Here is a 212,788-nt window from a genome sequence, read left to right on the forward strand (position 1 = left end):
CTTTGCCACCAACTCTTTGGGTAGCATCTCCAGTTGCCAGTTGCCACAAATACAAAACGAGGGGCCCGGACTGGCCCAGTGAGAGAAGGCTTTCTGTCCCGTATGTCTGTCTGACTAATTGGAAGTGGCCGACAGGGTCCCAGCAGCGAGTCCCAATCTTGAAGATTCTGGGTCTAGAACTGGGCTGAACAAGAAAGAGTGCCTTGATTAATGATGTCTGCCATGGGTGCACAGAGAGGGTGCTCACCCCTGTCTCAGGGCTCGCTGTCCCCGGACTAGGTCCCCTCCAAGCTTCAGTGACATAATGATAATGGCACCAGATTAGTTATGATGACGAGTTTAGATAACCTATGCACATAGACCTTGCAACCTGTGAAGCGCTATCCAGATGCTAGTTACTATAGCAGCAGTTATTATTCTAGTCCGAGGCTGCTATTTCTTCAACACTTTTCAAGGCAGAGTCATGAACAGCAAGCCGCCTGCCTGGGCCAGGGCAGGGCGAGGTGGGGTGTCTGGGTCTGAATGCACTCTTGAATGGGGAATCACATGGGATTACAGTAGTGGATCATTGAACCCGCTAGGGGTTTCGAAGCTAGAACTTTTCTTTTTGCAACATGACTGAGAGAAGTGAACTCGTAGAGGGAAGACAATATAAAGGGTGCTGGATTCCACACTTGACCTTTAGCCAAAAGGCCGAGAAGCGACGGGGTTCTGGATCCCAAAGAACATCTCTGCCCCAACCAGAGCCTGCTAACCACGTAGTCTTTCTACTTTCAGGAGGCGTTCTACTTACGCACCCCATTCACCCCATCCATCCATCTACCCATCCACCCGTCCCTCCACCCAACCCTCTAGTCATCCGCTTGTGCATTCATCTACTTACTGACCTACTCTGACTGAGAATTGCCATGCACCAGACACGTGCTGGGTTCTGGGATACAGCCGGTGCTTCTGTGTCACACAACTCCAGGGAACAGCATTCACATAGGTGTTCACAGAGATATCACGCAGATAGATATTTGCGTAGATCCACTGGACATAGAAGTGAACAAGACAGAGAGACAAAGGTCTTTGCTGGCGTGGATCTTTCATTGTAGACGGGGGACAGACAATAAAGGAGAAAACAAAATGAATGAACAAGATCATTTCACACAGTGGTGAGTTCTAAGAAGAAACCAAAACAGAGAGATGTGAGGGACAGTAATGGCGGGGGGGACAGATTGGGTGCCTAGTTTGGATACAGTGGCCAGGAAAGGTGATATTTGAATAAAGGCAACAGCTTGCCATGTGAACTTCTGAATCTAGCGCAACAGCTCGCCATGTGAACTTCTGACTCTAGAGCATATCAGGCAGAGGGAACAGCAAGTGCAAAGGTCCGGAGGTGGGAAGAATTCTAGGAACCAAAAGAATGCTGGTGTGGCTAGAGCTGGGTGTGTGAAGGGTAGGGGGTAAGAGCTAAATTAATTTTTGGCTTAAGCAACTGGGTGAATGATTGGTGCCATTTACTGAGATGGAGAAGACTGAGGGAGGAAGAGATGGGCAGGGAAGTGAATCATGAGATCTATTTTGGCCATGTTACCCTTGAGGGCAATATCAGACATCCAAGTGGAGATATTGAGTAGAATTTAGTAATTTGGAACCTGGAGGTCAAAATGGAGGTATGAATTTGTTGGTACACATGGGGGTTGACTGTCCAATATCCATACCCATTTTTCATGCTAGCTACTCTAATTTATGTTGCTGTGTCCACATCTCCTAATGTGCTTGGGGGAATAACTCTACCCCTGCGCTAGGAGTGGGATGTTCAGCTAAAGTCTAAACCAACAATACACCCCATCCTCTGGTCTTGTAACTGGTTCAGGAGTGGGCATTTGAGTCCATCTGAGGCTGCAGACAAGTGTTAGTTTCTTAGCTCTTTCTAGAGCACTCTGGAAGACACCTCCTCTCTCTCCTGAACATGTAGAATCTGGAAGTCATCGGCAGCCATCTTGCAACCATGAAGGGTAGAGAGGGTGACAGTAAGGTCGATACAATGGAAGGTAGAGAAGAAGGACAAGGGAAAAAGAAAAGGTAAACCTTCTGACACCAAGTCACTGGAGCCCATCCTACCTCAGAGTTTTATGAAACAAGAAATGCACCCAACGGTCTAGGCCAAATTGGGTTGAGGTCTCTGTTATTTGCAACTGAACACAACCCAACTGATAATGGCCACGGGGCTAGTGACATCTGGGGAATGGGAGGGGGAGAGTGTAGATGAACCAGGAAATGGGTGGGCCCGGAGGCAGGCTACTGAAAGGTTTCCAAAGAAAGTGCTGGGGGTGGGGGTGATCCCTGAATGCAGCAATCTTGGAAGATTTCCTGTGCATAGTCTGGATCTCTGTTACTGGAGAGGAAGTGAATGCACTCAATAAAACACAGGCCTTTGTGTTGCAGAGGCCAGATTTAAGCAACCTCTGCTATTTGCCATCTGTGTGAGTCTGGGCAGCACGTTTAACCCTCTGAGTCTCCATTCCTTCCCCTGTGAAAAGGAGGTAATAATACCCACCTCAAAGAGCTGTGTGTAGACTGTGCCAAGCTGTGGCAGGTGATACTTTCTGTCCCTCCCTTTTGCCTCCTCTTTGGTGGCAGACACCTCTCTCTCTCTCAAAGCCTGGTGAAGGAAGCTGAGTCATTTATCATAGAACTAAAAATTTTAAGTGCTCTCCTCAAATACTCTGTCTCTAGAGAAGCAGTTGATAACCAGGCACATTTGTCCCTCCTTTTCAGGCATCCACCACATTTTATTTTTTATTTTTAAAAAATTTTTTTTAACGTTTATTTATTTTTGAGACAGAGAGAGACAGAGCATGAACAGGGGAGGGTCAGAGAGAGGGAGACACAGAATCTGAAGCAGGCTGCAGGCTCTGAACTGTCAGCACAGAGCCCGACGCGGGGCTCGAACTCACGGACCACGAGATCGTGACCTGAGCCAAAGTCGGCCGCTTAACCGACTGAGCCACCCAGGCGCCCCATCCACCACATTTTAGCATGAAAATAGATGCTCTACTGAGGGGAGAAAGACGCATCAGCTCCAGTCTGGTGGGTGCCCAGTGATGATTCCCAAAGGGCTGCTTCTAACAGGGGTCACCCCTGATAAGATGACCCATGTGCAAAGGTCACCGAGACTGTAGCCCCAAGGGTGGGAAACAGATTTTCTGGAAATAGAATGTAACTACTAGAGGCTGAGGCATCACAGGAAGCCAGGATGCTGGTTATGGACAGGTTAAGTTTCCCTAACCCGTCTCCCGAAAGGGGGATAGTGAGGTCCTCCCAGGCCATTGCCAGACATCTTACGTAGCAGAGAAACATTTCCCGGCTGGGTCCAAGTTCCAATTCTGTTACTTAATAGCCATGTGACCCACACAAGTTATTCCGTGCACCTGTACTTCTGTGTCATCTATAAAACATGAAAGTGGGAGAGTGAGGTTTGTTCCTGCTGTGCTCATGTATCGCCGGCAGGAATGCAAAACAGTAAAACTCTGATTGAGGGGAATTTGGCAGCACTGAGTAAAATTATGTAGGCAAGTACTCTTGGATCCGGCAATTCCATTTTCAGGAATCTATCCCAAAGCCACAATGGCAAAACTTCAAGAGATACGTGCCCTAATGTGGCGGCACGATTTATAGTGGTAAAAGACCGGAAACAACCCAAATGTCCACCGTTTGGGGCCTGGGTGAATAAATTATGGTCCAGCTATACAACGGGGCTCTAGGCAGCTGCTAAAAGGAGTGAGGACTGTTTAGACATACTGCTTTGGGGTGATCTCCCAGATACAAGGTTAAGCGGAAAAAGTGGGATAGAGAAACGTGTGTTTCATATACAGCCATTTAGCCAAGAAAGGAGGGAGGGTGTGTGCATCTGGTCTAAGCAAGTAGTGAGGCTTCATTCCCTTGCACGTAGCTGCCCAGTTTTCCCCAACACCAGGTATTGAAGAGACTGTCTTTTTCCCATTGTATGTTTTTGCCTCCTTTCTCACCATATGTTCTCGAGAGACAGAAGCCAGGAGTCCGGGCCCTGCCTATTCCTTGGCCCCAGCTGCAGGCCCACAGGGAAGGTACCCTGGCTGCCCTATATTCTTGCCGGTCACTTACTCTATCAGCAGGGGACACTTGCTTGGGCCCAGTGGTTTGGATGATGATTCTTCTTTTCCAAATATAGAGTTCTTGCGCTCAAATCTTACAGTGAAGCCAACTTTTGAAGCAGATTTAAAAAGTACACTCCTCTGGTTAATAGAGAAGAGTTCAGAGCCCTAAGTTCTCAACTCCCAGTGCAGCAGGGTCTACCGGGTACCCACAGCATCATCCTATCACCCCTTCCTACTTAGTTTCTTAGTTGAGCATATTGCTGCCTGGAATACAAGACTATTTTCCAACCTCCCTTGCAACTAGGTATATGTGACTATAACTGACACAGAAGTAAATCGGGTAGAGTTTGGAAGACTTCTGGTAAATCTTACGGAAAAAAAAGGAGGGGGGGGGAACCCCAAACTATTAAAACGAAGAAATGAATTCAGTAAATTTGCTTAATTCAAGATCAACACACAGAACGCTGTTGCATTTCTGTATGCTACTAAAAAAAGAGCATACAGGGAAATGAAGAAAATAATCTCATTGCAATCTCATTTCTAATTGCAACAAAAAGAATAAAATGCTTAGGAATAAATTTAACCAAAGAGGTGACAAACCTATACCCTGGAAACCATAAGGCACTGATGAAAGAAACTGAAGACAACATAAGTAAATGGAAACATATACCATGCTCACGAATTAGAAGAGTTATTATTGTTAAAATGTCCACACCACCCAAAGCAATCTACGGATTGGTAGAATCTGAGGATTCAATGCAATCCTTATCAAAATACCAATAGTATTTTTCACGGAACCAAACAGAAAGTCTTTAAAAGACCCCAGGTAGGGGCGCCTGGGTGGCTCAGTGAGTTAAGCGTCCGACTTCGGCTCAGGTCATGATCTCCCGGTTCGTGAGTTCGAGCCCCGCGTCGGGCTCTGTGCTGACAGCTCAGAGCCTGGAGCCTGCTTCGGATTCTGTGTCTCCCTCTCTCTCTGTCCCTCCCCCACTCACACTCTATCTCAAAAATAAATAAACAAACATAAAAAGAGACCCGAAATAGCCAAAGCACTCTTGAGAAAGAGGAACAAGATTTCAAGATTTACTACAAAGCTATGGTAATCAAAACAGTATGATACTGGCACAAAAATAGACTCATAGATCAATGGAATAGAATCAAGAGCCTAGAAATAAACCCACGCTTATATGGTCAATTAATCTACAATAAAGTGGGCAAAAATATACAGTGGGGAAAAGTCTCTTCAACAAATGGTGTTGGAAAAACTGGACGGCTATATGCAAAAGAAACAACTAGACCACTTTCTTACACCATATACAAAAATAAACTCAAAATGTATGAAAGACCTAAATATAAAACTTGAAACCATAAACTCCTAAAAGAAAACATAGGCAGTACTCTCTCGGGCATCAACCTGAGCAGTGTTTTCCTGGATACGTCTCCCTAGGCAAGGGAAACAAAACCAAAAGTAAACAATTGGGACTACATCAAAATAAAAAGCTTTTGCACAGTGAAGGACATCATCAACAAAGCAAAAGGTAAGCTGAGTGGAAGAAGATAGTTACAAATGACATGTCCTATAAGGGGTTAATATCCAAAGTGTATAAGGAACTTATACACCTCAACACCAAAACACAAAACAAAACAAAAAAACACAAAGAGACCCCCACAAATAATCCAAATAAAAATGGTTAGAGAACCTAAATAGACATTTTTCCAAAGAAGATATGCAGATGGCATATTCAGATGGACACATGAAAAGATGCTCAACATCACTCATCATCAGGGAAATGCAAATGAAAACTACAACCGAGGTATCACCTTATACCAGTTGGGATGGCCAGTATCGAAAAGACAAGAAAAAACAAGTGTTGGCGAGGATGTGAAGAAAAGGGAACACTTATGCACTTTCGGTGGGAATGTAAATTGGTGCAGCCACAGTGGAAAACAGTATGGAGGCTCCTCAAAAAATTAAAAATAGAAGTACCATATGATCCAGGAATTCCACTACTGGGTATTTACCCAAAGAAGACGAAGACGCTAATTTGAAAAGATATATGCACCCCTCTATTTATTGCAGCATGTTTATGATAGCCAAGATATGGAAGCAACCTAAGTGTCTGTTGATAAGTGAATGGTAAAGAAGACACACACACACACACACACACACACACACACACACACACGAGTATTACTCAGCCATAAAAAAATAACAAAATCTTGGGGCTCCTGGGTGGCTCTGTCAGTTAAGCATCCAACTTCAGCTCAGGTCATGATCTCACAGCTTGTGAGTTCGAGCCCCACGTCAGGGGAGCTCAAGCCCTGCCTCAGGCTGCACACTGACAGTGCTGAGCCTACGTGGGATTCTCTCTCTCTCTCTCTCTCTCTCTCTCTACCCCTTGCTCACTTGTACCCTCTTTCTCTTTCAAAAAAAAAAATCTTGCCATTTGTGACATGGACAGACCTAGAGAGTATGATGAAATAAGTCAGAGAAAAACAAATAGCACGTGATTTCATTTATACGTGGAATCTAAAAAAACGAAACAAAGGGAACAAACAAGAAAGAAAGAAACAGACTCATAAATGCAGAGGACAAACTAGTGATTGCCAGAGGGGATTAAGAGGTACAAACTTCCAGTTATAAATAAGTCATAGAGACGGAGAGTACAGCAGAAAGAATACAGTCAATAATATTGTAATTAGTTGAGGTGGTGACATGGTAACTACATTACTGTAGTGAGCATTTGTAAAGTATACGACTGTCAAATCATAATGTTGTACAACTAGAACTAATATAATATTGTATCAACTATACTTCAAATTTTCAAAAAAGAATATGTCACTGTAATTTCTATTATCCTTCATAGTGTTTTAAAATTTAAAAACTTCCTCATAAGGGTCAAGTTTAGCCCCAGATATTTTATTTTGTTATTTTAAAAGGGGTCTTTTAAAGACCCCTTTTGTTATTTAAAATATTTTGTTATTTAAAAGGGGTCTTAAAGGCGCCTGGGTGGCTCAGTCAGTTAGGTGTCCGACTTCGGCTCAGGTCATGATCTCCCGGTTTGTGGGTTCAAGCCCCGCGTCAGGCTCTGTGCTGACCGCTGGGAGCCTGGAGCCTGCTTCGGAGTCTGTGTCTTCCTCTCTCTCTGCCCCTCCCCTGTGTCAACTCTGTCTCTGTCTGTCTCTCAATACTAAATAAATGTTAAAAATTTTTAAAGGGGTCTTTTCTTTCTGATATATATGCGTGTGTGTGTGTGTGTGTGTGTGTGTGTGTGTGTGTGTGTGTGTGTATTTTTTTTTTTTTTTTTAGAAAAAGAAAAGACAATACACTTAGCCTATAACCCAGCAATCTCTTATCCAGGTATCTGTCCTATAGAAATAAAACCACCACCATATAAAGGCGTGTGTGTATAAAGTTATTTGTTATATTTATTAAAACAATGTTATAACAAATGTGTTATTTGTTACTTGTTATAACAATGCTTGTAATGACAAAAACTAAAAATATATTTTTTTATTGGATGAACCATGGTAGAGCCATAAAATGGGAGAATAGTAACTATATAAAAGGTGAATTAGATCTGCCTCTGTTGACTTTATTTTTTATTTTTTAATGTTTATTCACTTTTTGAGAGACAGAATGCAGAGTGCAAGCAGGGCAGGGGCAGAGAGAGAGGGAGACACAGAATTCAAAGAGGCTCCTCCAGGCTCTGAACTGTCAGCACAGAGCCCGATGCGGGGCTCGAACCCACAAACCATGAGACCATGACCGGAGTCGAAGTCAGACGCTTAACCCACTGAGCCACCGAGGCGCCCCCCTCTGTTGATTTTAAATCACAGTGATGATATTTACATAAGGCAAGTTTCAGCAAAAATGTATCAACTTCAACTTCAGTTTTGTGTTCATGTTATAAGAGCATGGAGAAAGATGAAGAAGGGTCCATAGCAGACCATTACTATTAGTTACTTGGGGTGGGGTGTGTATTTATGGAGAAAATTAAGACATCTGATGACAATTAGCATATAAAACAGACCAGGATAAATAGAGTAAAAGTGTTCTAAAGTCCTTATATTGTCTAGGAAGCAAATACAAAGTGCTAATTAATAAAGGATTTAGATAAATTAAGGATGCATATTGTTTTTTATCTTTAGCATAACCTATCAGATAATTGTAAAAGGGTATATAACTTCTGAGTTAATGGGGGGGGGGGATGATAGGAAAATTCTTTTTTTCTTTTTTCCTTTTTTTTTTTTACATTCATTTTTTTTTTTTTTATTTTTTTTTCAACGTTTATTTATTTTGGGGACAGAGAGAAACAGAGCATGAACGGGGGAGGGGCAGAGAGAGAGGGAGACACAGAATCAGAAACAGGCTCCAGGCTCCAAGCCATCAGCCCAGAACCTGACGCGGGGCTCGAACTCAGGGACCACGAGATCGTGACCTGGCTGAAGTCGGACGCTTAACTGACTGCGCCACCCAGGCGCCCCTACATTCATTTATTTTTGAGAGACAGACAGAGCACGAGTGGGGGAGGGGCAGAGAGAGAAGGAGGTACAGAATCCGAAGCAGGCTCCAGGCTCTGAGCTGTCAGCACAGAGTCCGACATGGGGCTCAAACTCACAAACCATGAGATCATGACCTGAGTTGAAGTTGGAGGCTTAACTGACTGAGCCACCCAGGCGCCCCAGGAAAATTCTTAATCCAAAAGCGGTCAATGAAGGAGAGGTAAGAACATGGAACAGGAGGAACGGATAGAAAACACTTAGTAAGATGATAGCTTAAAAGCAAATGTATCAGTAATTACAAAAACTATAAATATAGTAAGTGCTCCAATTACTATTAGGTTAGATTAAAAAACACAACTGTCTGTTGTTTATAGGAAGTACATCGAATAAACAAAGATACAGACAGGTGGAAAGTAAAATACGGGGAAAAGTTATTCCAAGAAATACTAACCGCCCAAAAAGCTGGTGGTGCTATATTAATATCTTTCGGTGTAGACTTTAAGATAAGAGAATTGCTAGAGATAAATAGGCAATTTTGTAACAATAAGAGGTGCAATTCACTAAGAAGATATAATAATTCCAAATTTGTATTAACCTAATAATACAGCTTTAAGTATACGAAAAGCAAAAATTAAAGAGAAATAGAAAATTCCACAAAGAGGAAGATTTTAAAACACAACCCCCAGATACTGATTTTTTAATCAGATAAAGATTTGAATAATACGATCAGTAAAACTGACCTAATGGCAATATATAAAACACTGCACCCAACAGCTGCATAACATATGCTCTTTGCAAGCATACCTTATAAATACACTGGTCCACAAAGCAAATTTTAAAACCTTTGAAAAGCTGAAATTATACAGGGGGTATTTCTTCCATGATCCTAATGCAATTAAACTGAAATAAACAGACAACCGGAAGAATCCTAATATGTTTGGAAGTTAAGAAATACACTTCTAAAGGGGCGCCTGTGTGGCTCAGTAAGTTTAGTGTCTGACTCTTGGTTTTGGCTCAGGTCATGATCTCATGGTTCGTGAGTTCAAGCCCCGCACTGGGCTGTGGGCTGACAGCACAGAGCCTACTTGGGATTCTGTCTCCCTCTCTCTGCCTCTGCCCTGCTCGCTCTCTCTTTGTCAAAAATAAATAAAAATAAGTTCAAAAAAAAAAAAAAAAGGAAATATGTTTCTAAATAACCCATGGATTAAAAAAAAAAAAAGAAATCATAATGGAAATTTAAAAATATTTTTAACTGAATAATACAAAAATACTGTGTATTGACAGTTGTGGGATATACCTAAGGACGTGCTTAGAGAATTATAACCACATACATTAGAAAAGAAGAAAGACTGAAAAGCCAAAAAGTCAAGTTTTCACTTCAAAATGTTGACCAAAGAACAAATTAAGCTCAAAGAAAATAGAAGAAAGAAAATATTCAAGGGCGGAGATTATAAATGAAGTTTATAAAACAGACACACAAAGAGTATCAAACAAGGGCACCTGGGTGGCTCAGTTGGTTAAGCTCTTGATCTTGGCTCGGGTCATGACCTCATGGTTGGTGAGTTTGAGCCCTGTGTTGACCTCTTTGTGACAGCACAGAGCCTGCTTGGGAGTCTCTCTCTCTCTCTCTCTCTCTCTCTCTCTCTCTCTCTCTCTCTCTCAAAAATAAATAAATAAACATTTGAAAAAATAAAGAGTATCAAACAAAATGAATAGTTGTGTCTGAAAGAGTGAAAGCAACTGGTAAACTGTAAGCAAGAATGACAGGAGAGACGGAAAAAGCATACATAATGAATGTCAGCAGTGAAAATGGGAATCGTACCTTAGATTCCACACAGACTGGAAAGACAAGAAGATACTGTGAAAACTGTGCACCAATAAATGTTAAACATTGGATGAAATAGACCAATTTCTTGTAAAATGTGACTTACAGAAAGTGACACGAGAAAACAGAAAAACAGTATTCTTGAGACATAGTCAATCCATAATTTAAAATATTTTCACAAAGAAAACTGCAGTTCCAGATAGCTGTACTGGCAAATTCTGCCAAACATCTAAGGAAGAAATAATTCCAATCTTGCAAACTCTTCTAGGGAATAAGAGATATTATTCCCCTACTTATTTTGTGAAGCCAGGAAGACTTTGACAATAAAATCTAGCCAGAACATTTACAGAAAAAAATTATAGGTCAGTCTCATGCATGAATGAAGTGTAAACATTCTAAACAAAAATATTTCCAAGCCTACTTATGAATAGATCAAGTTGGGTTTATTCTATAAATGTAAAGTTGGGGGCGCCTGGGTGGCGCAGTCGGTTAAGCGTCCGACTTCAGCCAGGTCACGATCTCACGGTCCGTGAGTTGGAGCCCGGCGTCAGGCTCTGGGCTGATGGCTCAGAGCCTGGAGCCTGTTTCTGATTCTGTGTCTCCCTCTCTCTCTGCCCCTCCCCCGTTCATGCTCTGTCTCTCTCTGTCCCAAAAATAAATAAACATTGAAAAAAAAATTTTTTTTAAATAAATAAACAAATAAATGTAAAGTGGGGTCAACATTTGAAAATCAATCAATGCAATTTATTATATTGACAGAATAAAGGATAAAAACTGTAATATTATTTCAATAGATACAGAAAAATATTTTGATAAAATTTAAGATCTATTCATGATTCTTAGCAAACTAAGAATGGAAAGGAACTTCCTTAAAACATGAGAAGGGATCTTGAAAAAAAAAACCAAACTGATCATAATCTTGATACATAATGGTGAAATGTTGAAACATTCCCCTTTGAAACCAGGAACAAGATAAGGATGTTTGTTACCACCAGTGTTATTCACCATTGTATTAGCCTAGTGTAGTAAGACAAGAAAGGATTGAAAAGAAATACCACAGTCATTATTTGTATGTAATTTATGATGTGTAGAAAATCTAAAAAAGTTATAGATACATTTGAGAATTTATGAATAAATTTAGCGATACATTAGAAACTAGGTCAATACACAAGAATTAATTGTATTTCTATATATCAGGAAAAAAACAAATACAATGAAATAAAAAAATATACCCGTTTCAATAGCATAAAATAAACCTAAGAAGGAATCTAATAAAATATGTTACAAAGTAAATCTCCAAATAGTACGAGAAATAGCAAAGATCAAAATAGAGGACTATACCATGTTCATGAATTGGAAGACTCAACATTGGAAAGATGTCTACCGTACCCAAATTATTCTGTAAGTTCAATGCGATCTCAATCAAAATCCCAACTTTTTTTTGCAAAACTTGACAAGCTGATTCAAAACTGCACATGGAAACGCAAAGGATTAAGAATAGCCATGCCACTCTCGAATGAGAAGAACAACACGGGAGGACTTTTTCTATCTAACACCAACAATTATCATTTAAAAGATACAGTATTTCACAGTGTGCTGTAAGGACAAATTCCTCAACGGAACAGAATAAAAAGCTCAGAAACATACCCTGATGTATAAATCCTTGGGATTTATGGCAGAGATGACCCTGCAGAGAAGTAGGGAAATGCCAGCCTTTTCAATAAAGGGTGTTGGACCACATAATTATATATATTTTTCGAAGCAAGAATCCATACCATGTAATTCCATGGTAAGTGAAAAACAGGAGACACGCATGAAAGGCAAGAGGAAGGAAAGAAGGAGGGAATGCTTCTAGAGGATACAGGTAACGTTCTTCAAGAACAGTCATGAAGGAAACAACTGCTAAATTTGACTACATTAAAATTAAGAACTTTTAGGGGCGCCTGGGTGGCGCAGTCGGTTAAGCGTCCGACTTCAGCCGGGTCACGATCTCGCGGTCCGTGAGTTCGAGCTCCACGTCGGGCTCTGGGCTGATGGCTCGGAGCCTGGAGCCTGTTTCCGATTCTGTGTCTCCCTCTCTCTCTGCCCCTCCCCCGTTCATGCTCTGTCTCTCTCTGTCCCAAAAATAAATAAACGTTGAAAAAAATAAATAAATAAAAAATAAAATTAAGAACTTTTAAGAAATTTTTGTTTATTTATTTTTGAGAGCAAGCGAGTGCGGGGGAGGAGCAGAGAGAGAGGGAGACACAGAATCCAAAGCAGGCTCCAGGTTCCAAGCTGTCAGCACAGAGCCTGATGCGGGGCTCAAACCCACAACGGTGAGATCATGAACTGAGCTGGAGTCAGAGACTCAACCGACTGAGCCACCCAGGTGCCCCTAAAATTAAGAACTTTTGACCATCAAAGGACATCAAGAGAATGAAAGAACAAGCCACGGGTGGGAGAAGATATTTGCAACACAAATCACCACAACAAACTCACAGTGATACTCTGTTTTTAAATCAAAAAGAAAGACAAACAACCAAAAAGAAAACTGGGGCCAGGGATTTGAAAAAGCACTTTACAGAAGAGATCTCCAATGGCTAATAAACAAATGAAAAGGTGTCCAACTGGATCATTAATCAGGGAAATGCAAAATACAACATAACAGGATACCACTCCACACCCACAGGAATGGCTAAAGTTAAACAGTGATAATAACAAGTGCTAGCAAGGATATAGGGCAATGGCCTATATCCCAGGCGCTGTGGACAGGAGTGCAAATTGAGATGATCACTTTGAAAACGCTTTGGCATTATCTACTAAACAGCACACCCTCCCACATAGCCTCTGACCCAAGTTCATCCCTAGGTATATGCCCAATAGAAATGGGTGCACGTATGTACCGAGAAACACGATCAGAATGTTCATCGTGGCATCATTGGCAAAAGCCAAAAAGCAAAAGCGATCCAAACGACCATCAAACATGAAACGGAGAAATATGTTTAGCATGCTTAGACAATGAGTGGACTGCAGCCACAGCCTGGAACACGGATGAATCCCACAAATATTGAATATTGAACATTATTCACAATATTGAATAAAATAAGCCAGCACGGGGCACCTGGGTGGCTCAGTTTGTTATGCGTCCGATGTCGGCTCAGGTCATGGTCTTGCGATTTGTGAGTTCGAGCCCCGTGTTGGGCTCTGTGCTGACGGCTCGGAGCCTGGAGCCTGCTTCGGATTCTGTGTCCCCCTCTCTCTCCGCCCCACCTCTGCTTGTGCTCTTTCTCTGTCGTTCAGAAATGAATAAACATTAAAAAAAAAAAAAGCCAGCACAAAGGAGCACATGCTTGTAGTTCCATTTACATAAGGTTCAAAAAACAGGCACCACTGAACTAGAGCTGAAGGGCATGTGGGCAGTGGGCAAAGCCAAAAAGAGAAGAAAGGAAGAGGTTCCTATCAAGATTGTTCATTACATGGAGAAGGAAAGGTGGTAATCTGGGAGGAGGTATGAAGGAGGCTTCTGGGGTGCTAGAATCATCTCTTTCCTTTCTTGACCTGGGGTATCCTGGTGTTTGCTTTAGGACAGTCCACTGAGATACAGAGGTTAGTTTTTTCCACTTTGTGTCTCTGTGATATATTTCAGAAAATTCGAAATGTTTACCGTAGATAATAGTGCTGGCAATATTTTAAAATACAATATGCACAAAGAATTAGAAAATCCTTGGTTTGATTAGGTTACGTAATTAGGAGCAATTTTAATCTTGCATATCTGTGGTTATTTTAGCATGAGTTTAATTTAGTAAAGTCACTTTTTTTTAAATTTTTTTTTCAACGTTTATTTATTTTTGGGACAGAGAGAGACAGAGCATGAACGGGGGAGGGGCAGAGAGAGAGGGAGACACAGAATCGGAAACAGGCTCCAGGCTCCGAGCATCAGCCCAGAGCCTGACGCGGGGCTCGAACTCACGGACCGCGAGATCGTGACCTGGCTGAAGTCGGACGCTTAACCGACTGCGCCACCCAGGCGCCCCCAGTAAAGTCACTTTTAAGGGAATATCCTGGAACAAGCAGCGTTAGGAAAGGTAAATTATCTAGAATGAGCTGACACTTGGGAAATACGCTCAAGAAAACACAAAAGGATTTTTTAAGGTCTATTCAGAGGAGGGAAAGAAAGCAAGCCAAGGTGAGGCCAGAGCCCAGGGACTTTGATGTCACGCAAACGGATGACGGAGACAGAGCAGAACCACTCGGTTTTTATTTTGCTTCTGTCTTCATCCGGGAGAATGATCTTCAAGCTGGAAACGATAGAACAGATATCACCAAGATGGAATTAAAGCCCAGGATGAATGCGGAAACCAAAAACTTGCCGTTGTGATCACGGACTAGTCAACATAGTGAGGAATCGGAGGACTGGAGAGGAGGCAGAGGACAGAAGACAAGGAGATATAATGCTGGCTTCATGGATGGAGGGTCTAGTCAATGTGTGTTCCTGCCCCAAATCCAAAGCAAGGTATGAACAGGTCGTCTGTGGACATTTCTGGAGGCAGGTTGCTCCCTCGGAGCCTCCAGTGAACCAGCAAAAACAAGTCACCCAGACGGTTTCGTGTCACACATTTACGACATCAGATTGAACAGGTCAAACGCCGCGCGTGTGGGGTGCAGATTGAGACTTGTATACATTTGACATGGTTCAGAATTCTCTAGAAGAATGGAGAAGCTACTTGCAAATGGAAAGTTACCCTGCTTTGGTGTCCTAAAATTCGACCGGGAAGACACCGTATCAGTGTGGACGGGCTAGGCCGTGCAACGCTAACAGCGTAATCCCGAATCCGCGGCTGCGGCGACAAGGCTCATTTCCCACCCATGCTGTAGGTCCGCGGCGTGTCCGCAGGACCGTCTGCCCTGCCTTCTCCTCTGGGACCCGGGCTGAGGGGCAGCCCGCTGCGGCAGGAGGAGGGAGCACGGCGGGCCGTGTCTTGGCACCGAAGGCGTCATGCCGGAGTGACAGTACAAATCTCAAAGTGGGACGCGCGAGACTGCTGTGTGTTGGCAAGATGAAAAGCGTGGGGTGTCCCGAGCTCCTGACCTCCACAGACGGTCTGCAGCCCTCTCGTGTGGCTGTGTAAGCTGATCCAGGCAAGGAGAAGTGCCAGCAGCTGGGCAGGGATCCAGCACTTTGGCACCTGAAAGCCTACAGTTTCCACCCCCCCAACCCCCCCATTGGTTCCAGGGGCCATGGACCAGATGAGCCCAGGGCTGGGGATAAAGAGTGAGGGACGCGGATGCCAGGGGAGGGCGATATCTCCTGATGCCCCCCACCCCCCCCCCCCCCCCCCCCCCCCCCCCCCCCCCCCCCCCCCCCCCCCGCCCACCAGGGATTGCCTGCCTTCCCCCGTCTCCAGTGCGTCTGCTCCTCTCTACTTCCGGTTCTCCTCTTTCCCAGCCCTCTTGGATGTAAGGTTCCCAAATGACGTAAATCGGCCTTTACTTAGCGTTGCCTTAATTCGCCTCTAATACCTCAAAAAACACCATAAACAAAAAACAACGTACAACCTCAAAATCAGAAACGGGTTTAAGTGTTTGCCAGGGTAAGCATATACGTGGAATGCCACTGCTTTTTAAAATCGCGTTGTCGGGGCACCTGGGTGGCTCAGTCAGTTCACGGTTGTGTGAATTTGAGCCCCGCATCGGGCTCCGTGCTGACGGTGTAGGGCCTGCTTGGGATGCTATGTCTCTTCTCTCTCTCTGCCCCTCCCCGACTTGCTCTGTCTCTGTCTCTCTCAAAACAAATAAACTTTATAAAATAATTAAAAGGAGCGCCCGGGTGGCTCGGTCGGCTAATTTGGCTCAGGTCATGATCTCACAGCTGGTGAGTTCAAGCCCCACGTCGGGCTCTGTGCTGACAGCTCGGAGCCTGGAGCCTGCTTCGGACTCTGTCTCATTCTCTCTCTGCCCCCCCCCACCCCCCCACCCCCCTCGTGCTCTGTCTCCCTGTCTCTCTACAATAAATAAGTGTAATAAGAAAAATTAAAAATTAAAAAAAAAAAACAACCTATAGCTAACATCATACTTAATGGTGAGAAACTCCAAGCTTTCTCCCTAAGACCAGGTACAAGGCAAGGATGTCCCCTCTTGCCGCTCCTTATCAACACTGTGCAGGAAGTCCCTGCTAGCACAGCGCAGACAAGAAAAGGAAACAGAAAGTATACAGACGGGGAAGGAAGAAATAAAACGCGGTCATCAGGTGGTAACACAATGGTCTGCAGAGGCGGGGGGGGGGGGGGGGCCTGCTGATGCGTGTACCTGTGCTCTGGACAGGCAAGGGCGTTCAGGACGAAATCCACTTCAGAAGCCAGGAGGCTGACAGACCAGCACCCAGACAAGTGGATGGTACCAAGGACCACAGCCAACGCGATGCGCTCACGGCCAAGGTGGCACTGGCATTTCCCCCAGAGCTACTGATGACGCGCTTGGAGTGTAAATTCACGCGAGCAAGTTCACCCCTGGCTGTCCTCGGGCTGACATGCCAGGAAGCGCCTGCTTTCACAGAGCCCATCTGGCCCGAGAGGCCAATCGACTTTATTGCTGGCTTTGTAAGTCAGGGTCTAGCAGAGACACTTACCCAGCAAGAAGCACTTACCCAGCATGGCGAACATAGGAATACGAGCGTTTTCTAGATACGGCCCTGTGTCTCCCTGTTCGCCCAAACTTCCGCTCTCCCAGCGAAGCCACACGTGGTGGGTTAACAAACCGCCGGGGCTCGAATCCAGACTCAGTCACCTTATGCGCCCTTGAGTTAGTTATGTGGCCTTTCTGGCCTCAGTTTCCCTAACTGTAAAATAATATTTCAGAGACTTGTGTTGAGATTTAAATTAGGTTAAATATGAAGGACTTAGGAAAGAGCTGGGTGTGGAGAAAGTACCCAGTAAATATTAAACATTGTGTTTATTGTCGATAGAGTACAATACTGTCACAATACAATACAATCATTTCAGGGGAGAATTTGCAAGTTAGCCAGAGTATCTTTGTAGGCAAACAGAAGGATGTGAGACCGGCTAATAGTAAGACCATATGAAATCGAGGAGAGCTGCAGAGAGGACAGATGAAGGAGTCAGTGTCACCTTCCGTGATGAAAGAATGAGTGTCATGCTTTGAAGCAGGTATTTAGTGGTGTGCTTTAAATATTCAATTCAGGGGCGCCTGGGTGGCGCAGTCGGTTAAGCGTCCGACTTCAGCCAGGTCACGATCTCGCGGTCCGTGAGTTCGAGCCCCGCGTCAGGCTCTGGGCTGATGGCTCAGAGCCTGGAGCCTGTTTCCGATTCTGTGTCTCCCTCTCTCTCTGCCCCTCCCCCGTTCATGCTCTGTCTCTCTCTGTCCCAAAAATAAATAAACGTTGAAAAAAAAATTAAATATTCAATTCAGAACATCAATAATGTGGGGGTGCCTGGGTGGCTCAGTCGGTAAAGTATCCAACTCTTAATTCCGGCTCAGGTCATGATCTCACGATTCGTGAGTTTGAGCCCCACACCAGGCTCTGCTCTGACAGTGCGGAGCCCGCTTGGGATTCTCCCTCTCCCTCCGTTTCTCCCCTGCTGGTGCTCTCTCTCTCTCTCTCAAAATAAGAAGCAAACAAAAAAGAACATCAATAGTGTGATGCTTAAAATCAATAGGGAGAAAAAACTTATTCAATTCTGTTAACATCTGGGGAAAAAAAAGGTAAGTTGGGACCTGGCCATGGTGTCGTGCTCTGAAATGAATTCGTAACAGACTGAATTAAATGTGAAACATGAATAATGATCTAGAAGATGATGTAGGTATGGAAACCCTTTTAAGCAGTGTGGGGCGTTTTGATTCCCCTTTCACTTGGTGAACCATTGGGAGCGTGGGGCCAGGACTGACTGGCACGGAGCCAGCATCTTGTGCTGAGTGCGGCTCCTACAAACTCTGTTCGTTGATTGATTTCACAGTCAACACACAATGTTACATTCATTTCAGGAGCAGGACATAGTGGTTCGACAACTACACATTGTGCTATGCTCACAAGTATAACTACCACCTGTCACCACACATCACTATCACAATACCATTGACTGCATTCCCTATGCTGTACCTTTTATCCCCGTGACTTATTCATTCCGTAACTGGAAGCTGGTATTTCCCATTTTGCCCATCCTTTCGCGATCCCTATATTTATTTATTTTTTTAATTTTGCAATGTTTATTTATTTTTGAGAGAGAGAGAGAGACAGAGCACGAGCGGGGGAGGGGCAGAGAGAGAGGGAGACACAGAATCCGAAGCAGGCTCCGGGCTCTGAGCTGTCAGCACGGAGCCGAACGCAGGGCTTGAACTCGCAGACCGTGAGATCATGACCTGAGCCAAAGTCAGATGCTTAGCCGACGGAGCCACCCAGGCGCCCCTCACGAGCCCTACATTTAAAGACAGATCTATTTCTCACAGTGTGGCCTCAATGCTGGCCAACCGCTTCCTCCAGAACTCAACCATAGAAACTGTGATCCATTCCTGAAACGGCAGGAGGCCTGACTGATGTACTAAGTAAGAGACTAGGGGTCTGGTGGTTATAGGGCTGGTCCTACGGATGCCTTTCAGCTTCCACCCTGATTTAAAAATCCTAAAACACGGGACTCCCTGACCCTGCCCAGCACTGTGCATCCTCCTTACCCTGCTCTACTTTCTTTTTTTTTTTCAATAGCATTCACTTCTTTCTAACACATAATTCATTCATTAGGTTTTATTGCTTATTACCTACCATCCCCCACCCCACCCCCCCCCCCACACACAACTGTGAGCTCCAGGAGAACTGGGAATTTTATCTGCTTTGTTCACTGATAGGTCCCAAGTACCTAGAAAAAAAACCTGGCACCTGGGTGGCACTTTATAAACATTTGTTAAATGAATACATCCCTGGATAGGGAATGGCTTTCTAAGCTTGATGTCAAAGAAAGTAAATGCAAAGAAGCATCCTGATAGGTTTTTCTATGTAAAACTAGAAGTTGTCCTGAGCCATAATCACAACACAGAAACTGAGGTATCTAACAATAGGAGATGAATAAAAATCCTTTTTTTAGTTTAAAATGTTTAATGTTTATTATTTAAAAAAATTTTTTTTAATGTTTATTTTTGAGAGACAGAGTGAGACAGAGCATGAGAGGGGGAGGGATAGAGAGAGAGAGGGAGACACAGAATCCAAAGCAGGCTCTGAGCTGTCAGCACAGAGCCCGACATGGGGCTTGAACCCACAAACCACAAGATCATGACATGAGCTGAAGTCAGATGCTTAACTGACTGAGCCACCCAGGTGCCCCTAAAATAAATTCTCTTTATTCTATTTTATTTTTTGAGAGAGATAGTACGCAAGAGCAGGGGGTAGGCAGAGAGGGAGACAGAGGATATAAAGCAGGCTCCCACACTGACAATAGATAGCTGGATGTGGGGTTTGAACCCATGAACCTTGAGATCACGACCTGAGCCGAAGTCAGACGCTTAAATCCACTGACCCACGCAGGCGGCCCCAAATTATTTCTTACGTGTTTCTTCTCCAGCCATTTAAAATGGTGTTGTAAATCAACACATACTGTGGGGACAAAGACCGTGATCTATTGACAAGTGAAAAGAACCAGTTCTAAAATGTTGACCCAATGTTTGTTTAAATATGTATAGAAAAACTGTAAGATTTTTTCCCAAGGGTAAACTCTCAGTAGCTCCATCATTAAAAGAATAATTATCAGTACTGTATTGATTGTCATTAATTTTGTCCGTAGGAGTTCCTGTACAGAGGTCCTACCCAATAACCCAGAAATCTCTTTAAATTCTCAAAGTTTTTCGTAATTACTGCTTTTTTGGGTATTCTATTATTATTGTTCATTTTAAAATATGCCTCCTACACTAGAGGATCAATTCCTGGAAAAGCAAGGACAGATGATCATGTTCAAGGTCTTAAACCTAAGAACGTTTACAGATTGTTCATACTTAGGCCCCTGGGGTAGCCAGGACACCCAAGGAGGAACTGATGTCTGAAGGGCACCGAGGAGCCTCCTCCCAGGACAGGACAGTTCAGCGGAGCAGGGACTGCACGGTGAGGGTGTCCTTCCTCCCTCCCCCCCTGCCCTGCACACCCTCCTGGTCACCTGACATGTTGGAACCAGGACTAGCAGGCTGTGATGGTCCAAGGTCCACTAGGGGAGGGATCAGCTAGGAAGGAATTCTGATCCTTTCTATCGTTCTTTCAGAGATGGGCTAATCCTGGGGGGGGGGGGCCTAGGATCCTCACCTGCCCCAGCGAGCCTCTATCAAGACGCTGCCAGCTGCTGAATTAAGGAACACAGGAAAAACGGGGCACTTGGGTGGCTCAGTCGGTTAAGCATCCGACTTCAGCTCAGGTCATGATCTCGAGGTCTGTGGGTTCAAGTCCTGCATCGGGCTCTGTGCTGACAGCTTCCGGGCTGGAGCTGGGCCAGGAGCCTGCTTCCGATTCTGTGTCTCCCTCTCTCTCTGCCCCTCCCCCACTCATACTCTATCAGAAATGAATAAACGTTAAAAAAAAAAAAAAGAAACACAGAAAATGTCGAAAGAGACCCATTTCCCACTTTCTGTCCCTCCCTCTACTCTTGCCCACAGCTACACCCAGCATATCCTGCCCCTCCTGGACCATCGTCCCAGAGTATTCCCAAGTTTTTTGAGGCCACTGGCCTGTGTTTGCCTCTTAAGAGATCAGCCCAGTCATGCCCCATGTTACCTGAAGGCATGGGAGAGGCAGCCTTGAAGGCCGTGGAAAGAATGTGGGCTCCGTAGTCTGGTTTGACCAGATTTGCTTCTAGCAGCTTAACCTCCCTGAGCCTCAGGGTCCGAACCTGCAGAATGGTGGGAAAGGCCAAACCTCCATGATTGGACCTGGAAGCCCAGACCCGTCTCCCGCCAGTGTTTCTCAGCGAGGGTGCTGTCGGCATTTAGGCAGACCGGGTCCTTGTTGCGAAGGACTGTCCTGTGTACTATGGGATACTGAACATCCCTGGCCCCGGCCCCTCGGTACCCCCAGTCACTGGGACAACCCAGATGCCCCAGGCATTTCAAACTATCCCCTAAGCAAGCATTCCAGTCGGGAGACTCTAAACTCCTTGAAGGCAAGGATCAAAGACGGGTGTCCAATAGGGGCCCAGTATAACTTTGCTACTTTCATGGACTTTTCTTTTTAATTAAAAAAAAAAAAAATCACCTCTGGGCAGCTATGTGATTAGGGTGCACAGTATGGCGTCCATGGGTCTTGTCCAGCCTGGCTGAGACCTAAGGACACAGGCTGGGCACAACAGCCACTGGGGCAGACAGACTGCCCCCATCTTATAAGTTCTAGAGCCCAGCTCAGTGGGACTTGGCCAATGGAATCCTATGGCGGGTTGAGGCGCCAGAAAGGGGGTGCCACAACCCAGGGTGACACTACAGAAACTTCAGGGCAGAGTGATAGGACATGCGCGGTCAGACAGGCCTGACTCCAGGCCCAATAACCTGCCCTCCCCTGCCCCCAGCCCACATGCTCCAGGCTCCTTGGGCCTGCACAGAGAGGGCTGATGGTCATATCCACTCCGTGGCCTCCTTAGGACATGCCAGCTTGTAGGGATGCACTTAGCACAGGCTCCTAGGGCATGAAGCCTCACCCCTCCGGGCCTGTTCCTGTAAATAAGAATCATCGCGGTCACGATGAAATCACATAGTATATCCAGAGACCCCGGGGGTGTTCACTGCCCTCCCTTCCTACCAACAGTGGGTAGATGCATCAGAAAACCCTGGGCTGCAGGCCACGGCTACACTTCAAGTGGGTCATCTCACCTCTTTGAATATACGTTTAATTACCACATAAACAGAATAACTCTTGCTGACCTTCCTACCTCCCAGGAGCTGTTGTGACAATCAAATGAGCTAATGGCTGGAAACATTTTCGCAAACTCCCGAGCCGGCACACCCTCCGCTCTACGCGCACCGCACCCCTCTGGCCCGGAACCCTAACATGATGGTCCAGGAGGTGAGCAACGCCTTCCAATCCATTCCTGGTCAGTCCCTGGGGGGGAGACAGCTCACTGGCTTCCAGTCACTCTCGGGGAGTTTGGAATTGCACATGTGTTCAATAATCTCGTTTCCTTCAACCAGAGGCTTTTTTTTTCTTAGTTATGCAAAAATTCGGGGCTTTTTTTCCCCCCTCACTTTGTCATTTCTTTCCTTCTGTGTGTGTGTTTTCCGTCCCTGAGGACAGGAGACCCCTTGGCAAAGCAAGGATCTGTCCTCTGGACGCATCACCTTCCCCCCACCCCCTCCTCATGCCCAACAAGGCTGGCAGGCAAGCCAGAGTGCTGTGCAAACAGATTGCTTTCGTCCACAAGTGCAGGCCCCTGGCAAGCAGAGCTGGAGACCCCGAGGCTGATAGGAGCAAACGGCATTTGTAAGGGAGGGTCCATACATCTGCAACCAGGAAAGAGGATTTTTTTTTCCCCTCCAATTCACTGAATTAGAAACACATCCCTAAGCCAGTTGGCTAACACACCTTGGAAAACATAGTCCAGCCCCGCTGAACTGGTGGCCCAAAGGTCCTGCCAATCTTTGAGTTCCTTCTTGCCCAGAGGCCATGGGTGGGGGCTCCCCAGATAAAAGCCACTCCCTCCAAAGGGGATTTAAAACCAGAAGTATCTCTGCCTCCCGCCCTCTTAAAGGCTGCACCCAAAACGCGGACAGCTTTGATTGATGTGGCTTCACCCTACCGTGCTGTCCTGACCACTCACTACTTTCCAGGAGTTGAGCCCCATAGGCCATCCCGAGATCTCTTCTTCCAGGAAGTCTGTCTGACCCACACCCTGCCTGATCCCCAGTTGCCGGTGGGCATTTTGTCCCCTAAAATCCCAGGATCCCACGCTCTGTGGTCTGCAGACTTCCTACGCTTTCAAATATTTACCTGGGCCCTTTGCTCATCCATGCTGCCCTCCTAGAACCATGAACTTCTACAAGACAGACAGTCGTGCTCTTTGTCATAGACCCACAATGCCAGTACAGAGCTGCCCCCAGAGTGAATGGCCAAAAAGTCAGGCTTCGTCTCCCTTCTCCTCAACTTGGCCACCACCTTCTGGCTGTGCCGGCGGCGGAAGGTTCCTTTAAGAACAAGACTCAAATCTCACCTCCACCACTTGCCACATTCCTGATGCATCTACAGCATCTAGCACAGGGCTGGGCGCATACTAGGTGCTCAAATATTTAAGTGTTTGTGGGATTGATGTGTAACAGGACCGAACACATATTCACACTACCCTCAGGTTTATGAAGGAAATTTCACTTCTTTCTTTGCAACTGATGTGCATTTCTTATGAGCTCTCTAGGGATCCAGACCAGCTCAGACTTACCAAAGATACTGCATCCCACTTAAATGGTGGCCACGTGGCCACTAGCAGGGGGCTCTCAGGGTCCCCATACCTACTTGTGCATTCTTTTTTTTTTTTTTTTTTTTTTTAATGTTTATCCGTTTTTGAGAGACCGAAACAGAGACAAGCAGGGGAGGGGCAGAGAGAGAATGAGACACAGAACCCGAAGCAGGCTCCAGGCTCCGAGCTGTCAGCGCAGAGCCCGATGTGGGGCTCGAACCCACGGACCGTGAGATCATGACCTGAGCCAAAGTCAGCGCTCAACCAACTGAGCCACCTAGGTGCCCCTCTTCCTGTGCATTCTTATCCTTTTGTTTAACAAAATCCCTTGGGACCGGAACAGGTAATATTATCTGCATTCTGTCTGACCTCTGCCCCAGAACAGCGAGGCCCGAGTCTACCTGCCCCCAGAGAAAGCAATCACAGGCCCTCCATGCTAGATGCTTCCTATGCCAGAAAAATTAAGAAAAACTTGCTCTCTACCACGCCTTCTCTTAAGCTTATTATCTTGTTATAGGTTCAGGTAAAAATCTAACCGGACGAGGTTGCACAGTGACTGTTGCTGCAGCAGATATCTACCGTCCCCTGAAATGGGGACATCCTCAACGGGTGAGAAACCTCACTGCAACAAGATGTATAGGTGTGGAAATACATATGGAAAAATTTTATGTATTAAAAAATTCATATATACATATGAACTCATATATATATACATACATATATATGAATTTATATATAAAAATATTTTGGGGGGTGCCTGGGTGGTTCAGTCGGTTTGGTGTCCGACTTCAGCTCAGGTCATGATCTCGCGGTTTGTGGGTTCCAGCCCTGTGTCAGGCTCTGTGCTAACAGCTCGGAGCCTGGAGCCTGCTTCGGATTCCGCGTCTCCCTCTCTCTCTGCCCCTCCCCTGCTCACGCTCTGTCTCTCTCTCTTTCTCAAAAATAAATAAAGATCTAAAAAAAAATTTTTTTAAATATTTTTTATATATATAGCTGGAAATATTTTCACAAACTCCCGAGCCAGCAAACCCTCCGCTCTACGCGCACCGCACCCCTCTGGCCCGGAACCCTAACATGATGGTCCAGGAGGTGAGCAACGCCTTCCAATCCATTCCTAGTCAGTCCCTGGGGGGAGACAGCTCACTGGCTTCCAGTCACTCTCGGGGAGTTTGGAATTGCACATGTGTTCAATAATCTCGTTTCCTTCAACCAGAGGCTTTTTTTTCCCTTAGTTATGCCACACACACACAAATATATATATATATCTCCTCATTATTCACAGATTCCGTATTTTCAAATTTGCCCATTAGCTAACATTTGTTCAGAGCCCCCCAATCGATGCTCGCTCTCAGTCGCTCACGGATGGACATGCCGAGAAAGGCAAAAAGTTCGAGCGATACCGTGCACACACTCCCGGCTGAATTCAACAAGGTGATGCTTCTGCCCTCTTGTCTCAGCTCTTACACTGGGAACAAGTATCTTTTTCGTCTCTACTTAGTGACGTGCTTTCTGTATTTTCGTGCTTTTTGCGACAATTTCACTATTTAAAGCAGCCCCCAAGTATGGTGCCGAAGCGCGTGCAGTGTTCCCAAGTACGAGGAGGCTGGATGTGCCTTGCAGAGAAAACACGTGCGTGAGAGAAGCTTCAGGCATCAGTCAGTGGTGCTGTTGGCTGTGAGTTCCATGTCAGGGAATCAACAATATGTATTTAATAAGGTGACTTACACACACGTATGTATTGATCTTTTAACAAAAACGTGATCGGAGGCTTACAGGAACTTAAGCCTGCATTCCCCGTAAGAACAATGGCTCGGCATTCGAGAATCCAGTGTTTATTGCCACTCTACAGAACATAACTACCCCGAATAGCGAGAATTTCAAAAACTCCCCAAATACGTATTCTCCATCTAGGAGACATCTGTTATGATTTTGGCCCAGCATCTGAATCCCCTTCTATAATCTGGGGAATCCCTCCTCACGGCTCTTGGTGAAGCAAGGAGCCCCCCTCCCACCCCGGGGCCAGGGTATGACACGTGACCCAGGCTCTGCCAACCGGATCCACTGGCCAGGGGTCTGAATCCGAGCTAGTGGTGCCACAGGGAAGGGAGGTTTCTGAGACACAACCTGAAGCATCCCTGCTGGTGGAGACAACAGCAGTGCCGGGACATCGTCCAGGGGCCGGTGCTGGCCCGGTTGGTGATGCCATCGCCCCTGTGCCCGTGGCGTCCCACACCTGGTGCTGAGGGTACCGCAGGGCACTGTTGGTGGCCGCATAGCCTGGAGCCTGGTTTCCCAATTCTGGGTCGTCTGGAGGTGACCCAATATCCTTTCACTAAAGTCCTTTTCTGTTGAAATTGACTAGAGTTGGTTTCTATTGTTTGCAGCCTAGAACCTAGTATGTGTGTGTGTGTGTGTGTGCACATGTCTACATGTATATAGTTGTTGTGTGTGTGTGTTTATGAGTGAATGGGAGTCATGGGGGGTTGGTGCAGGAGGCTTCGTGGAAGAGGAGATCACCGGGTGGGGTCTCGAGGGCTTGCCAGGGGAACAAAAGAGGAAGGAGTGTTCCGGGCGGTGTAGACAGCGCGTGTGAAGGCATGGGGGGAAGGAACAGCATGGCACACTGGGGACACCATGGGGTTTTCAGCCAGGCTGGAGCACGGGGTCTGTGGGAGGGGAAGGTGGAAGTGGACCAGTTAGGAGGACTGGCCACAGGTGCTGGAGGAGAGGCAGGCCTGAGGCTCTCAACCTCTCCCTGTTGCCCCCTCAGAGCCCAGAGCCGTGCTCTCATCCACGCCCAGCACAACCTGCTTTTACTGCCCAGGCCAGCCTAACACACACAGTCAACCAAACAGATGCATTCGTGAGGGTCGAGAAAGCCAAGTCACTTCCCAGCAGTCCAGGGAGAAGGTATTGTTTATAAGAGTTCTCCAAGCATCACGTGGGGACATCTAGGTTCCGCTAGCAACACGGAATGAGAATGTGACAGACTCGCGGGTGGTCTCGGCCCAGGCAGCCATGGCCAAATACCACAGACTGGGCGGCCAAAGCAACAGAAATATATTTACTCAGAGTCTGGAGGCTAGGAGCCCAAGACCATGGTTGGGTTCTGGTGAGGGCTCTCTTCCTGGCTTGTACCCGGTGGCCTTCTGACTGTGGCCTCACATGAGAAAAGAAAGAAATAAAGAGAGATCTCTTAGGGCATCTGGGTGGCTCAATCAGTTAAGGGTCCGACTCTGGCTCAGGTCATGATCTCACGGTTCATGGGTTCGAGCCCCATGTTGGGCTCCATGCTGACAGCTCAGAGCCTGGAGCCTGCTTCAGACCCTGCGTCTCCCTCTCTGCCCCTCCTCCACTTATGCTCTGTCTCTCAAAAACAAACAAACATTTTTTTTTTAATTTTTTTTTTCAACGTTTATTTATTTTTGGGACAGAGAGAGACAGAGCATGAACGGGGGAGGGGCAGAGAGAGAGGGAGACACAGAATCGGAAACAGGCTCCAGGCTCTGAGCCATCAGCCCAGAGCCTGATGCGGGGCTCGAACTCACGGACCGCGAGATCGTGACCTGGCTGAAGTCGGACGCTTAACCGACTGCGCCACCCAGGCGCCCCGCAAACATTTTTAAAAAATTGAAAGTGAGATCTTTCAATCCTCTTCTTATAGGGCCACAGTCCTATCAGATAAGAGCCCCAACCTTAGGACGTTATTTAGCCTTAATTACCTCCTAAAGACCCCATCTCCAAAAACAGTCCTCTTGGGGGTCAACGCTTCAACATATGAAGGGGCCACAATTCAGTCCATGGCACTGCCCTCCAGGGAACTTCCCTCAGTGGGACAGAGCCTGTGTTGGCGGCCCAGAGGCCAGGTCCTCACTCCTGAAACGGGCCATGTGGCCTTGGGTGAGTTCTGTGCCCTCTCTGGCATTATCTGGAAAACGAGCCGCTCAAGTTCGGCCTCGAAATTCTTTCTCTCGCTAAGATTCCATGAGAGGCACAGGGCTCTTTGCTTGGGGCTTCGGGATGGGGAGACTTTCCCAGTGGGCCGCGTTCCCCCAGAAAAGGTCAGGTCAGGAAGAGTTTGGCTGTTTTCTTTCCAGCTCTTTTAATGAATGTGTTTGGCACAGGGACTGTCTGTTGCCATGGTGAGAGCTTCCCGTGGTGCTGCACCCTGGAGACCCGTCTCGGGGTGGGGGGCTGTGGGGAGTGGGGGTAGGGAGGGGTGGCAGCCGACTCTGACTCAGGAAGAGGCCCAGCACCAACAGATTTTTCTAGCAGCGCTGGCTACAAGTGGAACTTGGGGAAACAGACAATGGGATTTTGCAGTTCATCGAACCTCACCGACACGACTGCTTTCTGTTCAGGACTTTTGTTCTCTGTTACTCCGCCACGAATAAGGGATTGTTTCTATTCTGCAAGAGCTGGCTCCCCTAGGCTGGGAGTTTCTGACACATCAATCTGGGAGGATGGACGTGTGGTGAACAGCGTCGGGTCGAACGTCACCACTCAAAGTATGGTCTTGAAGGGGTGGCGTCACGTCACCTGGGAGCCTGTTAGAATACGGACTCGGGCCCCACCTCCGAAGCCCCAGAATCAGACTCTGCATTCTAGCAAGCTCCGCAGGGATCTGCATGCCTGTCAAAATTCCAGAAGCCCTCATGTCGTGAAAAGGACGCCATGCGTAGCAGCCAGCAGACCTGGACGTGGGGCCAGCTTTGCACTCTGCTGTGTGGTTTCGGCAAGACACTCTTGGCTCTCTGAGACCTAACTTCTGTAAACCGGGGAGGTAGAAAGAATTTTTTCTAAGTTGCCATTACCTTCCACTGAGAAGCTTTGCTTGGGACAGGCTGGTTGTCCTGGAGGTCTCCCCCCCCAGCTTTGGAAACCGACTGTCCCAAGTCATTGCCCCAGTCAGCCTGCAGGAGCTGGGGTTTTCTGAGCTGCTAAGGAGGACAGAGACAACCCGTGGTCTTTTGGAAACGGAGAAAGGATAAGGGTTCATGGGACCTTTGGGGTGATGAAACTAAGAAGTCTACACAGTCCAAAGGAAGCAAGCCCTGATTTGGTGGGGTGTGTGGGTGGGGGAGGGGAGCCGGTGCAGGTAGTTTAGCCTAGTGCTTCTTAAGCTTGAACGTGCATCAGAATCATCTGGAAGGCTGGTTGAAACACCAACTGCCGCTTTCTGACTCGGGTGGAGCCAAGGATGTGCATTTCTAACCCAGGTGTTACGGATGCTGCCGGTCTGGGCACCACACTTTGAGGACTGTTGGCTCAGTGGTTTTTTGGGTCCCACTGTCTCTGCGTGGGAGGGATCATCCTCATCATGATGCGCATCTTCCTGATGAGGACCCTATGAATCTAGCTGATTGGCAGGTAGGCAGACAGTAGAGGAAGCCGAGACAATTCTAGTACCAATTCCAGTATGGGGGTGGGGGGATGGGGAGGTGGCGAGGGAGGGGTGTTTCCCCACCCCATCAAGCAATTCTCCAACACCAGCTAAACATCCTCCAATTCAACTCAATTCTGATACTATCTACTTGGAGATAGAGTCAGATTCCCCAGGTAAAGAGCTCAGCCCCCCCCCTCCCCCCCGGCCCCCGCTGACTGTAGATTGGAGGTTCTAACAACCCTCTTTGCTACTTTTTTATTAGGAAAGGATATAACTCAGGAACAGCCAGGGGGGAGAGATGCACAGGGCAAGGTCTGGGGAAGGTCTTGGAGCTTCCATGCGCCCTCTGAGCACACTACTCTCCCCCAAATCTCCATGTACTCACCCACCCAGAAGCTCTCCGAACCCTGTCCTTGGGGGGTTTCCACGGAAGTTTCATTACACAGGCACGACTGACGAAATCACTGGCCATTGGAGACTGATCCAACCTCCAGCCCCTCTCCCACCTCTGGAGGTCACGGAGGTGGGACTGAAAGTTCCAAACCTCTGATCACGCGGATGGGTTCTCCCGGCCACCAGCCCCCATGCTTCGATTAGCTCCTAAAGTCGCCTCATTTAACATAACAAAAGACACCTTTGCCACCACTGTCATCCCTTAGGAAATTCCGAGTGTTCTAGGAGCGCGGTGCCCGGAAATGAAGACAAAGACCAAATATATATTACAAATCGCGGTATCACAGGAGGAAAAGGCAGAAACACAGCAAATGTTAGCATTGAGGTTGGGCGGCTGTCCTTACTCAGAAGTCAGTAAAGGAGAGCACCCAGGTAAGCAGGTCTCACCTCGGAGGAGCAGCGGTCTGGGTAAGAATGGGGCAGGGACGGCTGTCCAGGCCTGATGACTGGAGTGCCCAGGGGCTCAGTCCCAGGATGACAGACGCTGTGACACAGAGGCCTGGCAGTCAGGCTGTCCCGGTACTGAGATTCTGGAGCCACAAGGATGGGCCCTGGAAAGCCCCCTCGCTGGACTCATTCTGCAGGTGGCAAGCACAGAGGAGCCTGGCAGCCCATGACTCCAAGTCTCTCCAAGTTAGGAGCGATGAGTGAGGAGGGATCCAGAAATGACAAAGCCCAGCGGTGCGCGGCACAGGCCTGGGGTGGCATTATCCCTAGGCTCCGTCACTGGGGAAAACCACAGGTTAGCTTTGCTGCCCAGGAATGGGCTCTCCCTTTGTTGTCCCCCCAAGGGTAGAAGCCAGTGGGTCCCCTTAGGAGCTGACAACTGGGGTCACTCCCCTGTGAAGGCCAGATGACCCGCCCTGTGCCAGGCTCATGGGGAAGCGAGGATGGAAACATTTCTCAGCGTCTGGCACCCAGATGGAGCTCGGTCCTTTCTGACCCTCACTCCTTTTTGTTCACCAACAGAAGTAAGCACACAAACCTTTCAGAGGTAAAGGTACCTTAGTGACCACCTAGTTGACAACCCATTTTAAAGACGTGGTCAGGGGCGCCTGGGCGGTTCAGTCGGTTAAGCGTCCAACTTTTCAGCTCAGGTCATAATCTCACAGTTTGTGAGTTCGAGCCCCACGTCGGGCTCTGTGCTGCCTTGGGACTCTCTCTCCTCCTCTCTCTCTGCACCTCCCTCCGCTCTCTCTCACTTGCTCTCTCTCAAAATAAATAACACAGTTTTAAATAAATAAATAAAAATTTAAAAAGATGTGGTCAGTATATTTGGGAGTGCCTCTCTGTCTGTAACGCCCCTTCCTTAGCGTCTGCTGACGTGGCAGGCAGCCCTAGGCAGCCATGTTTGTACCACGTGATTCACCACTCCTGCCCAGCCATCTCTGTTTGGATGAGAGCCAGTCACCTGACCCAAGAGGAGCTGATCTATGGGCTGGCCAACGACCAATAGATTCAATCTCTGGAAAATTTGGATTTAGAGAGTCAGTCATTCATTGTTGGGTACTGGAGCTGGAAAGGGCTAGAGTGGCCATGTTGGGCCACTTTGAGCAGAGGGGAGGGGCGGGGGAGGGAGGGAGGGAGGGGAGGGGCGGGGGAGGGAGGGAGGGAAGGTGGGAGGCAAGGGAAAAATTCAACATCTCCAGTTGGATATTTCACGGGCGCCGCATAACCATTATGTGAAGAACCAAACTCTTCCTCCAACAGTCTGGTTCTCCTCCCAACGTCCCTAGCTCAGTGAAAGGCACCAATTAAGCAAACAAGAAATGTTGGAGTCACTGCCATCACCTTCCCTTCACCTACAACATCCAGCCAATCATCGCGCCTTGTTTTTACTTCTTTAGTATCTCTCAAGTCCTGCTTCTCTCCCTCTCCCCCTGGCTATCACGGAGTCACGACACCATCATCACTTGCCTTGGGCTCTGCAATGGCCTCCCCACATCCACTGGGATCTCTCCACTCTATATGCCCTCTAGAGCCATTGATCTATTTTTATTATTTGTATTTTTTATTTTAGAGAGAGCACATGAGCAGGGAAAGAGGGGCGGAGGGAGGGAGAGGGAGAGGGAGAGGGAGAGGGAGAGGGAGAGGGAGAGAGAGGGAGAGAGAGAGAGAGAGAGAGAGAGAGAGAGAGAGAGAAAGAGAATCTTAAGCAGGCTCCACACTGAGCACAGAGCTTGATGGGGGGCTCAATCTCACAACCCCGGGATCATGACCTGAGCTGAAATCAAGAGTCGGACACTCAACCAACCAAGCCACCCAGGTGTCCCAGCCATTGATCTTTTAAACATGCAAAGCTGATGGCACTCTCCCACCAGAGAGGGCACACGCCCCATGTGATCTTTCCACCTCTCTTGCTTCTCACCACACTGTGCTCTGCACTCCAGACACACTGGCCTCCTTGCAGTTCTCTAATCTGGAATGCTCTTCCCTCCCTCCTCCGCCTACTGCCTATAAATGGATCCCTTACAGAGTATGAGAGTTAAGGTAGACAGAGAACTTGAGCCCTGGGTCACTCTATACCTCCAGCTGGCCCGACCCTTGCGATATCCCCTTGTTTCAATCCAGTGTGACGTGAGCTTTTGGTTACTCACGATGCAAAGAAAACCCTGACTTAGTCTGCCTCCTCCAATCTGAGATCCTAGACTTAAGGCTTCTGCCTTATTCTTTTTCATATCCCCAGGGTCTTGAAGAAGGCCTGGCATTTAGCGCTCAAATGTTTCTCGACTAATGAAGCTAAGTAGTGATGCTAAAGATGCGACTGTAGGAAGAAGGACCAGACAGAAGCAGAGGGAGACACGGAGATTAGGACCCTCTGCCTGCTTCGAGTGGGCCAACCAAGGGGAGAGATCTTCAGGTCTGAAGACTCAAGACTCCTCCAGGGATCTAACTTGACCCCATCTCTTAAAGGTCACCTAGGCCCTCCTCTGCCTCCAGAGGGGACTGTGTTTCCACATCTTCTTACAGATTGACAGATCAATGCCTAACCAGACAAGGTGAACGCGTCTTGGTTTAGTAGGTTCCAAAAAACCACCGAACTCAGAAGGAGAAAACCAGGGCCCAAGTTTCGACTCTAACTAACTCTTCCTACCTGGGGGTCTCTGGCCAAGTCTCTAAGGCTCTCTGTTCTCGGCTTCCCTATCAGTATATTCAGGGTAATGATGTCTGAACCACCCTCTGCCCAGGGTGGCCCTGAGATGTTGTATGTGAGAATGACTTTTGGATGCTGTTCTATTATTGCTGTTATCAGGTCCTTATACGGTAATAATGCTAAGTTGAAAAACACACTACAAAGTAGAGATCTGTCCTGTTTACAATAATGAAAAACGTATGTGTCAATTTAAGGCATTCTAAAGGAACAGGTGAGACACTGGGATTGAATGCTTGACAGAATCTTTTCTCTTAAAATCACTTAAGGGTGGGGCGCCTGGGTGGCGCAGTCGGTTAAGCGTCCGACTTCAGCCAGGTCACGATCTCACGGTCCGTGAGTTCGAGCCCCGCATCAGGCTCTGGGCTGATGGCTCAGAGCCCGGAGCCTGCTTCCGATTCTGTGTCTCCCTCTCTCTCTGCCCCTCCCCCGTTCATGCTCTGTCTCTCTCTGTCCCCAAAAAAATAAACGTTGAAAAAAAAAACCCATTTTAAAAATCACTTAAGGGACCAATTATTCACCAAGAGCATTCCTGTACTATTTTAGAACTTTAGGACTTTTACTCAGATTGCCTGAAATGTCCTTCCAAAGTTTAAGCTAAGCCTCACCAAGTCAGATAGCTCTTCTCTTTACTGACTTGTACCCATAATGCAGGTAGAAATTTAAGCTGGAGAGGCGCCTGGGGGGCTCAGTCAGCGAAGGGTCCAACTTTGGCTCAGGTCGTGATCTCACAGTTCGTGAGTTCAAGCCCTGTGTTGGGCTCTGTGCTGACAGCTCGGAGCCTGGAGCCTGCTTTGGGTTCTGTGTCTCCCTCTCTTTCTGCCCCTCCCTGCTCACAGTCTATGTCTCTCTCTCTCTCCAAAAATCAATAAACATTAAAAAAAATTTTTTAAGAAAATTTAAGCTAGAAATGAGAGAAGGGAAAAAGAAACATAAAAGAATAAAATTATGGGAACTGTGCAATGCCCTTCCCTTCTTCAACACCACGATGGAAGCCAGGGGAGAAACTGTGGGGACCTCCAACCTGCCCACTTGGCCAGACACAGGCCTCCCCCGGGAGCATCTCCCTGGCCATCGGGAGGATCATCTCAACTGACAGTCACATGCCAAAAAGGGTGAGGGGCATACAATCCAATCAGGGGAGATGAGGATTTGCTAGGATCGCTATGTAAATGACAATGAGATACCATTTCCTATCAAAGTGACACCTTGAAAAAGTTATAGTGCTCACCACCCGTCATGAGGTGGGGGACCGGGCACCCAAGCATTGCAGGCAGGGGCGTAAATTGCACACTTGGGGCAAAGCAACTGTGATGTCTACAAAGAGCCTAAAAACGTTCCTAGTTTTCGACCCGCTAATCCTGCACTTCAGGATCTCTTAAGAAAAAAAAAAAAAAAAAATGAAATCCAGAGAAATTTGTGAACACAAAAGCTGCTCCTGGCAGTGTTATTTATAATGGTTCACCTAGATCTCTAGGTTTTGGGGCTTCATGGTCATGGCTTTCATACGGACCAGGCTCACGAGTGAGTGCTGGGCTCAAGGGCTGGGTCAGGCCAAGAGGCTGTCACTCCTCCTTCTCATTCTAGGGGAGGGGACGGGGTGGCCCCAGCTTCAGCCTGGGCTGTGCCCCTGCTGCAGTGCAGGCCTGCCTGGACATATCTGATAGTTGGTGGGACAGAGCTGCCCAGGTTTCTGCCCAAAGAGGGAATTCATCAAAACGCAAAAAAGAGGCAGACCGACCCAAGTCTGCTCAGGCACCAGACCTCAGGGGTCAGAGGGGAGGGGTGACTGAGTCCCGCTCGACTCCCAGGCAGAAACAAGGATGTAAGTAAACACCACAAGAGCTATTTCATCAAAACCTTTGAATGACATTGGTACCGAAAGCCCCTCGAGAAAAATGTTATTTACTACTCACAAAGTGACAGTCACCCAGGGAAAACACGAGTAATACATCCCAAACTCTGCGTGTTTTACTGTCTGCAAAGCACTTTTATGACCATCTTTTTTTTTTTTTTTTTTTTTTTTTATCACAGGAAGAGGTTCTTCTTTTTACATAAGGCATTGAGTCCCAGAGGTCACCTTCCTCACCTAAGACCACCCCATGGCCATCGACAGTCTAGCATCTCTGGCCCATTTTCCGATGCCACAGGAGAGTTTATCCCGGACTCAGTCTTAGGGGAGATGCTCCGGTGGATGCTGTGATCCTCAGGACAGGGTAACCCTTAACAAGCAAGGCCACCTGCTTTCTCCTTCCTTTATCTACCAGAGCCTTCTCTTCTCCCTCCTTGCCTCAGCACCCCCACCTCTTTATGTGTATGTTTCCCTTCCCTGCTTCAGCCCTGAGGAGGGCAGAAAAAGCCTTGGTACCTGGACTAGACCTTCCAGAAACCACCCAGAGTGTATTTCCAGGGTTTGATGATAAAGGAGTCACAACACATCCTGGAACATGATCCCAAGACAGGTCTTAGACACTCCTTCCTTGCCTTGGTTTGAAGAGCCTCGGGTGGGCCAATTCTCATCCCCCAGAGGACGTGCCCTTGCTTTCTATGGTGCCCGAGGAAAGGTGGGACTAGAATCAAGGCTCAGCTGACCAGGAATGGAGGTGGGGTGGGTAATGAACCTACTGTGTACTGAATCCAAGACAAGATATTTTGCAGATATAAGCCATGAGGTCAGTTTCATCACTGTAACTTTCTAGATGAGGAAAAGTGTCACTCAGGAGTAACCCCCAGGATTCTATTTCCAGTAATGGCAGAGAAGTTCCCACTAGACCACAAATAACAACTATGAACCCTGGACACCAAGTTGCAAAACAAAACACTGGACAGTAACCAGATATAGGCAAACACCAGGAGTCTGCTTACCAGCATATTGGAGAGGACAGAAGGAAATCAGTGAACCCGGAAACAGATCAATAGAAAGTATCCAACATGAGGAACGAAACAGACCAAAGAAAGGAGAATAGAGCCTTAGGGACTTGTAGGGAGGATAGCAAAAGGTCTAACATTTGTATAATTTTAGTCCAAGAAGGAAAGGAGAGAGAGAGAGAGAGAATGAAACATACATACATACATACATACATACATATAAAAACATTTGAGGAAATTGTGGGTGAAATTTCTCCAAGTTTTGGGGAAAGACATCAACTTACTTCTCCAAAAATCTTTGTGAACCCCAAGCAGAGTAAGTACACAATACGCACCTAGACAAGCCAAACACAAAGAGAACATTTTGACCACAAACAGAGCAAAAATAATCAATTTCACACAGAGGAAGTCCGATATAAATATCACAGACTTCTCATCAGAAAAAATGGAGATCAGAAGACGCCAGGACTTTAAGGTACTGGGGGAGGGTTCCCTGGGTGGCTCAGTCAGTTAAGCACCCAACTTCGGCGCCGGTCATGATCTCACGGTTTGTGAGTTCGAGCCCCACGTCGGACTCTGTGCTGACAGCTCAGAGCCTGGAGCCTCCTTTGGGTTCTGTGTCTCCCTCTCTCTCTGCCCCTCCCCCACTTGCACTCTGTCTCTCTCAAAAATAAACAAACATTAAAAAAATTATTTAAAAAATAAGTACTGGGGGGAAAATAACCTGTAAACTCAGAATTTTATGTCCATGAAAATTATCTTTCAAAACTGAAAGACAAAGACATTTCCCAGTAAATGAAAACCAAGAAAATTCTTCACCAGTAGACCTGCCCAACAGAATTTTTTTTTTTTCCAACGTTTATTTATTTTTGGGACAGAGAGAGACAGAGCATGAACGGGGGAGGGGCAGAGAGAGAGGGAGACACAGAATCGGAAACAGGCTCCAGGCTCCGAGCCATCAGCCCAGAGCCTGACGCGGGGCTCGAACTCCGGGACCGCGAGATCGTGACCTGGCTGAAGTCGGATGCTTAACCGACTGTGCCACCCAGGCGCCCCCCAACAGAAGTTCTAAAGGCACTTACTTCTTCAGGTAGAAGGGACATGACACCAAAGGGAAACCCAGGTTATTAGGAAGGAAGAAAGAATGTGAGAAATGGCAAATTATGTATAAATAGAAAAGACTGTTCCCCCCTCCATTTTTTAAAATGTTTATTTTTGAGAGAGAGAGAGACAGAGACAGAGTGTGAGTGGGGGAGGCGCAGAGAGACAGAGAGACAGACAGACAGACAGAATCGGAAGCAGACTCCAGGCTCTGAGCTGTCAGCACAGAACCCAACGCGGGGCTCGAACTCACAAACCACAGATCATGATCTGAGCCAAAGTCGGACGCTTAACCGACTGAGCCACCCAGGTGCCCCTCCCCCCTTTTTAAAAGTGCGTGTGACCGTTTAAAGCAACAATGATAGGGGCACTTGGGTGGCTCAATTGATTGAACATCTGACTCTCGATCTCGGCTCAGGTCATGATCCCAGGGTCATGGGATTGAGCTCCGCATTAGGCTCCACGCCGAGTGTGGAGCCTGCTTGGGATTCTCTCCTCCTCTGCCCCTCTACCCTGCACATGCTCGCTCTCTCTCTCTCTCTCTCTCTCTCTCTCTCTCTCTAATAAAAAAATAAGTACACAATAAATAAATAAAAATATACAAAGAATAAAAATATACAATTATAATTGTAAGTGGTGGGATCAGTAGTCATAGATGTGATGCAATTCTACGTCCCAAAGAATGGAGAAGTCCTGGTTAACGGACCCATAAGGTTGCACGGTGTTCATATTTTAGGAGAAGTTCAAGTGGCTTGCCAGCGTCCTGCAGTCAGGAAGTGGCTAATCCTCCATGGACATCACCTTGCCAGCTGTCCGGGCGTCTCTAAAGAAGACCTGGACAAAGCAGGTCAGAATTCGCAGGGAGGGAGCTGGGGCAGGGCAAGGGTGTCCCTCCAGCACCCCCTGAACCGGCTTCCTACACGGTGGGAAGCCTGTCCCTTCCTTCCATTCATGAGGCCTACCTAGGTAGAGCCATAAAATCTGGACTCGGGGCCCAACGCCCCAGAACCAGCCCTATAGTGCCCGCTGGGCAGCACCTGCAGGCTGGGAGACACCCCTCTTCAGCGTCGGAGCCCCAGAGACCCCTCTGGCCATCTAGAGTCTAACACTCCATCTTTTTCCCCTGGTGTCCCCCCCGCCTTCCAGGTGAGAGCTCTTTTCTAGTTATTTTCTCTGGGTTTTCCTCAGTATTTTCTTGCTTCTTTCCCCGCTCTGCGTAACCCAATCCTTATATTAAATCTCCTCTGTTGAAATCCTGTGTGATTTCTGTTTTCCTGACAGGCTTCTGCTGATACGGAGAGAAACAAAGGTGCTTCTCCAGGGAGCCTGGCTTACAAGAGACAGTGTGGGACAGAGGGGAGGCCCCGGGCTTTGGGCTACAGTGGTCCTCAGTCCCAATTCCAGCTCCTCATTCACTCCCTGAGGGACTTGGGGCAAGCCTCAGTTTCTCTGAGTTTCTTGGGCCCTTAGTTTCCTCCCTCGAAAATAGGCAAGATAACACAAACCTGATTAAGTCAGAGACAAAAACCACAACGTGAACTAGATTAGGCAAAAGGGTGAAATCATTCTGGAAAGTTTCAGAAAAACTGCAAAGGGTAAGAAAGCAGGGAGACCTTGCCTCACATATGACTGGAACCAGGACTCCAATGCATTCAGGATCTCTCTCTGCTTCTCAGTCTGTGGATCTGGTTCGTACCACAGACCCATTTCCCACACGGTAGAGGAAAATGGCCCCTAGTGGCTTCCAGACTCTCACTTTGACAGTTTTGCCCACATAATAAGGCAGGACTCCTGCCTAGACACAGCTCAATAGTTTCCAGGGAAGGGCTCCAACTGGCCAGGGTGAACCATCATGGCCTGGAAGCAGGGTCACATAAGCTATGACAGCTGTCAGTCAGCTACATCCTGTCCTGATCTTACAAAACCTCAGCCATTTCCAGGGTGACTATGAGCAAACATAGGTTTGACTTAGGAGCAAACATCCAGGTTACAGATGAGCAAACAGAAGCTCAGAGAAGAAGGGGCCGACCATGGTTATGTGAATTTATCTAAGTAACAATACTGGGCATTATGTCACCAAAAACTGGAGTCTTACATTTTTTTTAATGCTTCTTTATTTTTTTTTAAATGATTTTTTTTTCAACGTTTATTTATTTTTGGGACAGAGAGAGACAGAGCATGAACGGGGGAGGGGCAGAGAGAGAGGGAGACACAGAATCGGAAACAGGCTCCAGGCTCTGAGCCATCAGCCCAGAGCCTGACGCGGGGCTTGAACTCACGGACCGCGAGATCGTGACCTGGCTGAAGTCGGACGCTTAACCGACTGCGCCACCCAGGCGCCCCAATGCTTCTTTATTTTTGAGAGAGAGACAGAGCATGAGCAGGGGAGGGGCAGAGAGAGAGGGAGACACAGAATCCGAAGCTCCAGGATTCGAGGCTCCGAGCTGTCAGGACAGAGCCCAACGTGGGGCTCGAACTCATGGACTGCAAGATCATGACCCAAGCTGAAGTTGGACACTGAACCTACTGAGCGCCCCCAGGCACCCCAAAAACCAGAATCTTAGGAGTTCTCCCACTGTAGAAGAAAGCAGTTGGCCTTAGGTGAGTGTCGTTCTATAGAAGACAGGGAGGGAAGGAGCCCATGCTTATTTATAGGCAGATGAACATAGGAAGAACACAGCCTCCTCCAGGGGAGTGGGTGGTGGGGTTGGCCCCATTTGAAAGAGAGTCAAAAATGAAGGTTCAGGTGCACCTGGTGGCTCAGTCAGTTAAGTGTGCGACTTCCGCTCAGGTCATGATCTCACAGTCCGTGAGTTCGAGCCCCGTGTCGGGCTCTGTGCTGACAGCTCAGAGCCTGGAGCCTGCTTCAGATTCTGTGTCTCCCTCTCTTTGCCCCTCCCCGCTCATGCTCTGTCTCTCTCTGTGTGTCAAAAATAAATAAACATTAGAAAAAAAATTTTTTTTTTATTTAAATGGAGGTTCAGAGAGGTCTGTGGTCAATCCCAGGTACCACAGCTTAGAGGCAGGGCTGGGATTCGAACCTGAGCCTTGTAGGTTCTGTGTATTAACCATCATGGGGTCGGTGAGCCCACCCCCTCGGGAAACGTCTTGCTATTCTGTGGGCTCGGGATTGGATCACCTTCCCTGGCTCCGCCTGCTCTGGTCTTGGACGCTGGCCGAGCACGAGGTCCCTTTGGGGTCGTGACATTTGTAAAAGCGTGGGGAAAGGGTACAGAGCAACTACAAGTGGTCACGGGGCCAAAAAGGTCCTCTGAGGAAAGGTAAAGAGGAATGGGGTCATCGAGCTGCCAGGAGAGGGGGCACTGAGAGACCACGGCTGAGGTCAGACTTCCCTGGCGAAGGTCGGCACTGTTGGCTCTCAGGCTTCCGAGGACCCAGTTAGCTGCCCCTTGGCAGACCGTCCCCAGACGCTCCAGGCCTCCCGCACGCCTCACACAGCTACTATTTCATGTTCAAAGTGGCATGACCCCTGAATGAGGTGGGCTCAGCCCTCCGGGTGGTCCCAGCTGGGAGCGGGTGCCCCCCACCGGCGGACCAAGAAGTCGCACGCAACCTGTGGGATGTGGGGAGGTGAAAGCCCCCACCCGTCCCACCCCTCGGATGCCTCGGGATCCGTCCCCCTTCATTCCTTTGGCACAGACACAGGAGGCCGGTGTTACAACGTCAAGCACCTAAGGTCACTGTTCGCCAACCATAAGCGGGTCTTCTCAGGGAGCCGGTTTAGTCACTTTCCCTTTCTGGGCCTCAGTTTTCCCCTCTGTCAAGTGGGTACACCAGCTCCATGACTGTGAGAATGGAGAGTGGCAGCGAGGACAGACTTTTACAACCATGTGACGTTGGGCCGATAAGAGGAATGGACAGGTCAGGGCTACCCCAGGTGGAGAGGCTAGTGTTGCCAGCAGAGGGCGGGGACCAGAGGGAAAGAAAGCCCGATACTAGGCATAGAAAAGTGGCAGAGCTCGTACAGCAGGGAAGCCCTACCGGCCCAGAGGAAAAGGAGGTGCTCCCTGGAGAGAGTATCTCAGTCTGGACACCTCACCTCTGCAGGATCAAAACCAGACCGTGCTCCAGGCATGGTGGCCTGGCTCTGGTAAACTTCTCCAGCCCTACCTCTGCTTGCCCCTTCAGCCACACTAAATCATTTAGTCTCCTGAATATGTCACCATGTTTTGCCTCAACACCTTTGCAAAAACCATTTCCTTTACCTAAAACACCTTTCCTAGTCCCGTCCAAACGCTGTCCTCCTGGAAAACTCCTACACATCCCTCAAAACCCATTTCAGTCATCTCCTCTGTGAAGTCCTGTTTCTTAGCAACAGACCATCCCTGCTCCGTTCACCAGGGCGCAATTCCTTGTACACCAGTGTGCCTAATACTTCTTAATACTGCCTAATACTTCCTCCAAGACAGGTGTGGCTCTCAGCCCTCATCTGTGGATCTGCTGTATCCGCATCACCTCAGAAATGATCTCAGAATATTCGGGCCCGCCTCCCACCACCTGAGAGTTTGACTCAGGGAGTCTGATGGAGCAGGTGCCAGCAATTTAAGTAGATGCCCCAGCTGCTTGTGATGCTCAGTCAGGTGTGAGGTTCGCTAGGGTGTGAACTTCAAGAGCGGGAGGGCGGGGGCGGGGTTCCCCTGTGGACCAGAGCCTGGCTCAGAGGGGTGCTGAGTGAGTGTGGAAGGAGGGAGGGAAGAAAGGTGAGTAGAGAAAGCAGTGGCAGGAGATAGGCATGATCAGGAAGGGGCAGGAAGCAGGGGGGGTGGTCAGGGACGAAGCCCCTAGACCATTTCGACCCCACACCTTGCTGGATGTTGGCAAGGACACCAGTTCTGGAGTCAGACGTGACAGCGTTTGAGGCCTGGACCTGCCACTCACTAGCCATGGGCACCTCAGACCCTCTGTTTCCTCTGCCTGACGGTGGCCGTGGCCATAACCTGCCTCCTCGCCGGGTGCCGAGAATCCAGCAAGGTCTGAGAGCTGGTGTTTTTCTTCAGCTTTCGTGTGTGTGCACATCACTTGGAGATCTTGTGAAAATGTGGCTTCTGACTCATCTGTGTCTGGACTGGAGCCAGAGAATCTTCAGTTCCACCTCCCAGGTGGTGTTGGTGCTGCTGGTCTGTGAGCCAACTCTGAGCAGCAAGGATATAGAACAAAAGTCAGAGAGGCTCCCTTTTAGGGCACCAACCTGTTCCCTCTGCGGTGGGATGGGAATGAGGCCCGGAGTGTGCTGTGTGCATGCCAGATACTGCGCCCCCACACCCCGAGTCCCTGGGCAAAGGGAGGCCTTCTCAGACCTTGAGCGGCAGTGACCCAGCCGCTGGGAGCACCCTGTATGAGCTTCCTGTTGCTGCGATAATAAATGGCCCCAAACTTACTGGCTGAAAACAACACAGATGTATTCTCTTATGCTTCTGGAGATCAGAATTTGAAAGGACTTTTAGGGAACTCAAGATGTTGGCGGGGCTGGTTCCTTCTGGGAGGCTCCAGGGGAGAATCTATTCTGTAACTCTCCCAGCTTCTAGAAGCTTCTGGCATGCCTCGGCTTGTGGCTGCACCGCTCCAGTGTTTGCTTCTATCGTCCCACGGGCTTCTCCTCTTTCTGACCTTCTGCATCCTTGCAAGGACCCTTGTGGTTACACTGAGCCCGCCCAGATAATCCAGGATAATCTCCCCATGTCCAAATCCTTAACCGTATCAACCTTTTACCAAGTAAAGTTACATATTCACAGATTCTGGGGAACAAGATGCAGACATCTTTGGGGGCCATTATTCTTCCCGCCTTAACAGCTGTCTGGGTATTTCATCAGAACCTCCTGAGTCAGACCCAGGCTGTGCATCTCCAGAGACCAAATCTCTCATCATCGTCCCCTCAAGGTCCGGGCTCTGGACCACCAGCAGAGGCCAGTAGGAGTGACTTCTTCCATTGGCGGTTTCTTGCTGTGACGCTCACTACCCCATGCATTGACCTCCCGACTGTCAGAGGCTGAGGGGGCAGGGCCAAGATCATGCTGGTTCCTCAAGCCCAGGGCGCACGCTCGCCATGAGGCACCCTGCTCTCGTGAGCCAGGCCAGAGGTGACCTCTTGGCAGCAAAGGAGAAAACTGGCCGGAGGGCCAGACAGAAGTGGTCAGAGCACTGGCCAACGAGGTACGGTGAATAGTCACTGAGAAGCGGAAAAAAAACTAAAGAATCCAGCCCTGCTTTTCCCTAAAACAGTAAGCCCCGTGGCCCCCGCTACATGGGTGCGAACCGGGCCCGAATCCCCTGATGGCTGCATGTTCTGAGCCCAGGAATGGGTCCTTGGCGCAAGCTGAGTGACAGGTGCCCATTCCCGCCAAGTGTCCAGGTCAGAGGATGGGCCCACAGGGCCACCCCTCGGCCTGTCCACCATCTCCATGAATCCATGAATGCCAAGACTGTGCTTTGGACTCGCAAGTGGGACCGTCCGGATTTTCCTGGGAAAATGGGGACAGTGGGCTACCCGACGTGTAGGGTGACGACACAAACCCCTGCAGGGGGCTTGGCTGCTGCTCACCCTCCAGCCCCAGCCAAGTTGGCAGGCCTCCCAGCCCCATCAGCTGGCAGGATTCATAGCTGTTAAGAAAGCCCAGCCATGCGAAGCAATGTCTGTGGGTGACAGATGGAACTGAGGGGCCCTCTCCTTTGGGGCTGCTGGGTCACACCAGTTCCAGGTCTGGGTGATTCGAGAGCTTGGTTTTCCTCAAGCCACTAGGAGGGTGGAGGGGGGTGGGGCTCAGGTCGGAAGGAGGGGAGGGAGGCCCAAGTCCCCCGGAGTGAAGACCCCACTGCCCACTCAGGAGCCTATGATGCTGGCATGCCTTTCCAGGGTCAAGGACACTCGTGCGGGGGGCCCAGGACGTGCTGCTGAAAGTGGGGTGTGCTGCACGCAGGGGTCGCACAGACCCTGGATTCCCCGCTTCCCAGCAGACAGCGACCCTGAGCAAGCCCCCTAGCATCTCTGAGCCTCTGTTTTCTCATGGGCAAAGAGGTCAGTGAGACACGCACCCCCCCATCCCTTCCCCACCCCCGCGAAGAGTTAAGATGAACAAGGAACAACACAGGAGGAGGCAGCTCCTGTCCCCTGGCCCGGACCAAGGTCAGTAGGAAAACAAAGTAGCAACCAGAGGCTGCCTGGCGAGCTTTGAATTAGAACAAAGGGAGAGGGGGACAAACCCAGGGCTTTCACCCAAGCTGTGGACCCCGGGCCCTTTCCTCCCTCGCAGGTGCTCCTTCTTCTGTATTTCTCACCAGTCCCTGGCACCCCCATCCCTCCAGCATTACCTCACGTTGGCTGCGTTACAAATGGATTCGACTCTGCTTCCGTTATATGACACACGGACACTCTCCTAGTTTAAAGAAAATTTTTTTCAACACAAGTGATCTCATTGGACCCTCCCAGCAACCCTCTGGAAGTAGGGCAGAACTCTACCCATTTTACAGATGTGGAAACTGAGGCTTGGAGGGGTGGAGGAAGTTACTCAGGGTCCCACAGACTCAGGCCCACACCTCCAGACTCTAAGTTCAATGCTTTTTCCACTGAAGCAGACCCTGGGACACCAGACGTGTCAGAGGGGGCGTCCCCTTGCAGAGAATGCATGGGGGCAACCCACCCTAGCTGACAGCACCTGGAAGGCACTGCCACCCTTCAGGGACTTCCTGACGGTCCAAATTACTTGATGTGTAGACAGTTCTTTCCAAAAGAATAAGGAGTCTCCCTGTCAGTCCCCACTCAGCTGCTGAGGGATCACGTCTGACTTACCCTCCCCTTTCCCTCACCCCCGACACCCTGAGCCAATCCCCCCACCGCCACCCCACTGCTAAAAACGCAAGGGACAATTCCAGCTTACTTGAATGTGAGAAACGGAAATTTATCAGACCACGCAGAAAAGCAGGTATCTGGTAGGAGTATGATCATGTGAGCTACACCCAGGAGGGAGTCCCAGTCATAGGCTGGCCTAAGTCACAGAGCTCAGCTCTGCTACCGTGGTCCCTCCACCGGACCCCACAAAAGGCCTGACGTCCTCAGGAATCCAGCCAGAGAGGGGGGTCAGGAGCAAGGCTCTGGAGCCTGTCCCCTGACAGAGGGCTCCCAAGCTTTACTTAATTGACTTTTTATAAACTGGGAGATTTCGAAGCCCAGAATCGACCAGAACTGCAATCTACAAAGGAAGCACCAAAGCATTTGTGACCAGCCTCACCGCCAGTAAAGGAAGGGGAGCAGGTCGGGGGTAGAAGGCAATCTCACCAACTCGAAAAGATGCTCACTGTAGCATTCTTGGTCATCGAGCAGCGCTGGAAACAGCCTACCTGCCCGTCAGCAACGGAACCATTAAATGGACTCGAATGGCTTCACCTATTCCATAAAATTTGTTGCAGCATTAAAAAGGAACGAGGATGGGGGCGCCTGGGTGGCTCAGTCGGTTAAGCATCTGACTTTGGCTCAGGTCATGATCTCGTGGTTCGTGAGTTCAAGCCCCGCGTCAGGCTCTCTGCTGTCAGTACAGAGCCCACTTCGGATCCTCTGTCTCCCTCGCTCTCTGCCCCTCCCCCACTCACTCACTCGCGCGCGCACGCTCTCTCTCTCTCTCTCTCTCTCTCTCTCTCTCTCCCCCCCCCCGTCTCAAAAATAGACATTAAAAAAAAACTTTTTAAGTGAGGACAGTATGATCCTCAAAAACTTCAAGACAAGAGAGCTACCATGTGATCCAGGAATTTCACGTCTGGGTATTTATCAGAAGGAAACAAAAACTTTAACCCGAACAGATATACTCACCCCCATGTTCATTTCAGCATTATTTACAACAGCCAAGACATGGGAAACAACCTAACTGCTCAGCAAAATGGATGGATGAAGAAAACGTAGTAGTTTATACACAATGGAATATTATTTGGCCATAAAAAAGGAAATCTTGTCATTTGTGACAACACGATGGGACCTTGAGGACATTATGCTAAGTGAATAAAAGAGGAAGACAAATGCCATATGATCTCATTTGTATGGAGAATCTAAAAACAAACAAACAAGCTCACTCCTAGATACAGAGAACCGATTGGTGGTTGCCAAAGGCGTGGGGGTGGACGAAATGGCCAAAGGGGGTCAAAAGGTATCAGCTTCCAGCTCTACAAGGAATAAGTCTTGGGGATGTAATATAGGGCATGGTGACTAGAGTTAATCACACCGTATTGCATATTTGAAAGTTGCTAAGAGAGTAGATCTTAAAAGTTCTCATCACACACAGAAGAGTTTTGTAACCGTGTGTGCTGACAGATGTTAACTAGACGTACCGGGGTAATCATTTCACAATAGGTGCAAATATCAAATTATGTTGTAAACTAATGTAATGATATATGTCAACTTGACCTCAATTTAAAAGAAGAATGAGGATAATCACACTGATTTAAAAAAACATTTTTAATGTTTACTTCTTTTTCAGAGAAAGAGAGAGATGGAGTGAAAGCGAGGTAGGGGCAGAGAGAGAGAGAGAAAGAGAGAGAGAGAGATAACAGAAGCTGCAGCAGGTTCCAGGCTTTCAGCACAGAGCCCAACATGGGGCTCCAACTCATGAACTGTGAGATCATGACCTGAGCCAAAGTCAGACGCTTAACTGAGCCACCCAGGCACCCCTGATTTTTTTTCAAGGCAGACTGCAAAACAATATGTACAGTAGATCATTTATACTTAACAAATTAGACAAGGCAATTAATTATATGTACATATTCATGTATATAAAGTCATAGAAAAAGGGGGCGCCTGGGTGGCTCAGTCGGTTAAGCATCCGACTTTGGTTTCGGTCATGATCTCACGGTTTGTTGGTTCAAGCCCCACATCAGGCTCTGTGCTGACAGCTCAGAGCCTGGAGCCTGCTTGGGATTCTGTGTCTCCCTCTTTCTCTGCCCCTCCCCTGCTCATGCTCTGTCTCTCTCTCTCAAAAATAAATAAAACGTTAAAAAAAATTTTAAGTTATAGAAAAGGATTTGGGTAGATATACATCCAACTGATCATAGAACCCCTGTTATCTCTGGAGAGGGAAGTACAGTTGGAGGAGTGGTTAAGGGGATATTTATTTGTAGTATTTGGATTTGTCTTCAGGTATTAAGTAATTACATAAAGGACTTACAACGAAACACACGTTTAGAAGAGAGAGCTGGCTAAGATGTATTCTGCACCAAGGAAGAGATGGGGTTGACCTTCCCATGGGTGGGTGTTGAAGGACTGACTTCATTCTGTCCCGGGTTCTAGGGCTGAGCTCAGCTTCCTAAGCCCTTTCCAAGCAGCTTCAGCCTCGCCTGCTCGCTGGTCAAGCGGCAGGTGCATCGCCCATGGCGAACACGGAAGGTGAGCACGTTCCCTTCCGTTAGCATACTCACCTTGGCCGCATGCGATTCCGGTACCCAGAGGGCTGTTGACCTCTTCTCCCACACCCAGGGAGAATGGCGTCCGTGAGGGCAAACTGGGCTGCCTTGAGTCCCCTCGTGCTGTGAACTCCTACACTACAGGACGTAGAGGGTGCCTGATGCGCTCTCTGCTGGAGCCAGCTTGTCCCCCCACCTGCTAGCAGAAGGAGGGAGGGGACCGCGGGAGCAGAGAATGGAGAACCAAAGTGGCTGTTCTACTTTGCAGCCTTGCCTTTGGAAGACAGCAAGGGACAGAGCTCTCAGGAGAGACAGTCACTTGCAGTCATCTCTCCAGTTCAAGTCAATCTCTCCAGGAAACGCACGGCAGCGAGCAGGGGCAGAAACTGGGGACTGGGGACAGGCAGCAGAGGCCGGAGCCCAGCCTCCACGGGCGGACAGGTGGGGTTGGGGGGGGGGGCTCAAGCCTAGACCCCCTATGTGATCAAGGAACTGGGTCTGAGGTGGGGGCACTCAAGACAGACGTGGAAAATTCTCTCCCTGCGACTTCTGGTTTCTAGTCGTGACATGCTAAGTTTGGGGGCCGTCACTTAACACATGACAGCAAGGAACCCACAGACCCCAGCAAGAACATCAGCAGGAATCCCAATAGAAAAGAAAGCATCAAAGTTAGCTGAGGGTCTCTGCTGAGCGGTGGTGACCGCGACTTGCACTCTGCCAACTGCATGGGCATGGGGGACAGGAGGCAAAGCCCAGGGCCACCCAGGTGGGAGATCTCCTAGGTCCCCCCACATAAAGCTGAGAGCCAGCGGAAAGGGTGAACGAGACAAATGCTGTGCTGTTGGACACCTTGGCACTGAGCAGAGGTAAGAGCGGGAAGTCCCCTGAAGACTCATAACCATGAGCGGGGCCCACACACAGGTCTGGATTCATGTACCTGTGAGATCAAAACCCACAAAAATGCAACCTCAAACAGAGACTTTTGCTGAAAGTGTCCCCGTTTGGCAGCCCCTCCTTTCTGGAGGGCACATTGCCTCTGGAAAGACCCTTAATCCAGGCCTCAGAGAATCACCACAGATAAATTCTCAGGAAAAAGAGCAGTGTGGAGGAAACACCCCTACACCCCCCCACACACACCAAGAAAACCACAAGTCCCCAGAGGGAGCACGGCCTGCTGACACCTTGACATCTGGCCTCCAAAACGGAGAGAGAATAAATGTCTGTTGTTTTAAGCCACCAACTTGGTGGTGATTGGTTTTGGCAGCCTCAGGACAGTAATGCAGGGGCAGAGGTCATATCCTAAGAAATGCAGACGGGGAAAGTTCCCAACCTGTTGTAAACCGTCAATGCTCAGATCTGGTGATCCCAGTTCATCCCAAGCACGGAAGTTAAGAAGGAATCCACACTCAGACACATTGAGTGTCACCTCAGGACCCCAAAGACAAGAAGAAGATTAAAAAAAAATTTTTTTTAATATTTATTTAGTTTTCAACAGAGCGTGAGCGGGGGAGGGGCAGAGAGAGAGAGGGAGACACAGACTCCCAAGCAGGCTCCAGGCTCCGACCTGTCAGCACAGAGCCTGACGTGGGGCTCGAACTCACAAACGGCGAGATGATGACCTGAGCTGAAGTCAGATGCTTTAACCAGCTGAGCCACCCAGGCGCCCCGCAGACGAATGTTTTTTTAAAACGCTATTTACAAGAGCATCAAAGAAATAGTAAATTACTGAGAATAAAACAACAAAAGGTATGCAGTCTCTTTGTGCTATAATTATAAATCTATATTGAGAGATATTTTTTACAAGCCTTCAATAAAAGCAGAAATGTATCATGTTTGATCCATACCTTGCGTCATGAACAAAAGTTAATTCAAAACAGATCACAGACCTAAGTGTAAATCCTAAAACTACAAGAGCAAAACAGAGGAGAAAGTCTTTGCAAACTTGGGTCAAAGCTTTCTTAGCGATGACCACAAAAGCACAATCCATAAAAGGACAAACTGACACACGGGACTTCATCAAAATGGAAACTTCTGCTCTTCAAGAGATACTCGTAAGAGAACAGAAAGCCAAACCGTGGACTGCAGGAAAAGAAATTTATAAAGCAAAAATCTGATAAAGGAGTTGTACCCAGAATATGAAGAATTCTTAAAACTCAGTAACAAGAAAACAACCCAGTTAAAATGAGCAAAAGAGGGGCGCCTGGGTGGCGCAGTCAGTTAAGCGTCCGACTTCAGCCAGGTCACGATCTCGCGGTCTGTGAGTTCGAGCCCCGCGTCGGGCTCTGGGCTGATGGCTCAGAGCCTGGAGCCTGTTTGGGATTCTGTGTCTCCCTCTCTCTCTGCCCCTACCCCGTTCATGCTCTGTCTCTCTCTGTCCCAAAAATAAATAAACGTTGAAAAAAAAATTAAAAAAAAAATGAGCAAAAGATAGGAACAGACATTTCACCAAAGAAAATATACAAACGCAAAATAAGCGCATGAAAAGCAACTCAACATTGTGGAGGGGAGGGTGGGAAGGACTGGAAAGGAAGGAGTACCAGCGGGAAGGAAGAACTCTTCTGGGCAGTTGGACTTGTTCATTATCTTGTTTGTAGTGTTGATTTCATGGGTATATACAGATGTCAAAACTTAGCTAACTGCACGCTTGAAATATGTACAGATTACATGTCAATCATACTTCAGTAAAGCTGTAGGTTAAAGGACTTCAATAAGAGCAGAAATATATCATGTCAGTGGGCTGGAAACTCAACAGTCTCCCCAACTGGATTTATAGATTCAGTGCAATCCTCGCCCCCCCCAAAAAAAACACCCCAGTCCCTTTTTTCCCTTTGTGGAATTTGATGAGCTAATTCTAAACTTTACTTGGCAATGCAAAAGACCAAGAATGATCAAGACACTCCTAAAACTTTCCCCACAACGTGAGAGAATTTGGTTGACAAAATATAAACATTATTGTAAATCTATAGGAACTAAAACAGTGTAGTGCTGGCTTAGGGATACATCAATGGAACAGAAGAGAGAGCTCAGAAATGGGCTCGTGCTTATAGGGACACTTGAGATGGGCTGCTGAGCAGGAGAAAAAGGACAGACTTTGCAATAAATGGCTGGGACAGCTGGGCATTCTTCTGTGAGGGTGGGAGGGTGAAAACTGGACCCCTATCTCACACCATACAAAAAAAGTCAATTCCAGACGGAGTAGAAACCTCAAGGTCAGAGACAACAATCGTAGGAAATAATATAGGACAATATCTTCCAGATGTCAGCATAGGGAAAAAAATCTTAAACACTCACAAAAAGCACAAATTCCAAAAGGCAACGTTAATAATCTCAACTGCTTTAAAATTAAGAACTTGTGTCTTCGAGAAGAAAGACAATTCACAGAGCAAGAGAAGATATTGCAAACTCATAGAACCAAAGAGCCGATGTCAAAACTATATTAATAACAGTGGTTGCCAGGGGCTGGGGAGAGCAGAGACCGGGAAGTTATTGTTTAACAGGTATAGAGATTCAGATTTACAAGATGAAAAGAGTTACAGGGGCGGATAGTGCTGGCTGCACAGCAATGTGATATATTTAATACCATTGAACTGCACGCTTCAAAATGGTTAAGAGGGTAAATTTTATAATGTGCATTTTATAACACAGTAAAAAAAGATTCCCATAAAAAGCTATATAAATAACAGCCCAGTAGAAAATTGGCAACAAGCTTTCTAGGCGTTTCGTAAAAGAAGAAATCCAAATGGCTAATAACATATGAAAGTTGCTCAATTTCATTAGTAATAGGAAAATGCAAATTGAAACCGCAGAGAGATTATTGCATACACACTACTATCAGGACGATCAAACTCTTGGGATGTGCCGGGAGGGCTGATATTCTAGAGATCCAAATGAGGATTCCTTGGGAGGATCAGAATTAAAGAAACTTGCTCCAGCTCAGCTCCCCCAGCCGATGCAGGAATCCTCTAGCACCGTGAACCCGTGACCGGGCACCTCCAGGGGCATCCCTGCCCACCTCCTCTGCCAGCTGCCCAATCTAGTGTCAGGCAGACCCCTGACTTGCATCAAGTCAAGAGTCCTCTCCATGTAATGCCCACCCCGCCCTGGGCACTGCCAAGGTTGCACACTGCACAGAGAGGAATTGAGGAACAGAGCTACTTGGGTAGAAGACAAATCAAGTAACTCATGGAATCTTTCCTCTCAGATGGCAGGAATGCGTCCTTGCACTCCAGGCATCATTTTCCAGGAGGACAGAGTGGTTTTCTTGCTTCTGTGTTCCTATTAGTGGCTAAAGAGCTGTTTGTGAATGACTATGGTATTTCCAAGAGTTGTCCACAAGTGCCTGAGAAACTTTGCAATGAACGATTTGTATTAACCTTAAATTTGTATATTTCAGGTCCAGATATATTATACATGAAACATGATGCCAATTTCTCATATTGTCAGTTACACAGACATTGAACTTCAGAATTGCAAAAAGGTTTTATTTTTTTAACTATTTTTTTAAGTTTACTTAGTTATTTTGAAAGAGAGAGAGAGAGAGAGAGAGAGAGAGAGAGAGAGAGAGAGAATCCCCAGCAGTTTCCTCACTGTCAGCACAGAGCCCTGCCTCTGCCTGCTACGCAGGGCTTGACCTCACAAGCTGTGACATCATGACCTGAGCCGAAATCAAGTCGGACACGTAACTGACTGAGCCACCCAGGCATCCCTGCAAAAAGTTTTTAATATAAATATTTAACAATTTTAATTAAAAAAATACAAAGTTTCAGCTTTATGTAAATAATTGCATTGAATATTTTGAGGTTTTAATTTGCACTTCACCTTTAATTTTTTTATTGGATGAATCTGACACCTAAAGCCGTGTGTAAATCTAAGATATGCACTGTGCTACTTTGATACATTTCTATATTGTAATATTGTTGCTGCAACTTTGTTTTTAATAATTTTGCATGATTCAGAACACAGGTGGGCAAGCATTGTCTCAAAGGGCCAGAGAGTAAAAATTTTTGGCTTCTCGGGCTATTTGGTTTCCGTTATAACTACTCAACTATGGTGTCAGAGCAAAAAAGCAGCATCAGATTAATTGGCGTTTCAAAAATAGACAATCCAGGGGCGCCTGGGTGGTTCCATCGGTTAAGCGTCTGACTTCAGCTCGGGTCACGATCTCACGGTTCATGGGTTTGAGCCCCGTGTTGGGCTCTGTGCTGACAGTTCAGAGCCTGGAGCCTGCTTCGGATTCTGTGTCTCCCACTTTCTGTCCCTCCCCTGCTCGTGCTTTGTCTCTCTCTCTCAAAAATAAATAAATGTTAAAAAAAAATTTTTTTTTTTAAATAGGCAATCCAGCCAGGAGTCTTAGTTTGTTGACCCCTGATTTAGAAGGAAAAAACTTTTTAAAAATAAAATGTTTTTCATTAAAAAAATGTTTACACTTCCCTTAATAAACTCATTCTATGAAAATACATTTCAACATCATATGTTTTTAATACAACTACTTTTTTTTTTTTTTAAGAGAGGGAGAGCAACCAGGGGAGAGAAAGAGAATCTTAAGCAGGTTCGATACTTAGCATGGAGCCCAACAACCCTGGGATCATGACCTGAGCAGAAATCAAGAGCAAGGCACTCAAATGACTGAGCCATCCAGGCGCCCCAATACAGCTACATTTTTTTAAATAACATCACCGCTCTCAATAGAACACAAATTTTTTTGAAAAACATTCATCACCAGCTAAATTTTGCCAAAAAGACAAGAAACAAATGGTATGAAATAGATACATAACTAGTGAATGATGCATGGTTTTATTTTATCACTCATCTAAATATCGCTGGCCCATCAATAGAGCATTGATACTGAATCATCAAAAATTGCCTGCCTTCTATTGATTTTTGTCAATTACGTTTTGCACTTATTGTTATGAAGGTACACTTGAGTGATAGGAGGATATTTTATATGACAGTTAACTTGATTTATACTTGAATTAGCTATTCATATTACATAAGTAATTTATAAATAACCCACTATTGAGTAATAACTTTTAACTATTTTGATGTATGACACAATAAATGTCTACTTGCACTTTTGCTCTGGGCCCTTAAGATGTTAAGGACAGACCTGGCCCTCAGGATAGGGTCAGTCACACGTTTGTCAGGGCTCGGGGGTAGTGGTTAACGAGGCGTACTTTGGAATCCAGCTTCCCAGGTTCAAACCCTGGTTCTGCTATCCACCTGCTAAGAAACCTCAGGTAAATGCTTTAACTTTCCATTTTAGCTTGCTTAGCCATAAAATAGGGATAAAAACAGTACCTCCCATGTAAGATTGCTGAAAGGATTCAATGGGGATTAAGACACTGCAAGGAGGGGACTCATCGCACTTCTGGTCACAGATGCAGCATGTTAGCTGACATTGGGGATGACGATATTAAGATACACGGCCCAGTGGTAAAAAGGAGAAAAAAGCAAGTTGCAGAACAGTGCAGACAGAATTTCACCTTTGGTGTATACAGGGAGGAAAAATTTTAAAGATACATTTACAGGGGCGCCTGGGTGGCGCAGTCGGTTAAGCGTCCAACTTCAGCCAGGTCACGATCTCGCGGTCCGCGAGTTCGAGCCCCGTGTCAGGCTCTGGGCTGATGGCTCAGAGCCTGGAGCCTGTTTCTGATTCTGTGTCTCCCTCTCTCTCTGCCCCTTCCCCGTTCACGCTCTGTCTCTCTCTGTCCCAAAAATAAAAAAAATTAAAAAAAAAAAAAGATACATTTACAGACACTTATGTATGCTTAAAATAAATCCAGAGAATAATATTCAGGAAACAAACAACAGTCATAGAGGGGAATGCGAGTTTGGCATGGGGAAACTATCTCTTTATATTTTTTATTCTTGTACATAAACCATGGGTATGTAATTCTTACCCTAAAATTACGATTTAACTTTAATTTAATATTAAAAATATGTTGTTCAGGGGCGGGGGGTGGTGCCTGGGTGGCTCAGTCGGTTAAACGTCTGACTTCAGCTCAGGTCATGATCTCGCAGTTCGAGAGTTCGAGCCCTGTGTTGGGTTCTGTGCTGACACCTCAGAACCTGGAGCCTGCTTCCGATTCTCTCTCCCTCTCTCTCTCTCTCTCTCTCTCTCTCTCTCTCTCTCTCTCTCAAAAATAAACATTTTAAACAATGTGTTGTTCAGAACTAAATGCAATACTGTGACAAATCAGGGTAGAGTGGTTCTCTCCCCTCCTTTGACCTAGTAGCTCCTTGTCTGTTAACCCATCCTGAGACCGTACGGACTTCTTTCTGCCTCCATACCACACACTTCCTTCCACCCGGGTTTCCGGTCGACCAGCCCAACAAGGCCTGTGGCTGCAGGGCTTTGCCCCCTTTGGGGGAGGAGCGTATGAAGCAACCATCTCTCCTCGGCCAGGAAAGGCTGCCCAAAGTCCAAGCACAGGGCTCGCACACCTGCCTGGCATTGGGATGTCACTCCTGCCCCTGGCTGTGGACTTCATTACACCACCCGCGGCCGTGATCCCAGCTGTGCGGTCCTCCCTTTCCCCTCTCTTACCTCCATGCCCAACTCAGGCCAGATGCTGTGCTCCTGCCTGTGGCCTCCGCCTGCCCTGGGCCCCACCCCACACGCCCCAGCGCCAGCTTCAGCCCTTGCCCGCTTGGAATGCCCCAGTTCTGGCCCTGGCCCGCCAGCTCATCCTCTGCACCTTCCCAGACCCTGTGGGCCCCTTAGAGGAAAAGAATAGGAGCCGGTCAGAGTCGGGGGAAGAGAGCTGTTGAGGGACAGGCTTTTGATCCCTTTCCACAGCTTATGACAGAAGTGCCTAGTAAAGGAAAATCTTATCACATCTACGTTGGAAGCTGGCGAGAATCACCCACATGCCAAAAATGACAGGGACTTTACGCTAAATACGGAGCATGTAGGAACAAGTTACAGAAGGACTTTGGGACCGCCCCCAAGCCACCTCGCCCAGGGGAGGCCCGGCCTCACAAAACCAACAGCTCTCCAGAAGAGGGAAGAATAAGCAGATTGAATCCTTAGGAAGCAGGGTGTAAAACTGCAGAAGTTAGCCAAGAAGTGCGTCCCTGCTCCCCCAGCATTCTGAAACACACTGAATCTCAGAGAACCATTTTCAAACATCATTACATGGCAGTGGTCCCAACAGCTCCCATAAATATTTTTCTATTGACTTTTGTTTTAGTCTTTAACAGTATCCTATGAACTAGTTCAATAAACAGTGCAAGGCAAAGGAAGAGAAGTCTCGGAGAGCAGAATAAATCTTTGAAATGTTAACATAAACTCCCAGCCAACTCCGCCTGCGACTGCCAGGGAGGAGGCACGGGGCACTGAGGGGGACTTGGGCACAGACCAGGCATAGATGTGGCCACCTGGGCTCTGCCAGCAACTCCAGCAGGGTCACCAAGCAGAGAGGGAAGGAAGGTTCCAGAACTAGAGAAGAAGGCCAGCTGGAGTCAGAGAAAGGGAGAGGCGGCCCAGCCAATCACAGAGTCGTAAGGCGCCTCTGAGATCCTCTGAGCCTCCCACCCTGTGATACCGGCTTAAATGCTCAGGCTGTGGAACCAAACTGCCTGGGTTCAAATCCTGCTTAGGAGTTATGCACCCTTGGGCCTCAGTTTCTTTATGTAACTCGAGGGTAAAAATAGCATCTGCCACATGGGGCCAATGTCAGCATTAAATGAGACAATTCATTCAAAGTCACTTAGCACAGGGGGTGAGATGCCCAATAAATCATGCCTGATGTGATTTTTACAGGCAGGGCACTGAGGACCCTGGAAAGTTCCAAGGATATCCCACAAGTCAGTCTCTCTCGTTCTAAAATGTCTCTCATTTACTTTCCCCCCGGGGACAACCACGTTCTGGGAAATAGGTTGTCACAAAACACTAATTTGTTTATGGCTATTGATTGTGTAAGATGGGTGACGAATACCTGGCCTGAGACAGTTAGTACAGCTCCTGGGAGGCAGGTACGGTCAGGAATCCAAACCACAGATCAGCTCGTGGCAGGTGAATGTGGGGACCAAGCGGCAGTGTCCTGTGGTGGGAGGAACACAGCTCTGGGACAGAACCCGGTTCCCACTACTGCCTATGTGTTCCTGAGCGCGTCACTTAACCTCTCCACGTCTTGATTTTCTCATTCATAAAATGGACATGGTCATACTATCGCCAGGATCACTGCAGAAAGCAACTTCAATAGCAAACAGGAAAATCCGGGCAGGAGCAGGTGCACCTTCAACCTGGAGGGGCTAAGTGAGTGGTGCCCCCACTGATGTCAGACGATCCAGTGAGATTTCTGCCTCAGCTGAAACTCAGCAAGTCACTTCTCTGCCAGGATCCAACTGGATAATGTCCCTAAGGGTGCTTTAATTTTGCCAAGCATCCTATTTACTAAGTGCTCTTACATACTGGGCCTCACTGAAACTTGTGACTCCGAGAGGTAAAGTGATTTGCCAGGGTCACCAGCAAGTAAGTGGCAAAGCAGATTGGATGCTAATGTTGCAACTTGGAATCCCCAGCTGTTTCTCTCTGTGCCTGCCCCGGAGCCTGGGGCTCTACAGCTGATGGGCAGGCCCACCCCCACCCCATCCGCAGGCCTGGCAAAGACAGCCTTTCCTGGTCCTACCTTTAGACTCCTTCCTCACCGTTGAAAGGACCCAGGGAACACTTGTTGCCAACCTCCAGCGTCTGATGTGGTAGGGCTGGGATCTGAGCCCTGGCCCATCCAGCACCTTCTGCAAGTGCCAAACAGGATAACACATAGAAGCACTAAAGCACGGGGGCGCCTGGGTGGCTCAGTCGGTTAAGCCTCTGACTTCGGCTCAGGTCATGATCTCTCGGTTCATGGGTTTGAGTCCTGCATCGGGCTCTGTGCTGATGGCTCAGAGCTCGGAGCCTGGAGCCTGCTTCGGATTCCGTGTCTCCCTTTCTCTCTCTCTGCCTCTTCCCTGCTCATGCTCTGTCTCTCTCTGTCTCAAAAATAAATAAACACTAAAAGAAGAAGAAGAAGAAGAAGAAGAAGAAGAAGAAGAAGAAGAAGAAGAAGAAGAAGGAGGAGGAGGAGGAGGAGGAGGAGGAGGAGGAGCAGCAGCAGCAGCAGCAGAAGCTCTAAGCACGGCACGAAGTCCCTATCAGTCCTCAGGGGCAGTTAGAGAGTATTGTCAGACAAGAAGCTCTTACGGGCAGGGATCCTGCCTTCCTGTGCCTGTAAACTCTGTTGATTCCAGACTGAGAAAGAAACACGGTGCGGTCAGGAAGCCAGGAGGCCATCGTGAAAGCAGTCTGTAGGGGATCAGATGGCAGAGGTCTGAGCCGTTGATGGGGACGCTTCTTCCGGCCCCACCGGAGTAGCTAACGTTTACCGGAGCAGCTGCATATTTTTCTTCATTATTTCAATAATTCTTCTCAACGATCCTATAAGGTGTGTTAATGTACCCATCTTAGACATGGGAAGATCAGAGAGGTTAAATAATTTCCCCCAAAGTCACACAGCTAGGAAGGATGAGATCTAGGAGTTGAATGTAGTTTTCTTTGATTTCGTTTTTTTCTTTAATTAAAAAAAATTTTTTTTTAAATTTATTTCTGAGAGTGAGAGCAAGAGTGGGAGAGGGATAGAGAGAGAGGGGAACAGAGGCTCTGCACTGACAACAGAGCGCCTGATGTGGGGCTCAAATTCAAATGACCTGAGCCAAAGTCAGACGCTCAACCAGCTGAGCCACCCAGGTGCCCCTCTTTGATTTCTTAGCCCAAATCTTAAAGGATGCAGGGGAGAAGGGCAGAGGAGAGGTGGCTGAGGTGGCGGGAACCCGGGATCCAGGCCACACTGAGCTCAATACATCCCTTTCTGGTTTCTGCCCATATGGGTCATTTGGTCTAAACCAGGACTTCCTTTGAGTGCTCACACATAGTTTTATAGGCTGAAAGAACTTCTCTGTACCCCAATTCCGTTGTAAGCCCTTTTGGCCGTGCGGGCCAGCAAAGAAGCTTCTGGAAGAGAATGGAGTCCAGAATCCACCGGAACCAGCCCGGGGTGGACACACAGGGGACCATCCCCATTTGCCAGATATGCGAACTGAAGCTCGGGGATTCTGTTGGGGGCCAAAGTATCAGAGTGCTAAAGTGCTCTGCTGGGAGTGCGTTTTAATCTCGTTCTCGCGGATCAACTCTGCCAAGAGACCAAGAAGGATGAGATCAGAGGGAAAGTCCGGGCTGAGTCATTCCTGCTCTGTTCATGTACTGACCACCTACTATGAGCAGGTCCTGTTCCAGGCAGAGACTTACAGACAGAAAGATCCCAATCCCTGCCTTCGACCTGGGGAGCCAGGCAAGGACACGGATGGTGACTCATTCTCTGGGAAGCGCTGGGGGACCCCGGGCCCTTGAAGCAGGGACGCTGGGACTAGAGGGGCTTACGGCCAGGGAAAGAGGGCTGTTTGCTCTCTGCCGTCGGGGCATCCACCGTCGGCCCTGACCATGAATGGCATCTTCCCTGCCCTGGTGCCCGTGACTCTAAGACTCCTGGTGAATCCCCACAGTTGAGGTTCAAAACCGTGGTCTCCTTGCTCCAAAGGCAGCGGACGAGTTAAATCTGAAGCTCTTTGGCCCTTGGGGAGCAGAGGCAGAGCAAAGGGCAGGTCTGGACGCCTCTTTTGGAAATGACAAGATCCATTTAGCCATCAATTAGCACTGTCCCCAGGCTCCGGGCCTGCACGCTGGGCAGAAAGAATGCGCCACACCGCGCTGATTCGAAACAGATGTGCTGGCAGAGGGACCTGGCCTGCGGGGCCGGAATTCCTGGGCACCCAGCTCCTGGCTGGAGACGGGCTTCGTCCTTACATTCTGGGCACCGACTCCGGCAGGGAGGCCACGGAGACCGAGCTAAGGGAGCAGCCTGCCTGGAGAATGTGGACCTGGGACAGGGCTCAGAGGCGGGAGGGGGAGGGGGAGGAATGTTGACTCTGTCCAAAACAATCGGGGATCAACCGCGTTCTGCCGCATACAGAATGTGACTTTTGACCAACAGCTGCTGATCCCAGGGGAGACGCGGCTGACGCGGGAGGAAGTGCGGCGGGAAGCCCGCCTCTCTGGTGCCTCGACGAATCACCCATTGCCATCGATCTCCTTGCTGGAGCTCTTGCACCAAGTTCCTCCCGTGCTGTCACCTTTACTCATCACGGCTACCCTGCTCTCGCGTCCATTTGGCAGATGAGAAGCCTGAGGCACAAAGAGGTTTCCCAACTTACCCGCGATGGATCGCTGATAAATCATGGGTCCGGTCTGCCCATGGGCTACTTCCCACTTTTTCCTTCTCCCTTCACAGGCAGGAGGGGAACGCTGAGCTCCTCTCCTCCAGCCCTGCAGTGCCGCGGGGAAGCTCACCGCGGAGTCCCGGTCAAACCCTCCCGATGATGAAGGGCTCACCACCTCCCACCCAGGCTATCGCTTCTAAGCTTGGACAGTTCACCAGGCTGCCTATTCTTCCCTCCATCCAGCCGCAAGCTGGGTCCCTGCAGGCACGTGGCTCCCCCCCAGCAGCACGGCGGCAGTTCTCCTACTCTTTCTTGCAGGGCATGACCGTGACCCCGCCCCTATTTTTCTGAGCTGCGGGGCCTCTGTGGCGGTGGCTCCCAGTCAGCTGTGCAGCTCCCACATCACCCCCCACATCCCCCACTGGACGCCTTCCAGCCCGGCCATGTCCCTGGGGGGCCCAGATGTGGACATGGGGTCAACCAGGTCTCCCTTCTCCCTGCAGCACAGAAAGGAATACTCTTCAAAACATTCTTTGAAGGGGTGCCTGGGTGGCTCTGTCGGGTAAGGGTCCAACTTCAGCTCAGGTCATGATCTCACAGTCCCTGCGTTCCAGCCCCGCACGGTTCGGGGGTTCGAGCCCCGCGTCGGGCTCTGTGCTGACGGCTCAGAGCCCGGAGCCTGCTTCAGATTCTGTTTTTCCTTCTCTCTCTGCCCCTCTCCCACTTGTTCTCTGTCTCTCTCTCAACAATAAATACGCATTAAAAAAATAAATTATTCTCTTTTTTTTTTAATTTTTTTTTCAACGTTTATTTATTTTTGGGACAGAGAGAGACAGAGCATGAACGGGGGAGGGGCAGAGAGAGAGGGAGACACAGAATCGGAAACAGGCTCCAGGCTCTGAGCCATCAGCCCAGAGCCCGACGCGGGGCTCGAACCCCCGGACCGCGAGATCGTGACCTGAGCTGAAGTCGGACGCTTAACCGACTGCGCCACCCAGGCGCCCCTAAATTATTCTCTTAAGACCGTTCGTTTGCCATTATAAGAGTGAGACAAGCTCACTATAGGAAATGCAAAAAACTGCAGTGAGTGCGGTGAAAACTGCCTCCCCAGGGAGAAACATCACCCCCTCCCCCGTTCCGCCTCCAGCCTTCTCTGCTGTGCTTAATTTTTACCTAGCTTCATTTATTCGAGACCTACAAATCTGTGTTCTGCAGGCTCGCTTACCATCATGGCATCCGCAGTTTGCTGTGTCATTAGAAAGTCTGTGAAAATGTCATTTGTAATGATCGCATAGTAGTCTGCAAAAGGCACCTGTTCCGCTATTTCTCTTATTTGGGGCATCGCTAGGAATCCACACCTCTACTCCTTCCTTACTACACAACCTCGGTTCTGTTCGAGGTCTCCACAAGATGTCACCTACATACTAGAGTATAGGGTCCTTGACCCTAAACTCTTGCCAATAATGTCAAGCCTCCCCTACCCCCATATTTGCATTATGGGGCCTGAGCAGAGAATACCACTAAGGCACAGACCAGGGTTTCTAGTCCTATGTCCTTGCTTGATTTTATAACCTCTCGTCACAACCAGAGACCCTTAAAGGTCAACCTCCCAAGTTTCAGATGCTAAAACTGAGTTCAAAGAGGGCAAGTGAGTTGCCCAAGGTCACACAGGGGTGGTGGTCACCTGGGAACAGAGGGCCCCTGACTCCCAGCTGAGGGCTCTCTCTACAACACCCCTACCTTAGGGCAAGGTTTGTATTCACTTGATATTAAGAAAAAATCAAGCAAGGCATTTTTAGCTAAAGCATCTGGCCTCTTACCACGAGTTCAAATTTAACCAGGAAGGGGAAAAGAGAGAGAGAATAGAAATCAACAATGGCATATATCCACAGGCGAGGTGACTCAGAAACACACGAGGCTTTTCCCTTTTCCTTACTGGCTGCCCTGTCTCTCCAGCCCCCCTTCTTCCTCCCTCACAATCTCCGCCACCAGCAAGAACCCTTCTGGAATCCCCAGACTTGTAGCTCTTAGGCTGAGATATTGAGGTCCTGAATCCTGGAGAAACGAATGGGAGGGCAGGACCACACCCACCAATAAAATAAGATCCAGAGGACAGGACCAGGGGGACTTGTTATGTCTTCTTAGAGCTGCAGAGATGGGTTAATTTGTGGAAAACGTAAATGCGTGAACGAATGATACCAGCTAGAAATCACCTTCGCCAGCGCACGATTTGCAGAGACGTGTGAGTCACTTCACCTCTCCGATCTCCAAGTCCTCATCCGTAAAACCTAGGCTTCCAATTCATTTCACACACATTTCCTGAGGGTCTGCTGTGGGCCAGGCTCTGTGCTGGGCACCGAGGGCAGGCCACGAGGATCAAAGACAGAACGAAAGAAGAAAACGTTTATGTAACATCTTTTCCCCCAGGCATTAGGAGCAGCAAAAGGGACACGGCGGTTAATAAAAATACATAGTGAGGCTTATGGTTTTAGATAAATGACTTACTAGACAGTCTGAAACACCACCCCCTCACTAATAAATACCAGGAAATACTGGATAAAATATAAGAGGCATCTTTTTAATTTTTTTTAATGTTTGAGAGAGAGAGAAAGAGAGAGAGTGCACAGGAGCAGGGGAGGAGCAGAGAGAGGGAGACACAGAGTCCGAAGCAGGCTCCAGGCTCCGAGCTGTCAGCACAGAGCCCAACGCGGGGCTCAAACTCACGAACCGCAAGATCATGACCTGAGCTGAAGTCAGATGCTTAACCGACTGAGCCACCCACGCGCCCCCCAAGAGACATCTTTCTAAAAGCAGAACTAGGTTCTCAAGTGGGTAAGGGGGTCCTCAACAGCCAGAAGTTGAGCCGGGACTAAGTAGCCAAGGAAAAAGCTTTTGAGTTAATGCTCTAGCTGTAAGCAGGGGAGCCCTCTACCTGCACCCCAGAAACTCCCAAACTGGTAAAGTAACCAGTAAGATAGTAACATTTTCAGGACAGTGATACTCCTAGGATTCTATCTAGTATCTAGTGATCTAGTGATACTCCTAGTATCTAGTATCTAGTGATACTCCTAGGAGTCAGCCACGGCTTCCCGTGATTTCCACAGACTGAGCCCATCATCCGAAGTTATAAGAGCAAGAATCTGACAAAATAAGCAATAGGGTTTATTCCACCCCTCAGGATTTCGACCATTAGAACAAATAGCATATCAACTCCAAAATAAACATATCTTCTTTAAATTGGAACACTTCATGAATTTGTATGTCATTTTTGTGTTCCAATTTGAGTACAGAGACTGCTGAAGCAAGCACCAAAATGTGTACGTCTTAAATAATTAACAACATAAAAGGCATTTTAAAGAGGAAAATGATGTTTTCTAAAACAAGTGTATTCGGAAAATGGCCAACTTGAACTATTAGAAAAATTTAGAGAGTCGCTGTAATTAAAAACCCAATGGAGGGGCGCCTGGGTGGCTCATTCAGTTGCGCGTCCAGCTTCGGCTCAGGTCACGATCTCACGGCTCGTGAGTTTGAGCCCTGCGTTGGGCTTTGTACTGACAGCTGGGAGCTTGGAGCCTGCCTCAAATTCTGTGTCTCCTTCTCTCTCTGCCCCTCCCCTGCTCATGCTCTGTCTCTCTCACTCTTAAAAATAAATAAACATAAAAAAAATTTGTTTAAACCCAATAGATGTTTAAACAGCAGATTAAACGCAGCTGAAGGAAGACCGGTGTGCAGACAGCTTTGTTAATAATTTATGTTATTGCTTCTTATGCAATACTTGTGCTTTATAAAGTATAGTGTTGTTGTAAGTTGTAGTGTCATTTTGAGACTGATCAAAGGAGAAACAAAAATAAAATGATTATTTTTTAATTCTTTTTATTTTTTCATATTTTTTATTGTTAAAAAAATTTTTTTAATTTTTTTAATGTTTTTATTTATTTTTGAGACAGAGAGAGACAGAGCATGAATGGGGGAGGGGCAAAGAGAGAGGGAGACACAGAATCGGAAGCAGGCTCCAGGCTCTGAGCCATCAGCCCAGAGCCCGACAGTGGGGTTCAAACTCACAGACTGCGAGATCGTGACCTGAGCTGCAGTCAGACGCTTAACCGACTGAGCCACCCAGGCGCCCTGTTAAAAATTTTTTTAATGTTTTTATTTGTTTTTGAGAGAGAGAGACAGAGCATGAGTGGGGGAGGGGCAGAGAGAGAGAGGGAGACACAGAATCCGAAGCAGGCTCCAGGCTCTGAGCTGTCAGCACAGAGCCCAATGTGAGGCTCAAACCCATGGAACCACAAGATCATGACCTGAGCCAAAGTTGGACGCTCAACCAACCGAGCCACTCAGGCGTCCCGAGAAATTGATTATTTTAAACATCGGTGACATGACCTTTTTAACATTAACTGTCAGACGTGCCTCTTACTTTTGAATAGACCAGCTTCTGGCATCATACATTTCAAACCTTATTTCTTCTTCAATATCCATATACTTCCAAGGCTGACCATCGTAAGTCTTGTTATCCTCATATTCCCTCTGCACGTTAGGTCTCAATCCCAGGCGAACCAAACAGTTGACAGTAATAGTATTCCTGGAAGTCATTCCAAACCCAGGATGGCTAACGATACCCTACCTACCTATCCATACATGGTAATGACTGAAAATGACGTAAATGTACACCTTTGGGCTGGATGGCCAACTGTCAGTCTACAGACACCATCACTTCTTTTATGTCGGAGAATTACTTTTCCCTGTATGGCCCCAGGTTAGAGCTTGCCAGTGAGAGAAACGTGAACAAGCCTGGAAGATGGAAGAGAAGGTGAAATAATAGCAATGTTTTTCCAGAAGGCCGTGGCAGTCAGATACGGCTTCAGAATTTCTCCATAAGCTACCGCTTTGAGGCTGTGCAGATGTAGCAGTTCACGGGCTTTCTACAAACTCACTTGATGGTCATAGTGGTAAGACATGGAGGTTTCTCATACTGTCCCACCATCTGTGGCTTCTTCTAGCCTCTCCCACCTGTCCTACCCACACCGGCCTGGAGGTATAGCTATTCTATTACACAGAGTCATAGGCAGAGGCTAGTAGTGTGGCTGGATGGGCAAGGACTTGGGAAAAATGAGATTGGAAAGCTGGTGACAAAGATGTCAAAGGTGTATGGGTAGAGCTTTCCAAATGAGCATGTTGGTGTGGGGTGGCTCAGCAGAGGAGGGTTCCAACAACCAGTGGGGAAGACCATCCATTCTGTGGATGTCAGCCTTCCCTCCAGCCACGTCTGTCCTTGCTCAAGGTTCTCATCGACCAAACAGCCATGGTGGACGAGTTGGAGCCTGTGCACGGGTAACAGGCACCCCTACTCACCAAAGCCAATCTGGCTAAGCCCCCGCTAAGTGTCCAGTCTCCAACCGCAAAGACTAACACTAAGCCCTGAATACAGCACTATTTTCCAGAGGGACAAACCAGGCCATTTGATGGGACGTTGATGACATTGAACCAAGGTCACCCTAAAGAGGATATTTCATGGAAACTGACAAAGTGATTCTCAAATCTGTCCAGAAGACTATCAGACCTATGGAAAGCTATCATGCTTGAGGAACAAGAAGGGAGGATTTGTCCACCAGATATCAAGGTAAAGCTAGAGTAATCAAAATCGTCTGGTATTGGTACAGGAATCGACAAATAGAAGAGCGTACAGAGACCCTTATATATGGAAGCCGGATTTATGGCAAAACAGACATTATAGATTAGTAAACAAAACACAAAGGATGGAATAGAACAAGTAAGACTACCACAATTGGTTCCCCATATGGAAATAAAATTAAAATTAACTCCTCCTCCTTGTCCTACGTAAAGATCAATCCAAGGTAGATTTAAACACAAATGTGAAAGATAACACTATAATAAAAGGTAAGACACCTTTTAGGTGTCCTCAGAGCAGAGGGGGACTTCTTAAGGTACAACCACCTTAAGCAACAACCACCACCAAAGCAGATAAATTAAGAACCTCTGGCTTTCCAGAGACTTCGTGAAGAAAGAGAAAAAACAAGCCACAAACTTGGAGATGACAACTGTAATACATGTTACACAAGAGTCACTTCCAGAACATGTAAAGAATGTTTATAAATTAATAAGGAAAAAAAATAACCCCAAAGCAAATAGATGAAAGGCAAAAACAGGAATTCTACTGAAAAGACAAATGCATAATAAATTTGAGAACATGCCCAACATAATTGAGAGTAAAGGAAATGCAAATTAAAATCAGAATGCCAGGGCGCCTGGGTGGCTCTGTCGGTTAAGCACCCAACCCTTGATCTTGGGGTCGTGAGTTCAAGCCCCACAGTGGACTCTGCACTGGGCATGAAACCTATTTAAAAAATAAAATAAGATAAAATTGTGGAGCCTGGGTGACTCAGTCGGTTAAGCATCTGACTCTTGATATGGGCTCAGGTCATGATCTCTCATTTGTGAGATGCAGCTCTACCTCGGGTTCTGTGCTGCATGGAGCCTGCTTGGGAGTCTTTCTCTCCCTCTCTCTCTGCCCTTCCCCCGCTCATGCTCTCTCTCAAAATAAATGTTAAAAAAAATAAAATCAGACTGCCAACATTAAAAGTTTAAACGCACACACACACACACACACACACACACACACGCACGCAAAATGCCACACCATTCCACGCTCACCCGTTAGGCAGAAGTTAAAGCACTGACAATACCAAGTATTTGTGATTATGTGAAGCAAACAGAACTTATATATTGAAAGTAGGAATGTAAGTGTTGGTACCACCACTAATTGTTGGGTAATAGTAAATTGAACATGCCCTATGAACCCTAGGACCCAGAAGTCCCAAAGACTCAATGATAGGTATATAATCACCAACCACTGAAAACATCACAAGTGTCCATAATGAGATTAGATTTATATATTGGGATATATTCAAACAATGAGTCCACTGTTTGACTATACTCTAGGGAAGTGGGTGAACTCCAATGCTGCTTAGCAATGTGAATTAACTTCAAAAACAAACTTGAAGGGAAAAAAACAAATCACAGAAGGCTATGTACAGTATGATTCCATTTGTATACCCTTTGAGTTTTTTGTTGTTGATTTTTGAGACAGAGGGAGGGAGGGACACAGAGGGTGAGTGGGGGAGGAGCAGAGAGAGAGGGAGACACAGAATCCAAAGCAGGCTCCAGGCTCTAAGCTGTCAGCACAGAGCCAAACGGGGGGTTCAAACCCACGTGAGATCACGACCTGAGCCCAAGTCAGACGCTTAACCGACTGAACCACCCAGGTGCCCCGAAATAATAAATTCTTTAAAATACACATACATGGGGGAAAACTATACGGACGAGCAAAGGAACAAGCAACATAAAATTCAGAATAGTGATTATGTGGGGAGCAGGGCAGAATGCACGTGAGGAGAGGCACAGAGGGAGCATATTAGGTATTAATGTTCTAAGTGTCCTCCTGAGTGCTGGATACAGCATTCTTTGATAAGTGTTTTGTATACTATTTTATGTATGATTGCACGATAAAAGCAAACACACAGAGAGTTGAAGTAACAGAACTGAGGCCACAAAAATGGTCCATTACACATAGCATCTGGTAAGTTATATTAATAGCTATGATAGCTTTAAAGGGTTCTGACAGATCAAACAATTTGAGAAGAAAAAGGACATATTAACTTAACAGTGTATTTATTAACTTATCTCTTAAGATATAATTTTAATTTAAAGGTTTTTCATATACTTTTTAAAAAGAGAAAATGGTAGGGGCACCTGGTGGCCCAGTTGGTTAAGCGTCTGATTTCAGCTCAGGTCATGATCTCATGGTTCATGAGTTGGGGCCCCACATCAGGCTCTGTGCTGACAGCTCAGAGCCTGGAGCCTGCTTCGGATTCCATGTCTCCCTTGCTCTCTCTGCCCCTCCTCTCTCTCTCTCTCTCTCTCTCTCTCTCTCTCTCCCAAAAACAAACAAACATCACAAAAAAAATTTTAAAAACAGAAAATGGTGAAACGTTCTTAGAATTGATGAATCTTCAGATACAGGAAGCACCATGAATCCTTAGAAAGGTAAGTGAAAGTGAAAACATACCTATATTCATTATAATTAGGGGGCCACATAATTTATCATTCTAACAAGGATCCCTTTGGTGGCACTATTAATAATTATGCGCGGGTAACAGGTATTAACCAGGACTGGTGAGGGCAAACCAAAACATATCCTCATCCTGGAGAAACTCAACCATTTTGCTTAAAAAGAAAACAATTGGGGCGCCTGGGTGGCGCAGTCGGTTAAGCGTCCGACTTCAGCCAGGTCACGATCTCGCAGTCCGTGAGTTCGAGCCCCGCGTCAGGCTCAGGGCTGATGGCTCAGAGCCTGGAGCCTGTTTCTGATTCTGTGTCTCCCTCTCTCTCTGCCCCTCCCCCGTTCATGCTCTGTCTCTCTCTGTCCCAAAAATAAATAAACGTTGAAAAAAAATTTTTTTTAAAGAAAAAAAAAGAAAACACAATTAACTGGCAACAGACTTTCCACCAGCAACAATAGACACCAGGAGACAATGGGAAATATCTTCAAATTACTCAGAGAAAATAAAGGTCAACCTGGAAATCTATACCCAGCTAGATGTTAGAGGGGGTGGGGGAAAAACTACTTTGGCTCAAAGTAAGACTAAGAGAGTTTACCTAATATACCCATGCTAGCAAGAAGGCAATAAACAGTGGTGAGCAAACGGATCAGTAAAGTTGCAGATAAATCCAAATAAACTGTGGCAAACAACATTAATTATGGTAATGAATAACGTAAGGATAATAAAATAAGGTATCACCAAAAAACTAGAAAATAGTAAATAAGCTGGGACAGAAGTGATGATCACAGTTAAAGAGTCAAATGGTACTTAACACTGTTTGGGAAGAATACAGAGATATTGAATGTTACCCTGTTCGGTCAGGTAAAACTTTGAGTATAACCTCTAAAAAAATAGAATGCATAACTTCCAAACTAGTAAAGAAAAATATGAAAAAACAAAAAAACAAAAACTAGGGATCCAACTGAGACAGGAGGTGGAAAAAAAACAAAAGGAAAAGCCGAGAACCTAGAGGGGACAAAATAAAATGATACAAATAAGCCTATCTATCATACACGTTAACCAAAGTAAGAAAATCAATACAGAAATATCAGTAATCACAGTACGTTTTCAAATACTAGATTACTGGGGTGCCTGGGTGGCTCCGTCAGTTGAGTGGCCAACTCTTGATTTCAGCTCAGGTCATGATCCCGGGTTCATGGGATCCAGCCCCACATTAGGCTCTGCACTGAGCGTGGAGCCTGCTTAAGATTCTCTCCTTCTGCCCCTCCCCTGCCCGCACCCTCTCTCTCATAAATGAATAAATGAATGAATGAATTAGTTAATTAATTAATAATAAAATACGAGATTGTTCACTAGGGAGATAGAGATTCTCTGATTAGAACGAGAACAGAAGCTGGAAATGTGCTGTTTACAACAGACACGTAAAACACAAGGACTCAGAAAAGTTGGAAATTTTTTTTAAATGATAAGCAATGAACTAGGCAGATGTTAATCAAAAGAAAACTGGTGTAGTCAACCAACAGCTGATAAGCTATACTTTAAGGTCAAAGCATTACAATGAAACCTTGGACTGTGAGTAACTTGTTCTGTGAGCGTTCCGCAAGATGAGCAAACATTCCTAATAAATTTTTTTTTAATTTGTTTATTCTGGAGAGAGACAGAGCATGAGTGAGGGAGGGACAGAGCCAAAGAGGGACACAGAATCTGAAGCAGGCTCCAGGCTCTAAGCTGTCAGCACAGAGCCCGACACAGGACTCGAACTCACAAGCCACAAGATCATGACCTGAGCCCAAGTCGGATGCTCAAACAACAGGTGCCCCAACATTTCTAATAAATTTTAACTTGATGAACAAGAGATATCTTGCAATACAAGTAGTATGTGACAATGAACATCACACGGTCACAACTGAGCCAATGGTTCTTGAAATTCACTTTGATATACAAGTGCTTTGGATTACAAGCATGTTTCCAGAACAAATTATGCTCACAAACCAAGGTTTTACTGTATTAGAAAAAAAAGACAGTCACTCTATAACAATTAAAGAAAACTTTCATCAGAAAGGTAGAAGACTGGGGCACCTGGGTGGCTCGGTCAGTTAAATGTCTAGCTTAAGTGGTTTTGGCTCAGATCATGATCTCACAGTTCATGAGTTTGAGTCCCCCAATGGGCTCTGCACTGACAGTGCTTGGGATTCTCTCTCTCCCTCTCTCTCTGCCCCTTCCACTCTCTCTCAAAATAAATGAATAAACTTAAATGAAAACAGGGGTGTCTGGGTGGCTCAGCTGGTTAAGTGTCAGACTTCAGCCCAGGTCATGATCCTGCACTTCATGGGTTCAAGCCCTGTGTGTCAGGCTCTGTGCTGACAGCTCAGAGCCTGGATCCTGCTTCAGATTCTGTGTCCCCCTCTTTCTCTGTCCCTCCCTGCTTACACTCTGTCTCTCTGTTTCCCAAAAATAAATAAATATTTTTTAAAACTTAAAAAAAAATAAAAGCAGGAAGTTATTAACCTTTAAAAAAAAAAAAGAAAGGTAGATTTCTGAATGACTATGCATCTAGGTAATATAGTCTCAGAATCTATACGGCAAAATTTGACAGACTTATAAGAAGAAATTTAAAGTCTATAATCATAGGGGCGCCTGGGTGGCTCAGTCAGTTAAGCATCTGACTTCAGCTCAGGTCATGATCTCAAGGTTCAGGAGTTCAAGCCTCACATTGGGCTCTGTGCTGACAGCTCGGAGCCTGGAGCCTGCTTCGAATTCTGTGTCTCCCTCTCTCTCTGCCCCTTCCCTGCTCACGCCCTGTCTCTCTCTCTGGCAAAAACAAACAAACAAACACTTAAAAAATTTTTTTAAGTCTATAATCATAGAGTTTAACCCATCTCTCAGAAATTGAAATATCAAAGAGAAAAAAAACTACTAGGTTTTAGAAGATTTAACAACGCAATGAGTTTAACGACATAAGTAGAATTCTATAACCAACACCTAGAGAATACACATTATTAAAGCTTCTGTGAAGATTTTCAACATTGATCACATACTATACTACAAATCAAATCAAGAATCTAGTATATAGACTACATTCTCTTATCACAATTCAGTTAAATTCAAAACTAGGGACACAATTTGGCTTTCCAACTCCAGTATGTTTGGGAAATGCAAAAAGAGAGTTCTAGCTAACAAATGCATCAAAGACAAAATCAAAATGAAAAGTAAAAAATATGTACAACCTGACAAACTGATCCTCAAGTTTATGCAGAAGAACAAGAGCCATAAATAAACAAGTGGACTTTGGAGAACAAAGTAGGATGACTTGTCCTACCAGATAGAAAGACATCTTATGAATTATCGTAATTAGTACAGTACGGTATTTGGTGTAGGGATAGAAAAACAAACCAGGTGTTATATGTAAGCGATGAATCACTGAATCCACTCCTGAAACCAATATTGTACTCTACGTTAACTAAAGAAAATTTAAATTAACAAATAAAATAAAATAAACCAATGACACAGAATGGAGCCCTAAAACAAGTCTAGGTCCATGTAGAAACCTCATATATGACAAAGCATTACAATGGGGCAAGAAGATGATGGTCTAGTCAATAGCGGTATTGGCAATATCAGTTACCCAAATGGGAAACGGGGGGGGGGGGGGTAATAGATCCTATCTCACCCAGTAGATCAAAATCCATTCCAAATGAATTACACATCCTAATGTGAAATGCCAAGTTTAAAACTTTCAGAAGGGAAATGAAGGAAATCCGCATGACCTCAGAAAAAGATTTCTTAAAGCAAGCGTAAACCATAAAGAAAGAGATTATTAAATCTGAAGACAGATAATGCCCTTAACAGAGTTAAAAGATGAAACACAGTATTTCTTATAAAGCTAAGCACACACCTTCCTTGTGGCTCCAGCAATTCCACTCTGAGGTATTTACCCAAGAGAAACGAACACGTGTGTGCACCAAAAGGTACAAGAATGTTGATAGCCGTTTTATTCGTAGTAGCCCAAAACGGAAACCACTCAGTGTCCATCAGCGGGATGCTGGTACATTCATACACTGGAAATCTATTCAGCGATAAAAAAAAAAGAAACCTATGCAACATGGATGAATCTTATGCACATAATGCTAAGAAGCCAGGCACGCTATACGATTTCATTTATATTAAGCTCTAAATCAGGCAAAATCAATATATGGTAAAATGACTCCAAACAGCGGTTGCCTCAGAAGGAGCACAGAGGATCTTACCAGGGAGAGAGAAATGCCCTATAACATGATAGAGAAGTGGGTTACATGGCTATACGCATTTGTTAAAATCTATCCAACTGTCCCATTTACAAGTGCACCAAAAATACCGAGGCATAAACTTAACCAAGGAGGTGAAGGACCTGTACTCTGAAAACTTCAACACACCGATGAAAGAAGTTGAAGAAGACACAAACAAATGGAAAGGTATTGCATGCTCATGGATTGGGAGAATAATGTTGAATAATGGAGATGATAATGAATAATAATGAATAATCAATAATCAATAATGAATAATAATGAAGAATAATACTACATACTACCCAAAATGATCTACAGATTTAATGTAATCCCTACCACAATAATCAACAGCACTTTTCACAGAACTAGAACAAACGATCCTAACATTTGTACAGAACCACAGAAGACCCGGAGTGGCCAAAGCAACTCTGAAAAAGAACGGACTGCTGGAAAGATGGTGGAGTAGGAAGACCTTGTGTTCACCTCATCCCATGGATACACCGACATAACACCCACATCAGCATAAATAACCCAGAAAATGACCCAAAGACTGGCAGAACAGACTCTCCACAGCTAAACATATAGAAGAGGCCACGTGGGAGAGGGGAAGAAGGGCTAAATGGACTTGTGGGGCATCGGGGGAGAAAGGGAGTGGTATGTGCCGAGAGGGAAGAGAAACAGACCCTCACATCAGGAAGCCCATATGGGGAAGATGAACCCCCATAACATTAGGCTTTGAAAACAGAGGGGCCAAATTGTGTGAGTTCTTACAACCAACGGCCCTTAAAACCTGGAATTTTAAAAAACAGTGGGTTGGTTTAAGGAGACCGGGTGGGCAAAAGGAAGCTGAGTCCCCGCCCTTGAAGAGACAGCATGACAAATAGCTGGTGGAGATACGCAGAGAACCAGTGGTTTGAAAAAAAGCCTGGGGCACAGAGTGGAAAAGTTGTTAACTCATCTCAAAGTGTATCCTGAAGGGACAGAGAGCCACGGGGGGCTCCTCCAGGAACAAAACAGTTGGCAAGCTCCATTTCTCTCCCCTGCCCCCCAGCCTAGACATATGGCCACCTGTGGGAACCAATGCAGCTATCTAATGTCCTTTCACTGCTCCCTAACCCCCCACCCCACCCCTGTCACCCCCTTCAGCTGTGTTTCCACCCCACCCCTCTGAATTGGCCCATCTCAGTCCCTGAGTTGCAGGGTCCCTCTTGCAGGGGATCAACAGTGCACAAACTTTGCTAACCCTGCCCTTCCAGCCCCCGTGCACATCGTGGATCCACTCCCGCAAATATGCTCTTGGCCAGAGCCCATCCAAAGCAGTATCACAGGCCTGGCAGGGTGCGAGCAGTCCAGACAGGGGCCAGTACCACTCGAAAGTGATTCCTTCCCCCAGGGAAAGGGGAAGATAACCACACACACCAGTCCAACTGTGGCCCCGACAGTGGGCTGGAGGCAGACAGCTCGTCTGACTGAAGGACCTGCCCACCACCAAAAGCTTCTCAGTGGCAACATAGGGAAAGTGCCCTGCAGTTTGGTGCTCCTTCATCTGTGGCAAAGGCCTGGCCTGACTCAACTCAAGCCCAAAGCGACCACAGACTGGCCCACCAGCCACCCAGGGGTCAGACCCTGCCCACAACAGGCAAAGAAAGCTGCTGCAGACAGCTGGACTAAAGGCAAACACAACTGAGCCACAACACTAGGGTGCATGCAACACAAATAGGAGACATCCCTGAAGCACCATTTTCTGGGGAAAAGGAGACATTGCACTGCAGGGCTCTATGGGACCCCTTCTTCGTAAGTCCACTACTTTCAAGAGCAGGAGACAGCTGATTTTCCTAACACACAGAAACAGACAAAGAGTTAAACAAAATGAGGAGACAGGGGAATATGTCCCAAATGAAAGAACACAACAAAATCACAGCAAGAGACCTAAGCAACATGGAGAGGAGTATTATGCCTGATAGAGAACTTAAAGTAATAGTCATAAAAATACTCCCTGGACTTGAGAAAAGAGTGGAGGACCTCAGTGAGACCCTTAACAAAGAGATAAAAAAAGAACCCATCAGAGATGAACACCACAATAAATTTAAAATACACTAGAGGAGGCGTGCCTAGGTGGCTCAGTCATTTGAGCGTCCAACTCTTGTTTTTGGCTCAGGTCATCATCCCAGTGTTGTGGGATTGAGCTCTGCATCAGACTCCATGCTCAGTGTGGAGCCTGTTTAAGATTCTCTTTCTTTCTCCCTCTGCCCATCTCCCTAGCTTGCATGCTCTTTCTCTAAAAGAACAAAAAAAATCAAAGAAAATAAAAATACACTAGAGGCAATAAATAGCAGACAAGAGGAAACAGAAGCATGGATCAGCAACCTGGAGTTCAGAGTAATGGAAAGTAATCAAGCTGAACCAGTGAGAGAGGAAAAAACATATGCAAAATGAGACTAGACTTAGGGAACTCAGCAACTCCATCAAGCATAATAACATTCACATTATAGGGCTCCCCAAAGGAGAAGAGAGAGAAACAGAGGCAGAAAAATTATTTGAAGAAATAATAGTTGAAAATGTCCCATATCTGGGAAAGGAAACAAAAATCCATATCCAGGAGGCATGGAGATCCCCCAACAAAATCAACTCAAGGACACCAAGACACATAGTAATTAAAATGGCAAAAGTAGTGATAAAGAGAGAAGTTTAAAAGCAGCAAGAGAAAAGAAAGCAGTTACATACAAAGGAAACCCCATAAGGCTATCAGCTAACTTTTCAGTCGAAACTTTGCAGGCCAGAAGGGAGTGGCATGATATATTCAAAGTCCTGAAAAGAAAAAAATCTGCAACCAAGACTTCTCTATCCAGCAAAGCTATCATTCAGAATAGGAGAGATAGAGAGTTTCCCAAACAAAAATTAAAGGAATTCGTGACCACTAAATCAGGAGCAAAACCAGCCACTTCCCCATAACACATGGTGTCATTGGCCTGTTGGTTCCAAATCCACAGCTCAAGCTTTGTTCAGTGGCAGTATCATAGCCAATGAGGTTTATCCAAGGCACGATTGTTGCTAATTGAAACCAATCCACAGCCCAGCCTCCCTCGTGCCCAGGTCAGTGTGCATTATCTGCTCAATGCCAAGTCAATACACTTTTACCCCAGATCAACAGGGGCTCAAACTGAGACTCTCCCCCTCCAATTTCAGCCCCTGTACTCAAATTTGTACACAAAGTGGGCATAATTATAACAGCAGAATGAAGCAACCAAAATGACAATACTAATTCTGTGGACTATGTAATGAATAAAAGGAGTGTGCTGGGCTGGGAATTTCTCCCACAAATACATCAAAGGACAATACATATAGCATGATTCCAGTTACTAAAAGAATCAAACCCCTCCCCTCAAAAAAAGGAAAAGAAGAAAAAGAAGAACAAAGCTGGAGGTATCACAATCCCAGATTTTGTGATATACTACAAGCCTGTAGTAATCAAAACAGCGTGGTATTGGCACAAAAATAGACACATAGATCAGAACAAAATAGAGAGCTCAGAAATAAACCCACAATTACATGGTCAATTAATCTTGGACAAAGGAGGCAAGAATATGCAAAAAAGTCTCTTCAATAAATGTGGCTGGGAAAACTGAATAACAATATTCCAGAGAATGTAATTGAACCACTTTCTTACACCATACATAAAAATAAACTCCAAATGGATTAAAGTTCTAAATGTGAGACCTGAAACCTAAAAATCCTAGGAGAGAGCACAGACGGTAATTTCTCTAACATCGGCCATAGCAACATTTTTCTAGCTATGTCTCCTTAGGCAAGGGAAATAGAAGCAAAAACAAACTATTGGGACCACATCAAAATAAAAAGCTTCTGAACAACAAATAAAACTATCAACAAAACCAAAAGGCAACCTACTGAATGGGAGAAGATATTTGCAAATGACATAATGGATAAAGGCTTAGTATCTAAAAGATATAAAACACTTATACAACTCAACAGCCCAAAACCAAATAATCCAATTTAAGGATGGGCAGAAGGCATGAACAGACTTTTCTCCAAAGAAGACATACAGATGGCCAACAGACACATGAAAAGGTGATCAAGTCACTCATCATCAGGATATGCAAATCAAAACCACAATGAGAGCTCAGCTCACACCTGTCAGAATCAAAAACACAAGAAACAACAAGTGTTGATAAAGACGTGGTGAAAAAGTACATTGCTGGTGAGGGGTGCAAACTGGGATAGCCAGTGTGGAAAACAATATGAGGTTTCCTCAAAAAGTTAAAAAGAAAATTACCATATGATCTAGTAATTGTACCACTGTGTATTTATTTACCCAAAGACTACAGAAACACTAAAACAAGGGGATATATGCATCCTTATGTTTATTGCAGTGTTATTTACAATAACCAAATTATGGAAGTAGCCCGAGTGCCCACTGATAGATGAATGGATAAGGAGGATGTGGTATCTATACAATGGAGTATTACTCAGCCATAAAAAGAATGAAATCTTGTTATTTGCAACAACACGGATGGATCTAGAGAGTATAACGCTAAGCAAAATAAGTCAGTCAGAGAAGGACAAATACCATATGAAATTGCTCCTACATGGAAATTAAAAAAGAAAGCAAACAAACAAAGGAAAGAGACCAAAAAAAGACTCTTAAAAATAGAGAACTGATGGCTACCAGACGGGAGATGGATACAGGGATGGGTGAAACAGGTAAAGAGGATTCAGAGTGCACTTATCTGGATAAGCATCAAGTAATGTATAGAATCGTTGAGACACTATATTGTGCACGCAAAACCACTGCATGTTAATTATACTGGAATTAAAAGTTTTAAAAATAAGAAAAAAAAAGCAAAAATCAAACTGTAGCAATTAAGATTTGTATATTTCACTGTATTTAAAAAACAAAACAAAAATAAATCCCAAGCCCCATCCCCCCCAAAAAAAGACAAACTACAGCCTGCCAAGAGATTCATATTCAAATCTATTAAAACAAAACAAAACAAAAAACAAAAAAACACTGCAAATCAATTCTTGGAGAAAAACCACCAAATAGACTAGGCAAAAGGTATGAACAGGCAATTCACAGAAGAGAAAACATTTAAAAATAGGCTCAACTCCATCAGTGGTCAGGAAAATGACTAGATAGTCATACCTACTGGAGGCCGAGTTTTCAAAGTCTGAGGATCCTCAGCACTGGTGACACTGTGGAATCCCTAACATGTAGAAGCCCTTCTGTGGGACGCAAATCAGCAACACCTGGGAAAAGGGCAGATGTACATACCTTGTGACCCAAGGATCCTGTGCAGGTGTGCTCCTGGTGGTCTTCAGCTTAGGGGAGTGTTTGCATTCCTCATGTGTGGATGGAAGGGAATCCTCACTTCAACACTGTTTGTAATGGGGATAAAAAGGAGAAAGAGAGGCAGGCAGGTGAGCAAAGCAAACTAAATGTCGGTCATATCTATCAACAGGAGAACGGATAGACTATAATGCGTCCACCCAACAGAATGACAACCATTAGTAAAAGTGAATGAATTTCAGGCCGCATACAATGTCACAATGAAATGGTAATAATAACTAAGCAAAAAAAAAAAAAAAAATCACAGAGGAACACAAACTACCTTTTTTCATTTATATAAAGTTTTTAGGGGCACCTGGGTGGCTCAGTCCATTGAGCATCCGACTTCAGCTCAGGTCACGAGCTCACGATTCATGGGTTCAAGCCCCACGTCGGGCTCTGTGCTGACGGCTCAGAGCCCTGAGCCTGCTTCGGATTCTGTGTCTCCCTCTCTCTCTGCCCCTCCCCCACTCTCACTTTCTCTCTCAAAAATAGACATTAAAAAAAAATAATGAAGTTTTTAAAAACAGCAAAACCAAACAACTTCATGTTTAGGGAAACAAATACATTTGGTATGTGTACAAAGAAGAGTGAGAAAATCACACATGCACACAATTCAGGGTAATGTGCTACCACTGAGGGAGGAAAGCGAATGGATGAGGAGGGCTTCTGAGAGACTTTAAAAGTAACAGTTAGGGGCGCCTGGGTGGCGCAGTCGGTTAAGCGTCCGACTTCAGCCAGGTCATGATCTCGCGGTCCGTGAGTTCGAGCCCCGCGTCAGGCTCTGAGCTGATGGCTCAGAGCCTGGAGCCTGTTTCCGATTCTGTGTCTCCCTCTCTCTCTGCCCCACCCCCGTTCATGCTCTGTCTCTCTCTGTCCCAAAAATAAATAAACGTTGGGAAAAAAAAATTTATAAAAAAAAGTAACAGTTATATTTTTTCCTAAATTGGGTGGTGGGTACACAGGTGTTCACTGTTTCATTAGTCCTTAGACATGACCTATAGTTTATAAATATTTGCATCTACTTGATATTTAAATATTTAGTAAAAGCAAGTTTTTATATCAAGCATCAAAACTTAGAGGCCTTCAGGCATGTTTATCGTCTTATCTTTATAAAAGCACCTGGGGTGCCTGGGTGGCTGAGTTGGTTAAGCATCCGACTCTTAATTTTGGCTCGGGTCATGATTTCAGGGTTTGTGAGTTCGAGCCCCGTGTCGGGCTCTGCACTGACAACGGGGAGCCTGCTTGGGATTCTCTCTCTCTCTCTCTCTCTCTCTCTCTCTCTCTCTCTCTCTGTCAAAAAATAATTAAACTAAAAAGGGGCACCTGGGTGGCTCAGGTCATGATCTCACAGTTTGTGGGTTTGAGCCCCGCGTGGGGCTCCGTGCTGACAGCTCGGAGCCTGCTTCACATTCTGTGTCTCCCTCTCTCTCTCTTCCCCTGCCCCGCTCACACTCTGCCTCTCTCTCAAAAAATAAACAAACATTGGGACTCCTGGGTGGCTCAGTCGGTTAAGCGTCTGACTTTGGCTCAGGTCATGATCTCACACTTTGTGAGTTTGAGCCCCGCATCGGGCTCTGCGCGGACAGCTCAGAGCCTGGAGCCTGCTTCAGATTCTGTGTGTGTGTCTCTCTCTCTGCCCTTCCTCCACTTGTGCTCTGTCTCTCTCTCTCTCTCTCGAAGATAAATGAAGTGTAAAAAAAAAAATGAAAAAATGAAAAAAATAAACACTTAAAAAATAAGTAAAAAAAAAAAAAAACACCTCAGCAAATATGGCAGGTGGTGAGATTGGACAAATTGGGGATTGGGTACACAGGTGTTCATTAGTCTCTCAGAATATTTAATAGTCGTCCTCTTTAAGAAGATAGACAATATCCCTACTTAACAATAAGGATATCTCTCTTCCTGCATAGCTTCCAGTCAGCGGAGGAAACAGGAACTAATCAGATTCTACCAGTTGATGCCTGGGATGATGCCTTCCTTGGTGGATACAGAACCACTAAGCGAAGTGGGGAATCACTCCAAGGGAGTGTGAAATAAAGGGATTTGACCCAGACCGCAGTGTCAGGTTGGTCGCTGGAGTGGAAGTGGGGGCCGGGGAGGCAGACGCGCAGACAGCCACGGGTCAGTGTGGGGGGTGAACCCCAAGGAAGACACTAACCCAGCTGGGAGGGGAAGGGCTGGTCCCAGAAGCCTTCCCCGCCGGAGGGGACAGGCTGGTGGAATTCCGATGGGGGCTAGGATTTAGCCAAAGGCAGAAGGCGGTGAGATACTCCCGTGCCATAGGAACATGGTGTGCGAGGCAGAGATGTGAGGAAGTGAATCTGGGAGGGCTGACCAGCTCCGGATGGCTGGAAAACAGGGCTTGGGGTGGCGGTATGATAATGTGCGGGCACCTGGGTGGCTCAGTCAGCTGAGCATCCCACTCTTGATTTCTGATCTCATGGTTTGTGGGATCGAGCCCTGCTGTCAGCACAGGGCCTGTTTGGGATTCTCTCTCTCTCAAAATACAGAAACTTTAGGGGCGCCTGGGTGGCACAGTCGGTTAAGCGGCCGACTGCAGCCAGGTCACGATCTCGCGGTCCGGGAGTTCGAGCCCCGCGTCGGGCTCTGGGCTGATGGCTCAGAGCCTGGAGCCTGTTTCCGATTCTGTGTCTCCCTCTCTCTCTGCCCCTCCCCCGTTCATGCTCTGTCTCTCTCTGTCCCAAAAATAAATAAACGTTGAAAAAAAAAATTTTTTTTTAAATAAAAAAAAAAATACAGAAACTTTAAAAAATAAAAAAATAAAAAAAGAAAGAAAATGTGGCAGGAGATAAAGCCAAGGGAAGGTAAGCATGGGTCTTGGGGCCTTGTATGCTGAGCCAAGTGGGGATGTGGGGAGGGGAGGGGCATCACCAATGGACTGAAGCCCCCTCCCTGCCCCCTGCAGGCAGCAACCAGCTGATGGCTGTGGCAGTGACATAAGGGGGAGGTGACGGCAGCCTGAATGCATGAAGAGAAGGGAACGAGGCCAGGGCTGTCTGAGGACGGGGTGGCATGTCAGAAGCCAGGGAGGATGGAACTCTAGGATGTCAGAAGCTACGAAGAAGCCTGGAACTGGGTGGGGACACCTCAGGCAGGAGAGGAGGACTGTCCCTGTGGAATGAGATGTGTGAGGACAGGCGTGGCCGTGACCCAGAGGGAACGCGGGCAGGGGGGATGGGGAGGGCGAGGGGCGGGGAAAGTGGAGACAGCCAGTAGAGAGAAGGGCCAGCTGGAGGGGACGCTGGGGGTCCAGTGAAGTGTAGAGTCCGGGATGGAAAAGGCTAGAGCCTGTGGAGAGGCAGGTGAGACAGAGACAGCAGAGGCTGAGTTCTGGACCGAGTGACAGTTGTGGAACCGTGATGGGGGGCGGGGGTATTCCAGAGCAGGGGCCATGGCATGGGGGGACCGGAGGTCAGGCCAGGAGACCTGGGGACGTGGGAAGCTTACAGGGAGGGAATGGACAGGAAGCCAAGGGCCCCTACTGAGGGCCCCTACTGTATTTTCTTTATGGAGAAGGGAACAGGGGGGTCTGCTGACAAACCGGGGTAGGGGGCCATCCCATCTCCCCAGCCTGACTGCAAATGCCTGTCTACATGAGTCCTTCAAGCCCGACTCCCACAGGAGGGAGCAGACCCGCCTGCCGCAGACACCTGCAGGGAGATGGTGAGAGGCTGCGAGAGAAGAGGTGGGATTCGTTGCAGTACCTGCCCCCCCGCCCCCGCTGTCACTCTAGAGTCAGTGCCCAGTGCACGGACGACAGCAGTGCACACGGGACTTCTGTGGGTACCGCACTGGTGACGCCGGGTCCTAAGAGAGAAACTGGAGACGGCAGCCTCAGGCCAACGGTGGGGGTGCTCAGGGCTCTCTTCCAGATGCACCCACTCCCTGCCCCCAACCGACTTGAGCTCATTCACAAGCAAACAACATGAAAACAAAGGGAAATCATCCAGCAGAACCTTCCCATCTGCACAGCGAGGAAGTCTCGGTCTCAAGGTTAATGAGGAAGAGGAACTTGCCCGGCCGTGCAGGTCGTGGGGTCGACGGGATTCTCGATAAACAAGAGGGGATGGTGGCACCGGGCGGCATGGGGGTGGGGGGGGGTGGCTAAGTGATCTGGCCACAGGGTCAAGAGGAGGCCAAGGATGCATAATCTCAGGGAAATGAGATGGTGATCATTTACAAGCGCAAGTTGTTTTGCATTCCAGGGGAGTTGGCTTCTAAGCCCAACTCTTCCTGCAGAAGTTTAGGTGGTGGGTGAGTCATTGTTATAAATAGACCAGTGATCAGAATATCATCGGAAAAGGCACGGTCCAGTAGGCATAACCTTGGAGGGAGTCGAAGGCGCTGCGTGAATTGAGAGCTGGCTTCTAAGGGGGGTGCAGAGGGAGAACTTTGGGGGGCTGTCATCGAAGAGGAAGCAGGCACTGGAGAAGAGGGTTTCAGCTGAGCCAAGAGGAAGAGCGTGATGGAGACTGGCCAGAGACAAGCCTCCTGCGTGGCTGAGCAGAGCCCAGATCACAGTCTGTCAGTCCCCGGACTGACCTGAGCCGGCTGGCCTTCTAGCGATGCTTCCAAAGCATTCAAACTTTTCTAAGGTCCCAAGGTAGCCCATCAATCATGACACAAGAGGACAAAATTCCTCAGCGGGCATCAACTCGTTCATTCATTCACCCATCGTCTGGCAGGCACTGGGGACACAGAGGTGTCCTGCCCTCAAATTCACAATGACTCTGAAACACGTCCTCAGAACTCTTCAGAAACTTGTAGCGAGGGAGATCATCATGGAAATCAAGCACTGTCCCCTGAGGGAATCTGAGTCCAGCCCTTCTTGGCAGAAAGCGTTGCCCGGAAGCCTTTCCTGACCTCTTTGGCCAAGCTGGGGGTGTCCTCTTTGCTTCACCTTATCACAGGTCAGGTCCCAAAACTGAGCTAAGGCCCACAGTTTCGCACTAAAGGAACTAAGAACCTAGAGCATCTCTACACCCAGAAGAGGAGGCCCGGGTCTGCCCAGCTGTCATAAACTACCACCTACCCCCCACCCCCAAAAAGGACCAGGAAGCTATGAAATCCACCCAAATGTCAAGGGACAGGAAAGGGGGTGGGGGGTGGGGTCAACCTAACATAATGGAAAACAACGTGAAAAAATAAAAACGTTTCCTGTTTAGACACCCATGAATGGACATTCCCCAATAAACCACAAATCATGGGATTACCGTTATCTGTTTCCACAATAGGACTGTGAAGTCCTTGCCAAGGAGAGATGCCACCTCCTTTGTCCTCAGCACCTGCAGTACTCAGACACGGTAACTGCTTGGTGGACAGACTCAACCCCCCAGGCTCCCCTGTCCTCAGTATAGGGGTCACCTGGGCTGTTCATCCCATTGTACTTCTTGTCTGTTGGACAGAATCAAAAAGCAGCCACATTGCCGACCTGGCATCAACCCCCCCGGGGTCCTCCCGCATCCCATGCACCGCCCCCCCCCCCCCCCCCCCCCCCCCCCCGCCGACTATGGCCTTCAGAGCAAAACTTGCTTTTGGAAGGACTCAAGTCCTGGAGCTTCTGGCTTCACTTGGGTCTCGCCCCGCCCTCCTCTTCTGACATGAGGTCTAGGGCCCACGGAGCCTGGCTCAACTCTGGAGCGGATATTCTAGATCTCCTCTAGGTAAGCAGAAGGGAGAGAGTCGCCCCCCGAAAGCCCACCAGCCAGAGGTCACCAGAAAGTGGCCAACAGGAGCTGGATGAGCCGGTGGAGAGACCTGTCCCTCCTCTCAGTGCAGGCGAAGTCCAGGCAGGAGGAGGGAAGAACGGGTGGCAGTCTCTGAGAGCAAACGGCCCTGATCTTGATAGGATGACCGAGAGGCTGGGGCTCGCACAGGCTGTTGGCTCGCCCGCTGACACTCCGCCAAGGGGGACAGGGGAGGGGAGGGAGGTCCCGAGCCACCAGCTCCCCAGACACCCCAGTCAGCAGGGACCAGAGACCCAGCAGCCACTCACATCTCAGGACACCCAGGGGAGGCCTCAGGGCCCAAGCATGCAGCCCCCAGAAGGGCCTCAAACGTCACCCAACCTGCCTTCACTGTGCCCCAGGGAGCACCAGGACAGAGGAGGAAGGCAGCACAGCCAAGACCCGGGCCTCTCCTCCCCTGTGGGAGCTCAGCTTTGATGAACATGAAAGGGACGTCACCCTGGCAGTCCCATTCCACAACTGGGGAAACTGGGGCCAGAGAGAGGGAAGGACTGGCCTAGCCTGATAAAGGGTGTCTGTGCCGGGCTCGGGAGTCGGTGCCAAGCATGACAGGCGTGGGGAGCCATGGAAGGTTCCATAGGGAATGACATGCCTGGAATAGGCAGGGAAGAGACCACTTATCTGTGGGTGAAATTGGCTACATGTAGGGAGGGGGTATGTAGCAAGAACTCGGTGTGAAACCAGGGGGAGATGAGAAAGAAAAGGTCTACAGCGAACAAATATAGACCTGGGTCCTGGCTACTGCTTGGATGATGCCACCACGTGTGACATGAGAGACTGTCGTCCAGGCAAAAAAAGGGCCACAGATGACCCGGAGATGGCCGTGCCCAAAAGGCTGGTGGGGCTAGTACTAGGAACAGAGAAGACGGGGGGCTCAAAGTCAAGGAAGTTTGCTTTAAGGAACAGGAAGGACAAGCCTATCTCCTATGGGAGCAAGAGGGTTAGGGGGTTGGCCCCTACAGGGGCTTTGAAGTCAGCTCAACCTGTACCCCAGTTCCCCAAGATCTGACACTGACTAGCTGAGTGACCTCGGTGGTCATTTAAGCTCTCTGAGCTCCGTTTCCTTACCCGTAAACTGAGGATGACCACTCATCCATCAGACCGTTGTAAGGACTAAGGTACCAGGTGTAAAGGACTCAGTGCATTATAACCCCTGGCAAATACTTGTTGTTATTCTTACCTTGCGCCGAGGGCTTCATACACACAACCTCGTGAAATCCTAGCAACTTGTGAGGCTGGCATCTTTTTTTCCCCCCCAATTTTCAGATGAGAAAACTGATGTTGGAGAGGTTCAAGAAATTGCTCGGGGTCACCCAGCGGGCATTACTGTCAGACCAGGGATTTGAACCCAGACCCGTGTAGCCCAAAGCACAAACTCTCCAGCACCGGTTGTCTCTCCACTGTCTTCCTGGGGCCACAGGGCTGTCTCCCACTTCCAGGAAGGAGGAGAGTCTAGTCACTATTCAGAGAACAGGTGGTAGGCTTGAGCCCATAGGACCCGAGCCCAGAATCACTTGGACATGATTTGGACAATTCTATTTGTCTCCAAGAGACCTGATGACATTTTCCTTCTTTTTTTTTTTTTTTTCTTTCCCTATATTTTCTTTTCCAGTCAATGAGACTGTACTCTCAACTCCAATGAGTCACCGGAAAATGTAAATTTAAAAAAAAAAAAAATTAAGAGGAACATTGCTCCTACGTAAGCTCTTGCCATCTGTGAATCATTCAAGACAGGTAATGGACATAATTACAGTTCACCCACAAGCTAGACCCAAAATCAGTCTTCACGTCTGATTTCAGACTCTAGCGGTTTGCCCAGCAGAGCCTGGGGCAACTGAAGCAAGCCCGGAGGATAACTCAAACCTGAGCTGGTGCTCACCAGGGGCCCAGGGTGGGAGGAAGGCCCTGACACCAGTGGCCCAGCAATTTCAGAACTCCCCTCACTGTCTGCATCCCCCTCCTGGCTGCCATCTCAGGGCCCCTCCCTCCTTTGAACTCCTCCTCCTTCCACCACCTTGCTTCTTAGAGAAGTCAGACCTTTATTCCTTTATCCCTGCGTAAAGCCATCCACCCTAGCAAACCATCGGGGGATATTTAATTCCGTTTACAAATATGGTGGGCCCTTTTGTGCATAGACAGCCGGGAGCTGACTAACCATTTTTGTTTCTCTTTCCTCATCGGTAAAATAGGACAATGATAGCCCCTTCCACATAGGGTTTATATGGCACTTAAGCCTATGTTCAGTAGGAATCACCAGGGCATAATAGTCAGAATGTTAGAGCTGGAACATCATCCAGCCCCAGTAGGGAAACTGGGCCCCCAAAAAGGCAGGGACCAGCCCAAAGCCACTCGGTCAGTTGGCAGAGTCAGGACAGGAACCCAGGCCTCCTGCATCTAGGCCACTTCTCATTCCACTCCAGCACGTGTGCCCCCTCAGAGTCCCAGCGGTCAAGGAGCAAGTTTAACGCGTTTCTGTAAGCCAGGGAGAGGACATGGGCTCCTGGGAAATGGGAAGCATTATGAGCTCAGCTCATTCAGTCCAAATTTCTCAAGGTCAAGGCCAAGGGTAGGGTGCTTGTGGTCAGTGGGAGGCCTGCTCCCTCGTGTCGATGCCAATACCAAAAGGAAAAGAAAATACTTGAGACTTCTCAGGGAAAAGACATTACCCTGGAATTGCCCTGAAATGTCATCAGGAAACAAGGTTTGAAGACCACCCTGTCCAACCTGTCCTCCCAGACACCTCTGCATGGGCTGCATCCTCAGACCCATCAGCTCACTGCCTTCCCCTGGCGTGGAGACACCCACTCCCACCCCTCTTCCTCTTCCCCAGCAAGGATGGGGCAAATGCCCGTTGGCACTAGGCTGCAGAGACAACGGTGGCATCTTTTCCTTCCTGGAGCTCACAGGCTATCCGGCCTGGCCGGGAGATAGGCCAATGCAGAGGAAGTAGTTACGAGCCAGAACTCACAGAAGCCAAAGCAAGATATTCCACCCAAAGACTTGTCCTCTGTGCAGCTGTGCTCTCCTCCCCAAGCAAATTAGATGTATCCTTCAAGGCCTTGACCAAGGCCCACTCCTCCTGGAAGCCTTCTTTGATACAAAGGTTATGACAAACAACAGCCCTTTCAAATTCTGCCCCAATTGGTCTCTGACCTTTCCATGCCCCTGGCCACCCTCCACACAGCTAGGGCCCTTGAGCTCACCTGCTGAGTCTACCCTGCCCTAAGCGCAGAGCCAAGGTTGACCAGAGGCAGGAATTAGCAGAGCCAAAGGGTGAATCCCAGACCTTCTGACTACAACCAGTACCTTTCCCACTTTCCCAGTTGGCCTTTGCCTATTCCCTTCCATCATGATCCAAGGCAGCAAGAGGCTTATAAAAAGCTTCCCCACCCCTGAGTAGTACGGTCTCCTGGGACGAGGTGGAGGCCAAGGTTCTAGGTCTACGGGAAAACAAGTATCAGAAGGGTCCTGACCCAACCTGCCCCCATTACTAGGGAGGGAAGTACCCATCCGCATCCAATTGGCTCAGCACATAGCTCGTTAACGTGGGGCTTCAACACATACAGGGTCATTTTTCTCACATAAAATGTCCAGAGATAAATAGTGTCAGCTGTGTTCAGCTTTCACCAAGGATCTAGACTCAGTTTATATTCCTATCTCTCATCCTTAGAGTCTGAGCTCCTCTCTCACAAGATAGCAGCATTCTATCCACGCTGCATGCGTGCCAGCATGGCTGTCCCTTAGAGATCCCTCAACACCAGCAGCCTCCTGGGCATGTAACAGGACAGGGACAGAAGACTTCACAGGGATGGACTGGACTTCTGGACTTTCTGCTGCTGCTGCTGCTGCTGCTACTGGCAGGTGAAGCATGGGCCCTCTGGGGGTGGCTGGGGGCTTATTAAGGGTGCCCTGACCTAGGCAAAGGGTGAAGAATGAAGCCCAAACTAATGCAAGGCATCCAAAGTCACCTCCCGCTACCCAGCACGGCTAGGAATTAATCTCTAGCACAGCTAGAGAGCCAGGCCTCTAACCTACAGTTTCTAACGCCAAACCAGAGTCTTTCTCACTTTCCCAGGCTGCCTCTGGCTCTCCCGGTCAGCCAGCAATCAATTTGAAGCAGCCAGACTCCAGAGCAAGAGGTGGGAGCTGGGGCTCTGAAGCCTGGGGGTGCCGATCCCAGCCTGGACTCTCAGGGGCTTTCCGGAACTTCTTTGTTCTTTTCCAGAACAGCTGCCAGAGAGCACCTGTCAGGAGGGTAAGCTGTAGGCACCAGGGCAGCCCAGGACAGGCGGGCCCGTGCCACAGCTCTTTAGGCGGGGCGCTGAGAGGGTGAAAATTTATTCAAGGGAAATTCTGGGGCCAGGACAAAGCACCATTTGACTTGCCTTAAAACTGCCTTCAAGAACTTCTACCCACTTGGGGAAGTGGAATCAGCTGAGGGAGTTGGCTGGGCAGGGCTGGACTAAGGGAGACATGGCCCAACCGATCTGCACCCAGAACAGTCAAGCCTCTGATTTCCCTCTCAGCTTCCCCCTTCCTCAGTTCCCCACCCCACATTTGGAATCTGGGATCCGCCGCCCCCCTACTGTACCATACCAGCACCATCATGTCACGCAGTTGAAAAATAAAGTTATGTTTCTTATACACATAAAGTCTATAGGCTGACATCCAGATGTCAATCACAGTGCCTGCCCCAATAGGCAGCAAGTTTTATGCCATGTGACCACACCCTGCCCAACCTGCAGCTAATTGGTCAAGAGAGTGGCACGTGACTCAGGTCAGTGAGTCCACAGACTGGCAAGCTACATGGCCTGGGGCTGAAATGTGAGCTGGGCCAATCAGACTCCCTCTCTGAAATCTGAACAAAAATCTCCAGAAAGACTGAGGTGAAGAATCCCCAGGGCTCCACACGGTGGCTCTGCCCTCAACAGCTCCTGTCGGAGGTCATCTGCCCCTTTGAAACTTAGCTGGAGGCCCCGATGATCTCACAATCACCTCAGGGTCCTTCTTCCCTATTTATAGAGGATAGAACACATTGAAAGCCTTCCTTTATCCCCTCCTGTGTTCCGTTTTCTTTGGTCCCGACTGGGAGTGTTTCTGCTGGTGTAATCCCATCTCTATTCCTGGTTCTGCTGAGATGGCTGATTAAATCCGTGGTTCACACTCACACTAATCTCTTTATCAAGTGGTTGTTCTACCACGCCCTTAGTGCTCTCTTCCAAACATACTTTATCATTTTTTGTAACATAGACAGGCTGGGAATTTTCCAGATCTTTAAGCTCTCGTTCCTTTTTGCCTAAACAATTCCATCTTCAACTCATTTCTCTCTTGCATTTTACTATAAGCAGTGAGGAGGAACTGGGCTTCTCCTTGAACACTTTGCTCAGACATCTCCTCAGCGCGGCACCCAATCTCATCGCTCACAGGTTCTACCTTCCGCACAATGGTAGAACGTGCGCACAATTCAGCCAAGTTCCTTGCCACTTTTTAACAAGTAGTACCTTCATTTGCCATGGTCCAATGGCATAGAAAACGCAAGTATCTTTTGGAATGTAGCACACTCCCTCATAGGTTATACTTTGTACCTCACCTTTAGGCACCTGTTGGAACTTGAGTCTAGTTATAGGTCTAGAAGCAAAGGGGGCTGGCTGGTCAGGGTGGGTCCTGAGGAGAACCAGCATTGTCTTTCATGGCAACTGCCTCAGAAGAGGCCATTACAGTTTCCTCCGGCAATGCAGGGTTAATCTCCTCAAAAGGGGTGGACGGGTGGCTGCTACCACTGGGGATGGGGAGACCTCTCTGACTGCCATAGAAGATTTTGGGCGTTCAGTGTCCCCAGCTTCATTGGAGTCTTCCCATATATCCCCATCTTAATTTGCAGGAACCCATTCTTTCCCAATCAATGCCCCCACTTTAACAGACGCCTTGTGAGGCTGGGAGCTCAGTTAGCATTGTAATTGAGCCAGTCAGAGGATGAGATTCTTCATCTGATTTTCAGCACTCTCAGCCCTGTCACTACTGGAGATAAGCTCTCATCAGGGCACAGAGAGAAGCCGTCAGGTCATGTATACTGAGTTTGAGCTAGAACTTTGAATTCCTGAGCTTGTTCTGTTTTCACTTTGTCCAGCAACATTAGGAGCAACAAGCCAACATTATTTCGTTCATTCATTTTCCAAAAAAGTTCCAAAGTATCACATTTACCCAGCCCCTTGCTACTTATTAGAGGTTGATTGGGACTATCTAGTGTGGATATTTTGCATAGCTCTATTGCCAGGTCATTCCATGGATTATCAGTGCTCTCTTTACTACTTGAAATAGAGTCATTAGCATCCTTAAATCTAAGCAGATCTGGGGCGCCTGAGTGGCGCAGTCGGTTAAGCGTCCGACTTCAGCCAGGTCACGATCTCGCGGTCCGTGAGTTCGAGCCCCGCGTCGGGCTCTGGGCTGATGGCTCAGAGCCTGGAGCCTGTTTCCGATTCTGTGTCTCCCTCTCTCTCTGCCCCTCCCCCGTTCATGCTCTGTCTCTCTCTGTCCCAAAAAATAAATAAACGTTGAAAAAAAAAATTAAAAAAAAAAAAATCTAAGCAGATCAGAGACCCACTTCTGGAATCCCCAGAACCAATTCAGAAAATTCATCCTCAAAATTCTGTTCTTTGAGAACCAGTCCCAAAATCTGTATTAGTATGAGGGTTCTTCAGAGAAACAGAACCAATAGTGTGTGTGTGTGTGTGTGTGTGTGTGTGTGTGTGTGTGTGTGTGTGATTTATGACAAGGTATCATCTCATGACTATGGGAGGCTGGGAATTCCCACAATCTGCTGTCTGCAAGCCGCAGACCCGGAAAGTCAGTGGAATATTTCAAAGGCTGGAGACCCATGGTGTAGATTCCAGGCTGAATCTTAAGGTCTGGAAACTAGGAGCACTGAGGGCAGGAAAAGATGGATATTTCAGCTGAGTGAGCCACCCAGAGAGCAAGTTCAACCATCTTCCACTTTTCTGTTCTATTTAGACCCTGAACAGATTGGGTAAGGCCCACTCACACTGGGGACAGCCATCTGCTTTACTCAGTTTACCAATTCAAATGCCAATCTCTTCCAGAAACACCCTCACAGACACACCCAGAAATAAAATTTAACCAGATACGTGGGCATCTAGTGGCCTAGTCAGGTTGACAACATTAACCATCACACCGCCCTAGAAAATCTGATTCAGAGGAGTGGCCAGGAATCGGGTTTAAACTAGCACCCCAAGGGAGTCTGATGCACGTGGCTCAGTGACCACGCTTTTAGACCCATTGAAATAGGGGCAAGAGGCCCCTAATAGCAGCATATGGATGAGCAGGCTCACGACGAATAGCTGGTGGCATTGGTCCCAGGAAATCCTACAGCTGAATTCCTAGAGCCACCTTGATTGGGAAACCCCTGTAGCGCTGCTCTCTCTGAGACCTAGGTGTGGGGACCTCACAGGCCCCTGCATGTGTATCCCACAGCGCCCCCTCCAGTACATGAAGTGACCAGAATGCGTGTCCAGGTTTCATCACCCAAAGGATCCCTGCTAGGACCAGGCTTCACCTCTTCATGAGTGGTGGCTGCAGGGAGAAGGGTCTAGAACCTCTCACTTCAGAGTCACCGTGTGGAATCGTCCAGCTGGAAGCCTTTGGAGCCAGGCATGCCTGGATCCGGATCCTAAATCGCACAGCTTGCTTCTGTGCCCTGCTGACCTCATTAATCCGTCCTATGGAGACTCAGCTTCTGCTCAAAATACCAGGTCAGGGGGGCGCCTGGGTGGCTCAGTCGGTTAAGCGGCCGACTTCAGCTCAGGTCACGATCTCGCGGTCCGTGAGTTCGAGCCCCGCGTCGGGCTCTGGGCTGATGGCTCGGAGCCTGGAGCCTGCTTCCGATTCTGTGCCTCCCCCTCTCTCTGCCCCTCCCCCGTTCATGCTCTGTCTCTCTCTCTCTGTCTCAAAAATAAATAAACGTTTAAAAAAAAAAAAATACCAGGTCAGGAACACGGGCCTCACAAAGTTGTCATGAGAGGTTACTGACCTTCAGTTTACAGTGGCTCTCTCGTCCAATCTCATTTACAACTATTTTCAAGACCAGACACAAATTGGACATATGCCATAGCTCTGATCTGCCCTTGGGGAACTTGTCTTGACAGCTGCCATTGTCATCCCCCTGGAGGGACACAGAGCAGAAGCATCAATGCGTCAAGGGTTCTTTTTCTAGAGAGACTTACATTTTTTAAAAACTATATAGATATATTTAGTATGTATCTTAATAATTTATTAACATTAACATTAAAATATACAATTAATATATTAAAATATATAAATATAACAAAGTATTACTTTTTAAAAATTATTCTGAGAGACACAGAGAGAGCACGAGCTGGGGAGGGGCAGGGAAAGAGGGAGACAGAGCATCCCAAGCAGGCTCTGGGTGCCGTCGGGGCTCAGAGCCCGACATGGGGCTCAAACCCATGAGATCATGACCTGAGCTGAAATCAAGAGTCAGACACTTAACTGACTGAGCCACCCAGGTGCCCCCAAAATATTACATTTTAAAATATAAAAGCAAATGTTCTATAAGCAATATGTATTTATCAAGGGAGAGGGAGAAGGGAGACACAGGAGAGATAGGATGGCATTTTTTTTTTCATCCATAACCAGTTGCTAAAGCAGGCTCATTTTTTTCCAAAAAAGTGACCTTCAATATAGAAGTACTTGTATTATTTTATCTGATTACAGAAGTAACACTTGTTCATTTTTTAAAAAGTTAAAGTCTATACGGTAAAAATGTCAAATTCCCAGAGAACACTAATCTACGGAGAAAACCACTGTCATGGGTTGGGCCATGTCCTCCCAGATGCCTTTTAAAATGTATATATGACTTTGGGGGCACCCAGGTGGCTCAGTAGGTTAAGCGTCCGACTTTGGCTCAGGTCATGATCTCACGGTTCGTGGGTTCCAGCCCCATGTCAGGCTCTGTGCTGACAGCTTAGAGCCTGGAGCCTGCTTTGGATTCTGTCTCCTTCTCTCTCTGCCCACCCCCGCTTGAGCTCCATCTCTCTCTCTCTCTCAAAAATGAATAAATGTTAAAAAAAATTTTAATAAAAATAAATAAGTAAATAAATCCTTAAAAAATAAAATAAAACGTATATATGACTTTTAAAAAACATAATGGAATCACTTTATACAGCTCTGTATTCTGCCTTTTCCCACCTAATATATATGTATCACCCTAGTGGCTTCAAGTGCACTCTCCCTGCCTTGCTCCTAGAGGAAAAAGAGCCGGTACCAAAGTGAGACACTGGGAATGACTCAGTAGAGAGTACCCTGATGTAGTGCATTATGCAACGTACGTAGTTTTCAATAAATGCTAAAAAGAGAAAGCTCTCAGACACTGGAGTGATTGCCCCCATTTAAAAAAAAATTAAAGTTTATTTATTATTGAGAGACAGAGAGAGACAGAGCATGAGCAGGGAAGGGGCAGAGAGAGAGAGGGAGACACAGAATCCGAAGCAGGCTCCAGGCTCCAAGGGGTCAGCACAAAGCCCAGACACGGGGCTCAAACTCACAAACCACGAATTCATGACCTGAGCAGAAGTCGGAAGCTTAACCGACTGAGCCACCCGGGTGCCCCTAACTGCCCCCATTTTAAAGGCTGCTTCTATCAAAGAGGTGCTAACGGCATCAGAAGCAGTTTTTTACCAAGAGGGGATCTGCATTTTAAAACGAGCACAAAATGCAAATTAAAGAACAAGGGGGTGCCATTTTTCACTTCCCAACTTAGCCAAAACCTTTCATTTTAAGTATATACCTGGTGGTGGCAAAGAATAGAGAAGCCTCTCTTATATGCTCCTGGTGGGCATATTAATTAGAATATACTTTCTAGAAAGTAATTTGGCAATAGATATCAAAACCCTGACAAATAGGGCACCTGGGTGGCTCAGTCGGTTAAGTGTCCGACTTTGGCTCAGGTTTGTGGATTGATCTCCCGGTTTGTGGATTCGAGCCCTGCACGGCACAGAGCCTACTTCAGATCCTGTGTCCCCCCCTCTCTCTGCCCCTCCCCTGCTCACACTCTCTCTCTCTCAAAATAAACATTTTTTAAAAAATTCAAAAAACTGACCAACGTCCGTATCTTTTGATCCGTTGGTAGGAATCTACCCCCAGGGAAATAAATCAAAATGTTGGCAAGGAGGCAGGCGCAAAGATGTTCCTTCTATTTTGTGATGATGGGAAAAGGTGAACAAGACTAACAGGAGAATGACCGAGTAAATTAGAGTGCAAAGTACTGCATATTATCCAGTTCTCATTAATATAAGGAGATCAAAACCGGGTGGGATTGGTGGGGAGCAGAGGGGCACAGATTTATGCCCCTTGGAGAGGTAATTTGGCGGAGGCCTTGAGGTCACCAAGCGGGAGGAGGAGCTGCGGCCTCTGTGCTTCCTGTTCCGGGTTCAAGCACATTTGGGCTTCCCTTATTCTTCTGGCAAGCTAATCTACCACCTTATCTGCTGACACTCGGCTAACTGGGACAACCTTGTCATTGGACGCTTGTGACATGGAGAAATCCAGAGACTGAATGATCTCTCATTTTTATTTTTTTGTTTGCATGATTATTTGCTCTAATTTAAAGATGATATTCTATGTGTTTACCCAAAGAAAACGAAAGCACTAATTTAAAAAGATACATGCATCCCTATGTTCATTGCCGTGTAATTTACAATGGCCAACGTATGAAAGCAACCCGAGTGTCCATCGATAGGTGAATGGATAAAGAAGATGTGGTACACATGTACAATGGAATATTACTCAGCCAGAAAAAAAGAAATGAGCTCCTGCCATTGGAGACAACACCGGATGAACCGAGAGGGTATGATACTGAATGAAGTAGGTCAGAGAAAGACAAGCACTACATGATTTCACTTCTACGTGAAATTTAAAAAATAAAACGAACGAACAAACAAACAGCAGAAGCAGACCCATAAATACACAGAATAAACTGTTGGTTGTCAGAAGGGAGAGGGTGGTGGGAAGGGGAAAACAAAAAACAAAACAAAACGGGTGACAGAGAGTGGGAGGTCCAGGCTTCCAGTTACAGAGTGAGTAAGTCACAGGGATAAAGTCTACAGCATAGGGAATATAGTCAGTGGTGTCGTAATAGCGACGTATGGTGACAGATGGTAGCTACATTTGCGGTGGGCATAGAATTATCCAACCATTATGCTGTACATCAGAAACTAATGTAATATTACATGTCAACGCAATATATAAATAAATAAATAAGTAAATAAATAAATAAATAAATAACTATTCTACAATCATTATATAGAAATTTTAGGAAGTACGGGGGCAGGGGTGGGGGATGTAGGAAGAAAAAAATCATGAAATCCACAGAGCTACAGCCCCTGATTAAGGGTGGACCAGCAGTAAAGCAGCTCTTGCAAGAACCACCACCTGCTTTAAGACCTTTGAGGAGCCCAGGAATCCCAGCCCCAAACTTAGATCAGAGTTTTCTTAGGTTCAGAGGCCCCAGGCACCTGCTGGAAAATTTTTAAATCCTCTTTAGAGGAAGACAGCATTAGACAAGGCCTCAAACTATTCTTACTAATCATCCTTCAGACACAGTATCCTACACTCAAAGATAACCAAGTACACAAGGGACGAGACACCATGAGGAAAAACCAGCAGGAAAAAAAAAACAGACAAGAGATACACATCAAATCTGGATGCTGGCATTATCAGACAGCACTGTAAAACATCTGTGCCCACTAGGTTCAAAGGGATAAAGCCAAACTTGAAAAAACTGGCCCAAAACTGGACATTATAAACAGTGACAGAGGCAGATCTGGAAGAGAACCAGGTAGAGTAACTGAATTTCCTAAAGTAAAACTATAATAACCACAATGACTAAAGACACTGCCGGTAGCCAGACTGTCCCTCTCTGGTCCTACGTAGGGAGGTGGGGAGATTTGGTTTGCTTCCCAGCCACCGGCCCTGGATTTGGATGCTGCTTTGATATCAAGGCACAGCAACGGCAGCACCAGAGGGCAATAACGGATGAGCCTTAACACTGATCCTGGTGTGTGGCAAAGGGTCTCCTATGTTCTGTTTGCTAAGGCAGGAATGGGTGGGATATGTTTTGGGAAGGCTTCCTTCAAAAGGTTTTCAAATTTGCTTTACATTGGTCAGAAAATCTCATCAGTATACTGAGCACAGCCTCTCTCTTTGTCAACTTCCCTGAAGGGTTACTTGGGGCCTGTTTTCAGGGGGGTATGATGTTACTTCATTTCCAAGTGTCCAAGGGGAAATCATCTGTTCCTTATCAAGAGAGCTGGCTTCCCATCCCAGCCAACGCACACTCTCCAAAACATGTTTTAACCCAGACTTGGATGTCATTGAAAAGACCTTGAGATCCTCGGAGGGCTCTGAGACAGGAACCCAAATAGGCAGGACTAAAATATTCATTGAGTTCCCTGGAGATACCAAGCATCGACTCCTACATAGACCACATGAAAACCTGGCCAAGAATGGGCAGTCATTCACCCATCACAAGTGAGTGGAGCCAGACTGCAGCAGACCTAGGATTTTACACTAGGTCTCAGGCCAACGACCCTCCTCCTTTCATGAGACCAGCCAGACTGCTTGGGGTTCGGCCCCACTGCTGTCTCCCACACCCCAAAACTGGTCCATGGGACTTCCCTAAAAGTCTTAACAGAGAAAGAAGCGACAATATGGTTGCTTTGCCCAATAAGACGCGGTAATTTACCCAAACATGCTCAATCCCAAGGGAAATACTGCATGATTTTATAAAATCCTTCCTCAAACACATCGCCTGTACCTCTTCTTCCACACGCTGAGAATTTAAAAGAGAAAAAAACTTTCTCATCAAAAAAAATGACAAGTGAAGTAATGGAGGTGTTAATAAAAGATGAGAATCTTTCACAATGTATAGTAATTAAATCGCCACAATGTACACTTTAAATATCTTACAACTTATTTGTTAACTACACCTCAATAACGCTTAAAAAAACACACACAATGATTACCAAGAAGAAGGAAAAAAGGAAAGAAAAACCTGTGTTTTCTTTCTCCCCCAGAAGGAAGAGAGGTGACATTCATTGGACGATTACTCTGCACCAGTTATTGAAGAAGGCATTTAAAAAAATTTCTTTAATGTTTATTTATTTTTGACAGAGAGAGAGAGACAGAGCATGAGCAGGGGAGGGGCAGAGAGAGAGGGAAAACACAGAATCCGAAGCAGGCTCCAGGCTCTGAGCTGTCAGCACAGAGCCCGACGCAGGGCTCGAACTCACAGACCTCGAGATCATGACCTGAGCCGAAGTCGGACGCTCAACCGACTGGGCCAGCCAGGCACCCCTGAAGAAGGCATTTTAAACTAATTATCTCATTTAAACCCAATTGCCTGGCAGGAACACTGAGGCGTGGAGGCCTGAGCCCTTTCAAAGCTGCATGTAAGCTGGCACGTAAGTGGCAGAGCCCATTCTCAGACCAGCCAGAGCTCCCTTTGCTTACGAGCTAGCCATCAGAGTGACCCATTCATCCTGGTTTCCCTGGGACTTCCCAGGATTTAGCACTGAACATCTCCTATCTCAGAAACCCTCCAGCCTGGGGCAAACTGGAACACTTGGTCATTCTGGAGGCTGGGAGAAATGTCATGAGAGCTGCTGGTTTTTACACCCTTTGGGTTTGGATTGAACATTTTTCTTTTTGGTTCATGCAACGGTGAAGCACAGAATTATGTCAACACACCCTGCTTTCCCTATTTCTGTATTTCCTTTCTCTTTTTTAATGACCCAGAAGACACAGACCTCATCTTCAAGTCCACCGAACTCTACCCGTGATGGAGGAAGGCTTGAAAATTATACAGAGATCCTGTATACAATCCACTATAATACTGGTGGCCCCATATTTCCTTCTTGGAGAAAATGAGGCTTCTAGGAAGGTAAAGCATTCTCCCGGGAACCAGAATCACTGAGCTGGTTCAGCCCCTTAAATAGCCGTGTGTCCTTCGGTAAGTCCCTTGCCCTCTGAGCCTCGGTCTGAGATACAGGCATTTTAAAAGCCTTGATGCTCAGCCCCCTCACTCTACAGATGACAGCACGGAGGCCAGAGAAATAGGGAGGTTTGGCCAACGTCACCTGGCAAACTAAAGCAGTACAAGATGAGTGGCACTCTCTGGAGATCTGTTGCCCCCTCCAACACCCGCTAGAGTAAAAGCAGAGTATAAGAGAAATAGAATCTGGTTAATGTTGCTTTCTAAGCCTGTAAGGAAAACGAGCCAAATGCTGAAAGATTAAGAATTCTGATCTTTCAAAACAAATCAGGGTTTAATTTGGGTTCTCTGCAAGCCTCATAAAAAGGGGGAGCTGAATCCTTGACCAAACACTCAGCATTCCAAACTGGGAAGATGAGACAGATTTTAATCCCCTGCGTGAGGAGCAGGCCGATCTGGAGGATGTGTGTTTCCACTGGTTGCATATTTCTCAGATGTGTAAATGGCAGGCAGCCCGGAAAGAGGAGGCCGGCCCCAGAGGGGCCTGCAGGGCAGGTGGGGGCTCTGAGGAGAGCATCCGAACAAAGCCATAAGGGAAAGCCAACTGGGCCGGATGCTGGTGGTGGTGGCTGGGTGAGGGCGAGTAATTTGCTTACAGGCATTCGGCAGGTAGGGGGCAGATTCAGAAACTGAACTCAGATCCACATTCAAGCCCAAGTGCTCACTGGTCATGCTATGCCACCTTGGGAGCTGGAGCGTAAATGGAGAGATCAGGTCACCCTTCATGGAACCGGGGAGACTGCTGTGGACTCTCTAGGCTCCCTTGTGGGTCTCTCTCCTACTGTAGTCTTGCAGGCTGTTTCTTTAGCCTCCCAGATTGGATTAAGATTCATTCACTCATTCATTCATTCATTCATTCATTCAACAAACATTTAAAAGTCTATAGTGTGCTGGCTATCAAGGAAATAAACCAATCAAACTAACCTGAACATGTGTCCAAGTGCTGTGAGATAAAGGAAGGCTTCCTGAAGGAGGTGATATTCCAGGTGGGTCGTGAAGTGGATTGTGACATGTCAGCTGTCATGTCAAAATAAAATTTGGCTGAATTATTTAGTCATTTACTAGCGGCTTGGGTCCCGTTTGGTAGGGAGGGCCCTGGGTTGGTACTATTGACTGAAACAAGCTTGGGGATTGTCTAGGAATGCCGATTATCTCCAAATCTCCCCAAACTCACTGTGTCAGTCTCTCAATTATCTCTGTATCTCACTTGCACGACCCCTGCCTCCACCAGCATTGGGAAGGCAGGGCAGGGAACTCCCATATCCCTAGCACCTCTGCACCAGTTATTTAATAAATAGAAGCCTGTATGGGAAGTAACATAGCCTCTTGTCGGAGGCGACAAAACAGAAGGTGAGAGAACTTGGGTGGCTTATCCAAGGTCACACAGCTATACAGGACAGCACAGGATCGAAATCCAAAGCCCACGTTATTTTCATGGTCCTGCCTGCCTTCTGTGTGCTAGACAATGCTTCAGAAACAAAACCTCTTGGGCTGCCTGCGTGGCTCAGTTGGTTAAGTGTCCGACTCCTGGTTTTGGCTTGGGTCATGATCTCACAATTCATGAGTCCTAGCCCCATCTGGGGCTCTGTGCTGACAGTGCATAGCCTGCCTAGGATTCTCTCTCCCTGTCTCTCTCTGCTCGTCCCCACCCCTGTCTCTGTCTCTCTCTCTCAAAAAAAGAAAAGAAACAAAACCTCTGCAAAGAATAGTCATAAAGACACCAAACAGGAAGTGATCTTGCGCGTCTGGGGTGCTTAGCCCCATGCTAGTTTCACCAGGGGTTCGTGGAGACATAACCTCAAGGAAACTCTCTATTCAGACATGAAGAGACCTAACAAGTCTACTCGAAATCACAGAAGCCCACATATAACCAGGATCTGAGTTGTGTGGCATCCCTGGTGTCAGTGATCAGGGTCCCCAAAGAGGCTTAAATTTTTATTTAAATTCCCATTAGTTAACACCACACCATGTAATATTAGTTTCTGGTGTACAACATAGTGATTCAACACTTCCATACATCACCCGGTGCTCATCACGATAAGCGTGCTCCTTAATCCCCATCATCTATTTCACCCATCCCCCCACCCACCTCCCCTCTGGTAACCATCAGTTTATTCTCTATAGTTAAGAGTCTGTTTCTTGGTTTGTCTCTTTTTTTCCCTTTGCTCCTTTGTCTTGTTTCTTAGATTACACATATGAGTGAAATCATATGGTATTTGTCTTTCTCTGACTTATTTTGCCTAGCATAATACTCTCTGGCTCCAACCATGTCATTGCAAATGGCAAGATTTCATTCTTTTTTATGGCCGAGTAATATTCCAGTGTGTGTGTGTGTGTGTGTGTGTGTGTGTGTGTGTGTGCGTGCACACACATCACACATCTTTATTCATTCATCAGTTGATGGATACTTGGGCTGTTTCCACAATTAGACTATTGTAGATGATGCTGCTATAAACATTAGGGTTGCATGTATCCATTTGAATTAGTATTTTTCTATTTTTTGGGTAAATACCTAGTAGTATAATTGCTGAACCGTACATTTAAATTGGTTAAGGTGGCAATTATGTTATGTGCATTTTATCACAATTATTTTTTTTTAATCAAAAGAGTGGGGGAGGAGGGGGAAGGAGGGAGGGAGGGAGGGAGGACAGGTCAGGAAGGATTTGGACAGACAGCAGAGAGAAGGAAGGTGGTCATTCCAGGCAGGGGAAAAGGTCCTCCACACCAACACTAAACACTTTTCCTTCTTCCCAGCTCAGTTCTACCCCCTCAGGGTGGTTCACTTTCAGGCCTGACCCTCGAGCTCAGGCAACTGCAACCACATCCTTCCAGATTCACATTCAGTGGAAAAGAGTAACCATCTGTGTCCCAGCATTCCCAGCAGAAGTCCTGAAGTCCTGAGATCCGTTCTGGTCGGACCAGCTTAGGCCACCTGCCCATCCCTGAAGCAATCAGGGGGCAGAGAGGCTTGTAATGCATCGTTTAGCTTCAGACTGGATCACGGGTTCTACTCTTGAAGCCGAGACCAGAACCAACTCCATCCAGAGGTCCGTGGGCCAAAAAGTTTCCCCAGAGAAAAATTAGGATATGCCCAACAAAGAGATAATATGGATGGCAACGGATGCAGGCAGGGCCCCCAGAATTCAGTAAATATCCCCCGGTTCCATTGCCTAAAGATAACCTGAGGGTCAGAATGGCTACATGTATCCACAGATATATCAAGCAATGGGGACTTCAAGTTCAGATCTAATGAAACAGAGAGAGAGAGAGGGAGTGCGGGGTTGGGGGGTAGGTAAGAGAACCACCAAAGGTAAGAGCTGGGAAGGGTCGTGATGAAGGTATTCTCAGCAGGGTTCACCCTGCATCACAGGGAGTTCTGCAAGTCAGAAAGAGGAGGTTGAGTTTAATGAAGAAGGAAATAGGAAGCTTCCATGGGTGTAACAGAGAAGTGACAGAAGAGAGTGTTAAGACCCACTCAAGGCTGCAGTCCGGGATCTGAACTCTCATCAATTCAGATTAACACTCCCTTTTATGCCTTGAGGATATTTTCAAGGGATGGGCTTTGCAAGGCGTGCCCACTCCCCACCCCCACTTCCTGGCTCCAGCCTGTCCTCTGAGATTCTGAGTGCCCCCTCCCCCCCCCCCCCCCCCCCCAGTGCTGTGGCTTTGGCAGCCACTTTGGAAACTGCAAGTTTTAAATGAATTTCCACCCCAGAGGAAGTTGAGAAGCAAGCATGTTCCACCAGCCACTTCTGAGCTCCAACATTTCTCCTACCCCTTCAGAAAAAGGATCAAACACTCTTTCACAATGGAAGGAGGAGAGGGAGGGAAGGAGTTGAGGGAAGAAGACAGGAGGGGGAGCAAAGAGAAAAAAGAACAAATACGAGAACCTCATTTGATCTTAATCAGACAAAGTTTATGTCTGAATTTTTCTCTTCCATGCCGAGAAAACCAATACATAAGGGAAAACAAATCACATGTTATTTACTTCCCTTGAATTTTCTCTGATTGGTTCCAAAAGGGTTTAGGAGGCTCCCAAGACTAAACACAATGGGGACCGTGATAATTAGGGACAAAAAGGAACGAAAACCATAAAGGGCGCAAAGAAAGGAGATACCAGCAGGCACCTGAGGAACACCAATTTATAACGTGGACACTCTCTTTGGCCTCATAGGGAAAAACACACTGGTTTTATATCAGTTGTGTCTTCTGATGATACGAAGCATTCGAACGCATCTATGGCCACAAACTTTTTTCTGGGACTAAACTCAAGCTGAAATATATCACATGGGGCGGACAAATTACATTTGAGTTACAGAGAATAACAAGAGAAGTAAGCCCAAAGGACTTTTTGAAGGAGGCATGGTCCCGACTGGCAGTGGAGGTCGTAAACAGTTTTTTGTTTGTTTGTTTGTTTTTGTGTTTTTGTGGGTTTTTGGCTTTGGGGTTTTGAGGGGTGGTTTTTGTTTTTGGTTTTTTGGTTTTTTGGTTGTTTGTTTTGTTTGTTTTATGTCAAAAGGAAAAGCACACTGCTTGACTGAATCGCGTGTTCTTCAGAATGGGAAGGTGTCAATCTCACCCAGGGCCTGGAAGACTTAACCACGGCGAGGTGGGCAGGCTGGGAGGTGCCCAGATAGGGAACTGGCTGACCCAGAACTGGATCTGCCAACGGCTGGAACAGCCGCGGGAGGAGAGAACCCCACAGCCAGCACATCCGCCTGTTCCCGGCCCTTTCAGCCAGCCTGACCCAGTCACACATCACACCCCTGGAGGCCGAGCACCCCTTCCTCTCCGTCCCTTGATCCCTGCATGCTTTCTCCTGGTTTTAAGATCCTGGCATCACTTAAGCCTCTAGCAGTGAACACCAAGTTCAACCCCCAGTTACATAAACATCTGTGAATGACTTCCCCACCCCTTCTTCTCCCCCCCAGCAGCGCCCCTGAATACCCTCAGAGAGCACTCTTGCTCTATTTCAGCCACACAGTTTGGATGGGATCGATTGTACCCCCAATTCTAGGGTTGAATACTGTTGACCCAACATTAACCAATCAGCACATCACATATCCCTGACCTGCTTTCAGGGAAGGACAATGACCCAAATCAGGTCAATCAAGGCTAACAAAGCTCAGTTCTGGGACTTTTGTTGGTGCTATCAAGAACGTGGATTTTTCTCTTTCTCCTCTAGAAAGAAAGTGGAAAGGAGATAGCCCCCAGAGCTGCTGGCAGCCATCCTGTCACCATGAAGGCTGCACCAGCTGAAGAAGTAAACCCAGAGGAAACCAAACTATAAAGATGGGAACAGCTGGATTCTAGAAACACCATGTGAACCCATGCAATGAGCCACGCTTGAAGCCAGCCTTACCCCTGGACTTCCCAGTTAGCTTTTTTGTTTAGACCAGTTTGGGTTCTAACAGGTAAGCCACTTAGGACCCCTCTGGAGTTACCTCATCGTCCCCTGCACTGGGACCTTGGCACTTTTCTTACACACACTGCCTGAGCGCGCTCCTCTGGGTCTTTGGTATTGTCTATTGTCTGAGGTGGAAACTTCCTGCTCCCAGTCCCCACTCTAGATGGTGCAGGCTGAGCCAGCCCTGGCCCTCCAAGGAAGGCTGGAAGTAATTCAAACACCAGCTATCAACGATAAGAGAAAGCTGAGTCAACAGGCAAAAATGTAGCAACCGGCTGATCCAAGCTTGGGTCCACTTTTTTGGAAGGGTGCGGCCGCCCGGCCGAGGGAGGTCTCTGGGAATCCAGGCAAGTGGTACTTGAGATAATTGTCCACGGGTAGTGAGGCTGGAACTGGGGGGATAGGACTCCTGAGGAGACTGGCAGAAGCAAGCAGGTCCCCAACTTAGATCCAGGCCAGTTAGTCAGCAAGGAATTCGGGCAAGAAAGCATCCAAATACCAGAACTGGGGACTAGTCCAGCCTTTTTTTATCAGACACAAGGCAGAAATCCAATTACTTCAGTGAAGCCAAAATCAGATCCAGCCTAGAGGCCAAGCTAACCTGACTCTGGGTCCTTAAGACATCCTGACAGAGCACGGGTCACAGGGCCCGCAGCTGAGGGTCCGAGGGCCTGACACCATTCACTTTTCCACCCCATGCAGGAAAGCTCTCAAGACAGAGGCCATCTCCTACGCCAAATCTACCCTCTCTTCTCATTAGATGTTTGCTCACAAACTTTGGTCAAAGCAGCAATGTGCCCAACACTTCCCCTTTCTTCCTGCCCCTTTCTCCTTCCCCTTTCTTCCTGCTTGGAATCCTGGCGTAAGAAAGAATTACCTGGCAGCCATGTAGCAATCCGGAAGAAAAAGGCCAACAGACGGGAAAGACGTGGGCTAGAACCTGATATCATTGAGTTGTTAAACCAAACCGACCATGAGGTAATTTAACGTCTCAGTTGTTCAAGGTGGTGGTTCTCCAAGTACGTCCCCCAGGCCAGCAGCATCAGTACCATCGGGAATGTGTTAGAAATGCACAATCAGGCCCCACCCCACATCTATAGAACCCGAAATGCTATAGGGGGGGCCTATAGTTTTACCAAGTTAGCTTTTTTTTAAATTTTTTTAATGTTTCTTTATTTTTGAGAGACAGAGCACAAGCAGGGGAGGGGCAGAGAGAGAGGGAGACACAGAATCCAAAGCAGGCTCCCAGCTCCGAGCTGTCAGCATAGAACCCAACGCGGGGCTGGAACTCACAAGCGGTGTGATCATGACCTGAGCTAAAGTCGGACGCCCAACCGACTGAGCCACCCAGGCGCCCCACCAAGTGACTTTTACCAAGCCCACTAGGTGATGCTGCTATGTGCTTAAAATTCAAGAACCACTGCCTTAAACTACTGGGGATCAGATTTTCTGTGAGTTTTAGCTGAAAGCATTTATACTTACATTTTTCCATAGCAACCCTCACCTCTTGATGGGGTATCAGGTGGCTGGGAGCAAAGCAGAAGAACTGCTCTTCACAAAACCAAAAGGGGAAGTTTCAAAGGGGACATGGAACTCACAAAGGAAAAACGAAATAACAATTAAGCGCTCCTAGCTTTCAAAATAATTGCAAATAGAATCAAAAGGCAAAAGAAAACACTGGGGGAAATAACTGCAACAAATATGACAACACTTAAAATCCTCTCTGTCCAAAAGCCATGCAAAATCAAGAAAACAATCAGATCCCAAATTAAAAAACCACAGAACACACACACACACACACACACACACACACACACTTACAGAATGGGAAATACAAATGGTTAATTAAAAGGAATAATGCTCAACCTACTAGGAATCAAAACAATGTGAATTCAAATGTGATATTCTCATCTATTGAGTTAGCAAAGATTGAGTAAAAGAAACTTCCTGATGCAGGGAGGGGAGGGGAGGTTGGACACTTCCCTGCATTGCCACTGGGGCTGTAAATTGGCACCATCATGATTCTGGAAAGCAATCAGGCCACATTCATCAAGAGATTTTTAAGTGTTCATACTGTCTGAATCAGGAATTTAACTTCTATTTATCTAATCCAGGGGTCAACAAAAGTTTGTTTTTGTATGGTCTACAAGCTAAGAATAATTTTTACATTCTTAAAAGGTTGGAAAGAGAATAAGAAGGAAGAAAAAGAGGGAAGAAAAAGAAGGAGAAAAAGGAGGAGGAAGGAAGGAAGAGAAGGGGAGGGGAGATGGGGGGAGAAGAGAGAAAAGAGGGGAGGGGGAGAGAGGGGGAGGGGGAAGGAAGCAGAAGGAGAGATGAAGGGGGGAGAGAAGGAGAGGGAAAGAAGGGGGAGAGGAGAGGGGAGAGGGAGAGGAGAGGGGAGAGGGAGAGAAGGGGGAGAGGGAGAGAAGGGGGAGGGGGGGGGAGAAGGGGAAAAGGAATAGCAGAGACAGAGACCACATCAGGCACAACTAAATATATTTTCTATCTGCCTTTTATTGAAAAACTTGCCAATCCTTGCCTGATTCTGGGCTAAAGCAGGGTGGGCAAGCTATGGCCCATGGACCAAATCCAACCGGCCACCTGCTTTTGTAAATAAAGTTTTATTGACCACATCCACGCTCGTGGGTTCACAGAGTTCGTGGCTTCTTCTGTGCTACAGTGCAGAGTTGAGTCGTTGTGACAGAGACCATATGGCCCACTAAACATAAAATAGTATCTAGCCCTTTACAAAAAGTCTGCCAACTCCTGAGCTAAAGAAATGATCAGAAAGGCAGAAATCGTGTGCCAAAATGTTCAGCACAGCACTATTTGTACAGAAGGCCGGCTAAACAAAGGATGGAGACAAGAAGCAAGCATGTACCCCAAGGCCTCGCATCTTAAATACTCAAACACGTTAGCCATTATTAGTATCCACCGAACAGTCGTTGTCACAGGTTTTCAAAGAACCAGTAATAAAATGGGAAAGCAGACCAACGAGTGCCCGTATTTGCTATTTCAGTGAAGGGTTTCAATATGTGGATACACAAGGCGAAAAGAGGGCTGAACAAAATCAACCAACGCCGCCTTACCAGTCCTCCCTGGGCTACAGGGATTCTGGATAATGTTTCACTTGCCCCCACGCGCTTTCCAGCTATTTCCTAGCTGCCTTTTGTGAGCAAATGTTGGTCTTATTATCATTACAGACAAACCCTTCTTTCTCAGAAAGTCACTGAGTTTGGAAGCACAGCTGAGGGCCGGGAGCAGGCCTGGAGGGGGTTGCTGCAGAAACCCGAATCAGGCTGCAGAACAGCGAGGTGAGCCAGGTTTGAGCAAGCCTTGAAGGCTGGGAAACACCCGACGGGGAGCAGCGGGGCCTTCCGGAGGCCCAGAGAGGCCCGCCCAGCCACCACGGCAGCCGTCAGACCTGGGTTAAGCCATGCAGAGTGTTCTGAGGGCGACGCACCTGTCAGTCTCCCAGAAAATTTCTTGCAAAAATACCCTAAGGAGCCATGCCAGAGCTCGAAAGATCAGGCCCAGGATGAGAGGGGCTGAGAGCCGCGAATAGAACTTGGCCGCGGTCTTTGGCCTGCATCAGTCCCTGCCAGCTTCCTGAGCTATCACCAAGGAGGATACTTGTGGCCCTTCAGGGGGGCCCAGCGCTCCACATGCATCATCGCCCTGAAGGTGCGCAACACCCCATTGAGGTAAGGACGACCGCTATTCCCACTTGATAGATGTGGACGCTGAGGTGCAGGGAGGTTGAGTAGCTTGTGGAGGGGTGACACACAGACGTGGCAGAGTAGGGATTCAACGTGGGGTATCTGACTCCCAAGGCCACGTTTCTTCCCAGACAGCAAGCTGTGCCGTGGAAGAATCACCTTGGAGTCTAACTGGTGGGCAGAGGTGATGGCCGCTGAGTGACCCTACCAGGCTGAAGCAGGGTCTGCTGGGAGATGTCCTGCTGTCCACAGATCGCCCCGAGTCCCAGGCAGCCGGCTCGCTCAGTCAGACCAAGTCCTGCTTCCCCACCCTCCGAGAGAAGCCTCCCTGGGACCCATGTGGCTACACTGACAGCCACTGGCTTAGCAGTCCCAACGAGACGGGCTCCAGGTCAGAGAGTCACTGACCCGCTCTGGCCCAAGCCGTGGCCTGGGGGGAGGAAGGCAGGTCCCCAAACTTCTCAGATTGCCCCTTACCAAAGCCGAACAAGGTCAATAAGAAATAACACGCCTAGAGGACTTCCTAGCAGGAAGGTCAAATGGCAAGAGCTGGGTAGGAGTGTGTGTGTGCGTGTGTGTGTGCATGTACATGCACATGTGAGGGGGTAAGCGTCAGAAAATTAAACACAGAGTTACCATATGACCCAGCAATCCCACTTGTGTGTACGTATCGAGAAGAATTGAACACAGGGTCTAGAATGCGTACTGCACGCCCATGTTGATGGCAGCATTGTCCACAATGACCAAAAAGCGGAAGCGAGCCAAGCCCAAAGGGAAGACCTCGCTGCCGCCCTTCAGGGGTTCAACGGACCGATGGATGAATAAAATGGTATAGACGTACCATGGACTATCATTCAGCCTTTAAAAGGAAGGCGATTCTGATCCATGTCGTGACGGGGATGAACTTGAAAGACATGCTAAGCGAAAGAAGCCATATACCACATGATAAATATTGTGAAATTCCACCAATATCTGGTGCCTAAACTAGGCAAATTCATCAGGACAGACAATAGAACAGGGGTGACCAAGGGCTGGGGGAGTGGAGAGGCATTGTGAAACGGATACAGCGTCCGCGTGAGAGGATGAGAAAGTTCTGGAAACGGATAGTGGCGATGGGTGCGTAATCACATGAATGTACTTAACGCCACTGAACTGTATTTTTTTCCGTGGTTAAAATGGTGTGTCTCGTGTTCTGCATAATTTGCCACAATTTTTAAAAAGGAGGAGGAGGAGGAGGAGGAGGAGGAGGAGGAGGAGGAGGAGGAGGAGGGCAGAATGTCCCTCAGGCCCTGGGAGGAGGAGAAGGGTATAAAGTAGGAACTGTTGCTATCAAACTGAGGTTCAGAAAGTACCTTGTCCTGGGTCACCAGACCAGACCGCGGCAGACAGGGACTCACATCCAGGTCTGCAGCCTCCAGGGCAACGGCCATTCAAACACTCTCACAGATAGGACACCTCCGAAAGACCCAGTGCCCACCACTCATGCACAGTGTCACCAAGCACCTCCACCGGGCTAGACAGAGGAGATGGCCGCAAAGGGGACATGACTCTAAGAGACAGGATGGCAGGAGGTGGTGGGACCTCTTACAGCTAACACTCCCCTACCCCCCCACCCCCCACCCTCAGAATGTCCCCATGGACATGGCCTGAGGGCCATTCTGCCTCTGACACTGCCGGGTCGGATGTCTATACAGATGGAAACCACAGCAAGCTGGGATGAAGGTAGTGAAGACCAGGGTCAAGGTGTGAGCAGAATTTCAACTCTGAGCATCTCAGGAACTGCTTCCCAGATATCCCACAAGAGCAGAGGGACACGGGTTCGAATATGACACCGGGTTGGGAGGCAGCCTGCTGGAACAGGAAACGTGTGGGCTTTGGGGTCAGATGGCCCCGGGGTTTGAATTCGGGCTTCGCTGCTCACTGCGTGATCTCGGCTTGGCCTCCGCCAAGCCTCAGTTTCTTCGTCTGTCAAAGGGGCATACGGTGGGAGCCGCTCCACAGGGGTCACCCCAGGCGGACTCTGGAACCGGACTACCTGGGCTCAAATCCTGTTTCCCTGTCATTTATTCGATGTGTGAGCTTAAATAAGTTAACTTCTCTGGGCCTCAGTTTTTCTCATCTATGAAATGGGGAGTTAGGGTGGCTGTGAGGATTAAAAGAGTTGATATGGAGAACATGCTGACCATGGTGGTACCCAGGACACCACAAAGTGTGTGTGTGTGTGTGTGTGTGTGTGTGTGTGTGTGTGTGTGTAAAATGTTATGCGACGTACATAAAACCCTGGCGAGTGGCAGGGGCTCACACATGGCAGGTGGTTCCCTTTTCTTTCCCCTTCCAGTTTCCTCCTATGTGTGACTCCCAAACACTGTTCATGGTATTTTTCCCAGGTTTTTCTATATATAGGCGGGATACACACAGCCCACATTGGCAGAAACAGTTTTGCTGCCCTTCCCCCTCCCCCACACCAAGCGGGGCTTGGCGGGGGGGGGGGCGGGGGGGGGGAGAAAAGGAAGCCCACGGCCACATCCTGCAAAAAAGGCAGTGAAACAGTCATTCCAAACGCATGTGGTTTCTTGCCTGCCTCTGCCAATCCCACCCCATCAGTCCTTAGAGTGGGTGCCAAAGCCCTGGGCGCTTGAGGACCATGTGAGGCTTTCCCTTGGGAGGCGTAGGGAGAGTGCCTTATGCCAAATGAGCATTAAGTGATCATCTCCAGCCACCCCAAGCAGTATTTTTTTCTCCATTTTACTGAGGAGAATACAAATGTTCAGGGAAGTGGGGGTGCCTGGGTGGCTCAGTCGGTTAAGTGTCCAACTTCGGCTCAGGTCATGATCTCACCTTTCATGGGTTTGAGCCCCGTTTCGGGCTCTGTGCTGACAGCTCAGAGACTGTTTGGGATTCTCTCTCTCTGCCTCTCCCTGACTCGTGCTTTCTCTCTCTCTCTCTCTCTCTCTCTCTCAAAATAAATAAATAAACTTAAAAAGAATAAAAAGCTACAGATTGGTTAAGACGTTTGGCCAAAGTTATCCAGGAAATCAACACAAGGGCGACTCAATGAAAACATAGGAGCTTCTCACATTCTCTTCCTACTGAACCACATCAACGTTGCCTAAATTTGGGTAGGTCCCTTCCCCTCTTTCAACCTCAATATCCACAGTTGTACATGGGGAAACTGCCTTACAAGGCTGTTTGTGGATTCAATAATCATCAATGAGCCATATTTACAGTGAAGCTGTCAGGGGTGAAGTTTCACGGCCTCTCTCTGGCACAGGCTCCTTCTGAGATCCCAGGAAGGATCGATTATAGACTTTTCTTAAAGAGGGCCCCCAGCCCCACAAAACCTGGACCTGCCCCTACTAACCACAGTGAGCCAGCACCATGCCAAACCCTGGATGTCAGGTAGGACAGGTGCAAAAAGTTCACCGGAGGAACCTAGGCTTGTAAAGTCCCCAGCTCCGGGCCTGACCCACACGAGGTGCGGAACAAGTATAGTGTTTACTATGTGTCATTTATTGTTGGTCTCTCCCCCGTCACAATGTTAGCTCCCCAAGTAAAGGGAACTTGGTCAGCTTTGTTCATCGATGCAGACCAAGAGCCCAGGAAATATCCTGTGACCCTTGAGATGGTGTATTTCAACTCTCCAGTTCAGAGATGAGAAAGATGTATCTCTTCCACAATCAGGGCCAGGCCCCCACAAACCCCAGTAAAGGGCTCTAACATCCGGCTGCCTCCCCTGGGGTCACATTGAAGCTCGAGAGACATTTTCAGAATAAAAATCTAGGGATCAACATTCTGAGACAGAAAAGGAAGGAAAATGGCAGGGCATAGAACATAAAGAGCACAGAGCATAGTAAGATTACCAGATTTAACAATAATTGAGGACAACTAAATTGTGTTAATTCTGCAACTTACATCAAGAAGAAATCATCCTTTAGTGTAAGTATGTCCCAGGCAAAAAAAAAAAAAAAAAAAAAGTATGTCCCAGGCAATAATTTGGGGGCATACTTACACTGTCACAGTAAGATTCATTGTTGATCTGAAATTTGAACTCTGCTGAGCATCTTGTGTTTCACCTGGCCATGCTACTACGCTAACTTCCGTAGAAGTTAGTGCAGATCCCTGCTCCGCTATTTACTCTCTCATCTTGAGCAAGCATCTGAATCACTCTGAGCCTTGGTTTCCTCAGTCTGCAAGGTCTGGCTAGTCCCCCCTTCCTCACAAAGTTGCTATGAGGGGGAAGAAAGGAGGGGTCTCGCGTAAGGGCCCCAGGAGATGCTTGTGGGTCCCCCCCCCCACAATTCCGCACTCAGACCTATGTAAAGAACTCCGTGGGGCGCAGACCCGCCCACCGTAAAAGAACATGGTTAGCTGCAGTGTTGAAGTTCTCCAGCAGGGCACGTATGTGGAGTAGGGGGTTACGGGTCCTGCCTTCAGAAGGCAAATGCCTAGGGGTGCCTGGGTGGCTCGGTCAGTTAAGCGTCCAACTTCAACTCAGATCATGATCTCATGGTTCGTGAGTTTGAGCCCCGCGTCGGGCTCTGTGCTGACGGCTCAGAGCCCGGAGCCTGCTTCGGATTCTGTGTCTCCCTCTCTCTGTGCCCCTCCCCCTGCTCATGCTCTGTCTCTCACTCTTTCAAAAATAAACATTAAAAAAAATTTAGAAGGCAAATGTCTAACCTGGTATTTCTCAGCTTTATCGGACCCCACACTCCCTTTTTATACACATTTTTAATACCTCCTTTACCTTGCTAAAATGAAACCTTGTGACAAAGCGACCCATTTACACGCAACTCAAGAGAACCAAATGCTGTGTTTGCCACTGAAACAAAAAATAAAAGGACAGTAATAAAATAACATTTCAACATGTGAATGCTTGGGCACACGATAGAGAGAGGCTTACATAAACAAGGAGGGAGTAAGGTTGGAAATTAGACACTCTTCACTACTAAGTTGAGGGGCGCCTCGGTGGCTCAGTCGGTTAAACGTCCGACTTCAGCTCAGGTCATGATCTCACAGTTCGTGAGTTCGAACCCCACATCTGGTTCTGTGCTGACAGCTCGGAGCCTGGAGCCTGCCTCCGATTCTGCGTCTCTCTCTCTCTCTCTGCCCCTCTCCCGCTCAGTCTGTCTCTCAAAAATAAATAGACATAAAAAAAATTATTTTTAATTAAAAAAAATACTAAGTTGAACCATATGAAATTGCAGCTATAGAACTGTTTCTCATCTGTGAAAATTGCATGGGATTCAACTTAGCATTTGACATTCAGAATACAATGTACCTACTATGTGTAAATGTACCTACTATGTGTAAATGTACCTACTATGTGTGTATCGTGTATTGAACCAGGAGTCAACAGCTACCAATACGGGCAGTTACACTTTTGGGGTGTCGGCAACCCCAAAATTAGAAGCATCATCGCCACCATGACTGTGAGTTTCCAAAATGATGGTCCACTCCTGTTCAAACTGCAAACAACACCAGGTATCATCTTTCTTGTTTTGCCCACCACTTACACTTCTGAAAAATTAAGTCTGTATTTTTTTAAGTTTTTAATTCCAGTTCACATACAGCGTGGTGATCATTTCAGGTGTACGATATAGTGATTCGACAATTCCATACATCACCTGGTGCTCACCACCACAAGCACCCTCCTTAATCTCCATCGCTATGTAACCCAGCCCATCCCCACCCCCGCTCGGGTAACCATCCGTTCGTTCTCTATAATTAAGAGGCTGTGTCTTGATTTGTGTCTTTTCTCCCTTGTTTTGTTTCTTAGATACCACGTACGAGTGAAATCATATGGTACTTGTCTCTCTCTGGCTTATTTCACTTAGCGTGATACTCCCTAGTTCCATCCATGTCGTTGCAAATGCCAAAATTTCATTCTTTTTATGGCTGAATAAGACTCCATTGTGTGCGTGTACAGATCAATATACCCCCATCCTTATCCATCCACCTATCAGTGGGCGCTTGGGCTGCTTCCATACCTTGGCTATTGTAAATAATGCTGCAATAAACACAGGGGTGCACATATCCCTTTGAATGAGTGTTTTGGCATTCTCTGGGTAAATACTCAGCAGTGGGATTGTTGGATCATGGGATAGTTCTATTTTTATCTTTTCGAAGAACGTCTATACTGTTTTCCACAGTGGCTGTACCAGTTGCATTCCCACCAACAGTGCAGGAGGGCTCCTTTTTCTGCACGTCCTTGCCAACGCCTGTTGTTCATTTTAGCCATGCTGACAGGTGTGAGGTGATAGCTCATGGTAGTTTTTTGATTTGCATTTCCCTGATGGTGAGCAATGATGAATACTTTTTCATGTGTCTGTTGGCCATCTGAAGGTCTTCTTTGGAGAAATGTCCATCCATGCCTTCTGCCTATTTTTAACTGGATTATTTGTGTTTTGGGTGTGGGGTTTTATTTAGTTGTTAAGATTTTTAAGTGATCTCTACACCCAATGTGGGGCTCAAACTTACCCCACTGACTGAGGTGGCCAAGCGCTCCTGGGTGTTAAGGTTTATAAGTTTTTTATATATTCTGGGTACTAAAAAATTAAGTTTGTATTTTTTTTTTAATTTTAGTGGGTTTTTTTTGTTTTTTTTTTTTGAGAGAGAGAGAAACAGAGCATGTGTGGGGAGGGGTGGGTAGAAGTAGAGAGAGAGAGAGACACAGAATCGGAAGCAGGCTCCAGGCTCTGAGCTGTCAGCACAGAACCCGATGCAGGGCTCGAACTCACGGACCATGAGATCGTGACCTGAGCTGAAGTCAGACATTTAACTGACTGAGCCAGCCAGGCGCCAAGTTTGTATTTTAAAAATGTAAAACAAAACAAAACAAAATATCACATTTGTATGTAAAACAGCTTTAGATTCCAGACTCAGGTTTTTTGTTTTGTTTTTACCTACATGAATTCCTTACAGGATATTCAAAATTTGGGAAGAGGCAAGAAAGGTTCTTATTGCATGGATCTGTCCCACACACTGTAGGGCTTGCCCTATAAATGGAAATGCTTTATCCCCAAATCATTAGGACAACCAAAATTAATCCTCCCACACTTCCAAAATGACCCATAAAGGGATGACAATGCCCCCACTGAGAATCAGTCTAATAACCTCTGCTTGAATGGTTTCAGTGACAAGAAACTTACTAATTCCATGGCACGAAAACAGACCCTCAGATCAATGGAACAGAATAGATAACCCAGAAATGGACCCACAAACGTATGGCCAACTAATCTTTGACAAAGCAGGAAAGAATATCCAATGGAATAAAGACAGTCTCTTCAGCAAGTGGTGCGGGGAAAACTGGACAGCGACATGCAGAAGAATGAACCTGGACCACTTTCTTACACCATACACAAAAAGAAACTCAAAATGGAAGACAGACGTTAATATAACACAGGAAGCCATCAAAATCCTAGAGGAGAAAGCAGGCAAAAACCTTGATCTTGGCCGCAGCAACTTCTTACTCAACACGTCTCTGGAGGCAAGGGAAACAAAAGCAAAAATGAACTACTGGGACCTCATCAAAATAAAAAGCTTCTGCACAGTGAAGGAAACAATCAGGGAAACTAAAAGGCAACCGACAGAATGGGAGAAGATATTTGCAAATGACATATCAGATAGAGGGTTAGTATCCAAAATCTATAAAGAACTTATCAAACTCAACACCCAAAAAACAAATAATCCAGTGAAGAAATGGGCAAAAGACATGAATAGACACTTCTCCAAAGAAGGCATCCGGGTGGCCAACTGACACATGAAAGCATGCTCAACATCACTCATCATCAGGGAAATACAAATCAAAACCACAATGAGATACCCCCTTCACCTGTCAGAACGGCTAACATTAACAACTCAGGCAACAACAGTTGGCGAGGATGCGGAGAAAGAGGATCTCTTTTGCACCGCTGGTGGGAATGCAAACTGGTGCAGCCTCTCTGGAAAACAGTAAGGAGGTTCTTCAAAAAATTAAAAATAGAACTACCTTACAACCCAGCAATTGCACTACTAGGTATTTATCCAAGGGATACAGGTATACTGTTTCAAAGGGACACATGCACCCCCCTGTTTATAGCAGCACTATCAACAATAGCCAAAGTATGGAAAGAGCCCAAATGTCCATCGATGGATGAATGGATAAAGAAGATGTGGTATATATATACAAAGGAGTATCACTTGGCAATTGAAAAGAATGAAATCTTGCCATTTGCAACTGCGTGGATGGAACTAGAGGGTATTATGATAAACGAAATTAGTCAGAGAAAGACATATATAATACGACTTCACTCATGAGGAATTTAAGAGACAAAACAGATTAACATAAAGGAAGGGAAGCAAAAATAATGTAAAAACAGGGAGGGGGACAAAACAGAAGAGACTCTTAAATATGGAGAACAAACTGAGGGTTACTGGAGGGGGTTGTGGGAGGGGGGGTGGGCTAAATGGGTAAGGGGCATTAAGGAATCTACTCCTGAAATCATTGCTGCACTATATGCTAACTTATTTGATGTAAACTTAAAAAAAAAAATCCAACAGAAACACACACACACACACACACACACACACACACACACACACACACAAAGAAACCTACTAACTCCACAGGGCCCAGTGTCACCTGACTCATCAGGGAGTCACGACTGTTCCTTTTACCTCTGGTGGGAGTACACATTGGTACAAGTCTTCTTCCATTTGGTCAAATGTTTCAAAAACCTTGACCCAGTACTTCTACTTCTGAGAAGAAACCTCTTCTAAGAATTCCACTTCTAAGAATATATGTAACAATCTTAATAGCCATTAAAATCCCTGTGCACAGAGCGCATTATATATAATGATAGAACTAATAGCCATTTCCCCATTGTTGGTAGTTCAAGCAAATTACAGGACAACCTCTCTCTGGACTAGGAAGTCGCCGTCAGAAATCACTTGTTGGCAGCTGTTGGGGGGGCATGGGTGCTTCTGGGATTTCTTCTTCTTTGCTTTCCTCATTTCTACAATGATTTTTATTTTCTTCCAATTACTGTAAGAACAAATTCTATGGAAAGGAAAAACAAAAAGTCACGAAGCCAAGGTTAGAAGCCTTCCTGTGGAGTTGAAGAAGCTGGAGAGAAGTGGCATAGGAGAGCGGGCCCCTCGGCCACCAGAGATTGCCCATCTCTTGCCACCATTTGAGCCGTAATCAGTGTATGGGTCCCCAGAGCCACTCCGAGGCTGCCAAAACCAAGATCTGGGGACACACAGAACACCCAGCCTGTGGCCTGCAGGGTCACCATGCAGGTGTTGTCTAGACCTTCCCGTTGTGGCTCATGCTCTAAGCTGCACTGGAGGGGGCGAGGGGTGGTGGAGAGAGGCCTGGAGGACCCTGCCCAGATGGGCTTGAGATATAAGGGCTTCTTAAAGGCCCCTTCTTAAAGCGAGTGAGTGGGGAATAGGCGAGGAGACAACATATATAATATTCCAGTAGGATAAAAATGCACATGCCTCTGTGTGAGTGACAGAGATGGAGACAGATGGGGAGAGATAGAGAGAGGGGGTGTGTGTGAGAGACAGAGAGTGTATGTGTGTGAGAGAGAGAATGCGTGAGCATGTGTGCGAGATTGTGCACAGGCAGCCCGAAAAGGCACACACCAAAATGCTGCTATTGGCCATAGGCAGGAAGAAAGGCCACATCTGAGTGGTTATGAGTGCAGTCAGATCTGCGCTCAAGTCCCAGCTCCGTCACTTATTAAGGTATTACGCTGGAGAAATCAACTCCTCTGTGACTCAGTTTCTCAGTCTGGAAGGGGAGAGGCATAGCACCTACTGCGTAAGAGTGCTTGAAACCTGGCATCCGGGCCACTTGGCAGAATGCGTGGCACTCCACAAACATCGGCTTCCACCACCTTCACTGCCAGGGGATGGAACAAGACGTTTTTCTGAGTCAAAACCCACACGAACACCCAAGCTACAAAATGAGCCCAGCGGTCCCGCTGGCCCGGCCAGGATGGCTGAGCACAAGCTAAGCGGAAGCCCCCGGGGTGACCTTGGGCAGTGGCCGTCCGACTGGCCCCTTCGATCTGGAGGCGGCCACACCGAGGAAGTATGCAGAGGAAAGCCCTGAAGGTAAGACACAGCCCAGGGTCAGCCCACTGTTGTGCAAAAGACCCAGAGCTCATTTCCACAGCGTTTTGGTGAAACACGAGGAATCAGAAGGTAGAGCATTGGAAGCTCGAAAACCAAATAAGGCAGAAGGACAACAATCAGCCAAGGAGGAAACACTGGAGAAGGCAGGTGACAGAAAATCAGATGAAGCAGGGCGGTAGCAGATGTACTGGAACTGAAATTTAAGTGTAAAACATGCCCACTCATCCTTCGCAGAACTGCTCTCTGCTGGACCAGTTACCACAAACAAACCAGACCCCAGAGGGTAGCCGTCTGCCGGCTGGAGGAGACTTGGGGAAAAGACGAAATATCTTCACACACGGAACAAGGGGGAACGACTATCAGACTAAATCCAAAAACATAAAGCTATGGTATGGACCCTTTATGTATTTCCCTAGCATTCTTCACTGTTTACCTTTTGATAAACATATCCCTTATATCCTATTTCAGGGATCTTGGAATATTTAGGTGTTCGATTTCATCACTACTGCAGGTTTATTTTCTCAAGTTATTGTCTTTACGGGTTGTTTTTTTTTTCTTTCTTTCTTTCTCCGGTTTCCATAAGAGCTTGTTTAAATTATTACCCGAATTTCTCTAAAACCCCAAAGCTTCCATGTGTCAAAATTATTGTATCTGTTTATAGTAATTTGGATTTCAGTTCTTAGGTTTTGGAGATCCAGCTCTCCAAAGCCTTCACACACGGAACTTTTATCCTTAATGTCACCGTTACAGGTTATTGATAGGAATCCTAATTTCTCGGGCTCAGTTTGCTACCTTGGTACTGGCCGTTAGGATATCTTCCTATATTGGGGCGCCTGGGTGGTTCAATCAGTTGAGCGTCCGACTCTTCATTTTAGCTCAGGTCATGATCTCCAGGGTCATGGGATTGAGCCCCGCGTTGAGCTCCATGCTAAGGATGGGGCCTGCTTAACATTCATTCTCATTCATTCTCTCTCTGTCTCCCTCCCCACCTCTCTCTCTCTGCCCCTCTCCCCAGCTCACACACTCCCTCTCTAAAATAAAAAAAATAATAATTTTAAAATTTAAGAAAAAGGCTACTTTCCTATATGAATGAGGCCACTCCATACTTTCCTTTTTCATCAGACGGTGACTAGAATACTACTGTGAGTCCGAGAAAACATTCTTGCCAGTTACAGTGTGTACTCCTTCAGATCACCATCTACTTAAGTACAGATTCCAGCCTGTATGCAGATAAATATTCCCCGGTTGTCTCTGTCCACTACGGTTCCCTGGTTTGGGGATCGCAAGCTTACTGTGAAACACCCCATGCCCCGTGGAGCCACTTGTCAGCTGGAAACACGGTTTCATTCCACTTCCAATCTGTAATCTCGAACACATTGGGAAGTCCATGATGTCGGTGGTAGGTTGTGAATGTTGCCATGTTAAAATTAATTAAAACTTACGATCTGAGCAAAAAAAAAGAAAATGTTTACAAATGAAAAGGATTGCTCAAGCCCTATGCAGTGCTTAGTGAAGTGGATTGGTAACCAATAAGGCCTAGTGGGGATTGTGGCTGATTCTTAAAGGTTTTAAGGACCAGATATGATCTGGGGTTCCCCCCAACTTCTTACCTTTTCAGAATGTGTCTTTTGGGCCCCAGGATATTATTTGTTAAGCGATATTTTCTTAATCACACGTGCGCACGTACGTGTCTTCACTGTGGTTCTGAAAGGTGGTGCATCACAAGCAGAAATTTGTTTTTAACATAGGAGTGAAAGGAGGTTGATGTTTGGACAAGTTAACATTTGTGTTAACCCAAAAGAGGGCTGAATACAAAGTGTGTATATAAATCTTAAGATGTACTGCTAACTTTTAAAAACAAACTTTAAGAAGATGTTTTTTAATCAAGCATTAGATGAGCCCATTTTTTGTAAGAATTAATCTATACCCATGTACATGGAAAATATCTGGAAGAAAATATTCCCCATATTAACACCAGATAAATCTGGATTATAGGACTATGGAGGACATGGTCTTTTTTACATCTTGTATAGTGATTATGCATTATATATTGCCTTTAATAATCAGAGGGGGGAAAATCAAAAATCCTGTTTTTCAAAAATGACAAAAGAGGGAAAACATCTAACACGATCAAAGTGGGTCACAGTGGCTCACAAGCCAGGGAGTTAGAACCAACCAGAAGGACTTAATGGGAAAGTGGCCCAGGCTAAGCCAGATAACTGTGGCTCCCCAAAGAGTCCCCGGTGAGAAGAAGAAAAATCAACCAGCACATGAGCAACTTTGAGGTCAGATTGTTCCAGAAAAGCCAGACATGAACACCAGGGGCTGCCGGTCATAAGCGGAGGACTTGAGATACAAAGGTCGCTTGGCCCCAGTCCTTGGAGACGCTTCCAGCCTCAATGAGCCAAAGAAAAGCATGGTGACATCAACGAAGAACCACAACTTGGTTTAACAAACTACTAGTAAAATTTTCGACATCTCTAGAAATGAAGGGAATACACAATAAGACAATAAATCATCACTCCTCACCTAACAACAGAGTGAAGAATTTTTAATGTTTATTTTTGAGAGACAGAGACAGATCGCAAGCGGGGGAGGGGCAGAGAGAGAGAGGGAGACACAGAATCGGAAACAGGCTCCAGGCTCCGAGCTGTCAGCACAGAGCCCAGTGTGGGGCTTGAACTCACAAACCGCGAGATCGTGACCTGAGCCAAAGTTGGACGTTTAACCAACAGAGTCATCCAGGTGCCCCTGTAATTTTTTTTTTTTTTAAATAACCTGAATACTGCTCGACCATAGTTAGAACGGTTAGTTTTGATACAACCTCTCAGTGGGGGTATAATGCGGCCATTAAAAACAATGTTTATGGGGCGTTTGTAATAACACACAGGGAAATGTTTATGTTACCATTTTAAGTGATACAGTAGGATATAAAATTGTATATAGAACACGATTTTAACTACATAAAAATTCACATTAAAAAAGCTGGAGAGAAATGCTCTAAAATGTTTTACAGTTCCCTGTGAGTTGGCCACGCTAGGAGTGGGGTTCTTTAATCTTTTAAAGAATCATTTTGAAAGGATTAACAGGAAGTTACAAGAAAAATACACAGAACATCCTCCTCTTACCCGAGTTCCCCACCCTTAACATTCTGCCACCTCGGTTTCGTCACATCGCACACTCACTCTCTCCACACACATCAAGTACAATCATTGGTCTTCTTCTGAACCGTTGGAGAGCAAGCTGCAGATAAGATATCCCAGGACCCCTCAGTCCTCCAGGGGGTCTTTCCTGAAAACGAGGGCAGTCTAACAGAACCACCGCATAACCGTGCGAATCAGGAAGTCAACACTGACGCACATCACCATCAGCGCACGCCCCGTTCAAGTTTCACCAAGTGTCCCCACCAACAATGTCCTTGTCCCTTCTGGTCCAATCTAGGGACACACGTGGCATTTAGTCATGGCTCTCCAGGCTCCTTCACACTGCAACATTTTCTCCCATGTCAAGTCTTTCCTCAACAGCTACGCAAAAAAAAAAAAAAAAAAAAAAAGAGTACAAGCCTTTCGTTTTTTTTTTTTTATTAAATTTTTTTTTTAACGTTTATTTATTTTTGAGACAGAGAGAGACACAGCATGAACGGGGGAGGGACAGAGAGAGAGGGAGACACAGAATCAGAAGCAGGCTCCAGGCTCTGAGCCATCAGACCAGAGCCCGATGCGGGGCTCGAACTCACGGACCGCGAGATCGTGACCTGAGCTGAAGTCGGACGCTCAACCGACTGAGCCACCCAGGCGTCCCCAAGCCTTTCGTTTTCTAGGGCAACCCTCACCCCGAGGCCTACTGTTTCCTCAGGCCAGGCATTCTTGGACCCATGATGACCACTTACCCGGCGCTGATAGGGCTAATTGTTTTTTAATTTCTTTTTTATGCATTATTTATTTTTGAGAGCAAGAGAGACAGAGCACGAGCCGGGGAGGGGCAGAGAGAGAGGGAGACACAGAATCGGAAGCAGGCACCGGGCTCTGAGCTGTCGGCACAGAGCCCGACTCGGGGCTCGAACACACGAACCGCGAGATCATGACCTGGCCGAAGTCAGACGCTTAACCCAGGTGCCCCTGGTAGGGCTCATTTTGATCACCTGATCGAGTTGGTGTCTGTCCAGTTTTTCTCCCAGACAGTCACCATTTTGGCCTTTGTAACTGATAAATATTTTCTGGGGACACTGATAGCCTGTTCCTCATCCACCTGCCAATTATAGCATCATTGACAACTCCAGCCTGAGTCAACCACGACTAGAACGTTGCTTCCTTTTGACTTACCTCGTTTCCAAAATGTCTACACATAGTCATTGGTGATCTCTTGCAAGAAATAGCTTTCCCTTCTTTATTATTTATATATCAACGTGGACTCACACATTCCTGCTTTATTCAGCGATTTTTATTCCATACTCTCATTATTAATATTGATGCACAAATTACCCACAGATCTGATGGATAAGAGCCCCTTCCTGCTGATCCCTCTCATATGTCCTCCTCATTCTTTGATCCCTACCATACTTTCTGACTGAACTCTACCAGATTTCCTGGCACAAGATGTTTCAGACTCGTCCTTTCTCTGCTGCATTTCTAGAAGTAGCACTTTCTCCAAGAAGACCTGACTCACTTTAGTGGAGAACGGTCTTTGGAAGCCAAGACCCGGGACCTTGGTGTGTTCATCGCTGCTAGAATGTCATCGCTTCTAGGCCCTCTGTAAATAGACATACAAACCCCTATCACTATATATTTACATATGTCTGCATATATACATTAAAATCATGGTTTTAATGTGTTTGTAAGTACACGTAGGTCAAGGAGGTCATACCTATCTAGCACTCAGGGATCTTTCTAGCCTTCCCTTTCCATGTTCACATATCACATCTCTAACAGGAAGAAACTGGGTTCCCATTAGACTCAACTTACTTGCCCAACATAACCGGTCTCCCAACCACACCAGCTGCCATTTGTGCCCACGGCCCTACACATGCCCCACCTCCTCAGCCAGGCACACCGATGCCTCTGTGAAGTGCCCCCAGTGCCTCACTTCTTCAAACACCAGGTATGCCAATAACTCTGCACAATATTATCTTCATATATTGTTACTTCCTACATTTTTCCTGCTTTTAATGGTTTTTAAGTTTATTTATTTTGAGAGAGAGCACGCGTGCGCAACACGAGCCAGGGAGGGACAGAGAAAGAGAATCCCGAGCAGGCTCCATGCCTCCAGCACAGAGCCCGACAGGGGGCTCGAACCCACTGGGCCGAAATCAAGAGTCGGGAGCTCAACCCACTGAGCCACCCAGGCACCCCTTTCCTTGCTTTTAATTTTTTTTAATGTTTATTTATTTTTGAGAGAGAGAAAGACAGAGCATGAGTGGGGGAGGGGCAGAGAGATAGAGACACAGAGTCCGAAGCAGGTTCCAGTCTCTGAGCTGTCAGCCCAGAGCCTGACGTGGGGCTTGTACCCAAGAACCACAAGATCATGACCTGAGACGAGGTCAGACACTTAACCGACCCCTCCCAGGCAGCCCCCGGACTTTCAAAACTCATCTCCCGTGGGGCTTTCTCAGCACCTTCCACCCATCCTCCTCATCCTCACCGACTCAGCTCTGAAAACACCAAATTATATCAAACCCAGTGAGAGACAGCGTGGGAACAACCATAAAAGACACACAAGTCTGCTTTGACAAAAGGGGTTTTTTTTCCTTAACAAAGCTTAAATGTCAAGGTGTTGCTTACGGATCAGCGGAAAAGCCACTGAAAGATGGTGGAAGCAAGATGATGTCAGAACCTAAGGGTGTGGGACGGCTGGGAGGGGTGAGCAAGTTGGGACACCTTACACAGAAGTAGACGGAAGGGTCATTAATCCCCACCACCCCCCCCCCACACACACACACACAAGACACTGGACAGCCGAGGTCACCTTCCAGACAATGCCTGAACAGGACCAGCTTACAGCGGTGGAAAAACAGCTTCCTGTGAGTCTCCCAGGACCTTTGTATGCAGACCTCAAGAGGTTAGGAGATTCACACACACCCCTCAGCCTGGACACCGACCGGCCACTGGCTGAATGACCCCCTTTGCTTATCGCTAAGTGGCTGTGATGGTTACTTTCAGATGTCGACTTGATTGGACCATGGGATGCCCAGATCTTGGCCAAACATTCTGGGTGCTTCTGTGAGGGTGGTTTTGAAGGAGAGCCGCATTTTAGACTGAGTAAAACAGATTATCCTCCCCAGTGTGAGTGGGCCTCACCCAGTCACTTGAAGGTCGGAATAGAACCAAAAGGCTGACCCCCCCAGGAAGAAGAGGGAATTCTGCCATCGAACCGGGACATTGGCTTTTTTCCTGCCTTCGGAGTCAAACTGAAACGTCGGCGCTCCCCTGGGTCTCGAGCCTGCTGGCTTTCTTTTTTTTTTTTTTTTTTTAATTTTTTTTTCAACGTTTTTTAATTTATTTTTGGGACAGAGAGAGACAGAGCATGAATGGGGGAGGGGCAGAGAGAGAGGGAGACACAGAATCGGAAACAGGCTCCAGGCTCCGAGCCATCAGCCCAGAGCCTGACGCGGGGCTCGAACTCACGGACCGCGAGATCGTGACCTGGCTGAAGTCGGACGCTTAACCGACTGCGCCACCCAGGCGCCCCTAGCCTGCTGGCTTTCTGAATGAAACGACAGCATGGGCTCTCCTGGTTACCCAGCCTTCAGGCTCGGCCTGGAACCATAGCATCAACTCTTCCTGGTCTCCAGCTTGCCAACTCACCCCACAGGTCCTGGGACCTGCCAGCCTCCATAGTCACAGGAGCCAATTCTTCACAATAAATCTCATTCCCTGTCCGTTCACACATGCACGCACACACACACACACACACACACACACACACCATTGGTTCTATTTCTCCGGAGAACCCTATTACAGTGGCCCAGAGAGAAGCAGGGACTTGGCCCAGGTTCCTTAGCACTTCCAGGTAAGGGCACAAGGACGGGGACCCTCACTTATGGAGTGGCTTCCGCCACAGTGAGGCCTGCCCAAATGGAATAGGCCGCCACCCAGGATGCCAGGCCAGTCGGAGGAGCAGGTGTTTGCAGACTCACAGAGCCCCGGGTTCAAAATCTAGATCCTCTGCAAACTAGCCATGTGGCTCGGTAGTTGGCTGAGCCTCTCCAAGCCCCAGCGTCGTGCGAAGCGGGGAGGATACACCACAAAGCAGCTGGAGGATTACGCAGGCACAGGGCCCAGCCCACAAACAAAGCTCAAGTATTCGTTCTCTCCCCTACTCTCTCAACTGTCTTTCCTCTGATGGAAAACTGGCACCACTCAGCCATGGATCTCTGGGAACATCCATCCCTCATCCTTTCCTCCTCCAGCAAAGCACCCAGAGGATTACAGGGCTTGCCTTGTTCGTCCCTCAGTGCCCACTGGCCTCCGGCCCAACCTGACCCACCTCAGAAGAGACCCAGGCTGCCAGCCCCCCCCACCCCCCACCAATCCCCAAACCACTCCAGGTCCCCGCATCTTACCCAGACTGAAGTGTCTGAGGACCACAGACTCAACAAAGGTTCTTAGAGCTTAAGAGGTGCTTGAGCGATATGTTTGTCCAATGCTCGGAGAAGGATGTGACCAATCCAGGGTCAGAGAGCGGCAGAGCCAGAACCAGAGGCCAGAGCCACGCGTCCCGGATCCAAGTCTGGAAGGGACCCGGAACCTGCACTCACTCAAAGTGGCTTCTAAGGAGACTTGGACTAAGCCAGTGATTCCCAGGGTGTGTTCGGGAGCAGTACCAGCACCTGGGCTCTTCTTGGAATGCAAATTCTCAGACTCCTCCCCCAGACTCTAATTGGTCCAAAAGTGCGGGATGAGATCCAGCAACCTGTAGTTTAACAAGCTCACCCGGGGATTGGGAACCACTGCCCTAAGCCAATGGCTCTCAATACTGGTGTCCATTAAAATCACCTGCAGAGGCTTTGAACCAGGACAGGGCCCTTCCCTCAAAATGCTAATTGAATTGGTCCGTGCTGGCCTGGACAGCTAGAGCTTTGGAAGTATCCCAGGTGATTGTAAGGTGCAGCCCAGTAGAGAACCCACCCCCCGCCCCAAGCTAACCCCACTCACCTGAATTTCTCACCCTCTATGCTCTCAAAAAACTAGGCTGGAAGGACGCAGAAGGGGACCAGGGGCTGAGTATGTTCCCAGCCAAAGTTGGCTCCTTGTCCCTTCGTTGCCATACCTATTGGCCCAGTGGCTGCCTAGGCAAACCTTTCCTCTGCATGCCTGGAGGGGCTCAGCCTCACAGCCTGTGTGGCACTCTTGGCGGGGACACTAAAATGTAAACCTTCGGCCCAACACCTCACTAGTGCCCCGTTCCTTCATCTGCAGTATGGGGAATCATAACTGGCAGGAGAAAAATCCCAGTACGGCAGCCTTCCGCCATCCAGCTGCCACCCAAATCGCCAGTCTCCTGCCTTGTGTCTTCCCACCACGTTCACCTTCTCACCTGCACATGCGCTGCCCTTTCTGCCCAGAACGTGCTTCTCAGCTTCTCTGCCTGCAAACTTCTGCTTATCCTTCAAGACCCTAGTCAGTTGTCACCTCCTCTTTGCAGCCTTCCATAACTGCCCTGTTAGGCAGGGCTCTTAGAGTGGTAATCCACAAAAGCCTAACTCAAGCCGCTTTAGGTCTGGTATCTGGTCATCAGTCTCCTACTTTTGTTGCTGGTTTCCTCCAACTTGCCCTTGTTCCCCAGTAGGATGGCTTCTTGGGGTGACCGGACTACCCCCGGCGTCTCCAGGCTCACATCCTATCAGTGAGCAGCCCCAGCAAGTAAGAGCATCTCTGAGCCAATAGCTCCAGACAAGGCCCAGGGTTTTTCAGTGGCCTGGATTGGGTCCCATGCCTGTCCCTGAACCCAGAAATTCTTGAAGCCTGGGGATGGGGTCAGCACAAACCAAACCAAACGGGGTGAAGCAGGAGAGGTGTGATTCCCAGAGGGAAATTAGGGAGAAAGCACCAGATGGAAGAACGGGAACTCGGCCACATCAACCTGCAGCCTGAGGCCTTGAATGAGTTAGGACTCCTCCTCTCTGCTCTGGAAGGTTCGGAGCTCCCCCTGATTGGAGCATGGCAGTTACTGCTTGCCACTTGGCTTTCCACACATCTGACCCTGGCTGCATAACGTGAGCTCTGAGACTAGAGACGACAGACTAGCCAAGTTACAGCAGCCAGATGACAAATCTCTGACAGAAGGGCAGGCTTCCGCCTGATGGAGGAAATGGCACGATAATCACTCTTGGGGCAAGGTGGTCTTTGTGGAGAAAATACCTGCTAATGGTGAAAAGTCCAGGATGGTAGGAGTGAACTAGTGGAGAAGAAGAGAGAGGAAAATTGCTCTGTATGATAAAGTTGAGAGGAGGCCACCCAAGGAGGAGCTGGCAGGAAGACCTGAGAAGAAGAGAAGAGAAAGTTCTGGAACCCCTTAGGAGCAGACTCGAGGCTAGACAGCCAGTGTCTCCCAGAGGCTGGAAGAAGACAGAGCATTAGAGGTGATGCTGGGCGGGCTATACCCCTCTGACTCCTTCAGAAGTTCAGCAAACAGGGGCGCCTGGGTGGCGCAGTCGGTTAAGCGTCCGACTTCAGCCAGGTCACGATCTCGCGGTCCGGGAGTTCGAGCCCCGCGTCAGGCTCTGGGCTGATGGCTCGGAGCCTGGAGCCTGGAGCCTGTGTCTCCCTCTCTCTGCCCCTCCCCCGTTCATGCTCTGTCTCTCTCTGTCCCAAAAATAAATAAACGTTGAAAAAAAAAATTAGAAGTTCAGCAAACATCGGCTACACTCAACAGCCTGTGTTTGCAGCTGGTTGGAGAATCAAGGGAAATGTGCCTGGGTTCTTCTGTAGACTCCACACAGGGCAGAGAAAAGAAATCATGCACAGAAGGAAAGATGCAGGGGAAGCAAGAATTCAGTGGAAATATACTGAACACCATCGAATTTAAAATGGCTAGAGGGCAACGACGTGGATGGACCTAGAGTTTATTATGCTAAGTGAAATAAGTCGGTCAGAGAAAGACACATACCATATGATTTCATTCGTACGTGGAATTTAAGAAACAAAACAGATGAACATAGGGGAAGGGAAAGGAAACTAAAATAAGATAACAACAGAGAGGGAGGCAAACTAGAAGATACTCTTCACGACAGAGAACAAACTGAGGGTTGCTGGGGGAGGGGAGGGGCTAAATAGAGGATGGGCATTAAGGAGGGCACTTGTTATGATGAGCACTGGGGGTTGTATATAAGTGATAAATCACTAAATCCTACACCTGAAACCAATCTTCACTACATCTTAACTAACTTGAATTTAAGTTAAAACTTGGAAGAATTAGTTGGTTTCTGCTCAGGTCACGATGTCCCAGTTTATGAGTCCAAGCCCCGCTTGAGATGCTCTCTCTCTCTCTCTCTCTCTCTCTCTCTCTCTCTCCCTCTCTCTCTGCCCCAACCCTGCTCATGAGCCCACGTGCTCTCTCTCTTTCTCTCAAAATAAGTAAACTTCAAAAAAAAAAACTTGGAAGAATTAAAAATAATAATAGATAATTATAAATGGGGGCATCTGGGTGGGTCAGTCTGTTAAGCGTCTGACTCTTGATTTCAGCTCAGGTCCTGATCTCATGGTTTGTGAGATCAAACCCCATATCGGGCTCTACATTGACAGTGTGGAGCCTGCTTGGTATTCTCTCTCCCTCCCACTCCTCTTCTCTGCCCCTGCCCACTCATGCCCTCTCTCTGCCTCTCAAAATAAATAAATAAATATATTTTTTTAAAAATAAAATAATAAAATGGGGGGGGGCATCTGGACGGCTCAATCTGCAGAGCATGTGACTCTTGATCTCAGGGTCGTGAGTTCAAGTGTGGCGTGGGGCCTACTTAAAAAAACAAAATGGTTAGAATGGTAAACTTTCTGTGTATTTTACCACATTTTTTTTAAAGAAGTAAAAATGGGGGCACCTGGGTGGCTCAGTTGGTTGAACGTCCGACTTTGGCTCGGATCATGGTCTCATGGTTCACGAGTTTGAGCCCCACATCGGGCTCTGTGCTGACAGCTCAGAGCCTGGAGCCTCCTTCAGATTCTGTTGTCCCCTCCTCTCTCTGCCCCTCCCCTGCTCCTGCTCTGTCTCTCAAAAATAAATAAATGTTAAAAACTGAAAATAAAACATTTTAAATAAATAAATAAATAAATAAATAAATAAATAAATAAATAAAATAAAGAAATAAAAATGGGGCACCTGTCTAGTGCAATTGGTGGGGCATGAGACTCTTGAGCTCAGAGTTGTAAGCTCAAGCCCCACATTGGGTGCAGAGATTAGTTTAAAAAAAAAAAACTTAAAAAAAAAAAGAAGTAAAAATTATCTGCATGGTGGGAACAGGAGGAGAATTCAGGAGAAGTAGGAAACTGGAGCCCGAGCAATCCCCAGACGTGGGAGTAGAGCCTCACTAGATCTCCCATGGTCCATGCACTTGACTTGGGACCAGTTTTTCTTAAATGTTAAGGAGAAGGGTGACGCTCATGGCTCAAGTCAAGTTACTGTTACATTATAAAGAATTAATAAGTACATCACTGTGATTGTTATGATGATTATCTATTCCATGGCTCCATTTCACCAGTATGGAGCAGACGAGAAACCTAATACCGTATCTCACCGATTCTAAGATTCCCGACTTTTCGCGGTTTAACCATCCTGAAACTGTGCACCTTACAAATACTAGTATAATACAGCTGGCAGCATTTTATCTTTTCTGTCGGTACATAAAATAGCAATGCTTCTTTTTTTTTTTTTAATATATTTTTAACAAGTTATTTACTTTTCAGAGACAGAGAACGAGCAGGGGAGGGGTAGAGAGAGAGAGGGAGATGCAGAATCCGAAGCAGGCTCCAGGCTCTGAGCTGTCAGCACAGAGCCCGACACGGGGCTCGAACCCACGAACCGTGAGAGAGATCATGACCTGAGCCAAAGTCGGATACTTAACCAACTGAGCCATCCAGGTGCCCCAAAATGGCGATGCTTCTTGAGGCGTCTAAGCCTCCAACTCTTGATCTTGGCTCAGGTCATGATCTCACATTTTGTAAGTTCAAGCCCTGCTTCCGGCTTTGTGCTGACAGAGCGGAGCCTGCTCAGGATTCTCTGTCTCTCTTGCTGCCCCTCCCCCCGCCACACTCTTGCTCTCTCAAAATAAATAAACACTTAAAAAAAAAAAATAGCGATGCTTCTTACAATCACTATTCTAGGTCTGTTTCTCTGCGTTCCTTCTCAGGGAAGTAAACTTGGACATGCCCTCAAATCCATATCCTCCGGAAGCACAGGGACGTTCTGACTGTGAAGTGTGATATTGGGGGCATTCAGTCCACTGAAAGCCAGCTGCCCTGACCACTTCTATTTTATTAAGTCCGACCCCAGCCCGCAGAGGGCCTGCACAGCTGGGAAAGATGTGTCTGCAGAAGGAAATTAGTTTCTCAGATGTGCGATGTTTGCAGAGGAAGTGACACATGGTGTTTACTCCATGAGCCCTGCATCCTGCACTTACGAGTCGCCTGTGTCCCTCGAAGGACCACACGAGGACGCAGGGCCGGGGGACAGCCCATCTACGTGAAGGTAAAGGACAGTTAGCAATCACCTGGGAAATGCTCTGCCCTCCCTGTAAGGAAGTGCTCTCTCACTTAAGATCAGCAACCCCAGGCCTCTTCCTGAGCCACCTTGGAGCTCTGTGTCCGACTGCCTTTGAACCCTCCGTACCAGCTTGTGTTAACCTGGCCTGAGATCCTGACGAGGATCTCCGCAAGGCCCAGAAGGCTAAGTCTGAGCAGAGCCCTTGGAGGAAGGCAGCACGGTGTGGCAGCAAGAATCAGGGACAGGGGCAGCCGGATAAAATATCTGGGTGTCTTGTACTTTTATTTGCTGGCAGCCTCATCTGGGGCAACCCAAGGGCCATGAATCTCTGGACCCCCGTGGCCACCGGACACAGCCCCCTCCTCCTGGGACCAGTATGGAGGCTCCAGGCTTGGTGTTTCCCGAGGGGACAGCATTTCCCCCAACTTCCTCACACTTCTGTGGGACGCTACCTGCAGGCCACTCACCTTCTGCTGTGAGCCTCACGACCTGCCTCTTTCAAACCAGAGGGTCCAGCTATGAGCCTGACAGGGCCGGCTGCAAGGGCATGTATGGTCAGCAGAAAGACATTCAGGTCCTAATCCCAGAACCTGTGAATATTACCTTCTAGGAAGAAAGGGAGTTGGCAGATATGATTAAGAATTTAGAGAATGTCCCGGATTATCCGGGGTGGGTCCTAAATGCAATCTTCCTATACCACAGTGGCCGCAGATTTGACGACAGAGGCAGTAGGAGGTGTGACAACAGAAACAGGAAGTGAGGTGATGGAGGAAGGGGCCCGAGCCAAGGCGCATGGGGGTGGGGGGGGTGCTCCACAAACTGGAAGGGGCAAGAAACGATTCTCCCCTCCAGCCCCAGGAGGGAATGCAGTCCTGCCCAGAACTTGATTCCAGCCCAGAGAGAGAGAGAGAGAGAGAGAGACGCAGTTTCAGGGTTCTAGCCTCAAGAACTATGAGAAAACAAAGTTGAATCATTGTAAGCCACATGGTTTGTGGTAATTTGTTACGGGTCACACAGGGCCTGTGCTCAGAAGGGCCCCACCGTTGGTTGAACGGTCCACGGGGACTATCTCAAAATTCCGATTTTTTTTTTAATTTTTTTTTTCAACGTTTATTTATTTTTGGGACAGAGAGAGACAGAGCATGAATGGGGAGGGGCAGAGAGAGAGGGAGACACAGAATCGGAAACAGCCTCCAGGCTCCGAGCCATCAGCCCAGAGCCCGACGCGGGGCTCGAACTCACGGACCGCGAGATCGTGACCTGGCTGAAGTCGGACGCTTAACCGACTGCGCCACCCAGGCGCCCCTAAAATTCCGATTTTTGAGCACATTTTCATTTTGCCCTGGGCCCCACAGTAGCCGCTCCTGGGTTCTGATGTACTTGCAGCTCTCACTCCAAACCTGCACGTTGCCCGGAGCATCAGTGTTACTCCAAAATGGGGCAGAAAGGCCTTGTTCTGGTATTAAAGCAACCCTCTCTCTTACAGGAGAGCGTGCAAATTTCACATACATTTAAACAGTACAGTAGGAGAGTTCTTTTTTTTTTTTTTTAACATCAGTGTTTCTGTCTCTCCATCCAATGCAATCTACAATGTCATCACCTCCAGGAAGTTTTCGAGGATTGATCACAAAGAACTGGTGGTGGAGTCAGCCTGCTCTCTATAGATCAAAAACTCCCTGGGCTCTCCAGCCTCCCTCACTGCTCCTGCTCCCTAAGACGCATAGCTCTGTTAGAGTATTTGTGGCGCAGACCCTGTCTGGGACTCAATGGTCAGCAATCCCAGTTGACCCAGCAATCCCTGGGTCAAAGTCGTAGCTTACTTAGTCAGCTGGTGTTTGAACAGGATTGCATGGGCTTTGGAGTCAGAGAGTTGAGAGTTTCAATCTTGCCCCACCAAGGACCAGGCACATATTCTTTCGATCATTCAACTATGACCTGAGCCCCTGCTATGTGTCAAGCAGGTTGTTCTAGACGCAGGTGATAAAGGAGCACATCGTGTTGTGTCTTTTCAATCTGGTATCATGGCCACCCCCTTAGAGTCTCCTCTACAGAGGGAAAGCCAGGACCTTATCTCCCAGCATCTCCTCCCCTCTATGTTTCTGGCTTAGATACTATCAGTGAGAGGTATGCAGAGGAGATTTGGAAGTCAAAAGAGAAGACATTTGCCTCTGGAGTGCTTGCAGGCAGATGGGGGACATCACGTTTACAGCAGCTTCCGGATAAATGCCTGCAAATTACTTGTAGGCAGGTGAGCTAGCCAGCAGCAGCTTTCTGGAAAGTTCTGTAAGATTCACAGCAGCTTCTGGGCAGGCTCTTAATTTTCTGGGGTGCCTGGGTCGCTCAGTCGGTTGAGCATCCGACTTCGGCTCAGGTCACGATCTCACAGTTCATGAGTTCAAGCTCCACGTTGAGAACAGAGAGCCCGCTTCAGATCCTCTGTCCCAGCCCCATCTCTGCCCCTACCCCACCCCCTCTCTTAAAAATAAATATTTAAAAAAAAATTTTTTTAATTACTTTCCTTGTCACAACAGATTGAGATACTTGACAACCAATTCCAACATTTCTCGAAATTCACGGCGGGCTCTAGGTGAGCTCTTGAGAACCACCCACTTTCCTGTGGCAAGCTGAGGCCACCAATGCCTCCATGGTCTTGACACCCTATGGGCCTCCCTACAGTGGTGTGAGCCTCTAATCCCATGAATTAAAACCCTTCACGTGTGGAATCTAGAGCACGGCCCCTGTTTTCCTGAGTAAGCCATAGCTGAAACCAACAGCCCACAAATCAAAGCTCCTGTCCTCCAAAGAGCCTGTATTTCCAGTGGACCAAGGCAGAACATAGACAATCAAAGGAATAAATAAAAGTTACTTTGGTTAAGGTGGTCAAAGGGGCCCTCTCTGAAAAGGTGACTTTTGAGCTGACTCCTAAATGATCCAAAGGAGGCAGCCATGGGAAAGGCCGGGAGAACTTTCCAGACAAGGGCAACAGTGAGTCAAAAGGCCCCAACGAGGGGCGCCTGGGTGGTGCAGTCGGTTAAGCGTCCGACTTCAGCTCAGGTCACGATCTGGCGGTCCGTGATCGCGGTCCGTGAGTTCGAGCCCCGTGTCAGGCTCTGGGCTGATGGCTCAGAGCCTGGAGCCTGTTTCCGATTCTGTGTCTCCCTCTCTCTCTGCCCCTCCCCCGTTCATGCTCTGTCTCTCTCTGTCCCAAAAATAAATAAATGTTGAAAAAAAAATTTTTTTTAAAAAGGCCCCAACGAGAGAATGAAGGTGGCATATCCAAGAAATAGCAAGAGGCCTTCGCTGTTAACTGGACTAGAGAAGAACACCCCTCCCACCTCCGAGCTACTGCTACTGTCTAATCACTACTTCGAGAACCTGTGACTGTCTGCAGTGATCTTTCTCAGCCTTCTGTTTACTGGACTATTGTCCGTCTTCCCTTATTATGATATAAGCCCATGTGCTCAGGGCCTTGACTTGTTGAACACTCTGTCCCCATGCCCAGGCCAATACGCGAACGGTGGGGTGTTTAATGGCTGGGGAATGACCCAGCAAATGAATAAAGCATATAAATGTCATCACAGAGGTATGTCCAATCAGTGTCGAGGAGGGAACATTAACCCTGCGCGGGCTGAGCAGTGGACTCTGAAGGTTTCTTCCTGACGATCTTTGAGTGCTACTCTATTGCAAGACAAGTAGGCCCAGGTGAGCCACAAAAGAGGCCTTTGATTTTGCACTTCTGGCCGTGTTTATCCAAGTGCCATGTGCAGTTTGGCTCAGTCTGACACAGACATTCTCCAGGGCATTAAGTGAGAAAGGAGTTTCAAGGCTAATTATTGCTTGCTGTCATACAACACAGTTCCCCCCTGTAAATAGAAACCGGCGAAGCTTCAAATCCAGGAAGGTCTCCAGGTGTGTGGGGAGAAGAGGTTTCACGGGGAAGACCTCTATGTTTGCCTTCGCATAGACACATAGACAGACAGACTTTTTTTTTTTTAAAGCCTGAAACGTTTGTCCAGTTATGTTGCCATGGTGACACCCAAGGATGAGAACAAAAGATGTGGCAACTAAAATCAATTGGCCACAGTCAAGTTGCTAAGGCCTCATGGTCCTTCCTTCCCTTCCCCTCTCTGCTCCTCCGACCTTGGGCTCCCATGATAATTGAGGCACAGAGGAAGTGTTTGGTAGCCAAAGTAAAGCGACCTTTTTAAAACACAAATCTGGTCATGTCGGTCCCCCGCGCTAAACCAGTCTGTTTGCCACTTGACTAAAACCCTAACCCCTTATTGTGGTTTGCTAGGCTCTCTATGAGCCTCCCTGCTGATCATAGAATTTTACTGTCCCTTGGGCCTCTGCCAACAAGGGGTATCAACAAGCCAAGGGCTCTCCCTCCTCGATACCTTGGTACATGCTCTTCCCCAGTTGCCTGGTCATTCTAGGTATTTGTCACCTCCTGGTGTCCGTCACCTCCCAGCGACCTCCCTGACTACCCTATGTGAAGTGGCTCACCCTAAATATTCCCTCCCAGGACTCCATGGTATTCCTTTCTAGCCCTGCCTCCAGTGTATATTTGTACATTTATTCACCATCTGTCTCTCCCACTTAATTAGAAACTCTTTAATGGCAGTCTGTTTGTTCACTCTTATAATCCATCGCCCAGCCCAATGCCTGGCATGCAGTAGGCACTCAATAAACATTTGCAGTGAATTATTTAGCAGCCATCTCCACCCTGAGGGAAGGAAGGAGACCAAGCAGCACATTTCCTAACCCAAGGGGGTGGGAGAGAGTAGGGAAGTGGGGGTACCCAGTGACCTTCAGGGACTCTCAGCTCAGCTCATGCTGAGAAGATCAAGGAAGATGGCCAGCATGTGGCCCCAGTCCCTGGGGGGGCTCCTGCTGTCACACCCTGGGACAGACCTCTCCCTCTTTGTCCCTCCCTGGTTGCTCTCTAGAATTGGAGAGCAGTTGCCTATAGGTGGGACCATAAAGAACTCACTTGCAGGTTGAATTACTGGCGCTTGGGAAGGCCGGTCATTCCTCAGAGCATCTTTTTTCATCTTAATAATAATCGCCACTGGCTTTTATCAGCATACCTTCTCTGCCAGAAATTGTGCTGAGAGCCCTTTACAAGTATCATCTCATTTAGCCCTTGCAAAAGTCCTGTGAAGTTGAGGTTACTCTCCATTTTTCAGATGAAGGTGCTAAGTCTTAGAGAGGTTAGGGAAATTGCCCAAAGTCACAGGGCCACTAAACCTGAAGAGCTTGACCTCTTAACCATTAAGTAAGACCGCTATTTCCCCTCCAACCATCCTTCCACATCCCCATCAGGCTGAGAAAAACCTGAGGTCCCGTCAGCAGGCATGAGGATTAGTCAGGGGCATAGGGCTGGGGGCACAACTGAAGAAGCTGGGTGTTTGGCCTTACTGAGAGGAGGTCTATAATTCTGTGGGAGAGTATGGGGATGAATTAGGATGATTAGAAGTATAGTAAGCAAACTGGAGAATGCTTCTTAAAGGCTGAAAGTATTAGGTATTCATGGTAGCTGCCACAACAGACAGGTCTTGAAATCCCAGTGGCTGACGCTGGTTGTTGGCTCCCCTCCAAGAGGTGACTCTGGAGCCCAGGCTGCTTCCATCTTGCAAGTCCACCATTGGAGTCCTTCCCCCCGCCCAAGCCTCCTGGAGGGGGAGAGCCACAGTGTGCAGAAGGCTTTGGGCTGCGTCGGCCTGAAAGGGCCATATCCTGTCCTCTTGCATTTTCGTTGGCCAGAATGTGGTCACATGGTCTCAGTTGAACTGCAAAGGAGGCTGGGAAACGTAAACTCCTTTGTTCCCCAGAATGGAAAACAGTAGGGTGAACACAACATTGTTTCTACCATGTTGTGTAAGAAGTAAAATGTAATCATTGCAAATAATCCAGTTAAAAAATGGGCAGAAGACATGAATAGACGCTTTTCCAAAGAAGACACCAGAGGGCTAACAGACACATGGAAAGATGATCAGTATCACTCATCATCAGGGAAATACAAATCAAAACCACAGTGAGAGATCACCTCACACCGGTCAGAATGGCTAAAATTAGCAACACAGGAGACAACAGGTGTGGTGAGGATGCAAAGAAAGGGGAACCCTCTTACACTCTTGGTGGGAATGCCAACTGGTGCGGTCACTCTGGAAAACCAGTGTGGAGGTTCCTCAAAAAGTTAAAAGCAGAACTACTCTACCATCCAGCAATTGCACTACTAGGTATTCACCAAAGGGTACAAAAATACTGATTCAAAGGGATACATGCACCCCAATGTTTCTAGCAGCATTATCAACAGTAGCTAAATTATGTAAACAGCCCAAATGTTCATTGACTGATGAATAAAGAAGATGTGGGGTGTGTGTGTGTGTGTGTGTGTGTGTGTGTGTGTGTGATGGAATATTACTCAGCCATCAAAAAGAATGAAGTCTTGCCATTTACAATGACATGGTTGGGGGCTAGAGCTAAGATTTCACTCATGTGTGGTATTTAAGAAACAAAACAAATGAACATGGGGGGAAAAAAGAGAGGCAAACTGGGGTGCCTGAGTGGCTGAGTCGGTTAAGCGTCCGACTCTTGGTTTTGGCTCAGGTCATGATCTCACAGTTCCTGAGATCAAGCCCTGCATCGGACTGTGTACCAACAATGCAGAGTCTGCTTGAGATTCTCTCTCTCTCCCTTTCTCTCTGCTCCTCCCCACTCACGTTGTCTCTGTCTCGTTCAAGTGTGGATGCAAGTGTTGAATCGCTAAATTCTACACCTGAAACTAATATTGCACTGTATGTTAACTAACTGGAATTTAAATAAAAACCCGAAGGAAAGAAAATTAAAAAAAAAAAAATCATCATTTTACCTCCTGTGATCCTGCCATGGACAATATTTACATAGTCATATATAGGCAAACACTGGATGTTGGTTCAATCAAAAGTCATAATATAACTACATTAGTAGCCTGAAGAGAGCAGAAGTGAATGCATGGGGAGTTTCCAGGGCTGGGGAAAAAGTGACATTCTTTTTAGCAGGGGGTCAGTAGATAACATAAAAAAAATGTTAATCAAGAAATAGCATTATGAACAGGTTATTTAGAAATACGATAGAAAACACAAAAGGAAGGCTTGAAGAGCTTAAAGAGTTTGACTCTAGGAAGGTGGCCTCAGAGGTAAAGGGTGTAATACCGTCTTATTTTAATTTGTTAATCAGGTACTCGTTTTGCCCTGATAAAAATAAATTTTTAAAAAGAAAAACAAAGATGGGGCGCCTGGGTGGCTCAGTCGGTTGACCATCCAAATTCGGCTCAGGTCATGATCTCACAGTTGATAAGTTCGAGCCCCGCGTCGGGCTCTGCGCTGATGGCTCAGAGCCTGGAGCCAGCTTCGGATTCTATGTCTCCTCTCTCTGCCCATGTCCTACTCGCATTCTGTCTCTGTCCCTCTCAAAAATAAATAAACATTACAAAATAAATAAATAAATAAATAAATAAAGCATAGGTTAATTTCGTACTTAATAGTGAATACAGAGTAATTTTTAAAAATAGGATTTGTTTCTGGGGCGCCTGGGTGGCTCAGTCGGTGAAGCCTCCGACTTCAGCTCAGGTCATGATCTCGCGGTCCGTGAGTTCGAGCCCCACGTTGGGCTCTGGGCTGACGGCTCAGAGCCTGGAGCCTGCTTCGGATTCTGTGTCTCCCTCTCTCTCTGCCCCTCCCCCGCTTATGCTCTGCCTCCCTCTGTCTCTCAAAAATAAATAAAAATGTTTTTAAAAAAACTTTTTTTTTTAATTTTTTTTAACGTTTATTTATTTTTGAGACAGAGAGAGACAGAGCATGAATGGGGGAGGGTCAGAGAGAGAGGGAGACACAGAATCCGAAACAGGCTCCAGGCTCTGAGCGGTCGGCACAGAGCCCGACGCGGGGCTCGAACTCACGGACCGCAAGATCATGACCTGAGCCGAAGTTGGCAGCTTAACCGACTGAGCCACCCAGGCGCCCCTAAAAAAACTTTTTAAGGAAACAAAGAAAGGTAACATCATTGCTTCCCTAGTGAGCAAAAGGCAAGGACACACACCAGATATGACACGTGGCAGAAGCACAAAGCAGAAACCCAGATGCATGAGTCCAGCCAAACGCACATGTCCCCCGGCTTTTGCCACCCCTTGGAGAGGTATGTGTGGGCAGGGCTCAGTGGACACACTTCAGGCTGTGCTCCTAGGGAGAGACCCCAGAAAGTGTGAGGTTAGCTAGATTAAGCTGTGGACGCCCCCAAGTCTCGGTGGCTTCACCCAAATTCCTTTGTGGCTCGTGCGCCCGTCCTGGGAGAGCTGGGGGCACAGCGGCGCTCTGCCCAGCTCAGGCACTCGGGGATGGGGTGGGAGGAGGCCTCTCCATCCTAGAGCTGCCCCCTGGGTAACACACAGTCTCCTCAGTTGTCTCTCCCAGGAGAGGAGCTGGAGGGTGGTTTGCCTGCTCCCCAGTACTTCAGCCCACAAGTTACACACATGCTTTCCTCTCACAGCCCGCTGGCCAGAGCCCCACCCAACTGAAATCTAACCCTCTGGGCACCCAGAGGGGAGGAAAATTGGACGTTGGTCCACACGGATCGTGTCTACACAGATCCTACTTTTCTGTCACCGGGGAAATTTTAGAGGAGTTGGAGGAGGCGGGGACTCCTTGACTGGGTTGGAAGATTCGGGGTTTTACACTCAGGGTCACAGCCTTCGACGAGGGTCAGGCTGTGGACACACGAGTGGGCCCCTCCCCTCCACAATACCGGAGTCGGTGACCCGCCTTCTGAACCCACTATAGCATGAAATGGGTTAATGTTTCAAAGCACTAGGGAAATGGAGGAGAAAGTCCACCAGGCTCGAACGTTCCATCCATTCCCTGCCTCTAAGGAGAACCTCGTCAAACCAACCATAAAGAGCATAAGCCAAAGGATAAACGAAAATTTGACACGATTTTCAACCACAGCAGAGCTCCCTCTCAGGACCCACCAGGTCCCTTCAAGCTCAACTTCCCTTTCATTTCTTCCAGAGACATGAGGCCTCTGACCCAGTCCCCTTATCATCAAACACCCTCGTCTCACCGTTGTACTGCCCCACTGGCCTGGATACACAGAATCTCCACTGGCCTGGGGAGGGGGGCATAGTCTAGCTATTTCTCCAGGTTTGGGATATGCAAAGGCTATTTTTACCAAATTGGCTCCAGGATTTCAAGGCAAGGAAACCTTCGGTACTGGTCTGTTTCCATCAATGTAAAGATGATCCCTAGGGCCACGAAAGTGTCTGAGAGACGTAAGCAGTAATGACAACAATAACAGGAACCAACATTTATTGAGTGCGTCAATCCCATGGCGGTTTACTTGTTTTAACTCCTTTTGTTCTCCCCACAGCCCAGAGAGGCAGGAATTGTCACACCCCCCCCATTTTATTAAGGATGAAAGAGACTTAGTGATTTCCCTGGTACGCAGAGCCAATAAGTAGAAAGGCCGGGATATGAACCCGTGCGGTCTTGCACGGAATCAGGCTGAGGAGCTTTACAAAATTTAGGTTCGAATCCTGGCTCTGCCGGTTCACATACATTGTGGCCTTAAGAAAATCACCCATCGTAAACGGTTTCCTGCTATGTTACTGTGAACGTATTGACTATTGAAGCATGGTAAAAATAAATAAGTAAATAATCACTTAATCTTTTTTTTTTTTAATGTTTATTTTTGAGAGAGAGAGAGACACACACACAGAGGTGGGGGAGGAACAGAGAGAGACGGAGACACAGAATCCGTCAGCACAGAGCCCGACACGGGGCTAGAACTCACGAACCGTGAGATCATGACCTGAGCCGAAGTCCGGCGCTTGACCGACGGAGCCACCCAGGCGCCCCGAAAATCATTTATCTTTGAGCCCCCGTTTCTACTAAAATGCAGGTGCTAATATCTACTTCTCCAGAGGTTGTTGAAAGTTAAATGGAATGCCCTCTGTAAATTTCTCAGCACAAGAGACTGGCGCACGGGGATGCCTTCTTAGCTGCCCTAGACTAGAGTTCTCGGTCTCTTTTTGGCGATGCTCCCCCAGCCCCCAGCCCAACCATGGTTTTCATCCATGAAGTAGAGATCAGCACAGTCACGCACGGTAAGACCACATAGTAGGTGCTAGAATACTTTTGTCTTCCCTCACCCCTCTGACTACTAGGCACTTGGGTCATCTCCAGGTTCACACTGCTATAAACACTTGGCCTCACATGTTTTGCCCAGGCCTGTGCAAAAGGTGCCAGGCCTCTGGCATCTCGCCCCACCTTCTGAGTCAGACCCGTGGAGGTGCCGAAGGGGGCCTGGCTGAGAAGCGCCTCCTGGCACAGCCCTCGCCCTCGACTGGAAAAAGCAGAGAAGGCACAGCTGTCTGCCACTGCCCCGCACTAGCTGGGGCCCCGCCTGCCTGTGTCTGCGAAACATCACCCTGAACGAGAAGCTGCCTGATAAAAATGAGTCCAAGCAAAATTCACTTTTATTTTCTCACATCCACTTTTAGTCATTAGCTCAGCTTTCACACCCCACAGCCATCAGCCAGCTCAGTGGACGCCAGCCATCACCCTCCCAGAGCCACGGCCAGACCAAAAGCTTACTGCCTCCAGAGGCCCAAGTGCCCCACACCCCCTTTTTGCCTTTGAACTTAAGACTTACGAAGGACCAGAGGTTCCCAGGGCCAAGGATTCAGACGAAATTCTGAACCCTAAATGAGAAAGAACCAAACCGATTCTCTGACCCTGAAAGGAAAATCCAAAGGCACTTCTTCTCCTGAACCATGAATCACATCCAAGTTTTTTGCAGTGAAAAAAAAATTTTTTTTTACCCTGTATTTTATTTTTGAGAGAGAGAGAGAGAAAGAGAGAGCACGTGCACGTGTGAGCAGGGGAGGGGCAGAGAGGGAGGGGGACAGAGGATCCGAAGCAGGCTCTGCGCTTACAGCAGTGAGCCTGATGTGGGGCTTGAACTCATGAACTGTGGGATCATGACCTGAGCCTGAGCCGGAGGCTTAACTGACTGAGCCACCCAAGGGCCCCTCGATGAAAAACTGTGACCCACACCGCAGGCTTTGGGGTCAGTAAAAACTGAGCCTGTTTCCCTATCTGTAGAACAAGGTTACAGATTACTTCCCGTAGTCCCTTCAGGCTGCTATAACAAAAATGCCGTAAACTAAGTAAGTGACTTGAAAAACCGAAATTTCTCTCTCACAGTTCTGCAAGCTGGGAAGTTCAAGATCAAGGTGCAGATCTTCCCGGCAACTTCCTACTGTGTCCTCAAAGGGTGGAAGGGGTGCGAGGGGTGAGGGAGCTCCCTAGGGTCTTTTTTTTTTTTAATTCTTTTTTAACCTTTATTTATTTTTGAGACAGAGAGAGACAGAGCATGAACGGGGGAGGGGCAGAGAGAGAGGGAGACACAGAATCGGAAGCAGGCTCCAGGCTCTGAGCCGTCAGCCCAGAGCCCGATGCGGGGCTCGAACTCACGGACCGCGAGATCGTGACCTGAGCTGAAGTCGGACGCTTAACGGACTGAGCCACCCAGGCGCCCCCCTAGGGTCTTTTTAATAAGGACACTAATCCTTTTCATGAGGGCTCTACCCTCATGACTTAATATCACCTCTCAAGGGCCGCACCTCCTAAGCCCATCACACTGGGGTTAGGATTTCCACCTATGAACGGCGGTGGGGGGGGGACACAAACATTCGGCTCACGACAGTTCCTTCACAGGTGTCTGCAGAGGTTAAGATGAGCAACACCTGTGCAGTCCCTGGCAGGTCCCTGACGCGGACTCAGCCGTCAGCCTTCCCCCCCGAATTCCCTTTTGTGTGGGAGGCAGTGTGGGAGTGAGAGGACCATGGCTTTGCATGGAGAGAAACTCTTGCTGACTCTTCCTTCTATTGGACCTCTGTTCTCTCCCATGGAAGGTGGGATGATAACTGTCTCTGAGGGTCTCCTAGAGAATAAAGCAAGTTAGGTTCTGAGCTTCTCTGCCCTCATCAAGGAGCTTAAGTCCCAGAGGGCCGTCCCAGATGGGCTCAGTTACAAGTGGGATGAGGGTCTGGTTGGTGTGTGAGGGCTTCTCCCCTCCCCCAGTTGGAGGGTCCCCCGGAATAACACTGCACTTACCAAACCCAGCCCCCTCCCCTGCCCTGCTCACCCAGTTCTAGCCAAGGGGCTGGCAGAGAGAGCCATGGCTCTCCCCACCCCACTCAGCGTCACACTCTGCTACAGGGGTACCAACTCTGACGAGTCCCCAAACGTCTTACAGAATCTGGGGAGGACGAGGAGCTGGGTGGCTCGATCAGTTAAGCGTCGGACTTCGGCTCAGGTTGTGATCTCACGGTTCATGGGTTCGAGCCCTGCATCGCACCAACAGCTCAGAGCCTGGAGCCTGCTTTGGATTCTGTGTCTCCCTCTCTGTCTGTCCCTCCCCCACGCACACACTGTCTCTGTCTCAAAAATAAATAAAATATTTTTTTAAAAAAATTTTTTTAAGAATTTGGAGGGGAATCTGCCCTCCCAGTTTTCATTCAAATCAAGAGTGAGCCAGGAGCCAAATCTGAGGGACAGTAGCCACACAGCACTCAAAATTGCTGTGCCCCCCCTCCCCCCCCAGGGAGTATCATGACCACATTAAGCTGTCAGGGCTGGTTCCTGATGCTTCCTTCAGATGAATTCTCTCCCCAGAGACCTTCCACCAGTTCACCAGACACATTTGAACCCTTTGGCACAAGATGGGACCAACCAGCACAACTGGTTCCCTGCACCATCACCAGAGAAACTTCCAAATCGAGTGACCTGAAGCACAATTGGAATGCCTCAATGTTCTGTAAGCTAAACTTGAACTAGTCTCTAGATGGGTGTGACGGTTTGGAGACAGAAAAAGGAATCCTTTCAATGTTTTAAAGCAAGTTTTTTCTTTAAAAAAAAATCATTAAAATTATAAGACAATTAGAAACATGAGCATCTAGGGGTGCCTGGGTGGCTCAGTCGGTTAAGCGTCCGACTTCAGCTCAGGTCATGATCTCACGGTTTGTGAGTTCGAGCCCCACGTCGGGCTCTGTGCTGACCGCTCAGAGCCTGGAACCTCTTCGGATTCTGTGTCTCCCTCTTTCTCTACTCCTCCCCGACTCATGCTCTGTCTGTCTGTCTGTCTCTCTCTCTCTCAAAATGAACAGTAAAAAAAAAGAAGAAATATGAACATCTAGTAGAGATTTGATATCAAAGAACCACGTTCATTTTCTTCTAGGTGCGATAATGGTGCTTATATTTTTTAAAGGTCATGATTGGGGCACCTGGGTGGCTCAGTCGGTTAAGCATACGACTTCAGCTCAAGTCACGATCTTGCAGTTCACAGGTTCGAGCCCCACACTCTGTGCTGACAACTCAGAGCCCGGAGCCCGGTTCAGATTCTGGGTCTCCCTCTCTCTCTGCCGCTCCCCTGCTCTCTCTCTCTCTCAAAAATAAATAAACATCTTTTTTAAAAGGTCATTATTGGGGGCACCTGGGTGGCTCAGTCGGTTAAGTGGCCGACTTCGGCTCAGGTCATGATCTTGCGGTCTGTGAGTTCGAGCCCCGCTTCGGGCTCTGTGCTGACAGCTCGGAGCCTGGAGCCTGTTTCGGATTCTGTGCCTCCCTCTCTCTGACCCTCCCCCATTCATGCTTTGTCTCTCTCTGTCTCAAAAATAAACATTAAAAAAAAATTTAAAAGGTCATTATTGAACAAACTGAGGGTTGCCAGAGGGAGGGACACCGAGGGGTGGGCGAAATGGGGGGGGAGGGGAGTGGGAAATACAGGCTTCCAGGTATGGAATAAGCCATGGGAGTAAAAGGCACAGCGTAAAGAATATAGTCAATGATATTGCAATGATACACTTGTGGTGAACAGAGCATAATGTATAGATTTGTTGAATCAGTGTGTTGTACATCTGAAACTAATGTAACATTCTGTGTCAACTATACTCAATTTTTTTAATTAAATGTTTAAGAAAAATCATAAGGAGGAGATAATACATTTACAGTACTGTACTGTATCGGAAGGAATCTGCATACAAGCGAACTCGTGCCGTTCAAACCTGTGTCATTCAAGGATCAGTTGTACATCCGATCTACCTCAAACCCCATACACTAAAAATAAATCAGGTCTTCTTTAAATTTTTTTTAATGTTTTATTTATTTTTGAGAGAGAGAGAGAGAGAGAGACAGAGTGTGAGCAGGGGAGGGGCAGAGAGAGAGGGGGGTAGACTCAGAATCTGAAACAGGCCGCAGGCTCTGAGCTGTCGGCACAGAGCCCAACTCGGGGCTCGAACTCACGAACCGTGAGATCATGATCCGAGCTGAAGTCGGACGCCCAACCCACGGAGCCACCCAGGCGCCCCAAAGCAGGTCTTCTTTAAATTCAAATCAGGGGGCACCTGAGTGGCTCAGTCGGTTAAGCGTCTGACTTCAGCTCAGGTCACAATCTCGCGGTCCGTAAGTTCGAGCCCCGCGTCGGGCTCTGGGCTGATGGCTCAGAGCCTGGAGCCTGCTTCTGATTCTGTGTCTCCCTCTCTCTCTGCCCCTCCCCGTTCATGCTCTGTCTCTCTCTGTCTCAAAAATAAATAAACGTTAAAAAAAAATTTTTTTTTAATTCAAATCAGAAAAATTGACCACATAGTAAGCCTGAAATTACATCTTTTTAAATCTGAAAAAGTAGAAATAGAACAGAAAACATTTTCTGTCACAGTCATAAGAATAATAGCGATTAAAATTGACATTAACAACAGAAAACAAAATTTCATCCAGAAATCTTTCAACTTTTTTTTTTTTTTTTTTAATAATTCTCGGATAAAACATGAAACAGGAAGTTTACCTCCAGTCAAGAGGGCGAAACGGAGACAGGATTTACTTTCCCCCTAAAACAACCAAAACACGAGCGTTCCAAGATACTGGACGTCAGTAACAAAGGACAATGTGCCCCGAGGAGCCGTGTCCAGGCCAGAGGGCCAGAGGGGGACTGGGCAGGGCCAGGCAGCCTCCCTGAGTTGAAGAGACCACAGTAGCTAGACTTCACAGGACAGAGCGCCAGAGAGAGCTGTACAAGGAAAAACCTCCAAAGATGTCAAATATCTCTTGACTCCACCTGCCTCTCTCATCCTCGTTGGCCCTACGTGAGCTCAGACCATTCTCGTGAAGATTCCTACAACACTCCTTCCTGCAAACTCATCACACCGTGCAAACACATCTGATATGCGGCAAACCCTTCGGTAGCCGCTCACGGCCATCAGGGCGCACAGCTCCTCCATATTTCACCCAATAAGGCTTCTTGGGATGTGGCTCCTGCCCGTCCTTTCCTCTTCTCCCTTATCCGCCTCCCACACCACACTTCACCCTCCAGCCAGTCCCCTGAATGTACCGTACTCACTCTTGCCCCTGGCCTTGGCACACCCGGTTTCCTCTACTTAACATTTCCACCCCTCCTCCCCTTTGTCTAATTCTTCTGGCTATCTCCTTACGGCTACTTCCTCTGGGAAACTTCCCCTGGCCCCACAAGACTACCCCTCCTGTGGGCTCCCCTAGTTCCTGCCAATGCATTAAAAATGTGTGTCTGAAGAGACTGTCTTTTTTCCATCGGATACTCTTTCTTGCTTTGCCGAAGATGAGTTCGCCATACGTTTGTGGGTCCGTTTCTGGGGTCTCTATGCTATTCCATTGGTCTATGTGTCTGTTTCTGTGCCAGTACCATACTGTCTTGATGATTACAGCTTTGTAGTACAGGCTAAAGTCCAGGATGGTGATGCCTCCAGCTTTGGTTTTCTTTTCCTTTTTTTAATTTTTTTTAACATTTATTTATTATTGAGAGACAGAAAGACACAGATCATGAGCAGTGAGGGGCAGAAAGAGAGGAAGCAGAATCCGAAGCAGGCTCCAGGCTCTGAGCTGTCAGCACAGAGCCCGACATGGGGCTCGAACGCACAAACCGCGAGATCATGCCGTGAGCCGAAGTTGGACGCCCAACCGACTGAGCCACCCAGGCACCCCTGGTTTTCTTTTGCGACATTACTTTGGCTATTGGAGGTCTTTGGTGGCTCCATACAAATTTTAGGATTGTTTCTTCTAGTTCTGAGAAGAATGCTGGTGCTATTTTGATTAGGACTGCGTTGAATATGTAGATCGCTTTGGGTAGTATCGACATTTTAACAATATTTGTTCTTCCTATCCAGGAGCATGGAATCATTTTCCATTTTTTTGTGTCTTCTTCAATTTCTTTCATAAGCTTTCTATAGTTTTCAATGTATAGATTTTTCACCTCTTTGGTTAGATTTATTCCTAGGTATTTTATGGTTTGGGGTGCAATTGTAAATGGGATCAATTCCTTGGTATCTTTTTCTGTTGCTTCATTATCGGTGTATAGAAATGCAACTGATTTCTGTACATTGATTTTATATCCTGCGACTTTGCTGAATTCACGTACCAGTTCTAGCAGTTTTTTGGTGGAGTCTTTTGGGTTTTCCATGTAGAGTTTCATGTCATGGGGGTGAGGAAAATGGGAGACGGGCATGGAGGAGGGCATTTGTTGGGATGAGCACTGGGTGTTGTATGTAAGTGATGAATCACAGGAATCTACTCCTGAAGTCATGACTACACTGTATATACTATATGTTAGCTAATGTGACAAATTATTTTTTTTTAATGTGTGTCTGTCCATCTTCCCCAGGGAGCTTCCTGAGAGAAAGACTTGACTTTATTCCCTGCTGGGCTCCCAGCACCTAGCACGTAGTAGGCACTCAATAAATCCTTCTCCAATTATCAACCACCTTGATAAATGGACAACAGTCACACAGCTATCTTACAGCAGTCAGCACATGATCTGTCTCCCTCCAAAGCCCCCATTCTTTCATTTTTTTAAGTTTTTATGTATTTATTTATTTTGAGAGAGAGAGAGAGAGAGCATGCATGCATGAGGGAGGAGCAAAGAGACAGAGAGAGAGAATCCCAAGCAAACTCTGAGATTATGACCCAAGTGGGGATCAAGATTCAGATGCCTAGAGGTGCCTGGGTGGCTCAGTCGGTTAGGCGTCCGACTTCAGCTCAGATCGTGATCTCACAGTTTGTGAGTTCGAGCCCCGCGTCGGGCTCTGTGCTGACAGCTCAGAGCCTGGAGCCTGCTTCGGATTCTGTGTCTCCCTCTCTCTGACCCTCTCCCACTCATGCTCTGTCTCTCCCTCAAGAATAAGTAAACACTAAAAATAATAATAATAAATGTTTAAAGAGTCAGATGCCTAACCAAATGAGCCACCCAGGCGCCCCCATTCTTCCATTTCTCTGGAACACTTGAGAAGGACTCGAGAGAAGTTAATGGACTGACAGCCTTTGGAAGGTTACCTTCAGGCTATGTTAACTTTTTTTTTTTTTTCAACTTTCTTTAAGAAGAATTTTAAGGCGGCCTCCTCCTTCATTCCCATAAAACATGGTTTCTAACCTTGGCTATACTCTGGAATCGTCTGGGGAGCTCTAAAAAATACCAATGCCTGGGTCTTACCCCCAGATGTTCTAATTTGATGGTCTGGAATATAGCCCGGGCTCCCTCAAGTGATTCTATCAGCTGGCAAGGCTGATGACTACCCTAAGGGTTATGTTCCCTTTTCAGCATGGCTTCTATTTATTCTTCAAAACCCAGGGCAAAGGTCAGCTCACAGGGCCCAGCACGTAGAAAGTGCTCAACAGAAATTCACTGAATTAACAAATGCATGGATGAGTGAATTTCTAAATTGGACATTCTCTCCAAGATAGAAAAATCCCAGGCAGGGCCGCCCAGGTGGCTTAGTTGGTTGAGTGAACGACTCTTGATTTTGGCTCAGGTCACGATCCCAGGACCATGGGATCGAGCCCCATGTAGGGCTCTGCGTTCAGTATGGAGCTTGCTTGAGATTCTCTCTCCCTCCCTCTCTGCCCCTCCCGACTTGTGTGTGTGTGCGCGTGCACACCGAGTGCTTTTGCACACGCGTGCTCTCTCTCACACGCTCTCAACAAAAAAGAAAAAAGGGAAAATCCCAGGCAGAGACAGCATTAGCATGCAGGAAGCAACAGAATAATTGTCCCCCTAAACCAACTGGAAGGAGGCGGCACTCAGAGGAAGAACAAGACACGAGGTAATTGTTCCCCCAGAAATTACGGCAACAAAGCCAAACAGATGCACGATCATTAAAGTTTTCTGTTGAGCTGATGGACCAGTTACGAAAAATGCCGAATAAATGATAAAATGATGGCCTGGAGAGAGCCTCTGACAAGGAGGGCTCCTGCAGCTGTTTGTAAAAGTAGAAGGACAGGTTTACTGGATCTGGCAGGTAGAGGAAATCCTGACTCTCAGAGCCGAGGCTGTGAAAAAGGCTGTCCTTCCACGTGTCACTGGAGGTGTGTGCCTGCTTTGGCACTGCTCACTCCCCTGCCCGCGGGCGGTCACGTTGCAGGGGCCTCACCCCCGGCCACCCACTAGAAACAACTATGAAGCTTTAAGTATCCAGGCCCAGCCTCTCCACCCCCTTACCCTGTATGGGTTCCGACTTCACTGATCTTGGGTGGGGGCCTGGTCACGGGGAGTTTATTTATTTATTTTTTTTTTATTTTTTTTCAACGTTTATTTATTTTTGGGACAGAGAGAGACAGAGCGTGAACGGGGGAGGGGCAGAGAGAGAGGGAGACACAGATTTGGAAACAGGCTCCAGGCTCTGAGCCGTCAGCCCAGAGCCTGATGCGGGGCTCGAACTCACGACCGCGAGATCGTGACCTGGCTGAAGTCGGGCGCTTAACCGACTGCGCCACCCAGGCGCCCCCGGTCACGGGGAGTTTAAAAGCCCCACCGCCACCCCGCTGGGGGACTCCAATGCACAGCTAGAAGTGAGAAACACTGATGTACCGGAAACTGATGAGAAACTGATGAGGTGACCAGAAGGGCCCTGAACCCCACCCACCCCACCCCCACCACCTTCCCCGCACTGGGCTAGCATACCTGCCAGGTGGCAGAAGGGCCATAATTGGAGGTCCTCACAGCAGCTCCCAGCCCAAAGTAATTACCAGAACCATCTGGGGTGCCTTTAAGGAAAACAAATAGTGGGGTCCCGTCCCAGAGCGTTTTAACGCTCCCAGGTGATTCTAAGGAGCAGCCAGGACTGAGACCCACTGGGTGAAAGCGAAGCTTCCTCCAACTTGTGCAAGAGTGAGATGCATGGGGGCGGGGCAGGGGGTGATGGGGGGGCGGTTTGTGAAACATACCAGATCCTGCCCCAAGGAGTCCACAACTGGTCTGGGCTGGCTCCAGGATGACGCCCTTTTTTTTTTTTTTAATTTTTTTTTTCAACGTTTATTTATTTTTGGGACAGAGAGAGACAGAGCATGAATGGGGGAGGGGCAGAGAGAGAGGGAGACACAGAATCGGAAACAGGCTCCAGGCTCTGAGCCATCAGCCCAGAGCCGACGCGGGGCTCCAACTCACAGACCGCGAGATCGTGACCTGGCTGAAGGCGGACGCTTAACCGACTGCGCCACCCAGGCGCCCCCAGGATGAGGCCCTTTTAACAAGCACCTATTTTTAACAAATAACGCCCTGCTGGTTGCAGGCTTTAAACTTGCTGGATCACAAGGATTTCCTAGGACACGTGAAACGGATTCCAGATCCCATACTAGATGCAATGAACGTGAATCGCTAGGAGAGGAACCCAAGAATCGTGTATAACAAGCAAGCCAGCTGATTCTGGGATCAGGCGTATATGGAAAAACTGAACCCTGAGAAGCCACCTAAAATTAAAGAAGAGATAAATGAGTCGTTATGGTTTCCCACTGTCAAAGGGATCTGAGTTCAGTCAGTCAGCCAATAAACCTTTTCTACACATCTGCTCTACAACAAATTGCTAAGATCGAGATATAAGCCTCCACCGTTTTTCCACCTACGGGGGCAGATCCTTCTCACCCAGAAGACCATCTCCAGTTTCTCCCCCAAGACCCCAAGCCTCCCACTACTCACTTTATCCTTCAAGACCTGCTCTGAGCTGGGACGCCTGGGTGGCTTAGCCAGTTAGTCGTTGGACTCTGGATTTCAGCTCACGTCATGATTTTGCGGTTCCTGGGTTCAAGCCCTGAATCACACTCTGGACTGACACTGTGAAACCTGCTTGGGATTCTCTGTCTCCCTCTTCCCAGTTCGCCCTATGTCTCTCTCTCAGAATAAATAAATAAACTTTAAAAAGGCAGGCAAGCGCCCAGATGGCTCTGTCAGTTGAGCGTCTGACTTCAGTTCAGGTCATCTTGCTTGGGAGTTCGAGCCCCGCATCGGGCTCGCTGCTGTCAGTGTGGAGCCCGCTTCAGATCCTCTGTTCCCCCTGTCTCTCTGCTCTTCCCCTACTCACTCTCTCTCTCTCTCAAAATAAATGCACTTAAAAAAAAAAAAAAAGACCTGCTCTGAGTGAATCCTGCTGACCTGCTGATCTCTGCCCTTTGTTCCCTCCCCACCATCCCCGGAACACACATCTAGTGGCCCATTTACGATAATGCTAGCAACTATTGTCAGCACCAACAGTCTGAGCTCTGCTGGAGGACTAGGTCTGTGGCTGGTTTATCTCTGCGACCCCCAGAAGCTTGTACCTGGTAGGCATGCAATGGGGGTTATAGTTTATCTGGGCACAAAATCATGTACAGATATACAGGGCAAGAGGTGCTCTGAGAGAGGTAAATATTTACAATGAAAATGTGGGTATCAGGACCAAACACTGTGCTTAGCCCTAAAAGGAGACACAGAAAGGAATAAAATGCAACCCTATCCCAAGAGCCCCCCAGTCTAAGAGGAGAGGTGGAGAGTAACCACCATGATATGTTACCTGCATTACCTGCTATAGAGGTAAGCAGAGACAAGGTGTCCCCAAAAGGGACACATCATTTCTGGTTATTATCAGGGATTCCTTCAAGGAGAAACAGTATGTGAGCTCAGGCTGAAAGGGAGGACTTGTATATTTGAACGAGCAGACATAGGACAGCAAAGCATCCCGGGAGGAGGGAATAGTGTGAGCAAAGGTATGGAAGCAGCAACAGGAAGTCCCGTTTAGGAAGGTCTAGAGGTCAAAGAGAGCATGACCCAGAGCCTAAGAGCCGAGTGACGGGTGTTGGAGAGCCATGGACAGGAGTCTGGAGAGACCTCAGGCCTCCCTCATCCTCATGGTTCCCCAGAGTGGCCGCCAGAAGAGGCTAACTTCCCTTTATCTGTTGTTTCTACATTTTCTAGATTTATACTTCTTCATGAATTCAATTTCCTCAATTCACACATTGCCACTACTTGCAACATTTCCCCTGGGCCTCAGAAATGTATCACATGAAAGCTGAGCCGTCTGTGTTCAACAGCAGCTTGGCAGAGTTTCGTAGGCGAAGTCAGGAGGTGCCTAACTAGAGGCTCGTTGGGGAGGCTGGACCCTGCATTGGTGTGTTCATGGCAGGAGCTCAAAATAGATCACAGGCTTCTTTTCCTGGGCCTCTCTCCCCAAGGGTTGAGTGAGCTCAGTGAGCACCGGGTGACCTGGGTGGCCTCGGTGAACTCTAGCAGAGGTGGAGTATGGTGGGTGACTCTGGGCCCAGGAGAGCCTGGGGAGAAGGAACCAGAAGTCTGTCCTTAGACTCCCTAAGCCAAGGGAGAAAGGGGCAAGGGCAGTGACCAGCCCTGGAGCGGGGGTCAGAGGTCGGAGAGTAGCTAAAGATCACAGCAGCGTGAAAGGACAAAGGTGTGAAGGACAGAGGTTGGGGTCATCATTAAGTGAGGATAAGACCCAAGCTGGGCATCCACCAGTGCATTCCTGCAGCAGGGGCTAGAGACTGAGATTCCCCTCAAGGGCAGGGGCCGAGTCTAATCCTCACTCTACACCCTACGTATGCCGTTACCGCTTGTGAAAACACGGGACAGCTGCCAAGTGACCGGGTGGCGGGGCCCGTGCCCTCTTTAGATCAGGGCCATCCACCAGAGACATGATGCAAGCCTCCTCTGTGATCTTAAATTTTCTAGCAGCCCCGTTAAAAAGTGAAAAGAAGCAAGTGAGATTGATTTTATAGCTATATATACCCCAATCTATCCAAAACACGGTATCTCAGTATGCAACCTATATCAAAGTTAGTAGGAAATTTTTGCTTTTTTTTGTTCAGCTAAGTCTTTATGTGTGTGCATAGGGCACATCTCAATTCAGAGAAGCCACATTTCAAGTGCTCAACAGGCACGCGGGCCATATACTGGACAGGGCAGCTTCGGGTATCTGATTTGCAGATGGGAAGGAGATGTGTCCTTATCTCATCCACAGCCAGAGTGGAAGTAATTTTCAGGGCAGCTGGAATGGCGTCCCCTTCTGTCTTCAGGGCCCCTCCATGTCCCTCCTGAAGATACACACTTGAAAAGATACCCTCCCAGGCAGAGAATGGGTACAGATATGGCATGCTCCCCTCCAGACCCCCAAACCGGTACTCAGGCCCCATCTACGGGGCAGTATGCGGCAGGCCCTCAGACTTGCACGGTAGGAAGAAAGGAAAGACCGGGGCGCCTGGGAGGCTCCGTCGGTTAAGTGTCCAACTTCGGCTGGGGTCATGATCTCACAGTTCGTGAGTTCGAGGCCCGTATCAGGCTCTGTGCTGACAGCTCAGAACCTGGAGCCTGCTTTGGATTCTGTCTCCTTCTCTCTCTCCCCCTCCCCCACTAGCGCTCTAAAATAAACATTTAAAAAAACTTTCAAAAGTAATAATAAAACATTTTTTAAAAAGGAAAGGCTTCCTGCAAAGACTGCCAAAGGGGATGTATTAGTCAGCTCTGGCTGTGATAACGCAGCACCACAGACTGGGCGGCCTAAACAACAGAAATTTGTTTTCTCACTTTTCTGGAGGCTAGAAGCCCAAGATAAGGCGATGGCAGGACTGGTTGCTTCTGTAGCTTCTCTCCTTGGCTGGTGGGTGGCTGTCCTCTCCCTGTACCTATCATTCTCCCTGTAGCCTCCTCTCTGTGCATGTCTGTGTCCCAATCTCCTCTTTTTATAAGGACCCCAGTCATATGGGATTAGGCACACCTTACTTATTTCATTTTAACTGAATCACCTCTTTAAAGACCCTACCTATCTCCAAAACACAGTCACGTTGTGAGGTACTGGGAGTTGGGGCTTCAACACGGGAATCTGGGGTGACACAATTCAACCCATAACAGAGAGGAAACAAAGGACACTCTGAGGTTAAATGCCGACCCCCAAATCCCAAGATGCTTGAGACCTCGTTGGGAAAGGCAGACGCTGGCAGAGTAGGAGGGAGCCTACACTTTCAAAGCTTCCAACAAGTTTGTCTGGACAATATAGCCTTTTATTTTAGGACAAATCCACTCCGTGTGTCTCGTGGTTACGAGGACGTAAAGCAAATTCTCCTGTAGATACGGAGAGAGTTGGGGCAGCCATGGCTCGTGGCTCCCAGGAGCCAAATGAGTCTGTGAGATACCTGAAAAGCAGAGGAGTACCCTGCACGCTGCGTGTCCGTCAGGGAAATGCTTCTTCCCCTGGGCATGGATCTGGACTGCCCTGTGCCAGAAAACATTTCTTATGCTTGGGAAGATGTACAGCCTTATGCAGGTGACACTCACAGGGGGTGAGAAACTGAGGCAGGCCTGATCTCCCCCTAGAGCTGGAGAAGAGATGATAAAAAGGACCCGGGCTGGAGGTGCCTGGGTGGCTCAGTCGGTTAAGCATCTGACTCTTGACGTTGACTCGGGTCATGATCTCGAAGTTCGTGGGTTCGAGCCCCAAGTCGGGCTCTGCGCTGACAGTGTGGAGCCTGCTCAGGATTCTCTCTTTCTCTCTCTCTCTCTCTCTCTCTGCCTCTTCTCTGCTTCTTCTCTCTCTCTCTCTCTCTTTCTCCCTCAAAATAAATAAATAAACTTAAAAAAAAAAAAAAAGGACCTGGGCCGGACTGTTAATATTCCGCTCACGATGACACTTAAGACTGAGGCTGACTGACTGGGTTGTGAGGTACAGTCATGTTGTGCTCTCAATGCAGAAACGCTCTTCTCCTAAAAGGAGTAGACATCCCCACCGTCAGTCATGCTGGGAAGAGGTCATTCCGCAACATAAAGATAGGGCTGCAGGCATTCGCCTAAAAGGGAAAGAAATTCATCCCCATAAATCCGCAGGAGTGGAGGATAGACCAACTGAGCAGAAGATTGCCAGGCTCTGTGACATGTCCACCGACCCATGTCCTGTCTAGGATGGCTGGGGTGGCAAGTGACAAGCAGGACAGAACAGTTGAGCCCAGAGGCACCCCCACACACGGAGAGTCCCAAAAAATAGGAGGAGACAGGCAACACAAAGCTTAAGTGACCATAATACGGATGGTAAATGACAATCTAGTTCAGTAGCTACCGGCTGAGGCTTGGACGTGTTTGCTCAGTCCCACTGGGCTGCAAGTTCCTGAAGGCCTAACCTCTTACTCATGCGTGTTCCTCAGAATGACCCTGGCACAGAGAAGGGCCTCAATAATCATGCAATGCAGGACAGCGGAAGGCAAGTGCCATCCTTCAGAGAGGCGCCAGGGTGACAGGTCATCCGTCACAGGTCAGACAGGAGTCCTAGGGCTTCTTGGGTGGTGGTTACCTCTGGACTCCCTGACAGAAAGAGGCGGCCCGCCCCCCACCCTCCACGATGCCTCTCGACAGAATTTGCCTCCCAGAGAAATAGTGTTGAAAAGCCAGCAGAAAAATTTAGCAGAAAAGAAAGGGGAACGGTCCATGGTGAGCTTGGGTCCAGGCAAACATTTTGCGATGAAGAAGAAAACTAATCAAGAGCAAACCCCAGGACACGGCTGAACCACCAGGGCCTTCCTTTCCTGGCAGTAACTAGTTGCTGAAATGATTTCTCTCCCGGGGACCCTAAGCATAAGGAAGAGCTATTGCAACCCAGAGCCCTCCCTGCCTGGCCTGAAGTCAGGGAGGGACAAGGAAGGAGCTGGGGGCTGACCAGCTCGCCAGAACGGAGCCCAAGAGCAAGGTGGCTTTGCCAGCAGCATCCAAAAGCAAAAAGAATTCAGGCAACCTTGGTCCCACCATGCTCTACGCTCAGTTCTAGTGCCCGGCTGGTTAAACAAAAGAAAAAGAAAAAAGAAAAAAAGAAATTCATTCAAAAGTAGACTTGAGATGAAGTGTCCAGAAGTAACATCCAAACTCGTGGCCCGATGAGGAAACCGTCGCCAGTGCCGCCCGACTGCAATCACGGCTGCAGCCAGTGCTGTTTTCACTTCTCCCTCAGGAACTTGACCTTGCGACCTCTGGAAACCACCACCGCCATCAGAGCCACCCCCACAAAAAGCTAGACCCCTCTGCTGCCATGCAGCTCAGCAAACATGGCGGCTTCACCCACAGCCTCTTTCTTCCTGTGGCTCCTGACTGAATCAAGGTCTGCACGGGTGCATTCTGGTTGGTGGAGCCTGGTCATAGGCCTGTCCTGGTCCCAAGGCAGGCAGGAACGTGAGTTCCGACTTCCTCACTGGGAAGACGGAGGAGGCCCCTCCCCAGATACAGAAAGGCAATTCAAAAGGACACTGTGCAGGGGTGCCTGGGTGGCTCAGACGGTTGAGCTTCTGACTTCGGCTCAGGTCATGATCTCGCGGTCTGTGAGTTCGAGCCCCGGGTCGGGCTCTGTGCTGACAGCTCGGAGCCTGGAGCCTGCTTCGGATTCTGTGTCTCTCTCTCTGCCCCTCTCCTGCTCACTCTCTCTCTCTCTCTCAAATATAAATAAACATTAAAATAAACAAATAAATAAAAGACACTGCACATTGCAAGATGAAAACAGTTGTGGATGGATGGTGGTGACGGCCGTACAACAATGTGAAGCATAATTAACGCCACTGAGCTGTGCAGTTACAAGTGGTTAAGATGGTAAAGTTGATGTGATGTGCATTTTACCCCAATTTAAAAAAACTTTTCATTCACCCCAAGAAAAGTTGAGAATTTTTTTTTACAAAACCTTACTAAAGACGTCAGGCAGCCGCGAATGTGACAAATGGCCACCGCCGACCTCATAAATGCTTGGTGAGGAAGTAAATAAAGGAATTAGGTGGGGGTGCTGGACTCCCGGACCCACGGGGGTGGTAACCGGTCACTGTTGAACACTTCGCATTTTCCTGGGCATTTTGAGTGTACTTTGTACTTCCTGCTACCACAGCTCACACTACACAGGCGGACTGTTGTTTACGTGATTATAACTAATTTGTGTTAAGTGTCTATAGTGTGCCTGGTGCTTACACACCTTATCTCAATTACTCCTCATAATAACCCAGGAGGCGGGAGTTGGTGACTGTATTGCTCAGCGGGAGTCATTTATTGTAGTGGAGAGGAGGATATCAGGATAAGTCAACAGAGATAGGAAGTGAAGTCAACAAATTCAGGGTAAAGAGCCAGAGACGCTGTAGAGAAACCGAGGAAATAAGAAGAGAGAAATGTCTGTGTGTTTATGCATTTGTGACCATGAACGTGGGCAGCCTGGAAGAGTCTGGAACACAGGGGAAATGTAACCAAATAGGGTCGGGCGAGTGAAGACTAAAACGGCATATACCCCACATCCAGGATCCTTGGCAACAGGTCCCCCCCACTGTATGGTATGACACATTTATGATGAGGAAAATCACGTGCTAATCAAGTAAACAGTTGTTCCCGATGGAGCCACATAGAGTCCAGCTGGCCCCGCCTTAGGGAGTCTTCTGGGGAGGAGTTGAGATATAAGCCAAGGTGGTAGGAGACATCACCTGATTAATAAAGGATTAACTTGAACCTGAACACTCAAGGGAATAGGTGGGGTCGGCCTGTACCTGCTGTTTCGGCCGCTGACTGCGTGACTAGTCAAGTGTGTGCCGTTCATCCAAATGGTTTCACGTGTTCTCCTCCCTGGCCTCTGCCTGCAAGAAGCCCCCAGCTGAAAAATGGTAGAAGTTCTCCCCTAGTTTGGGATCAGGCAGCCGTCACAGACGGCTGTGACAGCTGCCTACACTATTCTCTCGGCCCCTACTTCTGCCCGGCCGGACTCTGCCCAAAACAGGGTTAGGGAGTGGAACAGAGAATTCTTAGGGTTATAATTCAAATTGAAAATTGGGGCGCCTGGGTGGCTCAGTCGGTTCAGCATCCGACTTCGGCTCAGGTCACGATCTCGGTCTGTGAGTTCAAGCCCCGCGTCAGGCTCTGTGCTGACAGCTCAGAGCCTGGAGCCTGTTTCAGATTCTGTGTCTCCCTCTCTTTCTGCCCCTCCCCTGTTCATGCTCTGTCTCTCTGTCTCAAAAATAAATAAACGTTAAAAAAAATTTTTTTTTAAAGAAACGAAAATTGACGAGGATAGATTCTATGCTGCAAATGACCCGGCTAGCAAGAGGTGGCCCCAGGATTTGAACCCAGCCTGTTTTCAAAGCCTAGCCCCTTAATCACCGAGAGCAGACGCACAACCCTGTTCAGACAGTAACTCCCTGTGGGACCCTAACAAGTGAGTTGAGTTCCCTGAGTCTATTTCCCCACCCATAAAAAGGTAACAAAAAGAGCTACCAAACAGGGCTGTTGAGAGGACTGGAAATGATACATGCCAAGCCTCTGCTCAGCACTGGTCTCCCAACCAAGGAGGATCAATGAACAAAAAGTACTATTCCCATTTTCAGATGGAAAATGGCGTCATAGGAGTTAAGGAACACGGCCGGGGTTATATGTCCCTTTGCTATCAAAACAGATCTTGATCCTGGAGTTTTTACCCCCAAATTGCATGCATCTGGCCCATTTGAGTGCTAGATGGGAGTGTGGGGAGGACTAAATCTAAGGGCCCTACGTAGAAAATTCAGTTTTATTTCACTGAGGAGAAGACTGCATCTACTCCGTGTAAAGGACTATGGTGGGCACTGAAGAATGGGCCACAGTGAGAAAGAGGGAGCCACCTCTGTCCTCTAGGGCAGCGATGGGGCCAGTGAAATAGACCTGGTGCAAAGTTTGTGACCAGAACACCTTTCCTTTCTCCTTCCATCAGGGAAATCGGTTTAGCTTAGCCAGTGATTCTTAGCCTTGGCTGTTCCCTTTGTTTGAAGTTTATTTATTTCTTTTGAGAGAGAGTGAGAGAGAGAGACCGAGTGAGTGCGACCAGGGGAAGGTCAGAGAGAGGGAGGGAGAGAATCCCAGGCAGGCTCCCTGCTCAGTGCGGCGCCTGATGCGGGGCTCAATCTCACGGCCTTGAGATGATGACGTGAGCCAAAATCAAGAGTCAAATGCTTAACTAACTGAGCTGCCCAGGCACCCCTTGGCTGCCCATTGTTATCACCTGGGAAATTTTGGAAAAACTGCCACCTGGTCCCGCCCCTAGAGGTTCTGCGGGAAGTGGTCAGGTGGACAATGGGGAGCCAGGCTGAGAACCCCCAAGCTAGGCAAAGATGAAGTTCTAGGGCCAGCTGGGGGGGAGGTGGAGGGCGGAGCATGAGTGGGCAATTTTGCCACAGGGAAGCAAATGACCAACGAGGAGATTGCCCAGGGCTGCGCTCTCTATGGCTCTAGATGCAAGACCTGGACACTCATGACAGGAGCAGGACAGAGCCCCTGCTCCCCCACGGGCAGCTGCAGATGCCACAGGCGGGACCTCAAACATGCAGTCAGGATGGAAATCCTTCCATCAGCCTGAGACACCGCCTTTATGGCAAGAGCTGCCCTCGGGGCTACGAGGAAAGGAAGGTACACTACAGCTATGGACTGGCTTTCCTGACCGTGGGAGGCGAGATGCATGGCCTCCTGGAAACGTTCTGTTGCATTTCCAAACACGAAGGCAGATAAATAAAATGCGTTATTATTTTATTAGCAGCTCTTAACTGCTCCTGCAGTGGTGTGAGTTACAGCAGGTACAGCTGGTCTCATATATTTGTTTTATGTGTTTAGCGCTTAATTCACTCTAGCTTGCCTTGCGAGACACGCCGCCCTAACACATCTTGACTACGTTATGTTCTTTCACGTTAGAAGAACATCAGATTCTGCTGATCACTCACAACTGGTACTTCTAGAGAGCAGCCGTCTCGTTTCCAATAATTCCCCTCTGTTTTCAGTGTCATCTGTCCGTCTTTCTGATCGTGGAGTTGGGTTTCTATATTGAATTCTCTCTTGTCTCCAAGCTTACATTCGTCTTTCTTCTGTGGCTTCTCACAGTTCTTACGTGCTATTCTACTATTTTACACTTTGTAAAATATTAAGACAGGGGCAGCTGGGTGGCTCAGTCCATTAAGCACCCGACTGTTGATCTCGGCTCAGGGTTGTGAGTTCAAGCCCTGTGTCTGGATCCAGGCTGGGTGTGGAGCCTACTTGAAATAGACATATATCAAGATAGGTTATTTGATTCAGGAAAATACTCAGAAAACACAATTCTTATAAATACTTTTATGTTCTGTATTAAGTCCAAGATTGGTGGTATGTTGAACACTACTCGACAGAGAAGTCTTAAGCTTAGCTTTTCAAGGACTAAATAAAAGCTGAGAGGCATGCACAGAGCTTCTCAACGGTCACCACCTGCATTGATCTGGGTCCTCCAGGAAGTAGATGCAGGAGTTAGGAGTGATAGGCTGTGGGAGAGCAGTAGCTAAGAAAGATAAACGGAGAGGAGGTGGGACTGGGCAGGAAAAGCCTTCAGAGCGTCACACAGACCCGATCCTGTGAAAGGAAAGAGAGGAGGGAGAGAAATATGGCAAGGAGAATCTCGGGCCACTGTGCACATCATGCGAAGTCTTAGCAATCTGGTGGCTACTGAAGCCATGTTGCCCATTGAAGGAATCTCTTATCAGGAAATAGCGGGTGCTGGCGTCCCCATCCTGCTATCCTTGGCCTGGGAGCTGCCTGGGAAGAGCAGGAAGCTGGCTCAATGCTGCTGCTGGAGGCTACTGCTAATCCTATCCTTTCTTAAAGCGGGGATTCAAGCAAAGCTCCTCCGTGGCTGCCACGCCCCCTCCCAGATCCTGAGGATGTAAACCTTTCTTCTTTTTTTTCTTTTTAAGATTTTATTTTTCAGTAATCTCTACACCCAATGTGGGGCTCAAACTCACAACCCTGAGATCAAGTCTCAGGCTTCACAGACTGAGCCAGCCAGGCACCCCTTTCTAAATGAAAAGGTATATTCCTTAAGGTTACTAACCACTTGTCTCTTTTTGGCCTCGGGTGATCAAGTGAACACCCTGCCCAGCTGAACTGTAGGGAAAATGCAATTAAACTTGTTTAATGTTTATTTATTATTGAGAGAGAAAGAGAGCACAAGCAAGGGAGGGGCAGAGAGAGGGAGACACAGAACCCAAAGCAAGGTCCTGGCTCTGAGCCATCAGCACAGAGCCAGATGCGGGGCTCGAACTCATGAACCGTGAGATCCTGACCTGAGCCAAAGTCAGACGCTTAACCAACTGAGCCACCCAGGCGTCCCACAGTTAAACATTCTATAGGGAGACACAATTGATTGACAATCAATGGTAGAACCATGGGTAAACTTTTTCTTTCTGTGTTTCTCTATATTCCAACTATTAGTGCCATTTTACTTTTGATTGGAAAACCTTTATAATGCATAGTTTTTACTGTTTTATGTATGTATTTTCAGAGAGAGACAGAGGGTATGAACAGAGGAGAGACAGAGGAGAGAACAGAACTGTGTGATCATGACCTGAGGCAAAGTCGGACACTCAACCAGCAGAGCCACCCAGGCGCCCCTATAGTGAATATTTTTAAATCAATATCCATAATCACACCTTTTGATCCAAAATGGTATTCCCCAATTTGGTAGCCCAACAACAGCTTCAAAGTAAGAGAACATGGTAAGAGACCAAGCACAGGCTTTGAGCTCAGACAGATCTGAGCTTGACCCCTGGCCCTGTGACTTCTATTCTGTACACTGGGCAGACCCTTCCCCCACCCCCTCTGCTCCAGTTCCCTGATCCAGAAAGGAAGACACATGTCCTTATTTCTCAGCATTGTTTTATGAGATGATGTAGTATACGTAAGCCCTCGCACACCACGCCTACAGAGGATAAGAAACCGATCGATTTTGATGCCTCCCCGAAACTGCCAGAAGTTTCTAAACATCCACACTCAAAGGACGAAGTTTGGCTATAGTTGAAGAAATTAAAAATTAGGTCCTAGGAAAGTCCCAAAAATGAGCCCTGAAAACCTCCTTGATTGCGAAAGCAGAGACTGAAACCGTTATCTGCACACCCATGCACAGCACAGCCGTGTTCATAGCCGCCAAAAGTGGAAGCAGCCCATATCCCCATCAACAGATGAATGGGTAAACAAAATGTGGTACATATGTAGATGGAATATTATTCAGCAATAAAAAGGAAGGAAATGGCGACACACTTACACTGTGAAAGAACCTTGAGGACGTTAAGCTAAGTGAAATGAACCAGACACAAAAGGGCACATATTGTATGATTCCACTTACCTAAAGTACCTAGAGTAGTCAAATCCATAGAGACAGAACACAGAACAGAGGTTACCAAGGGCTGGGGGAGGAAGGAGTAGGGACTTAGTGTTGAATGGGTCCAAGGCTTCAGTTTGGGATGATAAGGTTCCGAAGAAGGATGCTGGTGATAATTGCACATCAGTGTGAACGCACTTAGTGCCATTGAAATGTACACTTAAAAATGTTAGGGGCGCCTGGGTGGCTCAGTTGGTTAAGCGTCCGACTTCAGCCCCGCTCATGATCTCGCAGTTTGAGTTCGAGCCCGGCGTCGGGCTCTGTGCTGAGAGCTCGGAGCCTGGAGCCTGCTTCTGATTCTGTGTCTCCTCCTCTCTCTGCCCCTCCCATGCTCATGCTTGGTCTCTCTCTGTCTCTCAATAATAAATAAACGTTAAAAACAATTTTTTTAATAAAAAATAAAAATGTTAAAATGGGCGCACCTCGGTGGCTCAGTCGGTTAAGTGTCTGACTTCGGCCCAGGTCATGATCTCACGGTTCCTGGGTTCGAGCCCCGCATCTGGCTCTGTGCTGACAGCTCGGAGCCTGGAGCCTGCTTCAGATTCTGTGTTTCCCTCTCTCTTTGCCCCTCTCCCGCTCACACTCTGTCTCTCAAAAATAAACATTAAAAAAATTTTTTTTAATGCTAAAATGGTAAATTTTATGTTTTGTATATTTTACCACAATGAAAAATTTAAATGTTTAAAAGCCTCCTTGGCACAACAGCATTACTGCTTTGCAGGAAGCAAAGCTGAACTACTGGTAGGTTATTTCTCACACAGAGAAGGAACATACAGCTTGTGCAATTCATTGCATTTTTTTTATTACTTTTAACTATACAAATAAGGAAACCGCACTACAGAAAATTTTGGAGGAAAAACCCCACATAACTCCATTTCTTTTTTTTTTTTCTTTTTTTTTTTCTTTTTTTTTTTTTTCTTTTTTTTGGCAGGATTTTTTGAAAAGTTAGTTGTAGCCATAGTGTTTGGACACTATGGGCTCTGAAGACAGGTCCCAAGAAAACTTCCTTGGCGATACACAGGCTCAAGAAGGAGACTGTGATTTCTCTTGGGTCACTCAGCCTGGGTGGGAAGCACCCATACCTTTGGTGTATGGGAAGGTAGGGCCACGGGATGGTTGGTAGAGGGGAAGGAGAGCAGGAAGAAAGAAGTTCATGGCTGCCAATGTTTCCTTTATGCCAGTGCGAGGTCATTGGCACACAGGGGCATACACGCACATGCACACATGTCCTCCCCGTGCTGAGTTCTGTCACTTACATCTCCGTTTTGGGTCAAAGTCTGAAAAAGAAAAAGGACCTGGTTGTTGAGGCAGCCCCAGGCTGTGGACATAACAACCTGGCTGATGGCTGAGACCACTGCAGGGAACCCAGGACTAAGTGCTTGGGGAAAATGAGTTTGACTCCCACCAGGACAGCAGAGTACAAGTCTGGGGCTGGTCACGCCCAGAGTTGAGGCTTTATGCAACCTTAAGCAAGTGATTTCCTTCCTGCAAGCTTCAATTGCCTTAGCTCTAAAATGGGAATGATATTCCCTACCTCCTGATGGTGCTCTGAGGACTGAGAAAGAATCCCTGTAAAGGGGTTATCTCACTACAAGCAGGCTATATCACACCCAGCCCTCCTAATGCCCCAGAAGCAACTCCATTGATCTGACCAACAAATACTAAAAACTTTTCCACCGGTGGATCTGGTTGTGAACTCTAGCAAATAACACACCAACTTATCTTAACAGTATGAAGAAACACTTGAAAGACTTAATAAGGGGCGTCTGAGTGGCTCAGTCGGTTAGGCGGCTGACTTCCACTCAGGTCACGATCTCACAGTTCGTGAGTTCGAGCCCCGCATCGGGCTCTGTGCTGACAGCTCGGAGCCTAGAGCCTGCTTCAGAATCTGTGACTCCCCCATCTCTCTCTGTCCCCTCTCAGCTCATGCTCTGTCTCTGTCTCTCAAAAAATAAATAAACATTAAAAACAATTAAGGAAAAAAAAAAAAGAAAGACTTAAAAGGTTTACATATTTCCCACGCCAGATTATCAGTCCTTCCTTAACAATAAACTGACCTAGTTAAAAGAACAGATTCTGGGGTGCTTGTGTGGCTCAGTTGGTTGAGCATCGGACTCTTGATTTTGGCTCAGGTCATGATCCCAGGGTTATAAGATCAAGCCCTACCTCAGGCTCTGCACCAAGCATGGAGCCTACTTAAGATTCTCTCTCTCTCTCTCTCTCTCTCTCTCTCTCTCTCTCTCTCTCTTTCTCTCTCTCTCTCTGTCTCTCCCTCTCTTTCTCTCTCTCTCTCCCTTTTGCCTTCTCCTCTCTCTCAAAAAAAAAAAAAGAACAGATTTTAGAAATAGCTTCAGATGGCCTCTTTACACAAAAATTTGTTGAAGAGGGTGCCTGAGTGGCTCAGTCGGTTAAGTGTCCAATTTCGGCTCAGGTCATGATCTCACGGTTCGTGAGTTCAAGCCCCGCATCGGACTCAGTGCTGACAGCTCAGAGCCTGGAGTCTGTTTCGGATTCTGTGTCTCCCTCTGCCCCTCTGCTGCTTGCACTCTGTCTCTCGCATTGTCTCAAAAATAAATAAACATTTAAAAAATTTTTTTTTAATTTGTTGAAGAGGAGTCTCCTATGTCATTCTCATTAGAAATGTATTTTCAGGGGCGCCTGAGTGGCTCAGTCGGTTAAGTGTCTGATTTCGTTCAGGTCATGATCTCACAGTTCGTGGGTTCAAGCCCCATGTCGTCTGTGCTGACAGCTCAGAGCCTGGAGCCTGTTTCAGATTCTGTTGTCTCCCTCTCTCTCTGCCTCTCCCCTTTTCACGCTCTGTCTCTGTCTCAAAAATAAATAAACATTAAAAAAAATTTTTTAATGCATTTTCAGTCTCCAACCATCCATATCAAAGAAGGCCAGTGTATTATATGACTTAGGAGAACACTAGTTACTATAACATATGAACTTGAGAACTTCAGTGGCTGGGCACCTGGGTGGCTCAGTGGGTTGAGGGTGTCTGACTTCAGCTCAGGTCATGATCTCAAGGTTTGTGAGTTCGAACCCCACATCAGGCTCTCTGCTCTCAGTGCAGAGCCTGCTTCAGATCTTCTGTCTCTCTCTCTCTCTCTCTCTCTCTCCCTCTTTCTCTGCACCTCTCTGCTTGCACTCTCTCTCTCTCAGAAATAAAAATAAACAAACAAATAAACAAACAAACATTTTTTAAAAAGAATGTCAGGGGCACCTGGGTGGCTCAGTCGGTTAAGTGCCATACTTCGGCTCAGGTCATGATCTCGCGGTTCGTGGGTTCGAGCCCTGCGTCGGGCTCTGTGCTGACAGCTCAGAGCCTGGAGCCTGCTTGTGATTCTGTGTCTCCCTCTCTCTCTGCCCCTCCCCCACTCTCTCTCTCTCTCTCTCTCTCTCTCTCTCTCAAAAATTAAACATTAAAAAAAATTAAAAAAAAAAAAAGGAATGTCAGTGGCAAAATAGGATAGAAATTTATTTCTCACTAGTTAATTTCAGTGTTCTAGTGGACAGGCAGCTTTTCTCCGTGTCGGTGACTCTGAGACCCAAGCTTCTTCTGTCTTGTGGCTCTACATTCCCCTGGGACCTCTTTACAGCCAATGGAAAGATAACAAAAAAAAAGCAAGAAGCTCCACTGCTTCTTAAAAGTTGACCCACGAGGGACACCTGGGTGGCTTAGTTGGTTAAGCATCCAATTCTTGATCTCACAGTTCATGAGTTTGGGTCTTGCAGAGCCTGCTTGGGATTCTCTTTCTCTGCCTCTCCCCCCTTCAAAATGAATAAATAAACATTAAATAAAAAGTTGACCCATGAGTAGTGCACATCACTTCCACCCACATGTCATTGATGACAACTAGCCACATGGCCACAGTGGTAGCAAGACTGGGAGAAAATATTTGCAAAAAATATATATTTGAGGGGCACCTGGCTGACTCAGCTGGAAGAGCATGTGAATCTTGATCTCAGGGGTGTGGGTTTGGGCCCCATGTTGGGTGTAGAGATTACTTAAAAATAAAATCTTTAAAAAAATTTTTTTTATATTTAAATATATATATATTTGACAAAGTTCTTGTGTTGAGAATATATAAATAATATATATAATAGGAATGTATTATATGCAGGATATATATCTTGAATTTATACACAGGATATATAAAGAACTCTTATAACTCAATAACAAGAACACCAACAACTCAGTTGGAAAACGGTCAAAAGACTTGAAAAGACACTTCACCAAAGAAAATATACAGACGGCAAGTAAGCACATGAAAAGATACTAAACATCATTGGCCATTAGGGAAGTTCAAATCAAAACCACAATCAGGTACAAGGGCACATCACTGGAATGGCTAAAATGCAAGTGTCCCAAGTGTTGACGAGGAAGTGGGAGCAACTGAAACTCACAGACGATGATGATGACAATGAAAAATGGTACAACCACTTTGGAAAACAGTTTGGAAATCTTCTTAAATATAAGATGCTTAAGGTTTTTTTTTCTTTAATGTTTCCTCATTTTTGAGATAGAGAGTGAGCACGTGTGAGTGGGGGAGGGGCAGAGACAGAGGGGCACAGGGGATCTGAAGTGGGTTCTGTAATGACAGCAGCGAGCGAGATGCCAGGCTCAACCACGCGAACCGTGAGGTCATGACCCGAGCTGAAGTCAGATGCTCAACCAACTGAGCACCCAGGTGCCCTGAAGATATTTACATTTTTTAAAGTTATATATCACCGACCCCAATTATTTTAGAATATGCTTTTTCTTTCCAGAAATACATGGGACATTTAAGAAATTTGATTACATTAGGTCTCAACAATATCAAAAGATTGGTATCCTATAGACCACTTTCTCTGGTCACAATACAATTAAATTTGAAGTCAATTACAAGCAGAAAAATAGGAAAAATGTGTGCGCAAATTAACCACATTTTTTAAAGTCATAGGTTAAATAATAAATCAGTGGAAATTTTTAAATATTCTATTTTTAAATAATAACAGTACTATATATCAAAATACGAGAGTTTACCTAAAGCATTACAGTGCTAATTGGAAATATATACTTTTATATATTTATATTACATATTAAGTAACACACACACACACACACACACACACACAAAACTAGCAGAACAAACCCAAAGAAAGTTGTAAAGGAGAAAATAATTTTTAAAAGAAAGTAATAGGGGCGCCTGGGTGGCGCAGTCGGTTAAGCGTCCGACTTCAGCCAGGTCACGATCTCGCAGTCCGTGAGTTCGAGCCCCGCGTCGGGCTCTGGGCTGATGGCTCGGAGCCTGGAGCCTGTTTCCGATTCTGTGTCTCCCTCTCTCTCTGCCCCTCCCCCGTTCATGCTCTGTCTCTCTCTGTCCCAAAAATAAATAAACGTTGAAAAAAAAAATTTTTTTTTTAAATAAAAAAAATAAAAGAAAGTAATAAAAATAAAAGCACGGTGGGGCGCCTGGGTGGCTCAGTCGGTTAAGCGTTCGACTTCGGCTCAGGTCACGATCTCACAGTTTGTGACTTCGAGCCCCGTGTCAGGCTCTGTGCTGACAGCTCGCACCTTAGAGCCTGGAGCCTGTCTCCATCTCTCTGCCCCTTCCCTACTTATGCTCTGTCTCTTTCTCTCCCAAATATAAATAAACATTAAAAAAATTTTTTTAAATAAGAGCACAGAATAATGAAATAGAAAATAAAGGCATATACACGAAACCAATATTTGGTTCTTTTAACAGATTGATAATACTAACAAACCTTTGGCAACATTGACCTAGAAAAAGAATAACAGAAGGTATAGTATAGGTTGGAAAAATAGAGAACATTATAAACCATTTTATGTTAATAAATTTGAAAACTTAGAAACCATGGACAAATTCCCAGAAAAATAAGCAGACTCAAGAAGAAATTAAAAGCCTGAATAGTCCTATAACCATTAAGAAAATGGACTCAGCAGTTAAAGTTTTTGCCACAAGGAAAACACCAGTTTACTAGTAACTTCTACCAATCATTCAAGAACAATTAACTCCACTATCATACAAACCCTTTCAAATTATAATAAAGAAAGAAACACCCCCCCCCCATTCATGTTAGCATATAATTCAGGTTAGCATAAAATTAATGCCTAACTGACAAGGACAGTGCACAAAAGAAAAATTATGAGACAATTTCACTGATGGACATAGTTGCAAAACGCTTTTTTAAGAGTTAGCAGGACCCACAACTCTATGGTCAACTAATCTTTGACAAAGCAGGAAAGAATATCCAATGGAAAAAAAAAACCAGTCTCTTCAACAACTGGTGTTGGGAAAACTGGACAGCAACGTGCAAAAGAAGAAAACTGGACCATTTTCCTACACCATACACAAAAATAAATTCAAAATGAATGAAAGACCTAAATGTGAGACAGGAAATCATCAAAATCCTAGAAGAGAACACAGGCATCTTTGACATCAGCTGTAGCAAATTCTTACTAGGCAAGGGAAACAAAAGCAATAATAAACTACTGGGACTTCATTAAGATAAAAAGCTTCTGCACAGTGAAGGAAACAATCAACAAAATTAAAAGGCGACCTTTGAAATGGAGCCTGCTTGGGATGTTTGCAAATGACATACATAATAAAAAGTTAGTATCCAAAATATATAAAGAACTTATAAATCTCAACACCCAAAAAACAAATAATCCAGTAATGGGTAGGAGACACAAATAGACACTTTTCCAAAGAAGACATCAGATGGCTAACAGACACATGAAAAAATACTCAACATCACTCATCATCAGGGAAATACAAATCAAAACCACAATGAGGAGCACCTGGGTGGTTCAGTCGGTTAAGCATCTGGCTTCAGTTCAGGTCATGATCTCAGTTTGTGAGTTCGAGCCCCGTGTTGGGCTCTGTGCTGACAGCTCAGAGCCTGGAGCCTGCTTCAGATTCTGTGTCTCCTCCTCTCTCTCTGCCCCCACCCCACTCACACTCTGTCTCTCTCTCAAAAATAAATAAACGTTAAAAAAAATTAAAAAAAAAAAACACAATGAGAGCACCTCACACCTGTCAGAATGGCTAAAATTAATGACACAGGAAACAACAAGTGTTGGCGAGGATGCAGAGAAAGGGGAACCCTCTAACACTGTTGGTGGGAATGCAAACTGGTGCAGCTACAGTGGAAAATAGTATGGAGGTTCTCAAAAAGTTAAAAATAGAATTACCTTACCATTGAGCAATTGTACTACTAGGTATTTACCCAAAGGATACAAAAATACTGATTCGGGGTTGCCTGGGTGGCTCAGTTGGTTAAGCGTCCAACTCCTGATTTCAGCTCAGGTCATGATCTCACAGTTTGTGAGTTCAAGCCCAAGTTGGCCTCTTTGATGACAGTGCGGAGCCTGCTTGGGATTCTCTCTTTCTCTCTCTCTCTCTCTCTTCCCCTCCCCTGTTCGTGCTGTCTCTCACTCCTTCTCTCTCAAAATAAATAAACATTTAAAAAATGCTGATTCAAAGGGATACATGCACCCCCATGTTTATTGCTATAATATTGCAACATTATCAACAATAGCCAAATTATGGAATCAGCTCAAATGTCCATCAACTGAAAAATAGATAAAGAAGATGTGGTGTGTGTGTGTGTGTGTGTGTGTGTGTGTGTGTGTATAATGGAATATCACTCAACCATCAAAAAGAATGAAATCTTGCCATTTGCAACGACGTGGATGGAGCTTGAATGTATTATGCTAAGCAAAATAAGTCATTCAGAGAAAGACAAATCCCATATGATTTTACTCATATAGGGAATTTAAGAAACAAAACAGTGGAACATGGGTGGGGACGGGGGTTGGGGAGGAGAGAGGTAAACCATAAAATAGACTCTTAACTCTAGAGAGAAAACTGAGAGATGCTGGAGGGGAGGTGGGGACCGGATGGGTTAAACAGCTGATGGGGATTAAGGAGGGCACCCCACGCTGAGCATGGAGCCTGTTTTAGATTCTCTCTCTCCCTCTGCCCCCTCCCCATGTCACACTCTCTCTCTCTCTAAAAAAAAAAAAGAAAAGAAAAAGAAAAAGGAAAAATTTTAAATTTAAAAAAGATGTGGAAGAAAAAATTAATTAATTAATTAATTAAATGATAAAAATAAAAATTAGCAAACTAATTCTGGCAATGTATAAAAACAGTCATGGCCAAGTTGTGCTTGTTGCAGGAATACAAGGCAGTTTTAATGTGAGAAAATCAAACCCATAATTCACACAGATCAAAGGAGAAAAAATGATCATCTCAGTAAATTAAAACATTTTTGATAAATTTAAATATCCATTCATGGGACGCCTGGGTGTCTCAGTAGTTAAGCGTCTTACTTCAGCTCAGGTCATGATCTCACGTTCATGAATTCGAGCCCCACGTTGGGCTCTGTACTGACAGCTCAGAGCCTGGAGCCTGCTTCAGAGCCTGTGTCTCCCTCTCTGTCTGCCCCTCCCTCGCTTGCACTCTGTCTCTATCTCTCTCTCTCTCCCTCTCAAAAATAAATAAACATTAAAAAGATTTTTTAAATATCCATTCATGACCAAATAACGGTCCTGGTCAAAGGGTCAAAAATAAATCCTTACAAAGCTAGAAGCAGAATTTCCTTAACCTCCTACAGTATATCTACAGAAAACTTACAGCAAAAATCCCATGTAACAGTGAAACGTTGAACATTTTTCCCTTTGAGACCAAAAAAAGAGTAACTGCTTATATTTTCATTCAACATTGTACTGGAGGAAGAGAAGAGAAAGCATAAGACTGAAAAGAAGAAATGAAACACTCATTATTCATATATATTAACCACTACATGGAAAACACAAAAATCTATAGAGAAATTACTAGCTGTAGTTAGAGAGTTTAGCAAGGCTGCTGAACAACAACAAAAAAAAATCAATATACAAAAGTCAATGAATTTCTACAATCAGCAACAAATAAAAAAGTAATTTTTAAAACGATAACCATGCCAAAAATATTAACTGCAATGAATAAATCTAATAAAAGCTATGTAAGTGCTTTATAGAGAAAATCATAAACCCTTTTAAAACACATTATAGAAGATCTAAAAAATGGGGGGTTTCATGGATACCTTTTCATTTTAATGTATGTTTCTGCTAAATGTTCAAAATTAACTCTTTGAAAACACACATAAAAACAATTTTAATTTTTTTAAGTTTATTTTGAGAGAGAGAGTGAGTAGTGTGTGAGCATGTGACTGTGTACAAGTGGGGGAGGGGCGGAGAGAGAGGGAGAGAGAATCCCAAGCAGGCTCCATGCTGTCAGCATGCAGCCTGACTTAAGAACTGTGAGATCATGACCTGAGCCGAAATCTAGAGTCAGACACGTAACTGACTGAGCCACCCAGACGCCCCAAAACAATTTTGATTTTTAAGGATTTTATTATATTCATTCAAATATCGCTGGCCTATCTACGGAGCACCCGGACAAAAACAATTACGGTTACATTCGGTCACAGTAACTGTTTTACCAGTTTCAGTAATAGGAATTACATAGCTGTACACATATTTTTTAATCTTGTCATCATGAGGGTACATGTGTCAAGGTAGGAGGATAAAACACATTTAACGTTTTGTTAATTTGATGCATAACTTCTAAATATTTGGACATATTGTCATCTGTGGGCCTCCTGTGTTCTCGACATGGGCCCCGCGGACGTTAGGGGGCAGGCCTGATGAGGGGCAACGCAGAGGTCCTGGCTGTGGTCAGGGAACCCATCTCTGGCTCCTGCGGACTTTCGTGGAGGGCACCAGTCCAGGTGAGTCCTACTTGGGAAGGTCAGTCACGCCCCATGAAGATGGTTCCTGAGAAGAAGCTGGCAGGGGTTGGGGAGGTGGAGGCAGGTAGGGGGAGGCCCTATGGGCAAACCAATTCATGCTGCTAAGTGAGGAACCTAAGTATTTGAGGCTCCTTACTCTGTTGAGTCAGGGCTGGACGATGGTCATGTTTGCCAGGAAGTTCTAGAGAGAAGTCTGGGGATCACGAGAAAGAGAAACAATTGTTCCTTTCTGCCCATGCTTGAGCAAAATCTGACATTCACTCAACAAACACTTCCAGAGTGCTAATCAGCATCGGCATGAACACCAGTAAGATTTACTGAGCATTGATGTCCCCAGTCCCTGTGAGGTGACTTTTACATACAACCATCTAAAATACACATTATAGGGGCGCCTGGGTGGCGCAGTTGGTTAAGCGTCCGACTTCAGCCAGGTCACGATCTCGCGGTCCGTGAGTTCGAGCCCCGCGTCAGGCTCTGGGCTGATGGCTCGGAGCCTGGAGCCTGTTTCCGATTCTGTGTCTCCCTCTCTCTCTGCCCCTCCCCCGTTCATGCTCTGTCTCTCTCTGTCCCAAAATAAATAAAAAACGTTGATAAAATACACATTATACACAATAGCCATGTGAATTAGGAGCTGTTATTTTCCCAGTTTTACAGATGATGAAGCTGAAGCTTGATATGAAGTGATTTGTCCAGGGTCATCCAGTTTGTACACGACAGAGCCAGGATTTGAGTCTGGATCAGCTTGGGTGTCTCTGGGTCTACACCCCATGCTGAGTGCCAGCACCGAAATTATAGAAGTGAGTCAGTCAGACTCACCCTTACCTGCGAGGACGTCATGGTCTAGTGGGAGAGTCAAACGTGCACGTAGATATGTTTTGATAAACCAACCTGAATAAAGCTAGATCAACAAGACGGACATCTAGACAAAACAAAGCAAATGAGCTGGGAACGAGAAGAGATGTTGGATTGGCAGTGACAGCCTGTCAGACTCTAGGAAGGGATCACACAGAAACAGAGTGGGTGAGCCGTAACCAAGCTGGGTTAATGTTAGATTGTGCAAGACTTCTAACGCCTAGCGAAAGGGTTTGGACTTTATCATCCAGTTAATGTTAAGGTAGAGGAGTGACATTAAAAACATAGCATTAAGATTCATTTCTGTCCTCTGAGTTCAGTGGGTGGATGGGCACAACAAATGGCAGGATAACCAGCGGACCAGTGAGGAAGCCCCGGGCATGCAATCATAGGGCCTTGGCCGTCAGGGAGAAAGGAATGGAGACAATGAGCTCAGTAAAGAAAGTCTAGATAGATAGGGCTTGCCCTTGGTTGGCTAGCCAAGGGGAACTAGTTAAGATGAAGACTAGGAAAAATAATGGCGCACCACCAGGAATGCAGGATAGCCTTTGAAAATGGTTATGAACAGGGGTGCCTGGGTGGCTCAGTCGGTTAAGTGTAAGTGTCTGACTTCAGCTCAGGTCATGATCTCGCAGTCTGTGGGTTCGAGCCTCACGTCGAGCTCTGTGCTGACAGCTCGGAGCCCAGAGCCTGCTTCGGATTCTGTGTCTCCCTCTCTCTCTCTCTCTCTCTCTGTCCCTCCCCCCAATCACACCCCCTCTGTCACTCTGTGTCTCTCAAAAATGAATAAGTGTTAAAAAACATTTTCTTAATGGTTATGAGCATTACATAGCAATATGGGGAAATGTTATGATATTACAGTAAGTGAAAAGAACGGAATTTTTTATTTTTATTATTTTTATTTTTATTTTTTAACGTTTATTTATTTTTGAGACAGAGAGAGACAGCGCATGAACGGGGGAGGGTCAGAGAGAGGGAGACACAGAATCCGAAACAGGCTCCAAGCTCTGAGCTGTCAGCATGGAGCCCGACGCGGGGCTCGAACTCACGGACCGCGAGATCGTGACCTGAGCCGAAGTCGGCCGCTCAACCGACTGAGCCACCCAGGCGCCCCAAGAACAGAATTTTTTAAATCACATGTGCCTGTGATTACAGATATCTTTTTAAAGCACAAGAAAGAGGGGCGCCTGAGTGGCTCAGTCAGTTAAGCATCCGACTTCGGCTCAGGTCATGATCTTGCGGTTCGTGAGTTCGAGCTCCGCGTCGGGCTCTGTGCTGACCGCTCGGAGCCTGGAGCCTGCTTCGGATTCTGTGTCTCCCTCTCTTTCTGTCCCTCCCCTGCTCATGTTCTGTCTCTCTCTGTCTCAAAAATAAATAAAACATTAAAATTTTTACAAAAATAAATAAATAAATAAAGCACAAGAAATAGGGGAGCCTGAGTGACTCAGTCAGTTAAGTGTCCAACTTCAGCTCAGGTCATGATCTCATGGTTCCTGAGTTTGAGCCCCACATCGAGTTCTGTGCTGATAGCTCAGAGCCTGGAGCCTGCTTCGGATTCTGTGTGTGTGTGTCTCTCTCTCTGCCCCTCCCCTGCATGCACTCTGTCTCTCTCTCTCAAAAATAAACAAACATTAAGGTTGATTACTCATTAAAAAATAATAATGATAAAATAAAACACAAGAAGGAATAAACCAAACAGATTAGTTATCCTACTCCAAAAACTTCTTTCTACTTGGTTAGTGTTTTGGACTGAATTGTGTCCCCCCCCCCCCCCCCCGTCAAAATTCATATGTGGAAGCCCTAACACCCAGTGTAATTGTATCTGGAGACAGGACCTTTAAGGGGTAACTAAAGTTAAATGAGGGTTTGGCCCTGATCTGGTAGGACTGGTGTCCTTCTAAGAAGAGGAAGAGACACCAGGGCTCGCTCTCTGCCTCCACACGTGCCCAAAGAAAAGGCCAAGTGAGCACATAGCAAGAAGGCACCATCTTCAAGCGGAGGAGAGAGGCTTTACCAGGAACCAAGACTACTGGCACCTTGATCTTGGACGTCTGTTGCTGGATTTGTGGTTTAAGCAGCCCAGTCTGTAGGATTTTGTTATGGCAACCCGAGTGGATTCATCCAGTCTGCTAATCAGACACCAAGCCCTGCCGATTCCTCCTTTGCAATTCTCCTTACGATCACGGCTTCCTTCCTCACCATTCCCACTGCAAGCGTGGCTCAAGGCCACCTTGTGCCCATATGAATGCAATCGGTTCTTTCATCTTTCTGGCTCTGCACTTCCGGACTTGCTTCTCATACTCCCATCCACAAACTCTCACCTAGCTCCACCCTGACCATCATCTCAAACTTCTGAGGCATTTGAATCTGACAACTGATATTTTCCTCTAGCACCAACCCTCAGCTCCCTCTTCCTAGAACGCTCAGCGCTCACCTCTCAGGTGCAAGTTCTCTGGCCTCTCCAGGTGGACTACAGTTTTTTCATCGTAGGTGTGGAAAGATATCCAGTGCAGACAGGCACTCAAATGGCTGGAGTGAAGACACCAGCCTCTCCGCCTCATCTCTGCCTGTCTTTCCTTAGCTCCATATGCCCAGGCTTGTACCGCAGACAGCATTTTCCCCATGGAGGGAAGGAGGACCGTCGGCAGCCTTAAGCCTAAAGCATCCTAGCTCACCACACTTCATGGGAAAACAAAGTTTCTTTCTCTTAGCATCCACGTGTCAAAATCCGAGAGGGACTGTGACTGGTCCTTCTTGGGTCAAGTGCAAGAGGTAGATTCTAACAGGCCAGAGCTAGGTCACAATACTGTAGTTTGCAAGAACAAGAGAAGCCCCTAAAAGAGAAAAAGATGTTGGGCAGATAAAAGCAAATGTCAGGGCACCTGGGTGGCTCAGTCGGTTAAGCGTCTGACTCTTTTTTTTTTTTTTTTAACGTTTATTTATTTTTGAGACAGAGAGAGACAGAGCATGAACGGGGGAGGGTCAGAGAGAGAGGGAGACACAGAATCCGAAACAGGCTCCAGGCTCTGAGCGGTCAGCCCAGAGCCCGACACAGGGCTCGAACTCACAGACCGTGAGATCATGACCTGAGCCGAAGTCGGATGCTTAACTGACTGAGCCACCCAGGCGCCCCGCGTCTGACTCTTGATTTCAACTCAGGTCATGATCTCATGCTTTGTAAGATTGAGCCCCCAGTCTGCGCTGTCAGCACAGAGCCTGCTTGGGATTCTTTCTCTCTCTCTCTCTCTCTCTCTCTGCCCCTTCCCCACTCTCTTTCTCTCTCAAAATAAATAAATAAGTAAACATTTTTAAAAAGATAAAAGCAAATGTCAGGTCTTCCAGGCAATACCAGCCCAGCACACAGGACAGCCTGCCCAGGGTCACGGTCACTGACTTGGCTGCATCCCGCAAAAGTGAATCAAACAGCACCTCCCTAGACAGAGCCCAACACCCTGTACTCCCCCGCACCCTCTGGGCCATAGGTAATCTATTCCAATTGGTAATCCAATACAGAAGCATTTGTGCATTTCTTGGAACAATGGAAATGTTTTTCTTCCACAATGATTCATACAAGCCTGGCTGTGGGGTGTTACAAAGAAGGGAAAACAGATACTGACATCTCGGATGCAGAACTCTGAGTTCTTCCAGAACAAAGCTGGGCCCCAATTTGACAAGGAAGGATCTGCTTCATGATACAAAGGGGAAAAATGTGTCCCGGCTTTAAAGTTAGGCTAACACTGGATTAGAGCACAAAATACATCTTCAGAAGCTGTGTCCTGAGAGGTCCTTTAGCTATGGTAAGCCAAGGCTGGCGACGGGAAAGTGAATTGGCACACGTATACATTGTTAGGGGGCATGCAAACTAGCCTTTCCAGGAGCGATGTCTTTAAATGCCAATACCCTTTGACCCACAAATTTCATTTCCAGGAATTCACTCTAAGCAAACAAAAAAAGCTGTTCACTGTGGTATTATTTATGACAGTGAAAATTTAGGAGCAACATGAAGGAATGCTTAGATGTCTTTATGGTGAATCCTCTCCACGGGATATTTTTCAGCAATTAAAAATGACATCTAGGGGTGCCTGGGTGGCTCAGTGAGTGAAGCATGTGACTCTTGATTTCAGCTCAGGTCATGATCTCTGGTTCACGGAATCGAGCCCCATGTGGGGCTCTGCACTGACATCCCGAAGCCTGCTTGGGATTCTCTCTCTCCTGCTCTCTGCCCCTCCCCCACTTATGCATGCATATGCATGCGTGCACTGTCCCTCTCTCAAAATAAGTAAGCAAACATTTTTTTTAAAAATCAAAATACTATTTCTGATTTTCAGTTTGTCAGAGCTCAAAGACATTGTTAACAATCTGTGTTGGTGATGGTATGGGAAACACGTACTTTTACATGTTATTTGACTGGCAATCGGATAGTATCTATCAAAACTTAAAGTGAACATTTTAAAACAAATCTGCCGACTTGGCAAAATTTCACTGCCAGGAACTTACTCTACAGATATTACTGACACATGTGCATAAAGAGTAAGTCCGTTGCTTGAAACACTGTCTATAAGAACAAAAGAAAGGACTAATCCTCAGTAGGAGACTGGATAATACATTATGGTACATCCATGCAATATATATACTATTAGCTGTTAAAAAGAAAGACCATGTCAAAACCATATGTGCTTTTGTGGGATGATTGCCAAGATACAGTCAGTGAAAAAAATCAAGAAAGGAAAAAAAAAAATGAAGAATGCCAAACAGTATGTCTGGTCTTCCACTATTTGCCTAGGAAAAAAGCTCATTTCTGTTTGAATATGCACAGACTTTCACAAGATACACAAGCAAGTGATTACAATGTTTCCTCTGGGGAGGATGACTGAGGTCAAGGGTGGCAAAGAGACTTCATTGTACACTGGGTAATATGTGGATTTTTTTAAAATCATGAGTGTGTATTTCCTTTAAAAGAAAAAAAGATAAAAATTGGGGTGCCTGGATGGCTCAGTCGGTTAAGCATCCAACTTGGGCTCAGGTCATGATCTCACAGTTCGTGAGTTCGAGCCCTGTGTCAGGCTCTGTGCTGACAGCTCAGAACCTGGAGCCTGCTTCAGATTCTGTGTGTGTCTCTCTCTCTCTCTGCCCCTCCCCAGCTCATGCTCTGTCTCTCTCTCTCTCCCTCTCTCTCTCTCTCAAACATAAACATTAGAAAAATAATAATAAAATAAAAAATAATTTAAAAAGACAAAAATAAAATACATGGGCTCTAAAAAGGATGTCTATGTATGTTTACAGTTACGTAGATAAATACCTGTATCATTCTGTTAAGTGAGAAAGGTAAGTTAAAGATTGTGTATATGGTATATTCACAGTTATGTAAGAGGAGGAAAAATGTTTGGAGAAAAAAGACTGGACAAAAATGAGGAAACGTACCAAAGTGTTAATGTTGGGACTAAACCTGACTTATCTTTTAACTTTTTCTGTAGTTTCCAAAATGTCTTTAATAATCACATTTCACGGGGCGCCTGGGTGGCTCAGTCGGTTAAGCGTCCGACTTCAACTCAGGTCACGATCTCGCGGTCCGTGAGTTCGAGCCCCACGTCGGGCTCTGGGCTGACCGCTCAGAGCCTGGAGCCTGCTTCCGATTCTGTGTCTCCCTCTCTCTCTGCCCCTCCCCCGTTCATGCTCTGTCTCTCTCTGTCCCAAAAATAAATAAACGTTAAAAAAAAAAATTAAAAAAAAAATAATAATAATCACATTTCACTTTACAATGGAAAAAATAAACTTTAAAAAGCTACGTCAAATTAAAATACAGTATCCACCCACCTTTGCAGTCCAAACGCAGAAGGTAAAGTCAGAGAGACGAGAAGCGAATATACCACTCAAACTCCTTTCGACTCCACGATTCTGCATTAATGAAGTTGTGATTTTTTTTCTCCTTTTTACTTTCTCCAGCTTGGCAAGCGCTGCCGACAAAGACAAGACATAGTTCATCAATCAGCCAAAAGGAAACTGTATTTATAATACCCAATATAATGACTATGCAGCTGAATAAGCTTTATCAGACATTACTGCATTGCAAACTGATACCACCTTTTGGGAAAGCAATTTGGCTATATGAACTTGCAACTATAAAAGGTGGCCCAGTAATTTGACTTCTGGAATCCTAGGGAAGAAACCTGAAATACTAGCATAGTTTATGCGAAAAGATCTTACTTAAGAATGGTACGCAGGAGCGCCTGAGTGGCCCAATCAGTTCAGTGTCCAACTTCGGCTCAGGTCATGATCTCACAGTTCGTGAGTTTGAGCCCCGTGTTGGACTCCACACTGGTGGTGCGGAGCCTGCTTGGGATTCTCTCTCTCCCCCTCTCTGTCTCTGCCCCTTCCCTGAGGGCTCTCTCTCTCTCTCTCTCTCTCTCTCTCTCTCTCTCTCTCAATAATAAATAAATAGGGGCGCCTGGGTGGCTCAGTCGGTTGAGCGTCCGACTTCGGCTCAGGTCATGATCTCACGGTTTGTGAGTTCGAGCCCCGCATCGGACTCTGTGCTGACAGCTCAGAGCCTGGAGCCTGCTTCAGATTCTGTGTGTGTCTCTCTCTCTGCCCCTACCCACTCACACTCTGTCTCTCTCTCCTTCAAAAATAAATGAACATTAAAAAAACAATTTTAAATAAATAAACTTTAAAAAAAAAGACTGGAATGCAACCATTAAAAAAGTACAATTATGAAGAGCATGTGGCAACAGGGGAAAATGTTTACGCTACAGTGTTTGCATGTGAAAGAAAAAGAATACAGACATGCATATGTGGACACGCGTAGACCAGATCATTACAACCACTTCATAAAATGCCCATGAAAAAAGCCCCAGAAGGAAGTACATCAACACGGTCACAATAGTTGCATTTAGGTGGTAGGATCTTGGGGAAGTTCTGGGGATTTTTCTCCTTTTCTCTTTTCCAAAATGCTTATAATGTATCCTTTGTTAAAATGATATACTTATAAATGCTTAAAAATTTGAAGTCTGGGCTGTTCCACAGGAAATGATTACCCTTTCTGTCACTGCGTCTCTATGTCCCATTAGTGAAAACAAAGGCCCTTCACCTCATGTAATAATAACAGTCACTGATATTTATTACGCAACCACCTTCTGCCAAGTGGTGGTCACATATTTTAGTTCGATTAATCCAGTGAAGTAGAGATTCTTATTACCATTTGGCAGATGGGGACAATTGAGACGCAGGCTAAACGATACAACGAAGAGGTGGCAGCATCAGGAGCAAACCCAGGTCCTTCTCGCCTCAAACCCAGTGCTTCCCACCATGTCACAATAACTACCCAAAACAGTTCTTGGGGTCCAGGGTGTGCCACAAGAGTGCTAATGCTTTATATACTTTTTTTTTTCATTTATTAACCCTATAGATCTAGATGGCGTTCTCATTTTATAAATGAGGAAACAGCAGCTAAGGGAGCTTAAGGGACCAACATACCACACGGTTGGTAAGTGGCAGAACAAGGATTCTAACGCAAGTTGGCCTATGTTGGTAACCATGATGCTCTTGTGCCTTCCCACGACAAGGAAAACGCAGACACTCTGAGCCTGGGAACATGGGGCACCATCCCCGGCACAGCCACTGTCAAGAAAAGGAAGCATCTGGCAGGAAGGTGAACACGGTAGAAGGTGGGTTCCCGGGCTGTCCCGGCCAGGCGGGGCCGGCTCTGTGCACACCCACACACCTGAGGCCCCAGGCTGGATGAGCGGGGCTGTGCAGAGACATCCATGTGGCCTGGCCTAGGGCCAGCACAGATGTCACGCCCTCCTGCCAGCACTGATAGTGCTCATGCTAACCCGCCAAAAAAGCCTGAAGAGGGGCGCCTGGGTGGCGCAGTCGGTTAAGCGTCCGACTTCAGCCAGGTCACGATCTCGCGGTCCGGGAGTTCGAGCCCCGCGTCAGGCTCTGGGCTGATGGCTCGGAGCCTGGAGCCTGTTTCCGATTCTGTGTCTCCCTCTCTCTCTGCCCCTTCCCCGTTCATGCTCTGTCTCTCTCTGTCCCAAAAATAAATAAACGTTGAAAAAAAAAAATTTTTTTTTTAAAATAAATAAAAAAATAAAAAAATAAAAAAGCCTGAAGAAAAGCCGATAAAGCTCTCTTTAAGGATTCCTGGTTCTCGGGTTGTGTGTGGAGAGACAACGCTGGTGGAAAATTCCAGCGCCACCTGGCTTGGCGAAAGACAGTGAGGTCTCGCGCGTCCTTGACCCCCAGGAGCCATAGGGCCCTGCTGGGACCTGAAATCCAGGACGAGGCTGGAGCTCTGTGCCTGGACCCAGAGGCTGAGCAAACAACACGTTATAGGACTCAAACTCTCGCAGGGAACAGGAAGCCCAGGTCAGCCTTGGGGTGGCCAAGCCAGAGGGACTCAGGCCAGAAGCCAAGGGAGGCCTGAGAATGGTCAGAGGGCATCTGAGTTGCGGGCAGAGCTGAGTGGACAGACCGGCCCCAAAGAGAGCTCTGAGGATATAGAATATTGGGGACCCTCAAACACTGCTGGTACAAGTGACCCTGGATCCAGGCCTTTGAAAGACAGCTTGGTGTTACCTGGGACGCATCCTGTGGCACGGTGACTCTGCCCATCATAACATACTCAGAGAAGCCCTTCCACCACATGGGCCCCAGAAAGTTCGTAGGAGTGCTCCTCATAAAAACAAAAGCCACAAAAGGCCCAAACATCCATGGACATGAGAATGTACCAAAAATATGTATACTCTAGGGGAGCCTGGGTGGCTCCGTTAGTCAAATGTCCAACTCTTGATCTCAGCCCAGCTCTTGATCTCAGAGCCGTGAGTTCAAGTCCCACACTGGGGCCCCACATATATATGGGGCACCTGAGTGGGCTCAGTTGATTAAGTGCCAGACTCTTGATTTTGGCTCAGGTCATGATCTCGTGGTTTGTGAGTTCGGGTCGCACGTTGGGCTCTGCTCAGGCAGCGTACAGCCTGCTAGGGATCCTCTCTCTCTGCCCCTCCCGGGCTCATGTTTTCTCTCTCTCTGTCTCTCTCTCCCTCTGCCCAATAAATAAATAAACTTAAAAATATACAGTCTATGCATATACTGAAATACTATATAGCCACGAAAACAAGTGAATCCCATACGCACACTGCAAACACATTGTAAAATAAAGCAAATCGCCATATGATATATTCGGTGTGATTTCATTTAGAAGAAGTCCAAAAAACTCTCCAGACTGAACAACATCTTGATTAGGGATGCAGGCTCAAGTTGTAAAATCAGACAAGTGAGAGAATGACGAGCACAAAATTCATGGTGGTCACCTGCAAGGGTACTGAGTAGACAGGGTGGAATGTGGGACACACAGGGCGTTTTGAAAGCACTGGGAATAGTGTCTTTGCTGAGTTAAGTGCTGGGCACTGGGTATTTATCTTTATTCTTTTTCTGAGCTGACCCCATGCATTACATATACACTCACGTGTATACATAAAATACTTCAGATTTAAAAAGGAAACCTCAAGAAAAATCACATTAGTGAGCTGTTGCTTGTTTTTGTTTGTTTGTTTGTTTGTTTGTTTTTTTCCCAACGTTTATTTATTTTTTTGGGACAGAGAGAGACAGAGCATGAACGGGGGAGGGGCAGAGAGAGAGGGAGACACAGAATCGGAAACAGGCTCCAGGCTCTGAGCCATCAGCCCAGAGCCCGACGCGGGGCTCGAACTCCGGGACCGCGAGATCGTGACCTGGCTGAAGTCGGACGCTTAACCGACTGCGCCACCCAGGCGCCCCTGAGCTGTTGCTTGTTAAATGGAGGTGGCCCCACACTGGCCAGCCAGCCCTGCTCTGACCAGCCCCGCTGACTGTGAACGCCCAGAGGAGGGAGGGTATGGGCGCAGGCTGGCATAGGGAAAGGGAGTGCAGAGGACAAAGGGCACGTCTGAAGTTAGAAGGCTGAGTTCAAATGCCATCTTTGCTACCAGTTGACTGCAGGACTCTGGGCAAGTAACTAAACTTCTCTGAGATTGGGGCACCTGGGCGGCTCAGTCAGCTAAGTGTCCGACTTCGGCTCAGGTCATGATCTCGTGGTCCGTGAGTTTGAGCCCCGCGTCGGGCTCTGTACTGATGGCTCAGAGCCTGGAACCTGCATCAGATTCTGTCTCCCTCTATCTCTGCCCCTCCCCCGCTCGCACTCTGCCTCTCTCTCTCTCAAAATTAACCCTAAGTATAATTATTATTATTATTATAAACTAAGATAAAAAGAATAAACTTCTCTGAGAGTAAGTGTCACTTGCCATAGGAGGCGTAAGCTAAGAAAGACCCTAGACTTTTATCCCTAAATCTTTAGCACAACAGCATCTTGTTTGGCACAGAGTAATAAACGTACTTCAAATACCCAGACTTATCATGAGAAAAACACCTGACCAGTTCTCCGTGAAACTGTCACGTCAAGGTCAACAAAAACAGGAAGGCACAAAAGGACAAATGCTGCATGATTCTGCTCCTACGAGGTGCTGAGAATAGTCAGATTCATAGAGAAAATAGTACAGGGGCACCCGGCTGGCTCAGTCAGGAAAGCCTGGGACTCTTGATGTCTGGGTCCTGAGTTCAAGCCCCACGTCGGGTGTAGAGATTACTTTAAAAGATAAATAAATAAACTAAAAAAGGAAGGAAGGAAGGAAGGAAGGAAGGAAGGAAGGAAGGAAGGAAGGAAGGAGGAAGGAAGTATACAGGTTACCAAGGGCTGGGAGGAGGGGAAAACAGGGTGTTGTTGTTTAACGGGTACGGAGTTTTTCTGGGATGATGGCAAAGTGGTGAAGGCTGTATGACAATGTGAATGGACATAATGCTGCTGAAATATGGTTGTATTTTATGTTTTGTGTCTCGCTGCAATTTTATTTTATGTTTTTAAGTTTATTTATTTTGAGAGAGACAGAGACAGCACATGTCGGAGAAGGGCAGAGAGAGAGAGGGAGACGGAGAATCATGAGCAGGCACCACACTGTCAGCGCAGAGCCTGATGCAGGGCTCAAACCACGAACCGTGAGATCATGACCTGAGCTGAAACCAAGAGCCAGACGCCTAACCGACTGAACCACCCAGGCGTCCTTTGCTGCAATTTAATAAATAAATAAATAAATAAATAAATAAATAAATAAATAAATAAATAAATAAATAAATAAATAAATAAACGGAATAAAAAATGAGACACCACCACAACAGCAGCCAAGCAGAGCCTAAAAAGACCTGACAAGTAAATGTAATGTGGTTTCCTGGATGGGATCCTGGAACAGAAAAAGACATTGGGCAAAACTGCAGAAAATCTATATAAACCGTAGACTTCAGTTAATCATAACGTGTTAACACTGCTTCATTCATTATAACGAAGGTATCATATTCATGTAATACGTTAGTAAAGAAGGAAACTAAGTGTGGGGTAGATGGGAACTCTGAACTATCTTCTCAGTTTTTCTGAAAACCTAAAAATAGGTGTGCCTGGGTGGCTCAGTCGTTTAAGTGTCTGACTTCAGCTCAGGTCATGATCTCACAGTTTGTGGATCCGAGCCCCACGTCGGGCTCTGTGCTGACAGGTCGGAGCCTGGAGCCTGTGTCAGATTCTGTGCCTCCTTCTCTCTCTGGCCCTCTCCTGCTTGCACTCTCTCTCTGTCTCTCTCAAAAATAAAATAAACATTAAAAAAAAAAGAAATTAAAAAAAATAATAAAATCTAAAAATAAACTCTAAAAACTAAAATTACATATAAATGAGTGTATCTATGTAAATCCATATAATTATATATAAAATCACAAATTTTTTTTAAATACATACACACATATAGTAAAGGAAGGATAAAAGGGACTAAGGGATTGAGGGAAAGAAGTTTCCTGACATTGAATGTAAGGTGTCAAAACAGAAGGGGGGGAGACAGGGAGGGGATGTGGGCCAGGCCCTAAGCCTCAGTTTTCAGGACATTCCTGGGGTGTGGGGGCAGCAGGGGGCAGGGGGGCAAGTTACCAGCCCAATGGCAGATCCTCAACCACAGACCGACCACGTCCGTGTTCTTGTCGTTCTCGTCCTGCCCACCTACCCAGAAACAGTGGCCCTGACTATAAGTTGGTCTCTCCCTGCCCTCCTAAATCTTCCTCCCCAATCTTTGAGGAAGAATGGATTAATTGCTCTTCATTTCATATTTCTTACCACCGACATTCTACATTTGACACCTCTTCTTCAAAACCAGACCCAGGGCCTGGCAGACCACTGAGAGACCACAGAAAGGCCACCCGAACTGGGAGCTTCTGCCCCCTGGCCCCCTCATGAGCTCCATCAAAACAGAGAGTCTCCCAGTAACACGGAGTCACAGAATCTATGAGGCCACCCACCCCTCAGCCCTTGCAAAGGGCCTTTCCAAGCCTTTCTAAGTAAGGAGCTGAGGCCCACAGGGTCCATGTGACTTGTCTAAGATCACAGCTAGTTGAAGGCGGGGCTGAGATCAGGACCCAGGATTCCTGAACCCAGGCTTTTCTCCTATAATGTGCTGCCTTCCTGCATCTGACATTTAATGCACTTCTGTTTCTGGCAATAGAGCCGGCTAGACACTCTGAACTACTTCCTGCTGAAACGTTAAAACTGCTGGGTAAAATGTTTCACTCCTTTAAAGGCACCAAGTGAGCTGGCGAAAAGGGTCAGAGGCCAAAAAAGAAGGGAAAGCAGGAACCCGGACAGGATGTGGACACTGGCTTTCTCCCCGAGGAAACACGCCAAAGCCAAGCAACCTTGGGCTTCGGTTTTCAAGGCCTGTTGGGCACATGAAAGGGGAGACAAAGCCTCGCGCCGGCAAGGTGGGGAATCTGACAGAGAACTTTCTGCGAAGCTGGGCCCTATCTCCAGGACAGGAGTGGGCTAGAAATAAGTTCATGAAATAAAACTCTTCACAGAGGAGCAAGGAAAACTGCCCATGTTAAGTAAACATTGCAAGTGGGTGGAAAGAAAAAAAAAATTTTACCCTAAGAATTCTTTAACCACAAGCCAGCTCTCATATTTAAATTCGTATGGTGGGCAAAACTCCTCAAGCCAACTGAGCAAGGCTTTAAGGGGGCAGGAGAGTTAGTCATATGACTGTCTAGGGGCAGAGCATTCCAGGCAGGGAGAGGCAATTGCCAATTCAAAGGTCCTAAGGCAGGGCCATGCCTGGCTTGTTCCAGGAACAAGAACAGGCCTCAGGGCCTGGAATGGAGACAGCCAAGGGGAAGGAGAAGAAGATGACGTCACAGAAGTAACAGGAGACCAGGTTGGACAAGGCCTGGTGTGCCGCTGTAAAACCGTGGACTCTCTGAAATGCCAAGCCTCTGGAAGAGGCTCAGAAGTGAGGTGATCTAACTTACACATTAAAAGGATTGCCCTGGGGGGGGGGGGGGGCGCCTGGGTGGCTCAGTCGGTTAAGCATCTGACTTGGCTCAGGTCAGGGGCTGGCTTTGGCTCAGCCCCACATTGGGCTCTGTGCTGACAGCTCGGGGCCTGGATCCTGCGTTGGATTCTGTGTCTTCCCTTCTTTCTGCCCTTCCCCCACTCATGCTCTCTCTCTGTTTCTCAATAGTAAATAAACGTTAAAAAAAAAATTTTTTTTTTTTTAAAAGGATTGCCCTGGGGCACCTGGGTGGCTCAGTCCATTGAGTGTCTGACTTCAGCTTAGGTCATGATCTCGCAGTTCGTGAGTTCAAGCCCTACATCGGGCTCTGTGCTGACAATGCAGAGCTGGAGCCTGCTTCAGATTCTGTCTCCCTCCCTCTCTCTCTCTGCCCCTCCCCTGCTTGTGTTCTCTCTCTCAAAAATAAACAAATAAATAAACTTTAAAAAAATGGATTGCCCTGGGGTGCCTGGGTGGCTCAGTAGGTTAAACATCCAACACTTAATTTTGGCTCAGGTCATGAACTCATGGGTCGGTGAGTTTGAGCCCCGTGTGGGGCTCTGAGCTGACGTTGTAGAGCCTGCTTGGGATTCTCTCTCTCTCCCACTCTGTTCCTCCCCAGCTCAGTCTCGTGTACTCCAGATAGATAGAAAGATAGATAGATAAACTTAAAAAATAAAAGGATTGCCCTGTGGTGATGGCTGCACAAGAATATGAATGTATTTAATGCCACTGCACCATATGCATTAAAATGGTAAATTTTATATTCTGTGTATTTTACCACAATTTTTTAAAAAAATGATCACCTTGGGGGCGCCTGGGTGGCTCAGTCGGTAGAGCAACCGACTTCAGCTCAGGTCATGATCTCACAGTTTGTGAGTTCGAGCCCCGCGTCGGGCTCTGTGCAGACAGCTCAGAGCCTGGAGCCTGCTTCGGATTCTATGTCTCCCTGTCTCTCTGCCCCTCCCCCACTCATGCTCTGTCTCTCTCTGTCTCAGAAATAAACATTAAAAAAAAAAAAAATGATCACCCTGGCTCCTGTGCTCAGAATATGTGGAATGAAAGCTTGAAGATCAAATTGAAAGGTATTCCCACTAATCGAGATGAAAAATGATGCTGGCTCCAGTAAGGATGATATAGCAGGAGAGGAGATGAGGTCATATTGCGAATGTGCCTGGAAGCCAAATAGGTTCCTGACATTGTGTGTAACGTATCAAACGAAGGAAAGATCACAATGACCCCGAGCTTTCTGGCCTGAGCAACTGGAAGGACAAAACTGCCGTTGACTGAATAGGGGGCAGGTTTATAGGTGACAACAGGAAGTTAAGTTTGGGACTTGCTGGCTGTGATGTCTGTTAAACATTCAAGGGGAGACGTCAAGTGTTGGTGAAAAGGCAGAGCCACTGGAAGCTTCGAACACTCCTAGGGGAGTGAAAGTCAGAACCGCCTTGGAGAACCCTTTGTCAGTTACCTACTAAAGCTAAACATGTGTGTCTTCTGTGACCCAGCCACTCCATCCCTAGGTGCGTGCCTGATAGCAATTAAAGACATGAAGGAGAACACTCAAACCAGCCGGCATTCCTCAGAATAACCCTAAACTGGACAAAATCCATCCACAGTGGATTCAATGGTGACATATTCACATAATGATGTATTATCCGGCAATGCACATAAGCAAGCTATTGCTATGCAATCACGTGGATGAATCTCCGGTCACGGAATATAATCTTTGCAGAGTATAAAGTCAGACAGAGGGAGAATAAAAAGCCGGTGGCCAATTTATTCAAAAGCAGATGAAACATGTATTCAAACAAAAACTTGCACGTGAATGTCCACAGCGGCACCACTCGTGACAGCCAAGAGGTGGAAACGACCCAAATGGCCATCAACAGATGAGTGGATGAAGACATGTGGTATATAGTGATATGATAGAGTATTATTTAGCCATAATAAAGAATTAAATTTCAGTACCTGCTACAACATGGATAACGTTGACAACATTACGCTAAGTAAAATAAGCCAGGTACAGAGGCCATATATTGTGTGGTTTCATTTATAATGAAATATCCAGAACAGGCAGGTCCATAGAAACAAAAGGCAGATGAGTGGTTGCCAGGGGCTGAGAATGGGGGATGGGGCGTGACTGCTAATGGTCATGGGGTTTCCTTTCTGAAGTGACCTAGGTAATGGTGATGGCTGCACAACATTATGAGTGTGCTAAATGCCACTGAACTGCATGCTTTAATGTGGTTAAAATGGGGGGCACTTGGCTGGCTCGGTCAGAAGGGCATGTGACTCTTGATCTCGGGTCGTGAGTTCAAGTCCCACACTAGGCATAGAGATTACTTTTAAAAAAATAGCTGGGGCACCTTGGTGGCTCAGTCAGTTGAGCGTCTGACTTCAGCCCACGTCATGATCTCAAGGTTCAGGAGTTCAAGCCCCACATTGGGCTGCTCACTGCTGTCGGCACAGAGCCCACTTCCAGTCCTCTGTCCCCCTCTCTGTCTGCCCCTCCTCCACTTGTGCTCTCTCTCTCTCTCTCTCTCAAAAATAAACACCAAAAAAAGTGGTTAAAATGGTAAATGTTATATGTATTTTACCACAATCAACTAAAAAAAGATAAAACTAATGTGTCGTGTTATAATCAGGATAGTGGTTACCTTGGAGTATAGAGAGGGCTGTGTGGGAGGAAGCACAGGATGCCGGGGGTGCTGGTAGTATACATTTTTTTAAACCTGTATGGTAGTGACATGAGTGTGTCCATCTTGCAAAGAGTCATTGAGCCAAAGAGACAAGTAAAGACAATTCTTTCAAGGAGTTTTGCTGCAAAGTGGGGCCGAGAAAGTGGGCAGGAGCTATAGAGGAAGTAGGACGGAGGGAGGGTTGTTTTCAGATCCGAGAGACAATCATAGTGAGTTTGTTTTGTTTTTTTTTAATGTTTGTTTATTTTTGAGAGAGGGAGAAAAACAGAGCACGAGGAGGGGAGGGGCAGAGAGAGAGGGAGACACAGAATCCGAAGCAGGCTCCAGGCTCTGAGCTGTCAGCACAGAACCCGACTCAGGGCTCGAACCCATGACTGTGAGATCAAGACCTGAGCCGAAGTCACACATTCAACCGACTGAGCCACCCAGGCGCCCCTGAGACAGTCATGGTTTTTGTGCACACAAGAATAATCTAAGAAGGAAGGGGGAAGCAGACAACGAGGGAAAGGTGGGAGAGAATTGCTTCAAGTGGACCCTGAGCGAGGCGGAGGACCCGGGGTCTCGTGCGGGAGTGGGGGGTCTGCGGTCAGTCCACCCGCAGGAACAAGCGGGAAACTGATCACATGAGTGTCAGAGCTGGGGAGCAGTGGTTATTGCCCCCAGTTCACCAGTGAGCAGTCTGACAGTCGGGGAGAAGAGCAGACTGCCCACGCTCACATAGCTGGAGCCAGAAGTGGAAACCTGGTCGGCCTGACTGCAGGTGCACCACACCCGGCTGCCCGAGAGCCTCAAGTTCACCTCCCTACCACGCAAAGCAGCATCTTCTATTGTCCATCCTGAAATAGCTTCTCAAACTCTTAGGAGTGGCGCCCTAGGTTTCTAAGCATCCTGGGATTTAATGAACAAGGCTGTTCCACCTTGTCGATATGCCTGATCATTTAAAGGACTGGTATTACACGTCTTCCTCAGCCCTCATTCTTCCAGGCTGAAGAATCCTAACTGGGGAGCTTGCCCTCGTGGTAAAAGCCATTCATCACTCTACTGTCTGGCCCCTTTCCAGTTCTATTACAACTTTCTTGGAATGCAGAGGCCATAACAACAGAAACCACAGTGGCTTCCATTTTGAAGAGCCTTTTACAGGGACATGAGCCCCATTTATATATTCACACCGATGGTCAGCAGGGCTGTGACTCACCCAAGTCACACAGAGGGACAACAATAGAGCCCAGCAGAGGAGACTTCCAACTGCCGTGACCTCACACCCAACGGCCTACAGATGGGCACATACAGGAGTCAGGGCACATTCAGCTGCAAGTGATGGGGAAAGGTTCTATCAGGCTGGCTTAAAGCGGGGCGCCTGGGTGGCTCAGTTGATTGAGCATGTGACTCCTGATTTCGGCCCAGGTCATGATCTCACAGTTTGTGGGTTCAAGACCCACATCGGGCTCTGTGCTGACAGCGCAGAGCCTGCTTGGGATTCTCTGTCTCCTTCTCTCTCTACCCCTCCCCTGTTTGCACTCTCTCTCAAAAATAAATAAACTTTAAAAAAAAAAAAAAAAAAGATGGGCTTGAAGCATTAAGGAGGATTTACTGAATAACATAACTGGAAGTCCTAAAGTAAGCAGGCTTCTGGGCTGGTTGACAGGGGCTCAATGATGTCATCATGGTCCCAGTTTCATTCTGTCTTGCCATCTGCAGGGGCTGCACTGAGTTGTAGGACAGCCCCCTCCCACCAGAAAAAGATATGCCTCCCTCCTAAGCCCTGGAACCTCTGAATGTGAACCTCTGACCCTTATGTGCAAAAAGGGTCTTTGTAGATGCAATTAAGTTAAGGATCTTACCATGAGATCACCCGGGACTAGAGGGTGGGCCCTAAATCCAATGACACATACACCCTTATAAGAGACAGAAGAGCAGACAGACCCAGAGAGGAAGGCCACAAGGAGAGGAGGCAGTGACTGTAGTGAGTGGCTGCAAGCCAAGGAATTCTGGCAGCCACCAAAAGCTGAAAGAGTCAGAGAACATAATCTCCCCTAGGGCCTCTGGAGGAAGCACAGCCCTGCTGACAACTTGACTTTGAACTTCTGGACTCTAGAACCATGAAAAAATAAATTTCTTTTGTCTTCAGCCACCACATTCATGGCAATTTGTTAGGCAGCCTAGGAGACTAATACAGGGGACTAGAGATTCCATGATGAGGGTTAACTTAGGCCTGAACTCCATGCCCTGCCCCTATGTCCAGGGGTGGGGGTAGCTTTTCCCAAGGTCCACAGGCCGCAGGAGAAAGGGGTGGTCTTCAAGAGGAGGAGGGATGGATGTAGGAAAGGTAACCAGAACGTCCACCCCAGTCACCCTGTAAAGACAGAGTGCCATCTCCTGAGCATCTGACGGACTCTCTCTGGGAGAGAGAAAAGCATAGGAAATACAAAGGGTACTCCGAGGCATGACCTTCACACGTTGGAGGTACGGGGCTGCACCGCCCAGAGGTATCCTCCAAACCCTGAGAACAAAGTTGAACACGTGGAGCACAGAGAACCTTCCTCTACAAACAGTGGGTGTGCAAGTGTACTGGGGCTGCAAAGATCACGCACACGGAGGAGCCCATGGCATCCACCCGGTTGCCTAAGGCAGGACCCCAGGGTCCTCCCAGACTCCTTCCTATCCCTCCTCCCACCCTCGGTCCGTCCCCACTCCTGCCAGCTCTACCTTCCATAACCAGTTCCGATCGGTCAGTGTCCCTCTGTCTCCATAGCTATCACTCTGCTTGAGGTCACCACCCTCTCTCACTAGGTTGCAGCTCCCAGACGCTCCCTGCCTTCCATCTCGGCCCCCACCACCATGCTCCACCGGGAACTAGAAGGATCTTCTGAAAATGAGGGTCTGCCCATGGCTCATTCCTGCTGCACACCTCTCAAGCCCCTTGGCATAGGTCTCAGGCCCCTTTTCTCATCACCTGCCATCACCATCACCACATCCCTCACCAGCTCTCCAAATACATGAGTCCTCTCGAAGCACACGCAGTGCATCTGCCTGGACAATCCCCCCCACTACTTGCCTGGCCAAGTCCTCAAGGGCTCAGCCCCGGGGCCCTCTTCTTGGAGTCGTCACCTGGAGCGCCCTCCCCTTCTGGGTTCCCACCGCACGCTGGGCTTGGGCAGTCCTCCTGTGCTGCCACCCTGCCCTATGGCTCTGAGCCCCCCAAGAGCAGAAACCAGGTCCCCCACCCCTCCGTCCTCAGCACACGGCATACAGCAGGTGCTCTGAAAGAAACGGATTGGGGAACCTGGGTGGCTCCGTCGGCTCAGCATCTAACTTCAACTCAGGGCATGATCTCACAGTTTTTGGTTTCGAGCCCCATGTCGGGCTATGTGCTGACAGTGCGAAGCCTGCTGGGATTCTGTGTCTCCTTCTCTCTCTGCCCCTCCCCTGCTTGCACTCTCTCTCCCTCAAAATTAAATAAACATTAAAAAAAAACCTGGAAAAAAAAAAAGAAACCAATGAGTAAAGATCAAACCCGCATTGCAGTCCCTTGCTTTTTCTGAAACAAAATTCGTCCTAGACTTTTGCTATATCTCAATGTTTTCCTTGGGGTGCCTAGGTGGTTCAGTCTGCTAAACAACCCACTTCAGCTCAGGTCTTGATCTCACAGTTCGTGACTTCAAGTCCCGCGTTGGGCTCTGTGCTCACAGCTCAGAGCCTGAAGCCTGCTTCAGATTCTGTGTCTCCCTCTCTCTGTGTCCCTACCCCACTCGTGCTCTCTCTCTCTCTCTCACTCTCTCTCAAAAATAAACATTTTTAAAAAATATTAAATCTCAGTGTTTCCCATCTTGGCAGAGCAAGCATAGAAGCCCAGATAATGGGTCAAATCCTACCTTTGTGAGGCCAAAGGGCCAATTATTTCACCTCCCTGAGCCTCGACTCCTCCCTATGTAAAATGAGAATTAATAAGCCTTCCTTCATAAGGAAAACCACCTAACATATCATCTGGCACAGGGAGGCAGCACAGCGTGTTTTCCTTTCCTTCGCATATGTGCACACTTTGCTTGAAGTCAGCAAGCATATGCTAAGCACCCACCATGCACCAGACTCTGGGGTAGGTGTTGGGGGGCACGTAACGAGGATGACCCTTCCCTTAGATTTCACAGTAATCCTTCCTGACAGATGTCATCTCTAAAATCAGGAGTAAGTCCTGCCTCTGGATTCACAAGTGGATTGCTAACCCTCGGGCAGCCCGTTCGCAGGAAAGTAGCCCTGAGCCAGCTCAGCTTCAGCTCCAGCGACCCTCGCCCAGTGGATCTCGCAGAAGGCAGTGCGCCGATGGGTCTTTACCGCCACCAGCTGGACAATCGGAATAAGGCCACAGGCAGCAGCCAGGAGAAATTCAGGTACCTGCCGGCGGTTGCCAAACACACGGCCCTAACTTCTCTATCTGCCACGTTTATTCAACAGCTCGGAAGTGGTCAGAGGAAATTGCTGCTGAAATCAAAATCCTCTCACCAGAAAAAAAAAAAAATTGTTTTAAGGCAAAACAACTGCACCTTGCAATGGTCAGAATTGGAAACGTGCCTCCTGGGGAACGTTCTCTCTCTGGACTCCAAGGGGAGGACCAAAAAAAACCCTGTAAGGTGGAGGGAAGGATCTTCTTCAGAAACCATGGCTATGTTTACTCCATGGGCCATTGTCAAGTACAGACCCTCGCGGCATTCTGAAAATCTTGGTGCCCTGGAACCCAACTGAACTGTCCTCCTGCCCATAAACACCTGCAGGATCTAGCTCAGTCCTGGAACCAGCTCAGTAGAAACTGCCAGAAGCGGAGAGGCCGTTCTTTCCAAAGACCTTCGCTTTGCGGCCAGACTCACTAAGTCAACAAAGTTGGAGCCAGCCCCGCTGCTCGCCTTCCTGTCACGCCCTCCAACTTCTTCTCCCTGGCCTGCCACGCTCACACACACGTGTACACACACACACAGACACAGTCCTCTGGATCCAGCATTCTGTTATTTGCGTGGGGAGTCTGCCTGGGAGAACTGGGAGGCAGAATCCAGACAGGCTACAGCCAGGGTCTGGGGTTTTCTCCTTCTCCATATTCCAACCATCTTATGGAAGATTGGGTCCAAGAAGGTAAACTCTGGAAAACCAAGGGCAGTGCAGCACCAAGGTATTTACTTAGCCAATGAATGTGCTTCCGTCTTCCTGGAAGGCGGTCTCAAATTTCCTCAGTGCAGTGGAACTTTGCTCAGTCCAGCCAGTCACTTCTATATGTAGGAGTGGTCGCCTGCAGCCTTTACGGTCAACCCACCCAGCCACTCAGGTATTTGAGAACAAAGTGAGGGAAGACTCACTCACCTGCTATACCCTCCTGGGGTCTCATGATGACCAAACTGTCCCCACGTTAAGCACAGCACCAAACTAATTTAGGGGTAGAGTGAAAGGGTGCCTTCCCTCAGAATTTCCCAAAGGGAAGAAAGTCATAACAGACAGAAACACACTGGAGCCATCAAAAACCCCCACAAAATTACCTACAGAAATTATGAATGGCATGGTTCTGTTTCTTCTGCTTCAGTGCCAAAATTGAAAGATTTCCATCCAGACAGAACATAAAAACAAAAAATTACCAGCACTCTGGTATTAATCAACCCATGATACTTGAATTTTTCTTTTAAGTAGGCTCCACGCCCAGCAGGGAACCCAGCGACGGGCCTGAACTCATGACCCTGAGATCAAGACCTGAGCTGAGATCAAGAGTCAGACGTTTAACCATGATGCCCCCGCTCCATGATGATACTTTCCATACACCATCTCTGCTGAGCTGATGACCTACATCCCCCGGCCCAAGCAGTAACTTGTTCTCATCTGGTAAGTTTCTGTTAATATTGCTTCTCTTGCATTTGCGGCGTTCGAGAAGCAAAACTAACGTTCTCTCTCACCATCTTACTTTCCAACCCTGAGCTTCCACCGGGGCCTCTGCGGTTCTCCTTACATCCTCATGCAGTACCAAGTGGGGGCAGTGGGCACAAGGTCAGCTCATATCCGTCTTCAAAGGTTCTCCCTGTCCCACGGCCCCTCTGGGTCCATCAGGTTCTCTGCACGCTTGAGTCCTGAGCACGTTCCTGCAAGATGGTCCTGACTGCCTACGAGAACCAACAGCTGTCACGCTCTGAGGACCTAACTTCCCAGGACAGGCCAGGAAGCAGGGCTCATGTGCCACCTGCTCTTCGCCTTCCCAGATCTGTCTTCTGCATTTTTCTTCTCACAACCCAGGGGGCTTGGGGGAGAGGGACTGAGGACTGTCTTTCTTCAAGACACATAGTCTGTTGGTCCAAAACCTGTTGCCTCTTTACAAGAATAGAAAGAAAGAGAGAGGGAGAGAGAGAGGAAGGAAGGAAGGAAGGGAGGGAGGGAGGGAGGGAGGGAGGGAGGGAGGGAGGGAAGGAGAGAGGGAGGGAGGAGGAAAGAAAAGAAAAAGAAACATTTAGAAAGAAAATAAGCCCCTTCTTGTAAAACAGAAGATAGAAAAATGTCTTGGCTGTCTTTGACCGTGTCACATGCCTCCACTAAGGCAACGAACAGCATGCTTACATGGAGAGAGGGCGTGAGAGAAACAAAGGCATATCACAAATGTCATCTGGTCACTTGATAAACACGTATTTACCCTCCTTTCCCTCACTCAAGATTTTTGCTGTGGTCAGCTGTGATTCCTTGCTTGGTAAATGACACTGTTTGAAAGAAAGGTCAGAATCAAGTTTTCTCTCTTGTTCCTCCGAACAGTCCCTCAGGCACCTACATTTCTCCACTGGCTTCCTTCTCCTTCTTTCTCTCCGTTCCCTTCTTGTCTCTCCCATCGCTGCCTCTTCCCAGGCTGGCTCACACATCCCGAGAGAAGCTGGCTGGAAGTCACCATTGCCCCCAGTCAAGAGACACAACAGTGCCAAAGGCACAGCTCAAGTGGCCACGTGCATGCCCCAAAACATTTTAGCCTGAAATGTCCATGCCCCCACCCCGGCACCTGCCCCAAGCCAGTACATTATACGAACACTTTCTTTTTTTTAATGTTTATTTATTTTTGAGAGAGGGTGCAAGCAGGGGCGGGGCAGAGAGAGAGAGAGAGGGAGAGCAAGAATCTCAAGCAGGCTCTACACTCTTAGCCTGGAGCCCGATGCTCACGTGGCTTCATCTCATGAACCGTGAGATCATGACCTAAGCCGAAGTCAAGAGCTGGATGCTTAATGGACTGAGCCACCCAGGCGCCTCATTATATGAACACTTTCTAATTCCTACATCCCAAAATGCCCTTTTTAGCCTTCATCTTACTTGCTCTCTGTAAAAGATGGTCATTCCCTCCTTAAAACTCTCTTCTTAGGGGTGCTGGGTGGCTCAGTCAGTTAAGCATCCGACTTCAGCTCAGGTCATGACCTCACAGTTCGTGAGTTCAAGTCCCGCGTCGGGCTCTGTGCTCACAGCTCAGAGCCTGGACCCTGCTTCAGATTCTGTGTCTCCCTCTCTCTCTGCCCCTCCCCCACTCACACTCTGTCTCTGTCTCTTGAAAATAAATGTTAGAGAAAAACAAATTTTTAAATAAAAATTTTAAAAAACAAAACTCTCTTCTTAGATTTGGCTTGACTGACACCTATGCTCACCTGGTTCTCTTTTTCCTCCACTGTCACAGCCTGGCCCTGGGTCTGACCTTCCATCTAGCCTTTCGCTGCAAATGCACTGCAAGCTTCTGTCCTCAGCCCTCTCCTCACTACACACCCTCACAGAACAATCTCAACCTGTCAATGCTGCAACACCTTCCAAAACCTCAAAAATCCCCACAACATGCCCTCTCCTTCCGCCTTCCTCCTTGTCCCTTCTGATGCCAGACACATATATGCAACTGCCTATTGACGGTTTAGCTAGAAAACAGAAAGACAGAGAGAGGATAAGATTGCTAATTTCTGGGTGCCTGGGTGGCTCAGTTGGTTGAATGTCTGAGTCTTGATTTTGGCTCAGGTCATGATCCCAGGGTTCATGGGTTCGAGCCCCACATCAGGCTCTGTGCTGACAGTGCAGAGCCTGCTTGGGATTCTCTTTCTCTTAAAATAAACTTTAAAAAAAAAAAAAAAAAAGATTGCTAATTTCCTATATTTGAAAGGAAGTCAGGACCACAGAGCAGACCAGGACCATGTGGGGGTAGATTTCAACTCAAAACAACGGAGAATTTTCTCACAAAGACCACTAGCCAACAGTGGATGGGCCCCTTCTGAGGCAGTGACTAGAAGAAAGGATTCTTGCACATGGTACAAGGCCAAACTAAGCAATATTAATAGTCTCTCCCTATGAGATTGATACTTCTCAGTTCAGCATTCAGGGATTTAAAAAAATAGGTATTTGTTGTTGGGTTTGTTTTTTTTCATTTGGAGTACCTAAAAGCACAATTCATTTTAGGACACTGATTAGAAATCATTGCAGGGCACCTGGGTGGCTCAGTCGGTTAAGTGTCCAACTCAGTTTCAGCTCAGGTCATGATCTCACAGTTCGTGAGTTCAAGCCCCACATCAGGTCGTGCACCGCAGAGCCTGCTTGGGATTGTCTCTCCTTCTCTCTGTCCCTCCCCTGCTTGTGCTCTCTCTCTCTCAGAATAAATAAACTTTAAAATTTTTTTAAAAAAGAATAAAGAAATGCTTGTTCTCATGCCGGTCTAATCAGCTCTGACACTGGGAAGAGGAGACAAGGCAGAGCAGTATAGTGACAGGGTCTATGACTGTCCCATCAGCAAGGATAGTGGAGGGGACATTTTTTCTCCCTAGGACAGGTTTGGTCATGAGGCCCCTCACAGTGAAAGCCACTGCTTTCCCTCATCAGGTTCTGCCTTGCTCACACACTTTGTGGGGCCTCTGAAAAATCATGTAAATGGTTAAATGCTCATTTAACCGCTATGGAGCTGACTCAGATTTCAGATTTGAAACTTGTTCCTGAATCAGCTTCAGCAGGGAGGCAGGGAGGTTAAGAAGCAATCCCTGAGCTTGCCAGAGAGGCAAAGGTGACTTAGTCTGGTGCATCGCAGACCTGCCAACGCATGGTCCCCAGATCCCGCCTCTAGGCGTGTTCTCACACAGGGGTGAGCAGCCAAGGAAAGCAGACTCCAAAGTCACGTATGGGTTTAGGGCACGGTTCTGCCATTTCCTGGCTGTGAGATCTTGGAGAAGTCCAAACATTTTGTCTTTTTTTTTCTCATCTCTAAAATAAAGCAACTTAGGGGCACCTGGCTGGCTTACTCAGAGAACACATGACTCTTCATCTCAGGATCGTGAGTTCAAGCCCCATGTTGGGTATAGAGATTACTTAAATAAATAAAACTTTTTAAAAAATAAAATAAAACAAAATTAGGCAATTAAAAAAATAGCGACTTCAGGGGCACCTGGATGGCTCAGTCAGGTAAGCAACCGACTTCAGCTCAGGTCATGATCCCATGGTTCACAAGTTCAAGCCCCGAACTGGGCTCTGTACTGACAGCTCGGAGCCTGGAGCCTGCTTCGGATTCTGTGTCTCCCTCTCTGTCTGCCCCTCCCCCACTAGCGCTCGCTCACGCGCTCTCTCTCAAAAATAAAAATAACTTTTTTTAATAAAATAAAAAATAAAAAAACAGTGACTTCATATAAGTAATTATAAAGAGTAAAAGATTAAATGGAAAGCAAAGTTCAAAATTCTTTCATACCAATTGAGGGCTATATAATTGCTGGCTTAATTTATTTGCCATTTAGTGTTCCAACTTGCAGAAAGCCCTTGTTAACTGAGTAAACAGTCAATTTTTCTTCAACAGGAAGAGAAATCAGTCACAAAGTCACCAACGTCTCTTGGATTCCAATCCCTGGCCAAAACATTATTTTCTTTTACAGAGTACTTTTAAGGGTCCAAGTACCTCAAGCCTTAAAAATGTAAGCCAGGTAACTTTAACTGAAGGAGTAAGGCTTTATCTATAAGTATCTAATTAAAGGGGTGGGGGTGGGGGTGGGGGTGGGAGAGACAAAAGCAAATCAAATTTTTTCTACCTTTATTTATAAAGAACACAGCTCCTCCTGACACAGACACCAACACTCACACGTTCCAAGGAGGAGCTCGATAAAAACAACAACAACAATAGCAGAACTGGAGGACATCAGGACCTTATTTAACACCAGTCTGTGTGCCCGACTCGGGGATCACTGGGAATGTGTCCTCAAATATGACATCTCACCTCAAACAAAGGAAGACAGGCCTTCATCTGGAGGGTGCACCCACCCCCCAGGCAAAAAAGCTGCACACTCAATCTTCAGCATCATCGAACTGTCCTGTTTCAAAGACCATCTTGGAATAGTGGGGTATCAGCGGAGGTGGGTGGTGCCAACTGGGGTCATAGATCATATCTCCTTGCGGGGCACAGCACACCCAAGGTTTGACCTCCTGAGAAATGCAACCCTGGATGTCATCGGCATCTGCAAGCAATTAAAAAAAAAGAAAACAGATTAAAAGGAGAAGGGGAGGTGAGACACATAGCCAAAAAATGTCTAGGGGACAGACACTAGCCATGTCTTTGTTTAAAAATACACATGCGGGGTGCCTGGGTGGCTCAGCCAAAGCGTCTGACTTCGGCTCAGGTCATGATCTTACGGCTCGTGCTTGATTCAAGCCCAATGTCGGGCTCTGTGCTGATAGCTCGGAGCCTGAAGCCTGCTTCAGATTATGTCTCCGTCTCTCTCTGCCCCTTCCCTGCTCACGCGCTCGCGCTAATACAAATAAACATTAAGAATTTTTTTTTAATTTTTTTTTCAACGTTTATTTATTTTTTGGGGGGACAGAGAGAGACAGAGCATGAACGGGCAAGGGGCAGAGAGAGAGGGAGACACAGAATCGGAAACAGACTCCAGGCTCCGAGCCATCAGCCCAGAGCCTGACGCGGGGCTCGAACTCACAGACCACGAGATCGTGACCTGGCTGAAGTCGGACGCTTAACCGACTGCGCCACCCAGGCGCCCCTAAAAATGTTTTTTCAGTACACAGGCAGAGCCCTCCTTCAAGGATTGCATGCCCAGGCTGTGCTTCTCAGAGGACGGTTCTTAGTGCAGAGGAAGCAACCGCAGAAGAGCACTGCTGTCTGCAGCAGCTAGATTCACACAGACATTTCTAGGAGAGTAACATTGCTTTCATGTTAAAACTGATGCATTATAAAGTCAACTGTGAAATTTGCATTTTTCCCCCAACATGAAAGAGAAGCTGTCACAGAAATTTCAGCTCTGTAAAAGGTTATCAGGCTGAGCTCACAGATGTGGGTCCTTCATCCAAACTGTCAGCCTTTGGGGTAGCCTGGTAGGTAACCTGGTCTGGGACCCTAGAAACACCACACCTACCATACGGATTCCCTTGATCTGCTTTCAACTCCAAGTCCCAGTCCTCGTTAAAAAGATCAGCAGCCTGTTCCTTGGGCGGGCAGTCGGACACTCCTTCTGACAGCTCCCAGGTATTCAGGTCCCCATCAGAATCCTCATCCTCCACGGCAAAGTCTTCCTCTTCCGAGTGGGTGCCCTCACCATGGGCAGGACTACCATTAGGGATGCTCTGTGCTCCACTGGCTAAGACATCAACAGAAGGAAGGTTTTAAAACCACTAGCAACTACACAGGGACTACTCACGTGCTTGGAAAATGTTTGGCAGACATACTAAGAGGGCAAGAGTAAAACAAGCATACAGAGTTCTTTAGCCACCTGAGCACTTAAAAAAAATGTTCTGTTTACATTTTTCGAAGTAGGATTGATCATTTCTTTTCAATAAAATCTTTTGCCTTCAACGAGGCCATTAATTGCCAGGTCTTATCATGCACACAGGGAATCAAGCAAATCAAGCACGGTTTATATATTTAAGTAGTTTACAGGTCACTGAGGCAAAGCACATCTGGCAGATGATAAGCTTTCATAATACAAACTTGAATTTTTACTCGTGTATTTCTCTCTTCATCATCAAAGAGCACAGGACAAGGGGCAGTGGGAGGAAAGCAGGCAGAAGAGCAGAACCCATCAGCCACAGAGGCAGCCACCACGTCTCCTCCTCCTGATATTGGGGAGAGCTGGAAGGTATATTTTCAAAAGGTATCAAGATAATAGAATAAAAGTCTGGAGAAGGATAATGGACCCCAAGTACATGGTGATGCCAGGTCAGAGCTGGGAAAAGAATCAGCCTAAAAACAGCCATGCTATTAACAGTGTATAATAATACCAGCTATAAGCACAAAAGTCATAGGTCAGGGCATGGGTTCTGGAGCCAAACTACCCTGCTCCAAACCCCAGTTCTGTCAATTCTGAATTGTGTGATTGAGCTGAAATGTACTCAACCGACTCGTCAGTAACTTAAACACAAAATCACCACATAGCACAATTCCACTCCTGAACGGATACCCAAAAGAATCGAAAGCAGGTATTTAGGCAAGACTTGTACAAAAGTGTTCATAAGAGCATCATTCACAATCACCAAAGAGTATAAACAACTCATAAATGCCTATCAACTGATGAATAAGCAGCCAAGATGTAGTATATCCAGACGATGGAACTGTTCAGCCATAAAAAGGAATGTACTGATTCATGCTACATGAGTCTTGAAAATATCATGCTGAGTGAAAGAAGCCAGACACAAAAGGCTACGTAGCATACCCTTCCATTTGCACGCAACTCACATTCGCCTGTCCAGTACAGGTAAATCCACAGAAAGATTAATGGTCTGGTGCGGGGAGGGGGGGGGGGGGGGAGGCGCGGAATCGCTCAAGGAAGGGGGTATGGGGTGGGACTACTTATCGGTCACAGGGTGACCTTTTGGAGTACTGAAAATGTTCTGGAGCTAAATAAGCGTGGTGGTTGCACAGAACTGTGAAGGTACGAAACGCCACTGGCTTGTACGCTTTAAAATTATCAAGTGGTAAATTTTATATTTGTGTTTTACCACAATCTTTTTTTCATTTTTACTCTGAGCCTCGGTTTCCTCATTTGAAATATGAAGACAGGATTGTGGTGTCTTTCCCAATAGAAGGGAAGGGTTTGGTCACAAGGTGAGGCCTTCCCTTCAGGAAGCTCCAGAGGGGCTTCCAAAGGAGGATGCCACGGAAACACTAGGCAGAAAAGGCAGCAAAGAGAACTGGCCAGGAAGAAAAGGTAAACAAGACACAGGGACTGTCCCTCTCCTCGATTCCTTGGTCTCCCCCCACATCCAGCCCAGCCTCCACCGTCTACTTGCCTAGCCGATCCACGGCCTTCTCAGTGTCTCTCTCCTGACCGGAGTGGTCAGCTGGGACAAAGCCAGCCTGCAGGAAGAAGAAACAATTACCCAGGACTCGGATATCGGGGGTGTCCCCAGTATTAAGCTATTGCCTTGCAGCCCCAAACCCACCCCTCCGTCCTCAGCTTTGTGAGGGTGGGGCTGGGATGCTGCGACCCACATCTCTGCTTTGCCCTATAGATGTGGCAAGGTTGGGGAGCCAAGGGCTTCGCCCTTTCCTACTTCTGCAGACACCACTCCAGCGACACTCCGCCCCTGCGGCAGCAGCGCCTTCTGCTCGATCCCGTCTACACTTTGCCAACACTTGCAGAGGCAACCTCATCACTGGGCTCTCTCTTCAGGGCTCTCTCTCCCAGGCCCTCAGGACCCCTCCTCCAAGCTCAGAGACCCCAGCAGTACTTGGGGGCTGTGCTTCCTCCTCCGAGATTGGAATTTCAGCTCTGCTAAGGCTCTCTTCTGGGCCTGTAATTTTTTTTTTTTAAAGTTTACTTATTTATTTTGAGAGAGACGACAGAGAGAGCGAGCAGGGGAGGGGCAGAGAATCCCAAGCAGGCTATGCACTGTCAGCACAGAGTCCGACGCGGGGCTAGAACTCACGAACGGTGAGATCATGACCTGAGCCAAAACCAAGAGTCGGATGCTAAGTTAACTGAGCCACCCAGGTGCCCCTGAGCCTGTAAACTGTAATCATTCCAACCTCATTCCTTTGTTCCCTCAGCCCTAGGGGTGGTAGCTGTTTCCCCACAGTTGCTACCTCCATGTTCGTTTATACCTTTTCAGTAACTCAACATTCTTTCAACTTCTGTCTCCTGATACATGGGGGCAACAGAGCTTTAGTTCCTAAGTGTCGCTGAAGGGAAATACTTCTTCCCCCACAGCCAACCATATGCTTCTCTGCTCCCATCACTCAGAAGTTCCTGAAATCCTGTCCCTTCCAAGACCACTTTAAATGGAACAAGAAATGTTCGCAGCCTGCATCCGAAGACCTGGTTTTAATCCCAGCTCTTGCCATTCATTCAGGGTGTGACCTTGGATACGTCACTTCAACCACCATACCTGGGTTTCCTTCCGGGGAAAGCAGAGATGACTGTCCTGACCTTGCAAGGGGCTTATGAGGGGATAACACTTATGAAAACACCTAGCACAGAGCAGGAATGTAACATTTGTTGAATTTAAATCCACTTTCTTTGCCCCTACATCGAAACTGTACTTGGCACCTGCCCCAATTAGCTCATGATGTCGTCATCCCCAGATTTAAGGAATAAACTCCCTCTTCTGTAGTCAATGACAACCCGGGGTCACTACTGCAGGTCAGCTGGTCGGACCCCTCGGGTGGACCACTGTCACAGCCCCCTGCCCAGCTGACAGCATCAATCGCCACTCTGCTCAAAAATCTTCAACAGCCCTCCATGCAGGAGTATAAAATTGACCATGGCATTCCCACCTCCCCAACACAGCCCGTCGACCTGTTGAGCACCGTTCTCTCCCCTGGCCCTGAGGCTCTGAGTCCCCAGCTCCCAGCCATTTGTCGGGTACTGCCTCACCTCCACACCTCTGCAGGCACCCCCACCCCCACCCTGTCACCTTGGAGAAAAAGCATACATCCCTTCCTGCTACGTCCTGACAAAATCAGTCCATCCTATCTGCACGCGGAAGTTTTTTGTTTTTTGTTTTTTTCACTAGCGCTACATCTTTATATCTTACTCTGGTTTAGTACCATCTTTGATGCTTAAACAAGCATTCCATTCCTCCGATGAATAGCTGTCTATCGTGGCGGGCCCTAAGCTAGGCGCCGGGTTAACAGCAGTAACCAGGGGATTCCTACCCTCACGGAGCTCGCCATCTAGCAGAACTTACTGACTGTAAACAAGGGCAGGTGATGCCCGTAATAACGGTCTTTGGAAAACCAGGAGCTGTCTGGCGCGCAAATGAAAACAAGTTTCTGGAAACCCTGCGTCAAGCCGGGCCTTTGGTTTCAGTAAACAGAAAAGGAGAGCGCATGAGACATCATGTGGTGCTCAGGGTTAGCTGTGCATCCCCACCCATGGACACAGGTCCTGCGGGGACGGCGGGCTCCTCGCCGCCCTCACCTGGCCTCGCTCCAGGCCCCGGGCAATGGCCCCCAGCTCTCGGTCATCGGCATCGCTTCCCATTTAGCAAGTAGGCGGAGGCGCCCCCGGGACAGCCAGCCTCCCCTCCGCTCCCGCTCGCCCACTCACGCCCTCGGCGGCCCCGCCCCGCGGCCCCGCGCGCCGCGGCCCGGCCGTTTCCAGCGCGAACGCGCGCCCAAACGGCGCCCCCCGCCCGGCCCCGCGGCCCCCGCCCGGCCCCGCCTCGCCCGGCCCTGCCCGGCCCGCGAGCCCCGAAACTTCCCGCCCCTCGCCGCAGGCGGCGGCCGCGCTCACCCCCGGGCTGGGGGGCGCCTCCCGCGCGCTCGGCAGCGGCGGCCCCCGAGGCGGCTCGGCGGCCCCCAGCGCCCGGGCTCCGGCGGCCTGACGGTCCATGCCTGGCGGCCCGCGCCTCCGCGCCCTGGACGCTGCTCGGCCACGTGACGCGCCCGCCTGGCTGCCAGCCGGAGGATACGCCGCGGAGGGGCCAATCAGCCGGGGGTGCTCCCGGCCGAGCGGGGCGGGACACGGGTCACGAGGAAGCCAGGGGCGGGGCGGCGCGGGAGGGGCGGGGCGCGCCCGACAGCCAAGCCCCCTTCCTAGGGTCCCGGGGTCTGATTCTTCTCGCTCCTCGTGCTCCTGCTCCTGCCGGTGCACATCCCAGGGCTGGCGACTAGCAGGGTCTGAAATGCCAGCTGTTACCCCTACCCCACCACGCTGATGATGTGCCTCAGCCCCCAAATCTCGAATCCCTGGTTAGACTAATCAATTACCCGAGTCTACCTGATAGTCTACAAAGCTCAGCTCTCAAAAGTTTGAATGCAATTTAGACCCAACCACATTTGTGTCACAGGTTTCCGTAGAACTCAGGCTAGAACTGGGCTATAACCCACCCACAAATGGATGAGACAGCTCAGAGCTCAGTGATTCTCCACGTTAAGTTAATGACAGTTCTTAGAAACCAGGACAGATGATGAAAACGATGTCCAGACACGGTATGACTGTCACAGTAACCCTAAACATTTGGTGCTGTCACTGTAGTCTGGCTGGGCTCCAATTTTTTAATGCTCAAAGTCTGGCCCTCTACAAGCTGAGGGCAGTAGCAGATCGGCAGGGCCTGAGCTGGGGAGGAACCCTTCCCTGCCTTTCCCCACGCTGCCTAAACTCTTAATAACATACCGGTGCTCAAGGTGTGATACTCATTTTAAGAATGAAATAGAAAAGCTAGAAGCTGGGATTCCCTGCTCACTAGGCCACTTTATGACAACCTTTCGGGACATTAGGGAGCTTATTCCTTCATCTCCCTGTAAGGATGTGTTTATAAACCATAAAAGACATTTGAACAAAACTAGCATTATGGGGGTGGGGGGAGAGGCAAAGTGGGTAAAGGGAAGTGGCAGATACAGGCTTCCAGTAGTGGAATGAGTAAGTCATGGGCATAAAAGATACAGTACAGGAAATACAGTCAATGGTATTGTAGTGGACCTGTATGGTGACAGATGGTGGCCACGCTGTGGTGAGCACAGCCACACAGCAGGAGTTGTCGAATCCTTGTTGTACACATGAAACTAATGTTGACATTGTCTCAACCACACTCAAATTTAAAAATTTAAATAAAAGTTTTTACTACAAAAAAATTAGGGTAACCGCTGATACACTGTATTTTTTCTCTCCTCTATGTAGACCTTCCTGCAGGGAAAAGAATGTGGCCAACTAATGTGTGAACTGTTCTGATCCATGAGTCAGTTTCCCCAAATCTAATTGGATCCAGGTCACCACTCTCCCATAGAACTTTCAATGGCAGAAATAAAAGCTCTATTATCTGTGCTGTCCACTATGGTAAACGTGTGGCTATCAAGAACTCGAAATGTGGCCAGCGTAAATGAGAAAATAATTTCATTAGATGTAAATTGCCACACATGGCAGGTCTAGGTGAACTAGCCAGATGCACCTTCGCAACCTGCATAACGAGCCCCAAACCTAGGTGTTGGGATGATCCCAAGTGACCCACCTTCATCGCCTTGCGTTAAGGAGCCAACCACCACCCTCCTCACTCTCATCTCTTACAAGCATGTATCTCCCTCCTGAAACAAAAATGCCATGTCGGGATTGGGAATGTTAAACTTCCCAGGACTCCATGAAAAGGTCAAAGAGGAAACTGTTCTTATTTTACAACAAATGACAAGCAAACAACATTTAGAGTACAAAATCTCAAAGTAAAAATGCCCTAAAATAGACTCTCATATCATTAAGAACTCAACATATAATAAAAGTAGTACCACAATCAGTAGAGATAAAGGATAAAGCCACAAATGGTGTTGTAGAAAATTTAGTTAACTGGTTGGGGGGAAGAAAATGAGTTGTCTAAGGCAAGAGGAATAGGTATCATACACACACATCTTCTGGGCATCAAAAAACACCACAAAAAAAAAAAAAAAAAAGCTAGGGGCAAATTATTTGCAACAAAGGAGAGACAAACTAAAAATTAATATTCTTAATATTTTAAAAATTCTTTTAAATTAGTAAGAAAAAAGTTCAAAAAATAGTCGTGAAAAAACAAGAGAACCAAGAAAAACACATTAAACTTCATTAATACCCACCGCAGGTAAAGTATTGACCTTTTCCTACACTGCATGAAAGTATTCTCATACATTGCAAACTGGCAGCACATATCAGTATCTTTAAAAGTTACACCCTTTAATCCAGTAATTCTACCAGCAAATATCACACTCCTGAAGAAATAACCAGGGATGTGAACAAAGATTTGTAAGAATCATCAACAGCATTTATAAGAAAAAAATCAGATATACAAGATCCAACCACAAGGCATTAGTAAAATAAGTCATGGCTCATCCATACAATGGAATGTTATAAATTCATTACATGTTTTTAAGGCTATTCAATGACATAGAAAAATAACATAAGTGAAACATACTGCTAAGGAAAACCACACTTCTCCCGGTGACCTGAATTCCTCTCCCAGTGACCACAGTGTTAAGTTAAAGGATGTAAAATTCAAACAGTAGCCTACCCGACTCCCAGAATGCCCTCTCTGCTCCAAGCCATCCTCCACTCTGGCTCCTGAAGGCCTTCTCTACTGCTCTCATCTACACCCTACCCACGTCCTCCTTTTGTTGCTGGACCTCCCCACTGTAGACACTTCTCTGAAGATTAGTCCCAGACAGAAGACACTTTTGTAAAGTCTTTATCCTCTTAAAGGACTTTTCCCAATACCCAGCATCCTCTTCTGCTGCCTCAACAAGCTCTCTCAGGATGTCCAGCTGTCCCGCCAAACCCTACCTCCATCCCAAAAGCTTCCCTTCTTTTCTGCTAATAGTGGGCACTTAATGAGTGAATAAATAAGTAATCTAACAGTATAAATCCAATGTCATAAAGGAAATCAGAGTTTAACTCCAGATGATGAGGTTGTAGGATGCTTTAATTTCTTCTCCACATTACTCTGCTCCCTCTGTATTTCCTACAACAAATGTACACCATGTATACTTTTTTTTTAATATTTTTTTTAATGTTTAATTTTTTGAGAGAGAAGGTGTACACATGCTCTCAGGGGAGGGGCAGAGAGAGAGAGAAAGAGCATCCCAAGCAGGCTCCACCCTAATGCGGGGCTCGAACTCCCAAACCCTGAGACCATGACCTGAGCCGAAGCCGGACGCTTAACCAACTGAGCCGCCAGGGGCCCCATGTATACTTTTTTAATAAGGAGAGAACAAACAAATGGAACTGTACTTTCTCCTCCATTATTACTGGCCCCTAGGTACAGTTTAGAGCTACTCATTCTTGACCAAGCGTAACAAGAAAAACTCAGTTGTATGATTTCCATGTATTCTGAGAAACATTTAGGACCGTACAGTAGTAGGTCAGACCTTAACAAGTAGCTTCTTGCCACTAAATAGCAATTCTCTTTTCTGGAATTAAAAATTAACACGCTAACAAAACTAAAAAAGCATGTCCCAAAATCAGACAGCCATCTTGTCTGCTATCTCTCAACAAACTGCAGATGAACTCCTAATACAAATCTGGCCAAGAGGGCTTACAATGCTATTTCCCAAAGGGGGCTACGTTCTTCCTCTTGTCACAAATGGCCGGCTTGATGCATAGCGTGTTTAGCTACAAATGCTTCTGCTGACTCTCCCTGCAACATTTTCATGGCTCGCCAATATATCTGCCCGCAGTTCTCAGGTCTACCAAGGGGGTGGTTCAGTTCTTCTTTGATGTAATCCATCCAAAGATCTTTAAAGGGAAACAGTATGTTATTACTGTAAACATACAACTAGATCATTGATAAAGCTTTATTATATCAACTATTTAATACTGATTCAATATAAGATTTCTAAGAAGCTGAACTTGTTGCTATTATCTCCCTAGAGCCCTACGTGAAACAATGCCTCTCTCAACTTCTTTACACTGAGAAGTATCAAAACTTTTTTAAAGTGAAAACCTTCATTTTAAATCAAGACAATCCACGTATTTCATAAACCAAAAATACTAAATATTTCAGCGGGAGGATTTTGCTGAGTCTCTTTCAAGGTGAAAGTGAGTTTCAATGAATTCATTATAACCTTCTTATAATACTTAATAAAACTTGCTTAGGTTATGAAAAATGCCATTTTCATTCCCCTCATCAGGAGAAAGTCTGCTCAAAACCTTGTAAAAGCTAACGTATTTTTTTAATCTAAATTTAAGCACTATATAATATTTTTGACTTCATAAGTAAACGGATTTATATGACATACCTACAGCCAGAAATGTTTTATGGGTCCTCAATGAGGACAATGTGGCAACAGCCAGTGGCAACTAATGTCAATTAGTATCCCACTCCACCTTTGCTATCACTCCCACTCTTATTCTAACCTACATTAACCTTTCCTTTACAAATACCACATTTTTTAAGAGTATCAAACCCAGCAAATCTTTCTCTAATCCAGAGTTCTTAAAAGAAGACCCACAGACTCTTAATCTTGTGAACTTGAAATTATAAGCCAAATTATGTCTGTAAGTATTTATGCACAAAGTAAGGGAGCAGGCAGTAACAGGATACCATCTTTATTCTCAAAAAGGGCCATGACCCACAAAGAGTTAAACACTGTTCCAACCACACTGATGGGTTACACACCACACATGCAAACAGACGAGTCCGTAACTGAAGTTTACTTACCAGAATCTACAGATCCGAACTCTCTCAAAGCCCTCTCATAATATTCTCTTAAGTTCACCATCTTGCAGGATTCCTAACAAAATAATCAGACAATCTTGCCTCAAAAGCCTAATTCGGAATGTCACAAATTCATTTCAATCACATTGTTAAACAGCTACCACCCATTAGGGATTTGTAGGGAAGAAGGCTCATGATATAGGATGAACACAGCCTGGCTCTCAACGTATTCAGAGGAAAGTCAAAATACAGGAGACACCAGAGTGAAGTCAATGTCAAACAGTGATAAAAGCACTTTGCTATGATAGCATGGAAAAAAGCCTGATTAATTCTCAGTTGGGGGAACACGGGCAGGTTCACAGGAAAATATATTTGAATGACCTGAGGGAAGAGGAGGATTTAAATAAGTAAATTGGGAAGGTTTACTCCCTGTAACTAAGGATTTCTTTCTTTGGCACACCTGGACTCTGGCACATATTAGCTATGTCCACCTTAAAACTTATTATGTGAAAGCAAAGCCTATATAAATACTAATTATATCACCTGCAGCAAGTTTTTTAAACCCTCTGACTTTAAGTTTCCCCACCCATAAAACAATAATACCTCTTAGAACAACTACAAGTATTAAATTAAAATGCTGGCTAGGGGCACCTGGGTGGTGCAGTCAGTTAAGTGTCTGTCTCTTGATTTTGGCTCATGATCTCACAATTCTTGAGTCTGGGCCCCACATCAGGTTCTGCACTGACAGTGCAAGTTCTTGGGATTCTCTCTCCCTCTGCCTTTCTCTCTGCCCCTCCCCCGCTCAAAATAACTAAAAAAACTTTCTCTTCACCTAACACTGTATTCGTTTATAAAAAATCAACTTAACTTCATGTCATACACATGCATGAAAAACAGAATCACTCTTTGTTAAAGGCTCATAACGGGCAAAGAACAATGCAAAGTCCCTTCTTGGTGGTACCCCCTTTTGGTCTTGTAACCTGCACGTCTCTGAAACCAGTATCATGACCTCCTTTATGGAAGAGGACGCCAAGGTTTAGAATTGCCCAAGACACATAACTATTATGTTATTAATCTGAAGCCTGGTTATTATTATGCTCTCTTTGCTCCTCCCCACTTGCACTCTCTCTCTCTCAAAAATAAAATAAAAACATAAAAAAAATTAAAGAAACAAATTTAAAAAATGTACTTCTTTCGGAGGACCATCTTGCAATATACAAACAGCCATAAAAAAACTATTATCTCCAGTCCCAGAAATTTATCTCAAGAACCTGAATTATTATTCAAAAGAACAAAGGGGAAAAAAAGCTGTATAAACAAAATGCTTACATCACTCTTATTTTCATTATCAAAAATCTGGAAACAACCTGTCCATTACAATGGACTGGTTAAGAAAACTACAGGTTTAAGAATAATACTACAACCATTAAAAATGATAACCATGTGAAAACACAGGAAATGTGTTTACAAAATAATATTTAAAAAAGAAAAAGAAGAAAGAACCTCCACATGCCACGTATGTCAGAAATAATTCTTGTATGAAAAGAAAATCTTATGTGTATATGTGTAAACAAAAAAGTTAAACAATTAAAATTAAAATAAATATGGTTGGCTGCATTATTGTGACAGAATTACAGACACATTTGGATTTTCCTATATTATTTTTTTTTATTTTTTAACATTTATTTATTTTTGAGAGACAGAAAGAGATAGAGCACAAGCAGGGGAGGAGCAGAGAGAGAGAGGGAGACACAGAATCGGAAGCAGGCTCAGTCTCCGATCTATCAGCACAGAGCCTGATACAGGGCTCAAACTCACGGACCGCAAGATCATGACCTGAGCTGAAGTTGGCTGCTTAACCAACTGAGCTACCCAGGCACCCCTTCCTATATTATTTTTTAAATTGAGACTTTCTTGTAATTTTCCTTACTTACAAGTTCAGTTAAAACCACCTGAAACAGGGGCACCTGCATGGCTCAGTTGGTTGAGCATCTGACTCTTGGTTTTGGCTTAAGGTCATTATCTCACGGTTCATGGGTTCAAGCCCCGCATCTGGCTCCACACTAGCAGCATAGAACCTACTTAAGATTTTCTCTTCCTCTCTTGTCCCTCCCTCGCTCACACATGCGCATGCTCTTCCTCTCTCAAAAAAAATAAATAAATAAAACTTAAAAAAAACCCACCAGCAACAGTTGCTGAGTGCCTACTATCTACCTCATAACCCAATACAAGAGACAAATGGGATGCTTGGGTGGGAGGAAGCAGCACCTCCCAACCTGGCAGGGAGAGTTTCCTGTATGAGGTAACAGCTGAGCTTTCCACTTTCCAGACATGTACTTTGTCTTCTTTCCTTACCATTCCTTAGCCATCTCTCTGAAAAATGGTTAGATGAAGAGACCAGAAATGTACACCATGTACATAAGAAGAGCTTTTTAAATGATGAAATGCTGCCAGAGATTGGTAACCATTAATTCATTTGCCCAGACAAGGAACACACTGACAGCACACTTACTTGCTCCTTTTCAAACTGGATTATTTTCCTGAAAAAATCAACTGAAAATGGACGGCTTTCCTGCAAACTAAAATAAAGGGAGAAAACTGTTACCTTCCACAAAGACACAAAGCCTCTTACATCCCATGAATCTAATAAATACATATGCCTGCACCTCCACAACACATGGTTTAATAAAGACCTGGCCACGACGCAGGGCAAGGCCTGGACTTGACCACCAGTCACTCAATAACACCAGTGTCCAATGACTTACCCCTCACCCCCACCAAACTCCTTCCTATCCAGTTTTTCCTGTTGTCTTCTTCCACACTTTTACAGTTTAAAGTTCCCTCTGCCACATCTCAAGTCTTTTCTGAAGATGACCGATAATTCCACTTCTAACAATATATTCTAAGGAAATAATTTCCAACATGGACAAATAATATTTGTACGGAAATGTTCACTAAAGCCAAATAAATTATGGTGCATTGACAGAGCAGTATATACATAACTATGTTTAATAAAATGTTCATGCAGAATTGTTACTGAAAAGGCCAGTGCAATGTTCACCAACAAAATGTAATTATAGAATAATCTCAAATAAGTGAAAACAAAATCTTTAAAGAATATATTAACCATGTGTTTTTTCTCTTGATGATGGGATTACAATGAGTTATTAGTTATCACCCTTTTTTTTAAATTTTCCACAATAGGCATGAACTGCTTTTATTGTTCAAAAAAAGAAAGACTTGGGGCACCTGGGTAGCTCAGTTGGTTAAGCGTCTGACTTTGGCTCAGGTCATGATCTCACGGTTCGCGAGTTCAAGCCCCATGTCAGGCTCTGTGCTGACACCTCAGAGCCTGGAGCCTGCTTCGGATTCTGTGTCTCCTTCTCTCTCTGCCTCTCCCCTGCTCATGCTCTGTCCCTGTCTCTCTCAAAACTAAATAACCATTTAAAAAAAAAAACAAGAAAGACTTTTTGAAAGTCTCTTGGATTACTTCCTCAGATACTATTTGCCATACACACACAATCTGGGTGTGAGGGGCTGAGTATGGGGTGGAGAGACGAATAACAGCAATGAAAGAATATGAGTGTTATTTTTTTAAGTAACCTCTACACCTAACATGGGGCTCAAACTCACAAGCCCGAGATCAAGAGTCACACATTCTACTAAGCCAGCCAAGCGCCCCTAAGAGTACCTTTTAAACACAGCTCTGGCCTTTTTGTAGCCACCGCTTCGGTAAGCCCAGTCCAGGTACTTATCCTTCAGAGTGACGGAGTCGGCACCTTTGACAGCTGAGAGAGCTTTCTACAATTAAAAAAAAAAGACAAACTGCATGAGGAAATTTATAAATATCAAAGCATATTTTCTCTGCCCACCACAAGACTCACAACATGGGGCCTAGACCTTAAAAATGGCTTCAGTGTCTTCTTGGCTTTTGGCACCTTCGCTCCACTCTGCCCAAGAAATCCACAATGGTAGACAAATCTGGTCACAAAAAGAAAAACAAAAAGTTAGAAAATGATGGCCGAGCATTGTGCTCTGAAAACTAGTCACTACAGAGACAGGGTCCTGCTAAGATAACCAATATGTAAAATATGGATGCACTCCCAGTCTGTCCTCGCTGTGACCAAATACTCAGTGCCCAGTAGGAATGAGAGGCCAGAGCACACACAGACTTGTGACCAAGACCCCCAAAGCAGCACTCTCCTATCAGAGCTGGCTCCCTTCTGCCGGACAGCACTGCCTACAGCTATCCTCAGGCATCTCTGAACTAAGCAATGATGAGTCCATAGCTGGTCAGACCCACAGCTACCCAGGTCACATCTCTGCTGTCTGGGGACCCACCACACAAGAACTACCCAATCCAGGCTCAACGATCTCATCTTCATTCATGTCTCAGAAACACACACCAATGAGCAGTAAAATAATTAAGAATTTTTCCCACTTTTACTTTCCCACTTTTACTTCCAGAACACTTTTCTCCTACTATCATAAAAGGGCCTGCTAATATATTTGTTTTCCAAATTTTTTTAACATTTATTTATTTTTGAGACAGAGAGAGCATAAATGGGGGAGGGGGCAGAGACAGAGGCACAAAATTCGAAGCAGGCTCCAGACTCTGAGTTGTCAGCAGAGAGCCCAACATGGGGCGCAAACTCAGAAACCACGAGATCATGACCTGAGCTGAAGTTGGCTGCTTAACCAACTAAGCCACACAAGCGCAAAAGGGCCTGTTAATATAAAAGGACCTGGCTGGCTCAGTCAGTGGAGCGTGCAACTCTTGATATCAGGGTTGTAAGTTGGAGCCCCATGTTGGGTGTAGAGATGACTTAAAAATAAAATCTTTAGAGGGGCGCCTGGGTGGCGCAGTCGGTTAAGCGTCCGACTTCAGCCAGGTCACGATCTCGCGGTCCGGGAGTTCGAGCCCCGCGTCAGGCTCTGGGCTGATGGCTCAGAGCCTGGAGCCTGTTTCCGATTCTGTGTCTCCCTCTCTCTCTGCCCCTCCCCCGTTCATGCTCTGTCTCTCTCTG

General features: G+C 47.1%; 2 protein-coding genes, 2 long non-coding RNA genes and 1 pseudogene across 7 annotated transcripts in view; 1 reads left to right on the forward strand and 4 right to left on the reverse strand.

Annotated features, from left to right (window-relative positions):
- Window positions 1-586: 586 nt before the first annotated feature.
- On the reverse strand, window positions 587-124,129 carry LOC123381868. 2 transcript variants are annotated; one of them, XR_006589382.1, is made up of 4 exons: window positions 123,818-124,129; window positions 77,101-77,204; window positions 2,546-2,650; window positions 587-1,032 (listed from the first exon to the last, which is right to left on the reverse strand). It is a non-coding gene; the product is annotated as an uncharacterized LOC123381868 (long non-coding RNA). The 2 variants fall into 2 exon arrangements; XR_006589381.1 differs by having other exon boundaries at window positions 587-1,987.
- Window positions 74,805-74,937, forward strand: LOC111557954 (annotated as a pseudogene).
- A 48,762-nt stretch (window positions 124,130-172,891) lies between the features above and the next one.
- On the reverse strand, window positions 172,892-193,586 carry LOC123382009. Its single transcript, XR_006589730.1, has 3 exons — window positions 191,744-193,586; window positions 176,927-177,066; window positions 172,892-173,946 (listed from the first exon to the last, which is right to left on the reverse strand). It is a non-coding gene; the product is annotated as an uncharacterized LOC123382009 (long non-coding RNA).
- A 3,632-nt stretch (window positions 193,587-197,218) lies between these two features.
- On the reverse strand, window positions 197,219-203,041 carry COPRS (coordinator of PRMT5 and differentiation stimulator). 2 transcript variants are annotated; one of them, XM_023243545.2, is made up of 4 exons: window positions 202,886-203,041; window positions 200,439-200,505; window positions 198,569-198,790; window positions 197,219-197,656 (listed from the first exon to the last, which is right to left on the reverse strand). In XM_023243545.2, the coding sequence occupies exons 1-4, from the start codon at window positions 202,982-202,984 to the stop codon at window positions 197,487-197,489; spliced, it is 558 nt and encodes a 185-aa protein (XP_023099313.1). In that variant the 5' UTR covers window positions 202,985-203,041; the 3' UTR covers window positions 197,219-197,486. The 2 variants fall into 2 exon arrangements, with proteins under 2 accessions (XP_023099313.1, XP_006940135.3); XM_006940073.5 differs by lacking the exon at window positions 202,886-203,041 and adding an exon at window positions 202,571-202,720.
- A 1,688-nt stretch (window positions 203,042-204,729) lies between these two features.
- UTP6 (UTP6 small subunit processome component) overlaps window positions 204,730-212,788 on the reverse strand; it is a 30,554-nt gene continuing 22,495 nt past the window's right edge. For both annotated transcript variants that reach the window (XM_045044416.1, XM_045044417.1), the window contains exons 15-19: window positions 211,662-211,742; window positions 211,453-211,562; window positions 210,274-210,340; window positions 207,765-207,837; window positions 204,730-206,839 (exon numbers count right to left, since the gene is read on the reverse strand). In XM_045044416.1, the coding sequence (XP_044900351.1) occupies window positions 206,682-206,839; window positions 207,765-207,837; window positions 210,274-210,340; window positions 211,453-211,562; window positions 211,662-211,742 (489 nt within the window). In that variant the 3' untranslated portion in view covers window positions 204,730-206,681. The remainder of the gene's footprint in view (window positions 206,840-207,764; window positions 207,838-210,273; window positions 210,341-211,452; window positions 211,563-211,661; window positions 211,743-212,788) is intronic.

Source organism: Felis catus, chromosome E1, assembly GCF_018350175.1.
Source record: "Felis catus isolate Fca126 chromosome E1, F.catus_Fca126_mat1.0, whole genome shotgun sequence".
Taxonomy (NCBI): domain Eukaryota; kingdom Metazoa; phylum Chordata; class Mammalia; order Carnivora; family Felidae; genus Felis; species Felis catus.

Coding starts and splice junctions, on each gene's coding strand:
- COPRS (XM_023243545.2), bottom strand. CDS start 202,984: ATGGACCGTCAGGCCGCCGGAGCCCGGGCGCTGGGGGCCGCCGAGCCG. Junction 200,506..202,885: donor AGGCGCCCCCCAGCCCGGGG/GTGAGCGCGGCC, acceptor TTCTTCCTGCAG/GCTGGCTTTGTCCCAGCTGA. Junction 198,791..200,438: donor GAAGGCCGTGGATCGGCTAG/GCAAGTAGACGG, acceptor TTGATGTCTTAG/CCAGTGGAGCACAGAGCATC.